This window comes from Blennius ocellaris (assembly GCF_963422515.1).
Source record: "Blennius ocellaris genome assembly, chromosome: 16".
Lineage (NCBI taxonomy): Eukaryota > Metazoa > Chordata > Actinopteri > Blenniiformes > Blenniidae > Blennius > Blennius ocellaris.
In genome coordinates this window covers 11,884,516-12,114,386 of record NC_137665.1, presented here as the reverse complement: position 1 = coordinate 12,114,386, position 229,871 = coordinate 11,884,516, and the positions used below count along the sequence as shown (strand labels likewise).

Genomic DNA, 229,871 nt, shown 5'->3' with positions numbered 1-229,871 from the left:
GTTTGGAGGTTTTGAGGCTCCACACCATGTGTTCAGATCAAGATGTGTCCGAAGAGCCAATTTTAAAATACTAGCCAAGGTTAAGAAAACAACTAGTCCACCCAATAGAATTAAACTAGTTTTGTTGTTTCCTGTGTTAAAATGATTTCTTTGGTCTATGTACTTTCCTCACAAATGTCATAATGAACATTAAAACTTAAACATGAAATCCTCTACCCAACATCAGAAACATTCAATCCCTGGACTCTTTTCAATCTCAACTAAAAACTTTCCTTTTCAGACAAGCATGTTCATTTTAAACTAGGTCAGTTTATTGTAAATGCCTGGATCTTTTTCTATGTTTTTCCTTTTTGTTTTTTTTACTTGAACTTATATGTTCTTACTTGTTTTTAGCTGCATTTTGTATATGAATTGCAAAGTGAAATAGGTTCTTCTGAAAGACACTGACATGAATAATTATTTTTTTATTATTATTACAGACCTTTCAACCAGGGCTGTTCTCATGCAGATGTCACCTCCCAAATGTAGCAACTGGATGCATGTTATTTTGCTTTGGGCGGAACTTATTTTGAGCCTGATTTCTGACAGGATTCCAACAGTCTTCATATCCATGTAGGGAGTCATATAATGGCCGATTGAATTTATATGGCTCAGATCACAGGTATAATTTTATTACAGGAATACAAGATGTGCCACTGACCTGTAACTGAAGACCACAAACATTTGGGGACATTTCCAAAACTAAGCAGACCATGCTTGCTCCTGACATGGCCCATTACAACTTTAATATGGTGCAATCCCTATTAATAGTCAAAGTCTTTGAATTTTTGTTTAAGAACACAAATAAAGCACAGATAAATTGAAAATTTATGTTTCAAGGTAGTCTTTAAAAGTTGTTGGAATTATTTTAGGATTTTTATGTGCTAAATTACATTTTAACCAAATATGGAAGATTTCTTAGCAGTAATGACATGCTATAATTAGATACCACATTGGATTAACAACCAACTCAAAATCTATTCCATTATAACCTTGCTACTATATAGAAATTGTATTGTAAATTTATGATAAAGCATTGTAGCTTTTTCATTATAGTGTTATTTGAGGGTGAGGTTTTGTTTTGTATTTTTCATTTCAGAGATTTGTAACATATTTGAATAATATATTAATGGAAATTCAAAACTTTTAAGAGATGGCCTATCAAAAACACATCTGTTAAAGTGATAGTTGTGTTCATTTGAGTTTTCTTCACACAATTTTTGATCAGTGATATTATTTTGCCATTACTTTTACATAACTTGAACACACACTTGGAGGCAGTGGTGGACCAATTCTTTTTTTTGGAAGCTTGTAACTCTCAGATGCTCTGTTGCAGCAGTACATAAATCTTATTTATAAGCACCAGCATATTGCCTTCTTAAACAAACCATATCATTTTGAAAAATACTTTTGCCCATCGGTGCATTTAAGATACTGGTTCAGCTGTTCTACAATCATGCATTTGTTGCAAAAAATGCATTTATTTCCCATCCAAATCATCACATCCTAAAATCGCTTGGTACAACATTGTAATGAATCAAGTGATGTTTTTGTTTTTGTTTTTTTAAGCTCCCAAGCGGCTTACTGCCTTAAACATCCCAGCCACCAAAAAGGAAACAGGGTGAAAAGAGATCATGACCAAACCAAGTGAGGGGCTGCTGATGGGGCACTATTACCCTCTATAAAAGAAGCAGCTCTGGACATCTGCATTAACTGATAGGCTCCCTACACAGGTGAGTGTATTTATTGTGATCTCTTTTTGTACTACTAACCATTAACTGATTTAAAAAAAAGTGCATTGCTCATTACTTATTCACGAAGTGTTGGTAGTTTTAGAAAAATCTAATGAAATCAAATTGAAGGCTTATAAAATATGTTTTGCTTTAGCAATTCTGGTTACATTTTTCAGTAAGATCTTGTTGACTTCACATACATTTTCACCTCAGGAAGTTATACATTTATAACTTATTTATAAATGATAAATATATAGGTTTCAATTGGAGGACAACTGAAAGCCTGGGAGAGTGTTGAGTTTCAATGATTTCACTGAATATTGGGAGGCCAAATACACTGAAAAAAAGGCTAGCCCGAGTAAAACATACAAACAATACATTTGAAAAGAAAATACTTAAAACTGATGAAATGATCTGTTATTATAAGAAATCAATTTTGAATCTTGATCTAAGAAATCTTGAAATAAGATTTTCAAATCTAGATTTAAGATTATACTAAAAATCAAGGACTAAAAACTTAAAAATATTCTATCAGGTCTATAAGTAAGATTTAAAATCTTGGCAAGTGCCAAATAATTTGCAGAGTAAACGTGATGTGTTGAATCCATTTTCTATCAACTTTTTACAGCATCTCAAGACTCTGGGAGAGACGGCGTGACTCAATTTATTGTAAAAGGAGTTGAGGTAAAAAAAATTAAAAAAAGAAACATGAAGTATATCATACATCATACTCATGAACTTAAACTGATTCATGCTTTATGGGTCGTTTCAGTCTCAACTAAAGTGCCATCATGAGCACAGATGCAGAGATGGCGGCCTATGGCCCTGCGTCCATTTACCTCCGCAAGACAGAAAAGGAGAGGATTGCGGCTCAGGCTACTCCCTTTGATGCTAAAACTGCATACTTCGTTGTTGATGTTGAAGAGATGTACCTCAAGGGAAAGCTGGTGAAGAAAGAGGGTGGTAAAGCCACAGTTGATACTGATGCAGGAAAGGCAAGTCATTAATTTGGATTTGCTTACAAGATAAAAACTTACATTGTAATGTGACATTAAGGACTTTATTTACGTTCTCCCAATCAGAGTCTCACCGTAAAAGAGGATGATATCCATCCCAGGAATCCCCCCAAGTTTGACAAAATTGAGGACATGGCCATGATGACCCACCTCAATGAGCCCTGTGTGTTGTATAACCTCAAAGAGCGTTATGCATCATGGATGATCTATGTGAGTTTCCTTTAAATCACAATAATTTAATATTAATAGGAGAGGTTTGAATATTAATTTATTCTCTCAACTCTAACAGACCTACTCCGGTCTCTTCTGCGTCGTGGTGAACCCCTACAAGTGGCTCCCAGTGTACGATGCTCAGGTTGTCAATGCATACAGAGGCAAGAAGAGGATTGAGGCCCCACCCCACATCTTCTCCATCTCTGATAATGCCTATCAGTTCATGCTCACTGGTAAGATCAAAGTTAAAAGTGGAACTGTCTTAAAGATGTATTTATTTCAAGATGTGCTTGATAAAACATTAAAGAAAACTGAACTCAAGTAAGCCATCTGCTTGAATTTCAGATCGTGAAAACCAGTCTGTCCTGATCACGTAAGTATAGCTCAGACTGTTATCTTAACTACTGTGTTGTAGCAGCTGAAACTTGTGTCTCTTCTACCCCAGCGGAGAATCTGGTGCTGGAAAGACTGTCAACACCAAGCGTGTCATCCAGTATTTTGCAACAATTGCAGCTCTTGGAGCAAAGAAGACTGACGCTCCAGTAGCAGCTGGCAAGATACAGGTAAATTCACTATCAGGAAATATTTATTTTTCAGATGAAAACTGTATGCAATATTTAACTGTTGTCACAATAATTTTATTATGCAGGGCTCCCTTGAGGACCAAATTGTTGCAGCCAACCCTCTGTTGGAAGCCTACGGTAACGCCAAGACTGTGAGGAATGACAACTCCTCTCGTTTTGTAAGTGTCAAACAGCAAGGACCAGATATAAGCATAGATGCCATATGAAGAACATTATTCAATATCCTGTGATATATGTTCAGGGTAAATTCATCAGAATTCACTTTGGCACCTCTGGCAAACTGGCCTCAGCAGATATTGAAACATGTAAGTAATTTTTCTTTTTTTTCTTTTAAATGCACTCTTTAAACTGGTTAAATGTACTGCTGAATAGACTACAAGATTCATAACTCATTACATGATAAGACATTTGTTGCCTTTGCATACATCAAACATACAACATGTTACGATTCATCATTTGATGACCACACATAGATCTGCTGGAGAAGTCCCGTGTCACCTTCCAGCTGTCGGCTGAGAGAAGCTACCATATCTTCTATCAGCTGATGACTGGCCACAAGCCTGAGCTCCTGGGTATGTTAAAGCAGATTCCAACATGAGAATAAAGAAGCTAATACAATATTCGAAAAACAATATTCTCATGGTTGTTTTTTGCATTATTAAGAGGCTCTCCTGATCACCACCAACCCCTATGACTACCACATGATCAGTCAGGGTGAAATCACTGTCAAAAGCATCAATGACGTGGAGGAGTTCATTGCAACAGATGTGAGTTTAATAGTTTAGTTAAAAAGTCAGTGTATGTAGGAGAGTGGAAGAAAAAGATTAAATTCAATCAATGAAATGATTTTGCTTCATTTCCTTTGCAGACTGCCATTGACATCTTGGGCTTCACTGCTGAGGAAAAAGTTGGCATCTACAAGCTGACTGGTGCTGTGATGCATCATGGGAACATGAAATTCAAGCAGAAGCAGCGTGAGGAGCAGGCTGAGCCTGATGGCAATGAGGGTAAATAAACACTTTCATATCAATTTTTCAAACTGTTCATTCAGCAGTGGGTGTGATGTCCACTAGTCTGTCTCCCAGTGTACTGGTCACTGACCCAACTGTTTCATCATCAGTGGCTGATAAAATCGCTTACCTCTTGGGCCTGAACTCTGCTGATATGCTGAAATGTCTGTGCTACCCCAGAGTCAAGGTCGGAAATGAGATGGTGACCAAAGGTCAGACCGTCCCACAGGTAATGGACAAAAGCTTTGAAAATATATATTTTTAAAGTAAAATTCTGTCCTGGTGATTAAGTGTAATGCTATAGTGTCTTTGTCCAGGTCAACAATTCTGTCTCAGCTCTGTGCAAGTCTATCTATGAGAAAATGTTCTTGTGGATGGTCATCCGCATTAATGAGATGTTGGACACAAAGCAGCCAAGAAATTACTTCATTGGAGTGTTGGATATTGCTGGATTCGAGATCTTTGATGTGAGACCTTATTGATTATTTGGTCGGCATTTTGGTTGAACACTCATTTTACCAACAAAATTAAACACTTTTCTGTGACTTCAGTACAACAGCTTGGAGCAACTCTGCATCAACTTCACCAATGAGAAACTGCAACAGTTCTTCAACCACCACATGTTTGTCCTGGAGCAAGAGGAGTACAAGAAGGAAGGCATTGAATGGGAATTCATTGACTTCGGTATGGACTTGGCTGCCTGCATTGAGCTTATTGAGAAGGTATGTATTCACAAAGTGTAATTGCTCACAGGGTACAGTTACTTCTGCTCAGTGATGATTTTAACCAATGAATCTAAAATCTCCTCAGCCAATGGGCATCTTCTCCATCCTTGAAGAGGAGTGCATGTTCCCCAAGGCCTCTGACACTACCTTCAAGAACAAGCTGCATGATCAGCACCTTGGAAAGACAAAGGCCTTTGAGAAGCCAAAGCCTGGAAAGGGCAAGGCTGAGGCTCACTTTGCTCTGGTTCACTATGCTGGTACTGTGGACTACAATATCACTGGCTGGCTGGACAAGAACAAGGACCCCCTGAATGACTCAGTTGTTCAGCTGTATCAGAAGTCTTCCAACAAACTGCTGTGCTACCTGTATGTAGCCCACGCAGGAGCTGAGGGTAAGGATCAGTTGAATTATGCCGTCTGTTTACACATATTGGAGAAAAATCAGTGAAGGAGCACTTGCACACAGAGAAAAATTACCTGATTTTGCATTATTATTGAAAACGTTTGGCAGAGGCTGCCAGCAAGAAGGGTGGCAAGAAGAAGGGTGGCTCCTTCCAGACAGTCTCTGCCCTTTTCAGGGTATGTATAGTACAATTTAATTTCGTATAAAATACAGAATCACATTTTGAAATCGTATTGCACTATCAATGATTCTGATCCACAGGAGAACTTGGGCAAGTTGATGACCAACTTGAAGAGCACTCATCCTCATTTTGTGCGCTGCTTGATTCCCAATGAAACTAAGACCCCAGGTAAAGCAAGAGTTTCATGGCAATAAAAACTGGATTGTCATACAAAAGAATGAAGCATTTACGTGAATTTGCAACTTTCAGGTCTCATGGAGAACTTCTTGGTCATCCACCAGCTGAGGTGTAATGGTGTGCTGGAGGGTATCAGAATCTGCAGAAAGGGCTTCCCCAGCAGAATCCTCTATGGTGACTTCAAGCAGAGGTGAAAATTCTGTTCAATATAAATAAGTTAAAATTGTGTCAGAGCAACTGGATAAGCATTTTCACAATTTCTTCCTACAGATACAAAGTACTGAATGCCAGTGTCATCCCTGAGGGACAGTTCATTGACAACAAGAAGGCTTCAGAGAAGCTGCTCGGCTCCATTGACGTGGACCACACTCAGTACAAGTTTGGGCACACTAAGGTACTGTATATCATCAATAAAACTTAAATGTGAAAAAAATGGCTATTATACATACTTGAACTGTAAAAATATTTCTCTTGACTTGCCAACATAGGTGTTCTTCAAAGCTGGCCTGCTGGGTACTCTTGAGGAGTTGAGAGATGAGAAACTGGCTGCGCTGGTGACCATGACTCAGGCTCTCTGCAGAGGATATGTTATGAGGAAGGAATTTGTCAAGATGATGGAGCGGAGGTGAGGAAGTCATAGCATACATGCAGTGTTCCTGTCCACATCTGGGATTTCATAGCAGCTTAAGTGACATATTTTGTTTTTGGTTATAGAGAATCTATCTTCAGCATCCAGTACAACATTCGTTCATTCATGAATGTGAAAAACTGGCCATGGCTGAAACTCTACTTTAAGATCAAGCCACTTTTGAAGAGTGCTGAGACTGAGAAAGAGCTGCAGCAGATGAAGGAAAACTATGATAAGATGAAATCAGACCTTGCTACTGCTCTGGCCAAGAAGAAGGAACTGGAAGAGAAGATGATTGGCATACTGCAGGAGAAAAATGACCTGCAACTTCAAGTGGCTGCGGTAAGGAGAAAACAACATTAAGTTTGGTTTTTTGATATCATCAAATCAGTGATTGCAGAGAATCGGATATTTATATATATCAAATATAATACACTACAGGAAGTTGAGGGTGTTGCTGATGCTGAGGAAAGGTGTGAAGGTTTGATCAAGAGCAAGATCCAGCTTGAGGCCAAACTCAAAGAGACCTCTGAGAGACTGGAGGATGAAGAAGAAATCAATGCTGAGCTGACGGCCAAGAAGAGGAAGCTGGAGGATGAGTGCTCTGAGCTGAAGAAGGACATTGATGACTTGGAGCTGACCTTGGCTAAAGTGGAGAAAGAGAAACATGCCACTGAAAACAAGGTTCTTTTATATACAGTTACAAATAGGTGTAAAAATCTATATTATCCAAGATATATTGTTTCTAGGTGACATTTAAATATATTAACATGTGCCTCTAATGAAACTGTTAGGTGAAGAACCTGACTGAGGAGATGGCATCTCAAGATGAGGCCATTGCTAAATTGACCAAGGAGAAGAAAGCCCTCCAAGAGTCTCATCAGCAAACGCTGGATGATCTCCAGGCAGAGGAAGACAAAGTCAACACTCTGACCAAGGCCAAGACAAAGCTGGAACAGCAAGTGGATGATGTGAGAAACCAGTTTTTCTATTCTACCTTTGTCCTTTTTTTTTTTTAAAGCATATCTAATAGACAATGGATTCACTTGTGTTTTTTTAGCTTGAAGGTTCACTGGAGCAAGAGAAGAAACTCCGCATGGACCTTGAGAGAGCCAAGAGGAAGCTTGAAGGAGATCTCAAACTGTCCCAAGAATCTGTAATGGATCTTGAGAATGACAAGCAGCAATCTGATGAGAAAATCAAGAAGTAAATTACACAATTCTCTTTTAATTTATTTTGTCACATGCAGGCAACATTAAAGTGTTTGGTTTTGTTGATATTCAGGAAGGACTTTGAGATCAGTCAACTCCTCAGCAAGATTGAGGATGAACAGTCTCTTGGTGCTCAGCTTCAGAAGAAGATCAAGGAACTCCAGGTGACACATAGTGAATAAGAATTTCAACATAAGGTTAATGATAATTACAAGAAGCAAATGACAGTATATGTATGACTAAAGAAGTCTTCTTTATCCAATTGTCATCAAATCTAGGCTCGCATTGAGGAGCTGGAGGAGGAGATTGAAGCTGAGAGGGCTGCTCGGGCGAAGGTAGAGAAGCAGAGAGCTGATCTCTCCAGGGAGCTCGAGGAGATCAGTGAGAGGCTTGAGGAAGCTGGTGGAGCAACAGCAGCTCAGATTGAGATGAACAAGAAGCGTGAGGCTGAGTTCCAGAAGATGCGTCATGACCTTGAAGAATCCACCCTGCAGCATGAAGCTACTGCAGCAGCTCTCCGCAAGAAGCAGGCTGACAGTGTTGCAGAGCTGGGAGAACAAATCGACAACCTCCAGCGTGTCAAGCAGAAGCTGGAGAAGGAGAAGAGCGAGTTCAAGATGGAGATCGACGACCTCTCCAGCAATATGGAGGCTGTCGCCAAATCAAAGGTGAGTCACTTTCTTCACTTGGGGCTGAATCCTTATGAACAAAAAGGCAGTAAACTTAAACCTAGGAGTGGGGTTTTCGATTAAAAAGATATATATGAATTAAATCATTATGCGCTGCTGTAGGGCAATTTGGAGAAAATGTGCAGATCCCTTGAGGACCAGTTGAGTGAGCTCAAAGCCAAAAATGACGAGAATGTCCGCCAGCTGAATGACATCAATGCACAGAGGGCACGACTTCAGACAGAAAATGGTATTTGACCCACTATAGCAATACATCAAAAAGATTTATATACACAGTCAAATATTTGCTAATAAATAACATCTTTCTACAATGTCTATCAGGTGAGTATTCTCGCCAGATTGAGGAGAAGGAAGCTCTTGTTTCTCAACTGACGAGAGGCAAACAGGCCTTCACTCAGCAGACTGAGGAGCTCAAGAGGCACGTTGAAGAGGAAGTCAAGGTATGAAGTTACCCTCTCCTTTTACATCATTAAGTCTATGAAGTAGAATATTAGAGTACTTACATACGGTACTTAACTGTGACATTATTCTCGTCAATGGAAATATCATTCTGACATTGACTTTGTATTGAACAGGCCAAGAATGCCCTGGCTCATTCTGTTCAGTCATCTCGTCATGACTGTGATCTGCTCAGAGAGCAGTTTGAGGAGGAGCAGGAGGCCAAGGCTGAGCTGCAGAGAGGAATGTCCAAGGCCAACAGTGAGGTGGCTCAGTGGAGAACCAAATATGAGACTGATGCCATCCAGCGCACTGAGGAGCTGGAGGAGGCCAAGTAAATATTGGTCATTTCTTTGTTTGAAATGGTTTTCACTTTAGCTTCTTGCTTTAATTCCAGTGATTACTCTAATTTACAGGAAAAAGCTGGCCCAGCGTCTGCAGGATGCAGAAGAATCCATTGAGGCCGTGAACTCCAAGTGTGCCTCTTTGGAGAAGACCAAGCAGAGGCTGCAGGGTGAAGTGGAGGACCTCATGATTGATGTGGAGAGAGCGAATGGTCTGGCTGCCAACCTTGACAAGAAGCAGAGGAACTTTGACAAGGTAAATTGTCAAACAAGCCCAATGACTTTTACTAGATAATGATACCTCCATGTAGTAGTTGCAAATGATTCCCTTCATCTGAATAAATCTAGGTCCTGGCCGAATGGAAACAAAAATATGAGGAGGGACAAGCAGAGCTGGAAGGAGCCCAAAAGGAGGCTCGTTCTCTCAGCACTGAACTCTTCAAGATGAAGAACTCCTATGAGGAGGCTCTGGATCAGCTGGAGACCTTGAAGAGAGAGAACAAGAACCTGCAGCGTATGTTTATTGTACCAAATATACATAATGTAATAGGTCCTCTTTCTACAGTGGTGTACTATATTGGCCTTTAATGTGATAAAGTCATTGGCCCAATTAGTTCTTCTAACCGTAATTGACTGTGTTTGCTCTGCAGAGGAGATCTCTGACTTGACTGAACAGCTTGGTGAGACTGGAAAGAGCATCCACGAGTTGGAGAAGGCCAAGAAGACTGTGGAGACTGAAAAGTCTGAAATTCAGACAGCACTGGAAGAGGCTGAGGTAATGTCTTTTAACATTTTAAAAATTACTGTTGCTCAAAACAAATTATTAAGTTCTTGTTTGATTATTATCTAGTATTTTTACAGGATTTTTAATCAGATTATAACATCATTGTTTGAATTTTCTAAAGGGTACTCTGGAACACGAGGAAGCCAAGATTCTCCGTATTCAGCTTGAGCTCAACCAGGTGAAAGGTGAGGTTGACAGGAAGCTGGCAGAGAAGGATGAGGAGATGGAGCAGATCAAGAGAAACAGCCAGAGGGTGATCGACTCCATGCAGAGCAGTCTTGATGCTGAGATCAGGAGTAGGAATGATGCCCTGAGAGTCAAGAAGAAGATGGAGGGAGACCTGAATGAGATGGAGATTCAGCTGAGCCATTCCAACAGGCAGGCTGCTGAGGCTCAGAAACAACTCAGGAATGTCCAGGGACAGCTCAAGGTGAGTATTCTGCAATAGTTCAGTTAGAATAACAAATAAAAAGAGATGCAGGATGTTAATAATTTTTTGTGTTACATCAGGATGCCCAACTGCACCTTGATGATGCTATCAGAGGACAGGAGGACATGAAGGAGCAGGTCGCAATGGTGGAGCGCAGAAATGGTCTGATGATGGCTGAGATTGAGGAGCTGAGAGTTGCACTAGAGCAGACAGAGAGAGGACGCAAAGTGGCTGAGCAGGAGTTGATTGATGCCAGTGAGCGTGTGGGACTGCTGCACTCTCAGGTTTGATATGAAAATTAGGACAAAGTAATGTGAATTTGAATAGCATATCAAGCATTGTATTTATACTTTTTCCTCTACATCCAGAACACCAGTCTTATCAACACCAAGAAGAAGCTGGAGTCTGACCTCGTCCAGGTTCAGGGTGAGGTGGATGATGCTGTTCAGGAAGCAAGAAACGCTGAAGAGAAAGCTAAAAAGGCTATCACTGATGTGAGATTACCACTTTTTCACTGTTGTTTTGTTTTATAAGGAATGATTTTTGGATCCAAATAAATGGTAAATTACTTCTGGAACATTTCAGGCTGCCATGATGGCTGAGGAGCTGAAGAAGGAGCAGGACACCAGCGCTCATCTGGAGAGGATGAAGAAGAACCTGGAGGTCACAGTCAAAGATCTGCAGCATCGTCTGGATGAGGCTGAGAACCTCGCCATGAAGGGTGGCAAGAAGCAGCTCCAGAAACTGGAGTCCAGGGTACGAACGTATATCTAATTATTGTATGAATGTTATGAATCTTTTGAAACTGTTTAGTCTTCACATCTGTTGGTTTTCACAGGTTCGTGAACTGGAGTCTGAAGTTGATACTGAGCAGAGACGTGGAGCTGACGCTATTAAAGGAGTTCGCAAATATGAGAGGAGAGTGAAGGAGCTCACCTACCAGGTAATACATTTATCCCAAAAAAGATGACACAAGTTGCATTTTATTTATGTTTTTTCACTTAATATGTAATAATTCCTCTGTCTAGACTGAGGAGGACAAGAAAAATGTGACCAGACTTCAGGATCTGGTGGACAAACTGCAGCTCAAAGTCAAGGCCTACAAGAGACAGGCTGAGGAGGCTGTGAGTAAAGTTCTTGATGTGACTTTTTTTTTTTTTTTTTTTTAAATGAATCACTTAGTTTTTATGCAACGAATTATGCAAACTGCCCAGTGGCTTGGTCACCAACATTGTTGTCACTTATACAGGAGGAGCAGGCCAACACTTACTTGTCCAGGCACAGAAAAGTCCAGCATGAGCTGGAAGAAGCTCAAGAGCGTGCTGACATCGCTGAGTCCCAGGTCAACAAGCTGAGAGCCAAGACCCGTGATGTTGGAAAAGTACGTCTGTGATCACTTTAGATGCAAAATATAGTTGTAAATACAAATGTAAATAACTACATGATATCAGGTAGAAAGTAAAAAGGGAGGATTAACTGCATAAGATCAGAAGTTCAGATTTTGACAGTATATGTGCTATTAACGATGCCATTTTTATTTTTCCTTTTTTTATAGTCTGAAGCTGAATAAGAGACAACACCTGTTGGAACCTTTTGACAGAGTTCATATAATATGAAGAGACTGTTGAATGGCAATTTGACCATGCATCATTTCAATAAAATGTTTCATGATCACTATTCACTGTGTATTTTTTGCTCTCATAGCACTCAACTGAAAGTGTTTTCTTAAAATATGTGTTCCCTGTCGTTTAAAAGTTTTGATCTCCTCCAGGTCAATATCACATTGCCATTTTACTTCTTTATGATAATAAACCTTATGGGAGAAGGGTGACTAAACACCACTCTATTTTTATTCTTATTTTGTTATATTTCAGAATGAGCAGTGGAAGCATGTTAAGATATCCTTCCACTGACAACTATTTATCAATTTGAATTGTCACCTTTTAGCTTCCACAAAGGAGAACAAAATAAAGATAGATTTGACATATAGAATACTAGCTTGAACACATCCAAATTGACCATTTTCGTGAGATTCTGTTACCACCAGATATATCTAAAATGATTTATCTTCAGACATAGTAAAAACCCCTGTACAGCTTTGTGCTTGAGAGGACACTTACTAGAGATATGTCATCAGATAGTGGTTGATCGTGACCCTGTAAGACCGAGCAATTTCTCAAAACAAAAACAGTATTTCACACAGAACAGTGTGTCAGTGTATTGAGTGTGTGATGAACACTTACTGTGAAATAAATACAATACAAATTCATTGGTTAATACACCATTGCTGCTGTCATATATGGTAGTAATACAGGGCAAGGCAGTTGTAGTTGAAAGTGAAGTCACTCAGTCACAAATGAAATTAAACCAGCCACAGGTGCTTGTTACACCTTTAATCTTCTCCAGAAGCTTCTGTCAATGATGTATTGGTGCTGACACCACAGATGTCTTTCCATATTTTATTACGCTTCTCCTACAACCTTATCCTAAGTGAAAATGTGAGCAGTCATCAAATAAATGACACAAGTTTCTAATAAAATCTGATACCCCCTTCTCTGTCCAGCACAGCTCATGCCCTTATTAGTTTTAAAGATGCTGAGAGAGAGAGAGAAATGATGATCTATTTTTGAACGAGCAAGTCAGTAAATTCTATCATTCTTTAATACTATCATTTGTTTTGTAAAAAAAAAACCATTCTTTTTAGGGAAATCTCATAGCTAAACATCCTTTACTGGTAAGAATAAAAAGCATCTCATGACCAACCAACCAACAAGGTTTCTTGAGGCGACACATTTTCAGTGTTTGTGTAACTGGAATAATAATCCATCATAATAATAATCCATCATCAATTAACTCATGACAAAGAGCAATTTTTGGGGCTCTCACACACCACAAACAGAGACGATTGTTGTTATTTTGCCCTACATGAGTAAAGCCTACTTGAAATGACTTGCATCTGATTAAATCATTCAGCCATAAAACATGGCACTATCAATAGAAGTGAACATTAGCCAAATACAAATAAAACTCTAACATATTTCACTGTAACAAATGGCTGGAATGTAAATTAATTTTAGTATTAACTTCCCATTATTATTATTTACTTACAATTTATAGTTTTGATCAAATAAGAGTAAAATGTGATTATCTGAGTTATTTTTATTGTGTCTTTCCCTGGCCTTGCAATAGCAACACTGATTCACAGTGACAAATAAACTGGTAAATGTCAAAAATATGTTCAAACTTGGAAAATGTTGTGAACAGCACATGTGAATTATCCTATTAATATACCTTCTATTAGTGCCAGATGCAAACTTTCTCCCTCCCTTCACAAGATTTATTTTAGAACTTGTGATCTGGTGGTTAGATGACAAATAATAAGCCAACTCCATGTAAAATGTGGACATGTAAGCTGATATTGCTTTGCTCCCTGTGAGAGAAACAGTATCATCATAAAAACATTTTTTCTTTCAAGCACCCAGCCCCCTGCCAAAAGAAAAAAAGATTTGAACATTTTAAAAATATGAAAGCATCACTGATATTAGCTAATAGACACTAATAGAGCTTTAATGGAAACTCCATCAACCTGATATCTGAGATTTGATTGCCTTGTAATTAGGCACCAGTGGCATCTCAGTACTTCCCCAAATTTAAAACGGATTATATGATCTATCAAGATACAGGTGCCAGCTATAATTTATTGGAACCCGTAAGCCACAATCATGTAGCACACTTTTACAATTTCAACGTTAGTTTACTGTTTAAATTACTGGCGTACTCATTATTTACAAATCAAACCAGTTCCAAAATGTACCAATCAAGGACTTGTAATCACCTTTTTTAAAGAAGCAGTACAACTGTGAGTGTTGAAATGAAAAAAAGTACACGTTCTTTAGACATCACATTAAAAAGGTTCTTTGTTTTAACTTTGATTTGTGTTCAGGGTAAATTCATCAGAATTCACTTTGGCACCTGTGGTAAACTTGCCTCAGTCGATATTGAGACGTGTAAGTTGGTTATCCCTGTTTAAATTTACAGGTGAACATAACGCACATTGTATGAATAAAACACATGTTATGAAATGTTTGCTGTCAGTGTGCTGAGATATGCGAAACATGTTACAGTCCATTATTTGATTGTTATTCATAGATTTGTTGGAGAAGTCCCATGTCACCTTCCAGCTGTCTGCTGAGAGAAGTTATCATATCTTCTATCAGCTGATGACTGGCCACAAGCCTGAGCTCCTTGAAGCTCCAAACTTGAATTTCATGAGTGGATATGAAATCTGAAGAAAAAAATATGTATATATACTCAGGTCAGTTATTTCTACTCTTTCAGAGGCTCTCCTGATCACCACCAACCTTTATGAAGCTTCAATATGTAAGAACACTTCTGGAAGCAGCGCAACGAGTAGAGAAGCAATGGAAGGAAGCAGACAGACCATTTGGGATTATTTAATAAGTATTCACGGTCAAAAAACAATTATCATCAGTCAGTGATTTCTGATCTTTCTTGGGCCTTTAGAGAAGGCCTTGCAGGCCTTGACGGCCTGCCACTGCTGTCTCGGCTGAAGAATGTGCATCGACATGGAAATAATTGTACTATAGACTGTTTAATCTTTTGAGCTGATTATTTTAGTGATCCTATAATAGTTTATCTGTGTAGACTGAGGAGGCCAAGAAGAACGTGACCAGACCTCAGGATCTGGTGGACAAGGCAAACTGAATCGACTCAACATCTCATAGTGTGGTTTATACTGTGTATTGAAAGGTAATATAAGATAATATAACTTAAACTCAGTGGAGGATCAGGCCAATACTTACATGTCCAGACTAAGAAAGGTTCAACATGAGCTGGAGGAAGCTTTGTTTATTTAGTTATTTAGTGTTGATATTATTGCTGTGGTAATCTGCTTGCATTCACTGAATCTGTCTGTAATTGTTTGAAAGGTACTGTTAGTTGATTATATTTAGACTCTGTAGGGAACAGTGACAATTGTAACACTAAAATTGTCTACTATGGAATGACAATTGGCCTGTTATAAGCTGGAAGTCATTGCTGGAATTCAAATACTCTATTGCAGCTACTTGATGGCTGAAGAGCTCAGTGCTCTGGGATCTCAGTGATGCGACAGTCAGTATAAATTGATGGGAATTCTAATGGCACTCTAAATTTATGACCAGAACCTATTGCCAGCAAAACCCATTTGTAAACACAGTGCTGACAGGCTTATTTGAAATTAAACAAGGGAGCTTACAACAAAGGTCACACAGGCCACTATAGTAATACCGGATTTGTTGTGTGATTTGAGGATTGTAATTGAACAACATTTCCCCGTAATATTGTGTCCTTTCCTTGCTCCTTTTAGTCTGAGGCTGCTGAGTAAGAAACGTGTGATTGACAACATAATGGACTTCAAAGAATATGAAATGTCTGTTGTGTTTTGTGTGCTTCATTTGGATTAAAGAATCAGTTGACAGTAACATGGCTTCTTTACTTTTTCCAAGCTTTAAAAACAACAAAAATACATATTTCAGAGGCATGTGAGGAGAACTTAACAAAAATGTTCCTGTTGATACCATTTTTATTAATGAAAGAATCATACATTGATACAGAAAGCAAGTTATTAAAATATGTGCTTTAATTGGACAACAGAATACATGACAGTATCACATTTTCCAAAGGAAAATTCTTTCCTAAATGATTTCTTTATCCAGGTGACACATGTCTAGTGACAACTGAAATGTCAATGTGAAGGACATAGATGTAACTATATACTGTACACAATAGATTACATGATGCAACAAGGAACTATTAATTAGCAACAGTTTGCTGTGTTGTTTTCTTTCCAGTGCTACAGGAAGCACAGGTGTAGCAGGACCCTGGAACAAATGCTATTTATGTCAACATAAACCACTCATCCATCTGTGTGACAAGATATTCTTAGACAGTGACTGTGGGATTTTTGTTCACAGACAACTGAAGGGGAGTGGTCACTGTTTGACGTAAAGACATCTCTCTTTGTTTAGAAAGATGTAGACCGTATCGAGTGACAGGCTTTTTCCCTTCTCCTCTCCACACTGTTGACAGTATTTGATTAATGGCGGACCTATGTTGCATCGTGCTTGTGTCTTGTACGTTATAAAATAAAGTGCATGCTATCAGCTTTACAGTCAGGCTCACCTTTTTCTGTCTTTTCCTTTCTTATTTTTCCTTATTTCTTCACACATTACTGAATGTGTGCATAGGAATTTTGAGTAACAGCTGGAATCTTGACCATGTAACTTCAGTACACTGCTCACACAGTGCTTTTCTTTCTACAAACATGAAACAAGAAATGAAGGGAGAACAGAGAGAGCCACAGCGCTGTTGTTTCTCTCAATGTTACTGCCCTGCCATGGTAGAATTTAACACTCCTTTAAACTCGTCTTAGGCTCCTCCTTGCCAGACATGTTTGGCATGTTTTAATGCAGTCTGGGGGCTTACATTGGAACCTCAGCTACAATCTACACACTCAAGGCCATCCGAAGGAGAAGGTTAGTCAGGACAGTCTGTCCTCACTTGTGTCCATCTTCACCTTCTAAAAACCTTCCTCTATTCACCCTCAGTACTTCCTAATTGCGCAATCTTTATCTGACGTCATCACTATACAGTAGCAATGAGGAGACATAAAATCGAAGCTGGAGTAACCTCTAATATATCCCTGGAATTCTGCACTCATAAACACGTAAAGGCCCTTTGTTTAACACGAGTCTCAAGGTGTCTTCAATGAAAATGTTTGTTTGCTTTCATACTCCTTATAATGTCTTAAAAAGAAAGAAAGAAAGAAAGAAAGAAACATTTATATGGAGCCCAAGATAAATAATTTTCCAAAGGCTTGTCCTTTTGTGTAACAGCTGTAATGTCAAGATGTTTCACACAATTTGAAGCAGCTGTTGCATTTTGTCACAATAGATGAGACACAATGGCTCCTGTGAATTCAAGGCAGCCCACCACATAGTTTTATGCAATCTACAACAACCTTTTAGATTTTGAAAGATGGAAAAAAAATGCTACTGAGCATGGGTGCAAATGTTTGTTCAAAGCATACTAAGAATGAATGGTCACAAATAATGCATCAAGCTATACATTTTGCTTGCACTGTGCAAACCTGGCATGGAATATATTTAAGCACACCAAGGCTTCACTCAAATAAGGTAACTAAGAAAATGACCAAGACCTTTGACCTCTCTTAAATAGCATGTTGGACACATGGCTTTTGACCCTTCTCATAAAGCATGTGAACACATGCTTGCACAATGGCCCACCGACCGACTGAGGTCAAATGGGGGACATTTCTCAAGGACACCTTTTTTTTGAAGATAGAAGACTCAGTCAATACAAAAAAGGCATGAGACAGCTCCACTTAACAAGCATGTTTTAAAAAATACATCAGTCCTACAATGCCAACACTTAGGTCCCTTATTGTTTCAGTTGCCTTTTTCTTATGAAACTTTAACATTTTAAACTACACTAATCTTGCATTCAGTTATCATTAATAGGACTATTATAGTCCTGGCATCTCTAACATCTTGTTTATTGGCACAGAACTTATTTTGGGTCTTATCCCAGCCTAGATGGCAACTGTTCGTTCACTTCATTCCAAGATGATATGTAACCCCTCCTCAGCGCTTATGGCAGCTTCAATTTTATTTCAGACATCTGTGGAGTGTGGCTGTCCTGCAACTGTATCCCAATGACATTTTAATGCTTCTCCAAAACCACAGCCTGTCTGTGCTTCGACATATTTAGTGAGCATTTATAAATGGCATACATATAATTATGTATTAATAATTACAGAAACAGGTGGATGGTAAACAGACAACTATGTTCATGAAATAGTAAAAGATTAGAAGCTTTTAATCTGTGTTCAATAATTTCCATGCAAGTGATTGAAAACTTACAGATCACTTACAGTTTCTGCAATTTATGGTCATTATTATAGAATGACAAATAAAAATCACCCATTGTTTCTAAAATATCAAACAGATATATATCCCCCTTTAGAGTAAAAACATTAAAATCTTCTTTGTTAAGGGAGCCCTGAATAGACTGTCTTTGACCCTGCTTTTTGGGAACAGATGACCTTGCTTTATTGGGCTAACAAATGTGATGGGTGTGAACTGCAACTGTACACCAGTGACATTTGTGTGCTTCTCCAAAACTGAGGAAATAATATGTACATATGTAGTATTCTATGTCATTATCCTTTCTTTTATTTAAGTATTTTTTTCAGTATTAATGTTTGACTTGCATTAATAAATTAGATATCTAAACTAATACAACCTAATAGGGCACAGGAATGCCTCCTCTTTTACAAATTCATATCTTTAATGTTTGCCTCAACCCCTTTGTAATACATCGAATGTTATCAAAACATGAATTAAAGTATCATTATAGCAATATTGTTGACATTTTAACATTATCATTTCGATCATCTATAAGAGCAATTAATTATCAATTGAAATATGTTTGCTACACTCGACCTTATGACAAATCGGTGTGAACAGCATAGATACCTGCTGCTACAAATGTGCTTACAAGGCAATACAATCACTGCAAACATCAATGTTACAGGATTAGCGGCAACATGACAAGAATACATGACCAAACTGAGCAGGGCCCACCTACTATGAGCCAGTCCTCCCTCTATAAAAGAAGCTGCTTGGACAATGACAATAGCTGGTAGGCTTTCAACTCAGGTGAGTGCATTATCTTCATGTGGGTTGTATTTTGTAACAGTAACTTTTTACATTGTTACAATAGATTACAATATTTACAAAACAGAAGTGTGATTAACTACTCAAATTACCACAGTAGATCATCTATATAGTGCATATACCTTTTACACAAATGTAAGGAACTTATTTTGAAACAAATCTCTCTCTCTCTCTCTCTCTCTCTCTAGGATAGAAACAACAAACCTGCCTGAAATACATCTTCTGTTGGAGCCTAGGAAGGTAAATGTGCATGTTCCAAAAACATTTAACCTGATAAATCATCTATCAGCCTGTGGATATCCCATAAAAACACCAAACAAGACAAATACAGCCCCTGTTTTAATTTTCAGCCACCGAACGTGCCATCATGAGCACAGATGCAGAGATGGAGGCCTATGGCCCCGCGTCCATTTACCTCCGGAAGCCAGAAAAGGAGAGGATCGAAGCCCAGAACACTCCATTTGATGCCAAAAGTGCCTTTTTTGTCACTGACACTGAAGACATGTATGTCAAGGGAAAACTCGTCAAAAGGGAGGGTGGCAAAGCCACAGTGGATACAGTTACAGGAAAAGTAAGTGGGGCAAAACTTTAAAAAGGAGAAAAGGAAATAACTGAGAATCTCAACAAAATAATCAGTTTATAGAGCATTCATTTCCGATCCGAGAAAAATTACATTCAAATCTATGTTAATGGTTTTTTTCTCCTATACAGACAGTCACCGTTAAAGAGGATGACATCCATGCCATGAACCCTCCCAAGTATGACAAGATTGAGGACATGGCCATGATGACCCACCTCAATGAACCATCTGTGTTGTTTAACCTCAAAGAGCGTTTTGCATCATGGATGATCTATGTAAGTATGAATTTTCACATACAAAAATGCCTTTGCACTTGTCCATCATATGTTTCAGACCTCGGGATTTTTCTTGTGTCTTTAATGCTGCAGACCTACTCCGGTCTCTTCTGCGTCGTGGTGAACCCCTACAAGTGGCTCCCAGTGTACGATGCTCAGGTTGTCAATGCATACAGAGGCAAGAAGAGGATTGAGGCTCCACCTCACATCTTTTCCATCTCTGACAACGCCTATCAGTTCATGCTCACAGGTGTGTTTTCCATCACATAATTTAGATGGACGTGACAAATATAAATGTCAATTTTAGGTTTGACTTGAGTATTTATGCCTATTTTAGATCGTGAGAACCAGTCCATCCTGATTACGTAAGTAACAACCCCCCCACCCCCACCCCCAAAAACATATAGAGAAAATTTTGTGATGTTATGGCGATGAATGAAATGTAATTAATTTCCCCAGCGGAGAATCTGGTGCAGGAAAGACTGTCAACACCAAGCGTGTCATCCAGTACTTTGCAACAATTGCAGTGGCTGGAGCAGGCAAGAAACAAGAATCAGGAAAAATTCAGGTGAAATATAGTTGCAAAGTACCTCTGCTTGTTTTAGTTGCTCTTGTTGGCATCATCTATAACTTCATAATATCATTGTGTAGGGTTCACTGGAAGATCAAATCATTGCAGCCAACCCTCTGTTGGAAGCCTACGGTAATGCCAAGACTGTGAGAAATGACAACTCCTCTCGTTTTGTGAGTACCCATAATAGAGACTTTCACAATATTTCCTTATGTTTACTGACAATCACATGACATTTTCTGATCCTTGCTCAGGGTAAATTCATCCGAATTCATTTTGGAAGTACTGGCAAGCTGGCCTCGGCAGATATTGAAACATGTGAGTTAGAGTTATTCTTTTGAGAATAATAACATCGGTTGGGCACAGATGTTTTGTCATTTGGCATGACTGTCATTCTTTGGATCACTCAAACATTTGTAGATCTGCTGGAGAAGTCTCGTGTCACCTTCCAGCTGTCTGCTGAGAGGAGCTACCACATCTTCTATCAGCTGATGACGAACCACAAGCCTGAGATCGTGGGTACGTTACTTCAAAGTGTAATCTTTTAAATGAACATGAGTTGATTCAGTGCCAGAATAACATTTTGTGCTTTTTGTTTTCAGAGGCTCTCCTGATCACCACCAATCCCTATGACTACCATATGATCAGTCAAGGTGAAATCAGTGTCAAGAGCATCAATGATGTGGAGGAGTACATTGCAACTGATGTGAGTGGGTGGTTATTTGTAAAGCAGCAGCATACTAGTCAAAATGAATTGTTCTCTGACATGGTTTTCTTTTCTATACATTGTAGACTGCCATTGACATCTTGGGCTTCACTGCTGAGGAAAAAGTTGGCATCTACAAGCTGACTGGTGCTGTGATGCATCATGGAAACATGAAATTCAAGCAGAAGCAGCGTGAGGAGCAGGCTGAGCCTGATGGCAATGAGGGTAAATAAGTCATTTCTTTTTAAGATTGCATTACACTATTATATTAGATTACATCATTGTGGCATGTGAATGTTGACCGCAACTGTGTCACCTTTTGAAAGGGTGAAGGGAAAGTTGAATGGAGGGGCATCAGACATACTCACAAACTCAGTCATGAGTGTGGTTGTCGTGGCAAAGGGGTCCTTAACAGGAAGCTCTCTCTGTTATCCTGTGGAGTTTGTCTACGTCACACTTAATAAAAATGGAGTACATTTTTACTTTATTGAAGGTGTTGACTCTATGCTTCCTTGAAAGGAAATACATTTTATTAGATTCTTGAATTGTTTTTTTTTTCCTTTCCAGAGGCTGATAAAATTGCCTACCTCATGGGCCTGAACTCTGCTGATATGCTGAAAGCTCTGTGCTACCCCAGAGTCAAGGTTGGAAATGAGTTTGTGACCAAAGGTCAGACTGTCCCACAGGTAGGCTAAATGAAAAATGTTTTTTAAACAATCTGTTTTTGCGGACCAAGGAGTCCAACTATATCTATGTTCCCTTGTCCAGGTCAACAATGCTGTTTCTGCTCTGTGCAAGTCTGTCTATGAGAAAATGTTCTTGTGGATGGTCGTTCGCATCAATGAGATGTTGGACACAAAGCAGGCCAGAAGTCAGTTCATTGGAGTGTTGGATATTGCTGGATTCGAGATCTTTGATGTGAGACCTTATTGATTATTTGCTCGGCATTTTGGTTGAACACTCATTTTACCAACGGAATTAAACACTTTTCTGTGACTTCAGTACAACAGCTTGGAGCAACTCTGCATCAACTTCACCAATGAGAAACTGCAACAGTTCTTCAACCACCACATGTTTGTCCTGGAGCAAGAGGAGTACAAGAAGGAAGGCATTGATTGGGAATTCATTGACTTCGGTATGGACTTGGCTGCCTGCATTGAGCTTATTGAGAAGGTAAAACGAGCTACTTGTGAATTTCATTATTTTTGCAGTAATGACTTTTCAAATTCAATGATTGGTTATAATATAGCGTTATGTCCTCTCAGCCAATGGGCATCTTCTCCATCCTTGAAGAGGAGTGCATGTTTCCCAAGGCGACAGACACTTCCTTCAAGAACAAGCTGCATGATCAGCACCTTGGAAAGACAAAGGCCTTTGAGAAGCCAAAGCCTGGAAAGGGCAAGGCTGAGGCTCACTTTGCTCTGGTTCACTATGCTGGTACTGTGGACTACAATATCACTGGCTGGCTGGACAAGAACAAGGACCCCCTGAATGACTCAGTTGTTCAGCTGTATCAGAAGGCTTCAAACAAACTGCTGTGCTACCTGTATGCTTCTCATTCTTCAGCTGAGGGTAAGATTAAGTCATTTGCTCATGCGTCTCAGGGGAAACTACACTTTCATTGCATGTAAATCCTTTATCACAAAATACATGACACAATTCAATGTCACTGAAATCTTTTGTGAAAACAGAGACTGGTGGTGCCAAGAAGGGTGGCAAGAAGAAGGGTGGCTCCTTCCAGACAGTCTCTGCTCTTTTCAGGGTATGTATAATACAATTGCATTTTGTATCAAATGTAGAAGCACAATTTGAAATCAAATTGAGCTGTCAATGATTCTGATCCACAGGAGAACTTGGGCAAGCTGATGACCAACTTGAGGAGCACTCATCCTCACTTTGTGCGCTGCTTGATTCCCAATGAATCAAAAACCCCAGGTCTGTTGATTTGGTGTTTGTTGTAGTTTTTTTTGCTTGATTTGTTAGTTTGAAAGTATAGCCATTGATGCTTCATCAAGATAACGTACTGTATTTGCCCATGTGTAGGTCTCATGGAGAACTTCTTGGTCATCCACCAGCTGAGGTGTAATGGTGTGCTGGAGGGTATCAGAATCTGCAGAAAGGGCTTCCCCAGCAGAATCCTCTATGCTGACTTCAAGCAGAGGTGAAAATTCTGTTCAATATAAATAAGTTAAAATTGTGTCAGAGCAACTGGATAAGCATTTTCACAATTTCGTCCTACAGATACAAAGTACTGAATGCCAGTGTCATCCCTGAGGGACAGTTCATTGACAACAAGAAGGCTTCAGAGAAGCTGCTCGGCTCCATTGACGTGGACCACACTCAGTACAAGTTTGGGCACACCAAAGTATGTCATCAATATATTTTATCTTTAGAAATATATTGCTGTAAGTACTTAAACTCTTGACTAATTTTCCTTACGTGCCAACATAGGTGTTCTTCAAAGCTGGCCTGCTGGGTACTCTTGAGGAGATGAGAGACGAGAAACTGGCTGCGCTGGTGACCATGACTCAGGCTCTCTGCAGAGGATACCAAATGAGGAAGGAATTCGTGAAGATGATGGAGAGAAGGTGGAGTTGTTATTCAGTATCTGCACCTCATCTCACACAATTTAAAAAAAAATGTTGATGTCAAGTATATCAATATAAATGCAATAACAAGTGTTATTTTTGTAGAGATGCAGTCTTCACCATCCAGTACAACGTTCGTTCATTCATGAATGTGAAAAACTGGCCATGGATGCATCTATACTTCAAGATCAAGCCACTTTTGAAGAGTGCTGAGACTGAGAAAGAGCTGCAGCAGATGAAGGAAAACTATGATAAGATGAAATCAGACCTTGCTACTGCTCTGGCCAAGAAGAAGGAACTGGAAGAGAAGATGGTTTCCCTTCTGCAGGAGAAAAATGACCTGCAACTTCAAGTGGCTTCTGTGAGTGATTATTATTATTATTATTATTATTATTATTATTATTATTATTATTATTATTATTATTATTATTATTATTATTATTATTATAGATTTTTACCATTTGCCAAGGCAATATGTTTGAAATACTATGTTGCTTTCTTGTTCCCAAAACAAAATAGCAATCTGGCTTGAAATATTTTGAATATTTCAATTTGAACAATTCCACAATGTCTTTAAACTGCAGGAAGGTGAAAACCTCTCTGATGCTGAGGAAAGGTGTGAAGGTTTGATCAAGAGCAAGATCCAGCTGGAGGCCAAACTCAAAGAGACCACTGAGAGACTGGAGGATGAAGAAGAAATCAATGCTGAGCTGACGGCCAAGAAGAGGAAGCTGGAGGACGAGTGCTCTGAGCTGAAGAAGGACATTGATGACTTGGAGCTGACCTTGGCTAAAGTGGAGAAGGAGAAACATGCCACTGAAAACAAGGTGCACTTCAATTTGACAGCATTTTACAAAAATACTGAAATGCATTGTTTAGCTTTGTTATACCACGACATAATTAATATGACATTGTCAAGGCTTTCAACTAAACATAACATTTCAGGTGAAAAACCTAACAGAGGAGATGGCATCTCAAGATGAGGCCATTGCTAAATTGACCAAGGAGAAGAAAGCTCTCCAAGAGGCTCATCAGCAAACGCTGGATGATCTCCAGGCAGAGGAAGACAAAGTCAACACTCTGACCAAGGCCAAGACAAAGCTGGAACAGCAAGTGGATGATGTAAGAAACCTGCATTAGAAATGGAAATACTGTGGGACTTGAACCTTTTAGACTCCTTGCTTTTTTCATTTTGTCATAGCTTGAAGGTTCACTGGAGCAAGAGAAGAAACTCCGCATGGACCTTGAGAGAGCCAAGAGGAAGCTTGAAGGAGATCTGAAACTGGCCCAGGAATCCATAATGGATCTTGAGAATGACAAGCAGCAATCTGATGAGAAAATCAAGAAGTTAGTGGCAAAAATATTCACATTGAAAAGTGTAACAAAACATTTGATGACTAACTTAAACTTGATCTAACCATTAGGAGACAATTCGCTTAACCCTAATATTCCTTCCTTGCCACTTTAAGGAAGGACTTTGAGACCAGCCAACTCCTCAGCAAGATTGAGGATGAACAGTCTCTTGGTTCTCAGCTCCAGAAAAAGATCAAGGAACTCCAGGTGACATCAATTTTATTCATGGATTTTCAACTCTCTGATCAAATGTTAGGCAGTGACTAAACCATCTCGATGTGACCATCATCAACTCTAGGCTCGTATTGAGGAGCTGGAGGAGGAGATTGAAGCTGAGAGGGCTGCTCGGGCGAAGGTAGAGAAGCAGAGAGCTGATCTCTCCAGGGAGCTCGAGGAGATCAGTGAGAGGCTTGAGGAAGCTGGTGGAGCAACAGCAGCTCAGATTGAGATGAACAAGAAGCGTGAGGCTGAGTTCCAGAAGCTTCGTCGTGACCTTGAAGAATCCACCCTGCAGCATGAAGCTACTGCAGCAGCTCTCCGCAAGAAGCAGGCTGACAGTGTTGCAGAGCTGGGAGAACAAATCGACAACCTCCAGCGTGTCAAGCAGAAGCTGGAGAAGGAGAAGAGCGAGTTCAAGATGGAGATCGACGACCTCTCCAGCAATATGGAGGCTGTCGCCAAAACAAAGGTTTACAATATTATTTGTAATGTTGACCTAGAATATTTGATCATATTTGATCAATAAAATCAATCAATGTAACCCCGACTCATGCTCTTCCCATGACAGGCCAATCTGGAGAAAATGTGCCGAACTCTTGAAGACCAGTTGAGTGAAATCAAGTCCAAGAATGATGAGAATGTTCGCCAGCTGAATGACCTGAGTGCACAGAGAGCAAGATTACAAACAGAAAACGGTGTGTATTTCAGGATATGAAATAGTTCATCCTCCTGTATGTATGTATATCCTGATGTTAAAAAATAATAACTTTTTTTTGTTAAAACACTCCAAAATAAATTCTAAACGCAGAGTAAATGTTCCAATAACTAATGTATTTTATTTTTTAAAAAGAAGGTTACTGATAACATGTTTCTCTGCTGTAATGTTTATTTAGTTGCATGTAGCACTGGATAAAAAGTGTTGTTTGAGAATAATGGATCATTCATGGTGTAACAATTTTGATTTGACTTGTATGTTGTGCACTTCAGCAATATATTTTCTCTATGATGTAAATCAATTTGGAATACCCGTCATCAATGCAAGAAGGAATTGAAATATGAATCTTTCTATGATTTAGGTGAGTTTGCCCGGCAGATTGAGGAGAAGGAAGCACTCATTTCCCAGCTCACGCGAGGCAAGCAGGCCTACACTCAGCAGATTGAAGAACTTAAGAGACACATTGAAGAGGAAGTGAAGGTACTGTTTGCCATGTTAAATGGCCAATCGTTGTGACTCTTCATGACCGGACAAATTCAATTAGTCATTCATGTTGAAAACTGAAACTAAAGATTATTTTAAAAGATTTCTGCAGTTGTTTTATACAATGCAACATGGTAATATCTTGAATTGATATTTGAATGCTGCATTTAATACATGTGTAGGCCAAGAACGCCCTGGCTCATGCTGTTCAGTCAGCCCGTCATGACTGTGATCTGCTCAGAGAGCAGTTTGAGGAGGAGCAGGAGGCCAAGGCTGAGCTGCAGAGAGGAATGTCCAAGGCCAACAGTGAGGTGGCTCAGTGGAGAACCAAATATGAGACTGATGCCATCCAGCGCACTGAGGAGCTGGAGGAGGCCAAGTACATCACTTTCTGATCAATAAATTACTTCAGAGTCAACATTTTCTTACATAATTTATAAGAATAGTTCAATCAATGCATGTTCTCCACAGGAAAAAGCTGGCCCAGCGCCTGCAGGAGGCTGAAGAATCCATTGAGGCTGTGAACTCCAAGTGTGCCTCTTTGGAGAAGACCAAGCAGAGGCTGCAGGGTGAAGTGGAGGACCTCATGATTGATGTGGAGAGAGCAAATGGTCTGGCTGCCAACCTTGACAAGAAGCAGAGGAACTTTGACAAGGTAAGTTGTTAAATCGAGCCCAATGACTTTTAATGGTACCTCCTTATGGTAGTTGCCAGGTAGCAAGAAGCAGATCAGCTTTGACAAGGTACCAGGTTTGAGTGTAATACGAAGCCAGGCTTACAGTAAGACGTGGCCATTTACCAGTTTACTTTTTTGGTCTATATATTTGTAGGTCCTGTCAGATTGGAAACAAAAGTTTGAAGAGAGTCAAGCAGAGCTGGAAGGAGCCCAAAAGGAGGCTCGTTCTCTCAGCACGGAACTCTTCAAGATGAAGAACTCCTATGAGGAGGCTCTGGATCAGCTGGAGACCATGAAGAGAGAGAACAAGAACCTGCAACGTATGTTAAGTACACTTAATGCAAATGGTCAATTATCACCCTTTGTGAAAAGTCTACAAGTCCTCATCTTCTTTCATTTTCATCCGTAGAGGAGATCTCCGACCTGACTGAACAGATTGGCGAGACTGGAAAGAGCATTCATGAGTTAGAAAAAGCCAAAAAGGCTGTAGAAAGTGAGAAGACTGAAATTCAGACTGCTCTCGAGGAAGCTGAGGTGATATATTTAACTTTCCTTTCATACTTTGAAAATTGATAATGATTGCTTTTTCAATAAATCATCAATCATAACCGAACATAAATTTAATTGTTTGTTCATTTCTTGCAGGGTACTCTGGAGCATGAGGAATCTAAGATTCTCCGTATTCAGCTTGAGCTCAACCAGGTGAAAGGTGAGGTTGACAGGAAGCTGGCAGAGAAGGATGAGGAGATGGAGCAGATCAAGAGAAACAGCCAGAGGGTGATCGACTCCATGCAGAGCACTCTTGATGCTGAGGTCAGGAGCAGGAATGATGCCTTGAGAGTCAAGAAGAAGATGGAGGGAGACCTGAATGAGATGGAGATTCAGCTGAGCCATGCCAACAGGCAGGCTGCTGAGGCTCAGAAACAACTCAGGAATGTCCAGGGACAGCTCAAGGTGAGTATTCTGCAATAGTTCAGTTAGAATAACAAATAAAAAGAGATGCAGAATGTTAATAATTTCTTGTGTTACATCAGGATGCCCAACTGCACCTTGATGATGCTATCAGAGGACAAGAGGACATGAAGGAGCAGGTCGCAATGGTGGAGCGCAGAAATGGTCTGATGATGGCTGAGATTGAGGAGCTGAGAGCGGCACTGGAGCAGACAGAGAGAGGACGCAAAGTGGCTGAGCAGGAGTTGATTGATGCCAGTGAGCGTGTGGGACTGCTGCACTCTCAGGTAGTTTACTATGCATCAAGAACACTTACATATATACACCCAGAAATTATTATGACTATAATTCTCTTTGATTTATATGTTGTTTTTTTTCCCTTGAACATGCAGAATACCAGTCTTCTGAACACCAAGAAGAAGCTGGAATCAGACTTTGTCCAGGTTCAGGGTGAGGTGGATGATGCTGTTCAGGAAGCAAGAAACGCTGAAGAGAAAGCTAAAAAGGCTATCACTGATGTGAGATTACCACTTTTTCAATGCTATTTTACTTCATAAGGAATCAATTCAATATTTGGATCCAAATAAATGGTAAATTACTTTTGGAACATTTCAGGCTGCCATGATGGCTGAGGAGCTGAAGAAGGAGCAGGACACCAGCGCTCATCTGGAGAGGATGAAGAAGAACCTGGAGGTCACAGTCAAAGATCTGCAGCATCGTCTGGATGAGGCTGAGAACCTCGCCATGAAGGGTGGCAAGAAGCAGCTCCAGAAACTGGAGTCCAGGGTATGAAGTTTTCACATAAATTAGGGTATTATCAAAGCATCAAAGACACACAACATGCTTTCTCTTTACACAAACGTGTGGCGCTTGAAATATTGTTGATACCTGGCAGGTGCGTGAACTGGAAGCTGAAGTTGAATCCGAGCAGAGACGTGGAGCTGACGCTATTAAAGGAGTTCGCAAATATGAGAGGAGAGTGAAGGAGCTCACATACCAGGTAATGCCTTCGTGAAATATATTACACTGGCTTCTGTTGATTTCTGTGTTTATTAATTAATACATGATATATTTTCTATGTAGACTGAGGAGGACAAGAAGAATGGGACCAGACTTCAGGACCTGGTGGACAAACTGCAGCTCAAAGTCAAGGCCTACAAGAGACAGGCTGAGGAGGCTGTAAGCAAACCAAAACAGTAAACCGCAAAATGATTAGCTGGCTGATTGAGCAGCATTATTGACGTAACTTGAAAACATTCACAGGAAGAACAGGCCAACACTCACATGTCCAGGCTGAGAAAGGTCCAACATGAGCTGGAGGAAGCTCAGGAGAGAGCCGACATTTCCGAGTCGCAGGTCAACAAGATGAGAGCAAAAAGCCGCGATGTTGGAAAGGTAACATTACATTGTTATTTACACAATAATTTGTTGACTTCATCGATATAACCCTAATTTTTACTTGCTAGTAAACTTAACAATATTTCGATACGTATTTACTTGTGAAACTGTGCTCAACTGAACTGTGTGCTGATCTATAAGCCATATTTTGACTCATCATTAAATGCTGCCGTTATTTTCTCTTCAACAAAGGCTGAATATTATTTTAAATTCTACAACATGTTCCTATACTGACTTCATGTTCTAAATATTTCTCTTCATTTTTAGGGAAGTGACTCTGCTGAATGAGCTAAAGGATCCAGCGGAGGATGAGTGTTCAATTTGGTGTTCATACAATATGAGCCCACGAATATATTGTGCTGTAAATCATAAATAAATGTTTGAAAAGTCTGACTTACGCTTCCTTTTTACCACCTATCCTATTGATTGCATTTGACCAAATCCTCAAACTAAAAACCAAAACAAACTTTATCTGGAATCAATGTTGCACATGCTAGCAATAAAATGTCCCACTTTTGAATATTTACTGCAGCGCTGCATTTCAGCTATTGTGGTTAAGACTAAGATGCGTTTCAGGATGTATGTTTTCACTTGTTGTTTTCCCATGATGCTATTCAGTTTGGTTTAGTTCAAATCAACCCCATGTAAAATAATGAAGTGTTCATATTAAAATTAAAATTCTGGTGTTCAACAAACGGGCACGTTAAACCTGTTTTAATAGCAAGCTTTAGTCTAGACCTCTAAATAGATCAAAACAACATTATCCAACAGACTTAAGAAGCACCATCTGTCTATAGCATGTATTGTATTAATGCGTTTTGGTCCGAGTAAATTATATTTAAGTAAAAACTTCATCCATCTGGACCATGGATCCTAAAAGTCTAACTCTGCTTTCAGTATTTCTCTGTTGATAGACAAATGGTTTCTCCAGTTCACACAAGGTCATGAGGCAGGTTTATTGTGACTCTTATATTGCAGAAAGTAATGAGTTACAAATCCAACTACTGAGCTCAACACATACAGTATATACAGTTTAATGTATACAGTTTGACACTAAACAAGGGCAAAAAAATACAACAACAGCAAATAGTAGTTGTACTCTGGCAAGATTTTCATATTTTAGTGTGCCTATAAATTCAAACTACAAATTCAACTTCACCTGAGATATGTTTGACTCACCCAAATAAATCCCTGACCTCTCGTAACTCATTCCAATATTTTTCTTCAGGACAAAATTTACACTTGATCAAAGTGGACTACTGTTTGTTCCCTCCATTCTTTCGGTCTCTCTTTCCAGCCCCCTTTCTCTTCCCATGTTCTGTCTTTTCTCGCCCCTTTCCATGATCCACTTTGCCTTTTTGTCCTCCATCAGCCGATCCTCTCCGCAGCTGGGCTGAGTGAACCTTCTCGATCAGGGAGAAACAGTCTTCCTCTGGACTGATCGGGCTGGTCACAAGCTCCTCTCGTTCATGAGAGCTTGAAGCCATCGGCTGTGCTTTACTGTTTGCTTTGTAGGGAGACGACGGCCTTGAGTGGGCTTTCCTGGGGCTGGAACAACTTGGAGAGCAGTGCCTGGATTTATATCCTTTAGGTACAAGGTTTAAGTCTAAGGACAGGGGTCTGCCAGGTGCAGGACTCAGCGGGATCACAAGGTTATCTCCTGGGGCTCCAAGAGTTAAGAAGAGCTCTGGAAATGTGATTGGCTGACCGGAATTTTTCTTTCCCTGTCACAGAAAAATATTAAGTAGGTGTTGAAAGGATTTCTAGGATCATGTCAGTAAATGTAGGTTGTTAAACTGTACATCAAGCTGTTGCACAGCTTACCTGCTGTGGCGTGAAGCTCATGGATACCCTCAGCGTCACCTATACAAAAGCATCAAGTCATTGTTGAAAGTATTTGATTGATACTCGTGCAGCGTTTTATTCGGCAAAGCAGAAAAGGAATGGATGTCGATTAAAATGGAAGTGCTCCCCAAAATGTGTCTTCATCTTACGATGACAAAATACTTTAAAGCATGACAGCTACACTTTTTGATGACTTCATTACATAAATACTAGTTTGACAAATCACTCTACACATTTAATCACATACAAATACTTCTTTTTGTCACAGAATATTTCTTAAGGTAACCAAAATATTGGTAAATTCGAAGCACATTTTGGGACATTTACCTGACCAGGTGAATTTGACTCCTTCTCATATTCAGTTTCGGGGGTAAATGAGGCAGATTTCGGTATGCCTCTGGGAGAGCCCGTATCTGCGTAAGCCATTTGTGGTTGAGAGGTCGGTGTGGAATAGGTTTTCCTCGGAGTTGTCGGTGTACATTCAGCAACAGTGATGTGTGGTGGAATCGGCTTGTAGGAGAAAATCAAACATTGTTGAGATGTCAACTATTTAACTATACTGAATCATCATTTGTAAACAGATGGCAGTATATTTGGCACATATTCCAATGTTTTTTTTTTTCCTGTTTACATAGAAATGAAATCATATAATCATTTTCAATATCTACTAGTCAAAGCCATGTCCGAAGTTGGTGCTATGAAGGCAATATATTAGCTCAAACAAAAGGCGACTATGTCCAAGTATGGCATTATATACTATTGAAATAATCATACAGACAGTAACTGACAGAGTAGCTGACAGCTTTTCCCACATGCTGTTCAATATGTGACATTAAATAAAAAATTGAACTGCATGTAAACATGACATTATTCTTTAGGTTCACAATAGAAATCGTGTAATCGACTGAGGATTTCACCTTTGTCTTTTGATCCTTTTCATTTCTGTCAGAATTTCCGCTTATCCCTGGCAAAGTAGGAAGAGTGACACGCTGATCATCTAGCCGATGTGCCTGACTGGAGGCAATGATTTTGAAGAACGAATCAGCTTCTGCACCTGTTACAGACAGTAAAGAGTTATTTCAGACATCTAAGGGACAGACAACACATATTCGACCTTGTGGTATATTTCTTCTTGCTCTGACCAATGGGTATATTATTTAAAGCACTTCCATTGTGCGTAGGTGTGGCAGGTGTACTTCTGCTGGGTTGTAGGGAGCAACGTTGTTCGTCCATACGCCCCCTTTGTGCATGACTGATCATTTTAAGGAACTTTTCCTGATCTGCCAGAGAAGCTTCCTGGAAAAAAATCAAAAGAAACATATTTCAGATTCAACATTTGAAAGGACTGTAGTGGATCATTGGTAAGAAACCACGAGAAATACAACCTGCTGATGAAGGTCAGCTTTGGCACGGTTTAAGGAGGCAGACCGCTGCAGTTTTCCAGACGTATCTGAAATAGGATGCCCTTTGGGCTGAACAGATGGGGTGCCTTGATTCTGAAAGATATGAGGTGCTGAACATCTCTGTTCATCCATTCTCGAGCCCTGTGGGAATCAAATATGACCCTGTAATATCTCATCAACGTGGACGACTTCTGTGTGCACATTGCATGACAAAATGTCAAAAACTGTTGACAGTTGGTTAGATTAGTTAATTTTTTTAAAGCTAACCTGTACTCTGGAAACCATGTAACACAAGTAGCTTGCATCCTTGTCAGCCGTAGACGACGTCGATGCAGTGCCACCGTTCTGTATTCCTGGTAATGAAGGAAGAGTAACTCGCTGGTCATCAAGCCGTCGGCCTTGAGAGTTGGCCAGCAAGTTAAAAAACTTTTCAGATTCTGGGGAAAAAAAACAAGAACATTCAATTAAAAATTGTTACTCCAATTTAAATATGCAATGTATGAGAAAATGCGTGACAAAAGGAAAATAGGACAGCCAACATGCTTGTTTTCTGACCTTGTGGCACGTTGGCCTGATTAGACTGGTGTTTGGGTGTATGCTGTGGACTGGCATTCAGGACACATCGCTGCTCATCCATTCGTCCACGCTGGGAGTGGCTCATTATGGTCATAAAGTTTTTCTGATCAGCTGAAGTCATGGTCTGCATGTGGAAAAAAAAAAAAAAAAAGAAATGCTATCAAACACAAATTAACTTAATCAATGTTTCTTGTAAAGCAATTTACCTCCAGGGATAGTAACAGGAGTGCATACCTGTTTTTGAGGTGTGTTGTCTTTTCCTTTTGATCTGTTCATATCTGAAGGGTTGAAGGAGGATGATCGTAATGGGCCTGTACCAGATGCAGATACGGTTGAAACTTGAGGCAGCGAACACCTTTGATCATCCATTCTGGAACCCTAGAAATACGTATAGGCAGGACTTCTCAGCATTTTGGTTTTTTTTTATATTTTAATTTTTATTGTTTCCCTCCTACAAGTCCACAACATATTTTCTCAGAATTTTTCAAAATGTTGGCGCATTATGTTTCACAGGACAAGAGTGTAGTCTTCTGTTGGGTCCAAAATTGCACAACATTCAAATTCACAGCCAATGAGTTTGGCTCTATACAACGTCATTGTAACGTGTTTGAAAAATTTGCTTGGAAAGCACTAACCTGGACTTTGGAAACCATGTAACATAAGTAGCTTGAATCTGCAGCAGTTTTGCCATTGTCATTTCCTAACCCTGGCAAAGTTGGAAGGGACACCCGCTGGTCATCAAGCCGTTGACTTTGAGTGTTTGCCAAAAGGTTGAAGAACACTTCAGGATCCGAGCCTACGTGAAAAAGCCAAATAATAAGAAACTGTAATGAATTTAATAAAGAAAACTATTTTACTTGGATTTGGAAATGATAAAGAACGATAAAAAACATAGAGAGACATGAACAAAGCGAGCTGTACGTATCATTCACCTGAGTTTGATGTACTTGCAGTGGGCTTCCTGTCTGAGTGCTTGGGCGTGCAGGGAGCACTCTTGCTTGGATCGAAGGAGCAGCTCTGGTCCTCCATACGTCCACGTTGCCCTTGGTTTATCATATTAATGAACTTCTGTTGTTCATCAGGTGATTCTGCCTTTTTGGAAAAAGTAGCATTTAGATTTGATAAGCAAGTAAAATTGAACGAACATGTTTTGGGTTTTTTTTGTGTGTTGTTTTTATGTTTATAAACCTGGTCAAGAAACTCAGAAAATCACAATTGCTGAATTCAAAATGAGTTTGCAAAAAAGATGCAACCTCTATGGAACTGGAGCGGGCACGCTGAATAGGAACCTCCAGTTGGTTTCCAGCTCCAGATGCATTCTTCCTGTCGAGATCTGGAGTACTCGCAGTCACAGAGATCTGAGGTGCAGAGCCATGGTGGTTATTAAATCCAGGTTCCTGAGAAAATGCGATATATTTTGCTATAGATTTCATTCAGTAATCACACCAACACTACAAGAGTGTACATACAGGCACTTTCAAATACCTTATAGTTAAATGCAGGTAATGACAACTTAACATCTGGGCTTTCACCCAATATGGTTGAGTCTGTGAAGAGAAGAAATTAAACAATCAGCATTTAGTTTACACTAGGAGATAGTAGTTGCAGATAATATTAACACAAACCCAACCTGTCGGGGTTGTTTGTGGCTTTTTAACAGGATTCAACGAGCAGCTTTGGTCCTCCATTCGCCCACGCTGAGAATAACTCAGAATGTTCAAGATCTGCTCCTGTGCTGCACTTCCCTGGTGAACATTGAATAAAAGTGTAAATACTTTCATGAACAGAAAATGTTTTCCACCTGAAGATTACAGTAGCACAGCAAAAGTCCAACACAAATGGAGATGAATCAATTCAAAACATGAAATCCAAATCTGGATACATTTTGTCATAGTGTGTTATATGTCGGTAATACTTTGTGTTGCTCCTTCTTCATTAGTTAATCATTTATCACGACCATATATCTACTTCATTTAACTACTTTTGGATGACCATGCATATATATGGATATATAAATAATTAATAAATCTATACGTGTAAATGAACAAAGCAAATGAAATAATACACATTTAGTAATTTTCAAAAGAATCCTACCAGTTCAGTATCAGGAGCTTCTGATTTTGAGTCCACATCAGCAGCAGACATCATGAAAAATAAAGTTTTCAAAAATGAAATACAAAGATGAAAGTACAAGAGACAGCACTACAAAAAAAAGCACTATCTGTTGCAGGGGAATCCATATAATACTTCCTCAGCAAGATGGTTCTGTTATGGACGTGAGGATACAGACTGATGCGACACCAAATGTGCACTGGATATGTCTAGGTAGAAGGGTTTTAAACAGAACTAAGTCCATTGCCATTAAGACCCCAGGCAGTGCCCAGTTCTTAATATTCCCATGTGTAATCCCAGATGAAAACATAATCCGTATCATAGAGAGGGATGATCTTTTTCACTGGTTGGTGCATATATTCTTCCTTTTGAACTGACACTTTAGTTAAACTTTATGTTTATACTTTAAAATATCCCCTCGATTGTCTTTACATGGTGGAAGAGTATGTGCACAGATCACACTGCTGAGATGAACAAGTACAAGACATCAAGACTAAAACTTACCAGAAGATAAATTTGTCTTAAAAAAAAAAAAAAAAGATTTTACTTTTGAATAAATAATCCATCAATCCATCCATCCATCCTCTATACTGCTTATACTGTTCAGGGTCACAGTGCACTGGAGCAGATTGCAGCTTACTATGGGTGAGGTCAGGATACACCCTGGACAGGTCGCCAATCTGTAGAACCGTTAAAAAAAAAAAAAAAACTACCAGATGGAAGAAACCAAAATAAGAATGTGTGAATGAATCAGGATGAAACTGGACCGCTTATAGGTGAACTTAATCAAAATGTAATCCAAGACTCACATCCATTCACACCTGAGGGCTATTTAGTGTCACCAATCGACATCACATGGATGTTTTTGGACAGCGGGAGGAAATCCAAGTACCCGGAGGAAACCCATGCACACAATGGGAGAACATGCAAGGGCTTGTAAACCTGTTTAAGTAATATATTACAAAGACAGTCTTACTTTGGGATTAGCGTGTTTTACAAGTTTTCATACGAGTCATTGACATTAACTGGAGTACAACTGTCACAGCCAGAAAAAGACTCACAAAGGCTTTTAGATGGGAGCAAACTGGATCGAACTCCAGCGAGTATATGAAAGGGGACAATTGGAATAAGTTGCTAATTCACCACAGAACATGCACAAGCAGACGCACTCCTACAGTCAAGCTTCGACTCACCAACAAACCTAACAAGCGCGTATTTGAATTGTAGAAAGCCCCAGTAACAAGAGAAAGGCCAGTCACTGGAAGAACATACAAATTCATCACAGAATGCAAATACAGATTTTCTTTCTCTCAGGCAAGAGTGCTAACCATTACACACCAATAAAGTCTTATTCAATAAAATTTAAATGAAGACTGACAGTGGGAAAAAAATAAAAGGCATGATTTGAAGTGACCATTATACTTTTATTACTTATTTAACAACAAAGAAACAAACAACAACCACACTTGCTCCCAGAAAATATATTAATCAATGTATGTGATAAATGTGTAACATTTTAGAACACAGCAGTTGAGACATTTCATCTGTCAATGACTTTTCTGAGAAAATAAAAAGGTACCTGGAAGGATATATGTTATATGCACAGAAAACATGTCAACTTTAACTCGAATAAGACATTTGGTGCAATAATATATGTATATGCATTTTATGTATTGTAGGAATGATGCAACTTCTAAATGCAGAATTAGGCAAATCAGATACATGGTAACAAAATAGATTTCAATAACAATAGTGGAATGATCTTTATATTAAAGTCTAATTACATATTTAAATATAACTTTAATCATAGGCAGTATACAACGACATGATTCACAACAAACAAGTCCTTCAGAAATACAATAAACAATCAACAAATGTTTCCTTTAATGGCTACAAACTCTTCATTTATCTTTGGATGCAAGAGATGTGAAGAAAAAAAAAAAAAGAATACCAGCAACCAATCATCTCAATGAAAGTATAAACCCATATTCCAGTGTCTACTTAAATTGTTCTAGCAGATCAAACTATTTAACAATCAGGATTAGGAACTTGGTCCAGACTCTTCAGGTCATCCAGGAAGCTGGTTGGAGTCAGGATGTGGGAAGACCCTGTGAAACAGAAAATAATGTCTACATTTTAAAGACATCCCAGTCTTGAAAGAAACGACCGTTTTGACATTTTCAATAACAATTACTTACCGATCAACACTTCCCATTTCCCAACAGTGCCTTGGGTAACTTCATAAGCCGAGCGCATCTCCGAGTGCGACACACCCCCGATCACGAAAACGATGAGCCGAGGGCCAGAACGATACTCGGTTGGAGATTTATTTTTGTGCCAATGTCCAAAACGTGCACTACTGCAAAAGAATACAATGATTGAACAAGCAATTAAAGATAATGCCTACTGTCGCGTAACATTTTTTGTTATTGGATGATCATCCATAACAATTTCAAACAGTAATTGTCAGAAGTGTTGTGAAAACATTGATCATTAATGTGCAGGTAGAATTTTAAAAACACAGCTCAAATAAATACTTATGAAACTGCTACGTCTGTTTTTGGACAGCCTGCTGATACTTCAGTGTTACTAATAATGACTACTCATCCTTAATTCTGCACTTTGCTTAAAAGGAAGCAGGCGAGTATTGTGCATTATGCAGATTATAAGTGAACCCAGTGGTTTGTATAAGCACCATCATTATAATAGGAATCCCACGGGGCATTAAAAACTATTCTTAGCAAAACTGACCTAATTTCACCTTTTTTTTTTAATAAACTCAAGCCCACTTTGTCAAGAGCCTGACTTCAACCCTGGAGCAGGGATAAAAGCTTCTATTTGACAACATCATCTGTCTGCTATTTATTATATCAGTTGCTTTAAATAACAAAAACAAAAACAGTCAAAGAAGAAAATACATAAACATTAAACGTATTGTTTTTCATATTAGCTCTCAAGATTTTTCAGTATGTATGTGTTGACTGACCTCTGATAAACTAAATGAAGGGTATGAATTTCTATTTGTTTTCACAACCAACCTGACTGCAGTCTGTGTTGTGTTGACGGGGGCAGGATCAGCGATGAACGGCCACTGCTTTCTGTCCAGTTTGTCTTCTATGACGTTCTATAATACATCAGCAGATACAATAAAAAAAAAAAAGCACAACTTACAAACCTGTAACTGCTAGTCATACATACCTCCATGACGTCCTTGATGACGGGCGTCCACCTCGAGAGCTGGTATGTGCTCTCTGTGCGCTGCTTGCGCTCTGGTTGTGCTTTCCCTGCATTGCGGCCCTGAGATGCGGTGTATGTGACACAGGTCAGTAAAGAGCACCACCACAGTGACACTGAAGTCAAACCTATGCCAGATGTACGTACCCCCTCTATGATGTTACAGCCCAGGTTCTGCAGGTTGGTAATAAGGTTGCTGTCAGACTGGATGTTTGCATGCTGGATGAGCTTAGCCAGGTTCTCCTCGCCGATGCCTGCAAAGACATCCAGACTGTTAAACCAACTGTGAAAGCCTTAAGATCATTTGATGTCGTGTTATTCATAAACCCCCCCCCCCAAAAAAAACACGAGGGAATTACCAGAAACAGAATCGCACACACCTTTTTTCTTGTGAAATATGTACAGCAGTATGATACGGAGTTTGTCGTAAGCCTCGTTTTCATTGTTCAGCAGCACCGGAACAATGCTCTTCATCGCGTCTTTGAGGTTTTCCCCTTCGGCATTTTCTCCCATTGCAAGGTCCTGTGAAACATCCATCTGGTTAAATATTACCTGCTGCCAAGCTTTTAATCATCAGCTCAGGTCTGCTGACAACCAGCATACAAGGCAGCTGACAAGGAGAGGCATGTTGTCCTCACACCGTGCTTTTTCCAAACGTGATTCCTTTATGATCACTTTGACATCCATGAGTGGCAGGGACAACGTGATCATGCTTTTTTTACCCCCCCTGGTGAGCAACAAACTGTCCCACACTGTCGAGTAAGTTTCCAGGGTTACATTTCTCATGAAGAAATGATGTCAAAGAAAGAAGAAAATAGTGCCGACTTATGTTTAGCTTTGGGATTTGCCTGTAATGCATTGCTGTCCAAACAATTCATACTCGGCATTGCATTGTGTTTGTCGTAATCCTTGTAGAGGCCACTCACCAACAATAATTTTGGTGAGCCACTGAAGGATCACTTCATCTCTGACATTACAGACATGAACTGGGTAGCCCAAACAATGTGGAACACTTAAATGGTTGCTGAACCGAGAACTGTGGCTGTTTGAACTGCACTGAACATCCTGGAGCCAAAACATGCCCGTTGGATTAAAGAAGCAGCTTTCAGACATGCTGACAATCCATTAATGCAGCCGAGTGATCTACCCGCACAAAAAGGCCCATTAACACTTGGATCTCATAAGACTGCAACTGTGTGTAGCTTATCATTTCACATGCGCTTGTGACTGATTGGGACACGAGACTAAATGTGGCCGAGCTGTTCAGGGAGACAAAGCATGTCTGGCACATACAAACACACTGCCGTTTGGCACTGCCTTGGACTGTGGCATTAGCCCAGGTTCTTTCTGCCGAAAAGGATTTCCACAGTCGCAAGTGGCTCATGTGTGCTATCAAATGCATTTACACTCAGAATAATGACATAACAGCTTCCTCTGCATTTGTGTTGATACATAGATGGTGATGTCCGGTCCCAAGCTTCTTATGCAATATTACGATTATGAGTCTCCATTAAACATCACCACACCACGGAAAATACCCCAGAAGTGCTATTAATAAAGACCCTACCACATTGAGGTCACTTAGTGTTCAGAGAGAGTGGAATAGAGTAATTCCATGTCATACATTCTCTCTAAGATACTTAGTGTCAATGTAACACAGTGGGACATTTCAGTTGATACGCTGCAACATAAAAGCGAGACTCGCAGGTTGTTTGGCAACAATGCATGAGCAGACAGATCAAAAAAATTATAAAGACCACAAGGTCATTTACTGGAGACTTAAGCTCAATGGATCAAGACAACATCGGTTTGTAATTATATCTGCAATGTACATGACAACCACAAAACCAGATTTTAATATTATAACAATCATCTTTTTTCATTTGACTGTAAAAACTAATAGCAAACAAAAAGTGTCAACAAAAGTTATCATTTCAGTAAGTCCATCCGCAAAGTTACTGACCTGCTCCACTTCACAGAGTTTATCAAGTGTGGCCTTGAACTTCTTCATGCAAGCTTCGGCAAGGTGCAAGTGAGTCGAGTACTGTGAATGAAAAGTCATGAAGACTCATGATTAATTCTGTTGTAAAATATTTTGACAGACGACCTCTACGACAGAAGCTTTATGAAGCAGGTATACATACAAATAAGAGATGGGAGATTTATTTATATGATGGACAGTCAGTGTATAGGCATATTATTGGGAATATTGTCAATTTTTAAGTTCAGTGTAGCCAAGACTAATGGAATACCAAAATAAAAATGCATAGTCTGTCTAAACAGCATAGCATTTTATTAAAAAAAACATGTTCTCTTAAAATTAGGTACGAATCCAAAGGAATAATTCACTACTGTCTCCAGTGTACATCAATGACTTTCCAACAGAAACAACATATTCTGAGATAATGACATGGAACTCTTTTGTTTGGCTCACTCACCATGCTCAGCTCTTTCTGATACTGCGGCATCTTCTTCAACATCTGTGACAGATCCTTTATGTTGGCCTGAAATGAAACGATGTTTACAAAAATCTGTTAGAATCATTGCGACAGACTGGCGACCTCCCCAGGGTGGAACCCTCCCCTCGCCCACAATAGGCTGGGATCAGCTCCAGCACCCCGCGACCTTAAACTGGATAAGCGGGAAAGAAGATGGATGTGTGCGTGTTAGAATCATCTTTTCGTTGTATTGGGGATGAGTGAAACGCCTGAAGCACTCACATTGTCCGTGCACATTCTCTTGCTCTCACAAAAGGTGCGCAGAAGCTCAGTCACCTTCCTGCAACGATAAGTTGAGAATATGATCATTGCTCAGCGAACAATCACTACTGTCACAAATTTTTAAGAAAGCTACTCAAGTGCTTTATGTTTTTGTAATGATTTAACCCACATCTTTCCACCAAGAACATTGTGGTTTATTCTAACTAAAATAACTTTCCTCCAGTCTCTCAACACTTCATTTCTTGCATTTACAAACTAAAGCGCTTAAGCACAACAGTGCTGACATGAATTATGCATGAAATGTTCAGTTTTGTTTGTGAACACTACTCCCCAAGAATTGTTGAAAATGACAAGGAAAGCTTGACATTAAATAAAAAAAAAAAAAAAAGTTGTGGAAAACTTACTTGGTGACATCAGCGATGTGCATATGCCTGAGTTGAACCCAGAGCTCATCATCTTCATCCAGTAAAACTTCTCTTTCCTTTGCATTTCCAATGCCAGTTGTCTGATAACTTAATATTGAAGAGGTACAGTGTTACCACCAATTAGTATTAAGAAATTAAATGTAAAACACAGCACAGAAACCCCCCAAAAAAAGCAAATGAGCTCATTTGGAATTAAGGTGCAACTCACGTATAAATATCTTGTTTGATATCGAGCAAGTCGTAGGCCATTGCTTGGAAGGTCAGCTCATGGAGAATAGGCGAGATTGGGTCAAATCCACGATCAACAATCAGAAGCTGAGATCGAGCCTTATCTGGACCCTAAAACAATTAGCATTCGGTTTACATTATTAAAAATGACGGCTCGTTTTTGCTTCACGTTACTATGAAAACACAATGTGGGCAGCAACAACACGCACACGCACACGCACACGCACACGCACACGCACACGCACACGCACACGCACACGCAAGTTAGACAGACATGCAGTGCACTTTGTGAAACTGTCATACAGAGGAGCTCATTTTCGTGGGAGGATGCAGCATAAGCCAGTGCTTGCACACAGTTGCAAAGTCAAAGAAATAGAAACTATAGTAAAGAGAGAGAACAATAATACATGCCTGTTCAGACCCATCTCAGGAGTGAGGAAATTGTAAGCTAAGGAAGATGGAAAAAGAAAACCAGAGGGAAAAGAAAGAAACAATCCGGCCAAGTGTGAGAAAAATAAACATAAATGAAAGGGGAAATCACAGAAAAGTGTACAACCTATGAAGAGTAAGAGTTGGAGAACCCCGCATGAAACTTGCTCCCTTATTCAGAAAAGACAGTTTACAAATACAAGCAGTAAGAATAAGGACAAATTACTTCCTTAAAGCAAAAGATTGTATTTGGAGTGTGTGAGAGTGGTTGGGGTCTTTACCTCTCCCATGCTTGGGTTGTCTGCCTTGTGAGCAGTGAGTCGCTGGTAAACCTCTTCAGCCAATCTGGCATTCTCCTCGGGCCCCCTGACAAAAACAAAGAAATGCAACTTCATCAGCATCCGAATCAGCAGATCGATTTAGCAGTTAACTAACTACGAAGACTTTTCAGAAAGGTCTCAGTACTTCCGGTAACGGACAGCTGGGTACTCTTTAAGAGTGTCGCACAGGGTTGCAATCTGCTCTGCCAAGCTTTCAATCATTTTGTCTCGGTTTTCATTCGGTTTCGAACTGTAGAAGGAGTACAGGGAATTTGGGTGATCCAGGGAGAACACCTGCAGGCGAGAGAAGAGGGGGTGAATCTTTATCTCATTTTGGTTCATTCGCTAAAAATCCAACATGTGTAGTTTTTTGTTTTTTTTTCATTATCTGAGAAAATGTAGTTGGAAATCTGATGATTACACTAAAGAAAAGACAAGAAATTGCTTTTGGCTTTTATGCAAGTTAAATATTTAAGCTATGTTTTTTTAGGTTTAAAAACTCACTACTTGAGTGCAGTTTTACTTTAAGTGTTGAAATAAATTTGTTTCGACAATTGCTGACATTAAAAGAAACCTGATCAGATTGAACAGACAAAATCAGTGACGACAAGTAATGAAAACCATGAAAATAAATCATTGGAAAATAAAATCCAGAAGTGTATAACAACTGTATGTTAGCTTAATAAGTTATTATTAGGTTAAGATAATTCCTCACCTGAGACTCGTATGGCAAGAACGCAACATTGATCTCTTTTAAGGTCTTGACAACCTTGGAAACTCTGGACCTTCCAATCTCAGCAAAAAGGGCATCTGGGCAAGCTGAGAGTATAATCCAGAAAGTTATCAAATTAACTCAATATATACTTTTGTACACCGTACAAAATACTGACATGTTTGCTCAATATAGGGACATTTTCAATCTTACTGTCAGTGAAGAAAATGTGGGCCGCTTTGTAAGTGAAGGCGGCGTCTTTGAAGTCATTAATAAGGGCACGAACTGACTGTAATCACAAATATTTAAAATTGAGAATGTACGATGAACACAGAGGTGTAAGTTTAAATGATCTGAAGAAAAGGCGGACCTTCTCCACAGGAGAAATCAAATAAATGGCCTCCAAACTGGAGATGGGCTCCCTGCGCTTGTTGATATCCTCCACAACTGGAAAAAAAAAAAGAGATGAATGAGACCTCAATTTGACTTGAATAACACTTATACAAATAAAACATTACTATCATAATCTGGTAAAAACAAAAACAAAAAACCAGTGAAAATATGCTTAGCAAAGCTTTTCCCAGGGTACAATTTGCATCTTTATTTTATTAAAATTAGCGATCATTTATGCTCAGAGGTGTTGCAGTTGTAGCCAAAGTATAATTTTTGGCCAATATAAAAACAATATAATATAATATAACATGGGTACTCAAACAGGATTGAAGGCTACCAATTAAATTATTACTTACTGGTAACCCCTTCTGCCAAAATGTCAGACATCTTGCAGCAAGAGGACAGAATGCGCATGCTCATATGATCCACAATGAGAACCTAAAAAGCAACAAAATGTAAACAGTTCAAATATTGAACCTTAAAATCGGAAGACTTCAGAAAACCGGCGAATGTTTACCCTCCATTCTCCATCCTTCTTGACACTTTTGATGACTCCATTGAGGATTTCTATAGGGGGAAATGATAAAGAGCAATATATAACAATTAAATAAGTATCAGTCACTTCTGAGAAAATATGCCCAAAATGTTTTTCTTTGAAAATAAGATGGAAGTAAGAATTCTGACACGACTTTATAATACAAGTGATAAACAAGTGTGATATATGTGTAAAGCTCTCAGTCAGAAACTATAACATTTCTACGAATTGCATATTTTGCAGATGTATTTATAAATTCAGTCACGTCCATACAATGACGTGGAATCATAATGTTAAGACCACACTGCTTGAATAAAGTGCAATATTATTGGCCATTCCCTGTAGTTTGTCAGCATACACACGGACTTATTATTACCCAAATTGTGCCCATTGTCCATGAACTGTGACAGTGTTACAACTATTGTGCAAATCAAAAGTCATTTTTATCACTATGATCATTTCCCAGGGGAGAAATTTAGAGTCTTTGGCACCAGGCTACTTCAACCTCCCTAAGCCAAAGGGCTTGCTTTGGCTCTGTATTGAATATACTGGCTATTTCTTGATCAGCACATTTGCCAGTACTTTTAATAGTCCGCATAAGCAAAGGGTGTGGATAGGCATATCAAAATGAAGAAGTAAACTCATCTGATATCTTAGCTCCACTTCCTTGTTGACGCCTCAAGATAAACAACTTTAATAAAGGTATCATCAATGTATGTGGCCATCTGTGTGACTGGCATTGCAGATTATTGAAATGGGACATCTTTAAGTGACTAAAGTAAATAACCAACAGAAGATGTGCCTTTGTTTACCTGCACCAGAGAGTAAATACCTCAGCTGATGGGGCAGTTACTTCCTTTAATATCAGCTAACTAGCATTAGCCTCAAACTTGTGATTTAATGTCACGACAGTCAACCTCACATATCACACGAAACAAGCCATCGAAGTGTTTCCTTCACATAAAAACGACGCATCTCATGACATCCGACATGTTAAAAACGACATCTGGTCTTTGACGACATCGGCTCTTTTAGTGGGAGTGAAGCAGGAAGGAGCAGGTTGGCGAGCCGACGCCATAGTTCCTATTCCAACAACTTGAGCGTCACTTCAACAAGCGGCTTCACTCTTATCTTATCTCCTCCGATGTTTCAATCGTGGCAAACTTCTGTATGAAAAACAAGTGACAACAAATGTTTCACTTACTCTCTCCAACGACCGCCTTTAGTCCACCCGGGGCCATCTTGACTTGCAAGTCGGGTGGAGGGACGGTCACTTCCTTATATTTGCTTCAAGCTCGACTTCTGACAGCGGGATGACGCCATCTGGTGTCAATTGATGGTACTGCAACCGTCCGATTCACAGCCTGAATCCATTCAAAACACGCTCTCCAGTTAATTTTCAGGATTAAACAATGCGGGCAAATACACCGTCTATAACCATCCCTCAATTTCGATAGCTTTGTGTCCATCGCATCATAGAAATTCCTGTAGCAGTTCACATCTTTCATAAAGAATGGCACTTGAGAAATGGAAATAGTTGAGGGGACGAAGTAGCTGTTGTTCTCGTCTGTGACATCCAGCTGGCCACTGTTCATCACCAAAGATATTTGAGAGTATCAAATGGTGAGTCTTGGGGAAAGACATGTCGGCACTTCAATGTGCTGGCTGAAAGCTTCAGCAGTTGTTTGCTTATTGTAGGGACACTTCCAAAATGTGCCCGAACAAGAGGACACATATTCATACTTCAAGGGGAATCTCACATTGGACCTCATCTGAGTGGGATCCTGCTTTAATGTTTGGTCCTTGTGAATGTAATTATTCTCAAGGATGTGAAGACAGGCAGGGCCCCTTAATCAAAGCAAGACAACCCATAAGGTTGCAGTAAAGTGTATTAAGTCCTGCGAATGAAAAACTGTTCTGATATTAACATGTTCTGTGCCCACTCATTTTAGAACAGATGATTTTTCTACAATTTCACAAAAAATGCTTCTGTAGTGCTAACCTGTGACTTGCTTCATAAATTAACATACAGTAAGCAGAGCCTAAACAATTCACCAAGTTGCTATGGATGGTACAAATGATAGAATGTGAGTGGTGAACATGAGACAATACTCATACCAACACACCATGGAAGAGAAATGATACAAGTTTATAAGCAACAACTTAAACCGTCATGCCATAACCCCCCATCATGAGAGCTTGCTCAGTTGGAAGCGCAGCACTGCCATCTAAAGACAGGGATTTTAAATTACTTTCCATAACGAACAATTTTAATATGAGCACAAAGTGATCACACCTTAGTGATAACAGGACTCCATCAGAAAGGTACTGTTCTTGTCATGAAGCCTGCTGGTGTATCATGCTGTGAAGATTGGTTACTTCAATGAAAAGGCTTGTGAAGAATAAGACTCACTTATGACACACAAACAGCTACATAACACAAAGAAACTCAGCTGTTTATTAATGAGCTGGATATTTAATTTAACAGGGAAAAAAAGCCAAAATATTTTCAATATGAACTTGAGAGTTTTTGTTGCTACAGATAGTTTTTATAAATATTGTTTTGAAGTGGACACTTACCATGTAAGATTTTTCTTGTTTTATTTTTTGTATTTACTCAGATAAATCTGTAAATCTTTTAGTTTTTACAAGCCATTATTTCTACCTGTTGGTATGTGTAAATGGGCTTAATCAAACACACACAACACATGAAAAAAAAACCACACATCACATTTATGGACACAACTTAGAAAGAAAATTTAAAAAATCAAACAAAATATACAATGCAAAATAATTTAGGACACTCACTGCAAAACCAACTGATAAAATATTTAGACCTTTTAACAGTCACATACTGTGTGAAAAATTTGCATGAAAATATACATGATTTTTCATAAGCATCAGTAAATCTTGTAAAAAAAAAACTAAAAAAAAACTCCAGCACATCTTCAGGATGTGTCCTCTTGAGAATGTTTCCACAACCGTGTTATTTTTCTCGTTCACCAGGTTTTCTTGCTCCCAAAACACATGGTTGCATAATCCTTCACAGGTGGTGCAGGGAAATTAGGCACAACTTTTACACACGATCCTCAGTTTTCCGACTCTGAAGCCAGAGCTTTCAACATCCGCTGCTCCTTACGAACACGCACTCGCTCTTTGAAGTCCTCCAATTCTTTCCTCTAAAAATATTGAAAGTAAAGAACAACAAAATGCATTTTGTTATGAGAATGTTTAAAAAAAAAAGTGCAAAATAAAAAAAAGCAGACATTATTGAAAATTCTGTAATTTATGAATACAAAGGCTGGAAGATAATCGAAGGTATAAACATATTGGGCCAGAGGTAATTGTGATGGATAGTCTGATGAAAACAATTGAGCTGTTACACCAGTCAGGTTTTGAGAGAACATTTCCTGAAAAATATTCATAACAGTACCTAATACACGACTATATTTTTTTGTTTTCGAAGTTTTCACTGGTGGAGAAGCATTTTAATGTCGAGGAGAAAATAACTCAATGCAGACAATGGAAAAACATTTGTTTGTGAATTAAGTAATTTTAATTAAATAATTTTCTGGGTTAGTGTAATTAGTGTGTGTGTGTGTGCGTGTGTGTGTGTGTGTGTGTGTGTGTGTCACACTGACCTGCAGTCCTTCCTCAGGTGGGAAGATTTCCCTCTGGATGACCAAAAATGGCAGCAATTGTGAGAAATATGGAGACAATGGTATTAAAAATAATTAATTATAGTGGATGGGGGGGGGGGGGGGGGGGGGGCACAATGATTTGTCACAACATAAAAAGCATAACAGACCTTTCTCTTTACTATGTACTCCTCGAAATACTCTGCTTGGTTTGAGATCCAAAACATGGCCACGGGAAAGGATAGATACAGCATCATCTGCTCAAAACAAACACAAATACTCTTACAACAGAGAATCGAAGTAACACCAGCTCATTCTGAATCCGTAATAACCAGATCACAAACGAACCACGTGAAAATTTGGACAGATGCAAAACTTAAGATCAACACGTCTTCGACGTTAATAAAATATTATTAAAAAGGCAATACTTACACGAAACACTTCGATTTTAACTCCCATCTTTACATAAACCAGCCACAGTAAATTGTTACTTAAACTTCGATCATAACCAAGGACCTTCAAATCACTTCCGGGTTTCCGAAGCCGCGACGCATGCGTCACTGGAGGCGGAAATAAATAATCACGTTTTTTTTTGTTTTTCTTGTTTTGTTTTTGTTTGTTTTTTTAAACATGCTTCGTTTGTTTTATTATTACTCTTGTTATTTTTATGAGCATGTTAAAGTAACAAAGTATTTTTATGGCGATTTGTTTGATTGACTATATTGTGAATCACATGTTGTCCACTGGGAGGCTCTCAACCACACTTGACCAGATGTGTATTTCTCAATGAATAAAGGATGTTTCTGCGTCTCACAAACAAAAAAGGATCTTATCAACGTATATTTTATTTGCTTTTTAAATAGTCGGATTCTCTTTTTTGTGAAATTAAAACAACGAATTTGGATGAGAATTACGAGTGCCCCACAATGATTTTGAGCACTACAGCTCTTGCAGTTTTTACAGAAATAATTAGGTTGACATTTTTTATAAAACCTCAGTCCATTTACAAAATAATGTATGGATAACAAACAAACTACATAACAAACTATTTTAAAGAACAATCATTTGGATTAATGAAGAAAAATGGTGAAATCCTCCCCAAAAATAGAATCAGAAAAACCTGAGTCGCTGTGAAAGAATGAATAAAACTCAGACACTATTTTAAAAGATTTCTCCATGAATTAGGATAATTGGAAATATTGTTGATTATCATAGTTTTTGGATTATCTATCTGACTGGTGGCGAAAATAGGGTCTTGAAATTATTCTTAAAACTAATATAAGTCACAGGGCGTGACTCTTGCTCGCATATGGTTTAAAGCCATTTCGCATTTCATGATATGTGTGGTCATATAAATCAGATGTTCTTGGTCCACATGCATACTGTATTTATATTCTGTATATTTTCTCTCCGTTATTATTGTTTGGCAATATACACTCATCGCAAAACACAAGATAATATATGTAGAAAACCAAACAGATAAAAAGATATAAAAGGAAGAGGCTGACAACAATATTCACATCATTCTTTTTCTCCATGCATTACAAAAATGGAACATATTGGCATAGTTCCTTATGAAAAGCATGGACATTTGTTTTTGTTTTCCTTATCTATTTTGTGTGTATAGAATTTCCCAGTAATTAAAATTGTGCTAATGGCCAAATCATGAATGGAACCTTTAACAGGTCCAAACAATTTTCAAACTTGCAAAACACTCAGCTGCGCCAGTCTACCCAAAAACGAATTACTAAATGTGCAGTGTAATGCTCAGTTGTTTCAATGTCTTTTTCACAGAAAGAACTGTTGTAATCAAAACTAAATCTACGTCTCAAATATTCAGCAGAATAATATATAGTATTACGTGTATTTGAAGTGAACTTCCCTTCGCATTTGGGGCCACACGCTTCAAAAGTGTAGATCTTCACTTTTTGGGCACCTTGGTCCACACATTTTCTGTTTTTATGCTCTCTGGAGGGTTTCTCTCCGGTTGCCGCTAAATCGCAGTCGGTACGTGACGCGTCGCCTGCGTGCCGAAACGAAGACCTACGCGTGACGTCACCGACAACGAGAGGTGTTCAGGATCCTCGGAGAGAAAGATCCCGCGCGTCCTGGCAACCTGATAAACCCAGGTAAACGCTGTTGATTTAAACAATATTTTACCGGCCACGTTGCCTCTGTGGAAAGAATGAGTAGGCAGCGGGGGAGTCAGTGGCGGCGGTGTGAAGACGACAGAGGCAGCACTGATGCCCGGCGCCCACTGATACCGTTCTGTTGCACAGCGGCCTTTGCTCGCTAGCTAGCTTGCTAGCTAAGGCTCGATGGCAGTTCTCTCTCAAAAGACACAATAACGGCACCGACATTGTGTGTCTGTCTGTCATTCTTCGCCTGCCTCACTCACTTCTGGTCTCAATTACGCTGAAATTGCTCCAGCTTATGACGGTACGACCGCCGTGTTTGAGCATCTAGTGCTAGTTTGCTCGTCGTCTGTCTTCTGTTGTGGGAGACGGTGACGCCGACACGGTGATGATGGCGCACACTCAGTCTGAGACTATTTGCTGAGAATGCAATCAACTGAGCAGATAACAAAAAAACACAAGTGTGATGTCCACTCTCCAGAGCTTGCCCCGGCCGTCTCGGGAGCGAGATATCGTCCTCTTCGTTCTGGTTTTCGCCTCGACTCTGCACAGCACTGACGTCCATTACGAAACCCGGGCAACAATCTATGCCCTGTGGCCTAACGTTAAGGTCTTGGCTCCTCGTCAATGGTCGCTCATTACTTTCCAGTGTATTGTGTTATTCAGCGCATCTGGTAAAGGTCCTGTTCCAGGCTGGGGTGTAGGGGCTGCAGTGCACTTATCAGCACTATGATTGGGTGTTATTGACACAAAGCATTGACACTAAACCCTGGTGCTTTACCAATTATTCACACAGGGACCGTTACTTAGCATAATGTCCCACATAATGTGCATTCCCGATAGAGAAACCTTCGGTTTTATACACGTGAAAATTGTTTTTGTATGCATAATTGCTCTTGTTATTGTAGTTGAAAGACCCATGTTTATCGACATCCAGGTTTATCTACCTGGGGACACTAACCATTGCCGTTATCTGCATGATTTCTTTGACCTAAAGGTGCATACAGATTGAAGCAGTGTAAAGATTTATGTTTATTGATTATGCGTACCTTGTCTTTATTATATTTCTTCAGTATCTTGTCTTTCTGTGCACCAGGACCGGATGTATTGGGATTGTTTCAAATTCATGGTTGAGCCTTGCATTAGTTTCTCTCAGTCAGGTAGTGGAGCAGTTTCTACTGGTTACACCTTATGAGTATTCACATAAATAAAAGAATTTGGTCACTAAAGCGATCAAACCGAGATGATTAGGCTATGAATTACATTATCTTGCATGTAGTATCTAAACAAACTGAACAACTGCTCCATAATACCTGTGTCAAAGTGATTTAAAGTTTCTGGGCCAGCAGTAGCTTAAGCATTTTGTATGCACTGAGAACACTTTCTTGTATAATTATTATTTTTTTTTTAATGTTGTGTAGTGGTCTCATCTCATAGTGACAATTATCCTGGTTGATTTGCCTTTTGCCTGTGGGGTTTACATGTTCTCCCTGTGTCCTTGAGTTGTCTCTGGTTAGTCAGGCTTCCTCCCACAGACAAAAATCATGCATTTGAGGTTAAATGGTCACTCTAAAATACCCAAAGATGTGATTGTGACTGTGTATGGTTGTCTGTCTCTCTGTGTGTGCTCTGTGATGGACTGTGACCTATTCGTCTGCCTTTGCCAATACTCAGTTGGGGTCAACTCTAGACCCCTGGCCCTGAACTGAATAAATCAGTATATAAGATAGATAGAAGCTCCTTCATTTATTTATTTATTTTTTAGTTCCTTTTTTGTGCTGTTCTCGCTGGTTTAGTTGCCATGGTAACACCATCCTTGGCCTCATCATTGTGAATGACCCCTGAATGGAGAAAAGAGTGTGGACTGAGAATAATCAAGTGTTCAAATAACATCTATGGTACAGTGAGAGCATATATGCGTTTAATTTATGACAGATGAGTTATTTGCATTAGTTATATTTGATCCATATACAATTAAGGGTTGTTTGCTCCGAAAGAATCAAGACACAAGCCATTATCACCTGTCAGTATTCTTTGTCACTTTTCTTAATTATAGGTGTTTGTGTTACAGGCCATGTATTGATTCATATGGTCAGTAAATTTTCTAACCGCATATTAGTCGCTACGTGCTTCGCTAAATACAATCACTATGAACGAACTGTTAACGAATTGTCCGTGCTCCAGCGAATGTTTACTTTTTAGTTGTATTTAATTTGTTGATTTGACTGAAGCACTGATGCCTCCACCTCCTGAAGTGGTGGTATTGCAGAAATTGCAAGTGGCCTTTGGACTTTTTTGCTTCCTATTTGGAAATATTTATACACCCCTGACATTTTACCCACTTTGTTGCTGATGTTGCTTTGGTGGAATTGTTATATCACCATTACGTAATTTCTCAAATGGTGAGTACTGTCACAATCAATTAAATCAACACTGATCCCATGCTGCTAATCTGATCAGGACATCTGTAGTTTGTGTGTGGATGTTTACATCAATGTTTTTGCCCTGTGAAGGACTGCCAACTTCAAAAGTCAGTCACTGGGGATGAGATCCAACACTCTGCAACAGAATTGGATAAAAGTCATTTGAAGATGGAAGAAAATTTCAAAACAAATTATTCTGTCATGTTAAAAGTGTTTGGTGAATTGAGATTTGGAAAACATAGTCTTAGTTTTCAGTACGTATTTCAAACAAAAACAAAGACAGTTCACATGGAATATATTACAGCACATTTCACTAACAGTAATATTTCTTCAACACAAAAATATCTGTACTTGAAATTGGCGCTGCTTTAGAATATGATATTTGTTGACAAATATTTATACATATGAAAGGTCCCATATTATGCAAAATTCACTTTATAATTGTGTCCTGATAGCCTGTGAAACTACAGAAGTTAAGTAAGTCTGTCATCTCCAAAACTTCTTGGTCCACTTTTTTAGCAAATGTGTGCTCATCAGACTATTTAAGATTTTCCCTTCACGACATCATGCGGGGGAAATAACCACTCCCTCTCGTGGTGGATACTTACTTTGACCCTCCCACAGGTAGATAAAAAATTACCGATTCCTGATATACTGAATAAATTCAGTATTGTATGAATAACCGTAACTGTTAGGTGGAACTAGCATTAGCTACTCAGAAGTAATTAACAACACAGACAGCCAAACGAAAGCCTTGTTTCCACGAGCAGTAAGTGCCGGTACGGGGCGGGTTTTTGTGCTTCCACCGACAAAAGTTGTGGATGGTACCGAAAGTACCGTACCCAACCGTTGCCATTTATCAAAACCCTTCCCTTCAGGTACCGAGCACTTCGTTATGAGTTTCATAAGTAGGAGCTACAACACTGCTGTGTGCTGATTGGTAGTGACGATCGTCACTCTCGACACAAGTGCATTATTTAAATGGATCATTGGCCATATAAACCCTCCAACTGTTGCTTTTTGCACACTGGTTTAGTTAACTTGTTTGTTTTTAACGTCGGCATGCTGCAGTGTGTTCCGCACTGGCCCGGCGTTTACTGCCGTGTAATGACGTCACATACATGCGTGGTTATGTAGCGTTCACAACCCGAATACATTTTAACTGTACTCTTGCTATCGAACCATGCAACAGATTTGTAAACAGAAATCTGTATAATATGGGACCTTTAAGTTCCTCTTTCACTGTATTTTTCTTCCCCAATGCACAACTGAGTCCTCACTACTTCATGCTGTACCTTGTCAAGTTGGCAAATTGCCTGTTTCCAGTGTTCTCCACACTTGGCCCCTGTAGATTTCAGTTCTCTTATGATTAATGGAAGTGTTCTAATACTGTCCTGCAGAGTCTCAGTGTGCACTACTGCCTCTTTTTCCGAGCCAACCCCCAGTCTCAATGCACTCCTTGACTTCGTTTCCCCCGTCTTGTTACTATCGTCTCTCCCTCCCTTTTTCCTTGGGTCTGAATACAAAAGCCCCGCCTTCTTTGCTGTGTCAGGGCCATCAGCTTGGCCTCCTCTGAATTGCTGTAGGTTGGAGCTTTGTCACTCTGGCAGCTGCTTTATTGTCTCGGGGAATAGTGCATATGGCACGTGGATGGGGAAATCGGTCTGTGAGGACACTGTCAGTATCTTGGTCTGGCACAAAAGGATTGCTGCTTGTTTCACTTGAGAAAACATACATCGTGCATTGCAACCACGAGCCACCCAACCGTTACACATTACACAGGCTGGCCTGATCGTTTGAGATTTTGATAACATTCACATCTGTGTGACTGTTTGCAAATAAGCTGTAAGACTGAGTGGCATCTTGTCAGCTTGATAGCGTATATTTAATGAACACCCTTTTAAAGTGGGCTTGGATTAGGTCAAGTTCAAAAAGGAACACAACGTTTTAAAGTCTCATTAATATCCACTGTATTTAACATTGACTTCTGACTTAAATTCAGTACGTGTTCATGCTCTCCTTTGGTGATGAGTGATAAGGAGGTTTAAAGTGCTGTTATTCAACATGTTAGAGAGGCAGCGTTGTCAGGAGGGATGCACCGATCCACGTTTTTTCACATCTGATCCCGATACCCAAATTTGGATATCTGCCCATACCAATACTATTTTGATACCAGAGCTCACTTTGCTTTGATTATATAATCATTATTGCTGATTTTATATGAGGCTGTAATAAGCTCATCTCGCCAGGAAAGTGTGAAATGTACAAATGTATGCATGTATTCTCTCAAAAGGCAACTTGAGGCTGGTATAAGTACAGAAAAGGAAGCAGTACAAACTATTTTTGTTCAATCTGGACAATGCGGGGGTCTGCGTAATGTCATCATCATAATAATAAACTTGTTATATCTTTAAAGCCTCAGAATTACTTTATTAATCCCTGGGGAAATTATTTAGCAACACAGCACAAGTGATTGGGACTATTTTCACAGTTTTGAGCGGAGTAAGACACAGCTTCACGGAGGTGCGAATTGCCTGCTGCACCGTGGAGGAGCATGCTTTTCGTTGTTTTGATGCGTAAAATACGTCCAAACAGCGGACATGTTGTCATGAAAAGTTGTATAGCACAGTGCTGCTATGTTAGCCTGCCAGCTGGATACAAACTGTAATGGATTTCCTGACTCATTGAGTCCCAGGTACCGGGTATCGGTACCACATCGGTTCAAATGTGAAAGGTACCTATCTAAATTCATAGTCCTGATCAAGTTGAAGTTACCACAGTCCTTTCTCATGTTGTCTCATCAAGTCAAAATTAAAGAAGGATGAGGCAACATGATGCCTCGTCCGATCATCCCAGCTCAGTTTTCATGTGTTAATATCTTGGCAGCAGCATTGTTTGTTACGTTTTATGGTAGTTTCATAGACCAGATAAAAACACTGCGCTGCTGTCCACCACCATGTAATCTTCAGTAACCGGAATATGCTCAAGACAAAATGTGGAGAAGAACAGTGGAATTGAAAGTGGGCGGGGCTAAATAAGGTCAATAGACATGAGTGCTGGATGAGGAGAAGATGGAGAGCAGATAAGGGAGCCGCCTAATTTGGTGGGAGAGAGAGGAGAGGAGGGAGAGGGCGTAAGACGGAGAGAGATAGAAGAATTGAGCGTATGAGAGGAGAGTAAGAGTGAGTGAGAGAGAAGAGGAGAGAGTGAGAGAGAGAGAGAGAGAGAGGAGAGAGAGGATGAGAGAGAGAGTGAGAGAGAGAGAGGAGAGAGAGAGAGAGAGAGAGAGAGAGAGAGTAGAGAGAGAGAGAGAGAGAGAGAGAGAGAGAAGAGAGAGAGAAGAGAGAGAGAGAGGAGAGAGAGAGAGAGAGAGAGAGAGAGACTCTATTGATGGGGAAAAAGGGGAGGGGTGGTGTGAGCAAGAGCCTGAGACAGGCAGGAGGGAGGGGTGTGTGGGCTGAGGCTCTGTGAATGAGGAAGCAGCAGAGCCATTTTTACTGTTGAGCAACTGCATGCTGGTCTGCCTCTGCCTGGGAGAGGGTGAGGGAGCGCGCTGGAGGAATAGAGTGATCTTCCAGAACCCGATCGGATCCCTCTCCCCTCTCCTTCTGTGGTTCTCACTTTCTTCCTGGGTCCATTTAAGTTTGGAAGGCAGGAAAGAGGACACACAATGGAGAGAAGAGCCTGTGGCAACTGGGCCGTTGTACTGCTGAGAGGGGGATGGGGTAGAGAGAGGACTGGTTCTCACAGCTAACACAGCCTGCCGGCTGTCGGTTTCCTACAGCCTCTCCTCCCTGCCCGGACCCACAATTTCCAGGCAGGGGCCTTTTTCCTGGAACAACCACCTTCAACTTCCACTTTGAATACACCATGGATTACTCACCGTGTCCTCTTGGAATTTAGGATACATTCTCAAGGATACAAAAATCTTGATTTGTGTTTTGGATCGGAGGAAAAGGAACAACAAACTTCAGTGTATTTGCTTTTGTTTTTTGTTTTTGTTTTGTACACTTTCCTGGTTTTTGGTCTCTGTGTAGTTCATAAATGGATTACAAGATGCATGCGAAGTCAAACGATTTGCTGGATTTTCAAAAACTGGATGCCCTTCTGGAAAAAATTGCACACTCGGTCTCTGTGAAAAGGTAATTTCTGGCTGATAAGAACAAGCTTGTCATAGTTTTGACAGTCACTGAAAACTTTACAGTCATCCAGAAACTGAAGTAAAGACTTGGTTAAAAAGTGTTAAAAAACAACAACCTTAGAGGCAGTCTGGAGTTAGATTTCTTGGGGCTATCGTGTAATTCGACACAGCTTCACAATCAAGTTAAGATGTATGTCTTCTGCATTTTGTTGAGAATTGTATTGTAATCCAGATTTCAGCCAGAAGCCACAAGCCTACCTCCTGGTGAGAGATGGAGTTTTGGGGGAAGGGGAACGTGTGTGTGTGTGTGTGTGTGTGTGTGTGTGTGTGTGTGTGTGTGTGTGTGTGTGTGTGTGTGTGTGTGTGTGTGTGTGTGTGTGTGTGTGTGTGTGTGTGTGTGTGTGTGTGTGTGTGTGTGTGTGTGTGTGTGTGTGTGTGTGTGTGTGTGTGTGTGTGTGTGTGTGTGTGTGTGTGTGTGTGTGTGTGTGTGTAGTGGAAATGTCTCCTGATTCCTGGCAGCATTTGGCTTTCTTATCCCCACCAGCTGGAGGTGTATCATGAAAGACTTGACATGATTCTGGCCTTTTCCTGTTATGGGCCTGACTCATGGTTAGTCTATTTGAGTCAGATTATGTACCCAAGCCCAGACTCATAAAGTAAGTGCCTGTAATCAACTCTAGGGAAACTTCTTCAAGATCAGAATGTTTCAGTGAAATATTGGAACCAGCCTATGTTATTGACGAATACAATTTGTCATCTAAAAAAAAACCCCAGAGCAAAAAATGTAAACACAGACCAAGTTATATTTTTCCAGCTGCTGTTTACTAAGGGAAGTAGTCATTTCAGGTCATGGGTGGTTACAAATACATTGGTAAGAGTCCAAAACTAGGATTTAAAACCATAGAGACTTCCAATACAGTTCACCGGCCAAAACGTAAAGTGTTTCCATAGCAACACTGGCAAGGCTCATTTTCTCTTCCAGAGTAAGCAAGTTGCACATCAAAAAAGGCAAACAAAGAACAACTAAACATGCTACGACTGTGTATTTTGAATGAAGATGTTGTCCTTGCACAAGTGAATACAGAAATTCCAAGCTTACCTTCCCCCCCAACAGAGCACCAGTTTGTGATGAGCAAACTGGATCTTATTCAGTTTCTTCAGCACAGATTATTTTCTTCCTTCATATGTTAAACGATGGCATGATGGCAGTGCCCCAGCAAACCAAAGCATTGTGGTGCTGTGGCATAATGTTTTTTTATAGCTTGATGCAACTATTGGCACGGTGGCTACTGATGTCTCAGGGATGTATGATAACGATTGTGCTGACCAAATGCAGTGTCAAGTTTAATTTCCTTATTTGCTCATATTTTTACCATGTACTTGGACATATCTTGTTTTTCATTTGTATGCATCTGCTATATTCGTTGGTATGTTTTACTTCTAGGAGACTAGTGACGTTCATCTGTATTCACCTCTTTGGTATAAATCAGCAGAAGGTATAATCTTTCAGGAATTTAAAATGTAGTTCAATATTTGTGAACCTGTCAAAGCTCAGTGAACCCAAAATTCTGTTGAATTTGTTCAGTACCCTCATCTCGTAAACAACCTATTTAGGAGGACAAACATAAACATTGAAGATACTCTGACCATAAAGTATTGTTTAAGAACAAACAGTAGCATTTGATGGGAGCTGCTCCCTGCAGGCCAGTGGATGGTGCTTTCATGAAAGGGTGAACAGGCCAGTGGGTAATCGGGGAGTGGTGTTGTAGGCTTTGTCACTGTATCGCCATCAATTATTTACTTCCTTGCTTTCAGGCAAAACACGGGCCCTCATTCTGACACTTAGTGAGGTCCTCAAGTGGAATCTGTGAGGCCTGAAGTTTTGCTTGAAATCGACCGCCTCACCCCCCATACATAAATGATTAATAGTTATACCTTCAAGAGGGAAGCAGGCGCCTTGCTATTATTGTTGGGGGTTTTTTTTTTCGTCCTACTTTCATTTTGGACAGTTATTGTGAGGTGAGACATGGGGCCAGCTTTCCCGATGTGAGACATACACCCTGCAACCCCGGTAACTAGAACCACTTCCGCCCCAAAAATAACATTCCACAGTCGTCTGCAGTGATGCATGTCCAGGTCAAAGATCAACTGTTTTTCCAGAGCTGGGCGCGATGCAGGCCATACAGCAGCAGGAAGTGAACCTCTTTATTGACCTGTAGTGGCACATTGGGCCTGTCGGTCATTAGGAGTGTGTTGTGTTATTGTACAAATACAAGATTAAAATAATTGGGTTACGAAGCACTGTCAGGCTAATCATGTCAATCTGTATCACAACTCTACATATAGCCATCTCCACAAAGGCAAAAAAAAAAAAGATGTCCAGCCGGCCCTGAAACCATAGTGATGCATGCATCTAGTGTTCTCCATCTTATGTCCCACCATAAACAAAGAAGAGCTTCTTTTCATTTTTCTATACTTTTAAAGCAGCATTACAAGTTAATATGCAAAGCAAATGTAAGTGTCAGAAAAGTAAAGTATTGGATCAGACAATACTTGATGGGGATTGGGGGCCTAAGAATTCTCAGGCTGTGCTTTGAGAAAATCTACAAGATGATCTGACAGGAGGCAGGGCACATTTATTTGTTTATTTATTTATTTTCATGTCCTTGTGAAATTCAACACTTACAAAAATCACTATCACTCGATGGCAATATGCAGCCACATAGTCGAAGAGAAATGTAGCAATGGGTAGCTCGCTTGTTTTGTGTTGTATACACTGTGATCATCAATCATTACATAATAAAGTAGCGAAGGAAATATTCATGTAATTAGAGCCAGTTAGCCTTGTATCATCATCATCATCATCAAGAATGTATCATTGGTAAAAGAAACTATTGATTCAGTTGAAATGTTGCAGGGTGATTGTGATGTGTAACTTCATAGTTCATACCAGTCTCGTATCTCATAGATTGTCTTACACCTTGATTAAATGTATAGAATTTACTGATACTTTGAATATTGGCAGATTGTGTGCAGAATGACAAGCTTAATGAGTTGGACGTGGCCTTTGTTGTGTTATAGTTGTGTGAGAGGATACTGAGAAGTACCAGGTACCAACACTGATACTATTGGTACTACTACAGGACGAAGCCATTATAAAATACTGCTTCATTAATTAGTTGGATTGCCTGCACTGCAGAATATGTTGTTCTTTATTGCATTTTCTGTTATGAGAGATCTGATTATGTCATTGTTATGGTGTTGTGTTTTCAATTGTCATAGTGAGTGTGTATGTTGTTAATGGTAATGAGCTGTCGAAGATTTACTAACGGACTTTTACAGTAGATTTATGGAGGTCTGTCAGTCTCTGACCCTCGTACCCTTTATGACACCTGCAGGGTTTTGTAGTACATGTGACGCCTAATAACGGTGGTTTCTCGTTGGTCTCCAGTTGGCTCTGACTCACTCTACTTCTTCCTTCCACTTCATGCGATTAAAGCAGGATCCCTGCACTTGTACGCTTCTTAAGCTACAACAGGTGTCCACTACGTGAGTTTTAATGAAGCAGCATGCTGCAACAACATATAATCTGTCTTCTTTTTTTTTCCTTCACCAACTCGGACCAGGTAGGTTTTAAAAAGCATCAACTTCAGGATATGTAAATAGTTTCTTACACTTTGACAAACAAATTTGAAGGATTGAAAACTCCAAAGCAACTGGCCATTCGTTGTTTTTCTTTTCTAAATTCACAACACTGTTGAAGCACAAACACGTACTAATGCACAAGCACTTTGATAGTTTTGATAAAGACGAGTCCTCATGTTGACAATGAGGCTTGTTATCACAGATTTTCCAAACATTTTCAGCCATCACAACTTTTGGAATATGCTAATTAAAATTGTGCTACATATTTCTTAAATGTTCCTTAATATTTTGCTTGCAAAGGATAAAAGTTTGACTTTGTGTTGCACAATTTGTGTTTGTTTTTTTAAGCATCAAAACGAATGACCGTTATTTGTTTCCCACCAGATCGTTAAGTGGCCCGATGGCCTGAAGAACAGTTATTGACGACGCGGGGGTCATTTGAAATAGATATGACTACGAAAGCTGTTAAAACACACAAATGGAGTCGTCTAGTGGAGGCTTTGAAAGAAGGGGTGTAAAACACCTGCTGTGGACAACTCTACACTCTAGTACAATAGCTGTTGTAAAACTGTCAGGGAGGTGTTAATTGTGCTCTTGGTGTTCCCTTCACAGCTTTTGTTGACAGTCCTTTGATTCCCTATTATCAATGTGAAATTAAACATGTATATACTTTTACCCGAGTGGTTCAGTTAGAGCTCACTGAAGTAAAGCAAATCATGCATAAGCTATAATTGCACGACTTTATGTTTTTTATTGTACCAATGATCACGCGCTAATGACCCATAGTGGGTATTTATTTGGGTTTGAAACAGCTGTAACCTGGCTACTGAGTGAATGGTCAATTGATGGCCGTCATTGTTAAAATGCTCAACTAAATTTACGTGTGTTATATAAAGTCGTTTTTTAAGCAACATATGCTAGATTTCGGCAATTTGATCAGTCTCTTGAACAATAGAAATGATTAATCAACATTTTTGGGGAGGGGTTTGGGCTTGCAGGTTTTACTCCTACCTAAATGTCTTGACATATTTAGCATTAACACGACGACCCCGAAGTTTTAAAGCATGCAAATATTATTTCCAGGGACGAAGGAGCCTACACACACTCTTGTCTGTTTTCAGACCTACATTAATCCGTTTTGTAACATCATTGAAAAAACGTGGAGAAAAAAAAATCTTAATATGTGGGAAGATTAATACCATAACCAGTTTCTTCATGCTTGCACTTTTCCTTTCAATTCCTGCCTCAAAAAGTACGAGGTTCTGGTAGAATATTTGTGTCTTACGACAGTGGAATACATAGGGTTTTTTTTACCCTGTCAAGATATCTGCTCAGTGAGTAATTTGAAAGCTATTGGAATTCAAGAGAAACAACCTCAGCAGTTTATTTAATTTTGTAGTTTCGAATTTATTTTTGCCGGTACGTCACATTTAATTTCACTTTGTATTTGTCAGCGCTTGTACTGTGGTCATAACATGAATCGTTTTTAAAGCTGCCACACATATCTGGCATGGTTGAGAGTCAATAAGATATACCTGCCAAAATTAAAGCTCTATAACTAGGATGGTTGAACTGATAAAAAAAGAAATGCTGAATTAATGTTTATATCAATTTTTTTGCAATACTCTGTTCTTAAAATTGAAATACGCCTTTACCCAAATATATACTTTTGTGCATTAGGGTATGAGCAAGATCTGCGCCTCCAGCCTCGGGTACTATCTTAATTACGGTGGTTGTTTCTTTTTCATATGCAGTCAATCGACATATTAGCCAGTTATTCAGATCCTCCTCTGCCTTTTAGTGCCTTGGAAAGTCTAACGGAGTGGTCATGTGGCGAGCAAAGTGCTTCCCTCTTCTCAGAAAGTGACTCATCACGAAGGGGATTAGTCATACGTCTATACAGCGTTGTGTGTTTACCTTTGAAGACCTTTTCGTAGGGTTTCATTTCACAGTGTGAGACTGGCTGCATTTCTGATGAATGCTCGAATATGTAAACCTGTAGTCATTTGGGTTTTTTGTTTTTTTTGTTCTCTCAAATATTTTCGTTAGCAGTTTATTTTTGGTCTAGTATTTCTGGATATTTGGTCTTGTCTTTGTCTTAACAAGTCAGTATTATTTAAATGCAATGTTTCTTCAAACATGGAGAGCATTATGTAAGACTGAACACACAATTCTTGTTCACACAGCTTCTGACATGTTTACATTTGCACATCTCACTTTCTCACTAATATTTTTGCACTGCTCTGTTATTTTATTTTATTTTTTATTTTTATTCTATTTTTGTGTATATACTTATTTATGTATGTCGGCTCCAGGGTAGACGGCAAAATAAGAATTTCATTCACTGTGAAATCTGGCTTTTACTGGTGATATGACAATAAAAACACCTTGAACCTTGAACCACACATGGCAGTGAATGTCAAAGTAATAGCACTGAAGATGCACTGTTGATCATCATGTCATTAGGGTCCAATAGCTTAAACCACCTTTGAATGCGACATATTTTTCAAGACTGTGTAGGCAAAAGGTGTCCTGGACTGGAGAAAATCACAACCCACTCATCTGACGCAGAAGTCTGCGCTCACTCTCGCACTACTTCCATCGAATCAAACCACAAAAAAAATACTTTACAAAAGGCACGATTGAATTCAGTGGGCCACACACACAAAACATGCCATCTGTTTTCCATTTGGCCAGCCAGTTTTTTGGGGTTTTTTTTTTTGTTTGTTGTGTTTTTGTTGTTTTTCAAAGCACATTTGGTATTTGCAAAAGGTTTATTCGTATGTCAAAGAGGAAATGGAGATTGTATCATGAGGTTACTAGTGAGATTCATGAGGATGCATTCTAGGATCATCTGGAAACTGAAATACTATGAGCTGTCCACTTGTTACCAGATCACGTATGGTGGCTTGTATGACCCCCAGTGCCTCAGTACCCGTAATCCACCCATCCCAGAGTGAGAAGGGGAGAAAATAAAATCGATTTTCTTAGATGCAGTTGTGGCTCGGGTGATAGAGCAGCTTGTTTTTCAAAGGCAGGGTTTGATCCCTGATCTCCCCTGCCCTGTCAAAGTGTCCCTGAGCAAGTCACTGAAAAGCAGGGGAATCAATTGTCTTGATTTTGGATTGGATTTGTGCCCATTATATAATTAGAAATAGTGTATAGAAGATTATATTATTTGAAATAATAAATTACCACCTGATGGTAAAAGAAATGTTTTCAGAAAAAACAGATTACAGTAATCACTAACATTGAAAAAGCTCCTAAATGAGTCTAAATAAAATATTTAACAGTAGAAGTGAAGACATAACAGTGATAAAAGTAAATAAAGTCTGTGGGAAAGCACAGTGAAAGCTTGGGGACTTAACACCACAGAACCAGATGTAGTCAGTCGTCATTGGCTCCTTTATCGGTGTGGTTGTCCTCTTCATCCTCTAACTTAATGAAAATTTAGACAAAAATATGATGCACCTCCTCAAGTCTTGGGATCTGATAAAGGTTGGGGGGGTTTTCAGAAGAAATTGGCTAATTAGTTACTCATGTTGAAGCATAGCAGTTGTGTTAACTTGCTTTCAACAGGAGACCCCTGGATTGTAGCTATGCCAGGTTATGCCAAATAATAAAAAGGGCTCAAATGTATTGTGAACGTCTATTTTATGATTCTGAAGTTGGGTTGTAAAAGTGAAAAAGCTTGTCCCTGCTGGTGATGGGTGATGGGTAGTGTTCATGTCTGTCAGAATTCTCAGTCATCAAGTCACGTTATACCTCACAAAGGCGTCCGTCATAAAAGTTTCATACCTTGTAAAAACTGATAAGATATTTTTTTTATGGGTTGGATGTCCTCTAAACTTAATGCAAGTTCAGATGTTTTTTTTTATAGTCCGTTGAGCTTATACACATTCAACTCTGGGCCCCTGCAGTTGACCAGCTGACAGTGAGCCCAGGGAGGGTACACCCTGGACAGGTCAGTCACAGGGCAAACACAGAAACAATTACTGACATTTACTGTGGGCGGAAACCGCAGCTGTAGAAAACACGCTCACGCACGTGCAAACTCCACACAGAAACGCCCACAAGAACAACCCGGGCTCACACTGAGGACTGTTTTGCTATGAGTCAAGAGTACGAACCCCTACATCACCGTGAGACTGTGCGTTTGTCATATAGTATCTTTTGAAGTTGGGCTTTTAAAAAAAGAAATCTTCTTACACCTTAAATTAAATATTTGTGTTATTCGTTTTCCGGCTCCTGTGCATGTTTTCCCCTCAACCATAAGTAGACTACTACTTTGACCTTCTTTATTGACACCCAGGAGTTTAACTTTTTCCTTCAGTGTCACAAACTGTAACTGCAACAGGGAGTGTATAGGTTCACGTCCTGTAGCGAGACATTGAATGTATACCGCGGCATGTTTGCGCTACCTTAATTTATTGAATCGAACTGACCACAATGTTGGGAGATTAAAATTAAAGTATGCAACTGGAAATTATTCTAATAAAATATTGTGAAAACTACTTCTAGCCTTTGCTTACAGGAGCATATGTTTTTTCTTTTTTTTCTTTTCCCAGAGAGTCCAGCGAAGAGTGCAATGGGATCAGTGGTGCTCTGTCAGTGGAGTCTGTGTCGGGGCCAAGACTGAACTGGTGTCCTGCCAACACCACTACCCCTGCCCCTGCTCCAGCTCCTGCTCCGGGGCCCGAGCACATGCCCTACCCTGTCAGAATGGGGGACGGCCTGGACACCGCGCAGATGTCGGGCAGCAGCAGCCAGGGGCAGGCCCAGCAAGCTGGCACTGTCCAAGCCCCAGAATACATCAATTCAAACCGGCCGAGGCGCCAGACCAATCAGCTGCAGTACCTGCTCAAGGTGGTGGTGAAAACCCTGTGGAAGCACCAGTTCGCCTGGCCTTTTCATGCACCGGTGGATGCAATGAAACTTAACCTGCCTGTAAGTACCAGCTCCGTTTGCATCTCTGGGGTTTCAGCTCGTACACGGTCTCACTGTGCAGTTGCATCATCTTTTGTTGTGATTATAATGTACACAAATGGACGATGTTGTGCCACTTGTTTTCTCTGACTGCTGTTTCACCTTTGGAAGGCTGGTAATAGTATGTGACATTTTAAACAGAACTGACCAGTTCCTCTTTCATTGGCAGCTTCAATCCATTCATGTGATACCATGTGTTATGATTGTCTTGATAAACAGCCAGCAGCTTCTCACTGCAGAGGAAAACACACAAACCACAAACACACTTCACCTGTATACTTGCCGAAATTACGTCCCTGTATTGTTTTACCTCTGCGCAACTCACACGAACAACGGAGCACAATATAGGTGTGCATTGTTAACAAAGATGGTTTCTGCTTGACTTGTATTGTCATATATGCACTGACCAAAAATATAAACCCAACCACTTTTATTTTTGCTCCCGTTTTTCACAAGCCGAACTCAAATATCCAAGACTTTTTCGATGAACACAAAAAAAGGCCCATTTCTCTCAAATATTGTTCACAATTTTGAAAATCTAAATCAGTTAGTGAGCACCTCTCTGCTGAGATAATCCATCCACCTCACTGGTGAGGCATATCAAGATGCTGATTAGACTGCAGGATTATTGCACCGGTGTGCCTCAGGCTGGCCACTATTAAAAGACACTCTTAAAATGTGCAGCTTTATCACACAGCACAAGATATTACAAGTTTTGAGGAAGCGTGGGTTTGGCTTACTGACTGCAGGAATGTTCACCAGAGCTGTTGCCCGTGAATTAAATGTTAATTTCTCCACCATAAGCTGTCTCCAAAGGCTTTTCTGAGAATTTGGCGGTCCATGCAACTGACGTCCCTGCCGCAAAGCACACCAGCCTAGAACCTCCACATCTCGCGTCTTCCAGAATTTCTGTACAAACCGTCCGAACCCGTCTCAGGGAAGCTCATCCGCATGCTGGTCGTCCTCGACCTGACTGCTTTATCGCCGTCGTAACCGACCCGAGTGAGCAAATGCTCACATTGGATGACGTCTGGCACTTTGGAGAGGTGTTATCCTCATGCGTGAATCCTGGTTTTCATTGTTCGGTGCAGATGGCGTGTATGGCATGGTGTGGGTGAGCAGGTTGCTGATGTCAACGTTTTGAATGGAGAGGCTCATGGTGGCGGTGGCGTTATGGTATAAGCAGGCGTATGTTATGGGCAACAAACACGGGTGCATTTTATTGATACATTTAAAGTTCACAGAAATAACATGACGAGATCCTGAGGCCAATTTCTGTGCCATTCATCCACGACCATCGCCTCATGTTGCAGCATGATAATGCACGGCGCCATGTTGAAGGATCTGGACACAATTCTTGAACGCTGCAAACATCCCAGTTCTTGCCATAGTCATCAGTCACCCATTGAGCATGTTTGTGATGCTCTGGACCAGCATATGTGGCAGCGTGTTCCAGTTCCTGCCGATATCCAGTAACTTGGCACATTGAAGAGCAGTGGACCAGCATTCCACAGTCCACAATCAAAAACTCGGATATTTTAACCACTGGTTAAACCCTAACCGGCTGTTAGGGTTTAACTGAGCCACCAGTTGCACTGTGTGAGGCAAATAGTGGTCACATCAGATGCTGAGAAATGGGCCTTTTGTGTAGTTAGAAAAAGTCTTGAGTCTTTCAGTTCAGCTCGTGAAAAATGGGAGCAAAAACAAAAGTGTTGCGGTGATGTTTTATTAAAAAAAAAATTTCACTGCATGTCTTCCTGTTAATTGTCTTTGTGAAAATAAAAAAAAAAACACATTACACTTGAAAATTTACTAGTTCCGCTTTGCTGTCATTTCAGGACTACTACTCAATAATCAAAACTCCAATGGACATGGGAACAATTAAGAAAAGACTTGAGAACAGTTACTACTGGAATGCCCAAGAATGTATCCAAGACTTCAATACGATGTTTACCAACTGCTACATTTACAACAAGGTATTGGAAGTCTATCCTGGAGCCATAACTGCACTGTGCCAAAGGTTTAGATGAATGTCTCTGTACTAAGAGTGTTTGTCTCCCCCTGCAGCCTGGAGATGACATAGTCTTAATGGCCGAGGCTCTTGAGAAGGTTTTTCTCCAAAAGGTTACAGAAATGCCTCAGGAAGAAACTGAAATTGTTGTCATGACAGGAAAGGGGCGTGGCCGCGGCCGGAGGGAAGGAGGTATGACGTCATATCTGTCTGTACATCATCTGTGAGCTGGTTTCTGTGAGACACTGTCCTTATCCATTGTTTTCTTGCCCAGGCCTAAACTTGAAACCAGGAGCTTTTGTCGATTCGTCATCAACAACTCCTCAAACACGCGGTCTGTCAAGCATCTCGGCGTCGCCACAGACTCTCGGACCACCGCCGGGCCCACCTTCACTACCTCCCCAGCCTCTGATGCAGGCCCTGCCAACTCACATGCCCCCAACGTTAGCTAGCCACGCACCACCGCTCGGAGCCCCTTACTCTATTGGCCAATCGGACTGCGCTCCCCAAGTTCCCATCATGACTTCTGTGCCTCCCCCTTCTCAGACCGCTCTCCCGCAAGCATCCCTCCCAAGCACTGCCCCCATGCTGCAGACCTCCATAACCATGACCAAAGTGAGTATCCATAGCTTCGGGCAGTTAAGAACTTGGTTGCCATGTTGAGTGGTGTCCGACAAGTACGGTTAAGTCTATGTGTCTCGAATCATTAATTAATTTATTCTTTTTTGCTCTTGTCTTTGTCTCAATTTCTCTGCTTCTTTTGACGATACAGCAAAGAAAGAGCCAAAAAAGGAAAGCAGACACGACCACGCCCACAGCAAACGACCAACTGAGTGAGTCGTCGCCAGCAGAGTCAAAGTCCGGAAAGACGCTACCCAGGCGAGAGAGCGCTCGGCCAACGAAGCTGATGAAGAAAGAGGCTCCCGACTCGCAGCATCACATAGGTCTGGGTCTGGGTCTGGGTCTGGGACTCAGCGGGACAAGCGGAAGTCTTAGCCCCAAACAGCAGGATCAGTTGGGGTACTGTGCTGGTCTGGTGAGGGATATGCTGTCCAAGAAACACGCCGGCTACGCCTGGCCGTTCTATAAGCCGGTTGATGTCGACGCACTGGGACTGCACGATTATCACGATATAATTAAACATCCAATGGATCTCAGCACTATAAAGGTGTGTTTAAAAACAACAACAACAACAACAACAAAAATCCACAGATATTGACGACTGAATTACAGTATACCGAGTAATTATTTCTAATTTGTTTGACAGGTAAAATTGGAAAACAGGCAATATCGGGAACCCCAGGAGTTTGCTGCTGACGTAAGATTAATGTTTTCCAACTGCTACAAATACAATCCGCCAGACCATGAGGTGGTAGCAATGGCACGCAAGCTCCAGGTACATGCATGTTATCACTGTCCGTTTAAAGATTTCAGAACAATATGCAATAAGTTGTGTATATTAGAATCTATATTTCTCGAGGAAATTGACTAATTTCTATTGTGTTTTTGAGTTAAGAAAAATCAGATCAAGATAAATTTCATGCAAGATCTGCAGTTATTTGTTGAAATTAAAATCCAGTCTGTCACACCCTCTAAATACCCGTCTTCATTTTTGCTGTTTTGTGGTGTTCTTGCAAATACAATAATGTTTCGCTACGTCTTTGTTTCATAGGACGTCTTTGAGATGCGCTTTGCCAAGATGCCCGACGAGCCCGACAACAAGCCTCTGGTGTCTGCCCCAACTCCGACACTTCACCATCCCGCCCCCGTCAAGCCTCAGCCCCCTTTGGCCCACATCGCCTCGTCGTCAGACAGCTCCAGTGACTCTTCCTCCGAGTCCGAGTCCTCCACAGATGACTCCGAAGAGGAGCGAGCCCAGCGGCTGGCGGAGTTACAGGAGCAGGTCAGTGATCAGTAAGGAGTTGGAGCCGCGTTCAAAAACCGTTGCCCAGCTGTCGAAAGCCTTTCGCTGAGAGCTCTTCTGATCTCTTCATTTAGTTGAAGGCTGTACACGAGCAGCTGGCTGCCTTGTCCCAACCACAAGTCAGCAAACCAAAGAGAAAAGAGAAGGAAAAGAAAGAGAAGAAGAAGGACAAACATAAAAAGAAAGGAGGGATGCCCAGCCTTGTAGATGAGATCCAGGATGCCACACCTGTCCCACAGCTGTCCAAGAAGACCAAGAACAATACCAGTAATAACAAGGACCTCGTTATTCAAAAGAAGAAACCCAGGTTGGTATTAAACTTTCTCCAGGCACTTTTGTCATTAATCATTACTTTGAATTCCACAATAAATACAAAATAATCATAATAAATAATAGATTAAAAACTAGTTAATGACGTATGCTGGTATTTGATTTGTTCTCGTGCTTTGCTTTTCTAGTAAAAAAGAAGCGATGAAAAGCAATCATCCTCCGAACCTGCCGTCGGTTCCCAGTCTGGAAGACGAGCTGGGAGCCACTGGGTCGTCGTCTCTCGGGGAGAAGTGCAAACCTATGACGTACGAGGAGAAGCGGCAGCTCAGTCTGGACATCAACAAGCTTCCCGGTGACAAGCTCGGTCGAGTCGTGCACATCATCCAGTCCAGAGAGCCCTCTCTAAAGAATTCCAACCCCGACGAGATTGAGATCGACTTTGAGACGCTGAAGCCTTCAACGTTGCGCGAGCTGGAGCGATACGTGTCTTCCTGCCTCCACAAGAGGAAAAAGGGTCCAGGTGAGCCGCCGTTTTGGTGTCTTGTGTTTCACCACCCCGAGGCGTGTCAAATTGCTATTAGTAGGCTGGCGCGACACCGTGCCACAAATACATTTATTTACCTTGCTTTTGTAGTTGCGAAGACTGTGGAGACCATGGCTCCCTCCAAAAAGATCGGCTCTTCTTCAGACAGCAGCGGTTCCAGCTCCGACAGTGAAACTGAAGGTACAGGTCAGTGAATGTCTCTGGATCACGGCGACACTCGGCATGTGAATCTCCGTCAGTCACAGCGATTCGATACGGATCTCGATACACTACCAGCGATACGATACATTAGCGGTTCATTGAATCCCTTGGCGATCCGATCCAATACACTCCTGTTCACGATTCGATTCGATATTGATTTGATGGCGATTCAATTCTGCACAATGCGATTTGGTGAGGTACGATTCAACACGATGTAAAGAAATTATACTAAAAATGGAAATAGAAAATACGCTGCAATTCCGTATGGTACTAGAGGCAGAGGATTTATTCTTTATTACAATCCTCATGAGCAGCAAATTGAACAAAGAGTTCACATTTTGCTTATAATCTACGAGAACTATGCATCACTTTATGCATCTTATTTTTTTCCTCTTAAAAAGCACAACACAAAAAAACAGGCCTTTTCACAGCGTTGGGATTTGGAACCAGATTCAACATAAAGAACAGGAATCGATTCCTCACATTTGCAACTAGTTTTATCACACTGTCGCAACTTAAACAGTTAAACGGTAAGACAACAACAATCACTATCAATGAGGCACTTTCAATAGTGCAATGTCCGTATTCCTGTCTGCCAGACTGATACTAAACTAAGATTTCAAATATAAATAATACAAATAATAATAATAATAATAACCTTTCACAATTATGGGAGGTCTTCCATGACTGTTTATGCAAAAAAAAAAAAAAACTATTATTTGGCAGCTGCAGTAAACAGACCAATCTCACTCAGTGTCTGACTCACTGAGTCATAGTCAATGTAAATAACAAAAAAATTAAATACACTTTTGAAAACAGATATGTCTATAAATGCCACTCTCACTGTTAATACCGAGCTTGGTGCTTTATTTCACCCCCCCAGGATGATTAGTTAGTCACATTCACACATTCAGGAAGAAGCAGGCTGTGCTTCAATAATATAGTGATATTGTCTTTATCACCTGCACTCGTATAGCGCACCGATCTTGACACTGCTTAAACTACACATATTGTCCTTTTTCTTTTTCTTTTTAGGAATAATAAAACAGCAGAAAAAGAAGAGCCAGTCTGCGAAAGAGTTGAAGAAGACGTATCCTCACGTTCAGGCCGGCCCGGCTCTGGCCGGACTGCAGGCCCAGGCCGCGGCCGCTCAGTCCAGCAGTCAGCTGAAGAAGCTGCCTCAGCCTCAGCCTCAGCCTCACCCGTCTCCCGCGGGCTTCATGGCTCCCCCCGTCGCCCCTCTGGAATCTTCCCAGTTGCTGGAGACGAGCTTCGAGTCCCTGCCGCCGTTCGGCCAGCCTCTCATACACCTGTCCCACCACACGGGCAACGCTTCCTCGCCGGCACCTCCGCACCTCAACGCTCACTCTGCCGGGCCAGTGTCCCCGGAGACACACCCCTTCCTCAACCAGCATCCCGTCCTCCCGTCTCCTGGTGAGTCGTGTGTCCGGGCGCAACATTTTACGGGCATTAACCAATTCCATTTTTTTTATTGATGACATATTTGAGCCCCATCTTTTGTTAGAAAAGCAAATGAAATGCAATTCCTTATAAGATTGGCCGTAACAAACCGCCGGCTGATACTTTGAGCCAGACCATATTAGTATGTTTCACTTGGATATAACCTATATAATGATAATTGAATGTTATCCATGTTGAATTTTCTCCTCAGCCTTGCATAGCTCCATGCCTCAGCAGCCTTCTCGGCCCAGCCACAAGGCAGCACCTCTTCATCCCAAGCTCCCTCAGCAACAACCAGCGCCACCTCAGCAGCAGCAGCAGCCGCAGCAGCAGCAGCAGCAGCAACAGCCGCCACCACCGCCGCCGCAGCAGCAGCAGCAGCCGGTTCTCCAGCCGCAGCAGCAGCTCCAGCAGCTCCAGCAGCTTCAGCAGCTCCAGCAGCTCCAGCAGCTCCAGCCCCAGTCAGCTGCACTACCGCAGCACCAGCTCCCCTCTCAAATCCTCCACCCGCCTCAGCCACTGCATCAGCGACCCATGTCGCCGCCGACGCTCACGCCACAGGGCTTGCTGTCTTCTCAGCCTCCCCAGATGCTGCTGGAAGATGACGAAGAGCCTGGTTCCACGACGCCTTTGAACCAAGTACAGTTATACCTCCAGCAGTTCCAGCAGGCCCGCCAGCCGCAGCAGTCCATGCAGTCGCTCCAGGCTCAGGCTCGTCAGCAGCAGCAGCAGCAGCAGCAGCAGCCGGGGCCGGCCTCGATCCTGCAGGCAGTTCAAGGACAATCTCAGCTTTCTCAGATCACGCTGCCGCCCCACCCTCCTCTTCAGTCTCAGGCTCAGCCGGCCCCGCCCCATCAGGCTGTGCCCCAACAGATCGCCCTGCACCAAGCCCGACACATGCAGCACACTCAGCAGCAGCCACAGCAGCTGAACTACCAACAGGGTCCTGGACTCTCCGTTCAGTCCCAAGTATCGCAACACAAGGTATCCATGTCCACCAACAAAGCACAGCAGATAATCCAGCAGCAGCAACAGGAGCAGCCGTCGCCTCGCACGACCAAGTCTGACCATTATAATACAGGTAGTTCTCACGTTGAAGCACAAAGGGGTAAATTACCGCTTTGCAAAAATGCAAACTTATTCCTGTTCCATCTGGACAAAAAAATAATCTGGTTTGTTTATGTGAATTCTCCTGTTTTCTCCCACTAGGCCACATGAGAGACAACCCATCACCACTCATGATGCATTCCCCTCAACTCCCCCAGTATCCTCCAGTATCCCACCCGTCTCCGCCTCACAACATGCAGCCCAAGAAGGTGACAGCCCTGCCCTGAAGCGCGGTTAGAAGAGCGTTCACGTCTCAGCCTCGTGTAGTTTGTGACTCGTGGGCTCCCTTCTCTTGCTCCACAGCAGCGGGCCCCTGCGAGCCAGGTGGGGTTAAAGGAGGAGAAACTTCCCCCCTCGCCCGTCATGAGAGGAGAGCCGTTCAATCCCGTCATGAGACCGGATCATCACAAACATTCTGAAAACAAGCCGTGTCAACCGGAGCTCGTCCAGCAGAGTGAGAACTCCTCCATGTCTTGTTTTCTTCCGACTCCGAATGGCACGAGGAATTGACCATTGTGCATGTGTGTGTGTGTGTGTGTGTGTGTGTGTGTGTGTGTGTGTGTGTGTGTGTGTGTGTGTGTGTGTGTGTGTGTGCTGTTGATGGCCAGATGTGAAGTCCATTGAGAGCTCGCGACCCGTCATCCGCTCTTCTGAGCCCAGTGGGCTGCCGCCGCCGCCGTCTCTCCAAGACAAGGAGAAGTTCAAGCAGGAGTCCAAAGCTCCCGCTGCGACCAAGAAGGTGCAGGTGAGTGTGCGAGCGTCTTCCTCGCCGTCTGGTTAAGTCCTGTTTGTATTCTAGACAGTGTCTCAACCCGTGTGCATTTCCAGGATGTGAAACTGAAGAATATGGGCTCGTGGGCCAGCCTTGCACAAAAGTCCACGTCGGCCCCGCTCTCCGCCGTGAAGTCCTCCAGTGACAGCTTCGAGCAGTTCCGCCGTGCTGCCCGGGAGAAGGAGGAGCGGGAGAAAGCCCTGAAGGCCCAGGCCGAGCAGGCGGAGAAGGACAAGCTACGCAGAGAGCAGGACAAGCTGCGGTAAGACGCCGCTTAACAAAGGGGAGACGCGGTTCGAGACGCCAGCCCGTCACCGTGGAGGGAATTCTGTTTCGACAAACTTGAGTCAAAACATTTCACCAATAGTATTAAAGACAAAGATGGCCGCAGCGTTTCCCGACGCTGCCTTTAACTTAGCGATCGGTGGAACGTTAATACGGCTGTTGGATCCTCCCAGAGTTGTGTGAAGATGTGAACTGTGCTGATGGAAACCTGTCAGTCTGATGTGCCCTCTAGTGGCAGTGTTGTGTCACCACAACACCCACAGTCAGTTTCATTGAAGGTGCTGAAATGAACCTTGTTTCCCCCCCCCCCCAGTTGCCGCTTCATTTAGCTTCAACACCTCGGTAGAAAGCTGCACGCTTTTATATTTGTTTGTTGTGTTTCTGGCCACTTTCCACGTTCGGGCCATTTTTTAGACGGGCGCCGCTTCTTGAATAAGCCGAGAATAACTCTGGCGCAGCTGTGAGCCACTTCCAAGCAAACCCGCCGCCTCAGTTCACCTGCCGTGAATCTATTCCAGGGGTCGGGATGAGGAAGACATCATGGAGCCTCCCAGGAGGGTTCACGAGGAGCCGCGCCGGCGCCTGGAGCAGCAGCAGCAGCAGCAGCACATCCAAGCTCCCTCACAACCGCAGCAGCAGGCGCAGCAGGAGTCGCAGCCGGCTGTCATCCAGCCGCCGCCTCAACCCCCGACGCCGCCCCAGCCCGCCACACAAAACCCCCTCGACCAACAGAGGGAGCTCGCACGACGCCGGGAGCAGGAGAGGAGGCGGCGAGAAGCGGTGAGACGATTGCAAGACGTTCGTTTTTACACTCATCTGCGGAGCAAAAGTGTTCGGCCCTGCACACATTTTAACAGCTCGCCTCAAATGAACGTTGCCGAAAGTGTGAACTCATCAGTTTTTGTCTGCAACGTCTCTCTTTGGAGCGGCAAGGGCGAAATCGGAAGGATAATCGATAATTATGTAGGAAATGAAGAAAAGCAGAAACATTGTTAATGAAGCAGAATCTACCATAACTTTGAAACTTGTAACGCACACAAGATGACAGGAACAATGAATTAATAGGATGATGATAATAAAAAATATATATGTATAGATTTAAAACAACCAACTGCATTTTTAAATACTAAAAGATAAAAGCGAATGCTCAGTCAGTTAACTACATTAAAGCTTTCACAATAAAATCAGATCTCCATGAAACTGAAGCCGTCTGCGCTGCGAGTTCGACAAACGTTCCAAGAAATGCTGAGCTGTTGTTTTCTCTCCTCAGATGGCAGCAACTATAGACATGAATTTCCAAAGTGACTTAATGGCGATCTTCGAGGAGAACCTGTTTTGAGGAGCGGAGCAACCGAACCGGAACTGCAAAAAAAGAAGAAGAAAAAACAACATACAAACAACAAAAAAAACAACAACACACACACAAAAAAGATGGTTGGTATAAACTTCCTCCGGCGCCAGATCACGCCGGGCCGGCGTACGCAGCTGGCTCCGCCCTCCGGGGGGGGGGGGGGGGGGGCGGGACACACACACGACACTGAGTTGTTCTTGGACGTCATTTCCCGGAGATTTTGACCCCGATGTCTGGCTGGAGGAGACACAGTTGCCTTCGTCACACTTGACTCTCACGGTGTGTGGGCACACAGAAACCTGCACGAGTGGAGACCTCCCAGTGTGTGTGTGAGTGTGCGTGTGTGTGCGTGTGTGAAAATGCTCTGATAACATACTGACGGACTGCGCAGCGGCGTTTTGAAACTGCCACATGTCCAAGAAGACTGATCTTTATATGTTCTGTTCTATTTGTTGTAAGTGAAGACATGATCGTGGGGGGAGGGGTTGAGTTAAGGTGGGGTGGGGTGAGGGTGGGGGGGGGGGGGCACGTCCATACTGTAAATCGTGTATATTTCTCAGCAGAGAAGGTACAGTTTGCCTTACACCTCTTTCCTAAACAAACCATGACGCTCTGTGGCCTGCACACACAAAACAAACAGGACTGGCAGCAGTGCAGAGCCTTTTTTTTTTTTTTTTTTTTTCTTCCCATCATCTAGTATCTACTGTAAAGAAGTATTTTCTTATCTTACAATAACTGTTTATTTTGGATTTTTTTTTTTTCTTCTTCTTTTGTTTTTGTTTTCCTGTCCTCTTTAGGTCTAAAAAAAGTCTTCACACACCAACACACTCCGCCAGCTTACATCTATGCCAAACGACCCCCGATATCTTTTATGTTGAACTGTCCTTCAGACCTGGTCGGGAGCTCGGAGGGAAACCAACCGGAATATATGCATCATCATAGATCCAGCAAGTATTTATGGAAGACAGGATCAGTGGGAGTTTTTATTTTTGCCTTTTTTTCTTCTTCTTCAGTGGAAGCTCCGGTGGTTTTCAGAGTTTCAGTTGGATTCTGACTTCACTACAAGCGTCGCATCATGATTTGTATTAGAACATTGAGTCACTGGCCGGTGGGCAGCCGTCGCACTACTGAGTCAGTCGAGCCCCTCGCCGCTCTCCTCCGCACACCGGGGGGGGGGGACACGACCGCTCGCCACCTTTTCTGTAGCTCTTACTTGAATGTGGTTGGGGACGGAAGGTCTTTCAGTCTCCACCGCGGGCATCGAGCGCTAGAGGAACCGACAGAAGCAGCCTACCGAAGTGGAAATGGGAAAACCGTTTTTTTTTTTTATTTCTTATCTCTGTTCTCGTTTGATAAATAGTGGATGTGAGTTCTAATTCTGTTGTCCCGAGTGGAGCCGGGCTGAAATCTGAGCGCCTCTCCGCTCGTCTCTTATGGTGTTTTTTTTTTTTTTTTTCTTTCTCCAGTGCCTGTATCGTATTGCAATTCTCGTTGGCTTATATTACACTTTGAGGGGCTTGGAACGGAGTGGGAGGTGTAATATCTGAACGGGGAGGGACTTTTTTTTTTTTTTTTTTGGAAAGAGTTTGTGTTTAAAGAAAAAAAAAAAGAATGGGGGAGGGAAGGAAAAAAGAAAAAAAAAAGGAAACAGCAGCGTTTTATATTTTACCCGTCGTCAATATTCGGGTTTTGAATTTAGTTTTAGCTGGACTTCTGAGTGTACACACCTGACAAGGACTTTCTCATTCTGTTCAATCATCAGAGTTTAGGTAGACTTGGAGTCTTTGAGTGTGACTGTGTACATTTGTATGGCTGCGTGTGACTGCGTGTTTTTTGTTTTGTTTTTTTACGTGGTGCAGGGAAACACGTTCCCTGATGTAGATACACGTTCTATTGATGAGAATAAAAAGACAAGCTTCAGGAGAACTTGTTTCTGTGCTTAAGTCACCTTTTTGTCTAATTTCTATGAAGTCCACCCTATATGAATATATAATTTTATTACTAGACTGATTTTTGAAAGGACAGAAAATAAAAGAAACCTTCATTCCTTTTCAGCATTTTTTTTTTTTGTTTGTTTGTTTGTTTTGCTCTTTCACACAATAACTGTCGGACATAACGTGCCATGAGTTCAACAGAGAATGTGCTGACCCGCAGCTCAGCCCAGAGTTTGCTTTATTCAGGTATTTTATTTTGTGTTACATTTGTTCTGTTTTGGGGCGTTTTGTTTTATTTTTTGTTTTTATGGGGGGAGGGGGGGGGGCGTTTTCCTCGATTATTATTTGGTATGTGAGTGGTCTATCGAGGTCTCTGATTAAGTCTGTTATGATCATCGAATAAACTCATCTCTTTTATAGAAAATAAAAAAAAATAAACAAAACCGCTGTTCTGGGTTGTTTTTTTTTTTTTTACATATTCTGAGAATGTCTGCCGTTTTGATTAACAGCCTCATCTGTTGTTTTTAAGTGAGATGTCTGCCAAAGGATGACATAATTTACTATTGGTGTGATTAATAGATGCATAAGAAAAATAAGCTTTTATTAAATTTACTGGACATATCTGACAAAATTTAGCTTTTCAGTTATAATTTAAAACATTTTATTCACCTTACGTTGTCGGTTCAAAAAATCATAACTTCAACCTTGCTGAAAAAAAAAAATAATTCTTGAGGACAAGTTCCTCCTGCTTACGAGTGTCTTTACAGCCCTCTTGTGGCCGTGAACATGTTTGCTGCAGTTCCCCAAAATGACCACGTGGAGGCAGTAAGTGCTGATAAAGCCGTGTGAGCGACACACGCTTGAAACAAAACAATTACAATGGAACTATTAAAACGAACAAGTAAAACAATCCAGCGTGGTTGTCTACTCTGTAGAGGTGGATTTTAATCTCCCAAGTCCGCATTAGATGCAGATTTATCGTTGCATACTGGGAGTTGTAGTTATTTACTCCTGTATTGTTGTATATATTGTTCTCATTTGTTTTTGGTGAAATTTATAAATGTGGACTGAGTATTTGAAAGCAGGGTCATACGCCTGTTGTTTTTTCCGGCCGTTCTTGGAGGCAGACTAACTTCTTTGCGCTATTTTTTTTTCCTGTGGTCCATTAATGCAGCACGGCAAGTTGTCTGTATTTTTTTCCCTGCGGTATATGAAGGCAGCACGGCGACCTGTCTGTATTTTCCCCTGTGGTCCTGAAGGCAACACGGTGTCCTGTTTGTCTTTTTTTTCCTTGCGGTCCATGAAGGCAGCGCGGCGACCTGTTTGTCTTTTTTTCCCCTGCGGTCCTTGAAGGCAGCACGGCGTCCTGTTTGTCTTTTTTTTCCCTGCGGTCCGTGAAGGCAGCAAGGCGACCTGTCGAGAGTGGCAGCTGATGTGAGTGAGAGTGATTCACATTTTTACATTCAGGTTCAGATTCAGCGCCACATGGACGCAGGGCAGTGGAAATAACACAGGACGGACCAACTCTTCACATGGCAGCTACTAAACACTCTTTCGCCTCGGACATGTTTGGATAGAGGACATCCTGGAGACGGCAGTAGGGTCTTCTTTTTGTTTGTTTGTTTTTTTATTCAAAGTAGGGGAAAAACGAGTTTCATATGAGAGTTTCAGCGATGACACAGTGAGTCATTCTGATTTAGAATGTGTCAAATGTTCTAGCACGAGGCTGTCTCAAGATATATCCTTTATTAAAACTAGCTTTTACAGTATAATTATAAATACAAATATGAACGTTTTGGAATTGTCTGTTACAAAAAAAACCAAGAAATGTGAAAACATAATTTCATGTTGCGTTTTTAATAGTTTAAAAACACAGTACGTTTTCACTTACTGTTGCATCACGTGTGACACTGAACATTTGCGAGGTTTCTTGATCTCACTGACAACAGCAGTACTGAATGTGCTCAGTGTTCGTAAACAACAGATAAACGTCCCACCAAAACCAAAGTACAGTGCAGCTCTCTCCAGATATTGTCTGAGTCTGTTACAGGTATCTGCTTTGAGGAAGAACTGAATGAACAATGCTTCACCGGTCAAATACAGTACTGTGTGCTTTCTTGTTTATAGTTTTTTTTCTTTTCCTTCCCTCCCTTCAGTTATGGCCACTGAGCACGGCGTGTTCAATACCTGCAACTCCACCAACGATGTCCTCTTCTTTTACAACCTGGTGGGGAAGAGCATCAGCTCAGAGTGGACGACGCGGGACGTCGTGGTCATTGGCCTGGGCTTGACGGTGTGCGTCATCGTCGTCCTGGCCAACCTCATGGTGATGGCCGCCATCCACATGAACCGCCGCTTCCACTTCCCCATCTATTACCTCCTGGGCAACATGGCGGCCGCGGACCTGTTCGCGGGCATCGCCTACGCCAATCTCATGCTGAACACCGGCCCCTGGACCAGGATGCTGACCAAGGAGCAGTGGTACGTGCGCGGAGCGCTGATCGACATCAGTCTCACGGCGTCGGTGGCGAACCTCCTGGCCGTGGCCGTGGAGCGCCACCAGACCATCGTCACCATGCAGCTGCACAGCAACATGACCAAGCGGCGCGTGCTGCTGCTGATCGTCTGCATCTGGGCCACGGCCATCCTCATGGGCCTGGTGCCCTCCACGTTCTGGAACTGCGAGTGCGACCTGGCCGACTGCTCCACCGTCGCTCCCCTGTACAGCCGCCGCTTCCTTATCTTCTGGGCAGTTCTCAACCTGCTCACGTTCTTCGTCATGCTGGCCATATACACCCGTATCTTCCTCTACGTGAAATACCAGAGCCGGCACGCCTCGGAGACGCGGCACAGCCAAACGGTCGTCAACCTGATGAAGACGATCGCGATGGTTCTGGGTGAGGGGGCAGGTCGTTTACAAAACCAAGAAATTATTTGTGGGGGGGGGGGGTCAAAGGTGAAGTTTGTTTAGTTTGGTTATAGATTAACCAGGATGTTTTTTTTCTTCTTCTTAATATATAAAGATACATCCTGGTGTTTACTATATCCTGTGGATGAAATGTATGTGAGAACAAGGTTTGCGAGTGATAATTCACTGCGTTCTGCGAGTGTTTTTTTTTTCCAGTGTGAAGGCGTCAGTAGGACTGGAGAGTGACGTGTTAAGACACTGCCCATCAGTCCTTCCTGCAAAACGAGTTCTGCAACTTTTTTCTTGTTTGTTTAGAGATGATGCTTTCTCCAGAAAAGCCTTTTGGAATTCCTAGTATGTCGAAATGAAGTAAATATTGCAATTGTTTATACGAAATCTCCTGTAAAGCTACAAGTAGGATTTAACTTTTCTCTTTTTTTTTTTGCACTTTGAATCTGATTTCGGTCTCTTTGTCCCTCTGCAGGAGCTTTTGTCATCTGCTGGACGCCGGGTCTCGTGACTCTCCTGCTGGATGGCCTGTTGGGTCAAGACAGCCACGCCAACAGCTACGAGAAGTACTGCCTGGTGGCCGCCGAGTGCAACTCCCTGGTCAACCCCGTCATCTACTCCCTGCGGGACGGCGAGATGCGCAAGACGTTCCAGTGGATCCTGTGCTGCCCGTGTCGGAGGAGAGCCTGTCGGCGGAAGGAGCCTCCGGCCCTGGAGATCGACGCCCCGCCACCAGAGGTGCCGTTCAGCTTCCAATCGAAAGCCTCCGAAACTGTTACGTCGGCGTTAGAAAACAGCCGGTGCTGCTTTTATGGGGAAGTTGTGGCTTATCGCACATCTCGTCGAGTCACGTAGGACTCTCTTCCGTCGAGGCTCATCTCTGAATCTCATAAGATGAAGCAAGTTGATTTCTCGGTCGGCGTTTAATATAATCGGTTTGTTGAAATTGCTCCGGTTTTAACACGTTTGTTCTGCGTCCAGGGAACTCTCGGCTGCGTCCCAAAGGCAGAAGAGCAGGCCTTGTGTAAAGCTCAAGGCAACAACAGCTGGACCGTCGCTGCACTGTGACCACAACAACAAAACCACCAACGTCCCAAGAAGAAAATCCTGCTCGATTCAGCAAAGCCGTCTTATGTTTGCTTTTTTTTTGGACCTGAATTAAAATGTCTATAAAGGATTATTTTTTTTATAATCAAGATTGAAACACTTTGATTCTTTTCCAGGTCGGTATCTCGTCTCAACAGATCCACATATTAATCGTCAGATTGGTGCAATCTCTCCTTTTATTACATTTGACTATCACAAGAGCATTTGTGACAAATTATAAAATGAAACACTTCTAAAATCTGAAATCAAATACTGGAAGAAAAAAAAAATCACACTAAATCATTTTTTATTAATTTTTCTAATAAGAACACTACAATTTCATATTCTTCCTTTTTGTTTTACTCTTTCTAGAACAATTCTAAAGTTGAGGTATAAAAGGAGTTCATACAGACTCGCAGGTCTGAAAACAGTGGGGGTTATATACAAGAGAAATGGAAAGACAGAGGTAGAGAGAGGGGTAAATACAAGGGAAAGAAGGGAGATACAAATACTCTAATAAAAAGAAAAGGTCAAACGGGTTTAAGGAGCCATTTGGTGCTGTGGAAGTCATTTAGTCACTAGAAGCACCCAAACAATATTTAAAACGCGCGCGTTTCCGACTTGTTGGCGAGATCACAGGTTCCAAACAACCCGACAGCTCTTGCACTCATTGTGGGATGATTTATCTGTGCTCCCCGGGGGGGGGGGGGGGGGGGGGGGGGGGGCGACTGGAGCGAGGGAGAAACGCCGGCCGTCTTCAGACTAACAAACTCCTCCGCCATATGCAAAGCTCGCATGAGCTTCCATCGCTGCAGAAATGTCAATCAACAGTGATGTGATGGGTTGATATACCTCGAGTCCCTAAAGAAACTTGATTTTATGGGGGGGGGGCTATGAACGCACGTCGCTCAAGTCATCGGTGGGAAAGGACGGGGAGAACGTGACTGTCGCTGAGGGGAGAGCATGAATCCATAAGGGAAAACACACTGGAATTAAAAAAAACACCAAAACTGCAGTAATGTCCGTGGGAGAACACCAGTTAATAGTCGTGTTTCCACAGCACCAAGCGCCGCGTCCGTAAAAACCCTACATTGCAACCCAAGTTATGTAACAAAAAGACCTAAATAATAGTCAAAAAGGTATACAGAGTTATTGTGAATCCTGTGAAACAAAAGCCAAAAATAAAAACTGGCATTTCAACCAAACATCAAAATTTATAAAAGGAGAAAAAAAGAAAAGAAAAGGAAAAAGAAAGAAAAAAATACTGAAGCATTACACAAACTGTACAGTGACATCCATTACAACAGGTAGAAAAGGAAGGGGGCATGATAATTTGGTGTGGCAATAACATTTGTCGTAAGATACAGTCGTATGAACTGCAATGAGTAACAAAAGCAATTAAATGTGGGATATCGTGTGTGACCAGTGTTCAAGCTCAAAGTTTGTTCTGTAACATCTTGAAACAAAGTCATGACCGACACTGAACTCGTAATAAGGCTTCACCTTACTGTCAAAAATGTAGAATGTAGAAAAAACTTTCCAAAGAATGAAAATCCCCCCCCCCCCAAAAAAAATGAATGTTGCAGGTTCGTCTTTTAACAAGAGTTTTACCACGCCCAGTGCTGCCTCTTTTTTTGGTAACAGAGGAGAGAAAGAAGCCCTTGCCCAATTGGCCATAGCACAAACAAAAACAAAAAACACAAAACAAAGATATCTGTGGCTTAACCTGGAGATAAGAAGGATGTGTAAAAAAAGGGGGAGAGCATGACTTCGATGCTCACAATCAAATTACAAGGTGGAAAAAAAATGACGATCCTCACGCCACCCAACCCACAACAAATGCCACCCACCCCCACCCAAAAAAAAAAAAAAAGGAAAAAGAAAAATCGACTTGAGGCATGACGACACCACACAGAGCGACACAGATACAAATATAATTCCCTCCTCTCCTCAAACTGAAAAAGGTGGCGGCTGTGCACCAACTTTAGAGAGACAACAGAGTAGCATTATTACATTGCTGAACTTGGTATTTTTGGTTTTGGTACAACAGAAGGTTGTGGTGTGTTGCCTCGGGCTCACAAGCTTAAAACGTTTTTAGATGGGGGGGGGGGGGAGGAGGGGGAGGGTGGGGGGGAGTGGGTAGTGGGTAGTGGGTGGGGGGGGTCTCAGTGTGTAACCCCATCCGGCGTGTCATTGGCTGGTGGAAGCACCCGGTATCTATAACGCCCACAGAAGGTCAGAGAACACCAGCCGTTTGAGCCGAGACGTCCCAGGAACACTGTACACACGCCCACAGAGACACACACACACACACACACACACATCATAGCAATACATGATGCACGTTTTCCTTTTTGGTCTGACTGTAATAATTATACCCTTTATTTTTTTTTTGTTTTTGTTTTTTTTGTCGTCGGTTTTTTTTTTTTTTGGTGGTTTTTTTTTGTTTTTGTTAATAAAAATGAAGCTAAAAACTTGAAAAGTTAAAACGAAAACGATATCACGCCTAGAAGTCCTACATGCATGGAAGACAAGTCACGTTTTTCTAAATTCATGTCACGTTTGTCCCAATAACACATCGATGCCCCACAATCTTTCCACCCTTTTCTTTTAATCGTCATTTAGATGCTTTATTGAGCTACTTTTTGGTGGTGGCTGGTGCATTCTTGGTGAAACAGCATTAGAAAATTGCCTACAATCAAATAAACTAGTGGACAGGAAAGCAATAAGTAAATTCTACAAGCCATCTACCAACACCCTCTATTGGTTAGCAACAAAAAGGGCTATTAGTTACATCCACTGAAACCAAAGATTTCCTCTCTCTCTCTGCCCCCTCCCTCTTCCTCTCACCAGCCCTATCGTCACTCGTCCTGCCTGGTTTTGGAAAAGTGACCCCCCCTCCCTTAACTCCCCTGTACAGGTAGAAACACCCACAACAAGGATGCTAACTTTTGTGCTTGACACATCTTTTTATGCCAGCAATAATAAAAAAAAAAAAAGTAAAAAAAAAAAAAAAAGGGTTGAGACGTTGGATGCGATGGGCATGCACCGTCTGTGCATTCACTGTTCACTTTGAAATCTCCAGCGGAATGAAGCGTTCCGGCCCGTGAGGACGTTGGGGGGGGGGGGGGGGGGGGTGTCTCGTGTGGAGTTGGCGGAGGGGTGGAGCTCGGAGGAAGGAGGATGTGTTGACGACTACCAGGGGGGGGAGAGGGGGGCAGCACTTTGGTTTACGAGCAAGGTGAGCAGAGCTCCCTGGATGATCCGTGTCGACGGCTGGACGCCGAGGGCTTCCGGCGGCACCGGCGGTACGGCGGTACGGCGCGCGGCTTCCCCAAAAGCAGAGGGGTCGAGGGCGGCGGGGCGAAAAAGCACACGAGCGAGCTGTGCGAGTGCTGTGTGGAGTCGGCGTGCATATACACATCATGTACAGACATCGTGATCACCGACACAGCTGGGTCAGTGGGTTTGCAAAAAAAAAAGTCCTTGATAATGAAGACGTGTTTCTCAGCATCAGTGTGCTCCATTCCCCTTTCGCCAAGAGTTACAAAGCGTTGAGCACTGAAAAGGAGCCAGAGGGGCTTGCTTTTTTTTTTTTTTTTTTTTTTTTTTTTACCCCCCCTCCCTCCCTCCCTCCCTCCCTCCAAACTTGTGTCCGGCTGTCCTGTGTTCCAGCACAGTGTGTGTTTATGAAATGTGAGCGCGGCCGTGCGGTTGAAGACACGAGGGAGCGGTGGGAAATGGGGACAGACGATGTTGGCCAGAGCAGACCGCGGTGGGAATGAGGTGGCGGCAGGGAAGAGAGAGAGCCACCCAATCAATTGGAGGTGTCGGAGTGGACGCTGCCAGGAGGACCAGGAGGGGAGGTAACCGAGGGGGGGTTGGTGGTGTCCTGCCAGCTGTTAGCCTGCAAAACCATCAGGAGGGGGGGGAGACAGAGACAGAGACAGAGGGGGGGGGAAAAAAAGAAAAACGAGGATTCTGCATGAGGAGGGAGTTTTAAAATTAGCCGTCTAAATCAGCGATATATGTGCTTACTCGTCACAGGATCCAATCTCAAACACACCTCGGTGGTTACACACAAAAACGCTTTTCATTTAAAGAACTTCCCTGATGGATTACGTCCGTGTTCGAAGAGCTGCGTTACCAAGAAACCACATTGCAGAACCAAAGACAACTGTTGTGACACGCAGTCACATTTCATGTTTATGCAGCAGGTCTGTCACTGGACTTCTAATGCAACAATACCGTGTGCCTCAGATTCATAAATGTATGATATGTGAACATTTACCCAGATATATTGGTGTGCGAAAAGCTTCGGATATATATTAACGTGAGCGACGGAGCCATTTATTCACAAACCTTTCAAACTTTTCAAAGAAAATCAATTGTTAAGTTATGGTCAAATAGACCTTAAAGAATTTACGTATTGAGGATAGTCGATTCTTTTTTTAACTACAACTTTGTGAGTCAATATGTGATTCCTAAAGAAGAGAATTCTCCCCCAACATAAAGCACAACTGCTGACTGGTCAGCGTGCATATATGATCTTTCTCGGTAAAAAAACAAAAAAAACAAACCGTGTGAGCGAGAGTTCAATCACGGCATGCAAATGTGGACTTTAGAACGTCACGTGACAAAACTGCAACTCCTTTGCTCCTGGTTCGTCCTCAAATCAAGAAAATGCCACACGACACTTTACAGGGAACAGAGTCTATCGTACGCTTTAGTTTCCATGTGCGCAGAGCACACAAGTAATCGAATGCATCTTGAGTAGCGGCTGTTGTTGTGCTGCTCTGTGGTCCAGGCCACAGCTCTGAAAATAAGTTAAAAGTTGACAGTGTGGTCTGGTTCTTCATATCAAAACAAAGCGCACAATGAGCCACGATCTTGCCACGGTGCTCGTTTGCAGGGCGGCGAGCCGCGCTGAGCAGGTTGAGGTGGACGTGCGTGCAAACCGACTCGGGTCACACCTGCTGGACGAACACCATCAACCGCCACAGCGGAGACTTTAGAGTTTGTACTCACATCCAGGCGATGAGGGGTGTAGAGGCCACTACCCGACAACTCCTCATAGCCGCCCGTCAGGTGTGTAGCACGGTGCAGGGTATCCTCCTGAGCAAAGAGACACAACCATGGACTTTGAGGACAAAGAAATCCCGTCGTCTGTGTTTGGGATCGACATCCACAAGTGAACTCGGTGGAGGGGGGGGGGGGGGGGGGGGTGGAGTGACAGGATCCACAAACCTCTACTGCGAGCATCGCAGGCGTCGCTTCTCTGAAATGAGTGCCTGATTAAACTACTTCAGCCCCAAGCGACGATAAGAGCCTGCGGCCCAAGTGAAAAGGTAGTTTGAATTCTGAGACGCTTCAATGCTTTTAAACAGCAGAAATCTGTGAATCCTTCCAGGACACAACCGCTACGGTCATTGGAACACACAACAAGTCACGGGTATTCTTGGGTCTACGTGGGTGACGGGGTGAATATACGGGGGAGAGGAGCCGTTTTGGAGGAGTGGGGAGGGAGGGCAGCAGGTCGTGATACACTTACTGACCAAGAGCTGAACAGGTCACGGGGGGCCGATCCCCCGGCTCTGATTTGTAGAAATAACTCCAAGTGCATGTTGACAGCAGCGTGAGTACTGATCACAAACCCGACACCGTCACCCGGGGATCTCAACGCTAAAGCTCGACGCCAAACTTGCGGAAGAAACGGTCATGAAAAAGGAACTACGTGCACACATAAGAGCACAAGCTCTACCCATGAAGAAACTGAGGACACGAAATGCAAAGAGGGCCATTTACATGACGCCGTCATTTTTTTTTTTTTTTTGAGACGCACGACTCGCGAAAAGCATCGCGATTCACTTCCGCGTATGACGCTGATGTCGCGTCTAAAATCCCGCTCCAAAGGGAGACGACCGAAAACATATTTCTTACTGTCAGAGCGGATTGCAAATGTTGCCTCAGGTTTTAATGGGTGCAAAAGGGCCTCGAGTAACCATCTTCACTCTGGCAAGTGCGGCAACGTGATCCTCCCAGCTCTATAAATAGTAAGAGAATGGTCAGTTGGTGTACGTGCGCGGTGCCGGGCGGGAGCTGGTGGTGTTGAGGGCACACGTCGGGGGCACGGTCAGGGGGGGAGGGGGGGGAGAGGTCGAGAAGGAGCTAGGCTAGGGGAAGGTATTCGAGGTAACGGGGTGGCTTGGTCAACAGCATTGAGGTCAGCTGTCAATTCTGCAGCTGTCCTCAGTGCATACCTGCGGCTGTAGAGAGGGGGCGATGTTGAGACCCTCCCCGTTGAGGGCACGCAGGCCAAGGTAGGTGTCGCCTGTGTGGGACAGGCCGTATGACCCCGGTGACCCTGTAGGCAATATATATATATATATATATAGATATATATATAGATCCAATAGCCAGTCAACCCCACCGCACTGCAATGGGGTCAAGAGGTTACTACTGGTCAGGGACATTGCGTTGGTCATTTGTTCTTCCGCCGTCTTTCTTAATGTCCAGGTGGACATCAGCGGGCTGCCGGGTTTTTGTCCCGCCGTAACGTTTTGGCAAATCAGACATCAGACTTTGCAGCCTTTCGAGAGGACAAAAAGTTGGAAAGGACTGTAACCTGTGAGAGCCGTGGTCAGCTCCTCTTGGCTTCTTCAGGGCATAGAGAGTGAAAATGTGAACGACAAGTTTAAGTCCATAAGAGCTCCAACTACAATATTTTAATCACTGGATACAGTCCACCGAGGGCAGGGGGGGGGGGAGTAAGGAGTGATATTTTACACCAAGGTTAGATTCGGTTCGATTATTATTAGTGTTGTTAAAAATAATGCGCTAATTTAATTATTTGAATTATTTACTCCCTTGCTGGAGCAGCAGCATGTGCAGCATCTCTGGGCGTAGCACCGTGACAACAGAGCAGCACAACACCGAGTGAAATAATATTAAGGCAGAAGGTTTCACTGTTAAAAAGTTACCTGAATGCTGATTGAGAAAGTGAAAGTCACCAGCTTTACTTTGTAAGGCCAAATTTAACGACTACAGAATTCATTCTGCAGCAAAACAGAAGGTTGCCATGTTGGCTGACCAGTAGCCACCAGACTGCTGAAGCCAGAGGGCTTGCATTTGCAACTTTGTTTCGAGAAATATTTAAATTCTCAGTGTGGTGGATGTTTACTCTCACAAAAGGCTTATGTTAGATGTTTATCAATCAATTTATGTTTGTTATTATTTTCCCAATTTTGGAGAGAAAGAGCATCACGCAAAACTAAGGAGGACGTCATAAAAATAATCTATGAATTTAAATACAGTCTCTGTGTACACTCTTCTCAAAACATATAATCTCCACCGCATGAATCATAGCATCTAGAAGGTCACCTACCTGTCTCATCATGTGAAAGACAAGAGTGGACCACAGATGTAAGTCAAATCATTTAAAAACGGGACGTCGTACCTGAGTTGGGTGTTGCTGGAGAGTTAGCCTGGCTAGCTTGCGCCGACACATTGGCAGCATCCACCGCCGTTTTAACCGCGTACAGGTTCGCCTCCTCCTGGAACTTGCCAATGTTCTTCTTGTAGCGTATTCTCTTGTTGCCAAACCAATTAGAGACCTCGGGGACACAAATGTTGCATTTTAATATTTGTTTTTGTTTTGTTTCAGTTGAAACGTGACGACAACATAATAATCTGAACATTGAGAGAGAAAAAAAAACAACAACAATAAAAAACAAACATGTGCCAGCTAGCAATTCACCTGAGATACAGTGATCCCACACTTTTTGGCCAGTTCCTCCTTGGCTTCTTCACTAGGGTAAGGGTTAGACAGGTGGGAGTAGAAATACTCGTTCAGCACCTCCGTTGCTTGCTTGTTGAAGTTACGCCTCTTGCGTCTGACGAGGGCAGAGGAAAGATCGCGATCAACATATTTGGAATAGAGTCATCCGACAACACCGACACGATATTACCGAAAACCATGAGGGGGTAAACTGACACACAAGAGACGGACGACGACAGACAGACACACGGACAGACCTGGCGTCGAGGAAGCGCGAGCGCAGAATCATGACGGCCTCGCAGGTGCTCTGTTTGAGCTGCATCTGAATGGAGCTGAACTTGCGGTGGATTATCGCCACCATGCGTTCAATCTCCTTGGGAGAGATGGGCCGTGTGCGAGACTGCTCTCGCAGCAGGTTCATTACATGGTTGGTGAACTCACTGCAGGCCTGGAACAAAGACACAGAGAGAGGAGTTCAGCGCGCTGGTGAAAAGATGGGACGGGGCACAGATTTTGAGCGCCGTGGCGTCTTGATGAGTGCCGGGAGGTCACGGTCACATGTTCATCCCAAAACCAGAGGGGGATTACTGCCTTTAACCTTGCCGCCACTACCATATATTGTCAAACAAAACAAATTCGGCCATTTCTGAAGAAAATAGACATCCAGACTAAGACTACCAGTGTATTTCACATCCTTATTCATTATGAGTGAGCACTCTGTTATCTTGGTATTACTTCTCCATTGGCTATCAAAGCTTCCTGGCACGTTTTATAATACACGTGTGGAATATGTTTAGATTAAAAAAAAGAAAAGTGCTTAATTAAGGTGAGCGCGGAAGAAACCGTGTCTATTCAAGCATTTGGGTCGACTCAGCACAAACCTGCTCATACTTCTCCAGCTCAGAGTGATATATCTGACGGATCTGGGCGAGCTTGGCCCGGTAGTCTGAATGTTCAATGCTGCTGTCGGTGGGTGAGCCCCCTGCTGCCGCGGCAGCTGCGGCCGCTGCAGCTGATCCGCCGCCCTTCTCTGGTCCCGACACACCCTCGGCTAACAGCATGTTGTCCAAACGCATGATTTGGGGATCTGGGGGGTCTTCCTCCTGCACGCCTCGTATACTCAGCACTGGGAAGTAGAAGAGCAGCACAGGAACACAAGTCAGGTGGGCTCACGTTTAGTTTAATCGGAAACAGGATTTAGATCCACAAAAAAAAAAACCTGTTGGTTAAAAAGTTTTTTTTTTTTTTTTTTTACTGACAGCCCACACATTTGCACCAGGGCAAGGGTGTTGCTGTGTCTGCTAAGGGTGCACAGGAAGACACTATATCACTGCTAAAATTCAAAGAAGTGCAGCCCTGTCAAAACCCAGTCAAGTTTCTCCCCTGAGTCATTGCTATGAGCGCCTGGCTGAATTCGAAATGAGCCCGAACTTCCACGGACTCGGCAGCAGAGGGCAGTGTGGTCCCTCTGTGGCAGGCTGCCAGCGATAAGGGCATGAGGCATGGGACCAGTAATGGGAGTGCATGTGCTGTCACTATGAGCCCCAGTGGCCATAAGTATAGTTATCAGTCGCTGCTCTCCACCACTGTATTATACCAGGACCTCTGTCAGCCTGCAGCCATGCTCTCATCTCTCTCTCTCTCCCTCTTATTCTCGCCCTTTCACACATCCACACACACACACACACACTTTCACTCCCTCAAAGACGCCATTCTGTTACTGAAAAAGTTTTAACTTCGGACATCTTTTTCTTCAAAGCCTCGAGCTTTCAACAGTTAACTAAATCTTCCCCCGTGCACTTTTTGTGCTTCTCAATCATTCAACTTCATGAGACTAAGAAGTTTTATAATAAAAATCCAGTGAGTCCAGTGTTAAATTTATGTCAACGTCAATAATTAGGAAATATTAAATGTGGCACAAATTAAAACAAATTCACTTCAAATTAACAATAATATAATGCAATGTTGATGCACAGAAAAAAATAAGCTTTACTTATTCTTATTTATTTGGAGATATACATGGATAAGTATACATTTGTGGTGAAAGTTTTGAATGTCTGATTTTCTAGTTTTTAGTATCCCTGTTCGGTCCATGTCCTCAAGTTTCTATCAGGTTTTTGCATTAAACCAGCTTGTAAAACCTGAAACTTAGCTTTTTTCCCCCCTTTCTCAATATTATTTCAATACAATTATTAACAGTTGCCCATGTTTTAATAGTTGCAATCGTTGTCTAAAATTATGTATGATTGTTTTCCATATTTTCCTCATGAATTTAAGTAAGGGGTTATTGTTCAAATCTATTTTAGGATGTCCACATTTACACAGATTTGTATAGCCAAAGGCTTGAATGAAGGACGGAAAAGCCCACTTGAACTGTGAGGAACCCAGATGGTTCAGTGAGAGACACAGACGCTCACAATATGGACGGTGGGATTAATCCCAGTGGAAACTGGGTAGTGTTGGGTGTTTGTCCTGCCCGTGGATTATGAAAGTTTCGTCGTCAAAGATTAAGGGACAAATGTGAACCCACTAATTCAGAACTTGTTGGTCTCAATCTTTTTTTTTAAGTTTTACTCAAAGTTTTCCTGTACTGAAAAGTACATTTGCAGCTGTGGAGCAGTCGGTGCTAACAAATGAGCAGAGCTGTGCCGTCGAGTAAAGATGTGGGGGGAAAAAAACACAAGGACAAAAACAGTTTTTTTGCTTAGGATTTCAAAGTGCTATGGATCAAATTAGTTCTTGCTTTTTCATAACTCCATTTGATAAATGAGTCTATTCCACCATAGGACCAAGTCTTTTGTAGCAAACTGTCCAACTTTCCCATATTTCCTCACTTTTTTTTTTTCTTCTTCTTGTTCCTTCTTGCCTTTTTCTTTCTCTGCTTAGGTCTCTTCTCTCTCCAAGGCACATTCCTGCTCTGCTGCTCCCCCAGCTCAGGGCTCAGGAATGCAGCAGACCCAGCCGCCTGAACTAATGACCCTGATTCGCCCATCTCTTTCCCTCCTCTTTTTCTTTCCTTTCTTATTCCCCTGTACTTTTTAGTCAGATAAACCTGTAGCTGCTTTGGTGATCAAACGCCTTTGCTTTGTATCTATCGAAAGAACACAAATAGCCAGAAGACACTGACCATACTGTGACGGTGTGCAACACTTTGGGGCTTAGTGACTAAATTCAGAGTTTAGTGTTTTGCATGCTTAGTTTGATCTCTAATGTCAATTCCCCGAGATTCACATCTGACCCACAGTGAAGGGGGCAACTGTGGCTCTTGGAAGTTTCTCACCTCTCGCCCCCCCCTCCCTTTTGCCCCCACTCATTATGGCCCCCAGCTGTAGCCTAATGCCCCTACATTCCCCTAATTACTCCAATTAAGCTGTGATTACCCAGAATTGCACTCATGCACAGTCTAGTGGCCTACTGATAGCATAGCAGCTGCTGAGACGAGTTAAGATATCGCACAGGAAAGTAACATATGACACAGATATAAGTGGGGGAAAAAAAATCTTTTTGACAGGAACTAACTAGTAGACTCGTGAAAGTAAAAAAGTAAAAAAGAAAGAAAATAAAAAATCAATGAGAAAGCAGTTGTTGGACTAAGAGCTGCTAACTGTGTAGCTTAACATTAAAGCAATGCTTTCAAGCCGACTTCTGACAGTCTGTCAGCGACAAACATAGTCCAGTGATAAAAACCCAAGGAGCACTTTATGTAATGATACTTAAGTTCCATAAATCCATCCCCCCCCCCTCTAATAGAAGGACAGCTTTAGACCCACAGCCTGCATCTACACCCCTAAGAAATCAGTCCATTATGCACACGTTACCAGCCAAGCTGGGCGGTGTGGCATTGAGAGACGAAGCGAGCAACACATACTATGAAATATTCAGGGTATCCTGCTGGGCTTTCACTGCATACATAATCATTCTCATTTTTGCACAGCCAATGTGGAAAACGGTGCGCCGCGCAGACACAACACACAATATATGAAGTGGTGCAGGTAAGGGTGAACAACCTAACCAGCAGTGGAGTGGCTGTACATTAACTGCAATGCCTTCCACACATAGGCATAGATAAGACTTAAACGCAGTCAGTATATCATTGCTCAGCTCACAGCACAAGCTTTATCCTTGTCTGTCTTTTCCCTCGCTAGTATCCCCTTTTTCACTCTGTCTCCCCCCCAACACATATCCCCTCCCCCTCTCCCTTTCAGCACACCCCCCCCCCACCCCACACACCCCCACCCCTTCTCCCCCAGTGCCCCCCTCCCTCCCCTCTGTTCTCCATTTCAGTCGAGTTCTCCATGTGAGCCGCAATCCCTCATGCTGTCAGCCCCCCCTCTCCCTCTCTCTGTAGACAGACAGGATTAGCATTTTAATTGCATCAGCTCCCTTGGGTATTCTCAGCCTTTCACTGGGAGAGAGCAAGGGAGCGGGAGAGAGAGAGAGAAGGATAGAGAAGGGAAAAAAAGGGGGAAAAAAGGTAAGGAGAGAGAGAGGGTAGAAGGAGAACCAAGGAGAATTGGAAAAAAAAAAAGGAGTCACAGGAGAAGATATGTGAGTGAGAGAGAAAGAGAGCAAGAGAGAGAGAGAGAGAGAGAGAGAGAAAGAGAGAGAGAGAGAGGCCACAGAAATATACAGAATCCAGAGCAGAGACGTGCCAGAGAGCAGGAGAGCCAGAAAGAGAGAGAAGATAGGACTGTGAAAACATCAGTTTTTCCTTTCATTACAGACAGAGAACTCAGATAAAGGGAATTGCCCATAGAAAGACGTTGTTGCCATGAAAATCTGCGACATAAAAATGCAAATTCATATTACAAAAATGCGAAAGCAAATCGGAACTGCCGCACTGAAAATGTGATAAGTAGACCCGTGTAAAAAGGAGTCCAATTAATTGTAAATATATATACTGGGTTCAAGAAATCCGAATTGAAGCCATTACGATCGTCTATTTGACCATTTCATCAGACAGATACTCAAGTTCAATGAAGAATAAATGCTGTGAAACATATACGGCCTGCTGATGAACACTTCAGCCTGAACTTGGAGTGCAGGCTTTTCAATGCCAAGAAAGTATCGATAAAGGAAATCATGAAAACAATATTATAATACAACAGCACATTACAATGTGTGCAAGTTTGTTCAAACTAAAAAACATGACCAAGCTCGAATGTAAAGATTTGTATAGATTACTTTATTTTGGGTGAGTGTGATTTCCACCGAAAAAAAACAAACTCATTAGACAGATTCACACTTTAACATTATGAAGTGCTGCGCAAAGTACAGTTTAATTCAGCTGACCGGTAGAAAATAGATCAAACTTGCAGTCGGCAGTCAACACTTTATTATAATAAACTGACTAGGTAATTTTCAAGGGGAGCGGGCAGGCCGGGGCTCTGGAAGGAACGAGAGTTGAGAGTTGCGTGTTAGAAAACTATGAGAATGTTTTGCAAGTAGAAAATTCAAAAGCGACACAGCGATGCGATTTTAAGCCATCCCAGTGGTCGTAACTGTCAGACAGGTTCAAGGACGGCTGTTGTCATGGTCTTGCGAACAAACGGGAAAAAAATTCTGAGAAGGGATAGAAATTCGGGATTGTGGCAGCTGCTGCTGCTGTGACCTACGCCAACAAACAGAAATGGCGTAAACAACTTATTTTGGATGTAAACAAAAACTTCATGGAGATTTTTCTCCAAAGACATAAATGCCACGATAGCGCCGTTCATGCTTCACTAGTTTCTTTTTCATGAATGGATGACGCGCGCTCCAGACGTGTTATTTTTGCACCATCACGTCGACTATCCCAGGTTGCGATTCAGCTCTTGTGTTTTCATTGTGCTGATCGGCCCACTGCAAATTTCGTGTTGTACCCACAGTGTGTTAGATTCACTTCGTACAATGTGGCTCACTGTGAACTGATCAGATTGTTAAAACCGCACAGCGTGTCGCCGGCTTAGAATCAAGCAATTAAAAAAGCTAGTATGCTTAGTGGTCTGCTGTCCAGTGAGAACTTTGTCAACTGAGATTTATTGCTCAAATATGACTAGAGTAAACTATTTGTTGAGCAATCATGTCCAAACAAATTAAAATCAACCTTTACAAATGTTGATTCAGAGTAACTTCAATAAAATGTTGCCTGGCAATAATGAGATTAAAAACAATGTCATTAAAACTGGTAAACTCGCTTAGGAAAAACAGATTTTCTTGATGTAGTAATGTAAATTGAAAACATATACGTCACTAGTAAATTCAACAACAAAAAAAACCAAAGATATGTCCATTCCTCTAAAAAGATACAATCAACTTAATTAGCTCAATCCATATGCCCATTTCAACTTTAAGCAGCTCACACTAATCAGCATCTGTCTGGTGAGTTCACCAAAGTCCTGTTGCACGCAGCCCCCTACTCTGACACACGCACACGCACACACAAACACACACACACAAACACACACACACATACACACTCAGAGTAAACACAGTGTGGTCTGATTAAAGTGTGAATTGGAGAATTCACACCTTGGGCAAACAACACTTCAGTCCAACACATCATTAATCAGGCCTTAATTAACTGAAGAGCAGGGCTGAGACACTCCAGCAATGACAACACACACAAATACAGAGGGAGGGATATAGCAATTGTGTTGTTGCTTCATCTGCATAAATATATGGAAGCAGACAGGAAAAAAACATCTACAAATTGTTCTCCCTGGTGATTTTAGTCATATTATTAAAGACGGTGCCCTGGTAGATAATTTAATGCCATTTTGCAGGCACAGAGGGACATTTCTCTATCAACAATCAAGTGATGATATTCTGGACAATTTGGGGAATTATCAAAATACATCGATGAAACTTCAACGACATACAAATGCAGAACATTTTTTGTCAGTGTGATTGTGTTGAGCATAGCTGACAGGCCTAAAAATAGATTTTTGGATCAAGTTTTAGTGGAAAACTTGACTGATAATCTTCAGTGATCAAACAGATGTTTAGCTTTGTTGTTTATGTGTGGATCGTATCACCTGCTGAAGAAAACACAATTTCAATTTGTCTTGTTTAAAAACTGACTGCCAAGCCTGAAATTCAGTCTTTCCTACGCAGTGCGGTTTCTGTTTCGTCTCATATTAGTAAGACGTTTGTATGTCATGTAAACTCACAGTCTGACTTACAAGTTCATCCACATAGCAGAGGCATTAAACAAACAGCCCTTGAGTTGTAGTGAGCACACAGGTATTTGCACGCAGCTTATACTCTAGTCTTTTGAGAACACACGAGGCGGTTTCAAGGAAACTTCCACCGGACCAGACTCGAATTACTGCGTCGGGCGAATGGAAGCCGCCTGTGATCAAACATGTCATTGTTAATGTGACGTAAAATCTAGAAAGTTCTATTGTTTCAAAATGTACGTTCGGCAGGGTGCACTGTGGCCACAGGAGTAACGCGATATTGCCTGTCCACAACATTGTGGCACAGAGCGGAACACGGAGAGGCACAGGGTAAAGAATCTGAAATGTCACAGGATGATGAGGAAGAGGATGACGAAGAACACCTAAGCAGGAGGCTTGTTACAGCACTGCAAGGATCTTCCCCCAGTCAACTCTCATCAGGCCAGCTGCCTCCTGTGCTCATTAGCACAGACTCTTAAGGAGCTCCTAAAGACTTTGTGAAAAATGAACGCTCATTTGAGAGGTCGTTAATTTGCACTGTTATGCAAATTAGGTGGCAATTAAGCGATAGATCAGAAGAGCAGTGCCCATTTATAACAAGTGAACAAGCATTATGACACAGTCAGATGGTGCCGGAGTGAGCCGAGGCTACATGCTTAGGTAGCACAGGTCCAACGTACCGCCGCAGCGAGAAGTAAGAAACCTCTACATATACGACTGGTGGAAATTACAACTGACGTTCGTTTGTTTTTATGAAACATTATAAAGCGTCTCCTCACCTCCAAACACGAGAAATACTTCACGTCAGAAATGGACATTAAAATGCAAATATGACAGAGAATATAAATTGGAATACGGCCTTCATCTAGATTAGCTGACAGTGTTGCAGCATCAATCTATCCAGCAACACAGATGAAGAGAGCAACCCCATGCTAATTTTGTGGTGGATTGTATAACCCCCCCCTTCCTCCACTAGCCCCGATGTTTCTGTTTCTCCCCCGCATTTATGACATGGTGTGAAATATACAAACATACTGTCTGGGACAGCAATGTGCACTACTGCAAAGGGGTGGAAGGGGCCCATCAATTGTAATTAATCCTTAATTAGTCAGGATTAGGAGTTGGGCTCCAGCACTCTCTCACCCCACTGCCACCAAACGAGTGCAATCCAGCTGAGGCCCCATTTACATATCTTTAATTAAAGCGATGCTGGCTTCCTTTAAGTGCAAAACCAAAAAAAGTAGGAGCGACATAAGACATGTTTTGAGGAAAGGCAGATGAGAGGTAGGAGTCTTCTACCAGTCCTGATGGGTTATTCAGTGTTGCTGGACATAAAGCTGATAATAATTCTTAATCCACTGGAAAATGTAGCCAAAACACTAGACAGTTTGTCAATTTGGACAGTCACACTTCAACTACTATACGTCTGCCAACAATATGCGTGTCCGAATCGTTGCAAGGGTGAATCTACTTTGGACCCTACAAGTATTTTTTTTTTTTTCCCCCAATCTGCATGAATTGAGGGTGTTTGGTTGCCAAATGAAAAAGCAACATTTGTTTCATTTACCAGCCTTGTTTTACCAAGCGTTCTTGTTAATTTGCTACTCTGACTTCGAAGTGTCAATTGGTTGCAGTCGGCTCAGCCAAAGAAAAAAAACTGCAATACAGTAACACAATCAACAACATCGTCGCTAATCCAGCCATTCTGATTACCGTCAAATCCTGACTGACCACAAAGAAAACTCACTGGCCTTTGAGAATCGTTTCTTGTCAATAGACAGGCTCGCAATTCCTTCAGGAATAATACCACATGGGGCAATCAGTTGGCCCACACACCATTAGGGCTACACTGAATGTTGGGGTTCTGTCTCATTGAGGTGGGGAGGGGTGTGTGTGTGTGTGTGTGTGTGCTCATATGTAGGTGGGTGGGGGGCGGGGGGGGGTATCTGTCAGGGCCAGGGGTCTGTGTGATATTAGCCGTCTGCCAATCTGGCTTGGGGAATGGACACCGAGTAATTACTCCTGCTCTTACTGCCTCATCAATCTCCCTGTATCACTCCTGCACCCCCCTCAACACACACTATCTTTTTTCATCCTCTTCTGCAAAGGAGCGGGGCAGAGGAAAAAAAAAAAAACAATTGAGTGGCAAGACGCCACAAAACAGAGATTCTTGAAAAGCCAATCAGATAATCCTGTATCACTGTGTCGTCTGTGTAAACAAAACAAAAAAAAAGCCTCATTTTAAAAAAAAAGAGAGAGAGAACCCAAGGATTTGTACAAGTGAGAAGTTGGTGACTGTACAAAGGGACATGACCTATTGTCACCGTAGACGTCAGTGTTGGTAAAACTGCAAAATTTAGGTTTTGTAGCTGCAAACCGACGGCACAAAAAAAAATGATCTTGTTAATGCTTTTGGCTTAAAATGCATTGTATGCTTCCCCTCATAAAATATAATAAAATACTTCCCCCGGGTACCTAACAACTCATAAAATTTTATGGCTCTGTTCCAAATTGGGCTCTTTGAAAACTAATAATAATTAAGTTGCTTTAATGAGGCATGTGATTCACTAGACTTCATGTACTGTACTCAGTCAAAGACTCAAGCAATTATGATGCTAGGAGGGGTTTTCCCCTCACAAGCCACAAACACCAAAGACAAGAGCTCGAAAAGGGGAGTCTTGCATATCAAAGTTTGATTTCTCCAGTCTCACAAAGGGTGTGTTTATTCAGGCTGTATATAACCACAAGGCAACTAGGTGTGACTTAACAGCACTGTTAGGCTTTTTTATTATTCTAACTACAAATGTGTTATGCAGTGAGCATGTAAGTGAATCCATTTGGCTTCTTAGGTCCTTTTGTAATGCATAGAGATTTTTTAAATAACAGGAATACTAAGAGGCGGCCCACACGAGAGCGCCAGTTCACGTAAACAAGCCCGTTTTGGCCGATTATCCATACGAGGCGGCGTTTTAGAAGCTTGAAAACGGGGTTTTTTTTTTAACACGGGTCCCAGAGTGGGGAAATTCTGAAACCCCGGCTTGTGCCGTTCACATGCGAAGATAATCACCTGTGGAAAAAATATGACGTAATCGCCCGCCTCCTCTGCTCACCGCCGTTCGCATATAACAACCACAACAATCAAGCTCCAGTCGAGCTGTAGAAGCTATCCAAGTGCTAGTCGGAGGAGGAGCGGGGCCACAGACCTCGAGAACTCAGACGTTTATGAGCAGGAGTCTACTTCTAAATTTCTACGTGCTCCGTCTTTTCTCCGTTTTTGGTGAGTCACAGCACCCCTAAAGGCCTGGCATGTGTACTGCATGCCCTGAAGCCTTGTGTTGACCCATGTTCACAGTGACATGTACCTGGTTCATCAATTAACAAAGTAATTTTGGATAATCAATCAATTTTGGGCTGCAGGAGGAAACCAGAGCAGCTGGAGAAAATCTGTGAATCAGAAGAAGCTCCGGTTCAAGTCTACAACCTTAGCACTGACAGCGTGCCAACCACTACACCACTGTATGCGCAAACATGTCGTAGCAAGTCAAATAATAGATTTGAATTTGAATATTTCATGTTTTCCTTGATGAATAAAAATGTAATCAATATAGCAGCTTTTACTGCAGCAAACATGCTTTAATATTTAGATTCATAAGATATTATTCATCCTGTTTAAGTGGTTTTTTTATATATCGATCCTCTGAGAAGCAGCACAGACGGACTCAAACCAGAAAGTGAGCTCATTAAGGGACCAAATCACACCATTCAACCACCTCGTCAAAATATTAATAAGATGTGATGATGGGTTGTCACCTTGCTGCGTTGTCATCATGATCGCAAAGAACTGCCGGTTTCTTTAGGAAAGAACCGATTGTGCGACTACTGTGCTCGTATGTGGCTGAAATATAAATTCATTCTAATCCAACCATACAAGGCTGTTCTTCATTTTAGAGCAAACATCTAACTAATTATTCGATAAGTCCTGTATTTTATCTGCTATAAAAACCAAAATCTGCTGAGCGAATCGTCTGGGCCAGCGACAGAGGCCAAAAGCAATTAACCAAAGTCCCAGACACATTGTCGGGATACTGGCACAACTGGGAATCTAGCGGAGCAACTGACTGGCTCCAGTTAGCATCACACTGGCTCCAGGCCATCCGAATGTCCTCACTGTGAAATCCTCACTGATGTTGCTGAGGGAAGCATGGTCCATATGAGATTTGGTGGTGCAGAGACCCAAGGAAATCCTCGGGAAAGTGACTCGCACGTCAACTTTTAATTAGAGGCGACACAAAGCCAGCCATCTCGCTCTCAGACAGGTAGGATACTCGCCGGTTTGTCACTATTTCTACACAGCCAACTCGTGGCATTATCCCAGAGTTGTTTATCAGACAGCTTATCAAGATGAGTGGCAAGTGTTGCAGTGTGAACCCGTCCAACTCAAAGAGGGGGAGGAGGGAAAGAGTTGACTTTGCTGTCCCAATAAGGGAATCTGTATACTTATAAAGTTGGATATTTGTTCAAGTGAACTTAGAACATTTCCCAAGAACAAACAACTGGAAATCTCCCGGCATGAAAAGCAGGACGGTGACAGAACGGTGACTGACAGAAGCGTGATTGTCATGTGCGAAACACGAGGAATGCATAAAAGTGCGAAGAAATGGCTGAAACATGCCCAAACTAAATGAAAAACTTCTGAGAGTGAACTGCAGTGGCTTGCGAGAGATTTTGGCATAAGCTGTCCCATTGCACCAAGAGCTATTTTTACAGCAAATACCCACGAGAGCGAGGGAGAACAGAACAGAGTTGAAGCTAAGCCACTGGCTCTCAACTTTGATCATTTCTTGTCTCTTCGTAAGTGCTTTAATTTCTTTTCCAGGGTGTATCTTTGACACAGCATTAACAACAATCACAATTTATGGAGATGAAGGTCATGTTTAATGTGAGAGCACAGGACAACACCGGCACTGTTGTAAAGTGGCGAGGGGGGGGGGGGGGGGGGGGGGGTTGGGTTGTTTTGGGGGTGGTGGCGGTGGGAGTGGGGATACTGCCATTTGCGCAGAACATTTCCTTTACAATGAAAACAATCTAACCAACTGCAGCACTCAAAGGAATTCACCTCCCATCCCCCATGCCCCAACTCCCCTCCTCCACCACCACCATTACATTACCATATCAAAGCCCTGAGTTCAGAGCAAGTCTTCTCTTTCAAGAATGGGAGCGAGGCAGAGGGAGGGAGGGGGAGAGGACAAGACCGAGGCAGTAGGAGTAGACCCAAGACTGAGTTTGCTTTTATCCCCGTTTGGTGTGTGTGTGTGTGTGTGTGCGTGCGTGTGCAAGACAGATAGTGTGTATATGTGCCTATGCCAATACAAGTGTGTGTTTGTTGGAGGGAAAAAAAAAAATACTGCAGAATATCCGTGGAGATACTAAAAGACTACTGATTGTGTCTTCCACAAGCTGCAAACCAAGAGAAGTCAATTGACATTCCAGAGGCAGACAATGGGGCCTACAGGGGGTCTGCGTTACAGAGAAATGCCAAGGCAGGTACACAGTGCAGCTCGGAGGGCACTGCGTGGCAGATGGCCAGCATAGCACCAGCAAAGCCAAACACCTCTATATTTTATGGCTGGCATATTGAACTCAAGCATGTATTTATTGTTAACTACCTCCATGCTTGGGCTGTTTTTCTGCTCAGCTTACTGTACTAGTGCACACAGACCCTCTCTCTCGTTTGCCGAGAGACTAAATGTGAAAATCAAAGTGAATGGCATTAGGGTAAATAAGACCACTGGTTGCCTGGGAAACAGTGTACCCTGCCCCACTCACTCAAGCCTAGCCTTTACTTTTCTCCAATCACTGGAGAGCAATAATACATTATTGACAGAGGGCTACAACAGGCAGCAGTGCAGCATTTTCAAATTGTATTTGAACAAGAGAGGCGTGCTGTTCGAAGATACACAAGGACAAGGAGAGAGAAAAGCGAACACAACACAAGATGGGAGAGACAGTGGCAGGGGGAGAGAATCTTGAAAAACAAACAAACCAAAAAAAAAAAAAACCCCACCACATTCACACCATCATAACCATCAATCTGCCATCCATCCTTTGGCCTGCCCCTTTGAACACTAAAATGTCTCAGATAGCTGATGTGAATAGCTAACAAGACGACAATAAGTAGCATGTTTATGCCGAATATAGATATTCACATAATTAACACGTGAATAAATCCAACAGACTGTTGTTTTGGATATTCAAGATGGTGTCAGGAAGGTTGCACTTCATGTTGCATTTTGATGGGAGTAGTGCATTGATATCTTCAATAATGTATCCACAGTTACCCTTCAACCTATGGTTTAGCCACTGAAACCATGAAAGAAAAGGAAACCTGTCTACACTTAAAAACTTCAATTATAAAGTCATAATGCTTTTGGAGTTGTTGGTTGCATGCACTAAGCATTAACTTTCTATTCAAATCAGGTTTCATACTTTAACCTAATAATTTGAATATATTATGGTGGGGTAGTGTTAGTTGTAGCATTATAGTTTTGTGCCGTCTTAACATAGCAATTAAATTGCTGCCATTTAATCTAATCTGTACGCTTCTCATCCTAGAAATATGATGGGTCAAAAGGAGGATTAATGAAGTGTGTTTAGATTCATTTGGATTTAGTTCACACATTCGGTAACATTGCTGGTCTCAACAGGCAAGAGGAGGAGAATAATAAGCCAAGCAGAGCATATTGATGCAATTTATAAATTGATAGATGTCCAAGATGCAGTTATCAGCATGTTATGTCACATATCCTGCTGTGTGAGTCAAGTTTCCAAAGGTAATGATCTTCCCAAATTAGTTTCAGCTGCTCAGAGTGGTCTGCACAGGAACCAACAATTAGGCATTGCTTCAATGAATAGTAAAAGAAAAACAACAGTAAAGCGTCGTTAGAATTATGATCTTTGCTGTGCATGTGGTTATGTTAGTTCACAATGAATACGACTTACAGTTGATCAATACAGGGCTGAGTGAAGTGGAGTGCACGGGAAGTTGAAACAAATGCACGCAGCATTAGACTGTAACCTGTGCAGACTGGAGAAGTGAGTGGAGTAGAAAACTCACCCGTCTTTTCTTTGATCTCGCAGAGAACGCTGAAGAGAGCTGGCTTCATTCTGTGGCAGTTCAGGGCATGCTTCCTGTAAGAGAGAAGAGGGAATGAGAGAGCAGTGGGATTACGATAAACAGACCTCCATCTCAAGTCATTTCATGTCCTCCCCCATAAAAAAAACAGGTAGAGAAGCTGTATGTATTATGCATACAGCCTTTCAAGAGTGTAGTGCAACACGGCAGGACAGAGCCATGTTGTTTAAAGGCATTTTCAAAAGCCAAATGCCTTTGTCCGTGCAGACACATCCTTGATGCATCAATCCGAACTAGCAAGAGTAATGTTGTCATTTGGATGCTTTGCACCGTGGGACAGGTAATGATGCCAAACCTCAAGGTCATCATTACTGAGCACAAGACTTCAGAGTTAATACAAGTAATCTTATTTCTAGCTCCTAGACAATGACTTGTTCCATGAACGTATATTGGAAAGTGGATAGGAGAAATATCAATTAAAATGCAATTTTAATTTAAGCACAGACATTAACTTCATTGTTGAAATTGCTCACACCAGAGAAAAGGTAAAATGTATACACTTAACAGTAATCAAATCAGAGCACCGTAGGAACAAAGTTTCCCGAAAAAGCACTGAGGCCCACAGGCTTGTATAGCTTTATAACAGCTACCACAGTTGAATGCAGCGGCAAAGCGATGACACTAATACGACCCCAAATGACTTGGCACTATTGTTTCTGGTGTAAACTACTATATTAAAAGTGTATACCTGTTTACAATAGACAGTGGTGTGTAATAGGAGCTCAATAAATATAGAACAGAATATCATTTATTTTTACGTCCGCAAATATGTAAAACTGACCCATAAAAAGTCCAACTATGCATTCAATGCAAAATTTGCATCCTGTGCATCTCATAGTATAACATTCGTATTGAGGCTGTCAGAGGCTTTGTTAACAACTGCCTGTCCATTGTTTACAGTGTTGTTGTAATGTAGGATCATCTTGTAAAGATGTCAATGATTTTGTGCGACCGTGTTTTTAATGACTAGTCCTATAAACTAACAAAACACAAGCCTCTGAATCTGCCCTATAGAGAGTGCAATAAAATAACACAAGCACCACTTATGACAAAAAAAAAAAAAAAAACAGGTTTCAGAGGCAACAACTTCAACATGGAGCATTCAGTTAAAGTTCAGGTGAAAAATATATGACACCTCTGTTAATGATGGGCATGAATATGAAAACATAAAATATGGGAGTAAAAAAAAAAATGAAAGCCTAGAAATAAACCATTTTTATCCAATCAACATCAACAATAACACATTCACAACAACCACAAATGAATATGATTTGGCTACACCTAACCTCAACACCAATTCCAGTCGTGAAAGTCCACTGCATCATTAATGAGGGGACTAGCAAATAGTGAAGCTATTGCATATACCCCAAATGACTGCCGTTCTGTGGGAAAATTGAGGCAGTACTATGTGTGTAGAGTTATGTGTCTAAGCACTAAATATATCATTTTATCCACCAATTCTGTCACTGCTGGATTTGAGTTGGGGGGAGGGCTGCCATCAGCATGGAGAGTATGAGCAGGAGGGGGAGAAGGGGGTGCTCATGCGGTCCTGTACTGACCTGTGCTGGAAGTTGAGTGGCAGTCCACCCCCTGCCATGCCCCCCCCTGCTCTCCCTCCCTCTGTGGGGTCGTCTGATCCACCCCAATGCGCCGGCGATTCCTCTGACCAGCATCTGAACATATGGCGACAGGGTGAGAGGATGAGGGCGGATGGTGCGCAGGAAGTGTACTCTGCAACACTGAGTTATTGCGCTTCCCTGACCACTCCCCATCCCAACACACTGCCACCCTGCATGACAAGGGTGTCATGTCCATGTGCAAGCCACCACACATTTTAATTTGAAGTTCGATGACTGAGTGAAAGATTGATGTGTGGGTGACAAACGTGGTCAGAGGGAAGAATGATGCTATCAAAGACCGTACAATTTAATTTCCCAACAACTGCGAGTCCTTCTGAAACACTGCCTTTACGGTTTTAATTCTCCGAATATTTTGACCTTTAACCTTACATAATAAAAAAGATAAATAAAAATCAGCGAGTAGTACCATTTCTTGAGAGGTCCATACACCCAACTGTGAGATATAAGCATTGCACTGTACTGTGTTTATCCATCTTGGGCACAAGAGGGGGATATGCTCTGAGTAGGAACTTGGATCAATATAAAAATATAGGCGGCAAGGACACCTTTGGCACTTCCATTGCCACATCTTTAATTAGGTAGGGTTGGGTTTTTTTTCCAGAAGACTGTTGACATCCAATATAATATCCCTGCCACATGATTTCACTCTGGTATAATTGACTCTTCAAGTCCAAATAATTGAAATTCAAAGCCTTTTTCAATGTGAATAAATGGTGGCATATAGTCATCAAAATCAAAAGTGAAAGGGGGGGGGGGGGGGGGGGGGTAATGAAGAAAATCTAAAATACAAATAAGAAACATTTTCTTTGAGGGAAAAAATATATATATTTGTGTCATGAGGCAAGTCCTGATTAAGTCCTCAAAGTTGTAATGAGGAAAAGGTAATATCCCAACGTTCATAGGTTGTCAGTAGAGCATCATCCCTCCCCCTCACCACCATCTCATTAATAGAAACTCGATTTGCGGACAGCTGCACTCGCGTACACATTATAGGAGAATTGATTGCACCCAGCACACAATGAAAAGGATGAACACCAGGGAGGGAGGGAGTGAAAGAGGAGTGAATTAATTAAGAGAACCAGGTGGTCAAATGTTGGGTGGAAAATCACTAGCTAATGACACATCACACTGTGGCCACAGTCTTGCAGTGGACGGTTGTCTATTGTTGAAATACTGACGCTTCATTTGAAACTGACCTTATGGTCTTTGAACCACATGGCAAATGAGTGTGGCTCAGTCGGTCACTGCAATGCATACTCCCCACAATAATGACATGCAAAAATACCTCCAATGCAAACATTACGTGACAAGTCACATGAATGACTAATTACTGTCACCATGGACATCACTTGGCTGATATATACCAGTGAGTATGCCTTCACCTCACCCCAATTTATCCACTCATTTGTACGTCAATTCTTCAGATCACTGGCACTAATGTGGAGGAGCACTTCAGACCAAAAAATAAATAAAAAATGGCGAGAATCACTGAAAGAAAGAAAAACAAAAAATCCGATTTGGCCTGGAAACTTTAGTGAAAAATAAAGACACAACAACATGACCAAAAAAATCGTAACAGTTGCGAGTTTGGCAACTTGCGAAGCACACTCCATCTTGAGAAGCTGTGTATTATGGTCCACGTACTTTTGGATAGTTTTGGTAAGTGGTGTAAAGAAGGGGGATCAGCGCTTAAGCTCTGCACTCCTCTGTGTTGTGAACTCAAATCAGACAACAAACCTGTAACTTAAGTTTTGTCAAAACAAAGGATCTTCGAGATAACGTAGGTGGTAGATTCATGCTTTATATATATATATATATATATAAATATATATATATATATATATATATATATATATATATGGCTGCTTTTGTCACTGATCCACAGGGGAGTTTGAACTTTTAAATCTGACGCGAGTTCAGATTAATCGTGAGCACTTACAAGCTTTTTTTTTTTTTTTTTTTGAAATATAAATACAATAGTAGCAGACCACGGTTTGCAATAAATCCAGATTTCTAGCAACAAAGGGCTTCTTACAAACTACAACACAGCACTGTTGGTCTCTCACATATATTCTTTCGTGAAACCTACAACAGCGTTGGTGATTTATTTTTTTTTAGCAACAAATAAAATCGCCAACATGAAGTTGCATTATGTTGCAATTACGCATTACCTTGACGTGAACGTTTCACACAAACGCCCAAGCCTTTAACAACAACAAAAATAAAAAATAAAAAAATAAGACACACGGCGGACTTTAGCTTAGCTGCCGTGTGGAAAATGGCTCTCCGCTCGTCTTACCTGGCCTGTGCTTCGTCCAGGCTCTCGTCGGTGATGGCCATTATTTGCTGTAGAATATCCCCTATGTCTTGCTGAGGTTGACCGAGGGACTGCTGTTTCCTGACAGAGTCTGGGTCGCCGACGTCGGCTTGCGATAGTCCACCGAGTCCGGTGAGACCCGTCAACATCCTGGTCTGGTCGTCCATACTTTCAAAGAAAACTCGCCGTTTTTCCCCCCCTCGGTCGAAGAATACAACACAAATAGCTAGCCTGCGAGCTAGCCAGCAAAGTATCTTCTACGACAAATCATACAACACCTCTTTACCGCACCCGACAGCGACGATTAGCAAAACACTCGAAGACTGTTTTCACAAAACAGATCTCGCGGATTCGCTTCACATTCGCCCGTTTCTTCTTCTTTCTTTTTTTTTCCTCCTTCTTCTTCTTCTTCTTCTTTCTTTATCTTCCGTCAGTGAACGCGGCCAGGCTAACGTTAGCTAACCGCGGAGTGAAAGCAGCTAGGTTAGTAGCAGTAGCCCAGCAGAGGAGCAGCACCGACACACATGCACCGACTGTGTGGGTTTGCCAACAGCGCCTCGCACATCTTCGGGGAAAAAAAAAAGAATAGGGGAGAAAAAATATATATATATAATCACGATACGAGCACGGTGGTTTTAGAGAAAGAAAGAAAGAAAAAAAACAAACAAAAGACTGGTCAATTCGAGAAAGAATAAGGCGTAATTACGGGGAGTTTGGACCGTGTGGATCCAATCACAATTCTCCTACCAAAACAGGCAACGGTTTGCCATTGTTGTTGATGTCGCGCGAGTAAGTGGGATGTTCTTATCTGCGCGAGCTGGAAGCGTCGCTTGGACCATTAAACTCAAGCGCAGAGCGCGCGCTGGTTGCTGGATTAATCAGTCAACTCCCATAGCAAAAAAAAAAAACAACAACGAAAGGGAGGACGTATGTCCGTTTTAGAAATGTTCACGTGTCAACAAACACTGCAACTAATTTTTTTTCTTCCAGGTAATACTATTTCTGCTTGTACAGAACTGAGTTGTGGATAGCCCTGCCTGACATCATCTAATATGTTTATTAGTTTGACAGGGATAGTATTTATTGATTAGAAGGGCTGTGATTGAGTAAGAGTTACTTCAAGTTCTATATGCTTCTCATGTCCAGTTCTGAAATAGCATACATAATAGCATGGTAGTAGGAATAGAATAGAATAACCTTTTAACCCCAGAGAGAAATTATTTTACAGCATTGCTCCACACAGAATAGAACATAAATAGAATAAACATTTAAATTATCAAATAAAAAATAGAATAGTAATTAATTACGCAGGCAACATTTAATATTAGCATGTGACTTATAGCATGTGGCTTAACAGTGACTAATATATACATGGAAAGAAAGGAATTGACAAAAAAACACAACAAACATTATTTACAAGAAGTTATACTATCTGATGTCCACGGGAAGGAACAATCTCCTGTGGCCCTCTTTGGTGGGATATGTGTCACTGAAGGAGATCCTGCTGTTGGCCAGTGGACATCATGGAGGTGCTGAGAGACATTGTTGAAGGTGAATATGTTTAGACCAGATCCTCTTCTCCAAGACCTTCAAATCCATTTTACAACAAATACATAAAAGCAAGCGCCTATAGGCCACAACATACCACAACCACCCACCCAAATAATCAAATGGAAAACATTATACTCTTCCTGTGCCCAATAAATATGAACACAAACAAGATGAAAACACCTAATCGACTAGAAATAAGAGAAATCAGGTACAATGGGTATAGAAAGAAACAGAAAGATGTCCGAGGCAACAAGTGCCTGGTTATATAATGGAAGAATCTCCACACAGCCATCTTCTATATAGTTTTGTTTTTTTTCCAACTTGGAACTGAGCCCAGCTGACCATGGGCAAAGGCAGAGTTTATCACAGTGCAAACAAAAAGGGGGGAAAAAAGACAATCACTCACTCTCACATTGACATATACCAAAAAGTTTAGTAAGACACAAATGTTTTCAGATTGTAAGAGGAAACTGGAGAATCTGGCGGAAAAAAAAAAAAAAAAACGTGCACCCAATTGGAAGAACATTCAAAGTCTGTATAGAAAGGCCTCAAGGTTGCAACTGAACCGAGGTTATTTCACTATGAGGTGGGAGTGATTCTCAGTAGACCACAACAATGAACCATGAGTAAGAACACATTGATATGACAATAAGCAGTACTCAGGACAGTATTCTTTATTTCGTAATTGACTGAATGTACTTTGTCAATAGGGACATTACGGTCTTCTCTTGCCTCTGGTACCTCGTTCTTTGGTATAATGTTGAGAAGGGGAAGAACTGTTGAAAACAAAACAATCCAAAGACTGGCCATGCTACGTTTCACCAGCGAGGGAACTTGTACATTCCAAGTATGACGGATGTGAGAGGTGTAATAGTTTCTTGTTAGTATTTTAAGAACAGGCTCAAGGAGCACCTTATTAATTTAGCATTGAATTAATTGATACATTATTTAATGTAGCCAATGTTTAAGTTCAATCTCACCTTTCAATGTGGTTGGACCTTTAGGATGGTGCTTTCGCTCCTGGTCCATCAATGCCCGGCCATTGTTAGAACTGTTAATTGATGTGGGCAGCGGGGGTTAGTCGTGGGTGGGCGAGTGGGGTTTTTGTTTGCGTGTCTTTGTATATATATGTTTTTTTTGTTACTTTTATTGCTATCATGTACAGCACTTTGTGCTACACTACACTGCGTATGAAAAAAAAAAACCCAATAGATTGTGATTAATCTATACCATTTTTCTCCCTGCTAGAACCAAAGGCAGGTGTACAGAGAGAGTCAGTCACACACCTTCACACCTACGGTCAATATAGTCACCAATTGCAAAGGAAATATGTGAACCCACACAAAGGTCCCTCAGCCCAACCCAGACTCAAAGACTTCCTTGCCTTGTGGCAAGAGCACTAACTGCTGCACCTCTGCACAGCAACGCTGTAAAAGCTGATAATAGAATGACACACACATACATGTTTTTTTTTTTGTTTGCATCTATTGCCTGTGCTCAACTTGTCGCAAAATATGTGACATAATCCAGTCTGGAAAAATCAAAAAGACAACAAAAAAAAAACAGGGCAGGTATTCGCTTTAATAGGCTGACTATGCATTTAGAGTTTGTGAAACTAACCCCAGTGATAAAATCGCCCTGATTATATTTCATCTGATCAAGTGGCTATGAATCTGATAAGCTCCCTCAGCCTTGGTACGGGCACCTATTATCGTGAATAAAAACCAATTTAGTCGACGTGTGTGGGTGTCATATGCTGCATAAGTTGTGCATTAAAATCAATTCTCCGATATCCAAATGTACATGTTAAGCGTGCCAATTTCAAGCATTGTATTCGACGGCGAAGTAAAACAGTCCGGACTTAGAATACCATGCTGCTGTAACCCCGCCATGAATGAAACATCCCATCAGTTTTCAGTATGAAAATGTTGACAGCAGATTGAAAACAAGAGTCCTTGTTTTTTGCAAACTGGGCAATTCTGCTGTAGTTTATCACTCAGATCAGAGAGACAGCTTTCCAAGACGAATGGCTGACTGAATGGATGTGGAGGAGAACAGCAGCCAGCCCTGCTATGCTGAGAAGAGATGATGGGTGTGCATGAGGGAGTAGGACCAAACTGGCAGTGGTTTATGCTGACTCTCCTACCATCCATCTACGGCAATCTGGAGCTAATCAATCTAAAGTTAGAGACAACAAGAATAGAGAATACTGTAAACCTAAACAGCGATTGTTTAGTTTTTTTGCATGACTGTGTAGTAGCACAAGTCACAGTTCAGACGTCTCGGTGGTTACTGAGAGGACTTGCAGCATTTTAACAAAATAGGCACTGACCATGCTAACAGCCGTGTAGCATCGGTTAAAAAAAAGAAGCAAAACATGAATATGTACCAACACAAACACCTTCCATTTGTTTCCTATTAATGTCTTTATTAACATGTATATGCACGGCTTGCAAATAAATACTTTAATTTGCCAATTACTAGTCATCGCGGTGATTAAAGCAAGTTTATTGCTCATGTTCACACGAATAGCCTCTCAAGACATTATAGGCCACCATCAAAAGAGACCTTGAGCTAAAGTAAAATGACTTGTGACAGTTTCTTTGGAAACTTTTGGTGTTTTATTGTTGGTAATTCATTTAAGGGTAATTTCTGTGAAACTTCAATTCATTTGGATGCTAAAGCTGCCCTGCTCTCACCCCACAAGCATCAAGCCTCATTTTCATCTAAATAAGAATCGATCTTTCCTGCTGTGCACCATCCTCCCTTACTCACAACTCTCACGGTCACAACCTCACTTGTCTTTTCTTGGCTGGTCCCTGTGCTCTACAGTCACTCCCCTGAATACAATTGCAAGGAAGATTCCCCACGCTGTGTGTGGGGTGGATCATCACTGCGCAGCAGATAAAGTCATTCACTCGCACGTTCTTGTTTTGCAAATTCTCATTTCATCACATCTGCGGGGAAACAAATTAAGAATGAGCATTAACGAACGGGTCCAGGAGATAGGGGTGATAGTGAACACCGCTCTGACTGACTGGTACAATGTCAAAGCTTCGTTCTGCATCAGTGACCAAGCCAAACGCGAGAGATGGGGGTGACTCACGATGGGGGAGGGGCCTCCTCCCGAATGGTCAGGGGACACTGATGAAGTGAAGTAGATGCCGCACCAAAAGGAGAGTAGATGTGACTGAGGATGAGCATATAAAACACACCGTGCATAACGTGAAAACTGAGGGCAAAATTCAAGACCCGAGCTGCAACAGAACTTGTGCCAAGTGAATTCATAGAGGAACATTTCTGCAAAGGTTTACTAATACGTTTGGTTTTCACAAAAAAAAAAATATGCATTTTGAGTTAAGTCTTATTGTGATTGTAAACAACCACATCTCAATCACTTAATATGTCACCCAAATGCATTTTAGCACTTTGCCTTTTATTAAGATTAAAAAAATTTTAATAAAAAAAAAAATTAGTCTTGATCTCTAAACTAAACAGTTTCTACAAATGTTCTTCTGTATTGTTTTTCAAAAGGAGTTCATAGTTAGTTTGCATAATGCTATATAATTTTCCTCACAGACTCGTCTTAACAGTTTGCTGTACAGGTGAGAATAAGCTTTAGGGTCGCAGGAACTACAATCAACAAAGGACGTCGACGTTATGCACAGCCAGCCACTGCCACCTGCTGGCCACATTTATACATTACCTAAATTAACTGTTTGGCCACTTCTGCAAACCAAATGACACAAGAAACATAAAACTAAAAGTTTACTTGGTGAGAAAACATTAAAAAAAAAGAAAAGAAAAAAAAAAAAGGTAAAATGACAAATTGTAAGACAACAGCGTGTTCAGTTTGAGGAAAGACTTCCTATGCAGTTGTGGAAGGTAATGGCGCTCTCATGAGACTCCCGAGGATGTCGGATGAAAGATCCTGGAACCCTGCCCCTGCCGCTGTTAGAAAACAGTAAGCAAATTATAAAGTTAATTAGTTTCACCACATGTTAAAATATCCAAAAACACTCACTTGAAAATATGAAAAAGGGAAGGGTTAGGGTTAGTCATTACCCAATTGGCTGCTGGTCTTTTTCACCAACGACTGCGAGTGCTCCTTGATGGACTGAAGCTTCTGAACCATCTTGCACTGAGTGTCCATCTGCAGACAAAGAAAATCATCTCTCATTACAAGAACACTCACAAGATGAAAATAAGCCCAGCAAGTTGATGCAGAAGTTTCCCTGGGTCTTCATATTTGCCCTATAAAATCTTAATGAGAAAATATAATGAAGGCCTGTCTCACATTATGCAGTAAACTTTATGCTTCCCACATCAATTAAAAAGTGATGCACTCACATTTTCACTTTTCTGCGAGAACCAGAATTATCTTTTGCAGCCATTTATGCTACCGTAGTTGTTCTGTTGGATCAGAGCACATAGACCAACCTAAGCTCCTTGTGTGCATCAATGAGCCTTTAGATGCTGATGACCCCCATAATTTCACCTGTTCACAAGTGCCATGATAAATGAGCGAACTCATTTTTATTCCATTCACCCGCCAGGATTCCAAATATATAAATATTTTACAAATGAAAAGTTTTCTCGATTTTAGCTGTTGAAATACAATTGTGAACTTCAAACGTACAATCATTTCCATTGCGTGAAGCACGGGTTGTTGTCGATGAAGGAGGAGGCGGTAGTCAGGTTTACGGTGTATAAAATCATACTGTGAAGACCGGGCCAAAGACGTGGAATCGAGGGTAATGCCGCTCTCCTTGCCCTGCTGTGCCTTCCTGCATAGAGCACAAACACGGTTAAAAACACTGACACACCAAGATGCAGAAGCTTTTTCCACAAGGAGAGCACACCTTTCCAATTCCTCGGCTTTACTGCGGTGTTTCTTCAGCAGGGTCTCCCAGGACTCACTTTCATTCTGGAGCCTAAGAAACACAACACGCGTTGAGAGAATTACTGTCATTGGGTGTGGCCAAACCATCTTTGTATGAAGTAACTTTTATCAATACTTCGTCCAGGCGTGATAAGAAACATATTTAAATCAAAATAAGATGAAGAAACTACACCTGTTGATGGCATTTTGGACATTTTCCATGGCTTTTAGTACTGCGGGGTCACTGGAACTGAAGGTAAGCAAATACAGTATACTCCATCAGATTGTGGGAACAAACAGTGTAACAGTATAACACACTACATGTAATGATTGCAGGGATGAGATGTCTATATTACCTCACTGCCCTTGACGGGAGCCGGTATTTTTCACTGTGAAGGTTTTTGGCGAGATAACCCCACTCCTTCTGTACGGTCTCAACTACAGAAAAACAAAGGGGGGAATGCAGATATAGAAATAGGTTCAAGTGCACATTCCTATAGCATTTAGGTAAATAATCAAACAAATGTACAAAGAGGGCTCATACCTTGTCTATTAAAAGACTCCAACGAGATGTTTGCCACTGATGGAAGTGAACTTTGGGTTCTTTCCAGTGCCAGCTATAGACAAAGCAGACATGATCAGATGGAAACAAGACGCTATGATATTTGCACTATACTCATGTTTCAAGTAAAGTGCATATTGAGGGAATATTTAGTGATTCTTTAGGATTTCTGGATATTCTGGGGGTGTCGCATATCAAGTGAAGGGAACAATTTCAGACAGAACTTGCCTTCATTGAAGCCTCCATCAACTTCTCGATCCTTTCTTCCACTGGCAAGGATGTAGGGATGTTCTTGGACAAAGCTGTGACCGGTCGATTCGAGTTAGAGAAAAACGACGGTACTGATTTGAATTAGGCCTAATAAATCCGATCTCTTGCCTTGGTATGGGTTGGGGAGGGCCGGGAGAGAGCGTCGGGTCAGGGTGGCTCTCCTCCATGATTTCCTCCGGCCAGCAGTGGGACTGAAAGTCGTGTTATCCGTCTCCACAGCCGGTTGGTCCGTCTCTGCCTGCTCCCCAGCCTCTGGTGGCGGTGTTGTTGTGTGAGACAGGGGGTCGAGATGGGGGGACTTCCTGGAGGGGGCTGAACCGGGGCTCGTGGACGAGCATCTTTTCGAGGACTTTTTCACAGAGTTGTCCTTTAGGTACAAAATCAAATGACATTAAACCATTAAGAAGGCAGTACGACCCAATTATTTATTTTTTTCAATAAATAAAAAGCCATACCTCACTCTGGGTATCGGCACCTTGGGTATCGACACCTGCACAACTGCAAAAATACAAATGTCACTTCAAACACTACGAGCTCAAGAAGTTACTAAGGTGTGGTAAGCACAACTGACGAAATAATAAATGGACTTTTAGCGAAACGCTCACTGTCGTATCAGTTCTGAAAATACTCCATTGCGTTCTCCTAACGCGTTTCGATCATTTTACTCGGAGGTGATGTTTAAAGACAACAAACATACCCATCTTGTACTTCTCCCGTCCCTCTTTCCGCCATTTTTGTTTCAAATGTTTCCTCACAGCGCGCGCCCAACAATCCAAATCCCACCCGGAACTGAGCATCATGGGAAATGTAGTATCGAATAACAGAGGGCCGCAGAGGACATGACCTTCTTTATGAGTCCTGCTTTGCTCGAAGCATGAACAGTAATTCTTTCAATGTTCGTGTTTTGGAAAATTAAATAACTTAGATTTTCTATGGTTGAAACTTGATATAGTTTAATGTGCTCCCAGGTGGCGTCAAATTAAAATGTAACCCCAGTTAATGCTGCACAAGCCCGGTTTGCAAATACACATGACCTATAACCACCCGCGGTGCCAGTTTTGTAGAAATAGCAGGACAGATAATACCTTAAATAAGACCCACAATGTAACAAGGAAATGACAGAGATGCAGAGAGGTGGCTTTGGTGATATTTGAATCCTCTCTTCCAGCTCCAATCCTGCTGGATCAAGTAAAGAAAATGTCCCAAACCCAGTACATCAAAAGGTCAACCTCCAACCCAGATCATCTTTGTACACACCTGTTGAATTAATGATATTCAGCTGAAGATTTTCTAAGTAGCATTTATTTTCTTAGTAACATTTATTATACCTTTTCCCAGCTACAGGTCTTTTGTTTGTCTGTCTTCCCAGGCAGATCTGGATGAAATATTCATCTTAATTAGTTCAGAATTAGTGAAACGTCATCATTCATCGATTCACCTTTGAAAGGTAAAGTTGTCAAAGACTTACCCAAGTTCTTGTAAGGAAAAACAGACTGAATATTTCAGTGCATGTCATTTTGATCGTCATCCCAACATTTTCCTGTTTTGCATCATCATGCCAGCAGTACATTTAGATAGAAGTCCTAAAAAAAACAAACCCTAATATAATCTAATTCAATAAGAAAGGACATGATAGTTGTAATAAAGTCCTTCATTTTAATTTTAAACGGGGAAAAAAAAACTTGAGACCATCGTGAGACGGGTTAGTTTTACCCTACAGATGTGTTGTTGCAATAGTTAGGTCGTCTTGAAAGATCACCATTTGTTTGGGAAGTTTTACCATAAATTACACTTCAAAGTAAAATAAATAATATCAATCTTCTCCGCGTTTTTTTTTTTAAGCTATAAAATTGGCATAGGGAAATGTCAGGATTATATTATATATGTTTAGCCTCGACAGTGGAGGAACTTGTAAATCAGTTACTTTCAATTAATTTCAACAAGTCAGAATCAGAAATATCTATTGTACTCATCTATCAAAATTAAATGTTTCTGGTTTAATAGTGCTGGTACAGTTGTCTAGAGCGGTGGTTCCCAACCCTTTCCCTTTTTTTTAGACCACCTGGATAGCTTCCAAGAAAGGCTGTAGATGCTATGATTTCTGATTTACCAAAGCATTACAGTAGAGCCAAACACCGACTGACACAGCAAACCTCATAGCATACAAAAGACGCTTTCAATATAAAAGCAATGGGGAGTCTGCAGGTCTGGTTTCTGTGCATTATTGTGGATTTGTTGCTTCGTAAAAACCCAAATCTGAGCATCTTCAGAACAGACCTTCCCTGACCTCGATCACTGCCAGTGCAAAAAAAATAAAATAAAGGTTCGATTCTGGGCCGAGATCCATCACTGCGGAAGTTACATGTTTGTTTGTGCATAACTGTGTTTAATCCAGGGACCCCTGCTTTCCCTACAACTGAGTGTCACGAGTGTAACATTAACCGTTTACTCTATGAATCACCAGTTAACGGGCTGTGGTGCTCCCTGCCCTTTATATGATGTCAGCTGGGTTCAGCCCCATGTGACCCTAAGATAAAGCTGATATAGAAGTTTAATATAGATGAATAGATTTCAAACAATTCTCTTGGTACAGCTTTCAAGTGCCAATGCACTACAGGTTCTGCCTCAACTGTTCAGAGACGAAGAGGTTGTTCTAATCTGTTCATCCATATCAAAAGTGTGTTTGAACGCGGTTAACAAAGAAAAACCAAAGCCAAATAGGAAACGGTCATCTGTGGCAGATTAGTAGATTGGGAACAATTTATAAATAAATATGTTGACAAGCCTTCAATAGTTTTTTATCAAATTATGCCCAATTGCCAAACATCATGTCATGAGACTAAAAACTGCCGTTGGTGTCTGAAACTCACCGATTTGTGGAAACACAATGATTCGTCATCAGTTCTATCTGCTCAATCTTTCCATAGGAACTTCCCCACAAAACACTTGACAGACATCATTTGTACGTTTTAGTCTTTATAAGTCTGTTAAAGATGTTTTTCACTTTTTACAAAATCAAGAAAGGGAATAAAAAAATCCAAAACACTTTCGCAATTCTCTTGGAGAATGCCCCTTAATTGTGCCTGTATGTTTCACTCTGGCTGGCACAGTCTCTCAGTCCACTCAATACTGCTGTCTTCATGGCCATTTTGTATCAGTGGGGAGGAACAGAAGGAGGGAAGAGAAAGAAAAGTAGAAAAGAATGATGAGTTAAGAAAAAAAAAAAACCTAACAGTTTCTGAAAAGCTAGAAACAGAAGTAGTTTGGGAAGGGCAGAGCTGGACAAAGGAAGGGAAATACAGAGTATACAGTACTCCACGTCATGGCTGTCTTCAGCTGTCTCGTGTAAGTCACACCAGCTTGAATTTTCGTCCTCCTCACAGTCTTCTCTCCCTTTTCAGTTTGGTTGGTAAGGGCAGCGGTAGCTGTTGGCACTGAGTTCAAGAAGGCAGCCTGAGAGTTCCTTTGCCCAGTAGGAATTGCAGGACACGATCCACCAGCAGAGCGGCGACAAAGTCCACCACAAGGACCTGGGCAATGATTAATTTGAACTGCAAGAAAAACGACACAAAACTGGTTACCCTTTGATGTGTACTGTAAGTGTTTACTATTAGATGGGAGATAATGCCAGCCTACCTCAATTGGAATATCTACAAGAGCAAATTGTTCATTGAATTCTGGTGAGGAACCAGTAAGAAGGCCCACAATAGCGAGACCTGACAGAACGATACTCCACAATAGTGGGCGATTTTCACTAAGCGACTCCATAAAAGGGTGACCCTGTCAAGCAGAAGAAGAAGCGTTCAGGTCTGTGAAATACACAAAAATAGCAAAGGCATAATGTAAAATAAGAATTACCTTGTAATTAATGGCAAAGGTGGCCATCTGCATGGCCATTGACATTATGTACACGGTGCTGTTAATTAGACTGGGTTCAAACTCTTTATACAGGTCGGCAAACATCTCCGCTCTGCAAAAAAGAAAAGACATTTCACATTGAAAGATGTATTCATTCAATTCCATACACAATAGTGTAATCATTGTGCAGAAACTTTAGATGTAGTTTAACAATACAACATTGGTCTCCAGAATACAATAAACTCAAGTAACTACAAGTAAAACAGTTAATTTTTTGATTGGACTCAGAAAGTGTTGCGAATGTCCAGCATGTTGCCACAGTGCCTTGTAAGCCTCACATGGTCACCTCTTTTTTAATGACAATACACAGGGACAACCAAATGATAGCAAAAATCCTTGCAGTTTTTCATCAACAGCTTTAAAAGTAAGAAATAATATAAACAGAGAAGCTTCAAAGAGATCAAAAATTGCAATAACGTGATTTAATTTTTATTCTTTATGGAAACCATGAGGTGCTGCAGCATTTTAAAACAGGTCTAACATTATTTCCAATGTTTTTTTGGAGGCTGTTGATGTGTAATACACAAGAGAAACCCTATCGATACACCCAAACTCTGTGATTTACCTGGGTGGACTTCTGCTCTGGGCTTCTTTGTAAAGATACACCAGGCTGCAGAAGTGAACAGCAAATTGCAGCAACACAGTCAACACTGTGTAAAGATTGAAAATGTTTGGTAACGGCCGCTCTCGGGACAGTGTTTTCAGTGGCTGTGTGAACAGGAGAAGAAAAGGGGTAGTTATTGGCGACATGTTGAATTGGAAAAAACAAAGAAACAAAAAAACAAACATGCCAAAACAACCATTTAGAAACAGTTCCATTCTGTGGATGACAAACGTGTTGACTTCCTGCGTTCCTTTGCATTGTAAATTCTAACCTTCGATCTGGAGATGAAGAGAAAGCATCCGGCTAAGAGCAGACCCTGCAGGGTCGCTTGGAAGTCGCTGAACTTGACTCCCTCGAGGTAGAGTACAGACTGACTGTAGGCCAGCACCAGGGCATTGAGAGCGAGGATCTTGAACATCTGGAGTGTCGTCACCAGAGTGCAACGTCCTTGTTTTATCACATGGCAGACTGAAAAGAAAGTTTCAGATGTAAGAAGCAGTTTAAAAAAACGACTCTTATTAAACTTTGCCGACAGTAGAAACGTCTTCTATGCGACTCACTGCATTGTATGGATGATAGTTTTGAGGTGAAGGGGGCGGCAATGGAGGCGTCGCCCAGTTTAACGACTTGAACTTGATCCTCTTCAAGTTCCCGTAGGACTTGGTTGATCCTCTCCTGTGAGGAAAAATTGACATTTACAGAGTTGAGCACCAAACTTGTATTTCAATCACGAGTAAACCAATTTCCTTTCCCGCCTTTTAGCTATTCACGAGTAGATAAGTAGACAGAATCCTAAAAATGGGACACGCAGGCTGGGAGGGTACATCCAGGAGATAATTTAAGCAATGGGTCCTTTCAGCAAGTCACAATCGGGCACCTTTTGTGCAGCAAGCTGCTCTTCTCTCTGAGCCATCATCCGCTGTCTCGCTGCCCTGGAGCTGAGTTTGGCTCCTGAACTGACAGGTGGTAAAGGCCTGGACTCTGAAGCGGGCGCCTCCTTTTCTCTCCGTTTCCTTTTTTCGGGCAGGCGCTCCGGGGCATTGGCGAGCAGAGCGACACCTGGGGGGGAAAAAAACAACAACAACAAAATCACGATCCTTCAACGCTTTTCTCGAGTAAGGTCTTGTGTTTTCAGGAGGTAGCGGTGATGAATTTGACCTATGTGTGCATGTTTGAGAGCTCCCACGTCGTTGGTGCCATCGCCACACATCAGTGTCACGTAGCCCATCCCCTTTAGACTGGTGATGACAAACTCCTTAAATACAGCAAATTAAGAAGGAAAAGAAAAAAAAAAGTTACACAAAAATGCTACCAATCTGTCACACAAACTTGCACAGATTGCTTGTGTTTTCCAAAGTGCACATTAACAGTCCCCACAGCAATCTATGCAAGTTGGCTTCAATTACCTGTCAACCAAAATGAGTGGCATCTAAGCGAGAAGGCATCTCGCTTGGCTGGATTGTTTTTGTAAGCTTGTGAGATTACCATCTGCTGAAATGACTCTTGGTGTTATTGAAGACAAAATAACTTTTACTCCTTGGAAAAAAAAAAAGCCTTATAGCATCTCGCACTAAACAGTGATATATTTGAGACAGCTGAGATTTTCTGCAATGTACCAGAACTGTTAAAAAACCTCAATATGATTTCATAAAGCATTTTTTTTTAAGACACACTACGAGGAACTAAGATTAAAAAAAAAAGTGTGTTTCCAACACAATGTTTGAGAGAGAATCTATCCTTTAAAGCAGTAGATAAAGCAGCTGTTTGAGGACTTGCCTTTTGTTTTGGACTGACACGGGCAAAGACTTGTATGTGAGGCAAGAGAGTCTGAAGCAGGCGAGGGTCGCAGCTCAGTCTCGCCAGTCCTTCTCCTGTCACGCACAAGTCAAACTGTCGCACAAATGAAGAAACAGAAGGTGGGGGCAATGGTATGCACACGCTGCCATCAATAGATTCCCATTGCCACTGACCTGTGAAAACAAAAAGAAACTTGCATGTTAATTCTGCACCAAATGTAACGCCCGAGTGACGCAATATCGAACAATAAAATTTACCCTGCTCATGGCATGACTGTAACACAAGTGTGTGCTCTCGCTGGATGAAATGGAGCTCTCTTGCTACGTGGCAGGCTGTCAGAGGGTTATCACCTGTAATCATCACCACCTAAATGCAGAATAAATCAAAATCGTCTATCTAAAATCCATGCGGTTGCAGTACGTGTTCACATCTTTGCGCGATCGGGTTAATTTTACATGATGGGATGCTTCTTGGATTTCTCGGATAACGGCCTTGCTGTCACTCTTGAGGGGACAGGACACGACCATGAACCCGGCAAAGTGCAGGTCACACTCCAGTGCATCTCGACTCATCTCCCGGACCTTTGTGTTAAAAAAAAAAAAAAAAAAAAAAAAACATCAGCACAATTCCGACAAAAAATCTATTTTTGGACAAATCGTATCACAATTTTGAAACATATTTGTCAGAACCTGCTGATGACTGAGGTGTCCCATCTCTTTGTAGCCCAAGGCCAGGACTCGAGCGCCTTCGCGTGACATTTCCTTGTGAACTTCATCATAACTCGCAGGGCATTCTGAAAACTACAATAACAGCCCTATTATAATATGTATAGAGAGAATTTAATTAGAATACAAATCAAGGATAGTTTCATGATAACATACCATCCCTCTGAGTGTCTCTGGTGCGCCTTTAACAGTTGAGACGTAGCAGAGCTCAGTGGAGCCCATTTTCTCATATGAAGCCAGGACGGACATTCTCTTTAGCGCGCTGGCAAAGTGGAAGCGCTGGTGGATCTTAAGGCCCTGGGTTTTAATTCCATGCGCAAACACCTTTTCATCTGCTCAGAAAAGACATGCGTAAGTGAAGACACACACTTCCAAGCATCTGTTATCTAAAACACATGTACCTTAATACTGACATTACATGATTGTACGTTCAACGTGAACATACATGTTTTCAAACACACGCCAAAATATTACAGAGTACAGTAAACAAGGTCATTTTACCCATACCTTTAGTAAGTGTCCAGTCGGCAGCAGTCAGCATTGCCTTTTCAAGAGGATCTCCAACGAGCTGTCCATCATCCAGAGTGACCAGAGAGTGACAGGTCGCCACCACTCGATGCGTCTGCACTGGTATTTCAGATACAGGCATCACCTCCTTTCCCTCCCTGACATAAAAAAAAAAAAAATCAATGAATACAGTTGACATAAAGAACATGTAACTAACAGCAGCTAAATGTCACCGACACCACCACAGATAGGGATTCAACCACCGTCGTCTCCATGACAACTCACAATTCTTTATCTAATTGATAGTATGATTAAAGAAATCAAGGAAAAGCAGCGAAATGAAAAGTTGTTTCACATGGAATTAGGACACGTCGTGTAATAATCATAGTAGACTGTTATTTACCGGGCAGTTGACATTTGAAATTATATTGTAGCAGTCCTAGTAAAAAATGTTAAATTGCCTAAGCACAATATATTCAGTTTCTCCACAGACGTTTGTGGCTCACAATTTATTGCAATGCAAAATGTTACACTCGTTGGCGATGGTTACCTGAGTCCTGCTACTCCTCGTACCACCAGACTGTCACTGGTCAGCGTTCCTGTTTTGTCAAAACAGCAAACCTCCACTTTCCCAGCAAATGGTATCCTGAAAGGCTCCGTGCAGAATACATCTGAGCAGAAGCATAAAAAGACAGTCAAATGGAATGCAAAAGCTGTAATATCTAGGTTACAAAGGGAAAAAAAACGACAAAAAAATAAAACAAGACAAATTCACAAACAGACTTACATAGTTTAGCCAGTGCAATAAGAGATGTGTTGACTGCTAGAGAAAGCTCTATGGGGAGTTCTGGTGGAACCACAGAGGTGAGAATGAGTGTGCACTCCAGAAACAGCTTGTAGCGGTTCCTGCTGAGGTCCTTGGTCCCTGAAGCGGCGAGACAAAACCATAAAACACCAAGTAAACATAAGAGAGTCTATTTCTTGCACTCGCTTATAGAAGTGCATAAAGAGGATTATACTCCACTCTAATGAACTTTTCCTCACCTTCCACCCACACGTAAGCAGCTGCAGCAATGGCAAAAACCAGGAGGAAGAGGATGAAGATGAACGTCTCCAGGTTGTTTGCCGTCACTCTCTTCACACCAAAGAGAATGGTCCTTAATAGTTTACCCTAAAAAAAGCAAATTTGACAACAGATTTGTTACACTTCCAGACGTCCACATGACTTTCAAGACTTGTCAACACTGGAGTGAAACGCTTAATAAAGATGGACAGAGGAAAGTCCTCACCTGAGAGGTGTAGAATCCAGTTCTCAGTACATAAGCCACGCAGCCATTGTCTACAGCTGCACAAAAAAAAACAATTTTGCCCCTTACTTTGAAAATATGGCCAACAGACACACCGCCAGAAGTACCGACGACACATCACGAATACTGTTTGCTAATAGATAACAAGACATTAATACTTACGCTTGAGCCCAGCAGTGGCCTTTAAAGGCGGACTATGCTGAACCACTTTGGTTCCACCCGAGATGACATGGAGGCGAGAGTCTGCCTGAAGATCCAGGATTTGCTCGGGGTCCAGGTCCTCCACTGGTTCCTGCACAACCCAGATTGTCAGCACTCAGCTTTGGCTCATTATCCAATAGGAAGCTACTTGAACTCTCATGGGTGCATAATTAAGATTACAGTTACATGGGAAGATAGTCACGTGATGGCAATGGGTCAATACAACCAAACTATGGAACATTTTCTATTGTTCAAGCCTGGGACAGTGTAAATAATACACACAGGCCACTTCAGTAGGTACCCTTGCACAAGCTAAACAGATTGGTCGGGAAAAAAGGAAATAATTTCAATAATTTTGTTTGTGATCATCAGTCAGAGTGTTTGGTAACTCGAACTTGCTTATGGATTTGTTGTTTGTAATGACGTTGAACTATATTGCTTCATCCTGAGAAATCTTTCCAGTTATTTGCCCCTTTCAAATATGTCACCGAACGGCCACGGATATCGGATGACTTTCAGAAACAGAAAACATTTTGGTTTATTGCTGCTGCAAACTAAAGTCTCGAAAATTACAAATATACTTTAGTACACGGAAGCCCGGCTTCCACATTTGTTGGACTGCAACACAATATATTTTACAGGCGTGCCAGAACAAATCACTGGTTAAAGCGTACAACACATTGACTTGCAGGCAATATTGTCTCGGTCATTAACCTTCATTTGGGGCACAGATTCTCCTGTCAGCATGGCCTCATCCACAATGCACCTTCCCCTGAGCAGCAGCACATCACATGGTACCAAGTTGTCCTGGGGTGAACGTCCTGGGAAGTGAACAGTACTCCACTTAAATACAGCAGAATGAAGGTTTGTGGTGACAAGTTTTTTTTTTTTTTTTTTAAGCGGTGACTGCATACTGACCTATTGAGACAATATCTCCCGGGACAAGCTCGTCGCTAGAAATTGGTCTCCACTTTCTGTTGCGATACACCTGTGACAGAATGCACACAGCTGAATTTAGATCCACCACATGGATAGAACACCAATAAAATCATCCCAATCGTGTAATCCCATGAACTGAGAACTCGTAGCAGGACAAAGAATACAAGCTGGAAACTACCGCACACTATATTCATCCTATAACATCTCTGAATTTTCTGTTGCTGGTTCATATTTTGGACTAGTCTGGGTAATTATACCTCAACCACTGTTCATAAGTAGACCCAAATAAGTCAACTTCACAGCAGTCTGCTGTTGAGATTTGGCACAGACTGATCAGGCAACATTTTGTATTAATACAGGGTGATCAAAAGGTCCATCTGTGCATAATTGAGACACAAAATCGTTGCATTGTGAAGCAAAACGTTTTGTAATGTTTAAATGGAAAAAACAAACGAAACCTAAAGTAAAATAAAAACAAAAACTCACAAGTTGCTGAAGCCTACCTGAATCATGTACGGCTTGTTTCCCATGCGACGGATCTCAGACATATTCCTCATTTGTTGCTGAACCAAAGAGGCTTCGAAAGCCACCAGCATGAACAGGGTGAAAACGCTGTAGTACCAGTACTCATCGAGACACCAGAGCCCGACGCAAAACACCTGGCGGATGGTGCAGGGACAGTGATGTGGAATTTGTAATAACTCGCAGTATTTATAGTAAAAACCAAACTGAATTAAAAACGTGCACAAGTGCATACCTGGAAAACGAAAAAAGGAGCCGTGGCCCTCTCTTTGAAGAGCTCCAGGAAATCGGGCACCATCATCTCAGCACGATTGGTGCCGTAGCGCTTTTCTGCAGCTCGGAGCTCGGTCTCCTCCTGATAGCCACGCCAGGACTGAAAGTAGCCCATTGGGTTGTTGATGGGAAATGCAACCGGAAGGAAACATTTCTTCTCTTTGTCGTCAAAGATGTAGCAAATTTTTTGAAACTCAAAGGACAATATCTCCTCGCCGTTGTCATCCTGTGGTTCAAAATGAGAAAGACAAAAATCGTTTTAAGTTATACATCCGAGGAGTACAAGCACCATGTATTTTTCTTTATTCTCACTTCATTACTTTGAGAAAAACCAAAATGTTCCCAATATTAAGATCTTGTACGATTTCAAAAAGGGAAAAATGTGGGAAAAAAACAGAAATAAACAACTAAGATAATCAAACCTTCAGCTTTGTGGACATACATCAGCTGTGGGACATTTTTTCCAAAAGAAACAACTTCATAAACTCAGAAGTGTCCATATGTAAACTGACCTGGTCCCGTTGTAGTGCCACAAGCTCAGCAGAACCGTTGTTGGGGGTAGGCATGACCTTTGCCAGCGTAGCTTTTTTTGGGTCAGGTTCCTGGGCAAACAGGTGACAAATTCACACCCTTTGTCAGGTCAGGATTATTTATGGCACGGTTTTGAGTCACTGGAACTTTTGTCTCTTTCACCCAGAGCATGGCACAACATACACATCAATACGATTTCAGGTGGACGCTGGAAAAAAAACAACCCGATGAGCCTGATGTCAAACAAGAGATGCACCCCTTTCAAATAAGTAAAGCAATGCAGTTTATGATACAAGTCAAACCATGTACCTCACTCTATGGTCTGGTTTTTCATCATCTGCCTGTATTCTATCAGTGCAACTTCACCTAAAAAACCCACAAGGATGAGTCACACAGCTTACTTGTTAGTCTGACTAATGGGCACGGAGAAGTGAGGAACAACTCCAGCCCCTTGACTCAGATTTTAGATGATTAGAAAAATGAAAACTTTGTTTATCGTGGAGACACTCATGTTTTTAGTCACTCTTGTAAAAAAAAATTTGAGGACGACAAATAGAAATCCACCAAAATATTGATGAAACTAAATAATAACACACTTTTTTTTAAAGATAAACATTAAAACACCTATATTTATATGAATTATTTTGAAGTGGGAAGACAAAGTAGAATTTTGGTTGAATGACACAAGACACAAGACTGTGGCGTGTTCTCCCTTCAATCCATGCGTGTTTTTGCACATTCAGCCCCTGTTTCACCTGAATGGGGAAACACCGCGTGATCCCTGTGGGTGCGCGCACACTTTTGTGGTATTATCGCTAATACTCGTGTTTACCTTAGAACAGGTGAGCCAGCAGTGCGCGTGCACGGACCAATAGCCAGAAAGCGCTGTGAGGACGTGCGCGATCCCGATAGCGGCTAACGCCAGGAGGCCTGCCTCCGGATACTCCGAGGCGCCGTACACTCCTAACCACACGTAGAGCCAGCCCGGGTAGAGAACTGCCAGGAACGGGAGGACGGTGCCGTGCAGCAGCCGGGGTCTTCGCCTGTACAGTGTTACCGAGCGCACCAGCTCGTCGCCGGTACCGCTGTCATGCTGGCTGTGGTTCACAGAGAGGGCCATTTGCAGCTCACCCGGTCCCGGGATTCCGTCTGCAGCCGTACTCCCGTCTTTCTTGGCGTCGTTCATCGCACTCTTCTCACCCCTCGGGCCCCCTCGGTCATCCACCGCCACCCCGTCGTGCTGTAGCCGGTTACTAAACAATTCAACACACGGAGCGGTGCGCGAGACTACCTTCAATCGCTCCTTCTTTTCCTCACCATCGCTTCCGCCTACGTCAGCGCGCAAAGACACGTGACGCTCAATCTGGCACAACGTGATTGAACGGAATATGATCGCAACGGAATAACATTTCATCGTCCCCCACACATGGAAAATGTGTATTTAGGACAATATACAACCGACCCTACGAATAAAAAAAACTTCTATGTGAAACAGTTTTCAGAGCGGTTATGGTTTACTGTCTAAATTCAATGTAAATTGCGGCAATGTCGAGATTAGGCGTACTTCCCCTTTAATAACCCTGTCGTCATTTTAAGGGCGTGGATAAACATTGACTGGCACAGGCATGGTCCAATAAGATAAAGGAAATATTTCTCAACGGTTCCTTTAAATCCAATCAAATAGGAATGGGTGTGCGTGCTGTAGAAGTCATCCGGACATGGACCCACATGCAGTAATATTGTAGCGCTGTAACCTTCGTTTTATAACATTAAAAAAGAGCGACCAAACAGCAAAATGTAAGCAATTTAAATCATTTCTCCAACTTTGTTGTAGGTTCTACTTCAGGAGGTAGAAATAAAGACTCTTGATTTCGCGGTCGGGTTGCATGCTCAAGTGTGTACTTTACTAGATGCAAGTTACAATGCACCACACGAAAGTTATAGCAGACTTAAAGAGGTTGAAGCTGCATGCATCAAATCCACTCCCCTGTTGTCTTCCAGGCAGGCTGCCATGGACATCACGACAAAATATTGTCATAAAGAAATGGAGGACTATGGGTTATGTGTGGCCTCCAACCCAGGTACATGGCAGCAACAGTGCCATGAGCTGAAGATGAAGGTTGCACAGTGTACATCATCACAGTAAGGAACATTACTTGGCAACTTGAAGTTGAACGTATGCCTTGCACGAATTTTGAAGAACCCCCCCCCCATTGTGTTAAGTCCAGTGATCCAGAAGATCAGACAGGAGTGTTCCAAGGAGTTTGTGGAGTTTGAACGCTGCCTGAGAGAAAACCAGGGCAAACCTACCTCATGCTCACCACACGTAGCTCGTTTTCTGGGCTGTGCTGAAACTGTGGACCTCAGTGGAGTTGGTGAGTATCTTCTGCAAGTGGTCACAGACATCTCAAGGCCACATGTAAAGAGTTAAAAGGGATCAACACATGTGAGACACGGATGTAGAAGTAAGGTGTCTCTACATTATCTGTTGAAGAAAGAGCACTCTTTCCCAAAGCACAATTATTTGTGCATCTCAAATGATTCAGTAACACGCCTAGCATCCTGCCAATGTCTGCAAAGAAGTACGATCATTTAAAATGACGTGTAGGAATGTCAAACAGATCTATTATGGAATCGTCTTTTTACAGGATAATAAATAGTGATATAGAGAGTATGTGAGATTAAACCCGATAAAACAATCACTAAAATATTTATAAAATGTACATTTCAACCTGAATGTGTCATTGGATTATATTTCTGTGCTTCAAGACTTCAGTGTAAAGATACACCTTTACATATCAATTATACAATTAGATATCTTGCAAAGTATGGTCAAACTGACCAAGATCACACATGTTTTACCATTTCTGGTTAAAAGAAGAAGAAAAAATGTAATGGGCTTAAGATCTTCCCAGGTTTTCGGCCTATTATTGAGTATTTCTCCATCTCTTTTTATTCCCTCCCATCTGATGGAGGGAAGAAATCGTTGATGGCCTATGTAAGAAAGTAAATAAGTAAATTGAGTACTTCTGTCTTTTGATACAAAGATTAATTTACAAATAATTACACTAAATATGACAAACTAGACATATTAGTTGTATGTTTTAAAATATATATATTGTTTGCCACTTACCGGTACTTTAGTTTGCTGTGTGCACTGCTCATATTGAAGCACAGTTCTATTTTCTCTTTTTAAAGACATATGGTTCAATGAGTAAAACTGACAGCGAATAGAAGATACTTCACCAAAGCAAATGAGCCAAACGCTTATGCTAATAAGATAATTACTACAAAAATACTACCTATCAATAATTAGCACAAATGTTTTTGCAATTTTTTCTAGAATTTGTGATGCTAATATATATATATATATATATATATATATATATATATATATATATATATATATATATATATATATATATATATATATATATATATTTTTTTTTTTAGTTGATCAGAAAACACAAAGAGACAATACTGTTACCAAATGTGGTCACTTGCTTGATACATGGTTGATTATGCTTCTTGAATCTCCATGATATCAATGCTTTCCTTTCTTTTCCAGCGACAAATCCAGTACCTCAGGCTTCATAGTATTTATCGTCTGTCACTGAACTTCCTTCACATCATCACAAGTCAACTTGTCCCAGAATTCTTACTGTATGTTTTGTGATTTATGATTATTTTCTGTATGGACTTTAGGATACAGCGTATTTTTTGAAATAAATTCTTCAACAATGGAAGTTGGATGATTTGTTTAGGAATATTTATTTATTAACTCATTCTTCCACTCCCCATGCCATTCTGGTTTGAACTTTAGGATAAGCTGTATTCACGTGTGCTTGTTTTTCAAAATTGAACGATGTAATTAAAGTTGACATTTGATTCCCATTCTTCTTCCAGTGTGGTCCTATGTTTCATTTCTTTCTTTTTTTTGTTGCTTCTGTCTATCTCCCTCACCCTTGCCCTCGTCAGCTCTGTGTCAGAGTCAAATATTAAGCTGAAAGGCGTCGCTCCCCCAGAATCCCAGTCGACGACTCAGTGACTGAGAAGGTGGGAGTCTGGGAAGAATAGCACAGGGGGGAGGCTGTCTACATCTAATCAGCAGGTCCATAGAAAGAAACAGGGAGGCTGATGAGTTATGAACGCTGTGACCACCTACCGGAACAGGCATTTTCTGGTTCAATTATTAAAGCTTTGAGGGGAGTAATTGTGAAGAAACGGATTCCTTTCTTTTGAATTGCTTGGTTAGGTCACACTAGATGAGCAAGTGGATCTGTGTACTGCCATTTGTTGTTTTTTTTTAGGGCAAATGAGTCAAGTGTACTTCAAAGATGAAACCGCAGATTGTATTGAAGATACGGCAACATTACATTCAAAGCACATCACCGAGCAGTCACTGAACAAAAAGTAAGAGAAGAACTCTTCTAATACCACACAAATAAGTTACATTCACAATAACATCACTGTAAAAACACTGAGTCGGTTATCAGAGTCAAACATAATGTCAAATGAAAGTCACAGGCTGTAGTCAATTACTGGCATCTAAATGAAACAAGTATCACTAATCCTATTTTACTCTGCACCACATTGTGAGTCTGATCCCGATGCTTTAAGCAACACTTGCTATCCAACTTAAATTGGGAGGCTATTTTTATTTAGACCTATGTCGTGGCACATAAATCTCATGCTACAGTTTAAATACTGGTTGATGATCACAGAAGAAGGTACAAAGTATCTACCTAACAGCATTTAATATAATCTTTTCAAGAAGAAAATTATTACAGAAAGTGACTACAACAATTAAACAGTCATACACACGCTTGGATTTGAAGTCCTTCATCATGTACCCATGTCCTAATTTGGGGCTTGATAAGATAGATTTATGGGTTGTAGTTTACTGCTCAGTTTAAATACATTATAAAAAAAAGAAAGCTAAAGCAATAATCACTTACACAACCCTGTTTTTCACATAAGGCTTCTCAAATGACCCTGTACCTTTATTTACTGTTTAAATGCTTTTTTTTAAAAAAAACCTGTATTATTTGGTCCATCATATAGCTGTCATGCATTATCAAAAACTAAGACTGTTGCATGAAATTACCATTTTACACCAATAGTTTCTTTTCCTTTGCAGTCTTTTTTTTCTTGAAGTCACTGGGCAAGTTAAATGATCATATTCAGCACAATATCCTGAGTTGTGGCTCAGGTTACATAAACACGCACACACTAACCTGAGAGCAATTGTACTCCAATCAATATACAGTAGTGTATACAATGCAGTCATCCTTGCACAAATAAGCACTAATTCTGGCAACTCAAAAGAGGTTACGCAACATATTAATTTATCTTAGACCCTCAGCTGCTCATATGACCTGCCAAGACTGGTAATTACAAATGTGTAATTTGATTGATGATTTCATCTTTAGCAACCAGTAGTTATTGTTGGTAATTAATGATCTGTTAAATATTGAAAGCTATAATAAGGGTCTCAATCTATTGTGGAGGGCGGCGGGGGGGGGGGGGGGGGCATGTCATGTGGTACATTAATACAAAGGGGGATCTTTTATGTTGGACATTTACAGTGTTTGTTTTTCCAGCATGTGATCTTACTGATGGAGGACGTGAGAACATTATGCCAGCCTGCTGCAAAGTGACATTAAGACTGTATCTGACTTATGGCAATGTTAGCCTGTGATAAAAGCTCAGAAGTGTGTTGGGGCATACAGTGTATCAAGGAGAAAGGTCCCACAAGCATGTTGATGGACAGACCCCATTAGCTGCATCTCTGAGGTGAAAGGTGGAATGGGAGGGGGGGGGGGGGGGGTGAAGGGTGACAGTTTATAGGGGTCAGGAGGTGAAGTAGGAGTTCTGCATGGAGTAGAGGCGGTCAATGGGGTTTCCCACTCGTCCTGCCAGGAGCCCGCCCTCCCCTGCTGCTAAGAGGCAGTCGCCAAGGTGTCCAAGGCTTCCATCGCTGTCCAGGTCATGAAACACTGTTTCTGAGTCTGCAGTGAAAGTGAATAAGAAGTGAGAGACATGAATTGTGCTGCGATTCTTCCAATAACAAAAAAATATTAAAAATGTAAAAGGACAAAAAAAAAAACAAACATTCAAGATCATGACAAAAAAAAAGTTGATTGTTGGGAGAGATTCTCCATTGAGAACTTGCCGGTTTTACATCTTGTCTTACCATATGGGTGAAGCTGCTCACTACTCAGCTGTGGGGGTGTCAGCCCATGTCGAAATGCTTCTCCACCATAGATGTTCGGGTCCAGAGAGAGTAGCTGTTGACGTGGTAGAGACGGATATCCCAGCATCCCATCCATGCCATGGGTACTCGATCCATCTGTGTGAAGGAGAAAAAAAACAAAAAAAACATTTGAGTCATGCCAGCCTCCATTTAATTTCCTTTCAGTTTGTTTGTTTTTTTTCTCTCCAACACTGCTTCTTTACCCTCGCTGTCGTCGTTGCTTTGGCGACCCCCTCTGCTGGGTCCTCTCCTGGTCCCCCCGAGTTGCTCTTGTTCTTGCTGCTGCTGCTGCTGTTGCTGCTGTCGGCGAGCTATCTTTTTCATCTGAGGCACAAAATAACTTCACAATTTTAACCCTTTGTGTTGACGCTTGGAAAGAAACAAGCAGAAAATTCATAAAAACTCACCTTGGCTCTCTGGTTTTGAAACCACACCTGTACAACACGCACAGTTAGCCCAGTCTCAGCAGCCAGCGTCTCTCTCACCTGCAAGTTAGACATTTTTTTTAATAGATAATTTCTAAAGCACATAGTTGGCGGGGTCAAACATAACTTGATCAACTGCAGTGCAGACCGACACCTCGACCCAAACACAATGGAGTTTGAAAGGAGTATTTTGTGGCGTACATTTCTAACTGATAAGACAAGCGAATCCACCCACCTTGCGGCACGGCTTTGCTGACACTTCAAAGGAGGCCTTGAAAGCACGCCGTTGTTGTGTGGTCAAGATGGTGCGTGGTCTTTTTGAGCGCTTGTGCTCCTTGCTCTCGTCACCACCTTTTCCACTGCCAGAGCCTCCACCACCATCCTCATCCTCACTTTTCACTGAGCACAGAAAGCAGACTATGAAACAATAGCGCCGACCTTTGTGGGAATGCGTTTAGTTCTGGTAGTTGGCGAATATCTTAACAAATTTAACAGTGAAAAGAAGGTTCAGTGCCATTTTGTTTGTTTTTGCTGGTGATTTTGATTCTGAAATGGGGATAACTGTCAAATAGATAAAACAGGGAGCATCTCTGAACACCATCCATCAAAATCCATTCAAGACCTATTTCAATATTTACTATTACATACCATTTTTTTTATAATTACTTATTTACAGATTCGCTTTACATTAAATAGTATGATCTTTTGAATTGCTGTTTAATGACCTCTTGTAGTAAAACAGGATTTGGACCTGCTGCATATAAGACAAGCCTAAATACATTTTTGGACAGAACATATTAATACGAAAGCAACTTTACCTGATTCAGTTGGCGTGGGACTAATAGCGGCCAGCATTTCCCTCTCTTTTTCATAATCCATTCGACAGAGCAGCTGGCCTTCTTTCAGCACAAACTCATCACCTCTCTGCAGCCTGCGTTCACACTCGCAGCAGCTGAAGCATCCCAGGTGGTACACCTGGCCTAACACGCGCATTATCAGCTCAGAGCGTCCGATGACCTGCAGACAGGCACTGCACTTCCTCACAAACAGCCTGGAAATGCAGAGAGACACGATACGTTTAGAAACACCTTAACAGGACGGCATTGCTCATTGGCAGGTGAGTTGGGGTAATTAATGACGGAGTGACAAACAGGGAGATCTAATACATTTACCCTCAGCTCCAATGATTCTGGAGATTAGCACAGTCTCTTAATTAAAGGTCGTATAAGCATTACCCAATTCACAGCGCAACAAGGTGAACATCTGTTGAGAAGAGCTACAGTAGTCTGTGATTTAAGACTGTATTTTCTTTTCTCCTTCGTGCCAGTAGGGGGCAGTAGTTAGCCTATGATAAGAGATGCCTCTGGTAAGTCTTTCTCTTTTATATCCTTAAATGTTGGTATCCGTTTAACAGGGTTGACCTCCAGTCTATCCAGATACCACCCACAACTTTAAAGCCTTTTTTTTTTAAAAACTAGATATATATCATTTAAATGGTCCATCACTTTTCCCCATGACCACTTTCCCCCTTTTGTCCCTCCATCTCTCCTCCTGTGTTTTGTTATAGCCCTTCAAATTTCTCTCCTGCCTCTTCACATCCCTATTCCCATTCACAGGGCCTAAGTCTCTACCATTAAATTCCTCTCAAATCCCTGCTCTTGCACTTGGTTGCCTCCCCCTCCTTCCACAGTATTTTCTGCCAGCATTCCCAGTTCTCCCTCATGCCCTCCCAGCCTGCCTCCCCAGTTCACCGAAACTAATAAAGACAGGATTAATTAGATTGTTATTTAAACAGTGAGATGGCCAGACAGACGCTGTAAACTCATAACCAGGGATTGGGGATAGCATGGGGTTAATCTCTCTCCTCTCACTTATGCACACGCAAACACACAAAAACAGGTACTCCTTCACACCCACACGCATGCACACGCACAGGCATGCACACAGACATTTGCACATTCACCCACTCACTGTGTATCAGTATACCGAGTCTAATTTTGGCAAGTGAATCGTGTCCACAATACCTTTTGCCCATCATGGTGTGATGTTACATTGAATCATTAATAAATCACTGCCTAACAAATAGGCAGGACAACAAACACGTATGTTGTTTGATACAACCAGAAAGGGCACCACAACAAAACACAAACCTGTTTAAAAAAGAAAAGAAGATGGGGGGTTGGATGGAACTGGGTGGGGAGGAAGGGATGAAGGCTGAAGTGTTGACGCTCCCTGACTGAGTGATAGGAAGGTGTTGCTGCCCAAATCTGGAGTGTAAAGAGGGAGCCAGGTCTGCACATTAGAGCTCCTAATCGGTGATTCTGTCCCAAACGCAGCTGCTACAGCTAATCTTTCTCAATCCATCTGCCAAACGCTCCCCAAATTCCCCAAATGACAGTGTCGCTAACTTAACGCCACAAAGCAAACGCAAATACTTCTATATGCCACCCCACACGCGCCTAATACGTCTGGGCCTTGTGCTTTAACTGATCGACTGTCACACTCTCCCATTTCACAGCGATGTTTACACCATGCATTGTTTGCAGGAACCCACATGCCAATATGGTATCTCACACATGTAGTCCTCAACACACTCTGTGTGGCCTCGGTCTTCATTTGAATACATGTTTTTTTTTTTGCATCCTAAGTACTTCCTTTCACTGGGAACCATATACAACATCACAGAATTGTCAGGATTGCTTGACATGATGGCTGATGATGTTGGTGGTTAAGTCCCTCAGTCCCTAATCGGGGTATACACAGCACGGTAGGAATTTACTCAACGCAGCAAATGAAGGCAACTTGGGGCAACTGCCACAGAGGGGGGTCTGTAAGTAGATCAGTCTAATCCCCCTAATAGAAGTATCATTCACACATGGTCCTGACCAGGGTGCTGCTTCCCTCCCAAAAAAACAAAAAAAAATCCCTATGGACATGGTGGAGAAAGGGCAATTGTGCAACTGAGGTCAATGTAGCTTTACTTAATACTGTAAACACATACTTGTCAACCAGTTGTACACACAATATGTGACTATTAAACTGACCTTCCCTCTAAAAACTGCTTAGTGGAAATTTTGCATTTTTTTTTTTTTATTTCAACACAGAAAAGTAAAAATAAATAAATAAACATTGATTTTAAGCATTGAAGTCCAGCTGTGCAAAAGTCTCTGGGGGAAAAAAAGTGGATCACAGATTTAAAGGACTTTCCTTTCACGAGGCGGTAATATTCATTGTATATACTGCACAGAAATGAGATGCTCGGGTACACAGTAGACTGAAAAGGAAGCTCAAACTTGCAAGCTGTACAAAACCTCAAGAAGATTGGCTGCTGGCAAGTTCGTGTTCAGTGTCATGGATTTTGAAGGGTTAGGGGGCACAACTAATTACAAGCTCACTGATTATGAGATCAAATGCAGAGAGTGAGTAAAGGTGCTTTATTGTAAGTGTTGGCATAATCAGGTCTTTCCTTTTTGCTTTATTGCCAATCCCAGACATTGCAAACAGAGTAACAGAATCTTTGTCATCTCCCTAAGCTGTGTCATGTGGCTTTGTTTTGCCTCCGAGGTCTGACAAGTATGACATTGTCTGGACTGCAATACAATCATACCATAAATATGTATGTGCCTCGGAGCAATTGCAGTTGTTGTGCTTGCGTTCACAACTGATGATTATTGATACAGGAGCAGGTATTGTTACACTAACTCTGAGATGTGGCGCTCCATCAACTCTACCTGGGTCAGATCAGTGGTACACATGTAAGAAAAGGATCCTAATTCTAAGAAAGCTGCATTTCATCTTCAAACTGCTGCTCCTCACAGACTGGCCACTCATCTGCCGTTTGTCATTGAACTCTACCTGGTCAACAATCTTTGATGCATTTCTTTTTCCTTTCGTCGTGTTATGACGGGTTTGAGATGCACTAGTTTTTGCACTCTACCTACTTATGACTGAAGTGTGTCAGATACAAATGGGTCTTCCCTGGAAATGAAGGTACATCCAGGTGAAAGATGAAAAAAACCCCAACAAAAAACAAATGAATGCATCAATCTTATTTTTAAGTTGTATTTTTGTTTAGCATCCATTTCTAAGATGCGTGCCTGTGTTGTGTAATTTTGTGTGCGTGAGGTTGTGCGTGCGTGTGCGTGCGTGCGTGTGTGTGTGTGTGTGGTGTGTGTGTGTGTGTGTGTGTGTGTGTGTGTGTGTGTGTGTGTGTTGTGTGTGTGTGTGTGTGTGTGTGTGTGTGTGTGTGTGTGTGTGTGTGTGTGTGTGTGTGTGTGTGTGTGTGTGTGTGTGTGTGTGTGTGTGTGTGTGTGTGTGTGTTTGGCGGATATTGCTCTGTGAAGCAAAATGGCTCAGAGCCAGGGTTCAGTAATCACATCATCTCCTTTTATTAAATCTCCCTGCACTGCTTCTGTGTTATTAAAATCTCCCAGCATTCCCCACGATACTTGCTACCCTGCCACCACTCAGTAGTCACACTCACACAGAAATACACACATGTATTAATGACGAAATATATACAAACACAAGTAAAAGTACAAGTATAAGTATAAGTATATGTATATGTATATGTATATGTATATGTATATGTACATGTATATGTATGTATGTATGTATGTATGTATGTATGTATGTATGTATGTATGTATGTATGTATGTATGTATGTATGTATGTATGTATGTATGTATGTATGTATGTATGTATGTATGTATGTATGTATGTATGTATGTATGTATGTATGTATGTGTGTGTGTGTGTATATATATATACACACATACATATATACATATATATATATATATGTGTGTGTGTGTGTATATATGTGTGTGTGTGTGTGTGTGTGTGTGTGTGTGTGTGTATATATTTGTGTGTGTGTGTGCGCGCACGTGCGTAGCACATAAACACAGAAAACAGGCATACACAGGGCACAGTAAGTGTAAACACAGATAAGGTAACTGAATACAAACATCAATAAAACACTGACAGATGCTATCATTTGTACACCATGTCCGTCCATGCGTCAATAAAGTTGAATCATGCAGTCCACTTGTTTCATGGGTGTGCTTCAAAATTTGGAAATTGTCTGTACTGCATTTATTAAGAGCTTTTTTAATGTTGCTGTGGCAGACAGTGTCTGAAATACATACATGAGGTATATGCAGACCTATTCTAAAAATTGTACAGTTACACGGCATGACTTCCACTGCAAATCGCTCACAATGGTAACAATAACTAGCGCCACACGAGTGCAACATTAACGGTTGTAATATTCTAGTCCTAACTTTTGGGAAGTAACAACCTGCATGATATGCATGGTCTGCATGATATATGACTTTGGATGTGTGTGATCTACACCTGATGGTACCAAGAATGAATGCTATGTGTCAGGATATAGATGTGTGTTTGTGTGCATGAGTGAGTGGGTGTGTGTTAGTTTAGATAAAACAGTTAATCCCCAGGCCACCAGAACGCAATATCCTGTCTGCCCGTTTCTCATTTCCTGTCTGTCTCTGGCGGAGCGGGAAGCGGTGGGGAGGGGGTGGCGGGGGACAGCGGGACCCGTTGCCCCAGAAACAGGAGATACAGCCGGTCGATTTAAGGAAAGTCTACGTCGATCTCAGTATCTCTCCCTCTCTGGTGCGACCCCCTATTCGCACTCTCTTTTTTCCACTCCCTCTCTGCTTTTATTATCTCAGATTTAATAAAGCCGAGGCGAGCAGCTTGTTCTGCCATGAAACATTTATTAGCTGTCTGTTATAAAATTGTTGTGGGGAAGGAAAGATGATGGGGTCTCATCTCACATTATGCAAAAACAGTGGCAATATTACCCCCTCATGCCACCCCTCCACCCCCCTACCCCACCCAAAACCCCCACTGCTTGACTTACACACACTCTCACCCAGACAAAAAAATAAAAAATTTGCCCCTCCCTGGGACTGTTCCCTTCAGAAAACCCAGAGACACCTTCTTTTTACCATCTTCATTCCTCCTTGAACCCCTTATTCTATCATTAGGAGCCATTCCTCATGTTTTTACATCCATACGACAAAATCATTACACAAAACGTCACCATTCCCTTTTTCTTTCCACCTGGAATGCCACCGATAAGTGGTAGGTGAAGGCATAATGCCTGTTGAGTGAAGGAATCCCAAAATGTCAGCGCAGCAAAGAATCACCTAAACCCATGAGCTAAACAGCTTCCTTTCACTCGCAGACAGATTTTTTTAAAAATAGAATTCACGAAATGGTCTAGAATTTTCCCTTTAGCATCTCACAGCCATGATTTATTTCTGAGAAGATGTTCCTCTTTTTTTTTTCCTGGAAAAACAAATTGTTGTCGTCTTTTTTTTCTTTTCTCAAGCACTCTTTCAAAAGTTTTTTTTTTGCACGATTGGCAAACTCCTAACAAAACTAAAAACGTGTTCTTTTATTCACTGGATAGATTCTTAAAAGGACGATCGTGTTAATATTCACATTTTAATTCATCACTGTTGAACGAGAAGCACCTGACACGTCTGAGGGTTTGTGATCTGTTTGATATATCATTGCATAATTCTCTTTAACAGTATTTCACTGCAGCCCGGTTGTCAGGCCTGTCATCGCAGACAGTCAGAGTGCGGGGCAATTAGCACCATGCCCAATCAGCCTCCCCACCATCTCCTCTCATTCCCCTCCTGAGACACAAAGAGGCGCTGAGGGGGGTGGGGCGATTAAGAGAAAACAAGGGATAAACGGAGAGATAAACTGTTTGGTGTCATCGCTGCTATCAATCTCAACGAGAAGGAAATGAGGTTTGGAATAGAGAAATATTATTACAAAGCAGACAGTGATGAACGAGGCAACAGATAGAAAGACAGGGAGAGAAATGGTTTTGTGGGACGGAGGTAGAGACGGGAGAAGACGTAGAAGAGACTGTTTCCATCCTCGAACTCAGGAGTTCTCTGACATTATTGCACTGAGAGGATGCTTTTTATGGGTCATTAGCGTTGGGCGCACATACATCTCCCTCGTCAAGAAAGGATGATTCCATAACTGTGGCGACGGGGTCGCCTTCTCTCTGTCTGTCATGAGAGGGTTTGTAAACTTCAATGTAGTCTCAGTGCCCTCCACCCCACCGAGTGAGGTATTAAACTCAAGGTTTAGTGAATAACCACCCCGGTGACCTGTTTTTCACAGTGCTGAAGCTGCCTTTATGGGGCTTACAAGGGAGCTCGCGGGCTCCGAGCAGCCAGGCTACCCTCCTTTCTGTCGGGGCTCAGCACTATTGAGTAGGGAGGACTGGTCTTAATACTGGTCAGCTTGGCAAGATACCATTATAGCAAGCCATTGAGTAAATGACAATGGCTGTGTAAAAACAGCAGGACAATGAAGGTGAGCCTTATTGCCTGCACGTCCGTCTTCTCATCCGATTATCGGCTTTGGTTGCTTTAAAATGTTTAAAATCACATTTATATTCCAACCTTCTTTATTAAGAAAACGTCGAGTAAATTATAGATATCAAGTAAAACATTTGAAGCTACAGAAATACAAGGCATTTGAATTTCTAACAAGTCTCATTTAGAGTTTTAGAAAACTGTTGCTCGTTAATGCCCAGGCTTCCTCTGTGGTAAATGCTTTTCTTTTTTCCAAAACTTCAGACTGCTCAGCCTTTCTTGGCTGGAGAAGGGATGTACTGTATGTATGCATAAAAACACTCATACGGGAAAATGTGTGTGTGTGTGTGTGTGTATATGTGTGTGTGTGTGTGTGTGTGTGTGTGTGTGTGTGTGTGTGTGTGTGTGTGTGTGTGTGTGTGTGTGTGTGTGTGTGTGTGTGTGTGCGTGCGTGTGTGTGTGTGGGGAAGTCTGATTCTAACGCCTCATGCTGAACATCTGGTCCATAACAGGATGGAGATCCAAAGAATTTCTCAAGGTTTCAAAACAAAAATAAATCCACAAGAAAAATCCACAATCCACAAGATGCACATGAGTTGATTGTGTCTAAATCCCCTCATTTCCATAACAGATTGAGACGAGGGAAACTCAAAACTGGCATGACTGAAAAGATATACCTCGGTTTTCTCTTTATTTATTTAGTGGTGGCGCGGTGGTTGTTTATGTGTGATCTTGAGGAACTACACCCAAGCCTATATTTTAAATAGTGATTAATATGAGTGCTGAGGTCACCTTCAAGGATTTGGGAAAGCCACACATTGTCTTTCTAAACAACATGCTGATCAACGGAACACAATTGAAGACAAGTGTCCTTCAAAAATATTAAACATGCAAATGTTAGATAAACTTTTGCCTTGGAGGCAGAGTGGTCCCGACGAATTGAGATGGGGGATGGGTCACATTTCAAAATGAGATTTGTTTCCTCATTTTAAATGGATAGACGTTCACATGTTGTTGTTGTTGTTTGTTTTTAAAAATGCTTAGTTGCATTGATTACCTTCAAGATACGTAAACTCATCCTATGTTGTATATACGTCTATTGCGCAGCAATTAGGCAAAATACATGATAGGATAATAGTGCTTTACAACGTGTTTTATGTTTAATCTCAGAAAATGTCAGGGAGGAGAACCCAGTCTTCTCTGTGTACAGCGTGATCTAATCGAGCAAAGAATGACTAAAAAAATATTTGGACAAATCAGAATCACTGCATGGGGAAGATATGGGAAACAGCCCAGTATGAGCCGAAAACCTCTGTGAGATGTTGCCTTGCCGTGAATGCATTTCATCTACACATTCTAAATTAACATAAATAATTTCATTACTGACGCGCACAGAAAATGTATCATTGTTTACAGACATTGTGGGGGAAACAATCTGCGTTTGCCTCTATGAAACAGATGGAACCCATAATAAAATCACAATACTTCCGAGTATTCATTTTGTTTTAAAAATGCAGCAGTCTCTCTAAAATTCTTCAGCACAATCAAAATTCTTGGACATGGCTATCTGTTACAATCCACACACCTGCTGTAGACGGGGGAGAGTATGTAGTGTAAGGCGCTGATGGACAGACTGCAGGGAAAACAAGGAGACATTGTTGCTGATCTGCTGAAGGTCACAGGCATCACTGCGTGCCAGGTCTGGCACTGACTCACATAACAAGGCAACTATCCATATGCAACGTATAGGGGACTAAATCAACACCGTGGCCAAGGAGAGGCTCACTATTAATTTGCATCTGCGATTACAGTCATTACACAAAAAGAACAAATGCGCTTTTCAGTCCTGTCGCTGCAAGTGAACTGAACGCTTCATCTAAGGTGAGCAACTGCCTCCATGTTTCCCACTCATTTTTCCAGATAAACGTCACACAATGATTCTTTCATCAGCCAGTTCCTTCCTCCCTCCCTCCCTCTCTCTCTCTCTCCCTCGCTCTCTCTCTCTCTCTCTCTCCTCCAGATGTCAGGTACAGTGGGAGAGTCTGTGCTGCTGGATGCCGTCTGACACTTTTCAAAACAATGATAACAAGCTGCACTCTCCCTCTTAAGCTGTCCATCCCCCTGTGAGCCCTCAATGCAGGCACATCCACTGACCGCAGACACACACCAGAAAGAAAAAAAACGTAAGCAAAAAATGCAATATGGCCTTAAAAATGTGCATTGTAATTGAATCATCAGAGAGAAAGAATAATTTCTTTTTTTTTTTTTTTTAATCTTCCAAGTGTTTTACACAGTGGTGTATACACATGTGAGGTTTGGTTTGAATGCCATGATTGCATTATAAGCTGTTGGAGCTGCAATGATTATTTGGTCTAATGTGAACATCAATATGCTGTATATGCTGAGACCAAATATTCAGACCACAATCACAACAAGAAAATGCACCATTAGGGGTGGGGTTCTCCCTCAGGTTTTCTGGCTCTTACTCTGTCCACTGTATCATAACCTAGACCATGGCCCTCTATATGCAATGCAATTTACTTAACGGTTTTTTTCTCCTTCTTCTTTCTTTTAGATGTACCACCGTTACACTTGGACAAAATACATAAAATCTAAAGTTTAGTTCCGTTTGTTTTCTTTTTTTTGCGTCCATAATACAAGCAGTACGACAATTGCAACACCTGACATGTAAACTTTGCAGCTCTGTTCTTGATTTAAAATATGTGGCTTGGCTTTTTTTTGTAATTCAATTTTTGTTTTGAAATATAAACTTTTCTTTTTCATATTTTTTTTAAAAAGTTAAATCAACAACACCGAAACAGAATAGATTTCTGGTTCTCTCTCTCTCGCTCTCTCTCTCTCTCTGTGTGTGTGTGTGTGTGTGTGTGCGTGTGTGTGTGTGTGTGTGTGTGTGTGTGTGTGTGTGTGTGTGTGTGTGTGTGTGTGTGTGTGTGTGTGTGTGTGTGTGTGTGTGTGTGCGTGCGTGTGTGTGTGTGGGACATGCATGTTTCCCTCCTTCCAACTCCTGATGAACTCGTGCGTGTTTGCGTTGCGCTCTTACTTCTCATAGTCGTGTTTGCAGTACAGCAGGCGGTCCCTGCAGTAACAGGTCCCGGTGAGCGCGCTCAAACACACGGCGCACTTCACGCAGGTCTCGTGCCAAGACCGCTCGTTCACGCGCAGCAGGAAACGGTCGGCGATGGGGGACTCGCAGCCCGCGCACACCTCCCCACCTCCTCTGTACTCTGGACCTGAGGGGAGCACATCAGTGCGGGGGAGGGGGGGGGGGACACAGAGAGATAGGAGGCCTGAACCAGGGTCCGGAAAACACTCAACAGTCCAGCCCTTCCCATGGAACCGCGACACTGTAAATCAACGCATGTGATATGAAGAATAGGAATTGTTTCACAATCTTTTGGAAAGTTATGGATGTTAAATCTGTTTTATTTCACTTGCTTTCTAAAATCGGCGTCTAAACATAATTTAATATATATATATATATGTAAATATCAGAGAAATTGAAGCTATAGTGGTCAAATTACAAAATTGAATGGATATGATAAAATATGGCATTATTGGCACACGTTTCTGAATGGGGGGGGGGGGGACAAACCACCTTGTTTTCACAAATGCCATCTAAAATTCAGTTACTTTGTCTTTGAAATTGTCATCATCTTCATAAAAAAGTGTCATGAGCATGAGAAAGTTTGGGTGACAAACTGGTGACAAATAGCCAAGTTTAATAATTGCAATATCATTATGTAATACACACACACAAAACTCATTCTAATAATATAATAATCGAAAACTTGTTCTGTCTTTTAAGTCTTCTCTGCTGTTTTGAAGGGGAAAAAAATGTTTCATTTAGCTTTGACAATTAAGTGACATTCAATGGCAATGTTCTTTTGTGTCAATATGTAGACATCCCCAGTGCTACAATAAACTCGATTTCCCCTCATCATCGTCACAAGTCGGTTCCTAAACTTTTGTATCCCGACGTGGCGATCTGTTAGGATATGAGTTCAAGCCGCCTTTGTACTGATCATCAAACTGCTTTTTTTTTTTTAACACTCACCAAAAGGCGTGGAGGACGGAGGCTGCTGCAGACAGGACTGCTGGCTCTCCTCTGTTTTCATACCTTCTCTCCTCCCCTCAGTGTGATCGCTAAAGACACAAAAATCCAGAATTTCTTTTTTGGATAATCAACAACAGTGAACCCAGAAGGGGAAAAAACAAAAATAAAAAGTCAATGACTGAGATGAAATTTCGAACGGTGGAGGCTGATTCTGCTTAACAGCCACTCAATTTTATATTCGCCTCCGATTTATAATCGCCTCAAGAGATGATTCTAAAATTTGACTATATTTGTAGGCGCACACCTTGAACTCAAACGAAAAAAAAGAGCCAACGCAATGTACTGGATATGAAAATATTCCTTAACAAAAGAAAGGAAAACATCCAAATAAAGTATTTTTATTTGTCACATCAAAGTCCTAAATGCAGCTTAAAATACAAATCTATGCAGGCCAGGCTTTAAATATCAATTATTGAAATTCATATTTTTTTTTATAAACAATAATAATACGCACATTCGGACGCACCAAAATCACACACACCAAATTATCTGAACAAAAACGCTCGTCTTTCATTTTTAATTTTGGAAATGTATATTTTATTTTAAGGTGGGGGGGGGAATCAAATTATTAAAAAAGAAATTGTTGATTTGCATTGAATATTTTTTAAATCACAGTTAATGTTTGCTAAAAACATATAATAATGAAACGTATAATAATTGTCAAAGCATTCAAATTTATATACATTTCGTTAAAAAAAAAAAACACCAAATCCGACATATTTGAAATCACAATAATCAGGACAAGAAAATCTTAATTTTTTTATGTTACCTTTTGACTGTTGTAGGCAGAATCGTATATAGGTGAGTAAACAATTATATGATGCTGTCTGTAGTATGATGTCTGTATTTTATGACATTTGGCCTGTTTATTTTGAAACAAAAATGTGTTCGTAAGCAATTTTATTTATTTAATTATTAATTTAGAATTTCCAAGGCCTGTTGGCTGAGCCTTTCAGAATAAATAAAATTGGCGCATGCGGTAATTGAATAAAACAAGGCAATTATGTAAATACAAATAATCTGATTTGGGTTTTTTCCTAACTGCTGGTTAAATATACTCATGTCATATATGTCTAATGCACAGCTTGAACAATAACAACCTGGGGAAATGTCTTCAGAATTGTTTATTCAAATAATAATAATAATGATTAAAAAAAAGCTTGGCATATCACCTCGAATTGCAGTTGCAGGAAATACAATTAACTTATTTTATGAGGCTTGTTGAAGGTCATTATTAATGCGCCATTGAACATTACGTTAACAACGTATGAAGTCAAATATTGACCCTGCTTGATATGGACGTTCTCGCCATTTTTTTTCTTCTTCTGTTTAACATAATTTTATAACAAGCACTTTACTGTGCTTGTTTATTTTAATTGGACTAATCATCTGTGAAGATAAAGATGACCATGTCGGGTTGTTATGCATCACGTCTGTTTCGATGGAACCACTGGACAGGACAGCTGCAGCAATCAAAACAGGAACCGATCAGTGATTGCTGGTAATTGTCATATACTTGTTCAAATAAACGCATCATTTAGGCTGAACCGCGACACAAATTATTTAAAACCTGGCGTCGAACCCGCGACTTCTCTTTGATACCGTTTTGACATATTTGACGGCACTGTCAGGTCAAAGGGTACGTCACAAAACTTCAAGACAGAAATGCCATTATTGATTTGTTCTCTATTAACCTGAACATTTGTCAAAATACACAAAGTTACGGTGGCACCACTGGTACGGAGGCGCAGAAGCACACATTTTATTTTTTATTTTTTTTTTTTGTAAATCAGCAGGCTGCCTGCACTGACAACCTGTTCTTGAGTTGCGGAGTCCTACCTTGACGTGAAACACACTCCTCCAGAAATCTCGGTTGGCAACATTTAAACCAGGGCAAACTTTCGACTGGCGAATGAAGGCAGGTGTTCACAGATGGTCCACCTGTGTCTCAGCGTGCGGCGCGCATGTTGCCTATGGTAAGAATCCAAAGACCATGATGACCCAAAGTACCGCCTATTGTCTCCGGTGTTCTCCGGCAGCCGTGTGTGCGCTCTGTCTTGTTTTGTGCGTAAAAAAAAAAAGAAAAAAAGGCGCAGAGGGAGGAGATGGACAGACAAGGAGGGAGGGAGAAGGTGCGGAAGATGATGAGGGGAGACGAGCGATAAAGGCAGCCTATTGATAACTCAGAAGGGGAGGATCTTTTACATTTGTGCTCAAGGTTAGACGGAGATTTCGAGGGGCGCATTCTGAAAGGTGAAGCGGCTCGCAGTGACATATTAATCCTCCCAATAATGGGAAAACATTGATTCTCTTATTAGCATTTCACCCATATCATTAGATTATACTTTCTTTTTTTTCTTTTTTTATTGCGAAAATTATCAAAAGAACAAAGGAAATTCAAGGGTGATGCCAATAAAATACAAAGACAACTTCATCTAGGCGTCAGACAATGTTGTCTCACTTGACCTGACGCTATAAATGGAAACTCATCTTGGACATGAAAGGTTGAAGAGGAAGTTACAAAAAGTATTCTCAAAAGACGATCATACAATTAGACATGAATACTTTATTACAGTTCTACTATTGTGTGTGCTATATTGTCTCATCACATTGGGAGAGGAACGCCCTCTTGTGTTCAATAAGGAAAGGTGCATTAAACTGTTAAAATATCAGTTTTGGGGTACCTTTAACGAGTGACAATGAAAGCGATAAAACCGTGATGTACTAAAAAAAACAAAAAAAAACCCAATCCGTAGTATAAACCACAATAGAAAAACTAAATTGCTTCAAATATAAAACAATTGCATATTAATTGTAGTTTCTTCAGTACAAAACCAGATTTTCTCATTTGCATCTCTCCTATTTCCATCCACAGGCATATTACATCCAAACACACGAGAAGTAATGAGAAGAAAATCACGCATCAACCTCACTTGTCTGGTCTGAATAGAGAGCAGAATGGATGACAGATCACAACCCTCAACAAGATCAGGTCGTAATAAGATTACAGTCTCAAAAAGCATCCGGACTGAAATTTCCAAAGTCTTTCCAGTTTTCTTTTCTGTGTGTGTGAATTGGGAATGTCTAAACATTTTTTTATTTTTATCAAATAGGGACTGATTCTGTGTTTGTGCATGAACTATAAACCCATTTTCATAACCACAGGAATGTGACATTATTACAGTCTTGCACTGCATTCCAGTGCACTGTCTATGGATTTCATATTTCTTCATACAAAGAGTTGCTCTTCCTTTCCTGAGTGGCTGCGTCTCAGCTTCAGACCAGACAGGATCTTTTGTGCTGGTGAGGTGACACGGTGTACAACAGGAATCGTCTTTGGTGACTGACACAGGGAATGGTTCTGACCGGCACTCTGTCCCTTCGAGCTCAGACTCAGGCACTGTTCGGCTAAACATCTTGCCGCCGTCTCCTGAACAGGCTCCTCTGTTGTACCGGAAGTCATTGCTGCTACAGGTGCTGGAAATGTTGATTCCAGGCCCAGCATGTACTCCACGACCTCGCGGGGACTTGGCGGAATGTCTACTTTACCTTCTGCAACGTCGGTGTCTCCAAGAGGCTGAGGAGGGAAGTCAAAGTGGGTGCCTGAGTTATGGGAGAGTCTTTGTGTCCTTGGTTCTGGTGACGAGCTGCAGCTGCTGTCTGCACTTCCGGGCTGGGCCCTGACCGGGGCTACAACCTGTCTGGCTGTACGACTGGGGTTAGACAAGCGGGATCCTGTATTGTGATGGCGATGATACTTCACAGGCTGTCTGGTGAAGCGATAGTGTGGCTGATCTCCGAAATGAGACATTGGTTCGGCCGCTGACACACCCTGAGGATCACCCAATGCCCCTATCATAGCCAGGACTGGGGGAAAGAAGAGAAAGAACAAACACATAACTCACAAAGCTGTGCAATACAAACGTTCTGAGCTGTTTCTAATATTCTGCACTTTGATTGTTGTGTACTTATTATAATAGAAAGACGAGAAGAGAAAATCCAAGAAATATAGACAAGCAAAGCAAGCAAAGAAAAGTTGGCGCTTAAGAGCACATATTGTAGATATGTGGTACAAATTTACACCAAAACTCCATAGTAGCATAAAATTTTCTATACTTTAAATTACACCATCATCGGTAACCAAACAATCGGCAGAATCTTCTTTACTTAATACAGCCCCTATCAATAGGTACAAAACCCAATTCGGTCATCTATGCAGGAGTACATGGTGACAAAAGGAAATGTCATTTCTAAAAATAACTACAGGAAATGTGTGAGATGAAAAAGACTAAGACCCTTGTGGCATTTTGCATCTTCAGTATCTGGTGCTTAGAAAGACAAAGAGTACCTATAATCTGGAACTAACCACCTGTCTGGGAGAAATGAGGTAAACAACTTGGGAGGTGTATCTGTAATACCTACAAGACCTCCAAAAGGATTAATTAAAACATGTCCTCAAGTACAAGCTGACACAACAAGCTCTAACACATTACAGTGGCAATAGAAACTGAGTCAACATCTACATACTTCAGCATGGACACCTTACATGAAATCCAGCCTTTTGGGTTTTTTTTCTTTGTTTGTTTTTTTTTTTTTTTAAAGCAACAGTAACTTGTCTGGTACTGTATCTGGCCTACCTGCTCTTTCACTGGCCTCAGGGCTGAGCTGGTCCACTGCCTCATTGGATGAAGACTTGTCAGAAATATAACCTTCGCTTGAGTCTCTCTTGATTGACCGATTCTGTTGGAATGACACAAGTTGAAGGGTGGATTTCTGCAAGTGTTTACAGACCACATCTAACCCTCGAATACTAAAGCACCAAGACAGGGATTATCACCGAGACAATCGCCTCCTGAAATGTGTTGTCTGACAATATTTTAATTATAACCATTGAGAAATTGTATTCCTTAAGATGTCGGGCCATTTCCAGCCACCGCAAATACCTACAGACAGAAACACAAAGTGAAATCTCCTCACAGCAAAGCTTGGAAGGAGGTTAGAGAGAAGTGCATGCCAAGACAGCAGTAGAAATGCAGTAGCTGTCCATGTTGTTAATCCTCCTGGTGTAACACCAGGTTAATATGTTGGGTGTTAAGGCTCTTTAAACTACACGTAAGTTTGATCTCCCTCTGCCCAGTGAGAAAGCAAAGAAGCTGTAACAGATTATTTTTTTAAAAAGAAAAGTATTAAAGTAGCTGTGTATTAAAGTAGGCTGCTACTGTTATCATTATAAGTCAAGGAGAGCCTTGACTACGGCTGGATGTCAGTGAAGTACTTACTTCAACTGAGTGTGGCCTTTCTTTGGTGGGGGTTTCATGTTCCGAGTCACCATAAACTACCTCGTCCAGGGCGCAGGAAGCTCTGGGTGGCGTGTCTGGAAGGGGTGCCGTGGGTGGGGTGGTACTGGGTCTCTGCTGCAGGCCGAACACCTTGTCGTGGTGTGTGACGAAAAACTCAACAAGGGCAGCCTGATAGCCTGTCTCCAACAAGGCAACCATTGACATATCCGTAGACACGACAGGGCGCAGTAGTGTTGGCCCAAACACTATACCTAAATTGCAAGGGGACATCTTGTTCTCGTTGTTCTCCGCAACCCTGTGGAGACAACCATCAGAACATTTCATTTCAAGAAATGCTGAGGCAATGTTTCATAGGGGACTAAATGTAATCTACAAAAAAACCCGAAAAGAAATAAAGTTACTGGTAACTAGACAGGTGGGTAACTCAGACTCAGGCTCACTTTTGAAGGTGAGAGATCACGTGCTGCAATGTGCTGTAGCAGTGTGAGGGAAGTTTTTGTAGTAGCTTTTGGAGGCTGCAAACGACTTCCATTGTCTCATTAGTGTTTGCCAATGAGTCCCTCTCACTCAGGAGCTGAATGTACTTTCCCACTGCGATGAAATCATTGTACAGCTCAAAGGTTAATAAGGGCTCCGGAAGCTGAAAGAGATATTGCAGAGATTAGTCAGTGACATGGGAGAAAAGAGGCACTACTAATGAGGAGCGTATTTCCGACAGAAAAAGACCAATATGTAGCCCAGTAATAAGCATTGTGTTGATGTGACACTCATAAAGCGAAAAGAAAAAGAAAAGAAACATTGATTGGATGGATGCCTACAAAAAGCAATATATTTCTCACTTTGACATCAGCATTGTATACAAGACCTTTAACACTAAACCTAAGCATAATTGTTGACGTTAATCTTTTTCTTTTTTTTTGTTTGTAGCAATGACTCCTTTACCTCCTTGAAGAAATGTTTAAGTATCGAGGTGATGTCATGCGGTGAATGGTCAGAGAGGTCCACCTGCTCCTTTTGCATCTCAAAAGCCTGACAGAGCTTCTGAATTCGAGGCTTGGACCCACTCACACGATACACCCCCTTAAAAAGCAGAGGCAGAGCACTGCTTATTAGGCCACACTTCATACCGACAGCGCGATCATCGTCAGCGAGATGGTCGACTGTACCTGCAATGAAAGGGCACGGCTCTCAATCTCAGACGTACACCGCAGCACCACAAAAGGAACCTCGTTTTGCCCAAAATGCGAGAGCAGAGAGAGATCCACTCCAAACACTGCACCCTTCCTGTGCTCACACTCCAGCTGACACACCTCCATACACTTTCTGTGCAAAGCCAAACCGCACTGGATTGTGCGACAAGACAGGAACAAAATACATGGACAAAAATCAGAGACCATTCATGCAGTGTATTCAGAATATTCGAGTTGTTCCTTGGTTCTTATTTGTGTCGCCCACCTCCTCACATTCAACCCCACTGACAACAATGTAGTTGTCACACTGCTTGCATTTTCCCATCTTGCTTTTCATTTTCTTGAGGCGATGTGTCAGTGCAGCTCTGGAGTATGAGCGCACTTTTGGCTGGCCATCAATGCACTCTGCAAGGTTAGTAGGAGAAATGGGGAGGTTGGGTAACATGTATTCTGCTTACAGGACGACGTGGTAAAAAAAAACAAAAAGAAAAAAAAAAGAAGAAGCTACAAACCTGACTCTGACGGCACGTCGCGTTCGTCCAAGTCATCTGATGACACTGTCAAAGTGGATGCGGTCTTGGGGAGCCGGCGACTCGTGTGGGCTTTAGTTAAGCATTGACATAAAGCAGAATGAAAGTAAAGGAGACATTAAAGAAATGAAATGCACGCAAATGGAAGAATAACACAAAACAAATGCGAGCGTGCGCTTACCAGGGCTTGACAGAGACTCCAAGCTGCCTCCAACACTCTCACAGTCACTGTACCCTATTTTCCCTAAAGTGTATAAAAAAAATTTTTTATGCAATTAAAGGGAGATGTTTGTTTGTTTGTTATTATTGTCATGAAGTAATTATGTGGAATCCTTACTGCCGTCGCCGGGCCGTCTTAGCTGACTCTCATTTGTAAAGAGTGAAGAGTCCAGCGGAGAGCTGAGACCTCCACTGGTTTTCCTTTTGCTGACGTGTCGATTAAAACACAGTACAGATAGCAATAGTGCACACACATTGTAATATTGTATGTGTCCAATGACAAATACATAAACTCTTCCATTTTATAAACCAGCTATTTTCCAGTTTGCCTCACCCTTTTCCCTGAGGAATATACTCCTGGAAGGTGAAGGTTTGGAAAGGCTGATCCGGCCGCCGCCTGCTGAGGACATATAGCAGATAGGGCTCGCCGGGCTCAAGTGATCTGCACGTCAACTCCAGGTTGTGATAGCCGAGAGGAACTGACTCCGTCTGCTGCCGCTGGTAGTAAAACATGTTGACTGTGGCCTGACGCAGAGGAAACATGTAATGTGGAGAGCGAGCAGTGATTTGATCAACTAATTGTTAGTTGTGTGACATGATGACGGAGGATGACTCCGCTCAGTGATCTTGTTTTCGTACCCTGTCATTAATGTGGTGAAACATTGCTGTCAACAATTGACCCAACTACAACAAAGCAAACCAAACCAATGACTGGTTAAGTTGAACTTCATATGGCACTATAATTTCTCATTCAAAAAGAGAGTGGATTAGAGATAAATGTAGAATAGAGTTGCTGTTACAAGAAATGTATGAATTGCCTCAAAACAACTGGGTTGATAGTAGAACACAACTGAGACACATGTACATGAAGGTGGGTGTGTGGTCTTCACTGATTTCACACTCACCTCCTTCAGCACAGTGTCCCCCTGACAGATGAGTTTCCGAATGTGAGAAATAATTCTTTCTTTGACCTTCACCAACTCCTCTTGGTGGATCTTTGCATCGCTGACGCACTGTTTGTACATCAGCTCTGCCTCCAGGACCTGCGGAAGACAGTGTGATGACTGTGCTTTGTGCCGCACCAGAACTGTATAACAGACTAATTTCTGCTGTTATTATCAGCGCAGTAGAACAATGGGATTTTTACTTTTGACTGGGCTTCATCCTTGGACTTTCTCCTCTTATCGAGGGTTTTAATTCCAGTCGTTTCCTCCACCGCTTTAGCAGAGATGGCTTTCGCCTTTTCCAGCTCTTCACAACGCTGGAAGTATTGTTGCTTGGCTTTTTTAAGAGCGATCACCGCTTCATTCTGATAACACACAGGAGTGATACAAACAGAATATTACTGTGTATTACTCAAACATTTTGAATAACACTGTAGCATTTAGAGAAATGTGACATTTACATCATCAGCAAGCGATACATACTATATGTATTCAAATTGCACAATATATCTTTGTTAGTGTATGCAGAAAAAAATGCTCAATAATAATTTAATTTGACATAAAATACATAGGTGCCAGCAATGTCAGTGAAAGTACAAATTAACCCAACCTCACTTTGGCTGACACAATTGCTGATTTCACTCACCATCCTTCTTTGTTCTCTTGCCCATTGCTCTTTAAACTCTCTGCGCCACTTATCGATCTCATTCCTTTTGGCAGCCAAAGCCTTTGGAAATAGAGATACCTGATTAGGCACATCCTCAACTAAGACACAGGCACAGTTGACATTTTTTCGGTTCGTATGAACATCATACCTGATGACAGCGGTTTTGCAGCAGTTCAGACGTCTTTCGAGAGGTCACACTGTTTTTGATGTCTTGCTCTAAAGCCATGGTATAGATGTACTGCAGTGGCATCATCTCCTACAGAAAAACAAACCTCATCTGGTACTTATAGCTACAGTAAATTACTAGAAACTATTATGCAGAAATCCGTTTCAGGGACACTGAATTTTAACCGCCCATTAAAATTGTTGCCAATCCAAAATATAACGGTGTACCTGCTGTGTCACGTTGGGCCTGGCCCCCTCCGCTGTCTTCATCACATTTTTAGCAAACTCTTGTTCTGTGAACACATTGAAATATGTACATGAAGGAAAAACATTTTCTGTATTGTTTTTAATTCACAATATCAGTACATCAAAAGTGAAAGAAATTCCACCGTGTATTTAAATTTGACTGGTAACTCTAAATGTGTGTGTGTGTGTGTGTGTGTGTGTGCGTGTGTGTGTGTGTGTGTGTGTGCGTGCGTGCGTGCGTGTGTGTGTGTGAGTCATCGATCCCAACACTCTATGACTTTTAGTTGGATAAAACACTAAACAACCTTTCCGTATGAATAAATATTGGGCTCATCTCCCGTAACCTCACTAAAATAGTGATTATTGCTATTTTGATGAGTGTTCCTCGTTTGATGTGAGGGGCCATAGATCGGTCCAACTGGTGATATCAGCTGGATTTGAAATAGATCGACGCTTAATTTGTCACGTGTCTGTTTTGATCATTCTAGTCCCTTTTGCTAAAAAAAAAAAATCATTTTCTCAAAAGATCTTCTGTGTGCTTTGTGCATCTGACGAAGGATCACTGCAGGAGTAGACGACACTGCGCGTAATGCTGAGACTAAAAGCTGTGAAATGAGTGTGTAGGCTCTATATGCTCAGTGCAGGTGCAACGGGTTGCAAGAGCGTTCACTCGCAAATCATTCACTTTTCTCCTGCTTCGAGAACTCAAAGTGTGTAATGGGTGTGTAATGAGCAGTTAGGGGGTTGAGCACCACCGAGTGTTACTCATCAGTTGCTACTCCTGACACAAAGCTCAAGAGACACGACTGTTGCTCTGTATTTTGTTTGCCACCAGGAGACTCGCATGTTAACATCCCTGTCTGGACATTAGGCACCTGTGTAATCAAATTGAATGCAAGTGTAATCACTGTCTATGTACTCTTAAGACACCTCATCTCCTCTATTGCCCTCTTCTCGCCAGCTAATCTGCCCTCTAATCCTTTCTCTGTGTGTGTGTGTGTGTGTGTGTGTGTGCCGGGTGTTGTTCACTAAAGTACTGCACATCCTGGTTAATAAAGGTATGTAATGAATGTTTTCTGCTCCATCATCAGGATTTAAGGTTTTATTTTTTTTTACGATGAAACATCTACTCGTACACTAAATGTTCCTCTGTGGGGATTCACAACATTTAGAAACCAAAATCTTTCAGTGATTTAGTGACAGTGGTTTTTACCTTTTTTAAGCAATGAAACTATTCCTTCTTTTGACTGCAGTTTGAATTCAATACGCCACTCCATTAAACACACAATAATTTGCACCTACAATTTTCTTTGTTCAGTTTAATTTGCACTTACCCAGGCTAATTCTCTTCTCCATCCAGGCGAGGAGGTCTTTGGCATAACGACACCACATCTTGGCATACTGCAGTGCTGTCTCCACTCCGCCCTCACAGCGACAGAGGGCCAGGTCTGCTTCCTGGGCTGTGAGGGAGTACATCAGCATCACTGTTGGCTCTGTACTTTTGGAGCTGTACACAAGGATCACTGTGTCCACTACAGCCTGTCTGTCCTGAAAGATTGCAGTCTTAATGAAATGCCCGTATCTAATTTGGAACGACAACCCTCAAGCTCCCAGACTTTAGAGAACAAAAGCAAAATACTGGAGGAAAAAAAAGCAAATAATATAAAAAAAAAAAAAGATGTACACAAACCCAAAACAGGAAAAAACGTTTGCATATGAAAAGTCATTTGGAGCTCCTCAGATAAAGATCCTGTTGGTTATAGAAGGTCTCAGCAAGATGAATAAATGCCATTCGGTGGAGGGGGGGGGGAGGTGTAAATTAGTCCTCGGCCTCCGCCGTCACGCAGCCGAGGTTGGATGTGGAGTGAGAAGCATTACTATAGACCAAAGACAAACAGCTTGAGCTGGACAACTTCCCTCATCTCCCCTCTTCCTCTCCCTGCCTGGCTCCTCCCTCCCACACCTGTTCACTTCCACTGAGCTCCAGAGAGACAAGCAGGGCTGCGAGAGCAAAGAGCAACACCGCTAAGCGCTCCTGGGCAGTACAAAACGCAAACGTGTCACAACTGCACAGTGTTCATATGACAACCACTCTTCTTCCTCTGTGACTCAGTGAAACACAGTGAAGGATGTGTGTCACATGGTCTCTCATATGCTCCCAACACAAATATCTTTTGTTGTATTTTCCTCCTTCGCACTTACTAATAGACGTCATCATTATCTGCCACGTAGGGAAACGGTAGAGCAAAGATACATTGAAAAGACTATGACTTCTTGTGAAAGCCCACAGGGCAGTGTTTTAAATAGGCAAGCACGCACTGCATAAGAGTGCAGCGACTTCTCTCTCAAGTTCCTCACTTCAGTCACGCAGATTTTATACTCTGTTATTTTAACAGAGACGCCAAAACTCGCCGGGGCGGTGGGGAAAAAGAACATCCAACTCAAGTGAAATATATCTCTTTGTCTTCAAGCCAAGTCCAAATAAAACACAGAGCAGGCACATTCCAGGGACATTCCTGATTTGTGGCAATGTTGGGTGACCTCTCTTAGCCTTTTCTCTTTCTCTCCGTTTTGGGTTTGGGATCGCTGTGAGCACTCAGCAAAATTAGCTTCCATGCAGATTGTGTCCTCCTCCATTTAGTTTGGGGATTATCCCGGTCAGGTCCAGATTGCAGAGGGACAGGCTATTAGAGGAGCATGGAGCAAGGCTGACCTCCTGGTGTGTGTCCCGCTGAGTGGGGTAAACAGAGCGGGGGAAATGAAAGAGCTTCTGTACAGGAATCTAGTACTTCCTTATTCCTTCTAATGTAGCTTTTTATATTTTGAAGTGGCGAGTTCTTTGTAATTACTCACATCTTGCATGCCGTGACCTGCACATTTAGTCAGGAGTACTTGGCAGCAGACAACTAATAAATGCAGTCGGTTTCCTCGCCTCATCTGTATTTACACTCATAAATCAGCCTGTGTACTAACTTTGATATATCGTCTTCCTTTAGACCACTTGCGCCTAACATAAAAACCACGAGCAGCTGTCTCCTACTTAAATCCCCATCCCCTTATCCTAATCTTGTTACAGCAAGGCAGTTAAAACTCACAGTGAATTATAAGAAAATAACTAAGGATTGAAGAAAATGTACAATTACGTGTTATCGACCACAAATCCTCAATGATCTGGGATCACAGACGTCATTAACAGGGGGGAGTTAATGTTAAGGTAAGCAGATGATTAAACCATGTATTAACCAGTACAATTAATCCAATAGGTGGATCCCTTGCACAAGGATTCACAGTTTATATCAGCTAGAGATGCCACAACAGAGAGCAAACACACATTGACATGGTGTTTTTGGGGTTCTTGCTCGTTCTCTTGTCAGTCACACAAGTAATACCTGGTTGGTATCCGTCACCTTCGCTGGCTTCAGCCTGTGTTGGTGGACACAATGCATCTTCACTCTGTTGAAGAAACCAACCCTTCATCAATCCCCTCAAAAACACGTTTGGAGGTTTTTTTTTGTGTGTGAATCCAAAATGTGTCAAACAGCTAAAATAATTAACAAGATAAATTAGAAGCATGAAACTGTTGTATTCTTGTTAAAGCATTTATCCCTTACAGACGCATTCTGTTGCTCTGTGTGCTCCCCGCTGTCTGCAGAGATGGATTCAGAGTCATTATCAGCCAGCAGATCCTCCCCTGCACTGAATACAGAAGTTATGTAATAAAAGAGAAACTTGAAATTAAATGGCGACACCTACAAAGTCTATGAAAGCATTTATTGAGAAACATGGTGGATAGAAACTTTAAATGTAATAAATGGGCTTGCTGAATAAGCCATTAATATGTTTTTTTTATTTTTTTTATGAAGCATATCTAACAAATGAAGGTAAAACCGAAGAATAGGTATGCCAAATCAGCCAGATTCACTGTGAAATTATGACAATGAGCATATTTATCTGAACAATTTCTTCCTGTACTGTTTGCCATTTGGAGAATCGCAGTGTTTTTCTGCCACTGTGTTGAGATGGAGGAGGAGAAGCAGAGTGGTGCAGCAGACAGGAGCAACACGTGGTAGCACCATTTATGAATGTGTAATACTTACGAAGAGATCAACGATAAATCAAGATTATCAAAGTCTCTGAGGATCTCACTGTAGCGCTTCGTTTCAGATCTATGACGATCCTTTATCACTCCTAAAATGAGAAATAGATGCACAGATTAAAAAACATATGCTCCTTTTGTGGCCCACATGAGGCACCTGATATGGGATCCTCACTGTCAATTATAGACTCGACAATAGGTGATTGCATTTATTCAAGGCAAATAGACCTCAAGGACAAACCTGTATTTATGTATTTTAAACTGACTGTACAAAATGAATAAAATAGAGATAACTGATAGATGCACATAAAGAGTAGTCGATGACATGAATCAATTGTTCACAATTTTCTCAAGTAAATAGTTCTGATAATATAACTGAACTTGCAAAGCAGAAACAGCATTTTAGCAGTGAAACCTCACGCATTTGTCCTCCTGCTGTAACTGCTGTTCTGAAAGGTTGATGAATTATCATTCACAACAGATGTGACAAAACAAGTCGCCTCCATTTTGGTCAACCACATCCTGCTTGCAATTTGTGTCACATCCCATAATGAGCACAGAGTCCCTGTTTTTCACACCGTCAGTGTTTCGGTGCTCGAATGAGAACTAAGAAACAACGTTTCAGCACAATCGGATCAGCTTTTCACACCCAAACTGCACTTATACGCTGGGGCAGTTTCAGCTTGTAGTTTAGCTGCAGTGTTGTGACGGCGGCGAGGGTTTTTATAATTCATGACTTTGAGTCACACTGTGAAGACTTCCTGAACAGGAACTTGAAAGCGTCCAGAGAAGATTTCTAATAATCATGTAAAACCTCACAATCTGGTGCTCTGGTCTCAAAATATACAATATAAGGGTTTTGTTTTTTTAACTCTCTTGAAACAAAAAAAAATTACAATTTCCTGTTGAATAAAACTATCATATATGCCACACAAAACTAACGGAACAAGACTGCACTAAACTGAAGAAACAGTGAACGAACTTCATTATCATTCTTTTGATTGGGTGCTTGACACAGCATCTGCTCTGCAAGTACATCCACAAAGATTATTCATCAGAATAATAATCTTGCACACACACACACCAACATGTTCATCAAACTTTCAATTAACATCTACCAAAAAAAAAAAAAAAAAAGAGTCTATTTGAAGAATTGTGAGTTCAAGGGAATGCCTCATCACTCTGAGTGAAAGTATTTCATTGACTGTGCTCACCTGGGGCTGGAGAAGAAACTTTGCTTTCCACTTGGTCTGATTCCATTTTCTTCACTGAGCTCACAAACTACCAGCAGCACTCACATGTCATCTGTCATACCACGGTACACAACCAGGAAGGAAGGAAATCTGCACTGTGGTAGACACACACTCTGATGAGAAATTATAAATGCGAGTTGGGTCTGAGTTTGTAGCCGTTAAAGCTCTCAAAAATGATCTTCCTCTGGTTGAGTGGAGGTTGACCAATGTTTTCACCATGGGGGGAAGAGGAAGTGTTTCTTAGTGCCATTATAGGCCACACCTACGCTGCCTCATCGTATACTGTATAGTGAGAAGGCGCCACAATGCTGCATGTGTTTTCCAGTAGAAACCAGGGATTCTAATCTCTGTCACAAGTGGTTAGAAGTGGTTTTTAATTTGGACATGCATCGTAGAATGCAAGCTGACACCGCTTCAACGCGTCAGATGAAAAAAACATATATTTGGAGTTCGTTTTTTTAACCAAATAAGCATGTAAGGTCATTAAGAAATTTTGGTTTAACTAGATCATCCTGAGACTTCATTCAACGAAAGAAACATTGTGTTGGTTGAGTGGCAACTAAAAACATCTGAGGACAAGATATCAAGATAAATAGTTTAACATTTTCCGGAATGTCCACACAATGCTCACAGTTCACATCATAATATATTAATTGCTCATTGACTGCTGAATTCAGATGCCATGAATTATTTCAGCAAAAGCTGGAAAAACCGAGAAGCGATTCGCTGGCGAGTGATCACAAAATTGACGTTTTAAAAATAAAATATTTTATTTTTGTTGGCATGACACATCACAAATATATTTTTTGCAGAACATATGAATGGTACCTATCAATATTTCATAGTTCTTTGTGATATCCAGCGCGGTGACAGTGAAACTACGACAGATTAAATAATCTACAAGAACTGACATTAATGAGACTTGACACTTGATCTTGTGAAGTGATCCAAAAAAAAAAAAGAGTCTCAGATTAAGTGCAGTGATCAGGAGTTTAAAAGGCTGAATGAAAACGTACACTCATCCTCCATTATGTATCCTAATATAATCTTGTGTAATATAAAATTATCAATCTATTCCAAAGTCTGCCATTATGAAGGTAATGTATACTTTTTCTAAATACTCTGAGACATAATAATTCAACTACATGTTGTAAATTGAGATTGGACACTTTGAAAAGGACACCAAGTGTTTTTTAACATATTGGCTTCTCCACTGGCAAATAAGCATGTAAATAATACGAGAAACACCTTTTGATATGGTGCTGTCTTATACATCACCAAGATACACACAATATTCAAGTTAAGATTAAACAGATCACCTCTGTGATTATCTCATCCAAAAGTCTGAAAAAAAACCTGTGCAGTTCTGTTGAATCGAAGTTCACTCGACTGCGTTGAAGTACCTAATAAACTTGTGAGTGCATAACCACGTGTCTTTCAAGCCAAAGGATACAGTGGTTTGTGATAAAAAAAAACAACAACCATTCAACAGCTGGTTTGTGGTATTAGTCCAGAAGAGTTTGCAGAAGTCGCAACAAAGTCTGTCTGGAGAATATTGAAAAAAGATGTAATATGAAATCAAATAAAGAGTCAAGCCCATTGGAAAAAAAAAAAAAAGATCAAAGATCAAACTCAAAGATTCAGAACATTAAATAAACCACTCCAGACATGAAGGCTTGTATTAGGTCTAAATTCTGCTCGGTGACATGGAGTGTATTTGTTGTCTCAGTAATTTAAAGAAATGTAACAAAGTATTTCACAGTGCGTTGCCAAATTAAGATAATTGAAAGTATCGAAATGTATCAATCTGAATAGTTCTGTGCTAAAACATAGGTTCATTTCTGTATGACAGACAGAAGTTGGGTACTGCAAATGCCATTCCACATGGCAAGTCTAGTGCCTTCAAAAAAGTAAAAGCTTCACACCGACGAGACAGATCACCTAACGCGTGCATGATCCCTTTTTTTTTTAACTGATCATGTGATAAATTAAATCTTTCGACAAACTTGATGCCACATCCAATAAGCCACTAGCTGCTACTGAACTATGTCGTTTGTCGTGAGCACCTTTCCATTTTTTCCGACGCCCTTCGCTCCGGTTCGTCTCACAGTTCGTCCCGCGCCGTGCTGTCCAGCGGAGACTGGAGCACGTCAGAGTTCTGGGCCTCGGAGCTGATTTCAGCCTGCTCCCGAGTTTTTCCTGAGCGCGCTCTGTCCCAGTCTGTACGGACCTTTTCGTTATCCCACACGGTTGAGGTCTCAGTGTCACTGATGTAGCCCGGGTCGCCTGTGTAGTGCGTTGGATACACTAGAAGAGGCTCTGCAGAAAATGCATTCAGGTCCCTGGTTTCAAACTGCTCCATGTAATCAGACCTGTGGAGGAGAAGGAATCATCAGCCGTTTAAAAAAAGAAAAGAAAAAAAAAAGTATTCATTTGGTAGAGGGGGGTGTTACTTGTGCTCATTTGTACCGAAGAAGAGAAAAAAAAACTTACACAGGATGTTTATTGTACATGATGGGAAGAAACTCATCCACTGGCAAAATCTTCTTTAATGGTTCGACTTTCAAAAGCTTCTCGGCACCCTGTAGCGATATCATATACCCTAGAGTCCAATAGGAATAGTCTGCCTCCACTAAGTTGTGTATGTTCGGCACTGCTTTCTCTGGGTGATCCACTTGCATCCTCTTCCGGCCAATATAACTGGAAGAACAAAACCGAACGCTGATGTCAGAAACGCTGCAGAAGAATCCCAGTGAAGGATTGCAAACGAAGTGGAACTTACATGAGGTCCCAGTCCAACCCTTCCTCCTTCACCTCACTCATCAGGTTCATTAGCCGACGTTTGAAGAAGACCTCGAAGCGCAGGTCGTCTTCAATCACCAGAGACGTCTCCAGGCCTCGCTCCACGATCTAAGACACAGAGTTATCTGGAGGTCAGCAAACCGTCTGGGCCGCATAGGCGCTGATGTTCGGCTTCCGTTGGTTCACCTCTTTCCAGATGTTATAGTGAGAAAGAAAGCATCCCAGCTCTCCCTTCGTCAGGGGTCGACCGTGATAAGGGTCGCTGTATCCAGGGAGCATATGGATGCCCATGGCATTAATTTCACTGATATTCATCGCTCTTAAATTAAAGAGAAAGAAACACGGCAAATTAAAACAGGGCCTTGGCTTTGTGATTAAATAAATACTGAATCATTTATGAAATGTGAATTCAAACAGGATGCGATGATTTACAAATCTCATAAACCCATATTTTACTGTACATAACTGATCAGCCGCTGAAGGTAAGACATTTAAATGACATCTAGAAACCGATTATAAACTTGGTAGAAGCTTGGACGGGGCCATGTTTATCATCGTGGTGCTCCACCCTCTTCTTGTAACAACAGCAGTTGCTGTAGTTTCAGCAGAGGAATGATGCCTCATTCCTGTCTGATGGAGGATTCTAGCAGCTTAACAACCTTCCTGTTTTATATTGCAGGAGTTCAGATTTTACGATGTGTTTCCACTTAGTAAACGGTCTCAAATTCAGGAAAGCTGTGGGCGACTTTGTTTTGAGACATACAAGGGGCCATCGAATTCAAAATGAGCAGCATTTTCCATGTAATCAAAAATAAGGAAATTTTCAAGTGAGCCGTAAAAAAAAAAAAAAAAAAAAAATCTTGATTCCAGCATCGTACATGTTATCTATATGCATATAGTTTATCGTGAAGAAAGTACGTTTATGAGGTATGTAAAATATGGCGTCGCATTTTCAATCAAATTGCACACATTCCTCCCACGGCTTCAAGATCGGGTGTGTATGTGTGAAGTATTCATGAAACGCCGCGCACTTACTTTCCGTCGACAGCGGCAAAAACCTTACAGGCAATCTGCTGCTCATACAACGTGCTCAGCATCCGATCTCGACGGTCAGTCCGCCTCTGGAGGTTTATCATAAACACCTGCATGCAAAGCAAGAGTGGAGCCAGTCAGTTGCAATGACTGATTTGGACAAGAAGAGGGAGCCTGTCAGCACAGAAGCAGATGAAAAGCCATTTTTGCAGTTTCCATCTTCGGGTCACTCTTTGCTTACCTCGTCAAATCCCATTTTGTCAGGTTGTTTTGTGGCAACGCGAACATATTTGGACGGCATCACTTGGGAATGTCGCACTACGCAGTCAGAGGGAAGATGGATGCAGAAATGGTATAAATAATATGGAGACAACATGCTGGAAGTTGATTAAATGAGGCAGCCGACAGCAGTCGAGAGACTAGAAGCCAGAGGAAAACAAAGAGTTGTGTGACAGAGAGAGAGAGAGAGAGAAAAAAAAAGAGGCAGTCCTTAAGCCTGAATTCAAGCTACTCACCATTAACCTCTAAGAGGGTGTGCAAAAAGCTCTCGGCTTCATCTTGCAAAGTATTATGGGAGCGTAATGGTACAGGGAAGTAACCGTAGGGCTCCTTGTTGCAAACAAACATTTGAACATCTGTGGAGACGGAGGAGATGAAAACTGCACTTTGGAGTTGCGGTGTTTAGGTTTAACAAGAGGACGGCCGAATGAGTTGAATCACCAGACCGAACTTCGAGACATGACACAGTGGGGTACCTGCCATCCGAGCAGAAAACGCAAACACAATGATGTCATCAAAAGCCCAGCTGTAGTCCGGATGTGGTGGGTGAAAGGCCAGCTGCCTGGATGCCTCCTTCCTGAGGTCTATCAAGAAGGTGGAGTGGACCATGGGAACGGCGTAGCACCCTTTGCGCACATGCTTTCGGATAGGTATGTAAGCCGGGGTCCGCCTGTAGTAGCCCTGAAGGAAAAGACAAAAAAAAAAAAAAGAAGAAAAGACTTTATTAAACGCATAACTCACAGGGAGCCAGAGATACACTTGGCAGGTATGCGTGTCTGTCAGAAAAGTACCTGAGAGGTCATTCCACACCAGAAGTTAGAATAGGCTGCACGGGAGTCCAGCATCGGTGCGATGATAGTCTTATTCTCTTTCATGAGCTTCCAGAGCACGTCGGGATTGGTGAGGAGGTTGTCGCAATCCGCCAGCTACGCAACAAGAGGGAAGAACAACTGCAAAATAGGTTTTGTGCAAAAGTACCATCTGAAGCAACAAAGCCGAGGAGGCCGTACGGGTGAAATTAAGCACCGGCTGAGTGGTGACTGAGCATTAACAAAATGCGCAAACTGTTCATGATTAAAACTCTGGGTTTTTTTTTACGAGCCAAAGCTGAAGAGTGAAGCAGGGTATCAAATTATTGCAATTCTGGATAAACTTCAGTTCAAAATTATACCCCGCTGAAGCTAAACAATGTGGGCTGGACTGAGGAACAGAAATATAATTGTGCACAGCGCTGCATTTAAATCTTGAGGATCCACAAAGAAGATAAATTGACCACAAGAGACAATTGGAACTCATTTCTACATGCCTTATGCCTTAAATGACTGTTTTGATGGTGCGTTGGAATTGAGCTTGTACTAGTTTTTTGCAACAGCAACTGAATTGAAATGGACGTTAACACGTTGGCACGAGCTTAAACAAGAATAATTTTAGGGTTTTTGTGCGTTCTTTTCTCAGGGTAAAGAGCGGTTTTGTTGACCTACCATAAAATAGTCTGCCCACATCTCACGGGCAGACTCCAGAGCGACTTGCCGAAGCTTCATAACATGTTCGTAGCGGAGATCGGTCCAGTGCTTCGGGCTTTCTTCGTCTCCATAATGGCTGCGAGATATACACGTTTAATGAGAAAGACTTGTCCAGCTCTGTGCTTACACAACATCCCTCTGGGGAATATTTCAATGACACAAACCTGGGTTCTTCTTTTGGCCGCCACTCCACGTAATGATAAAGGTTCTGGACCTTCACCAGCCAGTCACGCAGGATGGATGTTGTGTTGTCTTCATTATGATCGGTTGCTACCCTGTCAAATGTCAAGCAAACATAAACTGCTATCACGAAGTGTGCTCAGCATCAAGGAAGACAAACATGTTCATCCGTCGTCTATGTCGCGTTTATCCTCCGACTTGGTGCTGAAGGCAGGATGCATCACGTACAGGTCACCAGTCAACACAGACAACCAGACACTCTCGAAAACGGTAACAATAGTTGAATGTAATGAAACTGGATTCACTTCAGACCGAGACCAGAGTTGGAAGATAAAACCCAAAGCTCAAAGAACAATAGTCTTGTGTTCACTTTTTGTAAACTCTTTTGTGTGCAGCGCTGGGAACTGACACAAGTGTGAAAGATACCAAACATCACAAAACAAAACACGAGACATCCAGTTGCTATCATTTTCATGTTGCGTATAAGAGACACTTTTTTTGGGGAAAGAACTCGAACAGAGGGACATCGCATGAGTCAAAGGCGCCAAAGTGAGGCTGCCTTTGATCTACAGTAATTCAGCAGATTGTTAACGAAATCAAACCGCACGTCTTTCTGTCGGCCAGAAAATGGAAAATCCTGCTGCAAACTAAACATCCAGAGTTGTTATCACTTGGCCATGGCAGTCCACAGTCCTCACTGCAAACTGAACATCTGCACAAAGGACAGCTGGGCTTGTGTTTAGCTCATGCGGATGTTGCCCAGATTGGGTTCTGACTGACGACTTCACACTGATCTGTGAGAACACTGCAGCTCCGTGCTAAACCGCTTTCTCCCTTCAATTCCTGCTGAACATACCTTTCAATTCCTCAAACTTTCAATTGTGCTGATTTGTTTTTTGCTGTTTCATGTTTAACTAACACACACACACACACACACACACACACACACACACACACACACACACACACACACACACACACACACACACACACACAAAAACATGCTTAACTCGAGCTTTCAAACACGTACTCTGTTTAAACTGTATCTACTTCAAATGTATACGTCTATGAGCTGTGTAGAACTGCTGATTCAAATTGGCGACAACAAAGCTTTAAATAACTGTTTAGCTGATTTTCAGCTCAGAGGCTTTGGCTTACTCACAGACAGCTGCATAATGTTCCAACCAAAATGCACCTAACATGTAGTGTTTAGAACATCACACGGCCGTTTACCCGTTCCTATATAACTTTAGAGGGGCCTGTAAAAGCATGTTATACAAATCCGTCCACGCCACACACGCACTTAAGAGGAGCCGGCATGAAACAAAAAGGTGAATGAACAGAATTGCTTATCTAAATCATGTAAATAAAGTAAAACTTGTTCATCAAGTTGGCGAGTGAAGAGCGCAGTGTTATTTAAGCCCTCCAGGCACTCATCCAAACTCCTCGCAGCTGAGGGCAGCGGTGCAGGTGGGCTGTTGGAGCATGTTGTTTGGTTATTATGAGAGAAACATCTCCCTTACACTGCGTCCCGGCAGACGCAAGGATTTGAGTTGTTTAAGAAGCCATAAACTATGTATTTGACAAGGCCTGAATAGGGGATCATAAATCATAGCCGTGGCCCTCAAAGATAGTGTACGGACCAATATTTCTGCTTTTCACTTCTAGGATTTAGCTTCCACAATCATTTACAGATGTAAGTTGTCAAAAATTGTCCCATCTCTGGTTGAATTTAAACAGCCTGCTCCAAAGCTCTACTTTACGATGGAGGAGCATGCATAATGTAGTGAATGATTTTACATATAAGTGCATCAACATGACTGGGTTTTTTTGGGGGTGTTTGTTACATGGTTATAAAGGGGAATCAATCACACAGAAGCTGAAAAAGGGGTGGGGGAGGGGGGATTTGGGGGCCAGGGTAGAAGATTGAAAGGTCAATCGCACCAGGAAGTGTATGTTAAATTTCACAGCTCCCCTCGTGGCCAAAGCTCTCCGGTCCCCTCCCCTCCACGTATACAGATCAATGCAGTGCTCGGATCAGATCCTGTGATCGGCTCCATATCCAGATGTGCTCACCTCTGTCCGTGATGGTTACTTTATTTGTGCACGATATAAACGTCGCGTTAGTTTCTGACGTGCTCGTTCATGCCAATGCCACATATATATATATTTTTTTTAAACAGAGAAAGTAACATCTTACTTTGTTACTTTATTTCGAGAGCCACTTTGATAACTTCTCCAATCTTTGGAAGTCCACCTCACACTTCATACCAGCAGAACAACCAACACAACTTGGAAGTTTGGATTAATTTTGAAAGAAGTGTCAGTTACACGTGAGGAAAAAAAGAAAAACTAAACTAAACTAAAACCCAACCTGGCACCAAGCATTAACAGTTTCCAGAAAGCTCCCATTCTCGCCAACCACTTACCAGAGAGCCATGCGGTCTTTGGGATAGTTTAGCCGCTCGATCGTGCCCAGAAAATACGGCAAAGAGTGCTCGGAGTTTCTGCAAATGAGGGCGACCAGGATCCGGGGAGCGAGGAGCGGAGACTCGGGGCTCCAGCGCTCCTCGGCAAAATATCCCCAAAGAGGAGCGCAGCAGGACAGCAGCAGGAGGAGCAGAGAGGCGGGGAGGCCGGCCAGCCCGGCCATCGCGACGCTCAACTGGAGGTTGTAAAGGAGTGTTTTTTGGTGTGTGTGATGGTGTCCGGCTCCTGATGAGCGACAGGAAAGTTGTCTCCTTACTTTACGCAGTCATTACGCACACGGAAAGTCTGCAGCAGCAGCTCCTGATGTGACAACAGAAGCTGGGCGTTTAAAGGGGACGCGTGAGCTGGGATCTTAAAGGGGATGGGCCACGAGCCTGACTGCACACTCAATGATTCAAAGACTATTTTCATAATACTGATAATAATAATAATAATCGAATTACTCAAGTACGACAAGAAAACGTGACTGTGAGAGTCCAAGAGACTTCGTCGAATTATTTTGCAAAATGTGAATACATTCAGTGAATGCTATGTAAAACCGAATGCTCTATAGAAATTGCAAGCGCCATTATGTTTTATTATGGGTGTAAAATTAATTACAAATGTTGCATTACAGAGGACTTGTGCACGTATATTTACTTCAGGAGTGTCATTTCACGCATATTCAAGTACAAATCACACACTGCAATCTACTGTCTTATCTGTTTCAAGAAATATTCAAACTGTCCCAACTGCATTTTTTAAACCAATAAGCGTTTTTCTTTCACGAGTCTCAGATTTATATTCCTCTAAAAGAAAAAAACAAACAAACAATCTTCCGTTCATCTTGCGTTTACATATTTGTGAATTTAAATCTTTTACTTCCCCCATGTTAAAATCCTATTTATTTAAAAAGTAAATACTTTGAGCAGTTTTTGTTTTTTCTTTATAGGAGAAAACTACTTTTACTTAAGTATTTTTAACAACTGTACTTTTACTTGGACACACAGTGTCGTTATAATTGGTGCTCTTGCTCCATAGCAAGAATATCCATGGCTCTAGTCCATTTGGAGACCTTTCTGTGCTGAGTTTACTTGTTCGCCATTGCATGAGTTTTCTCCATGTCGTCCAGCTCCTTTCCATAGTCTTGAAACGTGTTTGAGGTTAACTCTGTGGTGTAGGAAGCCGATGTTTCCCCCCCAAAAAAAACAACCGAAAAGGAATGTAGACTTTTTCTTTTTTTTATTATGGATGTAACATGAATCAATACCACGACCTTCTACATAGACCTGTATTAGAATTAGCTCATTGCATGCTAAATCACAGATGAAGCAGTTCAAACTGGGAGTTTAAACCATGGCGATATGGCAAAACCATCTCAAATCTCCCAAACAGCCACACAAATGTTTCATACAAAATTACAAAGGGACCCCAATTTTTTATTTATTTTTTTGCTCAACTCTCAATTCTAAATCTTAACTTCAACTATGTGAAGTTAAGTCCTTTCAGTCTCTTCAAACCAGCGTGATAGCCTATTAAAATTCCTCTGTCCTTGTTGGTGCTACAGTTTGGCCCCTGACCCGGGTCTCTCTACCTGGATAGTTAGAGAGGCAGCTGCAGGGTCATCAACAAGCCAGAACAGCTCGCCTTTAGTTGGGACCACACGGGCTGCTGGAAACACTGGACCCTCCCCACCCTCCAGAACCTCCTGCAAAAAAAAGGGGGGAAAAAAAGTGTTACAATTTAATAGCTCAGCGCATAAATGTGTGGATATAAAAGATTTAATTGTTATTTTTCTTGAAGTTTATGTTTAATGTCATTCACCTTAATATCTTAAATGAAATCATTCCGTGATGCGATTAAAACCAAAGAGCCCTATTCTGTTCTGTTCTGTACTAAATGGTTCCGTGTATGAACAGACATCAAACGGAGCCAAAATTCACAAACGAAATGTGTGACAAAGGTTTAAAAAAAAAAAGAAGAAAAAAAAGAGGTTACCTTTAAAACTGTTGCTTTGCTTCCTCCTGTTGATACAAAAGCCACGCAGCGTGCAGAGTTCACCACGGGAAAAGTCATCGTGACGCGTTGTGGCGGCGGCTTTGGAGAGTCGCTGATGGGCGCCACAATCTTCTTTGTTTCCTGAACGTCCCAATAGACACAAACCCTTATTTGTCGCGAAACAATAGAAACTGCCAATGAACTCACGAACCATGAGGCAGATTGTTGCACAGATAGACCAAGAGGGACGCCAATGGACACCAAAACAACAACAATTCTGTCCCTTAAACTAACCACGTGCTACTTGAAAAGTAAAGAAGAAAAGAAAAGACACTGATCTCTTAAGACTAACATATCATGACACTACATCCAAGAATAAACCCAGACATCACTCATTAAATCATGGCCCTGTCACCATTTAGGTTAATGATGTATTGCATATGCTTTCTGAAGTGGGAAGTCCCTATTATTATAACTGAAAAGCTGTATTTACCAGAATCTCTCGAATGTCTAAAATTACAAATTGCGTTGATCAGTGTAACTAGTGTATGAACAATGCTACAAGCATAGTGTAGATTTTGGAATGGAGTTCAGCATCCAGACATGGGATTTAGTTTTTTTATGATGAGTTTTATATGAGAAACACGTGCTTTCCGCTAAAATTGAAAACATCCCATCTAAATCCGAGCATCTGTCGTGCATTATTCTTCTCACAGAGAAATACAGACGTATTTTGCGTGTGAAGGGCAAACTGCCAAAGGCTCAGTCGTCACCTCAAGAAGAGGATGATCTGGGAAGAGGGAGCAGGTGTGGCCATCGGGGCCCATACCGAGCAGCAGCAGGTCAAACACAGGGAAGTCATCATCTGGAAAGGCCTGTTTGCGAGAAGAAGGAAAAAAAAAAAAAAATGTAAATATTCACCCATTGTTGAGGTCCAACATATTTCGATTTGCGTGTACCTCTCTTAGTTTGCGTGTATAGTCCTCTGCGCACTCATCCACTGGCAGAGTTGAGTCGATAGTTAGAATGCCACTATCTGGAATATTGACCTTCGAAAACAGCTGACTCTGAAAAGGAAGACGTGCTCTGCATTCCATGTAGATTTAACAGCAAAATGTGAAAACTCACAACAACATGTGCATTATTTAGAGATCAAATTAGATGGAACTGCATTTATGCAAAAGTGCCATTCTGAATAGAGGAGTCTTTGCATGTGGAGGGAAAAAAAAAAAAGAAATCACCAAATTACCTTATAAAGCCCATAGGTGCTCTCTGGGTGATCGAAGGAAACAAGTCGCTCGTCACAGAAACCAACCACCCACTTGCTGCAATCCAGTTCTGGCAGAGCAGGCAGCTCCTTGCTGAGCATGGAAACCAGGCTTCCACCCGAGAGACCCAGGGTGAACCTGCCACGGGAGCTGATCGCCTTCTCTGCTCTGGCTGTCACCAGGTGGGCCAGAGCTGGACCAAGCTCTGCAGCAGAGGGGAAGACCACGACTCTTCTTCCAGCCATCAGGACACCGTGTGAACAGATCTGACAGGTGACACGAGGAAACGGTTGTTAGGCAAGCCAATAGGAAGTAACCAAAAATGTTTAGCAAGTCATCATGAAGAAGCAGAAAATGCTTCTCAAACTTTTGACCCCCCTCCCCCCCAAAAAACATGTTTTTGTTTGTTTGCATTTACAAGCATTTTATACATTATGCGTGACTAAAATCAATGTACTACTTTTGTGAGAGATGAGTGTTGGCGACTTAAGTCAACACACATACTACTTATTCAATCGGAATTATCCCGTGGAAGCAGCGCTCGTTTGTTAAACTTTTCGGTAAGTCGCACACGCAACTTTAACATTTTATTTCTTTTTTTCCCCCCAAATAACGACGTCTGCTCACCTAGTTTCTGGAATGGAAGACAGCAGATTGTCATGGGGATTTTCAGTCGGCTAATAAGCGCTGCTTCCTGGTGCCAGTTTTCATCAGCCAATCACGGTCTGTTTCGCACCGCGTTGCATTCTGGTCAGCGTAGTCTTTTAGCGACGACAAACATTTTGGTCTGGCAGTAAAAAAAATGAAGAGTATGCAATCAACAAAACACGATGGGATGCTTTCGCATAACCACACGGATATTATTAGTAGCAGATAGAGAGATATTTCACAGCAGTTTAGCTCAATGTTGTAGTTGTGTGTAGGATTGCAATGCTTCCTCCCTGCCAGGAGGTGGAAGCACCGCAGCATGTCTCCCGCTTGAGTTTTTTAAGAGGCACTCGCGGATACCATGTAGGCATGCACTCGCAGCCGTTTTGGGAATTTAAACTGCAACTACCGTCAGAAGTGATTATTTACAGCCCTCGGCTGCAAAAAAACAAATAAACACGGTTCGCGTGCCTCTCTTGTGCCATTAAACATGTCGACAGCCTTCTCCTTCCAGGCACAGCTCGTGTCCATCATGGACGCGTTGTCCAAGACAGCCGTGTTGGAAATAAGCAAATTGGTCGAGATCGAGTCCAAGATGCTGAAGATAGAGATAACAAGAGGGCGCAACGAAATCGCGTCGCTGACAGAGAAACTGCAGCTGATGGAAAAGCTGCTTTGTTTGGCCCAGGGTGGCAGACAGGACGCGGCGGCAGCACCGTGCACTGTGGCCAAGGACGCGTCACAAAACAGAGTACCCGAGCCCGAGAGGACCAGACCTGCTATTAAGAGGTGGGTCTGTCGCTCCTTGTTAGTGACCCTGTCTTCCCTGCTGTCAGTTTTGTTGAATTTAATCTATGTGTAATGAATCTTAGTGAAAGCCCATGGGAACACGCAAGTTTCTCCACTGAGCTGAGCAATTTGCATCCGTGTGAAGATCCACCCCCAGCTGAAGTAAGTCTTCACTCATCCCAAATTGTTCACTATAATTTCGGTTGAGATGACGTTGATCTGTCCTGGTTTTTTTTGTTGTTTTTTTTCATTAGCTGTCAAATCCACCACCCAAGGATCAGCATGCACTGATAGTAGTGAAAGAAGAGCCATTGGATGTCGACAATGCAAACTTTGAAACAGACAATACATGTAACAATAGTGAGTATGACATTTTGTTCATGGTTTTCTTAGCCCTGAGGTGGGCAAAACGTGTGGATAGACTCAAGGCTAATACAATATACTGGCAAGTCATTTACTCCTAACTTAAAAATGACCTCTTGTACTATTCTTTGAAGGTATCATGTTAATAAAGTGTGTATTATTATTATTGTTGAAGTGCAAAGAGACATTGTATTGTGTGTCTTCTTAACCCCACTTGTGGCCTTCCTAGAGGTTCCTTCATGTTGTGTTCATGCTGTTAACAGGACCAGATGTTGCAGAACACCTGCAGCCATCGTTTACCAACAACTTTGTGAGCACCAGTACCGCCTCTCCTCTCTCTGAACAAGGCAGGAGAGAAACCCACTGGAATCCACAGCTTGCACCGGCGGCGCATTCAAACATCGAGACAGGGAAGAGCATGGTTCAACACATGGCCTCCCAAAGCCTGAGTGTGCTCCGGAATATGAAGCTTCACAACTTGAAAAATTCAGCCGCGAAAAGGTTCGGCTGCTTGCAGTGTGGGAAGAGCTTCAGATGCTTTAGCCAACTCGAAATACACCAGAGAAGTCACACAGGTGAGAAGCCTTTTCGATGCACGCTGTGCGGAAAGCGATACGCTCAGAAAGGACACCTGTACACTCACCAGCGCACACACACGGGGGAGAAGCCATATCGATGTCCTATCTGTGGAAAGGGGTTCATTCAGAAATGCACTCTTGATATGCATCAGCGTACACACACTGGAGAGAAGCCTTTTGTTTGTGTCAAGTGTGGCAAAGGATTTACAAAGAACTGTAATCTAAAAAAACATCTCACGGTACATCTGGATCCTAATTTGGATATATATAGCAGTGAGACCAGCGCATCCACATTTAGCGGGCCATTTGTCGGTGGAGCCACATGAAACACCAGCCACCCAGAGATGTAACCTCCAGCTGTTCTGATTTAAGTATTTTGTTGAAAATAAAATATTTTTCTCCCAATCCGAGTGTTGACCATCTGCTCTTATTCTGGAGGTGCCTAACAAGGTATGTGAAGATGCATTTCCTTCTATTAACTCTTAACTTTTTATAAATTCACTCCACAAACTGTTCAAATTGGATATTGTGAGAAAGCATAGAGCACGCTTGGTTTGCTGTGTGAAAAAAGAATAGACATACTTTATTAATCTTTCATAAAGTAAAATTCTTTAAATGCACTTCCGGTAAACTGCCCCCAAAAATCCCTACAAATGCATTTTACTTTTAAAAAAAAAACATTTTTTAATTATATGGTGAACGTCGGATATAGTTTGTCACTGTCAAGAATTGAGTCTAGTGATTCGCATCTAATATCTAAGGAGATTAAAACGAAGATATGTTAACTCGTAGTGTAGTGATCAACACTGTTAGCAATCTGAGCACTTATAATAATTTCCGTGAGTTTTCTGTGCAAGGCAATGTCCATCATATGATGTTCTTAAAACTGACCGCTGGAGGGCACTGAAAATGTATATGTATTCAGAAAGAAAACACCTTCAGCATACAGACTATATATATATATATAATCACATATAAATAATACTGTAACTCATCTTTTGTCGACTTTGTGTAACTTTCCCGGGTCGGACAGAATTTTGAGGGGCAAAGATTATTTTGTTCAGTGTCGCCTTTAATTGAAGCACATTAAACCAGAAACGTGTAAAAGAAGAACTTTTTATTTTGTAGCTCGTGTTTCAGTTGCGTGCACTGTGCTGCCTTCAGGTTCACCTTGATGCCTTCAGTGCACAATTTGCTTTCGTGTACAGTGTGCTGCCTTCACGGACACCTTGTAAACGGGGAGGGGGTGTTGGGTGGCCGCACAGTTTTCCCACAATCCCTTGCGGCACAGCTGTAGCACATTGAAGGAGCGGCGCTGCTAAAAACGGGATTATCGCCCCTAAAAAATAAATAAATCCAAAAATCGAGTTTCCACGACAGTATGATGTGCGACACACCGAACCGAAGTTTCCGGACGCAGCTGGCCGCGATCCTGGACAAGCTCACCAAGGTGGCATTGATTGAGATCGGCAACCTGGCTGATGAATGCTCGTCCGTCCTTCACACCGAGATGTCGCTGCACAGGACGGAGAACGAGGCGCTGAAGAAGCGCTGCTTCTCCCTGGAGGTGCAGCTGCGGGCGGCGAGGGAGGCTCAGAGCTACCCTCCACATGTCATCAACGGCGTCAGCCGGCGGCTCCCCGCAGGTCAGACACCCGGACGGACACACACACGCGCGGCCGTCCGACACCAGAACAGCCACAATGTCCATATCTGGACTGGGAGACAATCGCTCAATAGTTACTGTTTCTATTTACGTCTATGAAAGGGGATCCAGCCACTTTCTCGCCATACCCACAAATAACAGGCAATTACTTATTTTTAAATGTAACTTGGTATTATTTTTATCTGTGCTGCTCCAGTTATCCCGTTACTGCACACTCAGCGTGGTGAGAGTGTTGACACTCGGCATATGGAGATGATTGACAGCCTCCGTAAGACTGACTGATTTGCTTATTTATTGTCTGCCTGTAAAGCCAGAGGATGATGGAATATAAACAGTATATGATTCGGCCTGTGCATGTACACGCATCCACATGTCTGGATTTTTGCCATTTGAAAAATACAAGATTAATTAGATATAATATTTGCATGTGAAAAAAAAAAATCTATTCTCGCATACTTTGTAAATACCATGTGTTCAAAATGATAAAATGTGTAGTGGTTGGGTCTTTCACCTAACAATAAGAGTATCCCTGGTTTGAGTCTGGGCCTCTGTACCCCATACACTCTTAAATACATGCTTTTGAGGTTATTTGGTGACTCTAGATAGCCCGTATGTGTGAATATGAGAACGTGAGATTGTTTTGGCTTGTGATGGACTGGCAGTCTTTCCCAGGGTTCATCCTGCCAGTTGGGATTGGCTCCAGCCCACATTACACGTGCGCGAAGCAGGATTTTAACGTGGATTTTTCTATCCCAAAATTGTACTGCTGGACATCGAAAACAAAGCTGGAAGAGTATAAGAGTAACTTATACATTGACCTCCAAGCTACTAACTAGTGATAACATGCGATATGTCCCCATTTCACATTTCTGCTCTTCCCTCCAGAACAGCACCATCCGTCCCCAGCCATCGATGGAGTTTTTGGAAAGGACTGGTGTATAGACCTGTGGCGAGAAGAGAAACTCCCCTCTCAAAGAACGGGGCCAGCGGAGCCTGCGATGACAAGCATGGGGGCATCGGTCAGCTCGTCGCTCACCATCTGCACTTCCTCAGCAAGTTGGCTTTTTTTTTTGTGTGTGTGTTAAAACTATTTGTTACGTCTTGTTGGTAGGCACTCGGTATGATGGAAAGAGATCCCGATCTCATCTTTGTCAAGGAGGAGATTTACGACGATCATCCGATTGCCCAGCAGATGAGACTTAACGACAACAGAAAACGTAAGTGTCGTATGAAATGGAACGCAGGTCGCTACGGTCACGGCCGTGTCGGTCATTCACCCGCGTTTGCTCCCATTTCTTCCAACAGTTGTCGGGATGTTCGAAGAGGACAACATGCTTCAGAGATCGGTTGACGAGCTGCAGCTTCACTCGGGGGAATTAAACCAGTTCCCCATGACGTCTGACAGCCAGATGCCGCAGCGCACGCAGCCAACCATCATGGACAAGCTGATCGACGACGCGACGCTGAACACGCTCGTTGACAACACAAATCCTCCCTCGGCCACGGCCGAATACTCCAACTACACGAACAGCGGCCACATGAATGCAACCAAAGAATCCCCCTTTCAGGCCAAACCCGCGAAGCCGACGAAGCAGTTTGAGTGTTTGTTCTGCGGCAAGGTTTTCAACTACTTGAGCAGCTTGAAAGTCCACATTCGACGCCACTCTGGCGAGAAGCCGTTCAGTTGCTCGGTGTGCGGGAAGCGCTTTGCCCAGAAAACCTACCTGAAATTGCACCAGCGTGTGCACTCGGGAGAGAAGCCGTACAGCTGTCCTGACTGTGGCAAAAGTTTTTCCCAGAAAAGTTCGCTCAACATACACCTCCGGACACACACCGGCGAAAAACCGTACAGCTGCGTGGATTGTGGCAAATGTTACGCGTACAAGTATGGTTTAAATCACCACCAGTGTTTCCACTGACTTGAGCGAACCGGTTCGAACAGTAGAGATCAAAATGAGAGAATTTTTTTCAAAATGAAATCTATTTTCTCATATCAATGGTGACCTTGGATCATTCAAAAAGCTTGTTGTTGAAGCACTATTCTCCACATTTAATTTAAGAAAGCCATTGCTTTTCAGCAAATTCCTTTAATAGTGTGAGAAATATGATGGGGGAATTAAAAGACAGTGAAACTAATTTGCTTATTGAAAAGCGTGGAATTGATTTTAGATAGCGCGAGTACATTTGCTCGTTCCACTCGTCTGCTTTGGTCCAAATATATTTTCAAATTGTGAGTTTTCTTTGACACGAGTTTCTCGTCCGCGCTCTTCAGGAGAATCCCGGTTCTGATCCAAACTCTGTTTGATGCAGTTGGCTACCTCATCATTTCCGTGTTCCGAGCTTTAGGGAAGCGCTTTATGGGACTTCAACAAGCGCGTTCTGTCTTTTGTGAAGGTTGATGTGTGACTGAGGGCATTTTTCACGTGGACAGAAGCACGTGTTGATGTGTGTGTGTGTGTGTGATTCAACTCAGAAGCAGGTTTTAGCAACCTTAAAACTTGTTCCACTGTAGGAATAAGTTTATATTTAAATTTAAACCCGACTGATTTAGCAGTTTCCGAGTGGGTCATCCATTTGGCTCATGTCAGAATAATCTGTGCCGATTTTGTTTTTGGGGGGGCGTTAATATAATTTAACCACCTGGTATTTATATTTCAGTTTTGATCTGTTGTTTTCTTTTCCAGATTTTGCCTTAAGAGCTTTATTTATATCCAGCTAAAACGTTGCAAATCCACTATTGTTTAAATAACAATGCAATCATGACGAGAATACATTCAAACTCGCACAAACTGTGACTTTGGAATTTAGAAATAACTTCTCAAATTGTGATCTCTACTGTGTGTAAATCTGAAACATGGATTATAAAACAACTATTTTAAATTATTCCATCAATATCAAAGATGAGCAGAACTTATTTGATTAAAAGTGCTGCTATTTTTTAGCTTTATCACTAAAACAATATTAGCAGCAGCACACAACAGTACAGTGCCGATGCTTTTAGGTTGTGAGCCGTTTTAAGAAAGGTGCCCCCAATTCCTGGGATCTGAAATTAGATTATTTAACCTCAAATAACTTGACAATTAGGCTAAGATGGCCTGATGTTGCCGTTTACATAACCATCAAATATATTAGTCGCGTGTATCTATTATTTGTTACTACAATAAGAGTTCAGGAATGTATTTCTGAAGTTGTTTTTTTTCAGATTACATTCACGTGCAGGATTTTATGTCATTGCGTTTGATTACCATTGTAAAAATGTTTGTTTTTCATTCACTTGAGCCTTCTGTGGGAACTTTGTGAGTGGAGGAGCCCTGGCTCCTTCTCTGATGGTCATTTGAAACAATCCATGCAATTTGCCGGGGTGACAAACTTTTTAACATACGTCAAGCTAGAAATGTCTCCGCTTGTCTAATAATTAGAAATCGGCATTGATCAGGTGAAACACAATTACTGGTCCAAGCTATGAGAAGAAATAGTTCTCCATTTCACCATCGCATGTGTAATTTATAAGTTCATTAATGTTTCAGGCTTGTTTTGTGTAATGCCAAAATAAATACTTTGGGAAGTTGTTCCAGGGTTTGCACACATGTAGCATAAACCTTCAAACTACCTCTTTACAGCAAAGGAGGGATGAAACTACTCATTGCTCCGGTGTCACTACTGCTTTATAGTTCTCATATCATACCTCATTTCTTAAAACTGGGCAGAGTCGTGTCTTTTTGAACAAAGTATTGGTCATATATTAGACGAATGCGTTTCAGAAATGATTATATTCTCATATGGGGTCACTGAATATATTTTTGTTTGGCGCTTCATAATTGTACACATTGTATTTTCAGTATGCAGTCAACCCAAAGCTGCCTGTAAAGATCACTCTTGACCGCGCTGAGTGAATCATCTCTGTCCAAACCAGGAACCTGCTGTTATTTATCCTCGTTCCTCTCGAACCTGCATGCCTTTTCACAAACCCCTGTCAGGTTGTTTAGATTGTTGGTCTTACTGTAATTAAAAACACAATGTATACGGAATGTATACGGATTCGTACCTTAAGTTTTCGCAAATAAAAGTAAAAAATCTGAAAATTAGCATTCGTGTGTTTTATTGTAAAGACAAACCAACTCATGTTGGAAGTAAAAACACAAGGACAATGTGCTTCATTTCCACACTCGGGGATGTGCAGCCGTTATGAACAGAGTGGAAAGTGGTACATGAAACGTTCTGGAAATATAAAAGCCGCTCGTCATGCACTACGGTCCATCGCTGAGAGTTCTCACAAGTTTATCTCCCACAAACTCTCGATGTTTGTGTGCCTTGACATGATGGATTAGGTTCACCTTCTGCGTGAAGGTCTTCCCACACTTGCCGCAGTGGAACGGCCTCTCGCCAGTGTGGATGCGCAGGTGACACTTCAGATTGCCTTTCTGCGTGAACCCTTTCCCGCACAAGTTGCACGTGTGGGGTTTTTCCCCCGTGTGGACGACGTAGTGAATCCTCAGCGCCGACGGGTTGGCGAAGATCTTCCCGCACAGTACGCACGACTTCCGGATTCTCTGGGATGGGACTGGAGCGACGCAGCTGTGCGAGTGCTGCTTGCCCTTGCGAGGGAAGTGCTGCTTGCAAATGCTGCAAGAGGTCGACCTGTGTGACTTCATGTGACGCGTCAAGGTGCCCTTGTGAAAGAAGGACCTGCTACATACCTGACAAGTGAATTTTTGTGCATCTGTCTCTGTGGAAGAGGGCTCATCTTGTATGTTAAAGTCTCTCTGTGAGTATTCCTCCAAAGAATACGTTTCAGTGTTGTCTGTTTGTAGCATTTGCTGGGCGTCATGGCTGGGCTCTCCGGCAGTGTTCACCGTCGTCTCCTGTTGACTTTCCTGAACAAACTGCACATCATCCTCCTCCTCCTCCTCCTCCTCCTCCTCCTCTTCATCATCATCCTCTTCAATAGGAATGATATGAGTGCTGAAGCCCTCATCTGTGTCACTGATGGATACCAACCGCACAGACGGTTCTTGGAGACCACCTGCAGACACGAGCTGTTCTTCATCCTGGTCAAATGACAGGCTGCAAGGGCTGCCATCAATCAAGTAGCCAACTGACGGTGGCTCCTGTTCCTCAGCCATGATGTCTCCATGTTGTACTGCACAAAAATGGGGGGGGGGGGGATCCAAGATTTTAATGAGGCAATTAAACAGGCACCCAACCACATTCTTCATATGTTCATACCTTGTTGCCGTGGCGTTTCCTGCTGGCAGCCACTGGCAACATCCTCCGTAAAATCTTCTTCTTTAAACTCGGTCACAGTAATAAGGGCCGATAGTGTTGCAGACTACAAAAAAAAAGAAGAAAAAAACAGCTACAAACTCCTGATTTACTCATGTCGCTCACAAACATGCATTTGCGATTAATTGTTGCGTTTTCTTCAGTTTCCTCCCACAGTATGAAAACATGCATATGAAGTTAAATAAATATAAAGATAAAGATAAAGATAAATCTTTTTCATGACAAGGCACAACCCCTTAATTTTCTTTAACTTTATGCAGCACGTGTGAACACAGCTTTTGTTTTTTTAAATGTTGACTTTTGACTCCTGTGTGTTTTCCTCTCACCTTATCGGGGGGTCGCAGGTGGGAGTCGGTGTATCTCTCCACACTGTATGGGCCTCTGTCTTTCCACAGATTCATGCACCAATCGTTTCCAAAGACGGCCTCGATGGTGGGAGGCTGGGACTCTGGGAGAAAGCGAGAGGAACAGTAAACAGAATCAGCGGTGCAGGCGAGTGCTGGCGACTGGATGCGGTGATGCTCGGGTACCGCGGGCGTCTTCGTCTCGACAGCGGACCGTCTGCACGCCGACGCTGCGATAATTTTTACACAACTTGGGCTCGTCGCTTGTCGCGCTCGTCAGCTCGCACTCCAGACTGTTGACTTTCTCTTTCAGGGCAGAGTTGGCCAACAGGAGCCGGGACAGCTGCAGCTGCAGCTCGGTCGCGTCTGCGTCCACCAGTTTGCAGACCTGGACCAGGGTGGACCGCGCCATGGTCTCCATGATGGAGGAGAGCTGCGCGTGAAAAGAGACGCCATGGCTCGCCATGGCGCCACACAGGTCTTCTCTACCTGAAGGGAAGAGGATTAAAAAAGAATTGAGCCAGGGTGTGAGTCCTGGCAAAATGGAAACACCAGCTAATGAAGCTAATTGGAGCTAACGTTTGCCAGTCCAGCGGTACACAAATAAAGGGTGCACCGCGTGACGTATTTCCGGCGGATGCAGCCGGTCAGCTGCGCTGCATTACGAACGAGGCTTCCTGGTCTGCGACAGAAAGCAGAAACTGATGCTTTTCCTCTGATAAAGCGACATAAATGCAAGCCACTTTTTTGCCGCTGCAGTGTAGTGTATTTCACCAGACGGGACCCGGGACCGCGCAGCCGCCGACATGAACACGGAGAAAGACTTTTCCCCGCTGACGCCGAACATCGTCCGGGCTCTGAATGACAAGCTGTACGAGAAGAGGAAAGTCGCAGCGCTCGAGATCGAGAAGCTGGTGAGAGAATTCGTGGCTCAGAACAACTCCACTCAAATCAAACATGTGATCCAGATTCTGGCCTCGGAGTTCGCCCTGTCCCAGCACCCCCACAGCCGGAAGGGGGGCCTCATCGGACTGGCAGCCTGTTCCATCGCCCTGGGAAAGGACTCAGGTCTGTATCTGAAGGAGCTTATCGAGCCTGTGCTCACGTGCTTCAACGACTCAGACAGCCGTTTGCGCTATTATGCCTGCGAGGCGCTCTACAACATAGTGAAAGTGGCCAGGGGGGCTGTGCTGCCCCACTTCAATCTGCTTTTTGATGGACTGAGCAAACTCGCAGCAGATCCAGATCCCAATGTGAAAAGTGGATCAGAGCTCCTAGACAGACTACTGAAGGACATAGTCACGGAGAGCAACACCTTTGACCTAGTGGCGTTTGTTCCCCTTCTAAGAGAGAGGATCTACTCCAATAATCAGTACGCCAGGCAGTTCATAATTTCTTGGATCCATGTTCTGGAGTCCGTGCCAGACATCAACTTGTTAGACTATCTCCCCGAGATCCTGGATGGACTCTTTCAGATCTTGGGAGACAACAGCAAGGAGATCCGCAGGACGTGTGAAGTCGTGTTGGGGGAGTTTCTTAAGGAGATAAAGAAGACGCCCTCCAGTGTGAAATTTGCAGAGATGGCTAACATCCTAGTCATCCACTGCCAGGTTGCAGACGAGACCAAACTCACAAATGATTTGATCCAGCTGACCGCCATGACGTGGATGAGGGAGTTTATTCAGCTTGCAGGCAGAGTGGTGCTCCCCTACTCCTCTGGCATCCTGACCGCTGTGCTGCCCTGCCTGTCCTACGATGACAGAAAGAAAAACACCAAAGAAGCTGCCAGTGCTTGTAACCACAGTCTGATGAAACTCGTGACTCCGGAGGATGATGACGACGAGGATGAAGAAAAAAATGGCAGCTCCGAGTCACCGTCCAGGGAAGACGGACAGACCAAAACGGAAGTAGACAGCAATGATATGCTCAATGCGTCACAAGAATCTGTTGGTTTCAGTAATATCAGTTTCTTCACTCCTGCAAGTGCTGATAGGCCTCAGGTCATTCTGGACCTGGACGGCATTGTTCAGGTGTTGGACCGCCACCTCCACGACTCCTCCACTGGCATGATGACCCGCATAGCTGTGCTCAAATGGCTTTATCACCTGTATATCAAGACGCCACGCAAAATGTTTCGCCACACTGACAGTCTGTTTCCCATGCTGCTGAAAACGCTGTCTGATGAATCTGACGAGGTGATACTGAAAGACCTGGAGGTGTTGGCAGAGATCGCATCGTCCCCTGCAGGCCAAACGGACCAAGGCACGTCATGCGACAGCACCGATAACAAGCTGGAGCTCAAGGTACCGGAAGCGGCGAAGGCAGGACAGCAACCCAGCACCTGCTCTAAAGCGGTGGACTCGTCACCCTCCACCCCCAGTATGAATTCATACTTCTACAAGTTCATGATCAACCTGCTGAAGCGTTTCAGTATGGAAAGAAAGCTTCTGGAGAACAGGGGCGCTTTCATCATCCGGCAGCTGTGTCTGCTGCTTCACGCGGAGAACATTTTCCACTCCATGGCAGACATCTTGTTGAAGGAGGAGGATCTCAAGTTTGCCTCCACCATGGTTCAAACTCTGAACACCATCCTGCTCACGTCCGCCGAGCTCTTCCAGTTGCGCAACCAGCTAAAAGACCTGCACACCCAAGAGAGCTGTGCTTTGTTTTGCTGCCTGTATCGCTCCTGGTGCCACAACCCTGTGGCCACGGTGTCACTCTGTTTCCTCACACAGAATTACAAGCATGCCTATGACCTCATCCAGAAGTTCGGAAACCTTGAAGTGACTGTAGACTTTCTGATGGAGGTGGACAAGCTGGTACAGCTAATTGAAAGCCCCATTTTCACATATCTGCGTTTGCAGCTCCTCGACGTGGAAAACAACCCGTACCTGATAAAAGCCCTATATGGCCTGCTCATGTTGCTGCCTCAGAGCCAGGCCTTCCAGCTGCTGTCCAACCGCTTGAGCTGTGTACCCAACCCTGACCTCATGAGGACGGTGGACGAATCAAAGTACATGGACTCGAAGCAGCGATCGGCCTCCAAGCGAGCCTCTCACACTCAAATGGATTACGACGAGCTGCTTCAGCATTTTGACCGTGTGCAGAGCAAACACCTGGAGGTACGGCACCAGCGCGCTGGCCGCGCTTCAGATCACCCTGACAGGAAGCTGATGTGAAGTTACGGTGCCGTACTGACCTCCAGTCATTCAGGACAGTGAGAGGAAAGTGAAGGAAAAAGGTCCCGGACAGGAATTCTTGAATTGCTGTAGTGGGAAAATGTTATATGATGTTCTTAAAGCCAAAAAACTATAAAATGATGAAACACAGGTTTGTTTGACACTGTAAACATTGTGAAACTCGCCTGATATAGTCTTTGATTACGCCTCTTAATGATTAGAACGTTGATCTATAACGGACAGGAAATTAGGCATATTTAATATGCATCACATTCTCGCATGACGTGAAAGTCACCTAATTCTCTGTATATATGGACAAGGAACATAACATCTACTAACAAGCAATGTCTTTAATGTGATCGCATCCTGAGTGTCTGTCACATTGCGTCAGTAGAAGTTTTTTTTTTATTTTACAGCTGATTGAAATCTTCACGGTGTCTCATGTGAATCTCATTGCATTTCAGACTTAAATGGCGTACTTGTCATTTTATCTCCATGTAAGCCACTATATTTCAATGGTGTGTTCTCTTGACAAGCACTACTACAGCATGTTTTAAGAGTTGCCTTATTTTTGTGCCGGCCAGGAAAAATGATTTTAAATTATGGAAAGTTTGGATGGTTGACCTCTGGAATAAATATTGGGTAAATTAATGTTGTACATCTTTAGTAAGACTAATAAGTTTTATTTTAAACATCTCAAGGTTTTAATTCTGTTTTTCTCATACTTTAGCAACAGTGTTGTTTTCTTTGTTTTATACAGTGTCACATTTTCCTGTGCTCCCCCCCCCCCCCCCCCCCCAACGTTCGTATTATGTTTTGCACTTTGGTCATTCCAATGTGAAAATCAATAAAGTGGACCATGTGATTGAAAGCATTTCCCTTTTTTTTTTTTTAACACTTAAACACATTTGTTAGAAGTTCATGTGTGGGCATATTTAAGCTAAATTGATTACAGGACTGTTAATGCAAAGTATAAACTTGTAGTTGTAAACTTACTTTTTTATGCACTAGAAGTCTTAGTGAAATCTAAAACCAAATAAAGTCCCAAAAATGGTTACATAATTGATAATCACATTAAATTCTACAAGTTAAAAATGTTTTATTCGAGACTTAATGATTGTTCTTGAACGCTAAACATGTCCATGAACAGAAATCTCATAAAGTCCAAGTTGGATGCTATCTTAGCTTGAAATACAAACAATGGAAGTTAAACAAAAGATATGGCTTCTTTTAAATATACATGTGGCTCGTCATGTCACTCATCTACCAGGAGGAAGTGTTCACTTCAGTTTATTAGTCTGTTTCGAAACAGAAATGAAAACCTTGCTTTTATTGGTTGTGCTGGTCGTGAAACTAGAGGAGCCGGCTTTCTCCCTATCTTCCCTGCACCGGGACCTATATGGAGGCCCGGACACTCAAGATACAGTACATACTGTACAAGCACAGGGAGTATAGGTCTGGCTGCTCGGCTGAGCCTCATCAGTGCTGCTTGGAATTTCACAGATGGATAGTGAAATTGCATGTGTGGGCATGGATGAGTCCCGCTGCGCCGTGTGTGAAGAAATCTTCCAAACCCCAATGGTTCTCTGCTGCGTCGGTTGCGATCGGAGTTTTTGCAGCCGCTGTTTGGAGCAATTCTGGATTCAGCACGGCTGTAAAGAATGTCCCTTCTGCTTCGGAGACAGCGCCAGACTTCCTCGTAGATCATGTGAAGCACATGGTGAGAGACTGTATCTGCTTTGTGTGGCTGACCTGGAGCCAGTGTGTGCTATGTGCCGCAGATCTGACCTTCATATGAATCACATCATCTGTCCAATAAAAGAGGCGTTCAGGGATCGTAAGGTAAGCTGCTTTACCGCCATAGGATTGGATTTGCCTTTTACCCTTAATTTGCTTCTTTAACTTTGATCATGCGGATTTGTTTTTACAAGGTATCGATTGTAATCATCCGCATCTACGCTTCAGAGATAAAATGTTATTTCCTGCATTTTTACCCTCAGCCTGGCAATATAAACTCAGCTAGGAAGCGTTAGGAAATTGAAAGTATTTACAGGCACCACTTTTCCTGTCTATAAACTGTGAAGATATCACGCAGAATTGTGCTGCCTTGTCAAATAAACAAAAGCTCTCAGGTTGATGTACATCTCCCATTTCCAATTTGAAAAAACTCTGCATGATCATGTTAAAAAAGAATAGGAAAAAATTTATAAAAAAAAACACTAATTGATTATGGCTGCAAATGCTTAAACTATACCATGATGTTCAGATTTTAAAGAATATTTGCTGATAGTCCAGTGGAGGCACTCACTGTCTTCACGAAAGTGGTTGCATTTATTTGTGTTCGGAGGAGGGGGTGTGGTCTCTTGACTCGTGGCTATTACTGGCAATGGCTGTGAACTGAACTGCCCCAGAACTGACAGACGCATATCAACACTTCATTTTGGCATGTCAGCAGAGCAAATGCTTATTAGGACAGGGATTGCTTAAATGAATGAATTACAAGGGATCCTCACACGTAACGCTTCCGGTGTCAAAATACTTTCATTTTGCTGTTAATTTAAAATTCTTGCTAAGTTTCTAAGGGTTTCTCATGGTTTGCAGTGAAATAGCTGTTTTTCTCCCATAGTAATTTTTCTAAACATTTTCAATAGTTTGAGATTTTTTAAAACATTATACATGCTCAGTAATGGGAAATCTGACATCTCTTGAAAGACAGACTTATATTTCAAGTACGTAACATGCATGGTAAGAGGCTTTCACGGAATCATTTGGTGCACCACAGACCCGAATGTTTCCTGACGGCTGGCTCATGTTTCTTATGCCTTCTCCTGATCTATTTTGGTTCGGCGGTATTCTAATAAACAACAAAATACTGAATTACAGCGTAAACAATATCATCTTACTGCTAAATACCTTCGAACTTATCACATTAACCTTCAATTTGGCGACACTAATGTGTAAAGAGTGTTTAACCATTTTCCCTTTGTTTTAAATCAAATATATTGAACGTAACAGTTTTTTTCTTTTATAGCTGATTGACAAAATAAATTTGCCGTTCAACGTCTTTCCGGTGGTCTATTTATAACTTGAACCCTAGTCTTATTTTGGACATTGTTTTAGGTCATTTCAATACGCTGTCACTCTTTATTTTCACAGACTACTCAGACAAGAAAGAATGCTCATTACATAGCTGTAATTATACAGCCATCCAGCGTGCAAAGACCCTATCACCACCTCCTGACTTAAGCCTTCTTTGGGGTTGTGTGATCTGATCTGCACAGAGATAATATCTTGAATGGAGAGTAAAATTGGCTTAATTCAGAGGGGGAGTGTTTATTTGAGAATGTGCATGCTCAACACAACACAACATTAAGAGGGACATGCCGCTGGGACCTGAGGTCTTAGCACTTATTCCTGAGGTCAAGATGAGGTAGCGTTCCAGGGATGTGGGAGGGGCTTCGGGTTCCTGCCTTATCATCAAAGCTCTGAGCAGAAGAATGGCCACCACATGAGCACATTATGAAATGACCTTTCCTGTCCAATCTGTGGACATATAGTCGGTCAGCCTGCGGGGCTGAATTGCAGACATACATTCTGTAAAGCCTGTTTGAAAGACAGCTGGGATTCACAGGGCAGCAAGGATTCACACTGCCGTCCTCTGTGCTGGCGCTGCTCCTCCATGGATCAAATAGTGGTCAGTGCGGTGCTGGAGAAGACCTGTGAATCCTTCAAGGACAACAGGAGCAAAAATGATCAAGAGGCTTGTCAAGAACATGGAGAAAAGCTCTCGCTCTTCTGTTTGGAAGACTTAGAGCCAATATGTGGTGCGTGCAGACAAGCTGCTGCACACAGAGGGCACAAGCTCTATCCCATTGGGGAAGGAGCACATGATTGTAAGGTAGGCATGTTGATGAGGGTCACAGGACTGGTCAAACCACGGCTTTATATTAGCAGCACATTTTAAGTACTAATATTGTATGAGAGTTATTGCATTACCCAAAATAACTTTGTTTTCATCTGGTGTTTGTAAGCTATGGTAAATAATGATGAAATGTCCAGAGTCACTTGTGTTTGAATGGTCCTTATATGAATGTTTGAATATATGAAGCAACAGGTTAACATAAGTGATGGCAGACAAAAATCTAAAGTAATTTAACAAAACTGCACATATATATTTGCCTATCTATGTCAGTTCCCATTGACTCTCACTCTCAAATGTGACCTTGTACCTGGACATTTTCATTATTTCTTGCATTTCATTATTTTTTATTATTATTATTATTCTGCTTTTGAATTTCTCTAAGTCTGATATGCTGACACAATATGTGAGAAGTTTTTCTTTTTGGCAGAGTTCCTTAACAATCTAATAATAGAGTTATATATTTGGTCGGCTGTTGCTATTGGGGTCCAGAAAGGACTGAAACTTGACTCCCACCAGATTTCTATGACGCCACATTCATTCTACTCCAAGTCTCTGCTTTCTCTCGATGGCCAGAAAATCACGAGTACTAATGTAAAACGAATCTTGCGGTTGAAAAATTGTTTCCATGTGTGGAAGCTGTGAGATTTCCATTTTGCTCTTACACGTTTGCCTTTATAGTTTGCAGCCACTGTATTGTACAGCATTGCATTAACATGGAATGCTTCAATGGGAGGGTATGTAGCAGCTGAAAGCCTCACATTGTGCTGACAGCTTGGCCACCTGCCAGCCTGACCTTGTTTTTAAGAGCCAATGCCCTTTCACTGTCTTTTTTAGGAGGAACTAAAGAGTGCACTCTTGCCTTTGAAAGATAAGTTGCAGGTGTACAAGAAAGCCAAGCTGGCCTGTGAGGAAATGGCTGAACATGTCAAGGTACCGTGAGAGCTGCCAGTGACAAATGTTACTTTGAGCATATGACGGTACGGTGACGGCGATTACCCATGAATCCTGTCTATTTACAGAACCAAGCTGAGCACACTGAAAGACAGATCAAAGAGGAATTTGAAGCCCTTCACTATTTCCTGAAAGTGCAGGAGGCTGCCAGACTTGCCGCGCTGAAGGCCGAGGAGGATCAGAAGAATTTGAAGATTTCACAAAACATTGAGGAAGTGAGCAAGGAAATGGCATCTCTTTCCAACACCATCAGACTGGTGGAACAGGAGATGACCATTCCGGATATCCCATTTCTTAAGGTACAAAAATCTGTTTGAGCAAGATGAGCCAGTTTAAGGAGATATTCTGCATATCTGAATGCCAGTCAAATAATGAAATGTGCTTTCTTCAATTTTGTGTTTTAGAATTACAAAGAGACGATCAGAAGGTAAGTATTACCATTATTTTCTATAGTCGCCATTCAGATATTACTTTTCTAGACTTGCTTCATCAATATCAGAAGCATGCATGTATTTGAAACACAGAACAAAGACAGAACTCTATGAAGACGTCACCAGATCATCACATGGTTAGCAGAGAACCACACACACACACACACACACACACACACACACACACACACACACACACACACACACACACACACACACACACACACACACACACACACACACACACACACACACACACACACACACACACACACACACACACACGCGCGGAATCACAATCAAGGCACTAATTATCTGAGCAGGCATATTTGGATTGTGGGAGGAAGTTGAAGGGTAAAATCCCACACAGAGAGCATGCTGTGTTCAGAGCATGTTATTTTCCAGGCATTTTTAATCTACTAACGGCCGAAGCATTTTTTTTTTTTTTTCAGGACCTGGCGAAAGTCACTCGATCCGGAAATGATTTCTGATGCTCTGATCAATGTGGCCACGCACCTGGGCTCTCTCAAGTACAAAGTGTGGGAGAAAATGAAGAGTGCAGTTAAATACAGTGAGTTTCTCCCAACAGTTTGTCATCATTTTCTCTATTCTTTTCCTCTTAAACTAAACTTTGCTTTTCCTTCAAGACCCGGTGATTCTTGATCCCAACACAGCAGCAAGCTGCTTCATCATCTCTGAGGATTTAACAACTGTGCAAAACTCTACTCAAATCTTCAAGCTGCCCAACAACGCGGAGCGATTTGACGTCAGTGCCGAGATGCTGGCCGCCGAGAGTTTTTCCTCTGGACGCCACAGCTGGGACGTGGAGGTGAATGAGAACAACTACTGGGTGGTGGGAGTCGCCAGCCAGGCTATTAACAGGAAAGGGAAACACGTGCTGACACCAGCGGAGGGATTCTGGACTATAAGGTTTCGCAATGGAGAACACAAAGCGTGCACGGCGCCATGGGAGCCGCTCAACATGACGAGAAAACCGGAAATTATAAGAGTGGTTTTAGACATGGATCGAGGCAAGGTGACTTTTTACGATCCTCGAGAGAGAAAACCGCTCTACGGTTTCACAGAAATGATAGCACCCGCCGTCTTTCCCTACTTCTGTACGGCTTGCAAAGAGCATCCACTGAAGGTTCTGCCTGCGAAAATAATTGTGTCAACGGACGTTTAAGACAACTTGAGATCTCACTTCGCCGTCGTTTGTATACAAAAGAGAAAAATGAAACCTCTAAAGTTTTCAGGGGGGGGTTTTTGTGCACAAGATGAAAAAGCTTATTGTGACGGTTAAATAGTCACATCTGCAGGTTTTAAAATAGATGACGTGAAACAAGTTTAAAATATTTAATTTGAGTTACAACAAAGGAAATGTCACCTGTGAGATCAGCGATTGTAAATATCTTCACAATCTTTACATCTATATATATATTAATACACATACAGGATGTGTTACGTAGAATGACAGTCGTTGTGTAACTCGGCTTTGCATGACAGAATCACCACTTTGATTTCCACATGTGAGCTGCTTGTTGAACGGAGCTTTGAAAAAAAACAAAAAAAACATTAAAAGGATCCGGAACTTCATAAAAGGCACATACAGTAAATTTGTTCATGTTTTTGCAAAACCCGTGAGTGTTTTTCGGAGGTTCAAACCTGAAATGTGAGATTAGTCATCTATTGCATTTAGACATGGACTATTCTACAGTTAGTGTTTAAACTAGTCGCCATTTATACTGCGTGCTGAAGTGTGGTTTCTGAGCCGCTTAAAAAAAAAAAAAAAAAGACTCTTGCAGCATATTTTATAAATGAGTACATGCCCAGTAACAAAGTCTGACTTCACACTACCCTTTCAATCATGATCGTTAATGTAACATGTAACTTGGCTGAGTGAGATATCCACTCATTGTGCAGTGATGCTCAAAGGCTTCATGAGGTGTTGGTTTAATATTCAAAAAGGAGCTATTAAAATGCCCTCACATAGTATTAAAAACTTCATCTGTAACAGTACTGTCTATATAAGTAGTTTTTTTTTTCCCCCCTCAACCCTTTTTATTTTTTTCCTGAATAGTTAGAATCCAGCCACCACTGCCACATTCACACGGTACTCTTTCCTTCAACAACACCTGTTACACCGAGGCACCCAGATTACCCTAAGATAGCCACCATGTCATAGAGAGATTCTGCCCTCCACGATAGCATTGTACAGCTCTTCATCCACGGCGTCATAACATGCGGCTCTCGTATTCAAAAAGAGGATCTGGTCAGTTGTGAGCCGTGGGTCGAATCCTTCCCTCTGCAGTCTGGTTTTCTGGATTTTGAATGTGCCTACACGAGAATGTCGAGATACACAAAAAGCGGATTAGAATTTGCTGAGGAGACGCCCGCCTTCCCCCCAAAAAAATCAATCGAGCAACAATGCCACAGTTTACCGGTGGTGTCTACGTGTGGGGAGAGTCGCAGGAAAACCGGCCGGGCATATGATGGCAGAGCTCGCTGTATATTCTGCATGAAACTGCTGCAGTCGAAACTTCCTGCAGGGTCTGCAATGGCAGCCATGCCAGCTTTACCTTCCACACCTGGTGGGAAATATGAAGAGGGATGTTTAGTCGAGTCCAGCCAAAACAACGTGCAAAAAAAAAAAAAAGGTTATGGGCTCCATCTGATGCTTAAAAGGTAAAATATGGAAGATGAGTTTATCGTGAATAAATAATAAGTCGAATGAATTATTCCAGAAGTCACACGGTCATTCCCAGGACAAGTTTGAAGTGTTCTAATTTGCGCCAACTCTTTCAGTCTTGTAATACAAGTAGTCAACTGAAGATGTGGAGCATCTGGAGGGATATTTCAAACTATAGTTGAAGCTATTGGTGACTACAGAGTGATGTAGTTTTTTTTTTGTAGTAAACAAGTATGTATTATTTATATGAACCCTGGACAGAACTACCAACCGAAAAGAAGAGACAGAGAGCCCAAACCTAGAAAGTCTGACGAACGACTCAAACAAAAAACAATATGCGGTCACAATCACCTGGCACTACCACACCGTACACGGCCACGTCAGTCTGGGCCAGGAGATTGCTGAGGATGCCCTCCACTTCAGTGGTGGAAACGTTTTCTCCTCGCCAACGGAACGTGTCCCCGCTGCGGTCCCGGAAGTACATATAGCCCAAATCATCCATCACCAGCACGTCGCCTGAGGAGGAGGAGAAGAAACCAAAGGCGTTTAATGATTTTACTTACGAAAGATGATTCATTAAGAATGCTGATGTTCGGGTCAAATTTTTCTGATCTTTAAAAGGTGTGTTAACTAATTCTTGACATAGATTCAGAAAAAAAAAAAAAAGGGTAACCTGATATATATGCAGTGTCATTTTTCCTGAAGACGTTGTTAGCTATTTTCTTCCTTGTAGCATCCTGGTTAGCATAGCCATCGAAACGACGCAATGGGTCCTGCTGGTTGATGCGACCTACAAGAAGCCCCGGCTCTCCTGAAAACAGGGAAGAGTCGAACAACATGCTTTTAGAAGATCAAAGTGGTCAATAGTGCTTAAGAAACGTAGTCATTATAATAGTGCTTAAATAAGCCAAAGAAACGCAATTATTGCAGCGCATATATTTGTTACCAGGGCGGCAGGGCACACAAAGGCCCCGGCTGTCCCGGACGAGTTCCATGGTTTCCTCGTCGACCCTCACCAGACGGATGGGATACACGTAGGGCAGAATGCGACTGTTGAACCCGCAGGCTCCCACCTGGCAGGAACAGAACGAGCTGCACTCTGATCTGATTCGTGTTGTTTTAATGAAAGGCAGGAGAAGCACAGTCACTACCGACCTTGCCGTCCATGTTGGCAATGCTGCAGTTGCACTCGGTCGCGCCGTAGAACTCGCCGATCTGTGCCACCCCAAAACGCTCCGTGAAGGCCTCCCACACGCTGGGACGCAGTCCGTTCCCCACGGCCAGTCGAACTTTGTGGCCTTTCTCAGATGGTCGGACCGGCTGCGACAGGAGGTAGCGGCAAATTTCCCCAATGTACTGCACCACCTCGAAAAAAGAAAGGCACACATTTGGTTTTTAATAGTCTTCGATCTCGTCAAAATAAACACGTTGGAATATTTTCCAGGCGCAAGTTCTTACAGTGCAGTTGTACTTAATGCAATCTTCCCAGAAGCGGCTGGCAGAGAATTTCTTCTTCACGACCACAGTGAGCCCATGGATCAGACACTGACCGACTCCAATAATATTGCCTGAGAAAGAGAAGGTTCGCCCGAAGGATAAGCAAGTAAGCAAACATGATTGATGAAAGCTTTGGGTGTACATCACATACCTGCTGAATGATACAGAGGCAAGCAGTCATACACAATGTCATCAGGGCGCATGCGGAAGGCAAAATGTCCAAATGCAGCAATTCTGTAGTAGCTGTCGATCGACAAGGGATGAAATGCTCAATTATTCATCATTTGCTTGAGAGTAATTGCGTGAACTCAAATGGGCGTTGTTGTTTGTGGGCGATTGGTGAAGAACACATACCGACTGTGGACTACAATGGCAGCCTTGGGCAGTCCTGTGGTCCCGGAGGTGTAGATATAAAAAAGGCGGTCTGGTGAAAAGAAAGCAATAGATCATTACAAATGCAAAAATGTCATTCATGATGCACATATGCCTTCAAAGCTATTCGTGGACTTTTGTTTTTAGTACAAGACCAAACTGGAACATTCCGGTCATCCAACCTCATGTTTATCTCAAAAAAACACACCAGCCACAGTTGGTCATGTGAATTATCTCAAACTTCCACTTTTATTAGCCACTTACAGCTTATGATGGAGACTTTATTAAGGACTTTGTCAATCCGGACACAAAAAAACTTCAACTAGTTATTCATATCTACTCCGGTCTGCTGCCAAGACAAACAAATATAACTTGAAACAGTTCAAATATTCTCCTTATCTGATTGGGACAAAAGTTTACTGGAATTCACAATATTACTACAAATCAATAAAGCAAACATATAGAATAAGTGAGAACTATTGAACAGTGGCCTTGGAAAAACAATTACTCAGAGTGAGAGAATTAAAGGAGAGGCAACACACCCACCATTCATGCCTTTAGGAGGGTCACAAGGCGAAGGGGCGTGTCTTGGTGCAGCGGCCAGAATGGGGTCAAGAGGCTGAGCGCCCAGACCGGCCAGATGTTCTGCTCCGAGGTCTCCTGTAGAGAACCGCACCATGGACTGGCCGAGGTTGGAACTGACCTCCAACATGGCTGATATTCAGAAGGAGAGGGGGAGGTGAGGTGAGAAAATCCGGATGTCTGACAAAACTCCCCCAATTTCCAAAGAATCACTTGCACATATAATGTTGTGCAAACGTTGCTGCAACAGTAAAAGGCTTCCAAAAGTGATTTTATAAGTTGGGTCTAATGTGACTGAAACATTGTCCTATTAACACAAGATAAAGAGTTTGTCTTTTACATAGAATGAATTGGAATGGTAAACTTGGGTGTATTGTTTGATGTCATGTATAAAATGATGATACTACATAACTTTTTTCAAAATCAGCTGCTCCTTACCGTCAGCGAGCTCCGCTCCAAACACGATCGCCCGTGACCCCGACACCCCGATGCAGTGCAGAAGAGGATCGCAGCGGAGGCTGAAGTTGATGAGTGCAGCTTCCACGCCAACCTTGGCCAAACCCAGCCAGAGTGCCACCTGTAACGGCCGACTTTCCATGAAGAGAGCCACCACGTCACCAGACGCCCAGCCCTGACTCCTTGCCCAGTGCGCCACCGCATTCGAGAGCTGGTCCAGCTGGGTGAAGGTCCACGTTTCCCCCGTGGCTTCATAGATCAGCGCCGGTTTATTCGGGTGGAGTTTGACGGTCTGGGCGAAAATGGATGGTATGTTGCTTCCGGCGCGCACGTAACGCCACAGAGCCATCTTCACTCTCAGCAGCACATACAGGCCACTGGCGGGGAGGAACGACAGCAGACGTGAGCAGTGCAGGGGAGGCCGAGCATCACTGAGTCATTTGCACACACCCAGCTTACTTGAGGTCTCTCTTGGCAGTGCGAGCTGCTATGTAGAAGTACTTCCAGCTTCTCGTGCCCAAATACACACCGAGGCCTGCAACCAGACTCCAGGACCAGGACACCCCAACGAGGCGCAACAGTCCCATGGACCCCAGAGAGGCTGAGACACTCGCCGCATTGTGCATTCTTGTCACGGAGTAGAAAGACACAGATGGGCTTTTTACAAAAGAGTTGGGCTCGGGCTTTCGCCTGCATGGCTTCGACCTCACAAGGCTGAAGTCCTGCAGTACAGCCTGGTACACCCAAGTACACGTTGATAACTTTTTTGTTTAAAAAAAAAAAAGAAAAAGTGGTGAGGAACAATTACATAAAACAAAACAAAAAGATCAATTGACAGTACAATCATCAGAGAGGAATGCAGTCACAGTTAAACAGTAACCAAACCGGTCCCCTAAAGTCAAATATGAAGTGCTGACTGCTGGGAACTTTTCATTACAACTTACCTACGAGTCCCTGAAGCGCCGTAACCTTTCACCCGATAACCCCACCGCTCGGCTCAACTTGACACGAAGTTTCTTTCGCGGAATCTATCAATATCAAACTTTTCCCCCGCCCGCCTACAGAGATACAATATCACGGTTTTTTTTTTTTTTTTTTTTGGTTTCAACGGAAAGTAGTAGTTTTAGAAGTGTTGCCGCAGTTTCACTAACCCGTCCTGCGTGGTTGTAGTTATCACTTTACGCACAAACTTATATATTTAACAAAAATATTAGACGTACTTTAGCGCGTCCTGGAGGCTGGCGTCTACAGAGGAGCGTTCACAGCGTGTGTCCGAGCGGCATGTGCAAGATATCTGATAGCGAAATAGGAATGGGAGCAAAGCAATGCAGGCTGAATCGATCTACTTTCTGTACTCCATATTGAATACAGTCAAGAGAGCGAAGCACCGCCCACCACGGGTGTGAACCCGCTCATCTATTGGTTGATCCGGGGAGTCTGTCAAGTCGTTCTCAATTGTGATTGGATAAAATGATCCCCGCCTACGTCACCAACCATCAGATTTGCAGGTGCTTGTTGTTGAAAACAGAGTCGGCACAGACTGTCAACTAAATGCAGCGTAGTTCAGTCTATTTCACTGTCCTCCCAGGCTTTAAAATAGTTGAATATAAATCGCAAAGAAGTCTTAAAAAGATGAATTTGATGAGAAAAAAAACCCCCAACACAACAAATACTTTATTTAAATATTAAGGGAGAAAATGCAAAAGAAAAATGTCAATGCAGACTGAAGGTCTGTCTGTGTGCATCTGCACTGGAGACACTTCTTGCCACTTTGAGTCTGTGAGGATTAAGACCACAGCAAACTCGGGAAAGCACTGTCCTCCTGAGAAGGATGTAAACCCAAGGGTCCAAGATCTGATTCCAGGAGGCCATACGCAAAGCCAGAAGAATAAATCCATCTTCCAATTGAGCTGATGCTTTGTGGCTTTGGTTGATCTGCATCAAAAATATGTGGATCTATAAATGTAAGAGAAACATTATCACACAGGATATACAATGATACTTTATCTTCAAGTAATTTACCATCATAATCCAGTGTGCCTGAAATACATTAGATCACTCAAAATAGCACTGGAAACTAAATCTTATGACTAAAACAGAAATACTCACGAGAAAGGGGCTCCAGCAGACACAAGAAACCACGGTGATAGCTGCCAGTTGCATCATCATCTCCACATCCAGGGAACATAACACAGAGGAAGAAGAGGCAGATGAAGCACGCCGAGCACACTGAGCAGCAGCACCTTTTGGATCAACATTATGCAACTTTATCCTGGGGTGCAGTAATGCCAACCCACTTAGGATGTTGCACATGAGGGAAAGAACGAGTGCAGCGAGGCCCAGACTTGAGAACACCAGAGCCAGGTTGGTGTCAGCTGCAGATTGTGGATCATGGAGAGGCAAAAAGCACCACGTGCCCGGAGACTGGGTAGTATAAGTTCCCACCTTAAAGAAAGGGAGGATCGCTAACACAAGCGCAAGAGAGACCACAAATAACACGATGTGCCTCATATGAGCCATTGTCACCATGGAGACATGGAAAAAGGGCTTGGTGATAGCGACACAGCGCTCCACTGCCATGGCACAACCCAACAACAAGGAACACAAACCAAAAAACACCATGCACGCGCCAAAAATGTGGCAGAATTGCTTGTTGGGCTTCACTGTCTGTATTTCATATCTCCTGATAATGTGCAGGTACAATGCGAATGCACCTGGAATCGCATGACCTCCGAGGTCGGCCAAAAGCAAAGCCACTGTCAGTAGTAGAAATGGTGTTTTGGATTGGCGTTGAAATCTGGCAGCAGACTTGGCCAATATATAAAGACCGGTGAGGTTGGAGACCGTTCCAAATATCATGGTGAAGCAGGATATTACTAAACCTGCAGATTGAGTAGGTGGGAAAGTGCTGTTATTAAGCCATCCACTTTGTTGAGAGGAGTTGATCTTCACATTCTGGTGGAGGATTGACGGTGTGGAGGAGGTAGGAAAGGAAGTCAAGAGCAGTGACATTGTCTTCATCTTCATTCTAGAGAAAAATGACAACGTTTAAGTAGTACATATTCACTGAGTCATCACTTCGAGCTAATGTTTTTTTATGTCAGCGTATTCTGTCATCTGAAAGGTTTTTCAACTAAATTATAGACTAAAAGACTGTTGAGAAATCTTGACAAAATCATTACTAATGAATGCCATAATACATGCTTCTCTGGGCACCTCAAAGGCTGATTACAACAAGTGGTCTGTCAGTGACACTAGGGATTTAGACTCTAATTAGAGGACCCACTACCGCCTGGGCGATAATGAAGAGGAGTGGATGAAGCCTTGTTAAAGTATTTTCTGTAAGTGTTTTTAGTATCTGCCTGTTTTGCAACCACAAGCAATCAGAAGGGCTTACTTGGAATGTGTGACCGCATGCTTCCTCCTGAATGTCACTACACGAGTAGATCAGGAAAATACAGATCTTAGCAAGAAGCTGACATGACAAGACTGTCAATATAGAGAACTTTTTGGTGTAATGTTGTGCTCCTTTACAATTAGCTCTGAGATTAAACAGATATTCCCTGTCCTCAAAATGCATTTCTTAACAAGCTGTTTGTTTTCCACCATTTGAGATATTTCTCTCGCCAAAGACCCATTTATTGCTGATAATCTCTGGAAGCTGTCCAATTTATTTCCACAACTCTATTGGCTACAATTCACTTCCACTTTCTAATAGATTTTTTGCTTCAGCAGAACTGTTTCCCAACTTAATGCTTAAATGACTTTTCACAGGTGAGATAACAAGACCTAAAATGGTAGAAATGCTTCACGTAGTCAACATTAAGATGATTTCTAGTATTTAACGTATTAGAGTATGTCAAAACCTTGGCTCACTTTCACATGTTTTAACTTAAAACCAAATTTGGGAGGTTAAACCCAGTTATTGTTTCACACACAAAAAAAGAAGAAAGAAAACAGAGCAATGTTTCCAGTGTGGCTCCTGATGTGTCTTCATGAAAATTTAAACGGCTGGGTGCGTCACTTTGCTCCATCAATTTCTCCCTAACCTGATTCATAATGCAACAAATGCCAATCGTGCAACTGATAACAGATTGCAATAATTTCACCCAGTATGCCATTAATGTCAACCTTTTCACAGGAGCGATGTGCACAAGCATTAGTCATCAGATCTGGAAGAAAAAGAAAACATCTGAGTGGAGTCTTTCAATTGGAAAAAGTCACCTGACAGGAAGTGATCTTGCAAGGAAGTTAAAAGGTTGATTTGGTTAGTTCTCAATTTTTGATGTAGGAGTAAGGAAAGCCAATGGCATCAAATATATCATCAGATTGTGTACATAATATCAGTATTTCGTTGTTGAGCTACACATAAATATCAGAGGATTTAAACCTATAAACAAAGACTATCATGGTTTTAGATATTAAAATAAAAAGTTATCACATTTCTCCTCCATGTGTTGAAACAGTCCATGTTTGAATATCTTAGTTGCATTTCTTTATATAACCTCTGTCTTATGTCAGTTATAGCGGAAACAAGTCTCTTGCAGTGTGAGGTATTATAGAGGAAATGCATGAGTTAAAAGAACTCAAGGATTTTATTCAGCCCTGGCAGGATGTCATTTGTGGGAAAAGAAATTTGCCAATAAGAATTTAGTTTATAGTGCAAATTCATCAGATGCCAGTTACCATACCTCAAAAACATGTTTAGTTTATTTTCTTCACTGAATGCTGTGATCTTCAAATAGAGCAAAACCACTCAGGGAATATCTTGATGCCCCGCTTAGCTCTACACACTACTCTCCCCGCATTATCCATCTTTAGCGATCAGGACATCCACTCCTTGCGTCTCTTACTCATAATGGCAGTGGAATAAACAGACTGAACTACAAACAAATCACTAAGGAAACCAATCTTTTCTACAGCTTCACATCCTCAGTTCACTTTCTCTTATTTGCATCTTTCTATTTTAGCTTCGCTTAAACTATTATCAGTTCGTGCAGACGGTATCAGTGAAGCAGGAAATTGCAGTGAAATCGTTATAAGCCTTACCTTCAGAGGACTCCAGAGGAACACAGGAGTGTTGGAGAAAACACAGTAAATACAGCAAATGTGTCTCTTTTCAGCAAGGCTGCCTGATTTTGCCACAATCTGTTATTCCTGTTGCCCACAACCACTTACTCCCGTTTCCCTCCCTTTATTTTTTCTTGCCTCCCTGATAGTTTGTCTCCCTGCTTGGTCCGGCTTTGTCACTCTCAAGAGACTTGGCAGCAATTTTATCTGTACTCTCTCCATACTGGACCTGCATTTTCCATTCGCCTCTCTCTGGATGTCTTCCATTTGTTTACCCTCCCCGCTTGATCCTTTAGTGCTGAGTGGATCTTCGCTATCAGCTCACTTTTGCAGTATTGATCTGCTGTTGGCTAAATGGTCAAATGGCCGATTTCCTTGCAGTTACTTTGTCAGACTCTTAATTGTAGCTTTAGTTTCATCCAAACAAGAGCAAATCTTGCGATACACCTAATAATGATGAATAATTTCCAATGTGACATTAGAAAAGGCGATCAGAGGAGCATGAGGGAGCATGATGGGTATTAAACAAGACTCTGTTCAGTGGCAGTGAACCAGTTTGACTCATGTTTTGAAATGATTTAGCCATGAACACGTGTGTCTGAACATGTTAAAAGCAGAGGGTATGAATTAAAAATACAGGGTTGTGAATGTTCGAGGAGATTATCTGTGAAGTTCAGGCAGGAATTAATAGACACCAATCCTTTTTTAGGCTATTTCAAAGGATGTTTATCTGTTGAAATTCAAGTACCGGTTCTGAGGCTTCATAGCTGTTTTTGTGACCATCTTGTTTCTGATCTCATATAAACAGGAAGGAAGGGGAAAGAGCGTAATTTCCCCTTTCTCTCTTTGTGCAACATGAAAGTAGACATTGCTGGTTTGGTTTACTTTATTATTTTTTGTTTGTGCAGTTTTGCAACACTATTGGTCTATTTAGGTATAATTTTAGAAATGTATTTAAGAAATAAAAACAGTAATCTTTGGTCTTTGGTCCTTTACTATTTATTTTATATCCAACGATCTAAACAATATGCCAGCAGTGACTCGACCATTACAAAGAAACCTTAAACGTGAGGTACATCATAATATTTAAGTAGCTTTACGCTCCTAAGAAAACAAAAATACTGTACAAACTGACAAACTGAAAAAGTTAAACCTCCGTGACGACGCAAAAACAAAAATCAGAAAAATACAGTCCAAAAATTTTTTTTTTTAACTTGACAACTTTCAAAGTCAAACTTAGACCTGTGTTTAACCAGTGTGTAGCATTACAAATACAACTGAAAACAATAATAACCAAAGTCCACAGCCTTTGACATTATTTACAGCAATCTGAGGTCGGTAAATAGTAAAATCCACTTAAAATATTAACTTAGAAAACACGGAGCAGGAATGAACACATCAACACATCAACTTGACCAGCAATATACTGTACAATATACACAAACATTTGTTCCTGTGGTCCTGATGAAATGGTAGCAATGAGAAGACACCATCCTTTAAAAAAAATCTATATCGTCATAAAGTACCTGAATAAGACAACAAACAGTATCTGTTGCATGTCAAGGACATTTTGGTCCGAAACCAGTAAATATAATTTCATATAAGAAACACTCAACATTTTCTGATTAATTTCGCAAAGACTTGTTCCATATCATATTGTTGAATACTACAAAAAAGTTAAGCTCAGTCATGTTAACATGTTTATATAACACAGTAAAATAATATATTTTCTTGTTGAAAAGTGCCTCACAACTGTTTGATACTGTCAACCATGTTTCCCTATTTTGATCCATCTGATGACTTTATTTGTGTAACAACATTCACTTGTCTTCTAATCCAAAAAGCAATGTATCTTCTATATCTCTGTATCCATCAAAGGGTGTAGGAATAACCCATTCGTGACGAGAAGCTGCTTATACAGATGGCAGGGCAGCTGCTGACTGTATGTATGACATGCAAGTTGTCAACAAATCAGGTTTTTCTCCAGTCACTGCTCAAATGTGAGACTCTCCTGTGTCCTGGGAGCTCTTGGATGCCTGAGCATGATGAAAAAGGGAAAGGACAATTCAGTCAGTCATGCAAAACTTTCATTATCTGAACAGTCTTCGGTGCTAAGATACAAAAGCATCTTCACTTCACAGCTCCTATAGTTTCTAGTGTATCATTTGAAGTTACGTGAAGCATGATTAGGTTGATAGCAATTGAAATTGATCAGATGTGGAACTATGGTGACCACATGCATACACTCTTATAAGTTACTTCACATTTATTTTCATGAGAATCTAATGTCTATTTTCTTTAACAACCTTTAATCACCAATGCAATGTTTAAAAAAAAAAAATTAAAAAAAAGAAAGATAAAAAAATAAAAACTGCTTACATGTGCTTTGCTTAAGTGGCTGAACTCTGAGTAGGTCTTCTTCCGGGGTGCACAACATCCAGACAGGATGTTCCCATACTCTTCCCTTACCTACAACCACAGTACAAATTGGACATTAGAGGTGAACACAGACCCTTCTTTATTTCCAAGAACCATATCTAAAAACACGAACCTGTTTGGAAAACAGACAGTGCATGACGAAGAGCAAAACCCCCTGAAGGCTGCCAAAGATGGTGAACAGATAAGACACGACTATGTTGCTCTCCTCGAATTGAAAACAGCCAAAGATCCACATGGTGCCCAGCACGCAGAGCTGAGCCACTGCAGTGATGGTGAATGTCCTGCAGGAGGAAGCAAAGATGCGTGCAAATAAATTCAACAGCAATAGTGGACGACCATTACCATAAATTGGTCTCCCCCAGCATGCACTCTTCCTTGTATTTTGTCAGAAGATGTCCGGGGGAAAAAGGTAATGAAACCAGTAGTTTAATTCAAACACTTATTTTTTTCTTCTTTTCTAAACAAAACAACTGTAAATCAGTGTGACTGGTTGGTTGCAGGGTGATATTACCAAATTATTAAAATTTAAACCCAGGAAATCGGCATTTCACTGAAATGTACTTGGCATACACATGTGTGGAATGATAGTAATTTAGAATGCATAGTGTGAGTTTCTCTCCATGTTTGCTCGGCCATGGGCTGCGACTTGTCCAGAGTGTATCCTGTTTGGTGTTGGTTGGACTTGTGGGTGAATTGCAACTTACTTGATTTTCTGCAGGCTATCCAGGTCTGGGTTTAAACTGGCAAACTTTTGTGCCAACTTCCACACAGTGATGAGAAAGAAGAAAATGTTGATCTGGGGATGACGAGACAAAGGTTTGTAAAGACGTGAAGTTAATTCCAAGGAGATTTTCTTTGAATTCAATGATCACTTTCTGTTATATTTCTGTTAATACCTACAAAGATAATGACGCATGCAGGGCCAAAGAAACTCCAAATATTATCCAGGTTCAGCCAGCAACTGAAATGCATGTTGAAAAGTTTTGCTGAGCGAGCATAACCCAAGATTCAGCATAGAAATTAAATTAAGCATTATAACATTGTGTGGAGAGAGAGAGAGAGAGAGAGAGAGAGAGAGAGAGAGAGAGAGAGAGAGAAAGAGGGGGGTGCAGAACTTACTGTCTGGGAGTGCCATATCCCCTGGCATTAACCAGTGCAGAGACGGCAACAATTACAGCTGGGACTCCATAGCCACCTGCCATCATGTAGATGGTTTTGAAATTTGTGTTGAATACCAGGATAACCATCCTGAAAAGTTGTATGCCCTCAAGACACATCCAGCAGAACGAAGCCAGGAAGAAATAATGCAGCAATCCTGCTACCACTCCACAGCCAACCTAGTGTAGAGGGAGATGAGGATTAGAAAGGCAGCTGTGAAGAAGATGAGAAACTATAAAAAAAAAAAGAGAGAAAAAAAAATTGCGGCAAAGGAAAAGAGAGCGAGCCACTTGCTGAGCTATTATCTATCAGTTGTGGAAAATCATTTCGCTGTTAAGTAGAAACATTGTGTTTACTGTTTTTTGGACAGCCAGAAGCTTTTACTGCACTCCTCTGAGCAGAAAACTGTTAAAACTCTTCTGTTATTTACCCGGTTCTCTGTCCGAGAGATGCTCGTGAGAAAGATGAGGTTGGCAATGAAGAGGCTGATGCACAGGTGGAGATGCATGGTAGTTCTTGGGCTTTGGATGGATCGAATCACTGAGAATGTCAGGATGCAGACCAACAGGCAAATCAGGGAAAGGGACAGACCAACCAAGGTGATCAGCTGCAACTCAAACTTGTCCTGTATGGAGACAGAAAGAATGATTGCATTCCAATGTAGTGAAATGAAGCAGAATGTGAGCACGCCGACCGAAACCACTGCGTATGAGAGAGAGCTCAGACCTCCATCTCGTAGAGGGCCATGAGCACAGCAAAGCTGCTCAGGTGGGAGCAGGAGCACACGGTATATTCAGGGTTGGACTCCACGGCTCTGCAGCCCTGAGGGGACCATGTCCCCCCGTCCACGGAGGAGTTCCAAAACACACAGGTGTGGGACATTTCATTTGTCTGTAAAACAAATGAACATGGACATATAACCACAATTTTGTAGAATTCATCTAATAGATAACAATTTGAATGGCACGAATGGAGACGGCGGGTTTACCCGATTCAGATGGTAAAAAGTTATATTGACTGGCTCCTTGAGGTGGCTTGTGTTCATGTTGCTGACAGCGATCGTCACCACTTTGGAGTTCATCTTAAACCTCTGGCCATTTTGTGGTTTCAACCCTCCAAAGAATCCATCTGCAGACTCTTCCAGGTTGGAGTAGCTCAGCAAGGCAACTGTTGTAAAGCCTATAACAATAATATCAACATAACATGGGCTCAGTTTGACATACTCCAGAATAGTACTCTGCAGTCGATGTTCTAATAAAAGTGTTTATAAATTCATGAATCATAGATATGATCATTGCCTGGGTAAAAGGAAGGATCTCCAGCTGCAGTCTCTAAGCGGATGTCCAGCTGAGAGTGCGTCGTTGAAAAGCTTTCAGTGTTGTTTGGTGAGACGGAACCCTTATGGACCATCAGGTCCAACTCTGAACAAAGAGAGAAAGATGTTTCAATAATATCCATGGCTTGTCTGATTATAGTGTGGATAACATCACAGAAATGACAAAGTATCAACAAAAATGCCAAACAAAACAAAATAAAATCTTGCATTTGTACATGTGCAAATCCATCGGTCAGGGATTTTGTGGTTAGTGGTTAATTTCTTCCATTTATTTAGCTCCATTATGCATAGGATACATTCAGATCTACAAATGTGTTTTAATATGACAGCTAGTTGTTAACCTTCCACCTCTTTCTTTTTATCATGATATATTCTCAGATATTAAAGGAAGAAATCATGCCGTAAAAAGCAAGCCAGTGACCCCCAGACACTGCTGTGTCCACCTGAAAGTCTCTCGTGATCCCTGAGGGAAGCACTGTGAAAAAAAACCCCTGCCCTTAAGGTCAAGCAGACATTTTTTTGAGAGTGAATAAAAACCTGGAAGTAAATGATCCACAGTTAAAGAAAAGAAAAAGAAAAAGTCAACGTATTTTATGTGAATTTTGTATTCAACCTGTATGAAAAGATGATCTATTCGTCCTCGGGGTGTTTATGATGGGTGACACCATTCTCAGAGCATTCTCAGTCAAATCGAGAAGGATTGATATTTTCCTGTTGTCCCTGAAGACTCCACTGGACAAGACATCGTCGATCATAGACAGCAGTCTCTACAGGATAGGAGGGGAGATGGAAACACGCGAGTTCATTCTCTGAGAAACAAGAAGCAGTCAGACGGAGGCTAAACATTCTGGCTGCAGAACACCCAGGGTCAACATAAACAGTCATCGAGGTTACGTACAGACATATGAAGATTGCGCAACAGACTTCTGGCTTTTTTTTTTTTTTTTTTTTTTTTCTTTATGCCATGAGTGAACTTCTATTGGTTTTTTTTCTTACAGTTAGTAAGTCTTGTCCATCCACGTCCCCAGGATCCTCGCTCTCTGTAAGCTCCAGACAACTTTCCTTCAGCTTCTTGGTGAGATTGTGTGCTATATGAAAGTTCTGTGTGAGACATTTACGGAGAGTAAAACAGTAACGTGAGGCGGTGGGCATTTCAATTTATGCTGCGGGGTGGAAGAAAACCATCAACCAGTTACCTGATTGATATCGCTGACATCTCTGAAAGCATCACAGTCTAATTCTGAAAGAACAGAAAGATTGATTCATTTTTTTAACACGAATAAACTGTTTGTTGTGTTCTATGTTTAGACGACATGCTGACTACAGTTGGGTTTTTTTTTTAGTATTGCGATCTTACTGGTGCAGCGAAGCTTTTCATTGCCATAGTTGGTGAATCCTAAGTGGCAAGCACAGTAATGGCCACTGACTCCCTGGTGGCACGTTCCGTTCCCACACACCGTCCTGTCGATAACGCATGTATCTGAAATGGAAAAGTATCAAGCACAGGAAAACTGTTCTATTGTGTCTTTCAGTCATTGTCTATAGTCAAATAATTATTCTTTATAGATTTGATCAAATAAGGCATCCAAACACATTTTGAATTTGTTTGCCTCATGACTGTATACCTTCTTTCACCAGAACCCATACGTAGCAATGACTATACATCTTACTTAAATTATTGATTTGACGAAAGAGTGACTAAGATTTTTTTGTCCACTAAATGCTGAATAAGAACAACACGTGAACAAGTGGACACACAAATGTAAGGCCTCATTGATATTCAGTTCCTCTTCGATTTTGAGGAAACTTGTGCACATGGCTGCAAGGCTCAAGAGTTACTTGACAGAACTTGAACAGTTTTGAGCATAATGTTGTGTTCCTCACCTTCACATGGCTCCAGACTTCCAGAGAAGTAAAATTTCCCTGATTTCATCTGAAAGCCAGGATTGCAGCTGCAGTAATAACTGCCTTGTGTGTTGAAACATGATGCGTTCTGACCACACGCATTTTCTTCCTGACATTCGTCAATATCTAGATGAGAAGGAAGAGGGCATTCGAAAATGGCAAAGAAAGCCAGGTGAGACTCCGCTGATGTATTCAACACTAAAGAGATGAATAATTTTGTGCATGTGAAAAAAGCTTATTACCTCCACATGTCACATTGTCACCGTGACGGAACACTTCCACTCCAGTCGAAGAAATGAATCCTTCGTCACAGAAGCAGGAATAATTTGGAATTGTGTTGCTGCAGCTGGCATTAGAGCCACAAATGTCCTTGTTTTCCAGACACTCATTGATATCTTCAAACGGAAGAGGGAAGGAAAGAAGTTTAACGTTCTTGACTTTCAAGATAGAAACTGGTCACAGTCCACATCAGGTGATGACTGATGAACTTACCTTGACACACAGCAGAGGACTCAGCGGAAAGGTTGACACTCTGTCCGGATGGCCTGAAACCTTTACCACACTGACAGTAGAAGCTTCCAAATGTATTGGAACAGTCTGCATTTTCTACACATGGAGGAGGAAGATCTTCATACTCCTCCTCAGCACTGGCACATTCGTCGATATCTTCAATGAGGAAACGGCAAAGTAGAAACATAAATAGCGTGACAAAATATGCATATGTACACAAGCCACAACAACATTACTCTTTTGTATATTTTGTTAGTTACAAAAATGTCCATACCGATGCATTCTCTTTTCTTTGACATAAATCCAATAGGGCATTGTTTTGACATGACGAAGGCTGGAAGGAGAGCTGGAAGGAAAGCAAGAACATGTCAGTTTATGTTGAAAAACTCAGTTTTCTTTTTTTTAATTGAGCTTTAACCACTATGAAATGTAGCTTACTGTTTTTTGGGTTGGTTTTTTTTTGTTAAGAACATCTGTTTGACTAACTCAGTAACACAAATGCCCGGAGTTTCAAAAAAGCTCAGCAAAAAAAAGTTGGAGCCCTCGTTTTCTCGGTTCATTTCCTCGGATTGTTCCAACAGCATCTGCCCCCATAACTCCAAAAATATTCTGTGCTTCCGATGTGTGAGGAAACATGAGCTGGCATGGCACAGAAACGCAACATATGCAGAAGCTGTAAGAGTGCAGCGTCAGTTCTCTTGGGGTTTCCTGAATGACACCAGATGGGTGTAATAATGGTGTAATGGAAGAATGTAAAAACAGGAAGGTGGTCCCATTTCATTCGTTACTTTCCTTTTATTTGTTTATGTCGTATTCCAACTTGAAACTAGTGTTTCAGTGTAAATGTGTCAACTTCATCTGTTTCTGGTGGCCATTTCATGTCCTTCTCATTTTAAGTACGAGTTACTTTATCTGAATGGAAATATTTGTAATGGATGCAAAGTCACTACGTGATGGTAACAGGAGAGTTACAACATCTCTGTTGTCTTGTTTAACTTTCTCATGACTGTCACAACACGTCTTTCTCATTTAGTAAACATTTGAAAGGAACTTTTAGATTAGCTCCACAAAACCACGTAAAGTTTCTCTTCAAATCAGATTACAAAGATATCTACGTGAAAAAAAACAACAACGTTTCCCTCTCAGAAACCATGTTTGCAAAATCTTTCAGTGTTTTGATTTGGTATCGTAGCAACGTCTACAGATCTTTCTCTGAAGGAAGCTGTGTGTGACTGTGGTCAATATCAGTGTGTGGGTGCAGTGAGATGAAGTCATAGTTTATAATTATCACTCTAAAAGCAGAAGAACAGAGGCCCTCTGTGCAGTAGTACCCCGAAAGCAAGTTTGTTGAAGAAAAACTGCAGTGTTGAGTTTCTCTATTCTCCTCTGTCCTGTGATTCATTTGAGCTTTTATAGCCCTCACATCCAGACTACTGCAGTGCAGCTCAAATCAAGCCGTGAGACAGTTTCTCCATCTCCATTAAGATTTTACCAGTGAGACATTTTCTTTATGTTGTTCTCGTTCATTACGCTCCCTAAACTCCAACCTCACAGTCTGATTCTGTTAACCATGATTACTTTTGTTACTGGGAACTTGTGTTATAATAACAAAACAGAATTGAAATAAACTAAGTAGTATTTTTAAGGAACAGTTTCTGAACAAAGTGATAAAACAGACCATTTATAGATTTGCCAAATAAATGTTTTATTTATTTTATTTATTTTTTACCAGAAAAATGAATGTTTCATTTTAAAATGTGCATTTAAGTTGACACCAGAAACATTTTTTGTTATGATGCAAAAATGACAAAAAATTTAAATAAAAAAAAATCTGCCAAGTACTGTGTTACCACTTGGTCTCCTTTCACAGAGTAGCGAATATTTTAGGAGCTTATTCAAAACACGTGAGTTTCCACTCCAACTGCTGCGCAAATGGATGACAGATGTGACTCACCCAGTAGCAGAAGGGTCCACCTGCCCATCATGGTGGCAAAAAACAAACAGTGTCCAGATCTGGATGTGGAAAGTTGAAACAGCCCAAACAAAAGCCTGATCTGGCTCACTCACAGTTTCACTATTCTTCTTCTAGACTTGTCCAAAAGTGTTCCCGCTTTTGTTTCTATCACTTAAGGAATAAAAAAAAATTGCTTGAAAACACAAAACTAAATTCACCACTCAAGTTAGTGGGTTGGAAAAAAGTTGTTACCAACTAAATATGCTGAGCGCAACAAATCCAGGATATAAAAACTCCCTCTCATGTAGAATGACCTATCTCTGCTGTCGTTTCTCTCTCTTCTTCTTTTCTTTGAATCCCCATCTGTGCTCAACACTGAGATGACATACCAGATGTTGGGGGAGGTCTCTCTCTCTCTCTCTCTCTCTCTCTCTCTCTCTCTCTCTGTCTCTCTCACTCTCTCTCTCTCTCTCTCTCTCTCTCTCTCTCACACAGTCCAGCCAAAAGTTACTTCTCAGGAACTTCTGCTTACGTCGGGGTGGGGTAAGAGTTAGAGAAATGAGTTACGCCAGCTCACTAGAATCGATGTCCATGACAGTGCTGCGTTATGGCACCTAGTCTCTATCTTAAGATGCGTTCACATTGCAGCACTGACCATTGTTAGAGTCCTGTTGACTGCTATATCCTCCCACAGGAACATACACAACTGTCCGTGATGTTGACATATATATTGCTTTTGCCTTTTACTATCTGTGCGTGAGACAATGTAACAATGGTTTATAGCATTAGGCTTCATTTTGGAAAGAACTAAACAAAAAGCTTTTCACATTCTGCTTCCCCTGCATAGTAAAATATAGCCTGTGGGTAATTCCCGATTCTCCAAGGAGGCGCCTCTCAATAAAGCTGCAGATGAAACAACTTGTTCAAATAATGAATTAGTGCCCACAGAGGAGCAGCCACATGAAAATATGCCCAATCTGCTATTAACAGCAAAATTCAACACAAGTTCGAGAAACTTCTCTATAAGAGGAAACACGACTGGATTGTGATGTGTTGACTGACAGCGGAAGACCTATTTTTGTGAAATCTATGTGAGAACTTATATTCTTTACTTTTTTCACACATTTTGTTATTGTCGAGCAGTTGCTATATATGATTTTACTGACAGATGTGTGTGGGCTGAACTATAGACTGATATTACAAGGAAGTGGTGTCATGCTGCTGAATGAAAAGAAATGAAAGAAAACATATTGTTGAATTTTCAGCAAGTTTTTTTTGTTCCAAGCTCACAGTGGCAAGGTCATTTTCTGGCCTATAGGCGCAGCTCTAAGGCTCACTGACATGCACAGTGATTATTGCTTTATCCCACACTTTTAAACAATGAGGTGTGCTTTTGGGCTTTGTGAGACTGGGAACGTTGAGATGACAGATGCTGGGTCTTTGGGGAAATGTGGTTTATATGCTGCATGCTCACATAAGGGCCACAAAAAAAAAAAAAAAAAATATCACACTGCCATTATCATGAACGGTGGAAAGAAAAACAAACTCTTCCTGTGTGAGTGACATTCATTTATTTTCAAATTATTAATTTGTTCCACCATGCACAAGGCAGACGAGTAATTGCTATTATACATCTTATCCAAAATTGAGCAGTAATAAACAGTGTAAAAGTATAAAGTGAAGCTTGTTTTGATAACAAAATAACTAACATTCAATGTTGAGAAGCCATCACTGAAACATAGTCATCAGCTTTGATAAGATTTAAAGTACTAATCACTGCAAACAAGAAACATTTTTTTGATGACTTAATAGATGACTATGCACCAATTTTAATAAAAAATCAGATAAAATGTCTCTGGTGCATGTGTATATAGAGATTGTTAGGGAGAGCACACAACATAGGATGAGTCATTGTTTGGTGTGAAAATGAAATGAAAACTGCTTCGAAGAGCAGAGTATGAACAGGAAGCCAACACTGTGTGAAAAAGGTGCCTGGACTAACACAGAGACTGACACTATGTTACAAGCGTGCAAAAGGAAGTTAGTTAGTTATTATAAAGATGACTTATGCTCTGTGACGAACACAATACGTTTATGGAGAGCATTACTCCTGGATTTATACCTCTAGCGCATACCCACTTACATGTTCTATGGTGAGAGTTCACGCTATGGAAAATAAAAATCAACAACTGAGGACAACAGTAGAACAAATAAAGTACAAGCTACTGCAGTCTTTCATTAAATACATATACAAAGAGACTGGTGCATTTGACCTCAGTCAGACCAACACATAAACACCTCCATTGTTGTCTCCAGTTTGTCCCACACATTATGATCCCATATAAATACGTTTCTGGGGTACGAGGAGTGATGGGATCAAAGCTCAGACACCAAAAAAACCACCTCCGGGTGTGTTAAATTGATGACGGTTCCACCTCAGTCGTCTCGCTGCACTTGGATTTTGGGTGATTTCGAGCCAGTTTGATTGTGGCAAGCGTCCACGGCTTATCCTGTTATCTCAAAGTCTTCTTCCTGCCTCAACCAAGATAGTGTACATATAAAGTTTGGAGTGTTTTGTGCCGGTTGCCTTTGTTTTCTTTGCGTCTCTTTCTGAATTGTCAAACAATGAGGAGGGACCTCAACATAGCCCAGCTGTCTCAACAACTTCCTGACATACCCTGTGCAAAAAGGTCAGTGTGGAGCCTGAGCAGTCTCTGTCTGCCTGTCTGTCCGAGACTGATGAGTGGAACATACGTTCAAACAAAACCACAGTCTGAATCACGTCACTATTTCCACAAAAGTCACTCCAATGCGTAATGGTCCCATGTGGAGTATTGTCAAAGCACATGCAAATTCCAGTCAGTAAGTCATTAAAAGTGACTTTGTTGAAGCCAAAACAAAACAAAAAAAAAAGCTTTCGCTCTTTCCTCCATTGTCTATATGTGATAAAACTCAAAATATGCATGATAGGTTTGTAGAAAAGCTGGACATTGCCTGTTGGGAAGTGTTACTCCACCACCACATGTAGGAACCATATAGTGGTTGAGTGAACCGACTGGCCTTTTACTTTATGAACCACATGGCTTTACTGCTGACAGAAATGTGAATTGTGTGTAAAGAGGTAAAAGCTTAAAGACAAAGATGGAGTGAAAGCAGTAAAATGATGTCAGACTGTCAGACTTTCGTTCAACTTTTCTCGTCTTTGTGAACTTCTAATCTGAGTAGAACAGAAAGACTTTTTACGAACTTCCTTCTTTTACAATCGAGTCTTGGCGAGTACAAAGGCGTCTCTTTATATATTGTATTTCTTCCTGGTATCTCTGACTTTTTGAGAAGAGAAAATATATTTTTTTCAATCAGTTTTAGTATCTCAACATATGGTGATCTTACTATTTACTGTTGTGAATGCCTTTGCTGTAGCGCATAACATCGCTGACGAGATCGTAAAAGCTGAAATCCTCTGGCAGCGTTTGGTTGTACTCGTCGGAGGACATAAAAAATCAGGAATTCAGAGGAGTATGAGCTCAGTCAGAAGTAAAATGCTTTTATTTAGTAAGTCTCTTTATATAAATGAGTGCCTCGTGATATCACAGCACTGCATGTGGCAATGTTTTAGCAAGGCCGCCTGTTTCAAATCTGTTAACGCGGTGCCTTCATTTCCTCTTGTATAACTCGCATTGATGCGCCTCTATATTGATACTACTGCCAAAGTCTATGCCACTGACTTTAGTTGACTGTTTATTTAAAAACCCTGATAGAGTTTGATTTGAATGGGTGTTGATTGTTCATTTGAATACCAACTGAATTTTTCCCGTATCCCATAGCCATCAGCAGCGTGCCGAGGTGTACTGAACGTTGTCACAATATGTGCAAAATGACATTTCCCTTTTTATAGCCTTCGCCAAAAATAGCTTTTGTGCTTATGGAGGAACTGTGCCCACGTGATCTCCACTCCCTGACACCTTCACAATTCACATAAACTTTTACAAACTGCTGATCTCACAGTACAAAACACATTTCTTGTGTTGTTAGTCCTTTTATGTTCAATTTATTTCTCTATTGAAGTGCTTGCCCTCATTGTAAGGTGCTTATTAGGAAGGACTACAGTAAACCCGCATATGGGGAAGATAGTATAGCTTCTCCCTGGTCATCTAAAATGTTCCAGTTTTGCTGTTTAGGTTCAGCTTAACTATATCAAATATACTATGAATAGCAAAGCCTTAAGCAGAACAGTAAATCAATGAACAAACATATCAGTTCCTTTAAATTCTTCCTCTTTTCACACAACCTAACATTTGAAGTTATCGCTTCAGTTTCCGCTGTTTTTTTAACATGTACATTTCACAAAACCACCACACCCAAGCAGACTGACCAGCATTATGTAAAGATAAAGAAATAGAATCTGCAGGATTTCACCCAGCCTATTAAAAAATGTATGAACATGTTATGGGATATGGGTGATTGTTTTGTACTTTAACAGAGAATTTGATTGTTCTTTAACTCATTAATGCGTTTGTCTTAGTGTCATATCAGAATGCTCATTGTGACTGTCTTGCTACGGTGAAATTGCATTACCTGGTGGAGAAAAGTGAGTACTACACTGTTAAACTTTGACATTTTCCCATGACTTCAACTAAAAAGAATGTAAACTGAATGTTCAGAGGCTGTCATTGTGTCAGGTCTTCATGTTTGAATCCTAAATGAGCATTGTAAAGACATTTGTTATGCCATTGTACCGCACATACATATAAGGGAAACTTTCGTGTCTGCGTCTTTTAAAAATTCAAGGATAATTTTGGTCTCTGTTGATTTGACTGCTAATTTGTCAGTGGAGACTTGACGAGATGTGAAATAACTTCAAAGCTGGGAATTAGTCTTATCAAGTGTAATGTGGAGCAACAATTCATGTCCTGTTATTGGATGGGAAATTAATGTGGATTCCTTAACTCAGCAAATCCCGCAAGTTTAAGGGCGAACTGAGGTTGCTGACTTAAGCATTTTGAACAAGATGCTGGTTTACATGTACGGGGCCGAAGCCAGGAGGCTGCTCGAGGGCAAACGATCATGTTTTATGTTAACTATTTCACAGAAGCATCCCCCCTCCCAGATAATCACTCATATTAAAAAAAAGACATTTTATATATATATATATATATATATATATATATATTAGACCACAATTATGCATTTTCCACACAGCTCTTGTGACAGTTCGCTTTCATAGGTTTCAAGTTACCCCAAACGCCGTGATTAGCATGTATGCATGTGCAGTATTGCCGAAATACTGAACCACCTGCTTACAAAACAAAACAAAACAAAACATGAAATTAAAAACAACCAAACTGAACCTCAAGTACTGCATAAAATATCTCAAACTATCCAAAGCTAAAGTTTTTGTTTTGTTTTTTGTCATAGGCACCAGGCCCAAAGCCTATTTTTGTGATTTGTAGAGATAGTGGGCACAACTCCTCTCCTTCCGCTAACTGGGCATGCGACCCTCGCCGGCGGCCTGTTTTTTCATCGGCTCCTACGCCGAGCGTCGCGCTGTGATCGCCGTATGCTGCAGTTATTCGCTTGGACGCCGACAACAGTGATCCTACAGAAATATTGCATGTATGACATAATCTTTTTCTTGACTCTGTATATCAGAGACTCCAAACTTCTTTTCACATCACAGTGAAGTCAAACCCCTCAATGTCAAACAAAAATAATTGCAGGTGGTTGGACTGGGGACATTTTTGAGCAAACATTGTATGTTGTCATTGTGTATGTGTGAGCTCCCTCCAGGTTTACTGCCACAGTCCAAAAACAGATATGAGGGTTATTGGTGACTTAGAATTGTACGTAATTGTGACTGTAAGTGTGTGTGATAGTGTAAGTGTCTCTGTGTTTGCCCTGTAGTGGACTGGTGACCTGCTTTGAGTGTACCCTACCTTCACCTATAGAGGACGGCCTGGCCTCCAAAGTCTTGTGACCCCAAGCTGGATGAAATTATATAAAGATGGACGGATGGACTCAGGTAACTTACATACTTAAGAAAATATCTGAATAAGGTTTTAATTTGTCATTTGCAAATGTCATTTTGACAACCAACCAAAGTCTAAGCATGGGCTGAGTCTCAGTTGTACATTTCAATATAAATGATCTAAAAATTAAAATCTAAAAAAAAATAAAAATATGTTGGCCTTTTAAACAGTCTTTTTGACTTAAATTCCGATATGTCAGGATTCAGTGTTGAGGACTGTCATTTACTGCTAATAGAGAGCTGCACAGACTTGCAGATGCCCTTTCAATTCCCCTCAGACAGATTGAACTGGACTCCTCTAATTTGCTCCAGGGCTCACTGGCTCCCTCTCAGAAGTGGATCTGGATGAATTTTGACTCATCTTACAATGCAGGCAGCCCCGAATAATCACTTCAATTCAACCACAAATTAGAGGCAGGACACATATATTATCCTGCCCTGCACTGGCGTTATCAGGGCAGGCGAGAGAGGCCGTCTTTTGCTTCTCATGGAAACGTTGAAGTCTGCTCATTTGTAAATTGACTACTCAAGAGGCTAGAAAAACACAAGACCTGGCATTCATATTCAACCCAACCAGAGTTTGCTCTTTTGTGTCAATGTGTGGGCAGGGATGTTCTCCAGACTGCACTTGGTCTCAGTAAAGTCATCAATTAAAAATAAACTATGCACAAAAAGCAAGGAACGTGTGCTTCATACAAATAGAATTGAAATGTAAAATTTTAATTTTCACATAATTTAATTTACATTGATTTATTTTATTCATAAATGGAAATATCGTCATGATATTATTAAACGCAATGATTGAACATTTCAGTTCTAGTCTGTAAAATGGCACATTTGAAGTCTAATCTACAATACAGTATCTCAAAATATTAGAAAATGTGGTCAAAGCTTATATTTTGTTCATTTATTTAACCAGAGGGCATAATTATCTTAATTAAAAAAAAGTCTTGAAAATGGTTTGGTTTGTATGTTGTAAATACGAATTAACTGGAAAACATTAACTTTACGATTATAAGCATTTTTAAATACATCTGTATTTTATTTTGTCTTCCAAATAATCAACTTGACAGTAGTTACTTTACTTTTTGTGCAAATGCCGGTATATACATAAAATGGCTGCACACTTCATGTGGTTGGATTAAGTGAAGCACTATGAGGATTAAATCAATATTCCTGCATACTGTATATTTGAACGTTTCATTTTTTCTGATCGTGAACATAGACAAAAAAAGTTTTCATATGAATTCCAAAATTGCATACATTGAAAAAAAACCAATACTTTCCACAATTATTGTGCAGTAATACAAACATATTGTCCACCATTCCTCATCATAACTTATCAGGCCTGGCAAGCTTTTAGATGATACTACAGTAGTATTTTGAACTGCTGTAGTATGTGGATAGATCAATAATCATATCAGCACAAGCTTTTTCAAAGATTCTAACATCTACATTAAAGCTGTCAGGTCCTGTTGGTGCATCCAGAGTTCTGCATTGGTTATTGTTTTGCATACGGTTTGTGAAACATCTCAATAAAATATTGTTTACTGAAGGCTACAAGGCCATTAGCTGAATTAACATGGAGAAGTCCATGCTTTATAAGGCCCATTTGATCCTCAGTTATTGAAAGATGGTAGTTCAGAGCTTCATAATGGTTAATAATGAGAGTGTTTATGTTTATTCGCTGCCAACTGGGTGCTGTAACCGCTCTGTTGGTGGGGTGATTTTAAAATGAGGACAAAACCTTTGATTAAATTATTGTTTGGACCTGCAAAGTTACGTGTGAAGTGTGAGGGTAATTATCCACCCCAAAAAATTACATTAATGTTATTATATTATTATGATAATATTACTTATGCAAATAATTACAATGTTTATGGCCGAGGTGAACACCTAATGGCTCAGCACTTGCTCTCCATGGAGCACTGATGTTTGTGGCTAATGTGGAATTAGGCATTCACGACTGTCAGCACCTAGCCAAAGATAGACCATTTATTTTAAAGTGAGCCCATTTAGACTACTTCAGCATCACTAAGTTAATAATCATATTTAATGCGCTTTATATTGACCACATGTGAGCTCAGTCCTGACTTGATTGCAAAGGTTTATAGAACATACGTTGCCTCAATGTGTTTTCTGTCTTTGAGCTGAATGAATAAATGAGAAAACACAAAGCCGTTCAAGTGCTATTATGTTATTCTGGGAATGAGCTCAGGACAGTTGTACTGCACTGTCATCAAAAGAGGGCGTCACTTCATACCACAGTGGCAATGTATGCATTTCTCTCTGTGATATTACTGTATCGTACCGGAATTACTTTTATGTTTAAATCCCTCAAAGTGTATAGGATGAAATATCCTACCTATACTATAAAAACCTGATAAAGTCTGAATAAGATGAGCAATAAAATGCGCAATTGCCCTCAACCCATTGTCAAAGCTGTGTGATAAACTTTCCAGGATGAATCATTATGATCAACACCGATACAAAACAGCTAAACAACAACTTTAAAGGTTGAACACAAATCTGTTTATTTATTATTCTATCTATCCACCCTCTATGCTACTCATCCAACACAGGGACAAACAATACACATTTATATACGATGCTTTCACTTCGGACTGAGCGAAAAGTATTCTTTCAGAGTTTGACGCCTGAAGCAAGCAAATGAGTCAATCGAAATTAAAATCAAAATGGAGTATATTTACATACAATTCTGCAATCTTATGAACATAAAAAGTGGTAGAACTTTAAAACAAACAAAAAAAACCTCAAACAAATACATAGATCACAAGTAAGATAATGGAAAATATAAATATTCAACTTCAGAATGAAAAAATCATTAGGCACAGTGAACTTGTTTTAAATCTCAAATGTTAGGGGGATTATTCTGTAGCTACATCAAGTCTTCATACCATCTTTTAGCTCGCGCACATCTTTTGTTGTCGTTGACATTATCTGAAGTTAAAGTACAGTAAATAGTGCAACAAATTAAACCGCTATGGTTTGTGTTTGACCGAATCCACATCATTTAGGTTCTTTGCCAGAAAGAAAAGTCTGTCCACAGTGTCAGGCTTTCAAACTTTTCTTTGGCTTAAAACACACGCTCCGATGATGAACTGGTGGGCCCAGACAAACAAAAATGTCTGATCGTTTCTGAGTGGGATCTCTCATCTTTCCTCTTTGTTGCAGTTTTGCTGTCTTGGCATTTGTACTCTCAGCGTCGTCGCCGGGATGCTACCTCTTTCAAGTGATGGGAAATCTCTGTTGAGTTCCTATTTAACTTGCTCACCACATTGCCTCCCACTTTCCTCTCATTTTCCTTTTCCTATTTCATGGCGTTTTGCTTACGTTCAAATTTCGTTCAAGGTGTCCTCTCCTCTATACAAGCTTGCAGTGTGATGCACTTTCCCAACACTGCACCCTGACTAATATCCATCAGCCTCTGCTGAACGACCTGCCGTCTGGTAAAGTAAAAAATGCCCATTGTTTGTTATCACCAATGTACATTATATTTGGTTTGGCTGGGTTCACTTTCCCACTGCACTGCACGTTTAAAACAGCTGGTGCTAATGCCCCAAATAAACATGGACAAGGAAGAAGAGAATCCGGCTCATTGACAGGCCAGGACCATTCAACCTGCTTCACACGCCCCCTAAAAACACACATCAAACAGTGGAGGGATTTCAAAAATATCGTTGTTCTTATGAGTCGGCTCAAGCGTCACTAAGTGCCTGCACCTTGTTATTACTCCACTTGCAGAATAGCAATGTTGGCTTACATTTTTTTTTCTACTCTAAATGCTCCATGGATCACTCTCGTTGGTTCACTTCCTGTATTTGCTCAGCCAGATGGTCTGCCGGCGTTTGTCACTGTAACCAAACTGCACCAGAGTTTATTTTGAAACGAGCTGAGACCCCCGTTGTTTGGATGAGCGTTCCCAAACTGCACAAGCCAAATGCACAGTAAGAGCATGCAAACTCCAAACAGAAAAGTCTAACCACCTTGGAGCCCTCTGTCTTTATTCAGTTTTCATTCGAATTCAACGTTTGACTCATCAAAATGTGCAATGAAGGTTTGGCAGCCATTATGATTAGACTCTGCTGGAGTCCCGAGTTTGGAAGTGAGATGTGCAGTCAGTTAGGCTCCTTTGAACTCACATCTGAGACATTAACATTTCGGTTGATGTTCTTACATCTTGTACATTTTCTATATTTTCCCCAAAGTGTAAAGCCACTGCTGCACGGATTGCTCTGTGTGTAATTAATAGAGAGCCATTTATTCAGACACTTGTCAGAGGAATTGCTTTGGATTTTTCTCAAGAACAACAACAATGGCACAATCCTACGCTTTATCGGGGCGCTTCATCGGGGAACGATGCGGTGGCTCTTTGGTTGCGTGATAAGAACTGACATGTTTTGAAATTCTAAAATAATTCAAAGTCTGAAACCTCTACAAATCACAGATCGGATTTTGTCTCTTAAGTTGGGAAAGAGTGAGTGTGAGAGTTTTACCATTGCTCCTATCCAGGCTGTACTTTCCAATTTACCTTCGATAAGGGTGGAGTTTGCAGAGAGCGCTTCCTCCAAATGGAAATCTATAGTGAGACCAGAAGTTGATCAAATGTCAACTCAGAGCAAGAGGAGAGTTGAACACGAGCTTGTTGTGCTTTTGCTCAACCAGCAGGATGCACTACAGCCCCACCACGCAACGACTTCACTGTCAGAAAACCGTGGTGCTCAAAAGCACCATTACAGTGAGTCGGAGATGAATATTTATGTATGTGGGAAAATTAATACCATTTTTCACATAAATGAATATCTGCCCTCAAATTAAAGGTTGAAGAAATGACTGAGATTATCTTGTTGCTTAATACTTAATTGAAGCCAGCTTCTAATTAGCTTGGCTATTATCATATAACTTAGGAACAATTCCAGATTTCTAAAACTTTCAACATTGTAAGAAAAGAAATGTGCCTCTAGAAGTAAATGTAAAACTACTGCATTATGAAGAACTCTAATCTATGTCCTCTTGTCACAGCCTCACCCACTGTGACCTCTTTTTAATTCTCATCCTGCTCTACATTAATTTCGCTAAAAGCAAGTTCTCGGAATTAATGCCCTTCACTCTCTTTTATATTTTTACTGTGTCACCTCCATTACATGTGATCTAAGAGGTGGGTGTCTTAACCTCATGCGAGCCAGATGGCGGTTCACGCCGCTGTGCTGCAGCAATTTTTCTCCACTTTAATTCTGAATGCCGTGCGGGCTGAGACAAACGACACACCGTTTTCTATACAGAATGGAGATGTGCTTTGAGGACTCTGAATGGACTTCCTGGGGTTTTTGTAAGGGGATAATTCCTCTGGTCGTGTCTGGACTCGGGACTGGTGGCGACTCTGATCGTGGCCATATTGCGTCGCTGCCACTGTGAATGAATTGTTCCAAAGTGATGTCCTGTACAAAGAGCTTACCTGGGAACAAAGCCCGGCAGATTTCATTGCACTGTGACGGTGCCAGAAATTCTGCCTCTGGACCACAAGCACAGGCACACCTGCTTTGCTGTTTCCTGGCAGGTCTGAAATCCACATGCACATGAGTGGTACTGGTGGTGATTGATAATTTTTGACCTGTGGGCAAAGAACAGTTACTCCACACCTGCAGCCCTTTAAATACAGTCTATTGTAAATACCTGCCAACCTATAGCTCGAATGTTGCCATCTCGTTCTCCTGTAGTAGCCCTTTTTTTCTGCCTCTCTTTGAATTATTGAGCTCTTTCGTTCAAGGGGACCAGTTCCCCCCATCAGTTGTGGAGACCATCAGGTCTGCTTCACCGCTCCTTCACCCGGGGCTGCAGCCGCCCCCATGTTACCTCATGACATTGAGGAAATCACTCACATGTCCCACACTTACTTTTCACTCACTCCACCACACTTACACCCTTTCAATCTTTTTTCCCAAGCTCCTGCCCTGCTAACCCCTTCTTTAAATCTCTCCCTCTTGCCTTCACAATTTCTATGCCTGTTTTTCTGCAGTGTTCCTCCCTCTATTTCTTTCAGTCGACTCTGCTTTCTCCCTGTGCTCTCTTTCGCTCTCTCACTCTCTTTCCTTTGCTCTGTTTTTCTGTAATGTCACGGCCCACTGCTGGGTGTCACTGAATTGATGGAGGGAAAAAATGGAGGACTGAGGCAAGGGAGGTGCCTGACGGGAATATATGCGTTTGTGTGTGCGTGTGTGTGTGTGTGTGTGTGTGTGTGTGTGTGTGTGTGTGTGTGTGTGTGTGTGTGTGTGTGTGTGTGTGTGTGGTGTGAGAGTGAGAGTGAGAGTGAGAGTGAGAGTGAGAGTGAGAGTGAGAGTGAGTGAGTGAGTGAGTGAGTGAGTGAGAGAGTGAGAGAGAGAGAGAGTGTGAGAGAGAGAGACTCCATCCAAGTGAAAACACACTTGGTGGTTAGTGTGCCACTGTTTTAAAAAAAGCCATTCAGGTTGGTGCTTGTGACTCCTCTAATGGTATTCCATTACAATCTCCCAAAGGACATTTTTCTGTGTACACACACACACACACACACACACACACACACACACACACACACACACACACACACACACACACACACACACACACACACACACACACACACACACACACACACACACACACACACACACACACACGGACTATAGTCAGTTCACCATCTTATTACACAATCCTGAGCCACCTTAAGCCATAAGCATTGTCTGTCACTAATGTGGTATACACATGGGGAAAAAAACAGCATGCTGATTAAACCGTAACGTGCTCACATTTTGGACAACAGCCAAATCATTACCTCTTTCAGACTTTGTGAGATGAGCAGAGCTTTCTTTATTAAAACAAAGAGACCAATGATGCCTATATTCTCATCCATGTTGTGGGTTCATTATGTGCTGGAGAAAGCGTTGAAGCAAACCTTTAAAGATGCAGTTTAAACCTGATGATAGCAGCATATTCCATCTAAAACCTAATCAGGAAGACATTTCAGCCAGATGCAATTGCAACATTATAAGAGTCGATAAGACCTTACTGTTTTAATACAAAGATTTTCACGTGTCATCTCTCTTTATGGCTCAGGTCAGTCAATAGAATTGATTCAATCAGCAGCACAGCACAAAACACCAAGTGAAAAAAAAAAAAGAAATCACCCATTCAGTGGCAAACACGATTCTCACTGACAGAAGTAAACATCCCACAGCCCAACAATGCACAGACATGCATAAACACAATTACTAAACGAGGACTTGGGGAATGGAGTTTGAAGGAGTTTATCAACACAGGATTTGGACTGTGAATTTGGGTGTGAATCCTGTTGAGAGAAAAAAGACAGATGTGTGCTCAGTCACCAAGACAGTAAATTCAGCAGCAGGCAGTGGTTTTGGAAAGCCCCCCCACAGCTATTCAAACAAATTAACAGCTACAAACAGCCAAAAAACCCTCTATAAAACATTCACAATGGATGATAGCCAGCCTGCTGATGGTAGCAATTGATTCATGCTTTATGTGATTTGTTGTATGACATTTTTGAAGGTTTGTGAGTGACAAAAAAAAAAAAGTATGACAAAAAAGAAGTACTTGTGTGTTTCAGTCTGTTGGATTAGGGTGGAGAAAGGTCCCTGGCATGAGTGGGTGGTAAAATGCCCCAACTCCTGTGATACGTGATGATCTGAGGAGGAAGTGGGAAGTGGCTGATCCGGTACATGTTATTAGTCGAGCTCTGTTAGACCATGTAATAGTCTCACAGCGCAACAGGGAGCTGCTGTTCCACAGGCCAACTCTGCCCAGTATGACATCCTGATATGGAAGGTATTGGTAACAGTGCTACAGCAAAACTCATTGGTTGAGTGTGTACAGGTGTGTGTGTGTGTGTGTGTGTGTGTGTGTGTGTGTGTGTGTGTGTGTGTGTGTGTGTGTGTGTGTGTGTGTGTGTGTGTGTGTGTGTGTGTGTGTGTGTGTGTGTGTGTGTGTGTCTATATATATGTGTATGTGTGTGGCTAGGTCCTCAGAGTGTTTGCATAAGTGCTGATTCTGCTCTTCCAAACCCTTCAACTCTGCATTTTTTCACAGACTTTTCCCCCCTTCTGCTGTGCCCTCTTCTCCTCTCCTCTCTTCATCGACACAGCGATTGCCTCCTCGGCCTTTGCCTCAATTCGTCACACAAACCTTTTCATTACCCCTTACGCCCTATCCTGCCCTGCCAAAAGACAGAATAAAAAAAAAGCCTTGCATGCCTTCCGTCCTCTCACGGAGACTTGCAAACAGCATGAGGTAAGGGGCATAAGCAGCAGCCTCTGGAAAAGTACGAGCTTTTTCTGACATTTGTGAGGCATCGATGAGCTGTGGTGACGGTGAAATGAAGGAATGTATGCAGTGTGGATGGAGTCAAGTGTGTGACTCGAAGTTCACGACAAGAACGAGGAGATATATTTTTAAAACAAAAAGTAAGGCAATTAACCTCAGACTGCAAAAAAAAATCATGTTTGGAGGGGACCCAGATTCTACTGACAAAGATGGAAAGCTCAGGGGGTTCAATGGTATGAGTCAAGAAGAAAATTATTCTGTGCTAGGAGTGAAATCAGAAAAAAAAAAAAAAAAAAATCTTGGCAGATTGTGTTATGAGTCGCTCATGAGGATGTTGATCCTCTCTCTCTAGAGGGCGCCTCACCTGTTTCCTGTACTGCAAATAACAAGAGGTTGCCAAGTAGCAGAGAAGCATTATCACTTTTAAAGATTACATGAGGAAATATCTACCTGCAGAGCTTTTCAAAAGAATCTTTGTGCAACTGCACTCAACAGAAAGTTTTAAAGCAGGTTTGTGGCTTGTACACAACGGAGCAGAGATATACATACCAACACCCACGCAGACATGTCGCGCTTTCTGCGGCCTTTATGTTGACTAATTCCCGAGCTCCTTTATCGCAACCTTGAACTGTCACGACTGAGCTCCTTAGTCAAAACCAAACTCTTAATGCTATTATTTATACCAATTATATTATCGTCAGGGATGTCTTGTACTTGGACTAATAAAGCAAATCAGTGATGGTAGCAGACCCCACTATTGTAGTTAGCGCCCAGTTTTTTGGCCCCAAAAAGAAAAACTAAACTAAAACAGTTGACTTAGATATTTGTGTGGCCTTATTGACAGGACCGCACAATGTACAGACATGACACAATACATTCTCTAGCCCTTGGATCTTTCATTATCTATCTCAACTGAGCCGAGCTCTGAACAAAGCCTTTCTGTAACTTCATTGAAACCGTTACCCTCAAACCAAATGATCAAATAACACTTTTACGTCAAATATTGTGGGGTCCAGCCTTTTCCACCAGAAGTCTGTGTGCTCCTCCTTTTCGGGCCCTGTAAGCATAGAAATACAGGACTGCACGCGCGCGCACGCTTGTTTATTCACTAAGTGCAGTGATTCAGAAGTGTGTGCTCATGCAACCGTACAGCATATTTAGCTAAGTAATAAAGCAGCATTGTTTAAAGAGAGAAAATACAGCAAATGAATCAATATACAGCCCTCATGCCAGGCCATTTTATGTGGCATCTGTTTTCCATTCCTTTGCTCGGCACAAAGAGCTGGCTGGATGCCGTGCCACTGTGGCCAATCTCGCTCAGCCAGGGTTGAGGTATGCAATCTGCAATGGGCTTCATCTCATTTGAGCTCACAACAGGCTGGCTGAACATTCAGTTGTCTCTTCCCAGGTCTTTGGATGTATATCTGTCAGGCTGGGCCCAGAACAATAAGAAAAAGCAACTGTTGAGCTTCACAGGAGAGATGTGATGCACTTTACAGTCAGCTAGTGCATTATGGCACGATTTCTTCTTTCGTCTTTTGTCAATATTACACTTCCTTTGATGTGCTGATCCATAGCCCATTTTCTCCCGTTTCCCTGCATGTCTGAATCCCTCCCTCCTTTCCTGAGTGCTTCTCCCATCTCTCTTTCCTCTCACTCTATCCCCCCCATTCTTAGCTATTGTGGTACCACAGGGATCTCATTAAATTACTAACTTCAAATAAATAAAACAAACTGCAGAAACAAAAAGAAGGATCTATAAATTAAAAAGAAAAATTAAAGCAGAGTTGTAATGAGTTTTCATTTTTCCTGTACTGACACCATCCTTGACACTCGTTCCCCTCTTTCCTGTCTTTGTCTCACTGGCTGCCTCTGTCAATTCAATTAATTTCAAACAGGCTTTATTGGCATAACTGAGGCATTTTGATGATGCCAGAACTTAAAAAACACAACAACCCAAAAACATTCTGCATTATATCTGCCTCTCCGTGTCTTTCCCACTTCCCAGCTTTCGCATATCACCCCTCTCTCCCTGCCAGAGCACAGTCAATGCAGCCAGCAGAAAACACTATTTATTTATTTTTTCCATCCACAAGACTTCCTCTGCTTGAGCATTTTTTTTTCTTTACGGTCCACAAACAATGGCCCTGAAATATGAAAAGTATTCCGTTTGTCTTTACCAAAGAAAACATGCCAATATGGATGGATTAGATACTATGGTGTCTACAGCTCTTTTTCCCTCTCTTCCTTTTTCACGCGCATTCGTGCGTGCTTGGGTGCATGCGTGTGTGTGGTTACGGGAATGTGCATGAGCACACATTAGTGGTTCTGGGTATTTCACCATCTTCTGTGGGCATCAGTCATCATTTTCTGGATCTTTTGTCCTGGGGCGATGAGAGAGTTGAAGCACAGCCAGGATTTCCTTTCAGACGCACACAGAGACTGAAAATGGGAAGGCCTGACCTGCTCTTGCAAGGGTCTTCTTTGTTACAGACAGATGAACTGGGAATGGACTGGGCCAGGGCAGAGGTGTGGTTCACAGAGACAAGATGAGCATCCTGGGAAGATATCTTATTATTTGAATCGATCAACGTCAGCGGGTTAGTCCCACCAAAAATCTGCCGGTGGAGTTTCTAGTGCCTGGTGCGCCAAGGACTTCCACTAAGATCAAGAACCTGCTGATGTCGATTGAGGAAAAAGGAGAGAGAGAGAGAGAGAGAGAGAAAGAGAGAGAGAGAGAGAGAGAGAGAGAGAGAGAGAGGAAACTCAGTGATGGGAGAAAGCGATAGAGAAAAAATAGGAGGATAAAAGAAATCTTGATTTTTGTCTGAGAGAGTATTGATTTTTTCCTCTGGGTTGGCCATGTGCGCACAGCCTGTTATTAGTTTAGAAACAAAAAGTGTGTGTGTGTGTGTGTGTGCGTGCACACTCTGCCTATCTGTTGTTTGCATGTTTCTTCCACGTGAGGGTTCACGCTGCTTGAGTGACATCCGTTGTGTTTGTGTGTGTGGGCACGGCATTTGGACTCGTGTATGGACCCGTGTGCTTTGGAGCCTCTGGCTGGTTGGAGATGTCGGGATTAGAGGGAGATTAGAGTGGTGATTACACAATGTCTTCGCTCTAATGATCCCAACTGTTTGTTCATCTTATCAGCAGTGCTGCACTGGATTCCACGACTGCGGCTGATATGAGATAACGCACGGATTACTCCCGTATAGCCGGCCCACCAGTCCCCAAACTCTAACCACCACACCAGCCGAAAAAGAGAAATGACCCTGGCAGTGAGGGCAAACAAACCCTCGAGGGAAAGAGAGAGAGAGAGAGAGAGAGAGAGAGAGAAAGAGAGAGATATGGACGGACCTGAACTGTAGGAAATTCATGGACAGACAGGGTGACTTGCAGGGCTGACCTCTCAAGTCCACAGAAGCATTAGCCAGAGTGCTCATTGTTCACTGAGACAATACACTGACCCCCCGGAGAGCCCTTGGTCTGTAGTGCAATGTACCCGCACAGCCACAGCATATTACAGAGAGTGAGCAGTGTGTGGTAGCAGCGATAAGGTGTCCAATGTACTCTCGAATACTATGCGGCGTGAATGTACATTTTCTGGCTGTTAGGAAGACAAATGCTGCCGTGTGAATGTGTGTGTGTGTGTGTGTGTGTGTGTGTGTGTGTGTGTGTGTGTGTGTGTGTGTGTGTGTGTGTGTGTGTGTGTGTGTGTGTGTGTGTGTGTGCGTGCGTCTCAAGGAAAGGACAATTTTGTACTTGTTTCCAGTTTGTGCAGCAGCCTATGATGTGCCGGAGAGCATATGATGATGGGTGTATATTTTTAATAAAGTAAGGATGCACAGATTTGTGTGCTCAACTGTGTTTGCCTAAATATGACTGTGTGCATGAGAGAATACAGTATATGTGAGTATTGGCATGTGTGTGTGTGTGTGCATTTCTCTCTATGCCTGCATGGCACTCTGATCTCCCCATTACAAGGTCGATTAAGCCACTAATCCCCAAAATACACGCGTCCAACAGCACGACACTGGGAAAGAAAAAAAAAAAAAAACTCTCAGAAGAAAAAAAAAAAAAAAAAGCAGAATCTTCCTTCCCTGTTGCTCACAGCTTAAGCCACACACCAGTGCAGTCAGCTACAGACCATGAGCACGGAAATGTGTTTTACCTCCATAACCGCACAGGCAGGGGATTAACAAGCACCCCAAACTCTGGAAAAGCAGCGACTTTTACACCCCCCGTGAAAGAAACATGAATGCCCTGCCACAGTGACACAGCAAGACGCAGAATGCTGTACATTACACGTCTTACACATTAACTGAGAATGGCAGAATAAGTCATAGGTGGCTGTCACGCAGAGAAAAACACGAAAAACAATCCAATACCATAACTGACAAGTTTGGAAAAAAAATATACACTCTTGTCCTTTTCAGAGACATATTGATTTGTTTCAGATTACCTTGCCTTTGCACATGTGTTCTGAATATATTGTGTGTGTGTTTTTTAAAATTTTTTATTTATATGCCCATGTTGTGTTACCCAGTTCTTTTGATTGGATCTGAAGGAATGTGAGATCACTGAGGTCCACCGTGACCTGAACACTGATCCTGATCCACTCTGCTCTCTGAGTAGTTGTCTTTCCAGCTGTTATGGTGTTTGGATGCACTGGAGTTTTGTTTTCTCGTCTTCCTTGTAAAACAGTATCATGAAAGCACGATTAGAGTTTTTAACATCATGTGTATCTTATCTTGTATAGTCCATCAGATGAAGACTTGAATGAACCAATACAATACATTTTGCTGTTTGCAATAGTCAGCTATTCTCACAATATGCTATTCTGTCAAGTGTTTCGTTTCTCCAACCCACAGTCCCTTTTGATTTTTCTACTGCACAATCTAAAGTTTAGAATTCATATTTTACACCCAACAATTAGAAATGTTTGACTGAATGTCAGCCTTCGCTGCTGACTGGTAGCATCCTGCTTTCATAACAAATGCCAGCTTGCTAACCAGAATGTGCTTTAATGTGACAAACAGTAGCTGGTCTCGCACTGGTAGACCTCCTATAAATGATTTGGAAAAATGTGATAATACATGTTGAAATCTCTCATATCTGAAAGCGTGTTCTGGCACTAAAGGACATGTAGCAGATTTGGACAGATTTGTTTTTGAAGAGCTGATTTTACCTGACCCGACAAAACCCATCTGTTAAACACAATGAACATATTCATTTCTTGAAAGCTTGATGAAAGAAGATAATAATCTAACGGACAAATTTAAGTTTATTTTCATGCCAAAGTTGCACCAATGACTTCACAGTGTCTGAATCTAACTTTAAAACATGTTTCCACATGAAAGTTGTGTAAATTTATGAGGACCTGTTTTTTTTATCTAAACAAAGTCAATAACATGTATAAACATTTTGCAGTCCCTACAATAGGAATAAATACATACATGCACACGTTCACATTTGCAGGGATACGTGCATAGTGACATTCATATAAACTCTTTCTTAAAAAATCGACTCTTGGTTGCCAGCCACTACACCCTTCTTCCTGCTAATATGTCTTTAATTCTCTTTTTTTTTCTATGTCTTGTGAATTGATTTTGAAGATTATTGCCCTTGAAATGCCATGCAAAGGTGCCCACTGTCCATCATGGCTGAGATGTGGTTGTCCGTCTGGCCCATGGACTCCTCAGCACACAAAAAGGCAGCGCAAGTCATTGAATTGAAGAAGACGCATTGTTCTGCGACTTGGATCTCGGTAATACATTTAATTGATGAAAGAAATTAACCCAATTAAAAAAAATAATAAAAAAATCAGGAACTTATCAGTCACTAGTTGAAAGTGGCTGAACTCCTATGCAAACAAGCTGCGTGTGTACCTACATGACAATGTTGGTTGTATTCCAGATGACCTTCCTGTAAAACTTGTGGCTCACAAAACTGTTGGAATGAAAACTTTTGTCGCATCGTTCGATATCCGAATATAACTCACATCATTTCAGTTTTTGCAAGAGACATTTCTGATAAAAACTACACAACCTTTAGTACAATAATTGTTTGTTCAATACGTCTAAGACGTATACTGCTGGTTGTATTGTCTTTTGGTGTATATTCCTGGTGTGTCTGCTGTCCTACTCGTAGACTCAGGTCCACCCACAGCTGGTGGGCTCACAGCTCGTCCGTGGGGTATGGATCTGTCCTGCTCTCCAAGGATCCAGTTAACATGGCTGACCCCTTCCTCTGCAGGTTGTGTGCTCCCAGACATCTCAGTCTGGTTTATTGTACCTTGAGGAGAACCTCTATTGTGACCCAGTCTAATTGAATCGTAATGAATCAGAAGAGTGTGTCACTACCCTCCTAAAAATGTGCATGTGTGCCTCAATGGAGTTTTATATATACTGTATATGTATGTATGTATGTATGTATGTATGTATGTATGTATGTATGCACACACACACACACACACACACTCACACACACACACACACACACACACACACACACACACACACACACACACACACACACACACACACACACACAACTAATTCTCATTTGACTCACTGAGTTAATTAGTATAAGCAATGTAAGCACAGTCAGTTCATTTGTCCTGCTCACTTATTGCCTATGAATGCATAATTAGCTATGTAGAGGGCACAGGTGATTCCTTGTATACAGACCAAGCATAAATGATGGATGTTTGTCACGTT

General features: G+C 41.8%; 21 protein-coding genes across 30 annotated transcripts; 7 read left to right on the top strand and 14 right to left on the bottom strand.

The window, feature by feature from the left end:
- The first annotated feature begins 2,400 nt into the window (after positions 1-2,400).
- On the top strand, positions 2,401-12,282 carry LOC308141019 (myosin heavy chain, fast skeletal muscle-like). Its single transcript, XM_080511021.1, has 40 exons — positions 2,401-2,456; positions 2,545-2,767; positions 2,855-2,998; positions 3,078-3,234; positions 3,347-3,374; positions 3,447-3,564; positions 3,651-3,743; positions 3,827-3,890; positions 4,059-4,157; positions 4,249-4,352; positions 4,454-4,592; positions 4,706-4,824; positions 4,913-5,062; positions 5,147-5,317; positions 5,406-5,712; positions 5,832-5,899; positions 5,985-6,072; positions 6,154-6,271; positions 6,352-6,475; positions 6,570-6,706; positions 6,796-7,051; positions 7,151-7,393; positions 7,504-7,680; positions 7,770-7,915; positions 7,994-8,084; positions 8,199-8,588; positions 8,712-8,838; positions 8,931-9,049; positions 9,185-9,381; positions 9,464-9,647; positions 9,740-9,905; positions 10,042-10,166; positions 10,297-10,605; positions 10,686-10,889; positions 10,974-11,099; positions 11,191-11,361; positions 11,444-11,548; positions 11,634-11,729; positions 11,855-11,986; positions 12,161-12,282. Exons 2-40 carry the CDS (start codon positions 2,564-2,566, stop codon positions 12,173-12,175), a joined length of 5,811 nt encoding a protein of 1,936 aa, XP_080367147.1. The 5' UTR covers positions 2,401-2,456; positions 2,545-2,563; the 3' UTR covers positions 12,176-12,282.
- A 7,449-nt stretch (positions 12,283-19,731) lies between these two features.
- LOC308141749 (myosin heavy chain, fast skeletal muscle-like) lies at positions 19,732-30,167 on the top strand (the record flags this gene model as incomplete). Its single annotated transcript, XM_080511962.1, has 39 exons — positions 19,732-19,935; positions 20,076-20,219; positions 20,313-20,469; positions 20,557-20,584; positions 20,679-20,787; positions 20,871-20,963; positions 21,045-21,108; positions 21,211-21,309; positions 21,393-21,496; positions 21,583-21,721; positions 22,064-22,182; positions 22,265-22,414; positions 22,499-22,669; positions 22,762-23,068; positions 23,188-23,258; positions 23,344-23,431; positions 23,540-23,657; positions 23,738-23,861; positions 23,948-24,084; positions 24,190-24,445; positions 24,669-24,911; positions 25,030-25,206; positions 25,286-25,431; positions 25,554-25,644; positions 25,736-26,125; positions 26,225-26,351; positions 26,733-26,851; positions 27,037-27,233; positions 27,326-27,509; positions 27,685-27,850; positions 27,940-28,064; positions 28,176-28,484; positions 28,565-28,768; positions 28,874-28,999; positions 29,097-29,267; positions 29,377-29,481; positions 29,565-29,660; positions 29,745-29,876; positions 30,147-30,167. 39 exons carry the CDS (start codon positions 19,732-19,734, stop codon positions 30,165-30,167), a joined length of 5,811 nt encoding a protein of 1,936 aa, XP_080368088.1.
- A 7,051-nt stretch (positions 30,168-37,218) lies between these two features.
- stxbp2 (syntaxin binding protein 2) lies at positions 37,219-46,066 on the bottom strand. Its single transcript, XM_080512078.1, has 19 exons — positions 46,016-46,066; positions 44,794-44,843; positions 44,633-44,714; positions 44,254-44,330; positions 44,097-44,172; positions 43,887-43,990; positions 43,317-43,465; positions 43,133-43,217; positions 42,403-42,533; positions 42,174-42,281; positions 41,770-41,827; positions 41,488-41,553; positions 41,013-41,093; positions 39,430-39,571; positions 39,197-39,303; positions 39,014-39,112; positions 38,854-38,939; positions 38,014-38,174; positions 37,219-37,923 (listed from the first exon to the last, which is right to left on the bottom strand). Exons 1-19 carry the CDS (start codon positions 46,050-46,052, stop codon positions 37,844-37,846), a joined length of 1,779 nt encoding a protein of 592 aa, XP_080368204.1. The 5' UTR covers positions 46,053-46,066; the 3' UTR covers positions 37,219-37,843.
- A 1,427-nt stretch (positions 46,067-47,493) lies between these two features.
- pet100 (PET100 cytochrome c oxidase chaperone) lies at positions 47,494-48,970 on the bottom strand. Its single transcript, XM_080511685.1, has 4 exons — positions 48,882-48,970; positions 48,620-48,706; positions 48,453-48,485; positions 47,494-47,990 (listed from the first exon to the last, which is right to left on the bottom strand). The coding sequence occupies exons 1-4, from the start codon at positions 48,906-48,908 to the stop codon at positions 47,901-47,903; spliced, it is 237 nt and encodes a 78-aa protein (XP_080367811.1). The 5' UTR covers positions 48,909-48,970; the 3' UTR covers positions 47,494-47,900.
- A 1,544-nt stretch (positions 48,971-50,514) lies between these two features.
- Positions 50,515-77,635, top strand: brd4 (bromodomain containing 4; the record flags this gene model as incomplete). Of its 5 annotated transcripts, XR_013936986.1 has the most annotated exons (20): positions 57,052-57,149; positions 65,362-65,740; positions 67,618-67,755; positions 67,847-67,982; positions 68,065-68,405; positions 68,563-68,958; positions 69,058-69,186; positions 69,463-69,693; positions 69,789-70,021; positions 70,173-70,504; positions 70,619-70,714; positions 71,765-72,163; positions 72,402-73,271; positions 73,400-73,506; positions 73,601-73,751; positions 73,906-74,042; positions 74,126-74,331; positions 74,873-75,134; positions 75,625-76,034; positions 76,503-77,635. XR_013936986.1 is itself a non-coding variant. In XM_080512176.1 (19 exons), the coding sequence occupies 18 exons, from the start codon at positions 65,498-65,500 to the stop codon at positions 75,691-75,693; spliced, it is 4,476 nt and encodes a 1,491-aa protein (XP_080368302.1). In that variant the 3' UTR covers positions 75,694-76,161. The 5 variants fall into 5 exon arrangements, 4 of the variants coding, with proteins under 4 accessions (XP_080368302.1, XP_080368301.1, XP_080368300.1 ...); XM_080512176.1 differs by lacking the exons at positions 57,052-57,149; positions 76,503-77,635 and adding an exon at positions 50,515-50,578 and having other exon boundaries at positions 75,625-76,161; XM_080512175.1 differs by lacking the exon at positions 76,503-77,635 and having other exon boundaries at positions 70,619-70,708; positions 75,625-76,161.
- Positions 77,636-79,111: 1,476 nt separating this feature from the next.
- Positions 79,112-81,679, top strand: lpar2a (lysophosphatidic acid receptor 2a). Its single transcript, XM_080510875.1, has 4 exons — positions 79,112-79,236; positions 79,796-80,536; positions 81,032-81,294; positions 81,538-81,679. The coding sequence occupies exons 2-4, from the start codon at positions 79,798-79,800 to the stop codon at positions 81,622-81,624; spliced, it is 1,089 nt and encodes a 362-aa protein (XP_080367001.1). The 5' UTR covers positions 79,112-79,236; positions 79,796-79,797; the 3' UTR covers positions 81,625-81,679.
- Positions 81,680-85,302: 3,623 nt separating this feature from the next.
- Positions 85,303-108,280, bottom strand: pbx4 (pre-B-cell leukemia transcription factor 4). 4 transcript variants are annotated; one of them, XM_080512090.1, is made up of 9 exons: positions 107,711-108,280; positions 105,331-105,444; positions 103,694-103,767; positions 90,301-90,545; positions 89,677-89,867; positions 89,399-89,534; positions 89,099-89,255; positions 86,671-86,757; positions 85,303-85,549 (listed from the first exon to the last, which is right to left on the bottom strand). In XM_080512090.1, the coding sequence occupies exons 1-8, from the start codon at positions 107,893-107,895 to the stop codon at positions 86,714-86,716; spliced, it is 1,146 nt and encodes a 381-aa protein (XP_080368216.1). In that variant the 5' UTR covers positions 107,896-108,280; the 3' UTR covers positions 85,303-85,549; positions 86,671-86,713. The 4 variants fall into 4 exon arrangements, with proteins under 4 accessions (XP_080368216.1, XP_080368219.1, XP_080368218.1 ...); XM_080512093.1 differs by lacking the exon at positions 105,331-105,444 and adding an exon at positions 87,903-88,006; XM_080512092.1 differs by lacking the exon at positions 105,331-105,444.
- Positions 108,281-113,126: 4,846 nt separating this feature from the next.
- Positions 113,127-115,694, bottom strand: dsn1 (DSN1 component of MIS12 kinetochore complex; the record flags this gene model as incomplete). The annotated part of the gene is made up of 11 exons (XM_080511961.1): positions 113,127-113,230; positions 113,345-113,432; positions 113,919-114,066; positions 114,142-114,213; positions 114,355-114,411; positions 114,518-114,599; positions 114,706-114,778; positions 114,952-115,025; positions 115,102-115,360; positions 115,454-115,491; positions 115,691-115,694. 11 exons carry the CDS (start codon positions 115,692-115,694, stop codon positions 113,148-113,150), a joined length of 978 nt encoding a protein of 325 aa, XP_080368087.1. The 3' UTR covers positions 113,127-113,147.
- Positions 115,695-117,964: 2,270 nt separating this feature from the next.
- Positions 117,965-127,624, bottom strand: atp13a1 (ATPase 13A1). Its single transcript, XM_080510915.1, has 25 exons — positions 127,150-127,624; positions 126,299-126,388; positions 125,749-126,012; positions 125,495-125,650; positions 124,971-125,040; positions 124,767-124,873; positions 124,014-124,143; positions 123,834-123,889; positions 123,589-123,715; positions 123,332-123,469; positions 123,095-123,215; positions 122,545-122,702; positions 122,194-122,369; positions 122,002-122,112; positions 121,768-121,893; positions 121,570-121,678; positions 121,292-121,485; positions 120,674-120,770; positions 120,393-120,574; positions 120,076-120,190; positions 119,787-119,983; positions 119,477-119,619; positions 118,852-118,963; positions 118,630-118,773; positions 117,965-118,544 (listed from the first exon to the last, which is right to left on the bottom strand). Exons 1-25 carry the CDS (start codon positions 127,501-127,503, stop codon positions 118,434-118,436), a joined length of 3,588 nt encoding a protein of 1,195 aa, XP_080367041.1. The 5' UTR covers positions 127,504-127,624; the 3' UTR covers positions 117,965-118,433.
- Positions 127,625-132,170: 4,546 nt separating this feature from the next.
- On the bottom strand, positions 132,171-146,390 carry lmx1al (LIM homeobox transcription factor 1, alpha-like; the record flags this gene model as incomplete). Its single annotated transcript, XM_080510902.1, has 9 exons — positions 132,171-132,328; positions 132,514-132,669; positions 132,777-132,897; positions 132,981-133,058; positions 133,234-133,397; positions 133,817-134,049; positions 143,434-143,623; positions 144,448-144,536; positions 146,347-146,390. The coding sequence occupies 9 exons, from the start codon at positions 146,388-146,390 to the stop codon at positions 132,171-132,173; spliced, it is 1,233 nt and encodes a 410-aa protein (XP_080367028.1).
- A 614-nt stretch (positions 146,391-147,004) lies between these two features.
- gmip (GEM interacting protein) lies at positions 147,005-159,124 on the bottom strand (the record flags this gene model as incomplete). Its single annotated transcript, XM_080511960.1, has 21 exons — positions 147,005-148,374; positions 149,145-149,247; positions 149,787-150,102; positions 150,248-150,447; positions 150,750-150,887; positions 150,974-151,150; positions 151,263-151,402; positions 151,510-151,599; positions 151,709-151,771; positions 151,865-151,953; positions 152,081-152,271; positions 152,652-152,789; positions 152,894-153,055; positions 153,337-153,417; positions 153,506-153,613; positions 153,751-153,815; positions 155,103-155,228; positions 157,158-157,221; positions 157,380-157,464; positions 157,866-157,956; positions 159,079-159,124. The coding sequence occupies 21 exons, from the start codon at positions 159,122-159,124 to the stop codon at positions 147,737-147,739; spliced, it is 3,111 nt and encodes a 1,036-aa protein (XP_080368086.1). The 3' UTR covers positions 147,005-147,736.
- Positions 159,125-160,665: 1,541 nt separating this feature from the next.
- Positions 160,666-167,698, bottom strand: colgalt1a (collagen beta(1-O)galactosyltransferase 1a). Its single transcript, XM_080511293.1, has 12 exons — positions 167,363-167,698; positions 164,918-165,028; positions 164,712-164,829; positions 164,022-164,156; positions 163,707-163,911; positions 163,467-163,586; positions 163,193-163,269; positions 162,955-163,061; positions 162,106-162,238; positions 161,900-162,027; positions 161,611-161,817; positions 160,666-161,489 (listed from the first exon to the last, which is right to left on the bottom strand). Exons 1-12 carry the CDS (start codon positions 167,584-167,586, stop codon positions 161,222-161,224), a joined length of 1,833 nt encoding a protein of 610 aa, XP_080367419.1. The 5' UTR covers positions 167,587-167,698; the 3' UTR covers positions 160,666-161,221.
- Positions 167,699-168,689: 991 nt separating this feature from the next.
- pgls (6-phosphogluconolactonase) lies at positions 168,690-171,387 on the bottom strand. The gene is made up of 6 exons (XM_080512033.1): positions 171,296-171,387; positions 170,650-170,934; positions 170,360-170,467; positions 170,174-170,275; positions 169,401-169,541; positions 168,690-169,110 (listed from the first exon to the last, which is right to left on the bottom strand). The coding sequence occupies exons 2-6, from the start codon at positions 170,911-170,913 to the stop codon at positions 168,964-168,966; spliced, it is 762 nt and encodes a 253-aa protein (XP_080368159.1). The 5' UTR covers positions 170,914-170,934; positions 171,296-171,387; the 3' UTR covers positions 168,690-168,963.
- A 336-nt stretch (positions 171,388-171,723) lies between these two features.
- LOC308141746 (uncharacterized protein) lies at positions 171,724-177,396 on the top strand. The gene is made up of 9 exons (XM_080511959.1): positions 171,724-172,105; positions 172,189-172,267; positions 172,360-172,465; positions 172,732-173,358; positions 174,255-174,277; positions 174,467-174,692; positions 175,598-175,731; positions 175,824-175,929; positions 176,018-177,396. Exons 1-9 carry the CDS (start codon positions 171,807-171,809, stop codon positions 176,629-176,631), a joined length of 2,214 nt encoding a protein of 737 aa, XP_080368085.1. The 5' UTR covers positions 171,724-171,806; the 3' UTR covers positions 176,632-177,396.
- A 1,417-nt stretch (positions 177,397-178,813) lies between these two features.
- On the bottom strand, positions 178,814-179,593 carry LOC308141961 (uncharacterized protein). The gene is made up of 2 exons (XM_080512236.1): positions 179,410-179,593; positions 178,814-179,335 (listed from the first exon to the last, which is right to left on the bottom strand). Exons 1-2 carry the CDS (start codon positions 179,538-179,540, stop codon positions 178,960-178,962), a joined length of 507 nt encoding a protein of 168 aa, XP_080368362.1. The 5' UTR covers positions 179,541-179,593; the 3' UTR covers positions 178,814-178,959.
- Positions 179,594-179,602: 9 nt separating this feature from the next.
- On the bottom strand, positions 179,603-180,950 carry LOC308141745 (uncharacterized protein; the record flags this gene model as incomplete). The annotated part of the gene is made up of 5 exons (XM_080511958.1): positions 180,526-180,950; positions 180,322-180,443; positions 179,939-180,041; positions 179,676-179,852; positions 179,603-179,634 (listed from the first exon to the last, which is right to left on the bottom strand). The coding sequence occupies exons 1-5, from the start codon at positions 180,803-180,805 to the stop codon at positions 179,603-179,605; spliced, it is 714 nt and encodes a 237-aa protein (XP_080368084.1). The 5' UTR covers positions 180,806-180,950.
- Positions 180,951-181,035: 85 nt separating this feature from the next.
- On the top strand, positions 181,036-184,246 carry vac14 (vac14 homolog). Its single transcript, XM_080512235.1, has one exon. It carries the CDS (start codon positions 181,146-181,148, stop codon positions 183,516-183,518), a length of 2,373 nt encoding a protein of 790 aa, XP_080368361.1. The 5' UTR covers positions 181,036-181,145; the 3' UTR covers positions 183,519-184,246.
- A 2,717-nt stretch (positions 184,247-186,963) lies between these two features.
- On the top strand, positions 186,964-190,890 carry trim35-13 (tripartite motif containing 35-13). The gene is made up of 6 exons (XM_080512180.1): positions 186,964-187,416; positions 188,275-188,370; positions 188,460-188,690; positions 188,796-188,818; positions 189,275-189,393; positions 189,470-190,890. The coding sequence occupies exons 1-6, from the start codon at positions 187,198-187,200 to the stop codon at positions 190,006-190,008; spliced, it is 1,227 nt and encodes a 408-aa protein (XP_080368306.1). The 5' UTR covers positions 186,964-187,197; the 3' UTR covers positions 190,009-190,890.
- Positions 190,891-190,983: 93 nt separating this feature from the next.
- slc27a1a (solute carrier family 27 member 1a) lies at positions 190,984-195,758 on the bottom strand. Of its 3 annotated transcripts, XM_080512178.1 has the most exons (14): positions 195,639-195,715; positions 195,363-195,476; positions 194,878-195,045; positions 194,401-194,795; positions 193,927-194,094; positions 193,363-193,432; positions 193,160-193,251; positions 192,970-193,079; positions 192,667-192,876; positions 192,458-192,584; positions 192,185-192,322; positions 191,863-192,027; positions 191,264-191,410; positions 190,984-191,159 (listed from the first exon to the last, which is right to left on the bottom strand). In XM_080512178.1, the coding sequence occupies exons 3-14, from the start codon at positions 195,042-195,044 to the stop codon at positions 191,002-191,004; spliced, it is 1,947 nt and encodes a 648-aa protein (XP_080368304.1). In that variant the 5' UTR covers position 195,045; positions 195,363-195,476; positions 195,639-195,715; the 3' UTR covers positions 190,984-191,001. The 3 variants fall into 3 exon arrangements, with proteins under 3 accessions (XP_080368304.1, XP_080368305.1, XP_080368303.1); XM_080512179.1 differs by lacking the exon at positions 195,363-195,476 and having other exon boundaries at positions 195,639-195,758; XM_080512177.1 differs by having other exon boundaries at positions 195,363-195,755.
- On the bottom strand, positions 195,678-197,430 carry ptger1c (prostaglandin E receptor 1c (subtype EP1); the record flags this gene model as incomplete). The annotated part of the gene is made up of 3 exons (XM_080511957.1): positions 195,678-195,712; positions 196,212-196,374; positions 196,528-197,430. 3 exons carry the CDS (start codon positions 197,428-197,430, stop codon positions 195,678-195,680), a joined length of 1,101 nt encoding a protein of 366 aa, XP_080368083.1.
- A 3,131-nt stretch (positions 197,431-200,561) lies between these two features.
- Positions 200,562-209,075, bottom strand: adgre5a (adhesion G protein-coupled receptor E5a). The gene is made up of 19 exons (XM_080511179.1): positions 208,791-209,075; positions 207,111-207,182; positions 206,819-206,992; positions 206,569-206,721; positions 206,306-206,452; positions 205,779-205,901; positions 205,618-205,661; positions 205,418-205,522; positions 205,035-205,188; positions 204,384-204,506; positions 204,074-204,264; positions 203,812-203,976; positions 203,516-203,710; positions 203,047-203,264; positions 202,828-202,888; positions 202,632-202,723; positions 202,040-202,208; positions 201,868-201,957; positions 200,562-201,524 (listed from the first exon to the last, which is right to left on the bottom strand). Exons 1-19 carry the CDS (start codon positions 208,819-208,821, stop codon positions 201,483-201,485), a joined length of 2,349 nt encoding a protein of 782 aa, XP_080367305.1. The 5' UTR covers positions 208,822-209,075; the 3' UTR covers positions 200,562-201,482.
- Positions 209,076-229,871: the final 20,796 nt, after the last annotated feature.

Bases quoted from the DNA above. Each gene is read 5' to 3' on its own strand.
- LOC308141019 (XM_080511021.1), top strand. From the start codon at position 2,564: ATGAGCACAGATGCAGAGATGGCGGCCTATGGCCCTGCGTCCATTTAC. The intron at 4,593-4,705 runs GTAAATAAACAC...TTTCATCATCAG, and splicing joins TGAGCCTGATGGCAATGAGG to TGGCTGATAAAATCGCTTAC. The intron at 5,900-5,984 runs GTATGTATAGTA...TCTGATCCACAG, and splicing joins CAGTCTCTGCCCTTTTCAGG to GAGAACTTGGGCAAGTTGAT.
- stxbp2 (XM_080512078.1), bottom strand. From the start codon at position 46,052: ATGGCCCCGGGTGGACTAAAGGCGGTCGTTGGAGAGA. The intron at 44,715-44,793 runs GTAAACATTCGC...GTTGCTTTTTAG, and splicing joins AGAAGGATGGAGAATGGAGG to GTTCTCATTGTGGATCATAT. The intron at 42,534-43,132 runs GTAAAGACCCCA...TAATTGTTTTAG, and splicing joins ACAACCCAAGCATGGGAGAG to GGTCCAGATAAGGCTCGATC.
- pet100 (XM_080511685.1), bottom strand. From the start codon at position 48,908: ATGGGAGTTAAAATCGAAGTGTTTCGT. The intron at 48,707-48,881 runs GTAAGTATTGCC...TGTTTTGAGCAG, and splicing joins TTAAAATCGAAGTGTTTCGT to ATGATGCTGTATCTATCCTT. The intron at 47,991-48,452 runs GTCAGTGTGACA...CAATATTTTTAG, and splicing joins CACCTGAGGAAGGACTGCAG to AGGAAAGAATTGGAGGACTT.
- lpar2a (XM_080510875.1), top strand. From the start codon at position 79,798: ATGGCCACTGAGCACGGCGTGTTCAATACCTGCAACTCCACCAACGAT. The intron at 80,537-81,031 runs GTGAGGGGGCAG...GTCCCTCTGCAG, and splicing joins GACGATCGCGATGGTTCTGG to GAGCTTTTGTCATCTGCTGG. The intron at 81,295-81,537 runs GTGCCGTTCAGC...TTCTGCGTCCAG, and splicing joins TCGACGCCCCGCCACCAGAG to GGAACTCTCGGCTGCGTCCC.
- pbx4 (XM_080512093.1), bottom strand. From the start codon at position 107,895: ATGGACGACCAGACCAGGATGTTGACGGGTCTCACCGGACTCGGTGGA. The intron at 103,768-107,710 runs GTAAGACGAGCG...TCTCTCTTACAG, and splicing joins CTGGACGAAGCACAGGCCAG to GAAGCATGCCCTGAACTGCC. The intron at 89,868-90,300 runs GTTTGTGCTGAG...TCTTTGTTCCAG, and splicing joins AGCTGGAGAAGTATGAGCAG to GCCTGCAGTGAGTTCACCAA.
- atp13a1 (XM_080510915.1), bottom strand. From the start codon at position 127,503: ATGAACGACGCCAAGAAAGACGGGAGTACGGCTGCAGACGGAATCCCG. The intron at 124,874-124,970 runs GTCAGTATGCAG...TTCACTTCCCAG, and splicing joins GGGAGATATTGTCTCAATAG to GACGTTCACCCCAGGACAAC. The intron at 121,894-122,001 runs GTTCTGACAAAT...TTTAACACAAAG, and splicing joins GACACCTCAGTCATCAGCAG to GTCCGGGAGATGAGTCGAGA.
- colgalt1a (XM_080511293.1), bottom strand. From the start codon at position 167,586: ATGGCCGGGCTGGCCGGCCTCCCCGCCTCTCTGCTCCTCCTGCTGCTG. The intron at 164,830-164,917 runs GTTTGTGTCATT...TATATCTCGCAG, and splicing joins CGGCCAAAAGAAGAACCCAG to CCATTATGGAGACGAAGAAA. The intron at 161,818-161,899 runs GTAAGTTCCACT...TTGTTCTTCCAG, and splicing joins GGGTTGGACTGGGACCTCAT to TTATATTGGCCGGAAGAGGA.
- pgls (XM_080512033.1), bottom strand. From the start codon at position 170,913: ATGGCTGGAAGAAGAGTCGTGGTCTTCCCCTCTGCTGCAGAGCTTGGT. The intron at 170,468-170,649 runs GTAATTTGGTGA...CTTCCTTTTCAG, and splicing joins GCACCTATGGGCTTTATAAG to AGTCAGCTGTTTTCGAAGGT. The intron at 170,276-170,359 runs GTACACGCAAAT...TCTCGCAAACAG, and splicing joins ATACACGCAAACTAAGAGAG to GCCTTTCCAGATGATGACTT.
- LOC308141746 (XM_080511959.1), top strand. From the start codon at position 171,807: ATGTCGACAGCCTTCTCCTTCCAGGCACAGCTCGTGTCCATCATGGAC. The intron at 172,268-172,359 runs GTAAGTCTTCAC...TTTTTTCATTAG, and splicing joins AAGATCCACCCCCAGCTGAA to CTGTCAAATCCACCACCCAA. The intron at 175,930-176,017 runs GTAAGTGTCGTA...TTCTTCCAACAG, and splicing joins ACTTAACGACAACAGAAAAC to TTGTCGGGATGTTCGAAGAG.
- LOC308141961 (XM_080512236.1), bottom strand. From the start codon at position 179,540: ATGACGCCCAGCAAATGCTACAAACAGACAACACTGAAACGTATTCTT. The intron at 179,336-179,409 runs GTATGTAGCAGG...GACCTCTTGCAG, and splicing joins CACAAAAATTCACTTGTCAG to CATTTGCAAGCAGCACTTCC.
- vac14 (XM_080512235.1), top strand. From the start codon at position 181,146: ATGAACACGGAGAAAGACTTTTCCCCGCTGACGCCGAACATCGTCCGG.
- trim35-13 (XM_080512180.1), top strand. From the start codon at position 187,198: ATGGATCAAATAGTGGTCAGTGCGGTGCTGGAGAAGACCTGTGAATCC. The intron at 188,371-188,459 runs GTACCGTGAGAG...GTCTATTTACAG, and splicing joins AAATGGCTGAACATGTCAAG to AACCAAGCTGAGCACACTGA. The intron at 189,394-189,469 runs GTGAGTTTCTCC...TTTTCCTTCAAG, and splicing joins GAAGAGTGCAGTTAAATACA to ACCCGGTGATTCTTGATCCC.
- slc27a1a (XM_080512179.1), bottom strand. From the start codon at position 195,044: ATGCACAATGCGGCGAGTGTCTCAGCCTCTCTGGGGTCCATGGGACTG. The intron at 194,796-194,877 runs GTAAGCTGGGTG...CCTCCCCGCCAG, and splicing joins ACTGCCAAGAGAGACCTCAA to TGGCCTGTATGTGCTGCTGA. The intron at 193,433-193,926 runs GTGGGTGTGTTG...TCTTTTCACCAG, and splicing joins CCCTCCTAAAGGCATGAATG to ACCGCCTTTTTTATATCTAC.
- adgre5a (XM_080511179.1), bottom strand. From the start codon at position 208,821: ATGATGGGCAGGTGGACCCTTCTGCTACTGG. The intron at 206,993-207,110 runs GTATGGACATTT...TCCTCATTGAAG, and splicing joins AAAGAAAAGAGAATGCATCG to ATATCGACGAATGTGCCAGT. The intron at 204,507-205,034 runs GTTGAATACAAA...CTCTTTGTTCAG, and splicing joins TAGATCATCTTTTCATACAG to AGTTGGACCTGATGGTCCAT.